Genomic DNA, 288,358 nt, shown 5'->3' on the forward strand with positions numbered 1-288,358 from the left:
ATTATGATGTCATGTAGTTCAATCTATTTTTACTAGAGAAGGCAGATGCAAACATTAGTTAATATTGGGTTGAAAAAAAAATGTTATTTTTTCACTTCTGACATTGGGCCAGGATGAAACCCAGACAAATGGGATAAAAGCTTTTTCTCCCCATTGGTCCTTTCTAGTATGTTTGGCCATTTTCAATCCAATGCTTACAATTTGTCACTAAATATTAATACTCATCATATTTTAAATATCAAATTTTACACAGGGGAAAAATACAAGGATGGCTGGTTCAGTGAATAAAAACTGCACATTTGAGTTAGAAGAAAGGAACATCAAATGTTAAGGGCTGCTTAAGTTTTCATTTGAACCAGGCATTTTCCGACCAGTGCACTTCTGCGACTCACAAAGTGCATACCCTGACCTCTGTACAACTTTGCAAGAATTATTGCCTCCTTGCTAAAGTGTTGGATTAACATTTTGCAAGCTGTGGTTTGAGGAATGTGGGTATGCACATGAAAAAGTTAGAAGTACCACCTCATTCTTCAAACACAATAGTCTAATTCACAACACATTTTGAGTGCCCCTTAGACCACACTAATCATTACACTCATGTACTGTCCATATCATCATATAATCCTGTATGTTGCCTCATGCCACCCCAAATCTCCTCATAGTCCTCCATAATACACATCAAAGATTCCTTCCTACCTTTGCCACCTCACATTTCCCACGCCACCACATGACCATGTCATCTCTATGCCTGGACCCCTTGTAATGTCCAAATCAACTAACCCAATATGTATCATGTATGGTTATCAGAAATCATGAAACAGGAATTAGTTCAAGATCATTCAAAAAACCATTAAACATCAAACAGTCCAAGAATATCCTTAATCTAAACTCTGTATCATTAACGTGGGACCAACAAAGCTAATGGAAAGAACTGTAGTCCTTTAAGACCAAAAGTGAGGATGCTATTGATTGCACAATATCCAGCACCAATCATGCCTTCTAAACGAATATGTGTCAAAATACAGCAAGAACCATACAACATACAAGCGCAGAATGACAGATTTCCAAAACTTCATTCACGGGATGCAGGCATCACTGGCTGGGTCAGCATTTATTGCCCATCCCTAAGTGCCCAGAGGACAGTTAAAAGTTAACCACACTCTGGAATCATGCGTAGGCCAGACCAAATAATCGCTAAAGCACATAAGCGAACCAGTTGGGTTTTCCAGCAATTGACAATGGTCATCCATTAAACTCTTGATTCCAGATTTTACTGAATTTAATGCCTACCATCTGCCATAACAGGATTTGAACACAAGTATCTAGAACATTCCCAGAATGTTGTGGATTAATGGTCTAGTGACGATACCAATAGGCCATTGTCTCCCAACAAGTCATAAATAATATTTGCACCACATAGTACCAGGCAAAGACCACCTCCAACAACACAGAATCTAACTATTGCCCCTTGTCATTCAATGACATTACCATCACAGAATCCCCCACTCTCAACATCTTAGGAGTTACCATTGATTAGAAACTGAACTTGACTAGCTATATATGTAATCTGGCTCTAAGGGTATATCAGAGGCTAGGAATCCAGAACCGACATACTGACTCCTCAAAGTCTGTCCACCAACAAATATTGCAACAATTCTCAGGTTTTGGAAAAGCCCCAAAGGTTTGGAAGAACATCAACATATTGACCCTATTCAAAAAGGAGGGGGGGGACTAAACAAAATTCACTATTGGCCAATGGTTTATTATCTGCTTTGAGGAAAGTATTACAGTCAATTACTAACAACATATTAGCCGAGCATTTAGAGATACATAATAAAATCAATCAGTGTCAGCCTGGCTTCATAAAGGGGAAATCATGCCGTACAAATTTATTAGATTTCTTTGAGGAGATAAAAAGCAAGCTAGATGAGTGGAATGGGTAGATGATAATGTAATTGGATTTACAAAAGACTGTGTAATGCTACTTAATAAGACCCATGGTGTTTGAACATCATATTAGCATGCGTAGAGATTGGTTAAGTAATAGAAGACAGACAATTGGCAATAAGGGGGTTATATTCAGACTGAAAACCTGTAACTTGTGGAGTTCCATAGATATGTGTGTTGGGTCCACAATTATTTATATATCCATCAATGATATCATGTTGTCCATCTGTTGCAAAGTTTGTGGATGATGATACAGATGGGAAGGCAAGTGGTGAGGATGTCACAAAGAGTCTGCAGAGGGAGACAAACAGGTTAAGTGAATGGATAAAATGCTTGGCAGATAGAACATGATATGGAAAAATGTGATGTTATGAATTTTGGCAGAAAGAATGGAAGAGAGGAATATTATTTAAATGGTGAAAGGCTGTAGTAGGCTACAGCACAAAGGGTTTAGAGCCCCCATACATGAGTCAATGAAAAGCTAGCATCCAAGTTCTGTGGGTAATAGAGAAGGCAGATGGAGCATTTTCCTCTATTTCAAAGGGAATGGAATATAAAAATAGAGAGCCCTTGCTCTAAACAGCCCACAGCTGGGGTACCATGACAGTATCGGACCCTTTATCTAAAAAAAATGATATACTGGTATTGGAGGAAATCCAGAAAAGGTTCACAAGGATGATTCCAGGTAGAGAAGGATTTTCTTATGGAGTTTGAAGGGAGTGGGAAATGCATAAAAGAAGAGTTAGCAACATTCTTAGAAGCTTGAGATCCTGCTGGAGCTGACAGTGATTGGGAGTAAGAAAGCCACAATAATTTCTACATTCAACTGATGATTGATTGTACTGTTGTGAAGGAGTTTTCAGCTGTGAGAATAAATCAGCTAATAACAATAAGACTTGGCAAACTTGGCGCTGATCTGAGCTGAAGTTCCATATGAAGGTGTACAAGATGAGTTCAGACCAGTACTTGAATTTCCTGCCTTCTCCTTGTCTTTGAGTCAGAAAATTGTGGCTTCAAGTCCAAAGATTGGACTGCAAACAATTTAGGATAATACTCTGGGTGTAATTTTCTTGGCTGTGTGGAGGTAGCTTTGGGAGTGGCACAGGGAAAGCAAGTAAAAATTGGATTGAGGCAGGCTGGTTCCACTCCCTGACATTCCATTTCCCAGAGAGCAAGGTCCCTATGACTGGAGCTGCAGACTATCCACAGCAGCTAGCCAATTTTGATAAGCAACAGGTCAATTAGACCTTAGCTATGCTCAGTAATGGAACTGCATGGCTTGGGACGAACAAATGGTGCAACACCTCAAAATTTTGCAAGTGTACAATACAGGAGCAGTGCTTCATTGTCAGTGACACTGTCACTCAGAGGAGATGTTCAACTGTGTCTCAGTTTGATCTCTCAGTTAGATATAAACAATCCTGTGCTACTAATTTGAAGAAGAGCTGGGAGTTTATGCCAATATTTTGAAGAAGAGCTTGGAGTTTATGTCAATATTTGTCCCTCATTGTTTGTAGGAGTTTGCTTTGTATAAAATTACTGCTACATTGCCTATATCACAATAGCGACTATACGTAAGAAGAATAATTAATTGAATATAAAGTACTTGGGAACATCATGATACGCACTATCCAAGTGAAAAGATTCTCTGACAGCGCCTTTCAAATCCAGAACCACTTCCATCTAGAAAGACAAGGGCAGCACATACATGGGAACACCACCACCTTCAGTTCCCCTCCAAGCTATGCACCATCCTGACTTAGAAATATATTGCTGTTCCTTCACTGTTGCTGGGTCAAAATTCTGGAATTCCTTCCCTAAGGAAGAGAGCTTAAGTAGGTTGAACTTATAGTCTGAATTTAGAAAAATGGAAGTTAAATTTATTGAAATATATAAAATTCTTGCTGGCCTTGACAGGGTAGATACTGAGATGGTTTTCTCATGTGGGAGTATCTAGGACCAGAGGGCATAATCCATAGTAACCGCTCATAAAACAAAGATGAGGATGCTTACTTACTATGAAGGTAGTGAAACTTTGGAATTCTTTACCACAGAGGGTTCTTGAGGCTGTTTAATCAAGCATATTCAAAGCTGAAATAGACCTGTTTTGATTTAGTAAGGGAATCCAGGGGATACAGCAGGATTGTACAGTTGAGCATCCTGATCAGCTGTGACCTCATTGAATGATGGACCAGATTCAATTGGTTGAGTGGTCTACCTGTGTTCTTGAATCTTATCATCTTACTGCTAAATTTGGTGAAAGCTAGAAAAGTGTTATGTATATTGTAACCTGTCTCTATAATGTTTGAATGTTTTGACTAGCCTTATTATTTTTAGATCTCTCTCTCTCTCTCTCTCTTTAGGGCTAAGAAGTACATAGGACTGAGTATGAGTGCAACTCAGAATGGTAAAATGACAGCTGATTTTTTGACATCTAAAATACTCATAATTGAAATAGCTTTGGAGAGTTCCAACTCAATTTCAAGAAAAATTTCAAAAGAAGAACTCTATTATGCTGCTACCAGCAAAACTCAGTCAGTGGGTCATGCCAATAATAGAAATTTGTAATTGTTTTATCTGTCTTGCAACAAGAATGGATAGTGCAGTCGCAAGCAAATGTCCCATTTGAGCACTCTGGTTATTTTTCTGACTTCTGGTTTAAGAGCGTTTCATTGACAAACTGGGGCTGCTTGAGATAGTGCAGAAGGAACTCTACTTTGCAGCTAATCATAAACTAGTCGTGTTCCACAGATATAAGTGCTGGGACCTCTGCTGTTCATGATCTACATAAATGGTTTCAAGAAAGAGTAGCTGGTCTAATCAGTAAATTTGGGGACAATACAAAGACTGGTGGAGTTGTGGATAGTGAGGAGGAATATCAGAGGATACAGCAGGATATAGATCAGTTGGAGGCATGGGCAGAAAAATGGCAACAGGAGTTTAATCTGGACAAATGTGGGGTGATGCATTTTGGAAGGTCATGTATAGGAGGAAATTATATAGTGAATGGCAGAACGCTTAAGAATATGGATATGCAGAGGGATTTGGGTGTGCAGGTCCACAGATCACTGAAGCTGGCAGCGCAGGTAGATAAGGTAGTAAAAAAGGCCTATGGTATGCTTGCCTTCATTGAAAAAGGCAGTAAGTATAAGAATAAACAAGTTATGCTGCAGTTTAAAGAACTTTAGTTAGGCCACACTTGGAATATTGCACACTGTTCTGGTCACCAAACTACCAGAAGGATGTGGATGCTTTTTAGAGGGTACTCCAAATGTTTAGCAGACTTTTGCCTGGTATGGGGGATTTTAGCTTTGAAGAAAGGTTGGATAGACTGGGATAACAAAGTGTTGAGCTGGATGAGCAACGCAGGCCAAGCAGCATCATAGAAGCAGGAAAGCTGATGTTTTGGGCCTAGGCCCTTCTTCAGAAATGGGGGAGGAGAAGGGGGTTCTGAAATAAATAGGAAGAGAGGGGGAGGAGGATAGAAGATGGATAGAGGAGAAGATAGGTGGAGAGAAGTCAGACCGGTCAAAGAGGCGGGGATGGAGCCAGTAAAGGTGAGTGTAGGTGGGAAGGCAGGGAGGGGATAGGTCAGCCCAGGGAGGACGGACAGATCAAGGAGGCAGAATAAGGTTAGTAGGTAGGAGATAGGGGTGGGGCTTGAGGTGGGGGTTGGGGATAGGTAGGAGGAAGGACAGGTTAGGGAGGCGGGGATGAGCTGCGCTGGTTTTGGGATGCGGTAGGGGAAGGGGGTTTTGAAGCTTGTGAAGTCCACATTGATACCATTGGGCTGCAGGGTTCCCAAGTGGAACATGACTTGCTGTTCCTGCAACCTTCAGGTAACATCGTTGTGGCACTGCAGGAGGCCCAGGATGGACATGTTGTCTGAGGAATGGGAGGGGGAGTTGAAGTGGTTTGTGACTGGGAGGTGCAGTTGCTTGTTGCGAACCGAGCATAGGTGTTCTGCAAAGCGGTCCCCATGCTTCTGCTTGGTTTCCCTGATGTAGAGGAAGCCACAACAGGTACAGTGGATGCAGTGTACAACATTAGCAGATGTACAGGTGAACATCTGCTTGATGTGGAAAGTCTTCTTAGGGCCTGGAATGTGGGTGAGGGTGTAGGTGTAGGGCAGGTGTAGCACTTCCTGTCGTTGCAGGGAAAAGTGCTGGGTGTGGTGGGGCTGGAGGGGAGTGTGGAGCGGACAAGGGAGTGACGGAGAGAATGGTCCCTCCGGAAGGCAGATAAGGGTGGGGAGGGAAAAGTGTCTTTGGTGGTGGTGTTGGATTGCAGATGGCGGAAGTGTTGGAGGATGATGCGCTGGATCCGGAGGTTCGTGGGGCGGTACGTGAGGATGAGAGGGATTCTGATTTGGTTTTTATTGCGGGGAGGGGGTGTGAGGGATGAATTGCGGGAGACGCGGTCAAGGGCGTTCTTGACCACTGAGGGGGTAAAGTTGCGGTCCTTGAAAAACGAGGACGTCTGAAATGGGTTTGTTTCCATTAGAATACAGGAGGTTGAGAGGCAAACTGATAGAAGTTTATAACACTGTGAATGGCATGGATAGAGTTGGAAGTATGAAGCCTTTTCCCAGGTTGGAGAGGCCATTTACTAAGGGACACAGGTTCAAGTTGGGAGGGACGAAGTTTAAAACAGATGTGCGAGGCTCGTTTTACACACAAAGGGTGCTGAGTGCCTGGAATGCACTGCCAGAGGAAGTGGTGGAAGTAGGTGCAATAGCAGCATTCAAGAAACAGCTGGACACATACATGAATAGGAAGGGAATAAAGGGAATGTAGAATGGAAAGCCAATGTGTCTGTGCAGGCTTAGAGGGCCTAAGGGGGTGTGCCTCTGCTGTATTGTTCTTTGTTCTGATATGCTTTACTTGTATTGTACTGAGCTTAAAAGAAACTTTTGTTCTCCAGGAATGAGTTGCCTCACCTTGAACCCTGAATTCAAAGATCACTCTTTTGTTTTACTTATATGTATTCCAATCTAAATTTTACTTTTGCTTTTTCTCCCAAATTCTGTTCATTGCTCCCTTACAATAGCAGCAGATATGCTTTGCTTAATGGTGTTCTACAGCTATTCGCCGTAGACGGTGGGGGGGGGGGGGGGGGGGGGGGGGGGGGGGTGGGGTGGGGGGGGGGTGGGGGGGGGGGTGGGCGTTGATGCAGAAAATTAAACAAATACGGTAATCTGCGTTTGAGGTGTCTTCTTATTCTAATAGCTTTTGTCATTGAGGGAGGGAACACTTAGTGAAAAGCATATGAATATTTGTTCACCTTCACCTGATGAAACTTTCTCTTTAACTAGTTTTGGTAGTCACTCATTGTAGTTGTAAATAAAGCTGAAAGTTTTTTTTTAAATGTCCTTGCTTTCAAATCTCTTCATAGTCTAACCTACCTTCTACAGCTGTACAGGTTTTCTGGCTTCTTATAATACTGGCCTTTGACACTTCCGTGATCTTAATTTCTCATCCATTGGTAGCTATCTCTTCAACTACTGAGGCCCAGAACTCTGAAATTCTATCTCTTGAACCTCTCTGGCTCTTATGGTCTCTTTAAAACATTCCTTAAGATCCAACTCTTTGGCTAAACTTTTACTCATCCGTTCTAAAACGTTCTCTTTTGACTTGGAGTTAAGATTTGTTTGATATAGGGTATTGTGGGCTATGGCCCAAGTGCAGGTAAGTGGGATTCCTGGTTTGATGTTTGATGGTCAGCATAGACATGGTTATATGAAGGGCCTGTTTCTATGCTGTATGACTCTATGGACTCCATGGTAATACAGAAAATACCAATTTCTACAAACTATTTTAATGTCTGAATGATTACACAATTACAAACCTAAACACAAGTTTACTTCAGCACGAAGGTTACTCCGGAGACTAGACAATAAGTTTTGGCACAATTAGCGATGCCCACAGCCCACAGTGAATTTTTTTAAAAATCAGTCAATTATTATCCTGCAAACACACCAAAACAAAGACAAGATGTGCTTATGATTTCTTAATAAAGGCTAACAAGCTAGGAGTATACTATCTCTGCCTTATTCCACCTTGGAAGACTGGATCTGAAACTAAACAAGAGATCTTTCATCCTTGTTGCTCAAAGTCTAAACATTAAGTTATTGTCTTCTCACTGTTTGAAATCCCATGGCGCATGTTACATTAGGCTAAATAGTCACACGATTTTACAGTCTCAGACCTGCAGTGGCTACACTTAAGCAGAATACTATAATATTCAATTTATGAATTACCAAATTTTGATAATATGACTATAACTAAATTAAGTTAATAGTACAAATATTAGGTTACCTACTAATCTGACACTTGTCCGTATAGATGGCGATGGTCATGAGTTCTGAAGGTGCTGCCTAAAGAGCTTAGATGAATTTTGCATGGCGTCTTGTAAATGGTACTCACTGGTGCTACTGTGTCAGTGATGGAGGGAATCATCATTCATGGATGTGGTGCTATTCAAGCAGGTTGTTTTTGTTATACATGATGCCAAGCATTTTAAGCATTGTTGGGGCTGTATTCCTCCAAACAAGTTGGGAGTATACCAGCATACTCAGACATCATGACAGAGCGATGACTGAGACTGCAGGAACACTTACTTTACCTTCTAAACCCCGTTGGAGTGGCAATAGAATGGACACCACCAGATGAAAAAGAAGATGGAGCCAGCCAAAGAACCCCTGATAAAATTTATGAGGAAAATCTTCAAGAGTGGTACACCATCTGGCCTGGAGTACAAGAAATCGTGAAGGATCAAAGTTGCTGATGGAATCTCGGTGCTGGTTTTCCTGTGCAGGATCAGAGGAGTTATGTGTAAGTATGTCACTTTAATACACCTGTAGAGAGAATAATACTGAAAGTAATGAGTATTTTCTGAATTAAGATAACAATAATGCAAATTCCTGTTCATTAATTTTTTATTAATCTTGAAAATTTACATTATTACTTGCCTTTACTAGCCTTTAACTGTGGACGGGTAAGGCATATTGTGATATCTTAGCTTTCAGAGTCAGAAATGAACAGTTTAACTGTTACAAATAAAGTTGAAGGCAAACTGAATCACATCGATGATCAACCAAGTACAGGAAAATCTTTGGCCTATCGGGTAGTGAAATTGAAAATGACAGCATTTTCCAAGCCCTGGTTATTTGAACTGTAGTGACGGAAATGATCTTGCCAGATGGAAAAAAAAGGTCCATTGTAGCGTTTTATCCTCAACGTGCTAGTTTTTTTTGATATTTTGACTCTTGTCTCATTCTCTGTATGTCTGTATGAATCTCATTTATATTTGTGCTTTATTTTAGGCTTGCCTATTTGGTTTACAGTTCAACTTGAATTTCATTTTTATTTGTTTGTATTCAGCTCACATTTCATTTTGTGTTTTCCTCAGCTTGCTTGCTTTTGTCCCATATGCCCACTTGACTTCTTGATATTATTCTCCTAGCCTTCAGCTCACATTTGTACTTCATTTTGTTCTCTAATTATGCCTATGTTCAGTTCTTAGACTTTGTTGTATTTCGTTATTCCAATTGATGTACCTCATCTCCCGATTCAATTCATATTTTGTTTCTCATAAAATGCATCTGACATATGTTATGGCATATCTACACAACAATTTTTAGTAATACATGTTAGAAATGTATTACAATACAAGTATAGGAGCTCACTGCACCGTCGCTTTTATGCCATTTACTTAGCTTCAGATAGAAGAAGTCTTTACTGCTGTATGTTTGCAGCTGTCAAATTGAAGATGTGATTCTATGTGAGAAAATGGATTGACTTTGACTTTTAACAGTTCATGTACATGTGTATCAACAAAGAAAAAAGTAATATTCCCATCCTGGGGTATTAAAGAGTAAAAGTAGATACTGCCCTTCCTGAACTGGAAACATTAAAAAATACAGAAATAATCAATGACTGCCAGTTTTGACAGCTGTGAGATGAGTGATGAGACAGTAACATGATTTTGGCAGTGAGATATCATTTGGGAAGCAACAGCCCGCACCCTGCCGGTGGTACAGTAAGCGGAACAGACACTGACAGATGACATGAGCTCTCGACAGTGATGACTGTTGAGGCTGACAGCTTCACTTGCAGTCAATCAAGAGTGCATTCTGCACTGAGGCTGAACCAAGTGATTTCTTTTTAACATAACAGATTCTCATCTCTGAAGTAGGTTAACCAAACAACAAGAGTTACATCAGCTGTGTTTGATACCAAAGCATTATTGCTTCCATGGTATGAGTCGTCAGGAACACATATTGGCAAACAAAACAATTAAATCTTTTGATTTGCAAAGGTATAAAATAGCCAGGTTTTGTGAAGGGTGATTAACACAAGGATATTCAGAAGTAACAAGGTGCCAAAGTGACTCCAGGGCGCTTCCAGCAGTCATATCGAGCTGGTTGAGAGTTTGAGTTATCTGTTGCATCAGAAATAGGGCCACACAGGTTACTAATTCAGCCACGAAAACTATGTGCCACATGTTGTGAATTCATTAATTCTCCTTGCTGGATGTTCAAAAGATTGATATTAATACCAAGACTGCCAGTATCATATGACACTGCATACACCAATTTTTTTTTAAACAGACCTTTTAGGTTGCCTTTCATAGTGCTATAATATGTAAAAGCAATTTCAGTTCATACTAATGCTAAAATACCTATTAAAATTGATTATTTGAGGATTTATTTGTGTGTGACAATGCCTCTGGTGTCCAGTTTCATGGCTATGGCACATTAAGTATGGGGACTGCACTTTTCTTAGAAACGTTGATACAAGATTAAATCTATTGCCTTAAATGTTTTTCATTGTGTAGTGTACTGGATTTGGGTTCTCACATTTGTCTATTCCCACAATGAACAAGAGTCCATGTAATCAGAGTGTAAATGATCTCCTAGATAATAAAATGTGAGGCTGGATGAACACAGCAGGCCAAGCAGCATCTCAGGAGCACAAAAGCTGACGTTTCGGGCCTAGACCCTTCATCAGAGAGGGGGATGGGGAGAGGGAACTGGAATAAATAGGGAGAGAGTGGGAGGCGGACTGAAGATGGAGAGTAAAGAAGATAGGTGGAGAGAGTATAGGTGGGGAGGTAGGGAGGGGATAGGTCAGTCCAGGGAAGACGGACAGGTCAAGGAGGTGGGATGAGGTTAGTAGGTAGATGGGGGTGCGGTTTGGGGTGGGAGGAAGGGATGGGTGAGAGGAAGAACCGGTTAGGGAGGCAGAGACAGGTTGGACTGGTTTTGGGATGCAGTGGGTGGGGGGGAAGAGCTGGGCTGGTTGTGTGGTGCAGTGGGGGGAGGGGACGAACTGGGCTGGTTTAGGGATGCAGTAGGGGAGGGGGAGATTTTGAAACTGGTGAAGTCCACATTGATACCACATGGCTGCAGGGTTCCCAGGCGGAATATGAGTTGCTGTTCCTGCAGCGTTCGGGTGGCATCATTGTGGCAGTGCAGGAGGCCCATGATGGACATGTCATCTAGAGAATGGAGGGGGAGTGAAAATGGTTTGCGACTGGGAGGTGCAGTTGTTTGTTGCGAACTGAGCGGAGGTGTTCTGCAAAGCGGTCCCCAAGCCTCCGCTTGGTTTCCCCAATGTAGAGGAAGCCGCACCGGGTACAGTGGATGCAGTATACCACATTGGCAGATGTGCAGGTGAACCTCTGCTTAATGTGGAATGTCATCTTGGGGCCTGGGATAGGGGTGAGGGAGGAGGTGTGGGGGCAAGTGTAGCATTTCCTGCGGTTGCAGGGGAAGGTGCCGGGTGTGGTGGGGTTGGAGGGCTGTGTGGAGCGAACAAGGGAGTCACGGAGAGAATGGTCTCTCCGGAAAGCAAAAAAAAGTAAATGATCTCCTTATTGCTTATCGGGGATTCTGATTTATTAAAACATGATGACTCGAACTGATTCCTTGAAGACAGCTTCCTATCGCCCATGTTCTGTCATAGTTAAACAAAACAATGCCTTGTCAAATATTTATATGAACTGAGGAATAAGCTGTGCTGTAATGTGGAGTCACCACCTGGTACTGAACAGTCAACTGCAGTGTAACTATTTTTCATCAGCCTGTTCAGAGATGTTACAAAACGCTTCTGAATCATGTGGGACTTGAATGTGGAACATTCTGTCCTGGAGTAGGGACACTACCACTGCACTATAAGGCGCCATCTAAATGCAGCGTAGAGTTTGCTTTGCTGTGGCCAGACCCTAGAATAGCATCTTGATTAAGGAATACATTACGAATACAGAAGGAATCACCATTCTGCTTTATCTTAACCATCTAATTAGTTCTTAATTAGTGGTGCTGTGTATTGCGGTGTCATCCCACCAGGATCTGTGACACTCATTTCACACTGAACTTTATGACCAGCAGAGATGCAACTTTCAGCTCATCAATCCAGGCTTAATTTGAATCCAGAGGCTAGATTTTATACCTGTTCACCACTGGTGTTTCACTATACTTTGAATAAATAGGGTGTAGAAAATATGTCAGATATGCTCCATATGTCTCTGCCCTTTCTTGTGGATGCATGATTTTTTGCCAAAAGTGACCCATATGGCAGGCAGCATACTCCTGCTTTCCACTAGAAACACATAAATTGAGCAGTTGATGCATAAATTGATGCATAAATATTGCATTTTAATTAATCTACCTCTTACTTTCTATTGATGAATCTCCTATCCATTTTAAAAAGGTGTTTCCTAAATGCAGCAGTATTAATAAAGATGGCTGTGCGGTGTATCATGGATACAACAATTCATATTCAAACGATTACCGTTGCATTGAAAACCTCTTGGTAACTGCTTCTTCAACCATTTTTGTTTTTGCTCAGATTGCTTAGCCCATCCCAATTTGGAATTTCAAGCCCACAGGCCCTTGCTTGACAATAAACAACTTACGAGGAAGAGGAAGAACAGGAGTAAACAGAGAACAGTTTGTTCAGGTGATGCACAGATATTTTCACCGCATCCAAAATAAGACCTGACATTCTTAAGAGAGATGTTTACCTGCTGAAGGAGCTGTATCAGAAGCTCATTCAGTCCAGAAGATGGAAAGCAGCTATAAGATTTGATAAGCCTGTGACTAATCTCTTCAATGTCAATTGGCACTGGCACTAAACTTGTGTGCACCTGATCTGTCCACATATACATGTCATCATAGCATCCATTGCAAATTGTTTCCTTCATTATTGATGACTACATTCACAAGTGCAAAAGGTTCACTGAAACAGAGCAACTGTCAAGAGGACTTGTCAAAAGTATCAACAGGAACTACCAAGCTGTCAAGGCATTTAAAATGTCTTGTTTTTCAAAGCTTTGAAAAAAAACTACACAGTGGTTAAAAAAAACTTGCGATTTCATTCTGTGTGCTGACCTAAACCTGAGGGTTTCCATTTCTGAATTATAGCTACATGATGATTCCACAAAAATCCATTATCACATAAGCTGCATGCATTCTACAGTTGCATTGTCAGCTGCAGGACTGCAGCAAGCATGAGACAGAGATGTTAGTCAGGGAACAGGGTGATCAAGATCTGGCCAACATCTCTGTCTGGCTTGCTGCAGTGTTCCAGAGAAGCCCAGCGCAAGATGGAAGAACAACACCTCATTTTCCAGAGATAGTAGGAACTGCAGATGCTGGAGAATAGGTGTAGAGCTGGATGAACACAGCAGGCCAAGCAGCATCAGAGGGGTAGGAAAGCTGACTTTTTTTCCACTTGGGGACCCTGCAGTCCACTGGACCCAATATTGAGCTTAATCATTTTAGGGCCTGAAGTCTCCCATGCCCCACCTCCCACCCCATGCACCAAGCCTTGTTATCACATAACCTACCATTACATGTTACCTATTGATAGTCACTAACAGTCCCAATTATCAGCTATTCAGCCTCCTACCCAGATCATTATCAACTCCTTTGTCTATCCAACTCCTTGATTTCTATCCCCACCGATCATTAACTCCTTATACTTCTGCCCATTCTATCGTCTGCATATAAACCAACATTCTCCTACCTACCTACCTGAGGTAGGGTCACCAGACCTGAAATTTTACCTCTGATTTTTCCTCACAGATGCTGCCAGACGTGCTGAGATAATCTGGTACATAGGAGTCGTGGGCACAGTCCTCAATGAACACCTCACATTAGTCTTCACAATGGAAAATGATGAGAAATGTACAAATATCAGGGTAGAGGTCTATGAAATATTAGAAGCAATTAACATTGAAAGAGAGGAGGCACCAGTATATTTATCAGCCTTAAAGTTTGATAAATCCATTAGCCAGGTGAGATTTATCCCAGACTGTTGAGGAAAGCAACAGAAGAGATATCAGGGGCTCTGGCAGTAAAATTCAAATCCTCTCTCCTCACAGATGAGGTGCCAGAGGACTGAAAGACTTCTAATGTTGTCCTATTCATAAAAAAGGAAGGACAGGATAGACCAGGAAATTATAGGCCAGTAAATTGAATTTCAGTTGTGGAGAAATTATTAGAAAGAACCCTGAAGAAGAGAATATATCTCCACTTGGAGAGACATACATTATAGTTAGCATGCATTTGTTAATAAAAGGTTGAATCTGACAATTTCTTTGGAGAGTTAAGCAGGAGTGTTGATGATTGTAATGCAGTTGATGTGGTCTCCAAAGATTTTAACAAGTCTTTTAATAAGATTGTTACATGGCAGACTGGTCAAAAATTTAATGGGCCATGGGATGCAAGGCAAAGTGGCACATTAAAATTCAACATTGAAAAGTGTAAGTTTTTTTAATACAATTATGGAGTATTGTCAGCTGACTTGGCCAGCATTTATTTCACATCCCTTGTTGCTCTTGAAAAGGTGGTGCTGAGCTGCCTTCTTGAACTACTGCAATCCATGTGCTGAAGGTAGACTCACAATAACATTAGACTGGAAATTCCATGAGTCGATCCGACAACACTGAAGGATAAGTGATATATTTTCAAGTCAGGATGGTGAGTGGTTTGGAGGAAACATGAAGATGGTGGCGTTCTCATGTATCTGTCGTCCTTGCCCATCTCAATGGTAGTGGTCTTGGGTTTGGAAGGTGTTATCTTTGGGGAATTTCTGCAGTGCATAATTTAGATGGTATGCACAGTTACTACTAATCATTGGTAGTGGAGGGAGTGGGGTTTGTGGACTGCTTCATCCTGGATGATGTTAAATGTCTTGATTGTTGCTGGAGTAGCACTCATCCAGGTAAACGGGAAATATTTTAACATGTTCCTAGGAGTGGCACTTGGGGAAGGATAACAAGGCACAGGATTTAGCTATGAATGGTATGGCCCTGTAAAGTGCTGAAGATCAGAGAGACCTTGCTTTACACATCCACAGATCTCTGAAGGCTGGAGGGCAGGTTGTAAGGTGATTAGCAAAATGAATGGGGATCTTGCTGTTGTATTCTGCCAAGCCTAATAAAGGCAAGGAAGTTATATTGGAACTGAATAAAATGCTCATTATATCACAGTTGGAGTATTAAATGTAGTTCTGGTCACTGCATTATAAAAAGAATGTGATTGCACTAGTGAGGGTGCTGAGGATACTAACCAAAATGTTGTCTCGACTGGAGGGTCTGAGCTGTTGGGACTGATTGGATAGGCAGGATTATTTTCCTTGGAACAAAAGTTCGAGTGGGATCCTGCCAGAGTTGTAAAAGATTTTGAGGGATATAAATAGTGTGGATATAAAAGCACTTCTTCCATTAATAGAGGGGCCAATAACCAAGTACTATAGTTTGAGGTGTGGTAGAAGGTTAAGAGGCGATCTGAAGATAATGTTCTTTCACCCAGAGGGTGGTGGGGGTCTGGAATTCATTGCCTTAAAGCATGGCTGAATCAGAAACAATTAAGCAGTATTTAGATAATTACTCATGTTGCCATAACCTCCTAGGCTATGAGCCAAAAGCTGGAAATTCTATTAGCATAGTCAGATCTTAATTGGCTGACACAGCCTAATGAGCCTAATGGTCTCCATCTGTGCTGGAAATGTCTATAAGTCTTTGAGTTCACAATCCTATAATATATTCATATAAGGGCAATAGTACGACATGACATTATTCTATATTGACCGAGAAGTTGGGGTATCAGTGTAATGTCTCATCCAAAATGAGTCAATTCCAACAGTGCAGCACCATATTGTCAACCTAAATCATTTGCCTAAATCTCAGGAATAGGCCTTGAATCCATGACCTTCAGACTCAAAAAGAAGAATGCTACCACTGAGCCAAGGCAGATGCCCTAGAGGAAAACAAAAAGGGGCAGGGAACTAATATGCTCATTCTACATTCTTTTGTATGCCAAATGTATCTCAGGTTGTGAATTAGCAGAGATGTTGGGTGTAATTTTAACGGAACCCAATGCAGTCACATTCAATCGGTTTACTGTTTCATGTGCCAGCTCAAATTACACACCATTAATTTCCATGGAGCATGTACAACTGAGGATTAATCAAATTTAGGTCATAGGCAAACTGGAAGAAAACTTCTTTGCACAAACAATTTCACTTACAAAATTCAGAGGCAGGTCATGTCTGACCACCACTTCTAAAAAATTGCTGATATTACAATTGTGAGTATAATCATCTGGCTAAGTCATTTAAATAGTGTAGTATAAATGATAAGCATTTGTATACATTTATTCACAGGTAATTATTTTACTAATGCAATGTAGTATATAGTAAATTTATGAAAGAATTTTCTTGTTGGCATTAACAAACTACATTGAAATTGTATGTCTTGTTTTAGTTCCAACTTCATTGGGATGCTGTACATATGAGACATTACAAAATTGACAGGCAGCTTGAAATATTGACTTCCATTATCAAAACTAATACCAGTAAGTGACTTGAAATGCTCTATCTGAGCACAGCATTTTCTCTAGAGACTCTGGTTCTGGGTTCTCTGAATAAGTACTTATTTGAGGATTCAGTATGAAATCAAAAAATAGAAAGCATACTGGTTTCTAGTTTGTTTAGTCAACCAAACACAAATTGCAGGTGATTTGCAATGAATTCTACAGAAACCCAAAAACAAACCACAATAAATGCCAATATAAAATAACAAATGTGAAATACTCCAAAGCTTCTTCTACATATGCTCTGCCTTGCCTGAAGACTTGATTTGCTGAACTTCTACTAACAGTTAGTTCAATCCACTCCTTTCTTCATTTAAACACCTTTCTTCCGATCACAATTATTATTGAAGTCCTCAAACTGTATACCCAGTGATAAGCTTTCAAATCTGGAGTTAGAGCACCATATTCAATGGGTCACTGTTGTGTTCCTACTAAAAGAGCTGAGTATACTGATGAGCCAAGGAACAAGATGAAATTACATGACCAGCAACAATGAGGAGTCCCAGGAGCCAGGATGCTAGATGGAGGATGTGTACATAAGTTTTTTTTATTCATTCATGGAACGTGGGCATCACTGGAGGGCCAGCATTTATTGGCTATTCCTAGTTGCCCTTAAGAAGTCGTGGTGAGCTGCCTTCTTGAATCGCTGCAGTCCATTTACTGCAGGTTGACCCACAATGCAGAGGGAATTCTGTAGCTCTGTACCTGCAAGTTATCAGTTTGGCTATTAAGTAAACATTGTTGAGATTTTCAAGCGGATCCACTGCTCACCAATCCCATGTGAGAACTCTAAATTTGTGTTAAGGAAAACAGCATAATAATTAAGGAGATAACAGGGTGTGGAGCTGGATGAACACAGCAGGCCGGGCAGCATCTTTGGAGCACGAACATGGTGTTTCGGGCGTAGACCCTTCATCAGAAAAGGGGAGGGGGAGAGGGTTCTGAAATAAATAGGGAGAGAGGGGGAGGTGGATCAAAGATGGATAGAGGAGAAGATAGGTGGAGAGGAGAGTGTAGGTCGGGAGGTAGGGAGGGAATAGGTCAGTCCAGGGAGGGCGGACAGGTCAAGGGGGTGGCTTGAGGTTAGTAGGTAGGAAATGGAGGTGTGGCTTGAGATGGGAGGAGGGGATAGGTGAGAGGAAGAGCAGGTTAGGGAGGCGGGGAAGAGCTGGGCTGGATCTGGGATACAGTGGGGGGAGGGGAGATTTTGAAGTTGTGAAATCCACATTGAAACCATTGGGCTGCAGGATTCCCAAGCAGAATATGAGTTGCTGTCCCTGCAACCTTCGGGTGGCATCGTTGTGGCACCGCAGGAGGCCCAGGATGGACATGTCGTCTAAGGAATGGGAGGGTGAGTTAAAATGGTTTGCTACTGGGAGGTGCAGTTGTTTATTGCAAACCGAGCGTAGGTCTTCTGCAAAGCGGTCCCCAAGCCTCCGCTTGGTTTCCCCAATGTAGAGGAAGCCACAATGGGTACAGCGGATGCAGTATACCACATTGGCAGATGTGCAGGTGAACATCTGCTTGATATGGAAAGTCATCTTGGGGCCTGGGATGGGGGTGAGGGAGGATGTGTAGGGGCAAGTGTAGCACTTCCTGCAGTTGCAGGGGAAAGTGCCGGGTGTGGTGGGGTTAGAGGAGAGTGTGAAGCGGACAAGGGAGTCCCGGAGAGAGTGGTGTCTCCAGAAGGCAGACAAGGATGGGGATGGAAACATGTCTTTGGTGGTGGGATCGGATTGTAGATGGCGGAAGTGTCGGAGGATGATGTGTTGTATCCGGAGGTTGGTGGGGTGGTATGTGAGGAAGAGGGGGATTCTCTTTTGGCGGTTATTGCGGGGACAGGGTGTGTGGGATGAGTTGCAGGGAATGCGGAAGACACGGTCGAGGGTGTGCTCGGCCACTGGAGGGGGGGACGTTGCAGTCCTTGAAGAACGAGGACATCTGGGATGCACAGGTGTGGAATGCCTCATCCTGGGAGCAGATGCAGCGGAGGTGAAGGAATTGGGAATAGGGGATGGAAGTTTTGCAGGAAGGTGGGTGGGAGGAAGTGTATTCTAGGTAGCTATGGGAGTCAGTGGACTTGAAATGGACATTGGTTTCTAGATAGTTGCCTGAGATGGAGACAGAGAGGTCCAGGAAGGTGAGAGATGTGTTGGAGATGGTCCAGGTGAACTTGAGGTTGGGGTGGAAGGTGAAGTGGATGAACTGCTCGAGCTCCTCTTAGGAGCAGGAGGCAGCGTTGATCCAGTCAACAATGTAACAAAGAGGTGTTATTTCGAGCCAGTGTAGGTGCGGAAGAGGGACTGTTCCACGTAACTCTACAAAGAGGCAGGCATAACTTGGGCCCATGCAGGTACCCATGGCCACCCGCTTTGTCTGTAGGAAGTGGGAGGAATTGAAAGAGAAGTTGTCGAGGGTGAGGACGAGTTCGGCTAGGCAGATGAGGGTGACGGTGGAGGGGGACTGGTCGGGTCTGCGGGACAGGAAGAAGTGGAGGGCCTTTAGGCCATTTGCATGGGGAATGCAGGTGTATAGGGACTGGATGTCCATGGTGAAAATGAGGTGTTGGGGACCAGGGATTTGGAAGTTCTGGAGGAGCTGGATGGCGTGGGTGGTGTCATGGACGTAGGTAGGGAGTTCCTGGACCAAGGGGAAGCAAATGGAGTCCAGATAGTTGGAGATGAGTTCGGTGGGGCAGAAGCAGGTGGAGACAATAAGTCGACCAGGGCAGGCGGGTTTGTGGATTTTGGGAAGGAGATAGAAGCGGGCGGTGCGGGGTTGGGGAACAATGAGGTTGGAGGCTGTGGGTGGGAGGTCACCTGAGGCGATGAGGTTGTGGCTGGTTTGGTGCTCGGTTGTGGGGTCATGATCCAGGAGGCGGTAGGAGGAAGTGTCGGGGAGTTGGTGACTAGCCTCAGCAATGTAGAGGTCAGTGCGCCATACTACAACTGTGCCTCCCTTGTTGGCAGGTTTTATAGTGAAGTTGGGATTAGAGTGGAGGGAGCGGAGGGCTGCACTTTCTGTGGAGGAGTGATTGGAGTGGCTGAGAGGGATGGAGAGGTTGAGGTGATTGATGTCTTGATGGCAGATGGAGATGAAGAGGTCGAGGGAGGGTCGGAGGCCTGGCGGTGGTGTCCAGGAGGAGGACTTGTGTTGGAGGCAGGTGAAGGGCTCAGTGGGGGGAGGGTTAAGAGCCTGGTTAGAGAAGTAAGCGTGGAGGCGGAGGCAGCGGAAAAACTGCTCCATGTCCAGACGTGACTGGTATTCATTGATGTGTGGGTGGAGGGGGACATAGGTGAGCCCCTTGCTGAGGACTGACCATAATAATTAATGTGCGTTCTGAACACTCCAAAATGTCTCTGGAGTTTCCTTGAAGCTCACTTCCAGAGAAGTCAAACTGGCAAAAAATCCACAGAGACAGGAAAAAGAAGTCTATAAAAGGTTTTCCTTTGTTTTATTTATGATAAAGTATTTGCACTGGAGGATAAATGGCTGCTTGACTGGGGAAGATAGTCATGCAGATGAAACCACCCGGAATTCATCCAGAGATAGCAGGAACTGAAGATGCTGGAAAATCTGAGATGGCAGGGTGTAGAGCTGGATGAGCGCACGGGCCGGGCAGCGTCGGGGGAGCGGGGGGCTGGTGTTTCGGGCCTGGACCCTCCTTCTGAAGGGGGGTCCAGGCCCGGGGCGTCAGCCTTCCTGCTCCTCTGATGCTGCTTGGCCTGTTGTGTTCATCCAGCTCTACATCTTGTTATCTCAGGAATTCATCCAATCCTCTAACATCCTAAACTTTCAGTTTAGGAAACAGATTCCATCTCACTGGAGACATAGTTCAATACACAGAGAGCTTTTAGATTCCAGTTATAAAGGTTCCCACTGCTGAGTCAGCCCTTCAGCTATTTGACCACAGCACTATGTTGATCTAAGCTAGTTTCACTGCACACACCTTTCTGTTATTACACTGAAAAGACTTCAACCCATTCTAAAAATTGAAAAGCACAGAAGGGAAGGAGCTTGTAAACCAGGTAAACAATTACCCTCTCTGATGAAGGCTCCAGGCCCGAGGCGTCAGCTTTTGTGCTCCTGAGATGCTGCTTGGCCTGCTGTGTTCATCCAGCCTCATATTTTATTATCTTGGAATTCTCCAGCATCTGCAGTTCCCATTATCTCTAAACAATTACTACGTTGTCTGCCAACATTCCTCAATTATTTTCAGTCTTATCCTCCTCACACCAATTATTCAGTGTACTATTTCAGTCAGAGAAATGAAACAATTTGATTTTTAAAAAATTCATTCATGAGTTGAGTATCACTGGATAGGCCAGACTTTTTCCTAGGGTGCAGGTAGCTATTACGAGGTGGCATTGTTTTAAAGTGAGTGGAGATAGATATAGGGGAGACATCAGAGGTAGGTGGAGCACAGGACGTTGAGGGGTGACTTTATCAAGGTTTATAAAATCATGGGAGGTGTAATAAGGTGAATAGCAAAGGTCTTTTCCCTAGGGGTTGGTGGGTTCGAAACAAAGGGGCATATTTTTAAGGTGAAGGAAAAAAACTGTAAAAGGGACATGAGGGACAACTTTTTCCACGCAGAGGGTGCTTCGTGTACGTAATGAACTGCCAGATGAAGTGATAGATGCAGGTACAGTTTCAACATTGAAAAGTCAATTGGATAGTTACGTGAATAGGAAAGATTGAGAGGGATATGAGCCAAGTGCAGGCAAATGGGTCTAGTTTAAAATAGTTTAGTTTGGGAAATTTGGTCAGTATGGATGACTTGGAGTGAACAGTCTGTTTCAATCCTGCATTACTCTTTGACTCTAACCATTTAGTAGACTAATATCTTCTAGGGAAGGAAACTGCCACCCTTACTTGCCTAGCCTACATGTGACTCCAAACCCACAGCAATGTATTGACCCATAATTGCTCTATCGGCTATTAAGGACGAGCAATGATTGTTGTCTTAGCCAGTGAGACTCACACACTTTGAACAAACTTTTAAAAATCCCAACTCCCACTCCCAGTTCCGTCCTATAGTTTTGCATGGACTGGTTGACCAAAGGGTTTGTTTCCATGCTTTATGACTGTATGACTATGAAAAGTGTTAATATATTCCAAGCTGACTGATGTGGGCAATGGAAATAAACTCATAAACCTTTAATGATCTTCATCTGCTGAATACAACAAGAGAAACTTACGCCAACTCTTTGAAGCAATCAGTTTCTCCTTTGTAGAGCAAGCCACAGGGGATTTGTAGAGGAGGGCAGGTGAACCTGTCAGAAATCTTTGCATAAGTTACAAACATGTACTTGAGCAAATCAGCTCCATGTGTCTTACAGGCTCATCAAGCATACAGCATTTGTTAACAAGTATGTTTGCCAAAGTAGAAATAATCAGCTCAATCACAGCTAGCCAGGCTGAGGAAGTTCCCCACCCACCTTCCTTTTCCAGATACTTAGCAACTAAATTCCCATTTACCTTCAAAGGCTGACATGAGAGAGCATGTATGGTGAGTCTGATCCTCAGTCAGTTTCCTGCACTGGCTTGGCCAAACTCTGGATTTCCACCCCCAAATGCCTTATAAAATCTAGCAGACATCCACCACCAATCCAATCAGGATGGGCATTCGAAAGTCGAGAGGAGATGAGTTCATTGAGAACATAGAACATAGAACATAGAAAAGTACAGCACAGTACAGGCCCTTCGGCCCACGATATTGTGCTGTGGATTAATCCTAATCCAAAAATAAAATAACCTAACCTACATACCCCTCAATTCACTGCAGTCCATGTGCATGTCCAGCAGTCGCTTAAATGTCACTAATGACCCTGCTTCCACGACTACCACTGGCAATGTACTCCATGTGCTCACAACTCTCTGGGTGAAGAACCTCTCTCTGATGTCTCCTCTATACCTTCGTCCTAACACCTTAAAACAATGACCCCTCGTGGCAGTCAATCCTGCCCTGAGGAGAAGTCTCTGGCTATCGACTCTATCCATGCCTCTCATTACCTTGTACACCTCGATCAGGTCACCTCTCTTCCTCCTTCTCTCCAGAGAGAAAATTCCGAGCTCAGTCAACCTCTCCTCGTAAGACAAGCCCTCCAGTCCAGGCAGCATCCTGGTAAACTTCCTTTGCACCCTCTCCAAAGCCTCCACATCTTTCCTATAATAGGGCGACCAGAACTGGACACAATATTCCAAGTGTGGTCTCACCAGGGTTTTGTAGAGCTGCAGCAAAACCTCAGGGCTCTTAAACTCGATCCCCCATTAATGAAAGCCAAAACAACATATGCTTTCTAAGCAACCTTATCCACTTGGGTGGCAACTTTGAGGGAGCTATGCACTTGAACACCAAGATCCCGCTGTTCCTCCACACTGCCGAGAATCCTGCCTTTAATCCTATATTCAGCATGTAAGTTCGACCTTCCAAAATGCATCACTTCGCATTTATCCAGGTTGAATTCCATCTGCCATTTCTCAGCCCAGCTCTGCATTCTGTCAATGTCTCGCTGAAGCCTGCAATAGCCCTCGATACTATCAACGGCACCTCCAACCTTTGTGTCATCAGCAAACATACTAACCCACCTCTCAACCTCCTCATCCAAGTCATTTATAAAAACTACAAAGAGCAGAGACCTAAGAACAGAGACCTGAGGGACACCACTCAGCACTGACCTTCAGGCAGAATACTTACCATCTACAACCACTCTCTGCCTCCTGTCAGCCAACCAATTCTGAATCCAGACAGCCAAATCACCCTGTGTCCCATACCTCCTGACTTTATGAATGAGCCTGCTGTGGGGAACCTTATCAAATGCCTTGCTGAATGCCATGTACACCACATCCACTGCTCGACCCTCATCAACCTGTCTCGTGACCTCCTCAAAGAACTCAATTAGATTTGTGAGGCATGCCCTGCCCCTCACAAAGCCATGCTGACTCCCTTTAATCACGCTATGCTTTTCCAAATAGTCATAAATCCTATCCCTCAGAATTCTTTCCAAAACCTTGCTGACCACAGACGTAAGACTGACTGGTCTGTAATTTCCAGGGATTTCCCTATTCCCTTTCTTGAAAAGAGGAACAACATTTCCCTCCCTCCAATCTTCCGGTACGACTCCCGTGAAGAGTGAGGAAGCAAAGATCTTCGCTAGCAGCTTAGCAAACTCCTTTCTCGCTTCCCGGAGCAACCTAGGATAAATCTGGTCTGGCCCTGGCGACATATCAATCTTAATGTTTGTCAAAATTTCCAGCACATCAACTTCCTCAATCTCGATCTGTTCAAGCCTGTTTCCCTGCTCCTCAAAGTTCTCATTTACAACAAGGTCCCTTTCCTAAGGTATTTAAGGAATAAAAGAATGACGAAAGTACGATTAGGCCCAATCAAGGATAGTAGTGGTAAGTTGTGTGTGGAGTCAGATGAGATAGGGGAAACGCTAAATGAATATTTTTCAACAGTATTCACTCGAGAAAACGACAATGTTGTCGAGGAGAATACTGAGATACAGGCTACTAGACTAGGTGGGATTGAGGTTCACAAGGAAGAGGTATTAGAAATCCTACAGAGGGTGAAGATAGATAAGTCCCCTGGGCCGGATGGGATTTATCCTCGGATCCTCTGGGAAGCCAGGGAGGAGATTGCCGAGCCTTTGGCCTTGATCTTTAACTCGTCATTGTCTATAGGAGTAGTGCCAGGTGACTGGAGGATAGCAAATGTGGTTCCCCTGTTCAAGAAGGGGAGTAGAGACAACCCTGGTAATTATAGACCAGTGAGCCTTACCTCAGTTGTTGGTAAATTGTTGGAAAAGGTTATAAGGGATAGGATTTATAATCATCTAGAAAAGAATAAATTGATTAGGGATAGTCAGCACGGTTTTGTGAAGGGAAGGTCGTGCCTCACAAACCTTATTGAGTTCTTTGAGAAGGTGACCAAACAGGTAGATGAGAGTAAACCGGTTGATGTGGTGTATATAGATTTCAGCAAGGCGTTCGATAAGGTTCCCCACAGTAGGCTATTGTACAAAATGTGGAGGAATGGAATTGTGGGAGATATAGCAGTTTGGATCGGAAATTGGCTTGCTGAAAGAAGACAGAGTGTGATAGTTGATGGGAAATGTTCATCCTGGAGACCAGTTACTAGTGGTGTACCGCAAGGGTCAGTGTTGGGTCCACTGCTGTTTGTCATTTTTATAAATGACCTGGATGAGGGCGTAGAAGGATGGGTTAGTAAATTTGCAGACGACACTAAGACCGGTGGAGTTGTGGATAGTGATGAAGGATGCTGTAGGTTGCAGAGAGACATAGATAAGCTGCAGAGCTGGGCTGAGAGGTGGCAAATGGAGTTTAATGCAGACAAGTGTGAGGTGATACACTTTGGTAGGAGTAACCGGAAGGCAAAGTAATGGGGTAATGATAAGATTCTTAGCAGTGTAGATGAGCAGAGAGATCTCGGTGAAAGTTGCGCTTGAAAGTTGCCACCCAGGTTGACAGGGCTGTTAAGAAGGCATACAGTGTTTTAGCTTTTATTAAGAGAGGGATCGAGTTCCGGAACCAAGAGGTTATGGTGAAGCTGTACAAAACTCTGGTGTGGCTGCACTTGGAGTATTGTGTACAGTTCTGGTCACCGCATTGTAAGAAGGATGTGGAAGCTTTGGAAAGGGTGCAGAGGAGATTTACTCGGATGTTGCCTGGTATGGAGGGAAGGTCTTACGAGGAAAGGCTGAGGGGCTTGAGGCTGTTTTCATTAGAGAGAAGAATGTTGAGAGGTGACTTAATTGAAACATATAAAAAAATCAGAGGGTTAGATAGGGTAGATAGGGAGAGCCTTTTTCCTAGGATGGTGACGGCGAGCTCGAGGGGGCATAGCTTTAAATTGAGGGGTGAAAGATATAGGACAGATGTCAGAGTTAGTTTCTTTACTCAGAGAGTAGTAAGGGAATGGAACGCTTTGCCTGCAACGGGCGTAGATTCGCCAACTTTAGGTACATTTAAGTCGTCATTGGACAAGCATATGGACGTACATGGAATAGTGTAGGTTAGATGGGCTTGAGATCGGTGTGACAGTTTGGCACAACATCGAGGGCCGAAGGGCCTGTACTGTGCTGTAATGTTCTATCTAAGACTGGATGATTGAGATTCAGGAAATCTTCAGTATCACCATCCAGATTATGAAGTGTTCACATTTGGGCCATTAGAATGATCTGACTATCCAGCCATTACAGGCTCATTCTCTCTGCCAAAGCTTTGAACTGAGACATGGGAATGCAAACAGTCTGGAACGCATACACACTCAAGAGCCGTGTCTGGTTCTGCTGATTCCTCCTGCGCTTGTAAGAGCTCACATGGATACTATTCCTTACTGATTTGAGGAAAAAGCCTGCCAGTAAAACCAGGGAGGCATGGCTGGAGGTAATGGAGGAGATCAGCAACAAAAGTGTGGTGTCACGCTCCTAAATTCAGAGTTGAAATTTTTTTCATGACCTAAGCACGAGAGACAAGTACATTATCACACCAACTCTCTCACTCCAGATTTTCAACCCTATTATACATCCTGATGGCTGAGTCAGCCAAAGACCTCCATCCCTGTATATTTATTTTCTCACATCTTCACCTGTCCATGCAGCATTGGTACTCCTCTTTGTCTTTTTGCAATGTCATGGTTCTTCTTCTTACTCATCTCAACAAATGCTTGGAATTCATCATTCAACATGTGCCATTACTATCACTCAAATGTGTCTTCTTCTTCTCCTTGGGATGACTCTTCTGTCATGTTTCAACTGACAAGCTGCAGGGGAGGAGGTGATGGTTATTACTTGAGTCCTGACATGCTTCGCTGTATAGACGAGGCTATTTCAGCTGCCTGAAGTCAAAATTAAGGATCAGACTGTCAAATGGTCAAACTCACTCATATCAACCTGGCTTAAGCAGCACATAAAAATATCATCACCTGCATATTGATCACTTAAAACATTTGTACCTTAGCAATTCTAATTCACGTCTTTATCATTCCAGAAAAGGTGGTAGAGGAGAATGGTAGTGGCTTATCAAAGGAAGTGGTTCACACGGGGGATGCACTATCACTCATACATACTATGAACCAGCTCAAATGCTCATGTTTTGGTTGGACAGACAAGGAAGGTAGTTGGCTTTTTATCTGGTGACTCAGATATCCCAAGTGAGCAAGAACAGATGGTGAAGACAATGCAGAATCTACATCAGAGCAGCAGAACATTTCACGATTGCCCATTAGACTATAGATGCTGTCCCTTGAGGGTCATCAATGGAGGATGTTTTGGAATGGCAGCATAGAACATGTGGTGAATATCAGACTTTCCACATGCATTTTGCATGTTTGTAGAGTTTGGAGAAATCTATCTGAAGCACACTGCTAAAATTTGGTATGAGCTTCCAGTAAAACCCACACAATCCCCAGAATTATAGTACTGCTCTCTTTGTCAATGGTATGGGAAACTCCTCAATAACCTTTGTTTTTACACTCCATGGGGCCACCTGTATAAAGGTACCTGACAGTATCCTCTGAGTAAGTACAACTTAGAAATATAAGTTGTTTGTCCCACCTTCTCAATGCTGTCCTTCAAACATGGAATCGGATATGAATCTGACTTCATAACTGTATTCACTTTGCAATAATTGACACATAATCATGGGGTACCATCTGATTTTGCACCATTACTATGGGTAAGCTCCTATCGCTGTAACTCACTTCAATTAATTCTTGGAGCATGTGTTCAATCTCTTGTTGGACTTGTGCCAACTTTAAAGGATTGAGTCTGTGAGGATGTTGCTTAATTGGAACAGCATTCCATATATCAACATCATGCAAAATAACATTAGTATTTCCCAACTTATTCTTTTTCACTCCACTTGTAATAGTAATAACTCTTCCAGGTCATTTCAATTTTCCTCAGGAAGGTAACTCAATAATTTATCCCAATTTTTGAGATCTTCCTCATTGTCCAATTTAGTTTGAGGAATGTCCATGTTGGATCCTCTGAACCTGGTTTTTCACTCTGTGTTGTAACCAGTAACACATTCTCCTTTTGCTTTACTTCTGTATCAAAATATCTTTTGAGCAATTCACATGCTACACTCCATGAGATTTCTTTCTAACTAGAGTTCTTACGAAAAAATCCACCTCCCTCATCTCCTTTTGATTTGATAAGGTCCACTAAACTTTGCATTTAAAGGTTCATCTACTGCTGGAAGTAACACTAACACTGGGTAGTCTCTACTATAAACCGTTAGCATGGTCTTTAAAGTTTGATGCCACCTTTCTTACAGTGCGGAAACAGGCCCTTCGGCCCGACAAGTCCATACCGACCCACACAGATCCATCCCTGAACACTACAGGCAACTTAGCATGGCCAATCCACCTTGCCTGTACATCTTTGGACTGTGGGAGGCAACTGGAGTACCCGGAGGAAACGATATCATTACCAAGGACAAATTGTATACCTGGAGCCGAGAGTTAAGCTCTGTTTGTTTTCTTCACTGCATCCCTAAACCAGCCCAGTTCATCCCCTCCCCCCACTGCACCACACAACCAGCCCAGCTCTTCCCCCCCACCCACTGCATCCCAAAACCAGTCCAACCTGTCTCTGCCTCCCTAACCGGTTCTTCCTCTCACCCATCCCTTCCTCCCACACCAAGCCGCACCCCCAGCTACCTACTAACCTCATCCCACCTCCTTGGCCTGTCCGTCTTCCCTGGACTGACCTATCCCCTCCCTACCTCCCCACCTACACTCTCTCCACCTATCTTCTTTACTCTCCATCTTCGGTCCGCCTCCCCCTCTCTCCCTATTTATTCCAGTTCCCTCCCCCCATCCCCCTCTCTGATGAAGGGTCTAGGCTCGAAACGTCAGCTTTTGTGCTCCTGAGATGCTGCTTGGCCTGCTGTGTTCATCCAGCCTCACATTTTATTAGCTTATGTTGGACTCTTGGCTTAACCATTCATTGTCAGATCTTGTTGGATCATAAGAAAAAGAAACACAATCAGGTTCCACTCTTGTCTTGGAAAAATGTACCTGATTCTAGCATCATCCTTGAATGCAAGGAAAATGTATGGCTTCCTTTGTCTACTACAAATCATCTTTTTAAACTATTTTTCACTGTATTCTCCGCCTTCACCTCCAAAAATAGGTGGGATAAACACAATCTCCTTCCTTACTAAGATGGAGACCATTCATTTTGCTACCACTGCAGTTTTCCGTCCTCCTACTAACCCACTGGGCCAAATGTATGCTAAAGTCCTCAAGGGTGGACAGGCAAGGTGCCCTGTAAACACTCCTCAGAGACGCAGAGGTGAAATCCAGTCAGGCCCACCACCCCTGGAAGCAGATTGGATGCATCCATATTGGTGGGTGAGGCTGGTTGGAGGGCGCATCTCAGTGCTTTGGAATTCTGGTTCAGTTGAATGCTTAAATATTTTGATTATCTAGCTTTCATTCCTCACATCTTATCATAAACAAATGCATTCCAATATCATATCTGTGCCCTTTATATCATCAATGTCAACTGATGGCACTTCTGTGTCGTTCATTTAATGTATATGTTGTGTAGAACTACTGTTGCTAAAGTACTATATAAAAGTTTCAATTAACCAGACAATTAATGTATCAACCATAAAACTGCAAGAACATAATAGTTCTTTATCTTGTGTAAATAAACTTTGAGCTAGTGATGAAAGAGGTCTGTCAGAAAAATGGCTTATAAAATGCTAAAACTGTCAACCAACCAAAGGTAATAAAATGTGAGGCTGGATGAACACAGCAGGCCAAGCAGCATCCCAGGAGCACAAAAGCTGACGTTTCGGGCCTAGACCCTGATGAAGGGTCTAGGCCCGAAACGTCAGCTTTTGTGCTCCTGGGATGCTGCTTGGCCTGCTGTGTTCATCCAGCCTCACATTTTATTATCTTGGATTCTCCAGCATCTGCGGTTCCCATTATCACTGATACAACCAACCAAAGGGTTCAGTTTTCTGCACCAAAAGAATGTATTCAAGTCTTTCTTGTTATTTGAATCACCTGGGAGTTTTGGAGCATTTTCTCCACTTTTACTTTTACTTTGGTTTTGCCTTGACCCATCAGAGTTGACTTTCCAGCCAATGAGCACCTTTTACCCTTGTAGCATAAGTTGTCACGATTGTTTGAACTTTGGCATTCTTGTCTTTGTCCTGGTGACCGCAAGGAGAGGAGCTTCAATATTGTGTCTGTCTTTCAGGCAATAAACAAAAAAAGGGACAGCGATATTTTAAAAACAAATCAATTTGCCTTGTAAGAAAGAGTTCAAATGCACATCTAAGAAGATTCATGAGAAGAGGGGGTTACCATGTCTTTTCTTGACAATCTTCCACCTACTGACCTTGCGAAATTTACCGGACATTTACCATGACTCACTGGGACTAATTTAGAAGACAAGTAATTTTACTGATGTCTGTGAGGTTTCTGAAGTAATGAATGGACTGGGGATACAAATACCAAGATAATAGTCCAGTACGCCTGATTAAATAAATTGTTAATAGATTCATGCAACATTGTACTTGATTACATTCATCCTCCAAAGTACAACTTTTAAGTTAGAGCTTGAATTTGGAGAAATTGAAGTAAAACAAAAAAAAATCTTTCCCGTGTTCTTGAAGATGTGCTGCCATACTCTGACGAGAGATGCCTCAATATTACTGTATTAAAGGGCACTGCTTTTAAAGCAAACCCTACTGCAACTGAGCAGAACTAAACCAGGCTTTGAAGGGAAAAGCAAGATTCAAATTAACAGCGATTTGAACATTTTATATCAAACTGAATATCCAGTTTATTTAATAGCAGATGTTATGTACTTTTCTCTAAAATGTCATACCTTTCTCAGAATAAACTTTTCCCACAAAGATTATGAAAAGAGCTGTTGGCAGAAATAAGTATAAAGAATGCAAGAGCTAAGGCAGTGTAGGAGTTTATGGGCACAGAAGTAGAAAATCCTAAAACTTCATTGTGATTTCGGCTTGAGGAGACTGGTTTTATTCATTGGATTTTTACTCAGTGAAGTTTTCCCACAGACCCTTATGTATTTCAGAGACACTGCTTCTTTTGATAGTCGTGACAGGCTGCGTGGTAAAATGTTAAAGGAGTGTTCAATCTTCATTGTATTCTTGGGTGAGCTAAGAGGTCACTTATAGAGAAGGTCAATTGCTGTTTGTACTTAACTTGCAGTGAACAAAGATCACCTGTTTTTCTAAGATTTGATGCTCATCAGCAATGGCATATCTCAAACTGCTTTTATAATGATAGACAGGATATTCCTTTCTCAGATGTAATTCTGGGCAGGGATTTCCAGGAGGTAAGTTTTTTTTTCTGTAAGGATACCTGTTCCAAGTAGAAGAGTACCTGTAATTGGATGGATTGTAATCCACTAAAGATGTTGATGAAAATGCCTCAAATGCTTCTTCAGCTCTGGAGTTTTTTAAAATGGTATTTATTTACTGTATATGGGAGTGAGTAAACTAAACATTATTCTTCATTATTCTGCAACAGACGTTTTAGTCATGGGTAGGCGGTCTCTGCCACTTGGACATCTGCATCTTATTTTGATACTGATTAGGATTCTAGTTGATCCAGAGAAGTTAGAAAGGTAAAAATCTGTTTGCTGAAGTTAAGTGCTTGTGGCTGCAGTTTGCAGAAGATACTTTATATGCTAATTGGTGCAAAGAAAATTTGTTGCTAAATAGTTAAAGGAAGCTGAGTGCATCTACTGAGCTGCAAATTACAGATGAAAGAATGTAGAATTACTACAGATTTGCTTGTAATAAGTTTATAACACTTTGGTACTTTGTTATGATTATTACACATGTTGCACTGTTATTGGCTAGGATGTAGATCACCACACTGTTAAAAAAAAGCAGCAAACCTTGAGAAGACCTTTGCTGCTAACGAAAGAAATATAAGATTTTGGCACTAGCCTTCATCTTTTAAGTAATGAGTTTTTTTTTAACAAATAGATAGAGGAATGGCTGGACGCCCTGAAGTGTGTATCCTTTTCTATGAGGTAACTCTGGGACATTTCCCATGTCATGCAATTACATGTGCAGAAATTGTCATCAAGTGGGTTACAGAGCTTGAGAAACAGCTTGTCTCAATGCAATATATTGGTTGAGAGCTTTGTAGATTGCACATTCATAAATGTGGCCAGCCTGACTGAATAGGAGACTGCCAGACATAATAAGAAGAAAGAGCCAAGTTATACAGGGGCAAAATTGGTGTCAATTGAAATCAGGAGGAAAACTCTCCAATATTGGATCCATACCCTGGCACAAAGGAAGGTGGTCATGGCTGTTGCTGTCAGACATTGTAGTTCTAGTACATCTCTGCAGGAATTTCTCAAGATAGTATCCAGGCCCAACCATCTTCAGTTGCTTCATCAATTACCTTCCCTCTATCATATAGTCAAACATGGGACGTTTGCTGATGATTGCACAATGTTCGAGACCATTTGTGACTCCTCAGATACTGAAGCAGTCCACAAGTAAACACAGCAAGACCAACTAGACTAGCCAAATAAATAGAATGATTTAACAATTGGCCATGGTAATATAATTTTAGTGTCATATTTGGGTTAGACGAGGTGAGGATGTCAGATTTTCCATTTCTGGAGGACTTTAGTGAGTCAGAAGGGTTTTCATGACGATCAACAATGGTTGTTTTGTCACTCTTAGACCAGTTTTTAATTTCAGATTTATTAATGACATGATGGGGTTTGAAAACATGAACCAGGGCATTATTCTGGGGTGTCTAGACTACTGGTCCAGTAACAACACCACTGCACTTGCACCTCCCTTTCTACTTGGTTCAGTTCTAAAGACATAGAATTGACTCAAAATGGAGCTGTTTCTCTCTTTACAGTTGATAAGTTTTTCCAGTGCTTTCTGTTTTATTGCAAATTTTACACACTTGGTCAAAAAAAGGGTGTAAAGATAAATTCAGCAATCAAGCCCTGCAGTTTAACATTAGTGGTGAAGTAGTTTTGGAAAAGATAATTCAGGACAAAATTACTGGTCACTTGGGAAAAAAATTATGGTTCAGGGGTTGCATGGTGGCTTAGTGGTTCACACTGCTACTTCACAACACTAGGGACCTGGGTTCAGTTCCAGCCTTGGGCAACTGTCATTATGGAGTTTGTACATTCTGCCTGTGTCTCCATGGGTTTCCTACAGGTACTCCGGTTTCCTCTCACAGTCCGAAGATGTGCAGGTTAGGTACATTGGCCATGCTAAATTGCTCATAGTGTAGGTGGGTGGATTAGCAGGGCTAGGATAGGGGGACATACGTCTTATGTGGGATGCTCTTCAGAGAATCAGTGTGGAGTTGTTAGGCCAAAAGGCCTATTTCCACACTGTAGGATTTCTATGAAATGTAAAAACATAGATATGAAATTGGCTAGGTCCCAGGAAATAAGAAGTAGTGGTAAATAGTTGTTTATTAATGTAGTTCGCTCGGGATTGATGTTAGGATCCCCACTCTTATGGATGTAATTACTGACCTAAATCTTTGTATGGCGCAATTTCAAAACCTACAGATGATGCTACACTGGCAAATATTGTGTACCTTGCGCAGAGGAGTATAGAACTTTAGAACAATAGAGACAGCATGGGGGAATAGCTATCATGTGACAGATAAAATTTAATTAAAGTGTGAAATGGTTCATGTTGGTCAGAAAAATGTAGAGAAACATTATTGCAATTCAACATGTATGATATTTACTATGTTTTGGCAGTGGGATTTTAATAAGAGGAAGATATACGCGGGTCAGTACTGCAAAGTTTTTTTTTGTCAGAACAGTGACTTAAATGCATTAACTCCAAGAAAGCACGTGGCTGTGGAAAAGTGTCAGGATGAAATCCTGTTGTACTAAAGGATGAAATGTTTATACTGCAGTGTTTATAACAGACAAAAAAAATCATTTGTTCATGTGTTCAATTTAGAAAGGAGAATTTTTTTCCAGGCAGGGGAATCAAATTTGAGTTCAGGGGAAGCAGTCACTAGAGCCAAAGTATTTTAGTCTTGTGTAGTGTCCAAGCTGAGAAAGCTTGAAAGAAATCTTCAGGTTATTAAAATTGTAAAAGATTAGACAGTCAGAATTTAGAAATGTGCATGACAACAGATTCAGAAAGAAATCATAAAAGTCTCCACAGTCCAGGGAAAAGTACCGATGAGAAGCCATTTGAGTAACAACTAAAAGTTAAGATGGGAATAAAATTTTGCTGGAATTGGCTATCCTAAAAGGATAATAATGGGGGGAGCCTGTTGAAAATTTCTTTTGGGTATTAAGATCTTTCTAATAGGTGTATAAATGGATTTTTTCCATTTCACATAATAAACTTATGTTCTGTTGTTTAAGAGCATCTACAGGCTTGTAATGTAGTGACTACCACATTAAATCATGACAAAAATGAAGTATGTTATCTGTCAGGAGAAGTTGCATTTTTGGAATATGCCTTGTCCAATATTGGGATCTTAAAAATATGAAGTGAGCTTCTAAAGAGGGACCTAGATGTACATATGCATAAATCGTTAAATATTGCTGGACAGATTGAGAGAGTGGCTGACATAGCATAAACATCAATGATAGCAGAGAGTACAAAAGCAAGGATGGAGTATTGTATCAAGTTCTGGACATCACACTTTACAAAGGATATGAAGGTATTGAAGAAGGTGCAAAAACGACTCACAAGACTTGTTTCTGGAATTAGGAACCTCAATTATGCAGAAAGGTTGGAAAAGATGGTATGGTTCTTTTTTAGACAAAAGTGGAGATTTGAATCAAGTTTTCAAAATCATGCTTGGTGCGGTCAGAGTAGGATGGGAGCAACACTTTGCTTTGGTGACAGATTCAACAACAAGTGGGTAGCGATCTAAAATAATCAGCAAATGAAGAAATGGCAACGTGAGGAGAATCGTTCCATGCAATGAGTGTTCAGGATCGAAAATGTATTACCTGAGGTTATGGTGGATGTAGGGTCAGTTGAGGCTTTCAAAGGGAATTTAATCATCAGCTGAAATAGAAAACATTGTAGACTGCAGGGGGTAAGAGAAAACAAGGAACTGGCACTGAGGGAATAGTTCTTCGGTGAATCAGCACAAACATAATGGACTGAATGACCTCTTTTTGTCCTGTAGCTATTCTCTGATTCACAAATACTTTCTTGGAAGATGCTATCCAATGAAACTGTTGGGAGTTGAGATACTTGATGGCCTAAAAATTGATAATGATAAGGTATTATGTAGAACAGTTGTCCTTAGAATTGATCAGTCACCAGAACTGGATGAGATCCATCCAAGGATACTGAGGGAAGTAGAGGTAAAAATTACTGTGACACCAACCATAAATTTCCAAACGTCCTTAGTTATAAATTGCATGCCAGAGAATGGAGAGTTACAAAATGACCAACCTTGTTCAGCAAAAGAGTAAAAGGGTAAATTTAGAAACTACTGAACCAACACTTTAACCAGACTGGTGGGGAAAATTTTAGAAACAATCATTTGGGGGAAAATTAGCAGTCATTTCTGTGAATGCAGGTTAGTTAAGGAAAGTCAGCTTGGATTTGTTAAGGCCAAATTGTGCTTGATTTGTTTGATGAAGTAATAGCGGGGGTTGATAAGGGAAATGCAATGGTACTGATGGACTTCTGAAAATAATTTGATAAAGCGCTGCACAACAGACTTGTGAGCAAAAGTAGAGTGAAAAGGTCAGCAGCAACATGGATTTGAAATTTTCTGAGTGACAGAAAGCAGATTAGAGATGAGTAGAAATGATATTTAGACAGGAGGAAGTTTCATCATGTGGGTCTCCAGTGTTGGTATAAAGAAACATGCTCTTCCTTTCTATATTAGTGGCCTAACTTTGGTGCACAGGGCACAATTTCAAAATTTGTGGATGATGTGCAACTTGGAAGCATTGTAAACTGTAAGGAGGATAGCATACAACTTTTCAGAACATTCATTCGTGGGTTGGGTGTGTAACTGGTTATACAAGCATTTGTTACTTGTCCCGAATTGTCTTGAATGAAATAATGATAATTTCCTTGAACTGTTGCAGTCTGTGGAGTTACAGATACCATTGTTGGAATTGGGTAATGCCATTAGAAAAGGACTTGCAGGATTTTGACCCAACAAAAATGAAGCATCAATATTGTTCAAAACCAGAATGTTGGAGGCTTAGAGGGGAATTTGCAGATAATGATTTTCCTACACATCTGTTGCTCTTTCTCTTCAAGGTGGTAGAGGTTGTGGGTTTGGAAATTACTTGGAGGTTGAAGGAAACTGGTAAGTTATCACAGTACATCTGGTAGATAGTATAACTTCTAAAGGAGATAGGTAGGGGTGGATGGGTGGTCAAGTGGCAGATTAAAGATAATGCAGAGAAATGCGAGGAGCTTCATTTTTGCTGGAACATCAGCAGAGGCAACATAAAGTGAAGGTTGTAATTGGGCAAAATGTACTTCTTCTGAGCTGTAATCATTCTATGATTCTAAGAATAAAGGTACTCATCTTCTCACTGAATGTTCTTGGACACCCATGCCAAAGTTGTAACAGTTTATGCCAGAGCTGTTACCAGTTATGCTAAGGCATTTATATTTTTCCTGCCTTTTTCTTCTTAGAAACAACAATGTATATGATAAAATAAATTCAATATTTATGAACTAAGACATATGCAGTTGTGGGTTTAAGATTGATTTATAAACAAAACATTTTGGCCCCAATATTCTGAGACCTATAATCTATAGATGCTTGAAACCTAGTTATAAACTGTGAATGTTCATGTTGTGTAACAATTTGTTTTCTCTCCATTAAGCATGCTGCTACTTTCCCTTCACTATGCTTTTCCAATGAGCATCTTTTGAGACATTTCATTGAATAACTTCTAAACCTCTAATACATTCACTTCAAACTAGATTATCGAATATTTTCCAATTATACTTGTCTTTAACAAATCTTAATGCTATCCTTAATTAATCCACACATTTTGAAAATGATATATGTTGTAATTTGAACCCTCTTCACATCTCATCATGGTGTGAGATCCATCTGATAGATTTACTACCATCACGCCCCCTTTTTTTTGAAGGGATCAAAACGGCTTGCTTTGGTCCGAGATAATGGGAACTGCAGATGCTGGAGAATCCGAGATAACAAAGTGTGGAGCTGGATGAACACAACAGGCCAAGCAGCATCTTAGGAGCACAAAAGCTGACGTTTCTGATGAAGGGTCTAGGCCCGAAATGTCAGCTTTTGTGTCCTTAAGAAGCTGCTTGGCCCGCTGTGTTCATCCAGCTCCACACTTTGTTATCTCGGCCTGCTTTGGTCCAGTGTGGTCGCAGAAAACCATCTGGTAGTCTAACAAGGAGACACTGTGTCATATCTTAAACAAGCTGTTCCTCAGACATTAAGTGATACTTCATGACTTTTTTCAGCATTAATCCTTTTAGACACTGTGCAACACTGACTGATCTTATCTCAAATAATGGGTTTGAAGAGGTTCATTTTCTTTGGATACTTGTATTTTATTTTATTGTATTTTACCAGCCCTCGAGGCATGGATCTGTAAATTGACAAAAGGAGGAGAGCACATTGAGTGCCTGTCATTACCCCATGATATTTTATCAGTAAAGGAGAAAATGGAGGTACAGCCTTGACAATAGTTAGGTATTTGTTGGAATTCCAACACCAACTCAGATCTACAAACAAACCTAAAGAAATATCAAAATTTTGTGTCCTAGTTTCTTTCAGAAGTAGTGGTCACTAATTCATTTTCGCTGAAGTTCTTTTCTTATATATTGCAATTCTTTCACTAGAGTACCAGTTAATTTAACTCTTAGTCATCTTCTTTTCCTTCAAGTTCAAATACAATTGAACATGGGCTATTAGAATAGGAAATATACCAGTTACAACTTTTACAGGCTTATTTTTATCAGAACAATTATCAAGATTAATTCTTTGAGATATTTACCCTTGTTATAGTTGCCCCATTGGACTTAATACACAGTACAAGAATCAGCATCAAGAACCAACATCTGTTAACATTGGCATGAACCGTGTGTTTACCATTATACCAATGTCAAAATGTAACTCATAGTTAAATTAGCTTGCTAATGATTGACGGAACCTTACCAGATGTTATTTTTGATTCTGTCCCAAAACAAGTCATTGATACACAAAAGAAAGCCATTAATGCAGAATGAATTCTCTCATTACAACAATTAATGTGTCACTTACACCATGTGCCAACTGATGTGCTGTTTGCAACATTAATATCTTCAACTTATAACAGGATCATGCTTTCATTCTTCTGTATCATTCTCAGGTGCTTTGCTAGCATGGTTCAAGTTGCCACCAATAAGAAACTTTTTTGGTTCTCGCTATTTTTATTACACACAATCATTGTTTATTCCTATTTGACAAGTTTCATGTTTAATTATTTTCTAATTTAAAATAGCACTCAAGGAATGCTGGCAATTTTAAAAACAGGAAAGACTGGTTTCACAAAGAAGACAAGATAACAAAGTGTGAAGCTGAATGAACACAGCAGGCCAAGCAGCATCTCAGGAGCACAAAAGCTGACGTTTCGGGCCTAGACCCTTCATCAGAGAAGGGGATGGAGAGAGGATTCTGGAATAAATAGAGAGAGAGGGGGAGGCGGACCGAAGATGGAGAGAAAAGAAGATAGGTGGAGAGGAGAGTATAGGTAGGGAGGGGATAGATCAGTCCAGGGAAGACGGACAGGTCAAGGAGGCGGGATGAGGTTAGTAGGTAGGAAATGGAGGTGCGGCTTGAGGCGGGAGGAAGGGATAGGTGAGAGGAAGAACAGGTTAGCGAGGCGGAGTCGGACTGGGCTGGTTTTGGGATGCGGTGGGGGAAGGGGAGATTTTGAAGCTTGTGAAGTTCACATTGATACCATTGGGCTGCAGGGTTCCCAAGCGGAATATGAGTTGCTGTTCCTGCAACCTTCGGGTGGGATCATTGTGGCACTGCAGGAGGCCCATGATGGACATGTCGTCTGAGGAATGGGAGGGGGAGTTAAAATGGTTCGCGACTGGGAGGCGCAGTTGTTTATTGTGAACCAAGCGGAGGTGTTCTGCAAAGCGGTCCCCAAGCCTCTGCTTGGTTTCCCCAATGTAGAGGAAGTCTGTTTCTTTGTAACTGTCCTTAACTCCACTTTCCAGCAAGCTCAATCACCCAATTTCCAGAAACAGTTTTAGATTTCCTACACTGTAACAGTGACATTTTAAATGCACTTTATTATTTGTGAAACACTGTGACACATCATGGGCTTGAATTCCCATGGGAACAAAAAAGTTCTTTGACCTCATTAAAATATCATGGAGCCCCAACTCTAAAAGTTCTGCTCCTGAACCCAACACCCACCATTTTCAAAGAGCATTAGCAAGACTGTCCACCTGATTGGCTACTAGGCAGGAAATGGGAGAATAAAATGCTACTGAAACCTTGCTGTTGATAGGCTAGGCCTCCATAGTTCTGGGCTTTGTGAGTTTCAGACAGAAAACTTTATCAATAAGGCTGAAAAGCATGTCCCCTGCCCTCCTGTTTTCTCATTATCTCAAATGGTTAGCACTCACAGCAGGGGACAAAGAAAACACTCAGGACCTTGTTTGAAGCATGGCAGCATTTTCACTAAAGAGTGGGAGAAGTTGGCTACCAATCATTAAAAATGGCAATAATTTGTCCATCAATCTGCAATGACCCCAAATATGTTAATGTTGAGGCAGAGCAGTGGCAAAGTAGAAAATACAAGGAAGCAAATCATGCACTTCATAGCCCACTAACTCATGGGAAATCCTGCCATTTAAACACAAAGATCAACTAGTCAACAGATTGGCCTATTCAGTCACATCAAAACACAGGAGAAAATTAAGACCCTGGTGGTTGTTGTCTACAAACTGAAGGCCAATCATTGAGCCTGTAACCAATACCCAAGCCCTTTCTGCCTTAAATTAAAATCACAAAATCTGGAATGTGATATCCCCTCAGTCAATGCAAAGCCTGAGGAAAGTATACCAATATTCTAACATGACAGAAGAAGACACATGTAGTGGTGGAGAAGTATTGTAGTGTCACTGTGTATACAACTATTATAATTGACAGTCTGAGAAACAAACCAAATTGCTTTGCACACCCTCTGTGTTAATGACTTTTAAATTCAAGAGACCTTTATCAAAGTAGCTATGGGCTAAATTTTTAATTTAAAATGAGCAAATTTAATTTTTCATTAAAACATTATCTATTATTTAATCCAGACATATGCTTGCAAGTTCTTATTGCTGATTGTGATCTGTGAATATTCACTGTGGTAATAAAGAACCACTACAAAATATTTATGAGTGAGAATGCTTGTTTAGTAATAATGACAATTACTTTTCATTTTAGTCTGTTCTTTAATTAAATATGCAATGGATTTCTAAAAAAAATAGTGCTTGTCAATCAAATTTGTCTTAAGTATCTGACTAGATGAAACTTACTCTTTTATAAACAAATCCCCGTTGGAATGCCTTTTCCAATCCTTAGAATATCAGTGAGGGGCGCACAAATCATGCTTGCCAACATGTCAATAACAGCCAGTTATGATTTTTGTCTTGTTTACTATAATGACGTTAGTAATAAATGCATTTGACCATTCGCCAGTTGCATTTGCATAGATGAATGATTTGTCCAGCCATTTTTTTCCTCAGTGAGATGGGCCTGTATGTCAACCCAAAGAGAATTCATTCTCCCTGGAATCCACAACAGGCAAGAGCTCATTCAAAACCACCCTTTGCCAGGAATGCTTAAAATAATTACTTCGGAATTACGAATCTGTCTCTGAAAACATTTTATTTGATGGTCCAACACATCAAGATTCTGAATTGCTGACATTCAAAAATGAGAATGCATTATTGTTAGGGAACAACTGTCGTACTGTAAAAGGCTTGCATTGTTTCAGTTTAGATGGCCTTCATTCAGCTGTCATCCATAGCCATCATGCTGCCAGTGATATCTTAAGAAATTAGAGGGTAAATGCCAGGCTGGACTGTGCTAGTGTGCAATTCTTTGAATTCTTTGCAACTTCAAATAAATGAACAAGTTCTTCTTTTATACTTGCTAAAAATAACAAAGCAGCTCATTGATGAATGCACCACTTGGTTCTTACAAACTTTGAATTTAGCTGCTAAATTATTCACTTGTACTGCCATTTTGCTAATCCAGGGTATGTTAAAATATTATACATTTCTTACAGCTAAAAATTAGATCTAGTTTAATCAATTCAAAATGAAAATCTGCACAATGTTTTGTATAATAAGTAGTACCGTTTTACAAAATAAAGAAAATATCTACCGTACACTGTCTGTAGTTGTAGAGTCCCTCTGCTACATTAACGAATAATTGTTATATTATCAATCATTCAAGACAATAAAGGCTGATGACAAATGCTTTTCCCACTGGGCAAGTGTACAACATTCAATAAACAGACTTTTGGAGAAGTACATTGACATTGGTTAAAATAAAATACAATAACCAGCCTTCAATGTCCAATAAATCAAGAATTTAATGGTAGGAAACAATATAAATGATTTGATAAATCGAATGGCTAACCAGCAATTGCAACCATAACAAATTGTCACAACAGTCCTCATAACCTTTATTTTATTTTCTTCAAGTGCCCATGGTTTCCATATCCACTACCATGTTGCATTGTGAATTTTCAGACACATAGGAGTTATTGCAACAAAAACTTCTTGCTCAGGTTCTCTGGTTATCCATCCTTCCGCTATGGAGAACAATTTCTCTCTACCTTCTCTGTCTCTCAGATCAAATCTTATGGTTTTTTTTGGTCATGTGCAAGTTGCGTTGAGTTTTTGGAGCAATTCTTTCTGTGAAGCCCAATGGAATTTTTCACTGTACCTTATAAAACTTACCTCATTAATGACTGACTCACCTCACATCTGCTTCTATCCCCATCTTGCCATGTGGCATTCTTAGAACAACTCACTGGCTTTCTGACGAAAAACTGCCATCCTTCACACCTGCACCACCACTTGTAGCATAATAACACTGCAGTCACAAAGCCATGTTGCCTATGGCACATAGCCAGCACGCTTGATAATCCCTTGCACATACAACCCTATTCACCCACTCTCACACAGTTTACCTGTCCTTAGCCAAGTTCCACTAAACACCCTCTGAATTCACAATTACACTTTCTCTGAAGCCCACAGTAGACCTGTACCTTGTCATGTATAGACAAACATTTGAATCAGGCCAAAGATGTTATTGACAGCCACCAAAAAGGAATACATTGCGATCCAACGGTTGGCATTTTGGCCTTGACAGTCCATGATGGTCTTCAGCACCCAGCTTGCATCTAATGGAACCCAGTGTCAATCAGTTTCCTGTAGCACTAATGCAGCAGAGCTCTTTCACCACAAGGAAAGTTTCCTACAGTTCAATGCTCTTATCTTTCTTCTCGGACAATTGCACCCATTTGACCGGCTCCTCAGCATCTATCACATTACCTGCTCCAGCTGTGCAGAGCTCAGCAGGATTGTATGGCACATTCTGTGTTGGCTTTACTGGAGGGAGCCCCAGTTTGCTACAAACTGTGAAAATTTGCTGTCAGCAGTTCTTTGCACCATCTTCATGAAGGTGCTGTGATGGCTGAGTGACCAACATGTTAAAATAGAGAAGTGACTATGCTCTGACACCATTCTCATCTCATAGTCACATCAACCATTTCATGTTTCACTGCATTCATCAGAGCCCATCGTCATAGTTACATGACAGATGACACAGCGGTGTGCCTCTTGTCCCAGAGCACCCTTGGAAGTTTCAAAATGAAGGAGTGCTTTTGGTTACCCTTTTCTTTCTTTTAAGGCATTTTTCTGCATCACTGAATTCCACTGTAAGTTTAGCCAGCTCCAATGACATGTTGTAATATGCCTTTGACTAAAATTTGACACATTAACAGGTTTACTCTATATGCATTGCATATTTTCAGTTTCTTATTTGTTTTATTATATTATGGGATGTGAGTGTTGCTGGATGGGTCATCATTTTAGCTGATCCTAATTGCCCTTGAGAAGGTGGAAGAGCTATTTTCTTAAATTGCTATACGCAGACCTGGAATGCCACTACGGAGGGCGTTCCAGGACTTTGATCCAATGTAGTAACAGTGATATATTTCCAAGTCAGGATGGTGAGTAGCTTGGTGATTGGTAATGGAGGGGAACTTGCAAGTGGTGATGTTCCCACGTATCTGCTGCCCTTGTTTGTCTCGGAGTGATTGAGAGTTTGATAAGTGCTGCCTAAGGATTTTGGCAAATTTCTGCAGTGTGTACACACTGCTGCTATTGAGTGTCAGTGGTGGAATTATGGAATGTTTGTGGAAGTGAGGACTTTGCGGGTCCAACAGGACTGTTTTTGCTGTTGTCAATTGTGGTGCCTAGGTTGATGCCCGGTGGTTTGTCCATTTCATTTCTCTTTTGAGGCTTTGTCGTGATTGTTACAACTGAGCACTTGCTAGGTCACTTCAGAGGGCATTTGAGGATTAACCACATTGCACGAGTCTGGAGACACATGTCGACCAGACCAGGTACTGATTGAAGATTTCCTTCCCTGAAAGCACATCAGTGAATTGGATTGGCTTTTCTGACAAATCAGCAGTTGATTTCATGCTCATCATTCGACTCTTACTTCCAGATATTTATTGAATTCAAACTCCACCATCTGCTGTGGTGGGACTCAAACCTGGGTTCCCGGAACATAACCTTAGTTTCTGGATTAATAGTCTGGCAACAATACCACTCAGCCAATGCTTGCCCAGCAAAGAAATACTTGGTACTTTAATATAGCTGGAGCTTGCAATCAGTATTTGCTAGCTGTACCGACTTTTGGTGTTGTCTTTGTCATTTTCTAGTTGCATTTCACATCTAGAAAATGGCAAATGATGGCATGGAACTTAGCTAGTCATTGACACTGTTGACAACAGCGTCTGCCTGGTCACTAGCTACCTCTCTAGAGCCTCAATGTACCAGCTCAGTTTAAGGATTGATCATTAAGGTGGCTATCTGGAGCTCTTGTGCCACAGTAGTAGCATCCCCATCTCGAGATCAGGATGGGCAGGTTCAAATCCCACCTGCTCCAGAAGTGTGTGATGACATATCTGAATAGGTTGATTAGGAAAATGTCTAAAGGTGGCTAGCTAGGCCACTTGTGCTATCTTAAATCTTTTAAACAACTGCAGCAGCTTTAAATTTAGTCAGCAATATCTTATGCAAAACTTTATCTCCTGAGAGGCCACATAGAATGCATACAAAGTCATTCCTCCATCTACTACTTTAATTAATTTCTCAAAAGATTCAATTAGGTTTGCTCAGCACAACATACCCTTTACAAATATACCTTGACATAATCAACTCAAAGTTCTGTCAATTAAACATTCCAATATCTTTATCATAAGGACTGTCTTATTAACAGGGTAATAATTAACATTTCTTCCAAATCTGATTTCCCTGTTGCAAGTTGTATCCCACCTTTAGTTCCCTTCTTCCCTATCCTTGTTTATCTCTGTTGTTGGTCTTGCAAATTGCATCTGTCAAAACATTTCATACGCAAAGACTCTTAACTACAGGTAAGTCAATCTACTTCAGTTAAATGAAATGTCAAATATCCCATGATAGAATGCGTCTTATGATACATTTTATATTGTATAAAAGTATAGTAAAATGTGCTAAGCATTAAAGTTCACAATAGTACATTGAACCACTGGAGGCAGATGACTAACACCATGGTCCAAAAAATTTCTTTGAGGAAGAAAGTGAGTTGTGAGGCTGAGATGTTTAGGGAGGCCATTCCAGAGTGCTTTTAGCTCAGACATTTAAAGGTATAGTGATTAAAATTATAGATGTGCAAGAGGCAAATGCAGATATTCCAATGCATTTTGGGCTGAAGGAGCTTGCAGTGATGTTGAAAAGTGAGGCTTGGGGATTTGAAAATATGGAGTTGGCAACCCTTAGTGGAACCATAAACCTTTCTGTCAATGTATTTCGACTGTTAATCTATGTTTGTTCATTTAAGGCTTTAATAAGAACTTTGGGATTTTGACGTACTTTTTCACATTTTAAGATAACCCATTAGATAGTAGATTCCCTGGCCTGCAATCAGGTAGTTCGAAAAATTGTAACTGTTTGTGTACTTTTTTTTAGTAAAGTTATCATTTGGGAAAAAAAGAAACAAAATACGCTATTTTTACTATTAATTACAAACAGCAATCAACGTCCTTGTTACATTTCTATTGCCGTAGCAGCTTAACAATCCCTATCAAAAAGTGTGCTCAAAAACTGTTATTTGCTAAATGACTTTCAGATAATGTGCATATTTATGAAAAGGGCCTCTGGCAGACTGGAATGGTTTCACTTTGGTCACAAACAGGACTACAACTCCCGGCAATCTTCGCCGTTGGTTTGCTCGGGGTTCCCGGCTGTAGGTGACATGTTTACATTTACGGAGGGAGCAGAAAGACAGACTTAAAACAAAACAACCCGTCTTGTGATTGAATAAAACATGCTTAATAAACAAATCATCTGTTCTACACGCAGTTACACAGCGCCTGTAAATGCTGAGCGACAGGTACATTTAATGTACATTTATTCATTTTTTTTGTGCGTGGGGGGTGGAAGGGTGATAATAAGCGTTGTGTTTGTAGCGCACCCCAAAGGCCCCCAAAGCCTGGCCGCTTTATTGCGCAGGGTGTATGCGAGCGGAAGTTCCAGTGTTGGTGGAGCTGACAAGACAGAGTACTGTCTGTGAGTGGAGTTTGCAACTCCGCCTTCCAGTTCCAGAATGTTGGTCACAATGGCAGAGTATCAAAGAGCGAGGCCGACATTCCACAAACAGAACGTACCCATTGTCTCCACGTTCCAAAGCGACACTTCCGCATCCAATGTCCACTAAGTTGACCCACCATCCGCTGCAATCCATACACAAAATAAAGAAAAACACCTCCACCTTTTGTAAATGTATCTTTTTTTTGTTCCAAAGATTTCCCTGATGTGCGACAACTAAACAAATTAAAGAAATCGCCAGTTTTAATGTCTTGTACAAAAGGTTCCAGTTTACACTGTCGCGTTTGCATTGGTGTGATGGATTTTGGCTTTTTCATCAATTCAAACGTGGCAGAAAATGACCGACCATTATACGATAAAGGTCCAAGTTTCATTTCAACAAATGATCGTGACAAGCGTACAATATTTCCACTTACGATGCAATTCAGGTGGTTTATATGGCGTTTTATTCTTATTTTTTTTCCCGTTTCCCATTTATTAAGCGTTTATGCATTGTAGGTACGAAGTGGGAATGCTGTGAATCTATAAATTAAACTATATATCATAAAATAAGACATGGAGTGGGCCAGTCATGGCTTAATAGCGCTCCCAATTCTTGAATCACAAACCTGTAAGTTCAGGTTCCACATCATGCTTAAAACACGATAAAGTCTCCGCATTCCAATACAACTTGTTGCTGACTGATGTTGTTACACGATTGGAGGTAGCGTCTTTCAGTTCAGGCATAAGACAAATCTCATCTTCCAGCTCCGGTGGATGCACAGCATCCTAAGGTGCTATTTTGAATGGAAGGGGGCTTATCCAAGGTATCCTTATCCTGAAAGAAATCCTCGAAAATAGATTCAGAGATAATGGGAACTGCAGATGCTGGAGAATTCCAAGATAATAAAATGTGAGGCTGGATGAACACAGCAAGCCAAGCATTTTGTGCTCCTGAGATGCTGCTTGGCTTGCTGTGTTCATCCAGTCTCACATTTTATTATCTCGAAAATAGATTATTTAGTTATTACTACCTTACTCTTCTGGGAGTGTTGAGTGTGTATAATGATTGCTGTATTTCTTGCATTTAACAGTAAGTACACTTCAACAAACTACTTCATTGGCTGTGAAGTGCTGTGGGACCTCTTACGGTCATTAACAAGTGCTACATAAAGTTGGTTTCATTTAACTTTCACATTCAGGATGGTTTGAAGGAACAGTTTCAAGCTTTAGAGTACTTGCTGTTTGCAGGTTTGTTTGAAGACTCTGGCATATTTGTATTACCTGTTTTTCAGTTTTTATAATTTAACTTTGTTGATTTTTTGTTTCTTCCTTATTTGCATAGACCAGCCTTCCAATAACTTAATGATAGTCTCCCACAAGAAGAGGTGTTTGAGATGTTTCCTTCTCGAATAATTGGTATGATCCAATACTGTATCCATTTACTGAGCATTCACGTGTCCTGCTTTGTTTTAGTGAGTCTTTCCTTACAACAACATCTTGTATTAATTTACTGACCTTAAGGTAAAATATCCCAGTGTGCTTCACCGAAATATAATAAATGAAGTGTGATACTACACCAGAAAATTAGGGTAGATAACCAAAAGCTTGATCAGAAAATTAGGCTTTAAATAGCTTACTAAAGGAGATATTTGGGGAGGTAGAGAGATTTGGGGTGGGGGTGAATTCCAAAGTGCCAGATAGAACAAAGAACAAAGAAAATTACAGCACAGGAACAGGCCCTTCGGCCCTCCAAGCCTGCGCCGATCAAGATCCTCTGTCTAACCTGTCATCTATTTTCTAACGGTCTGTGTCCATTTGCTCCCTGCCCATCCATGTACCTGTGCAAATATATCTTAAAAGACGCTAACGTGTCTGCGTCTACCACCTCCGCTGGCAACACGTTCCAGGCGCCCACCACCCTCTGTGTAAAGAACTTTCCATGCATATCTCCCGTAAACTTTCCTCCTCTCACTTTGAACTCATGACCCCTAGTAATTGAGTCCCCCACTCTGGGAAAAAGCTTTTTGCTATCCACCCTGTCTATACCCCTCATGATTTTGTAGACCTCAATTAGGTCCCCCCTCAATTTCCGTCTTTCTAATGAAAATAATCCTAATCTATTCAACCTCTCTTCATAGCTACCACTTGCCATACCAGGCAACATCCTGGTGAACCTCCTCTGCACCCTCTCCAAAGCATCCACATCCTTTTTGTAATGTGGCAACCAGAACTGTACACAGTAGTTGAAGGAACTACCTTCACTGTAAACTATATAAATCTGGTGACACTTTAGAGGTAAAATTAGATGAGTGCAGATAGTTTTGAGGGTTGTAGGGCTACAGGAGATGACAGAAATAGGGAAGGGTAAGACCATAGAGACATTTCTGAAGAAGGGTCCTGACCTGAAACATCAGCTTTCCTGCCCCTCTGATGCTGCCTGGCCTGCTGTCCACACTGTGTTATCTCTGGCTCCAGCATTGGCAGTTCTTACTGGCTCTAAGAATTTTAAAATCGATGTTGCTTGACTGGGAATCTGGACTAGTCAATGGACAGAGAGGTTTTGGGTGAGCAGGACTGGCTGCAAATTGTGACACAAGCTGCAGAATTTTGAATGACCTCACGTCTGTGGAAGGTATACTATAGGAATCCAGCTAGAAGAGCATTGGAATTGTTGAGATGGAAGTAATGAGGCATGAATCAGGGTTTTAGCAGCAGCAGGTGAGCTAACATGGGGTGATGTGACAAAAATAGAGCTGGGCTATTTTAATAAAGGCACAGACATAAGGTCAAAAGACCATTTTGCTTAAATGTGACAGCAAGATTCTAGACAGGTTGGCTAAAGCTCAGACTCTCCCACTGGCAGAGGGATGCAGTTGTTGACTCGAGGGATGTCAGATAATTTAAAACCAGAAGTTGAGGATGTGATGCTGAGGTACGATGTGCATGTGAAAACTAACATTCTACCTTTGGATGATGTTGCCCAGGGTTAGCAAGTAGATTAGAAGTAGGAGCGGAGCGTGGATAAATCCTTGGGAGTATCAGAGGTAATGCTACAGGAATAGAAGAAACTGTTATTGTAAATTATTCCCTGGCTACATATGAGTCGATAAATTTGGAACTGGGGAGAGCAGTCCTGCCCAACTGGAAGACATTGGTGAGAACTTAAAAGAGTATTGTTTGATTCGTTGAATTATGCATTTAATCTCTTTATCCTATTCTTTCCCATACTCTGTATGTTCATTTACTTTAAATATTTGTCCAGTTTTTCTTTAAAAGATATGAAGGTCTCTGGCTCAAACACTCTCTGTGACAAAACATTTCATGCATGAGCAATTCAAGCCGTTTCTCCTATGCTGTTTCCATACTTTGTCATAATGTGACCTCTCATCACTGACATTAAACCCTGTCTTTTTTTACTCACTGTATCAAAATCAGCTGTATTAATTTCACCATAACCTTGTCTGCTTCTCAAGAAATAGTCCCAGTATCTTGAGGGTCACTTTGTAACTATAGTTTCCCATTGCTGGAATTATCTTGGTGAATTTATAATGAATATTCTGTGTGGCTTTAATGTGTTTTCTATTAAAGATCACCCAAACTGTTCACTATTCTTAAAGTGACCTCAGGAATGTTTTGTACATTTTTGTACTCTTATTCTATGACTAATTTATAAAGCTCAAAAACTGCTGGTGGTTTTAATGAGCTTTTCCACATCCCACTCATACTTTCAGGGAAGTATTTATTTGAAGCTGAATTCTCTCTAGTGTTATTTAAACTATAGTATAGGAAAGCAAAAGTTGTAGTCAGTCCGCGCAAGGTGATAGTTTAACCTGGTTATTCAGATGATGCCTGTAAAACATTATGCTTTGTTCTTATGATTTATATCAGAAACTACCGATGATTAAATTAAAGCTTTAACATACGCTTGAAATTGCCATTATTTTATGTTTGCAAGAAATATTCTGTCCTCTCAACTCCAGAGATGTACAGAAGTGCAAATTTTCAATAGTATGGTAATTTTGAAATCTAACTTGAACTGACATTGTGGATCAGTAGTATCATTACAACACAGAGGAAGGCTATGTGGCCTGTTGTGAGTCAAACAGCTCTCTGCAAAGCAGTTCTGCCACCCTTTCCCTCTAGCTCTGCCTCTTCAGGTGCTTAAACAATTCCATTTTGAAAACACTGATTGAGAAAGCTGCCACCATGTTGTCAGGTAATGCATTCCAAAACCTAACAACTCACCACATAAAATATCTTTCCTTGTGTCACTATTGGCAATTTTGTCATTCATCTGAAATTCGTGCCCTCTGTTTATTAAGCTGTCAACCAATGGGAAGTTTCTCTCTGTTGATCCTGTCTAGACCATGAGTGATTTTACCAAATTTCCTTTCAATTGTCCCCTCCTTTAGGAGAGCCGCTCTAACTTTCCAACTTATTTGTGTAACAAAAGTTCTTTGTTCTTGGAATCATTATTGGAAATCATTTCTGCACCTTGTCTAAACCCTTCACATCTTTCCCAAAACCAAGAATTAGACACAATGCTACAGTTGAGGTAAAATTCAAATGTTATAACGATTCATGGTAATGTCCTTGGACTTTGTACATGTTGCATTAATTTTTAAAAAAGATTATCTTGGGATCTGGGCAACACCAGCCAAGCATAGTTGTTTATCCCCAAATGAGTAGAGTATCAAGTGTCAATCACAAAGTGCTGGGAAAGTCATTTGTAAGACAGATTGGGTACAGGTATCAGTCTTCCTTCTGTGAAGGACATTACTGATCCAAAAATGATTACTTGTTATTTTCCTAGTGTTAGATTAAAAATTACCAGATTTACTGTAATTAAATTCACAGCTTGTTATTGTGTGTTTTGAACTCACGAACAGTTGCTGAGCTAGTATCATTACTGCAAGGCTATAGGATATCTATGATAAGTATTGGTAATTGTATTTGAAAATGCTACACTGAAAATACGCTGTTGCTATCTGATTTAAAAAAATACTTCGGCAAATGGGTAACATTAGTCGGAATACTATTGGGGTTCTATTGTTCAATCACTTAGGTAGGTGCTAAGGCAGTAAAGTCATTGCTGAAATATAGCTCTTCAGTAACTGTGAAGGGCGTCTTTGGGTATAGTATTGTTTTAAATTTATTTGTGTAAAATTAAAGTGTTTAGTTAAAGGTTGTCCTTTGCTTTGTTTTTTTTGGAACATTGTAGGATTATAAAGCCTAAGAAACATACTCTTCTTTTGATTTATTTTTAACATTTTGTTTAGGATTAAGAGGTGATGTTGAGGCCAGAGTGTGCTGTGTCTCCCCAATGTTATGTTTCACTTGGAAGGATAAAAAAAAATGCAGTTTCTGACATGTTGTACAAGGGGGAATTTTAAGGACATATATTAATTCAAGAGATAATTCCTGAAGAGTATAGGAATTCTGATTGTATCACTTTCTGCAGATCAGTGGGAATTTATACGGCTCAAAGCAATATTCCTCCATTTTAAAAGCTGCCATCTCTAGCAATGATGAAATGCGATCCATGGTAAATGCGACAGTTTGATTTGTTTTTATTTGTTGTGATATGGGTGTTGCTTGTTAAGCCATCATTTATTCACCATTGCTAATTGGGCTTGAGATGATGGTGGTGATCCGCTGTTGAATGGAGTGCAAGGTATAATCTGTTAGGAAGGGAGTTCCGGAAATCTGATTGCCATTCCTTCATCATTGCACAATATAGTTCCAGGTGGAGGATGATTTGTAGCTTGGAGTGGGGTTAGGTGGTATTCCTACAAATCCACTGCCCTTGATCTTCGAAAAGGTAAAGATTGCGGGTTTGGAAGATGCTTTTGAAGGAGCCCCAGTGAAGGCTGTCAAAAATTTTATACCCTATTATCAGCTTGGCTCTAATATTTTCTAATGTTGGAATTCACTTGTACCTACTTTGGAATTTTTTCCATGTATTTGTGAATAAAATAATTCAAGTGACTATGCCTCTCAGTAAAGCTCTACCTTCTAGTTTGGAAAATCATTGGCAGTACGTCTGTTTTTTATCAATGTAAATGAAATAGGAAACAATATCAGTTACATTGACACTTTCAATTTGGTAACAAATGGCTTGAGTTTACTTTTCTCTCTGTGTAATCAGAGAAACTTACATCCTGTAAAATTGTGCAAAAGGTAACAAATTGTTCAGTGTTTAATTGGCCAGCCCCACTTGAACACTTAATGAGATTTTTGTTCAAAACAGAAAAATGAGCTCTGAAGAAGAGTCACTGGACTCGAAGTGTTAATTCTGCTTTCTCTCCACAAGTGCTGCCAAACCTGCAGAATTTCTCCAGTAAATTCTGTGTTTGTGTCAGATGTTCAACATTTAGTTCTTTGTTTTATTAGGTAATTTCAATTGGTTGCTCTTGAATTTATTGCAGTTCACAAAAATCTTTTGTGAAATTCAGTGGCGTCTGGAGAGTGCTTTAAGTATAATGTGTATTTATATACCAACATGTGCCTGGAGCTTTTAAATTGCATTTAGTTACAGTTAGCATTGGTAATAATCTATGTGACCCTCATGTTGCATTGTGAGGATTAAGCAATTACTAAACTAGATGTTCAGAATCTTCTGGACTCCAGGAGAAATTAAAAAAAAGTATAGTCACTGTCCATAGAGATAACAGGTGTAGAGCTGGATGAACATGCCAGAACATGCAGGCTAGCAGCATCAGAGGAACAGGAAGGCTGACGTTTTGGGCCTAGACCCTTCATCAAAAATGGGGGAGGGGAAGGGGGTTCTGAAATAAATAGGGAGAGAGGGGAAGGCAGAAAGAAGATGGATAGACGAGAAGATAGGTGGAGAGGAGACAGACCAGTCAAAGAGGTGGGGATTGAGCCAGTAAAGGTGAGCGTAGGTGGGGAGGAGATAGGTTAGTCTAGGGAGGACGGACAGGTCAAGGGGCTGCAGAGTTCCCAACCGGAATATGAGTTGCTGTTCCTGCAACTTACGAGCAGTATCATTTTGGCAGTGCAGGAGACCCAGGATGGACATGTCATCTAAGGAATGGGAGGGGAGTTGAAATGGTTCACGACTGGGAAGTGCAGTTGTTAGTGCGAACCGAGCGTAGGTGTCCTGCAAAGTGGTCCCCAAGCCTCCACTCGGTTTCCCTGATGTAGAGGAGGCCACAACGGGGACAGTGGATGTAGTATACCATGTTAGCAGATGTGCAGGTGAACATCTGCTTGATGTGGAAAGTCTTCTTGGGGCCTGGGTTGGAGGGGAGGGGGGAGGTGTAGGGGCAAGTGTAGCACTTCCTGCGGTTGCAGGGAAAAGTGCCGGGTGTGGTGGAGCTGCGAGGGAGTGTGGAACACCTCGCTTTCCTTCCGGGACCTCTCTGTCCTCATCTCCGGCAACCACCCAAAAAACGATATCCATTTCAAGCCCACCGACTCCCACAGCTACCTAGAATACACCTCCTCCCACCCACCTTGCTGCAAAAATGACATCCCCGATCCCCAATTCCTTCACCTCCGCCGCATCTGCTCCCAGGATGAGGCATTCCACTCCCATACATCTCAGATGTCCTCACTTTTCAAGGACCGCAACTTCTGCCGCGAAGTGGTGGAGAATGCCCTCGACTGTATCTCCCACATTTCCCGCAACTCATCCCTCACACCCCCTCTCCACAATAGCAACCAAAACAGAATGCCACTCGTCCTCACATACCACCCCACCAACTTCCGGATCCAACGCATCATCCTCCAACACTTTCGCCATCTGCAATCCGACCCAGTACCAAAGACATTTTTCCATCCCCACCCTTATCTGCCTTGCAGAGGGACCACTCTCTTCGTGACTCCCTGTCCGCTCCACACTTCCCTCCAGCCCCACCTCATCCGGCACTTTTCTCTGCAACCACAGGAAGTGCTGCACCTGCCCTTACACCTACCCCCTCACCCCCATCCCAGGCCCCAAGAAGACTTTCCACATGAAGCAGATGTTCAACTGGACATCTGCTAATGTGTATACTGCATCCGCTGTTCCCACAATGGCCTACTCTACATTGGGGAAAACAAGAAGAGGCTTAGGGACCGCTTTGCAGAACATCTATGCTCGGTTCACACTAAACAAGTGCACCTCCCAGTCACGAACCATTTCAACTACCCCTCCCATTCTTTAGATGACATGTCCATCATGGGCCTCCTGCAGTGCCATAACAATGCCACCCGAAGGTTGCAGGAACGGCTACTCATATTCCGCTTGGGAACCCTGCAGCCCAATGGCATCAATGTGGACTTCACAAGCTTCAAAATCTCCCCTCCCACTACCGCCCAAAACATCAGCCTTCCTGCTCCTCTGATGCTGCTTGGCCTGCTGTGTTCATCCTTGTTATCTCAGATTCTGCTGCATCTGCAGTTCCTACTATCTCTGAAACACTGTCACTGTGCAGTGTTTTACAGCTACCGATTTTGTTGCTGATTATATTTGTAAAAATAATGCTATTGTTACTTTCTGCTACGTACTGCAGCTCACAGACTGGTACCAGCACTTAAGTGATGTAAAAAACGAATGAAAACATATTTTCATTTTCTGGCCACAGAATATGGGCACTGCTGGTGAGGGCATTATTTTTGCCCATCTCTAATTGTCTTGAAATTGTCTTGAAAATGTGACAGTCAGCTACCTTCTTGAACTGCTGGTGAATTACTCACTACAGAATTCCTAGCCTCTGCAAATCTACTAGTGTTTGTGATTTTTCCAGTTCATTTTCTGGTCAATAATAAGCTCAGGATGGTGATAGTGAGAGTTTCAGTGATAGTAATGACAATTGAATGTTGAAGGGCAATGGTTGGATTCTCTGTGATTGTAGATGGTGTGGTGCATGTGTTGCTTGCTACCTACCAGTTCAAACCTGAATGTTATCCATTGTTTGCTACATTTGGACACATTTTGGTTCAGTATATGCAAAGTGGTGATTGGTACTGAATAATATCAGCGCATATCCCCATTTCATGTCTGATGAAGAAGGTAAGGTAATTGATGAAGCAGTTGAAGATGGTCGGGCCTAGATCATTAACAATAACATCACTTGCCTCACCCTTAACCATTTTCCTTTGTGCCAAATATGACTTCAACCAGAGGAGAGTTTTTCCTGATTCCCATTTACGCCAGTTTTGCGAGGGCTCTTTGCTCTTTGGAGCTGCATTCAGTCAAAGACAGTCACTCCCGTGTCACCCCTGGTGACCAACATTTTTGTCCATGTTTGGACCAAGGCAGTAGTGAGGCCAGGAGCTGGATGGCCCTGGAGAACACATAGTAAGTGATTGCTGATTGATAGCATGATCGACAGCCCCTCCTAACTCTTGCTGATGATCAAGAGTCTCTGGGACAGTGTCTTTCAGGTACAAATCTGTGCATGATTGCAGTCATATCTGTCTGATTATAAAGTGCATTTGAATGGAAGTTTGAACTTCACTCACCTCACATAAACTCACTTTAGAAAAGTACAATACTTTTCTGTGTACTTTGCTGATTTCAAGCAAAGTGAAATGCTACTCCTAGACGTTAGCTTTTCCTGCTGTTTAGTAATGATTTTCTAAATTACTGGGATGTTAGTTTTCCATGATACTGTTTAGAGTTTAAGCAGGACAGGATACATGGCCAGTGGGTCAGGTTAAAAATGAGTTATTTTGTTGTGATGTTCTGAGTGTTCCATTCAATTAAACAATTGGGCTTGACATTTTTTCTGATTATTCTTAAAGAAATCACCATGATGTCCTTTTCTGTTTCATTCACACAGGTCTGCACTGTGTTAATGGGAATGAAGAAATAAATATCGTGCCAAGAGCAAACAAGGCCACTGCTGTGTAGGAAGCACACAGACGAACCTCAATGTATCCCATGTTAACATTCTTGAGCATGTTTTACTATATTTGCCTACGTCGTAGAGCGAGATCAGGTACAAGAGGAGAAATAATGAACAGTCGGCGAGCTATTGAGTCGAGCAACCGCATCCTACCTCTCAGTGTCGAAGTGGTGCAGTATGCCAAAGAAGTGGTGGATTTTAGTTCTCAGTATGGCAGTGAGAACAGCTTGTCCTACACTATGTGGAATTTGTCTGGATTGCCAAATGTTTACCCAAGTTCCGGAGATTTCACACAGACTGCTGTGTTCCGGACCTACGGGAGGTGGTGGGAAAGCTGCCCGAGTTCACCTCCACCATTCAGAAGGACTCCTCGAAGTTTTCATAGCCAGGAATATGTTGAACTAGTGTTTGAGGAGGCTGTATATCCAACAGCTATTGATGTACTGGAAACCTATCATCCTGGAGCCATTGTTAGGATCTTGGCTTGCTCAGCAAATCCTTATTCCCAGACTCCTCCATCAGAAATTAGGTAAAGGTAACTTCAAAAGTTGTGATAACTCGTTTAAATTAATCCTTGCTTTCACTGTGTTTAGTATTTTCCCACAACTGTTTCTTTCTTGAGAGACTAAGAACACATTTAGAATCAGCCAAGGGGACCCAGTGAAAGTAGAGTCTGCCAGTGAGCTTTTATTGAATGTTTCTGTTGATGGTCGGCATTTACTGTGTTACATGACAACTTGGATAACAAATCTCATGTGTGTAGGTGGCACATTCTGTGTTAGTATTTTCAGATTCAATCCTCATTGCCAGTTATTTTCTTGTAGCTTCGTTCAAAAATATGCACATTTTAAGCCCCTGAAATGCAATAATTCTGCATACTCATTCCATTACATTCCATTTCAGAAATAATTGTTTTCATTATAACAATAGTACATAATTACTGTAAAATCAGGGTGATCTTCAGACCTCCAGTTAAACGGTGCACTAAAACCTGTGGAAACTTGTAGTTTGTTTAGCTGGATTGTTTATTAATTGATAATGTTATCATTTTGACTTTCATATGTTATCAAGTACAAAATTTGAGAACAGTAATACGGTTACTGCAATCACAACAGTAAACTTGAAACATTTCAGATACAAATAATATTGATGAAAAACAGTCTGCGCATTATTTTTAAGAATGTTCACACAATATAATTTGTTACACTAAGTAAAGCATACTGTATTAAATTTAAATTAAATATATTAAGTAATCTTGTTTGTTGTAAACACAAATGTACAGTTGTGTGTTTTTGTCTTGCCTTTCATTTTAGTATAACGCTCTTTTTGGGATGTCTGCAGATAAAGTTTAGAGCTCTACTTTTGGTGAACAGTGGATAATGGGCGAGTCTGAATATGATATTTCCCTAATTCTATCAGAATTAAGGTGCCTCTTAGTTCTTGTTTTGGCCTAAGGCTTTTAGAGCATTGCAATCTGTGTTTTACTTCTTGCTGTGACCAAGTGGATATCAATTACCCAGGTTAAGTTTGAAAATAATGTTAAGAAGATTAGTGGCATGTAGCCTTGAATCAACAGTTTGAAATCCAGTAATGAGTGTACTGTAGGATTTCTCTGTGAATTGGGACTTACCGTAGTGACACTTTACTGGCTGTTGAAAAGCTACAGCTGTTTCTAGAACTTTCCCCTTGAGATAAAATTTTTGATATAGGAGGGTCTAGCCACAAGAGTACAGTGAAAGGAAGTTAAACTTTTTATGTTAACATGGATTCGGTGAGAGAGACTAAACAACACAGGGATTCACCTGGATACAATTACTTACTTTGTAAGAAATGTTTTGAAGATTTACCTACACAGCTTTTACCCCATCAACCCTGCTCTCCATCATATTTAATGGTGACAGCAAGAATTCCAGTCCGTCTGTGAGGCCCTAAAATTTACTTCTTGTACATAAGAAATCATTTCACATCATTAGTGGTACAGTGTTGACGGAAATATTAGAAATATTTATCCATAAACAGATTTAGGGTAAAGATATTGTCTTTCAAAAAAAAACTAATTCAGAATGTTGTGTTATAAAGGTAACTGTTTACTTATCTCCAAACATATTTTAATACTGCATTTGCGATAGGTTTAGGGTTAGGGTTAGGATCTGCATCTATTTATTCAAAATAAGATAAAATGAGATTGTGAAGGGAATCTGAAATTTGGGTGCGGAGAGAAAGTGTTAAAGTGCTGTTTTATGGGCTTTAGTGTGCTGGCAACCTTCTAAAGATGGCTGATACAGAAGGGCAACGTTTTAGATGCTGGGAATCCGAAATAGAAACAGAAAATGTTGGAAATGCACAGCAAGTCAGGTCACAGCAGTGGAGAGAGAAACAGATTTAATTTTTCACATCATTTCATCTCAGTGAAAGGCCACAGAATTGAAAAGTTTAGTTTGTTCCTTCACAGATACTGCTGACCTGCTGAGTATTTCCAGCATTTTTGCTTTTATTCCTACAAAGAGCTTTGTGGACTATAAACATGTAGAAGGAATGACAACAACCACTTAAGCCCATCAGCGTGCCGTAGTATATATGTAGATTGGTACTAGTGAATAATCTCAATGATCATGGAGCCATCACCCCATCTGTTAAAACAAAATTGTATTAAGGTATTCTTCTGTATTGCTTAGCTTTATCACTCAGTAGTAGCAATGTGTACTATCTGCAAGGTGCACTGTGGAGATCCACTAAATATCCTTAGGCAGCACCTTTCACACCCACAACCACTGCCTTCTAGAAGGACAAGAGCAGCAGTTACTATTATTAAAAATAGTGTAATAATTCCATCTGAAACTCTAGCCTTTGATAATTTGACAAGAGAGGAAATAGGTATGCTGGAATAGGAATGACTGATAATGCATTATTAAGAGATTGTTTCAATCATACTTGAAAGGAATCTAAACCATATCTTCAGAACAGCATCATCTGCTCTCATCCACGTGACTTAATAGAGAGCATGAGTGTTGCAGATCACAGAGAAGAAGATTCATTGCACTTATGCTGTTGGTCCTGACTGTGCAAATGTTTAATGTTTTTGTATGAAATTCATTTGTTTCTTATCAAATCCTTTTAGTGTAAATGCTTCATATAAAATAGTCAAGGAAGGAATTTCAAGCAATTTTAAGTTGTGGCACTACTATTATGCAACGTAATTTCAGGTAAAACTTGCATATAGCTACTAGGTACAGTTCATCAAAGTTAGAATCGTAGAGATGTACAGCACGGAAACAGTCCCTTCAGTTCAACTTGTCTGAACCGATCAGATATTCTAAATTAATTGAGTCCCATTTGCCAGCATTTGGCTCATATCCCCCAAACCCTTCCTATTCTTGTACCTGTCCAGATGCCTTTCACATGTTATAATTGCACAAACCTCCACCACTTCCTCTAGCAGCTGATTCCATACTGTAAAAAAATTGTCCCCTAGTTCCCTTTTAAATCTTTCTCCTCTCTGCTAAAACCCATGCCCTGTAGTTTTGGACTCCCCTACACTGTGGGGAAAAAAAACTTGGCTATTCACCCTATTCGTCCCCTTCATGATTTTACAAACCTCTCTAAGGTCACTCCTCAGCCTGCAACACTCCAGGGAATATAGCTCTGGCCTGTTCAGCCTCTCCCTGTAACTCAAACCCTCCAATCCTTGCAACATCCTTGTAAATTCTTCCTGACTGCTTTCAGGTTTCACAACATCTCTGCTACAGCAGGAAGGCCAAGTTAACTATTTAGAGAGTTTCCCTTTGGGCTAACCTTATGCACAGTGATCTTCAAGCACACCTGTCATTTGATGACTTGTTTCTCTCTCCGGAGGCCCATATGATACCCTTATTTGACAACAAGTTCACAAAAAGAGTGTTCAGCCTTCAGCATTTGGATCGAAGTGGAGATCTCCTTGATAAGCATGAGATCTTCTAGGCTAATAGACATAAACTTTATGGGAGTCAGGATTCATTCTTCTTGTAAGATACAATTTCTATATTTATAGAGTATAAGATATACTGAAACAAACATTAATGTTGACAGGCTAAGTGAATGGGCAAGATCAGAGAGAATATAATGTGAATGAGTGTAAAGTTATTCACTTTGACAGGAATACAAAACAGAAAGGCAGAATTATTCTTAAACAGTGAGAGGTTGGGAAACATTGATGTCCAAAGGATCCTGATGGCCTTATTCATGAGTTACTAAATGCTAACATGCCACTGCAGAAAGCAATTAGGAAGGTAAATGGTCTGTTGTCCTTCATTGCAAAGGAATTTGAGTACAGAAACAACCTTGACTTGCTGCAATTGTATAGAGCGTTTGTGAGACTACATCTCAAATATTGTGTACAGTCTCAGTCTCCTTATCTAAGGAAGAATGTAATTACAAAGAAGTCCAGCAGATATTCACCAGGGTAATCCCTGTGATGGTGTGTGAGGGGAGATTCAGGAAACTGGACATGTATTTTCAGAGTTTTGAAGGATTAGTAGTGATCTAATTGAACATTGTAAAACCCTTACAAGGCATAAATGTAAGGAAGATGTATACAGGACCTTTCCTCTGGCTGATGAGTCTATTATCAGGCAACAGAGTCTTCAAGTAAGGACAGGCCATTTAAGACTCAGATGAACAGAACTTCTTCACTAAGAGGGTGGTGAATCTCTGGAATACTGTGCCCCAGAGAGCTGTGGGAGCTCAATCATTGAACATGTTCAGGACAGAAATTGATAGATTAAGTGATGCTAATGATTGTTGGGGAAAAGGCATGGAGATGAATGGTCTCCCATGATCTGTTTGAATGGCAGGTTATGCTCAATGGGCCAAATGGCCTACTGCTGCTCTAATTTCCTTTATTTCTCCTTTGGCTGATAATGAAAGCACAATAATGTTAGGGCCAGGTTTTTTGTTCAGCATTTTGGATTCTTTTTGAGATCCTTCAGCTAAATAAATCTCTGCCTAGTTTCTGTTCCTCTCTTTTCAAAACAGATGATACAGAGCCAACTCAAGTAGAGTACTTCTCTCAACTTAGAGAAGTAACGTCCTTACACTTGAATACTTAAAGCAGTCATCTCTCTTTATTGCTTACCAATTGATTCTGAGAATGCCGATAACTTTGTCACTGATTCTTGGTACTTACCCACCAGTTTACTATTGTGATGTTACGGACTACAACAATAGCTATAAAAGAAATTCTTGAAATAAGCTCTGTGCAAAAGATACAGTTTTTTTCAGATGCTTCATCATGCTGCTTGTTACTGCAGTAGCAAATTGTGTTGATGAACATAAAGGATCACACAAAATATAATATTTAATTATAATTTTCCCACAACATAGCGATAATTTGCTAAATCAGCCCAGCATCAATAATTGAATCTTTTATTATGCATGCCATCCAAAGAAAAAAAACCCTTACATTTATACAGTACTTAGTATTGAAACAGATAAAAAGAGAAATAAGAGCAACGAGAAGCAAACAAGTAACAGTTAAAACAAAAAGGAAAATTAAAGAGAGGGCATGAGAATATATTATGCGGCAAGGTGAAGAAAAACCCAAAGATGTTTTACCAATATATAAAATGCAAAAATGTAGTTGCTGTAAAAGAGAGATCTATTGGAGATAAAGAAGAGAACTTGTGTGAAGATGCAGAGGATGTTGGAAGAATTTTAAATGAATTTTTTATCTCCATATTCACAATGAAAAGGGATCATTTGGATACAGTAAGAGGAGCAGTGTAAAATATTGGACAAAATAATTATATTGAAAGAGGAAGTATTGGAGGAGTTGGAATCCTTGAAAGTGGATAAGTCACCAGTGCCGTATGGATTGTTCCCAAAAATTATAAAGGAGATCAAGGAGGAAAAAGTAGATGCTCTTAGGATTATTTTTCAAGCTTCACTCGACATAGATGATGTGCTGAAGGACTTGAGGACTCCCACTGTGGTTCTTTATTTATTAAGGATACAAAGAAAATTATAAACTGGTATAGTCTGACTTTGGTGTTGGGCGAATTGTTAGAGTCAATCCTGAGAGATCAGGTAAACTGTCACCTAGAAAGGTATAGACTAGTCATGGATAGTCAGGATGGATTGGTTAAGAGTAGGTCATGTCTTATGAATTTGATTGAATTCCTTGAGGAAGTGACATGGAGGATCGATGAATGTAGTGAAGTAGATGTTGTTTACGTGGAATTTGGTAAGGCATTTGACAAGGCCTTACATGGTAGGCTGGTCAAAAAGTAAAACTCCATGGAATACCTAATAATGTGTTGAATTGAATCCAAAGTTAGCTTAATAACAGGAAACAAAGGGTAATGGTCAATGTCTGGATTTGCAAATGGAAAGCTGTTTCAAGTGATGTTCTACAGCGCTCGGTACTAGGAACCCTGTTGTTTGTTTTATACATTAACAATTTGGACTTGAATGTGATGGGCACAATTGGGATTTACAGATAACATAAAGATTGTCCATGAGTGGATAGTGTAGAGATTGGCTGCAGGATGCCAAATGATGTAGATAGTGGAGTGGACAGGAAAGTGGCAGATCGAGTTCATCTCTGGTAAGTGTGAGTGAGGTACTGCATTTAGAGAAATCAAACAGTAAATAAGCAAGAATATACTGAGACGGGTAGGTGAAGTGGTACATGGAATGCACTCCTTCACTGGTGGAAGAATGCAATAAAAATGTGGGGATATAATGATGAAACTATATAAGACACTGATGAGGTCACAACTAGAGTATTGTGTGTAATTCTGGTCACCATATTACAGGAAGGACTTATTTGCTTTGGAGAGAGTGCAGAGAAGACCTACCAGAATGTTGCCCAAGCTGAGAATTGTAGTTACGAGGAGATATTGGGATTGGTGTTGTTTTCCTTGGAACAGAGAAGGCTGAGGGGTGACATGAATGTGGTATACAAAATTGTGAGGGTTAGAGATAGAATAGACAGGAAGGAGAATTCAAAAATCAGAGGTCATAGATTCAAGCTAAGTAGCAGAAGCATGAAAGGGAATGTGAGGCAAAGTTTTTCGATGCAGAGGGTGGTGAATCTCTGGAATTCACTGTGTGAGCTGATGGTGGAGGCAGAGACATGAAACTCTTTTAGCAAGAACCTGTTTCTGCACCTTAAGTGCTGTAAACTGCAGGGCTATGGGCCGTGTGCAGGAAGATGGGATTAGAAAGGGCAACTGGGTGTCTTTGGGTCAGCTGCGACAAGATGAGCCAAATGGCCACTTTCTGTGCTGTCTCATTTCTGTGGTTCTATGGAATGTCTGAAACTGATTTACGACCGATGAAATATTTCTCTGCTGTATTGTTTGAAGAAAAAGTGACATAAACTTTGCACACTGAAACTCCAGAAGCAATGTGATGGTGACCAGATTTGTTTTTGTTCATTAATTGACGAATAAATATTGGCTACGCCAGCAGGGAGAATATCCTTGTTTAAAATACCCCATCTAGTGTATTTGAAATCACAAGCTTTTCTAACACTGCTCCTTCATCAGATAAAGTGAAGAAAAGCACACAGGCGCAGAAAATAAAGGCAACCTATGCCTGTGTGCTTTTATCCATTTCACCTGACAAAGGAGCAGTGCTCCAAATGCTTGTGATTTCAAATAACCCTATTGGACTGTAACCTGGTGTCATGTGACTTTCTGACCCTGCCCACCCACGCCCAACACTGGCACCTCTGCAACATATTTCAGATGTTTTTACATCTAAAAGACATCTCTTCCTAAGGCACTGCAGTAGGAGTGTCAGCCATGATCTTTGTGCTCAATCCCGGAATGAGACTTGAAACCCGGAGCCTACGACTTCAGGTGAGAATGCTGCCTCTTGAGCTATGGCTAAAAGGGTGAAACTAAATAAATGGTTTTGACTTCAGGAATCAACACAAAAGAGTTGTAACTCTTGTTGGTTTGTTGATCCTATTGACGAGAATGACTTGTTGATCAATGTTGATGAAATATACTATTATAATAGTCCTTCATCTTAGGGTATGTTTGTGTAGCATGTAGAAGCGAATGAATCCAAGAAATATAATTTACTCATTTCTGAGTGAGTTTTTTGTATGTTCTGAGTACCTTGTTTCACGTGATATAAAAAAAATGATAGTGTGTGCATGTAGGGTCAAATGGGGAAACATTTTTGAGAAGATTTGCAAGTGTATTTTAGCCAAGATGCAGTGCTAATGTGCTTTATTCAAAACTAATTGTTATTTCAGAAGACCAGATTTGTCACATCATATGACCTGTACCATCTCAACAACACCAGTCACATACAATGTTCAGTTAGAAAATTACAAATGTTAGCGAGTTTTGAGAAGATTTGTAGCTCAGGTTGAGGTTCTGGATGTGAGTTTGCTCGCTGAGCTGGAAGGTTAGTTTTCAGACCTTTTGTCACCATTCTAGTTAACATCATCAGTGAGCCTCCGACGAAGCGCTGGTGTTAAATAGAAAGCGGGACATAACACCAGCGCTTTGTCGGAGGCTCACTGATGATGTTACCTAGCATGGTGACGAAACGTCTGAAAACTAACCTTCCAGCTCAGCGAGCAAACTCACATCCAGAATTACAAATGTGTTTGTTGCACAGTTTTGTGAAATTCCATTTGAATGATCTTTTGGCACAATTTCAGTGAGTTGTATCATACAAATTGGAATTAGAAAATATTGTATGAATGAATGATTTTAGCTAATAGATTGAGGCTGATTTCATTCTGACAAGCTTAATGTTTTTTGTGCCTACAGATGGGAGACGTTATGGGCAGGTGAACCTGAGAAAGTGAATGTCTCACAGGCTCGCCAATTTACACCGTGCATTAAACAACTTGACTTCATGACAAACTTGATTCGCTTGGAACTGAACAGCTCTCACCTAGATTACTACACAGAGTTGGATGCTGTCCTGTTACATGGTGTTAAGGACAGGCTTCTTCCTGTGCACAAACCATCAATGCTAGATCTGGAAGATGATGACAAGGATGACCACAGTTTAGAGTTCTTCAATGGGCAAATCACTGGAATACCCCTGCCTGAATACATCAAGAATGGTTATTTTGAAAAACTGCCTTATGAGGTAAGAGGTTGGTTAGAATGCATACAGAATGTTTGGGGAACAGATTTAATACATTATCTTGCTATGGGAATGAAGAAGTGATCGGTTTCCAGGCCTTTAACAATTTTGCTGTATAATCCATGAGCTTTAACCTTCACTGGTATTTTGGATATGCGCCAGTGTTAAGCGCTTGGCCATCATTCTGCATCTAGGGTGGGCGAAAGCATGCCTTGGCTCATTTTATATGGGAATTAGCTTTCAACACCAACGTGGTTTCAGTTCACCAAACAAAATTATCACCCTACCCCATGATGTTTGACTATGGTTTTATTTTGTCAAGTAGGAATTTCATCCATAGTAGTTTCTTCATGATTTGGGAAAAATAGGAGAAGCCATTGAGATCTCTTTACCAGTTTAATAAAAAAAATTCAGTAACTATTCCACTCATACTACTGCCTTTGTATGAAATTCACAGTGCCATTTGCATTCTAAGTTATACAACATCTTTTAATATTTTCTGCTAAATAATAACCCATGCATTGGAACCCGGTGTAGAGTGAAAAAACTATTGTGCAAACACGCCTTGGGGATGAGTTGGTGTCTTTTCAAAAGAAAGTTCAGGACAAAAAAATAATCAGAAGACATTATACCAGAGTCCTAAAACTTTGGACTTAGTTAATTGAATAAGAGATTTTAATCTCCTCCGAATAGATTTTGATAGTGCTGCCTCAGCTTTGTTCACATCCAAAAGTAGTACTGTTTAAATAAATGTGCATTGAAACAGAAGGACCTGCGTTTACATGACACTGAAGTGCTATACTGCAGCTGTCACTACTGTAAAGGAGGAAATGTGGCAGTTAATATTCACACAGCAAGCTCCCACAAATAGCTGTGAAATATCCGACCAAAACAATTTTATCTGCGTATTGAACATGGGGAAAGTTTCCTGAATGATGCCATTGAATGTTTTAAGTTCACCCGAGAGTACCAGTGCAGCCACAATTTAATGTATCATCCAAAAATCAGTATCTCCAACAGGAAATTTGTATTGTGTAGAAAGGCAAACCTTGGTTAAGTGCTCACACCTCTAAGTAGAGCCTAAACCTGCAGCTTTCTGATTCAGATGTGAGACTCCTCCCACTGGCACTTTATTCCTCTGTCCAGGTAAGCAAAGCTCTGTAATAAATATTGAAGTGATCTGTATTGACATTGTGAAAGTTTAGCCTTGTGTCTCAAAGCTAAAAATTGCCTGCAAAATAGATTGCGTTCAAAAGGGAGAAAACAAGCACAATCTGAATCTAAGGGACAAACACTTGGTCTGGAATACTTCCAGTCTCAGACTTTGTGAATCTGTTTGCATGGACATTACAGTCATCTAAACCCAGGGAAGATGTGCCATATGTTTTTAAGTCTGGGTTGTACATATTACTTCATATTGCATGTTGATTAATGAAAATAAACTAGTAAAAACTTTCATGCATTAGAATTTTGGAAATAGGTTTTTGGAATTAGATTAAATTGGCCATTAATAATGAGGAAAAATGAATTCCTGTCACTTTAATATGCTTCGTTCAGTTTACTCTTTTCAGATGATTTCTTGACTAAAGTAAAGGACAAGTAATCAATTTTCCCCAGTGTTAACTGGTCATATGAAGTGATATGCCTCATCCACAAGTCTTGAAATAAAAGTAGAAAGTGCTGGAGAAACTCAGAAGGTTTGGCAGGATCCGTAGAGAGAGAAAAATGGAGTTAACGTTTTGAGCCCAATATGACTTTTCTTCGGAATGCAAATGGACTGAACTGTGATGCTGCCAGATATTTTAAGTTTCTCCAGCACTTTCTGTTTATATTTCACCTCTCCAGGATTTGCAGTACTTTGCCATTTCCACAAGTGTTTGATGCTGATGCATATGCGTTGAATTTCCAACAGAGTTCTTCCACTCATCTGCAAAAGCTTCAGCCAAACAAAACAGAAAAGTCTCGACAAAATAACATTAAAAAATTCCCTCTGAATTCCAGAAGTGTAACTGGGGCTGTTTAACTGCTCATCACCTAGTAAGAGGAGGGGTCATCCTTTGGAAGTCAGGTCTTGGCATCAAACATCCCCAGGCTTCAGTTCAATTTAGCTGCAGAATAAAATTCTGACAGTCTAACTTGATCTCATTTCACAAGTTAATCTATCAAAGATGTTGTAACCTGGAGTTGAATTTATGCTTCAGGCTAAAGACAGAGCATCACAGAATTGTTCCTTCAATATTTGTAGAACAGTGGAAGTCTGTTAGAGCATGGTTCACAATGCCAAAAAATCATTTATAATATGTGCGCTTCATGGTTTCCAAAAAAGATAAATCCTTATTTATATTCTCAGTTTGCAAGTTAAACTTGGGAGAAAATAGAGGTTTACTAACTAACAAAATTCAGCTACAATGCAGTCTCACTTTTTGGATCTCAGAATCCAGATTCTGGTTGGCTTCTACTGTACTTTGATGAACCAAAGCAAAATACTATCAGTGCTGAAGTTGTACAATGCCTTACAACTTTGTCAAAATCTGTGGAATGAGAAACTGAGTAAATGTTTCTGTCCTGTGATCTTTCAGCAGAACTTTGATGTACTCTGTTGTTTGTACATGGATGGTTGATGTTAAACAATGACTCACTTTCAATGACAAAATCATCAAAGCCATTCCACTTGCATAGCTGTTAAAAGTAAAGTTGTTCCCTTTGCTTTAAATCAGATGACCACACAATTTTATACCGCCCTGACAATGAGTTGAAACTGATTTCTTTTGGAAGTTCTTTGAGATGTAGTTTTATTTATGTTGAATGCAAGACTCATACTTCACTGAAACAAGTTTATTTGCTGATCATTGTCAATGGGTTCCTGTAAGGTTTGGCTGCAAACCAAAGAAGTAGTACCATTCAACAGGCTTATTTCTCAAGTTTATTGGCAACAGTGGATGCCACAAAATCACAAGCCTTAAGTGCTTTCTCGTAACTGTCAGTCATTTTGTGGAATGAAGTGTGCAAAATATTTGGTTGTCTCTGATGAAGAGAAGGAAACTCCGATTAAAAGTGGGAGTTTTGTTTACTGTGCTAGTTGAACCACATGACCAAACAATTGTTAGGAACTGCTGAGTGGCAATAATTTAATCAGATTTCATAGGGAGAGCCCTTTGAGATATTAGGAAGCTTTAGAGAAAGAGCATGCTGGAAACTGTATGTGAATTTGTAATTATGCTTGTTAATTGTAATTACCATCTCCTTCATATTGAAATGCCCCATGATATTTTACTTGAGCTTGCTAAAATTTGCATTTTGGAAAGCAAGTTTAAATTTTTAATTCAATGTGAACTGACTCACCATGGTATACGTTTGCCTTTACACACTGGGAATGTATGGCTCTTTCTTCAGAAAGCCGCAGATTCTCAGAAGTTCCCACTGTAACTTTGAGAATTTTGAAAAATGATTTATAAGCCGTAGCCACCATTGACTTTGTGCTAAGGTTCTGGGAGGAGATCAGAAGATTGTGTATTTCAGCTTTGTTGTGAGGCCATTCTTTAGTTTAATCTTTGACAACTGCCTTGACAGTTGTTTTCCTGTTTTACCTCGGGCTAATTAACATCTTTAGTTCATTTAGATTTCAAGTCCTTTTTGTGGTTGCTGACATTTGAGATAGGTTTTTTTTAAACATAGAAGTTAGATTTTTTAAAATGCTGCCACCCAGAAATCTTTGCACCAATTCTTAGCAGGAGGCCCAAAGCAGAGTGGGGACGGCTATTGGGCTGGGGACTGGTGCAGGGGTCAGTGGCTTACGAGCCCAGTCAGACCATATGCGGAAGTCCCCTCTGTTGATGTACTGCTGGTCCTTTATAGAAATACTGTAATGTTTATCTTTTTAACTTTATTTCTTATTTTTAAACTTATACTATGAATAATTGTAAAGTAATGTAACTCTTTTTCTTTATTTCTCCATTTTATATCTACAATTTGTACCTAGGTACGTTGTAACTAAGATGGCGCCACACGGGCGACATTGTAAACTTTTCACTGTACTTCTGTACTTGAGTACATGTAACAATACACCTAATTCTAATTCTAAATTGGGAGTAAACTGGGCATCATTGTTTTTCCTCTGACATCTGTTTGTGTCATATAGTTGGCTTTCAACCGTGTTGCTGTTCTGTTGCATCTGTTTTTCGATTATATTGATTTGGACATGATTAGATTCCCTTCAGTGTGGAAACAGGCCCTTCTGCCCAACAAGTCCACACCGCCCCTTGAAGCATTCCACCCAGACCCATCCCCTTATAACCCACACACCCCTGAACACTACGGGCAATTTAGCATGGCCGATCCACCTAGCCTGCACATCTTTGGACTGTAGGAGGAAACCGGAGCACCCGGAGGAAACCCACGCAGACACGGGGAGAATGTGCAAACTCCACACAGACAGTCACCCGAGGCGGGAATTGAACCTGGGTCGCCTGGTGCTGTGAGGCTGCAGTGCTAACCACTGAGCCACCGTGCCGCCTATTTACTTTGTTCTTGCAAGTTCAATCATTGTTGTAAACACTTGCATTATTATTATCCTGATTTTCTTAACGAAGAAACTAGATAAGAGCACAAATCAAAGGTGCATAAAACTGTCCAGGAATAATTTTTAACCTTGGGTCACCATGTTAAGTGAGTGGCACTGTATCAATCCTTTTTATACATCTCTATTAGAACATAGAACACAGGGCAGAGAACAGTACAGGACAGGGAGGGGCCTTTCAGCCCATGATGTTGTGCCAAACATGACACCAAGTTAGATGAATCCCTTCTGCCTGCCCTTGGTCCATATCCTTTCATTCCTTGCATATTTATGTGCTTATCTAAAAGTCCCTTAAACACCCCTATTGTATCTGCTTCCGCCACCACCCCTGGCAGTGCATTCCAGACCTCTACCACTCTCTGTGTAAAAAAAATTGCCCCTCACATCTCCTTTAAACCTTTTAACCTTAAATGCATGTCCCCTAGTGTTTAGATATTTCAACTCGGGGACAAAGATTTTGATCACTAACCCTATCTATGCACCTTCTACGATGCCCCCTCTCAGTGACTGCCGGTCCACAGAAAACACCCTGGTTTTTCTAGCTTCTCTTCATAGCTGATACCTTCTAATCCAAGCAGCATCCAAGGAAACCTTTTCTGCACCCTCTCCAAAGCCTCCACATCCTTCCCATAATGTGGCGACCAGAATTGAATGCATTACTCTAAGTGTGGCCTAACCAAAATATTATAAAGCTGCAACATGACATCCTGACTCATTTCCCTGACCAATAAAAGCAAGCATGCTATATGCCTTCCTTACCACCCTTTCGTTTGTGTGGCCACTTTCAGGGACTTGAACCCCAAGATCCTTGTGTACATCAGTGCTGTTTAGGGTCCTGCCATTGACTGTATACTTTTCCCTAATGTTTGATCTCCCAAAGTGCCGCTCCTCACATTAAACTCCATTTGCCTTTTCTGTGACCATATCAGCAACTGATTTATATCCCACTGTATCCTTTGACACTCTTCTACACTGTCCACAACTCCACTGATCTTTTGTATTGTCTGCAAACATACTAACTCTCTCGTCTACATTTTCAACCAAATCATTTATATATATCACAAACAGCAGAGGTCTCAAAATGCATCTCTACAGAACACCACTAGTCATGGACATGCAGTTAGAAAAACACCCTTCTGCCACTACCCTCTGACTTCTATGGGCAAACCAATTCTGAATCCAAGTGAGCAAGTTACTGTGGATCCCACGCATCTCAGTCTTCTGCATGAGCCTACCATCAGGGACCTTGTTGAAAGCCTTACTAAAATCCATGTGGACAACTTCCACTGCTCTACCCTCATTGGTAACCTTTGTTACCTCCTTGAAAAATGTAATCAAGTTGGTAAGACATGACCTGTCACTAATTAGGCCGTGCATTCCACAGCACTCAGTGCATTGTTACTTACTGTTTGTTGAGCATATATAGATAGTAACGGTTTGGATGTAAATGTGGGAGAAATGAAAAGTTTGCAGGTGATACAAAACTTGGCTGTGTAGTTGGTGGTGTAGAGGATGGCTGTTGCTTGAATGATAACAGCAGGGTTGAGTGGGTAGAAAAGTTGCAAATGGAATTCAATCTAGAGAAGTGTAAGGCAATGCATTTGAATGGGATAAATGGAATAAATGAATACACAATAACCTGGAGGATATTAAGAAAGCTGGAGGACTTGAGAGACTCTCTGAGAAGGAAAAACCAGTAAAACCGGCAGATGAAATGCATTGGTCCAACTCATCTGTAAACTTCAAAATGGAACTCCCAACACAATCAGTACATTCATTTACAGGTATTGTAAATTTTTAAAAATTGGTCTTTCCCTCTGAGTTGAACTGCATGTGCTGAGACCTCTGAAGCTTGCAGGGCAAGTAGATCAGATGGTAAAGAAATTATCGGAATGCATTTGCATAAAAATCTGTTAAGTCCTCATCTGGTATTTTATGTACTTTGCTGTACAAGTCACTTCATCCCACCTCCTTGACCTGTCCGTCTTCCCTGGATTGACTATCCCCTCCCTACCTCCCCACCTCTCCTCTCCTCTCCACCTATCTTCTTTTCTCTCCATCTTCGGTCCGCCTCCCCCTCTCTCCCTATTTATTCCAGAACCCTCACCCCATCCCCCTCTCTGATGAAGGGTCGAGGCCCGAAACGTCAGCTTTTGTGCTCCTGAGATGCTGCTGGGCCTGCTGTGTTTATCCAGTCTCACATTTTATTATCTTGGATTCTCCAGCATCTGCAGTTCCCATTATCACAGATCCCAGACTGAAACCTAGTTTAATGGATCATATTTTTGTTTGGGTTTTAACAAGATAGTTTCTTACTAAAACATTAACATGCAATATTCCAATTTGAGTTTTAACATTAAACAAATTTATGATGAAAGGAAATGAAGCTAAAATAGAATATGCCAAACTATTTGAAGACAACACATTTAAAAAGAGGTAGTTACGGTGACAGTGGATTCACTGGTAGCTATCTTCCAAGAATCGGTAGGTTCTGAAAAAGTCTCAGAGGATTTGAAAACTGCCAATATAACACCTTTATTTGAAAAAGAAGGAGATAAAATAAAAGCTAACTATAGGCTAGTTAGCTTAACACATGTTACTGGGAAAAATGTTAGCCTCTAATATAAAGGATTTAATAGCAACACATTTTGAAACACATCATCTGATCAAGCAGAACCAGCATGGCTGCAAAAAGGGGAAATCACGCCTGATAAGTTTATTAGAATGCTTTGAGAAGTCTACAAGCAGGATAGATAAAGGGGAAACAGTGGATGTAACTTATTTGAATTTTCAGAAGGTATACATACCCCAGATTAGGCCACTTAACAGTGTGCGTGTCCATGGTGTTGGAGATGGTATATTAGCATAGTTAGAAAATTAACTAACAAATAGAAGGCAAGGAGTTGGGATAAGTGGGGACATTTTCAAGACGGGAGCCTGTAACTAGTTAAGTATCACAGAGATCAATGCTGGAGCCGGATTTATTTATAAAATATATTAATGACTTGGATGAAGAAAGTGAATGCACTATTTCTGAGTTTTTGAATGACACAAAAATGGTTGAGAAGGCAAGTGGTGAGAATGACACAAACTCTGTAGAGTGATGTAGACAGTAGGCGAAAGTAAGCAAGTAAGCAAAAACTTGGCAGGTAGAATATAATGTGGGAAATGTGAGGTTTTACATTTTGCAGGATACAGGAACTGAATATTATGTAAATTGAGAAAGACTGCATAAAACAGCACAAAGATGTTTGGAAGACCTTGTACATAAGTTACAAAAAAGCTAGTGTTCAAGTTTAACAGGCAACAGGGAAGCCAAGTGAATGTTTGCCTTATTTCAAAGGGAATGAAGTGTAAAAGTGGGGAGGTTTTGCTGAAACTGTCCTGGGCAATAGTCAGACCAAAGCTGGAAGACTGAGAGCTGTTTTGGGCTCCTCATCTAAGGAAAGATGCCCTGGCATTAAAGGCAGTCTGGAGAACCTCTGTACTCATTGGGGTTTAAAGAATGAGAGATGATCTTACAGAAACATTCAAGATTCTTAGGGGACTTGACAGGGTAGATACAGAAAGATTGTTTCCCCTTATGGGAGAGTCTAGCAGCAGAAGGCTTAACCTCAGAATAATGGGCCTCGCATTTAAAATAGAGATTAGGGTTGCAAACCTGTGGAATTCTTTACAGCAGAGAGCTGGTGAGGCTGGGACATGAAGTATATCCAAGGCTGAGATAGATTTTTAATCACTAATGGAATCAAGATTATAGGGAAAAGGCAGGAAGGTTCTGGTGAGGATTGCCAAGTCAGCCAAGATCTCATTGAATGGTGGAGCAGACTCAATTCTAGCACACAGATGCCAGTCTTCAGGCGATTTGATTCACTCCATGTGATGTCAAGAAAACTGCTAAATGTCATTGGGTACTGCAAAGGCTATTGCACTGAAAACATTCTGGCATTAGTCCTGAAGACTTGTGCTGCAGAACCAGTGGAAACCCTAGCTAAGCTGTTCCTGTCTAGCTGGCGTCTATCAAACAATATGGAAAATTGCCCAAGAATGTTGAGTGCGCAAATCAGCAGGTCAAATCCAACCCGGTCAGTTACTGCCATATGAGTCTGCAAAGTGGTAGAGGGGGTTGTTGACAGTGCTATCAAGTGGCACTTGCAAATAGAAAACCTGTTCTGAATCTCTACTCAGCTCCTGATCTCATTACAGCATTGGTCCAAACATAGGCTGAAAAGTTCAACTCCAGTGGTGAGATAGGAGTGGCTGATCTTCACATCAAGGCCACATTTGACCTAGGGCAGCATTAAGGAGCCCGAGCAAAACTGGAGTCGGGGGAATTGTTGCGGAAGCTCTCCACGGTCTGGAACCATACCTGGCACAAAGGAAAATGTCTGTAGTTGTTGACAGTCAGTTGACTCAATTCCAGGACATCTCTGTAGGAGTTCATCAGGGTTGTACCCTCGGCCCACCGTCTTCAGCTATTTCATAATGAACCTCTCCTCCACCATAAGATCAGAAATGGAAATGTTCGCTGATGGTCACACAATATTCAGCACATTTGTGACACCTCACATACTGAAGAAGTCCATGGTCAAATGCAGCAAAACTGGAAAACATTCAGGCTTTTCTTTATATGGCAAGTAAAATTAGTATTAAATAAGTGTCAGACAGTAACCATACCCAAAATGAGTGAATCATTAAGCATTTTGGGCAGCACGGTGGCTCAGTGGTTAGCACTGCTACCTCACAGCACCAGGGACCTGGGTTCAATTCCAGCCTCGGGCTACTGTCTGTGTGGTGTTTGCACCTTCTCCCCGTGTCTTGCGTGGGTTTCCTCCGGGTGCTCCGGTTTCCTCCCATAGTCCAAAGATGTGCAGGCTAGTTGGATTGGCCATGCTAAATTGCCCACAGTGTTCGGGAAGTATAGATTAGGTGAGTTATAGGGGGATGTGTGTGGGCGGGATGCTCCAAGGTTCGGTGTGGACTTGTTGGGCCGAAGGGCCTGTTTCCACATTGTAGGGATTCTATTCTAACATGGATTCTTTTCTGATTGTCCCTTGACATCCAATGGCAGATATTTCTATTGCTGAATCTCTTAATGTTAAATTCCTCCGGGTTACCACTGTGCAGAAACTGAACTGGAATAGCTGTGAGGAGAGATTGGATAGGAAAGACTTGAATCCACTGGGGTTTATGAGATTAAGAGGTGACTTGATTGAAATCTTTAAGATGTCAAATATTCTTGATGGGATGGAAGTGAAAAAGACATAGAACTGGGAGGGTCTAGGCCCGAAACGTCAGCTTTTGTGCTCCTGAGATGCTGCTTGGCCTGCTGTGTTCATCCAGCCTCACATTTTATTATCTTGGATTCTCCAGCATCTGCAGTTCCCATTATCACTAGAACTGGGAGTGTTTGGTTGAAAATAAGGGGTTATCCATTTAATACAGATGAGACAATTTTGTTTTCTCTCTGAGGATTGTGAATCTTAGGAACTCTTTCTGAAAAAGGCAGTGTAAATAGAATCTTTAGATATTTTTATGTGTCTCTGACTGTGGCCTGCAGACAGAGAGGTCAGTCGCCATCTGCTTGAGGGATTTTTCTGTCCTCTTTGATCTATCAATGCACTTTGCAGGTTGGACTGAGGACCTGAGGCAGGATGGACTGTTGATGGAAGGAATTTTTGCAGTCACTGGGAAATTGAGCAGACATATGATGTCTTGATGGTCACATAGTTACAAATGACAATGCTATGCCCTTAGGCTACTCATGTAATGGCAGTAAAATGTTGGATTTTCTGCCATTGTTAGGTTGTGTCTGTCACTAAAGAAACCTACTGTCCAACTCTGACCAAACCTTCTCTCTACCACGTGGGTGAGGATCAGTTGGTTGGATGGCTGGTTTGTGAAGCAGGGCTCAGCAAGAATTCAGTTCCAGTATTGCCATGAAGCTTACTTCTCAACCCCTCCCCCCACCTGAGGTGTGGTGACCCTCTGATTAAACCACCACCAGTCATCTCTCTCTCATTAATGAGCGAATAGTCCTATGGTCTGGAAGGACTGTGGAAACTTTACATTTACCTTACACATAGGGCCAGGGGTTTGCCAACCAGTGTCACAGCCTTGGTGCTTTGTACCTGTGCAGCATGATGGAGGACTGCCATACTAAGTGCCCAGTCTCCCTCTGCCCCACTAACCCTCTCATAGGGGCATTGCAATATCCTGGAGCAGTCATGACTAGATCCCTGCCTTGTAAGCATCTGCTGCCATTCAAAAAATGAAAACGTCCAACATTTACACCTGTTAACAACCAGCTCAATTAGCTTGGATTGGTGAGAGCACAGGATTCCTGTCCCACTGCTCTGTTGCTTCTTGCAGGCAACGGGACTGATGGCTTGAAATAGAAAGGCTGCTTCACAATGTTTTCTTGAGAGGGTGGGAGAGCAAAGATTAAGCTGAACAAAAGGAACAAAATTGTGGACATTATTTTAAAAATCAGCTTTTCTTTTATTATTTACATGAGTGTTATGAAATGGATCTTTAGCATCCAGTGATTATCTTTACATTGATAATACCTGAAAAGTTGGTATCATTGAATTGGCATTCTGTACACAAAAGAATTGCTGCTCACATTCTGCACCCACATTTGAAGCAGTTTTGTACTTTTTCATCCTGTATAGTCGCTTTTTGCATTCTTTCTTACGAGATAACATAGAAAGATTTAGTTTTACAAAGTAGTTTGGAGAATAAAATGGGATTGTTAATTATTGCATCACTAAGGCTTTTTATATTTGTGCTGTCATTTAATTATTCTAGTGATTCTGCTACAACAGTGCATCTGTAAAGGAGATGACAATAAAAAGTTGTTTTTCTGTTTTATACTTGTCAACACAACTGTCAAAATAGCCCAACTTAGGAACATAGCAAAGATGATTGGCACGTGTTGCACCGTTGCAAACTTTGAGCTCAAAGATCAATAGCATTTCTGCCTGGAGGAGTAAATTGTGTTTTTATTAGCTCTTTGTGTATTGAACCATCATTTTGTACAGAATATTAATAAAATCTATCATGTTTTAGCATGCTATTTGTTGGTGTAAACGTAAGGAGATATGCAACTCCTCAGCTTTATGAATTTAAAGCTTGTCATGTTTTTCTTCACCGCAGGTATGGCTTATACTTTTGTTTTGTCATTAATTTTGGAGGAGGGAAAAACAGTGGAATCCCATTGTGTCTTGACCGGAATGAAGTTTGATTTTACTTCTGGTCATATGTATCTGGTAAGCTGGAAGGGTCGCTATCATTTCACTTACAGATCAGTTGCACCCAACATTCTTTTGCTGCCTAAGATGGAATGAAGCCGTGTTGCACAAATTTCAGAATGTTCCACTGTGGTGGAAGATAATTTCCAGTGACACTTTGATTAGAATGTGCACTTCCTTCATTGTAGCGTGCACAAAGTCTCCTAACCTCACGAACCTGGGTTTTCTTATCTCTCACCCCGTTTGCACATGTAACAGTGTTGATGCACATTGTCATATAAGTTCTGTTCACTGATATCTGCAAAAGCACATACATGAATTTGGATTTAATAATATATAAAGTGAGAATATGTTTATAATCCTGTTCCATGATGGGTATTTTAAGATATGCATTAAGAGGACCTGAACATATCTGTTTGTAGATACCTCAGTGTTGGAAATTCAGAATAAAAAAATTATCAAATTGCTCCCCTCTAAATGTTTCTGGACTGCTGTTTAAAGTAATACAACTCACAACTGATATTGATTACTTATGGCTTAAAGGATCCAGTTTTTGTTGAACATTTTTTGCTGTTGCACAACAAAATTTTATTAATGAGCTCGAGAACACAAGAGATTTTCTTTTGTGAATAGCTCAGCCTTTTCAACAACAATAGCATGATGATTTATGAAAGGCAGGCACAAATGTAGGAAATAACTTTCTCTATGTGATTCTGTGTAAAGCAGATATCGTTATGCCATCTAGATGATCTACATTTCTTTTGTCATAGGAAATTTTACGGGTATGCTGTATTCTGGCAACATAGTGACAGAATGGCAGCAGGAATTTGCTCCATTTGAGATCATGTAACCAATCCATTTGGTGTTAACTGTTTTATTGTCTTCTTATGATTGCTGTGTATGGCTTATAGGTGTGGTTTTGGTGGCAGCATTACAATGTACGTACAGTCTGGTTATATTCTCTGAAATTTGCAGAGTTGACAGTGTGTGCCAGGAGAGAAATTGGCCTTTGCTCCACCCAGTTTCTGAAAGCTGAATAAGGTGTTTGGGTAGGGGCATGAGGGGGCCAGGGTGGCTGGTTTGACTTTGGAAGATAGTAACCTGCATTTGACACTTTTACTCCAGTCAGTGCTTAAATGTGCAGTGGAGATGGGTGAACTCACTCCAGAAAAAAACCCACGTAAATTTAATAATGGGCCGACCAATAGGATAAAAAGTCACCCGCCATCCCCAAATAGAATGGAGAGGAGCTGTGAAGAACTGCCCTTCAATCACAGACAGGTTTGCTCTTGCTCAAAGGATGTAGGGCAGAAACAAACAATAAGGCTTGAGGTGGAGTGGCCTGAAGCCGTGGAGAGGTAGTGACTTCTTGGAGAGTGAGTTGTCAAATCTGGGGGAGGAATGTGGGGTGGCAATGGGTAGAGAAGAGCTCCAAAGCAGAGTGTAGGACTGAAAATTGAGTGTAGGGGCTATAAAGTGTAAGAGAGCAGTTTTAAACCTTTCAACAAAGGAATAGTGAATGCTATAATGAATACTATTCTCAATTGGTATAATTTAATACTGGTGGTTTTATTTCGTGAAGGCTTGCATTTAGGTGTTACCACATCTCAAAGTGGCTCACATTCTGTGAACTACTCTGGCATTTACTGATTTCATGAGAGACAACTGTGCAACTGCTTAGCAGTGATCTCAGCTGACGTAGAACACATGTTTATAATGATGGGTTTTTGTATGTGGAACTGAGTGAGGGATATTTCTGAAAATAACTATTTATTGCTAACTTTACACCTATTGTTTTGCACCAGTTTGAATACTGTAGTGTTTAGGAAGCTGATTCATCCCTTGCGTGTGTACTTCATGTTTAATGGAATAATGATGATTATTGGGGATAACAATTAATTAAGTACAAAGAACATAGAACAGTACAGCACAGAACAGGCTCTTCGGCCCAAGATGTTGTGCTGTGCTGCTATCTTACTCTAAGATCAAACTACCCTGCATACCGTACATTTTACTATCATTCATGTGCCTGTCCGAGAGTTGCTTGAATGTCCCTAATGTATCTGACTTTTCAACCACCACTGGCTGTGCATTCCACACACCCACCACTCTCTGTGTAAAGAACCTACCTCTGACATCTCCCCTATACCTTCGTCCAATCACCTTACAATTACACCCCCTTGTAATAGTTATTTCCACCCTGGGAAAAAGTCTCTGGCTGTTCACTGTATCTATGCCTCTCATTGTCTTGTGAACTTCTATCAAGTCGCCTCTCATCCTTCTTTGCTCCACTTAGAAAAGACCTATCTCCCTCAACCTTTCCTGATAAGACCTGCCCTCCATTCCAGGCAGCATCCTGCTAAATATCCGCTGCATCGTCTCTAAAGCTTCCACATCCTCCCTGTAATGAGGTGACCAGAACTGAACACAATATTCCAAGTGTGGTCCAACTAGGGTTTTATAGAGCTGCAGCATAACCTTGCTTCTCTTAAACTCAATTCCCCTGTTAATGAAAGCCAACACACCATCTGCCTTTTTAACAGCCCTATCAACTTGGGTAGCAACTTTGAGGGATCCATGGACGTGGACCCCAAGATCCCTCTGTTTCCTCACACTGCCAAGAATCCTGCCATTAACCCTGTATTCTTCATTCAAATTCGACCTTCCAAAATGAATCACTTCACACTTTTCAGGGTTGAATTCCATCTGCCACTTCTCTGCATCCTATCAATGTCCCGTTGCAACCTACAACAGCCCTCCAAAATATTCACAACTCTACCAACTCACTAACCCACCCTTCCACTTCCTCATCCAAGTCATTGGGAAAGATCACGAAGAACAGAGGTCCCAGAACAGATCCCTGTGGAACACCACTGGTCACTGAGCTCCAGGCTGAATAATTTCCATTTTTTCTTCTAATTCTATTTTCATGAGCCCATGTACCCCATTACAGTAAGCAAAATGCAGAAGGCATTGTTAGTACATGACTGTCTCACTTAATCAAGGAGTCATGAGAATGGAAATGGAGCCCCCAAAAACCAAGAAATAGCTCAAAACATCAAAATAGAGCCGTTGAGAAATCTCAAAAGGAACCCTCAGAGCAAATAAGAATTGATCGCAGCCTCCACTGGTATGCCTGGTGCAAGATTGGAAGCTTGTGTCTTGTGATTACCTGAGGAGCTTGTCTGAAACTTCATCAGGTTCTTGAATACACCAGTTGTAGCTACTCCACTTCCAAAATTTGGCAGAAACTGAGTGGAAGGTGTCACACTGTCGTTCTGAGTTTAACGTGATCCAAATGCTGGAGGCTGCCAACATTAAGCTTTTTTTTGTGTTAATGCTGGACAAAGCTCCATTATGTTGGAAACAAAAACAGAAATTGCTGAAAAAGCTCAGCAAGTCTGGCAGCATCTGTGGTGATTTCAGTGTTTGTTTCTGACTTACAGCACTCAGTTCTTTCCGTTTCCATTATGTTGGAAACAGGTATTGGTGTTTAATAATAATATATGTGTTAGGCCTTGTTCTGTCCCCACTATCAAACCCCCACCCCCATTCGAATTGAGTAATATTCTGTGTTGCACTGTATAGTACCTTATTTGGTAATCCCTTTGTTCAGAATTTAACTTGGATAGGAGCAACACTTGTGAAATAGATTTCAGGTTTTATTTTTTTCCCTAAAATCTTCATGGTTGTATCACAGAAAGAGTAGGAGCGATTGGCATGCATGAACAGTGAAAAGGTTCATCCTGGTTTCTAATTTCCATCATCTCCCCTTTAAAAAAAACACGCAATACGTGTGCACGCATGCACATACACACAGATACACACACACACACACAGACTCTGAAGTTACATTAGTAGTTGATATGACTTTTTAAGTCCTGTGTTAATGAACAAATGTGAAATGTTTTTAAACAGCAGCTAATATATTATTTACTGTTGATGGACAGGTATTTTATTCACTTTACATGGTAAAATATTCTTGTGGATGCATTGTATCCTGTTTAAAATCAAGATTGGTTAAATTCACTTAAACTACAATATAACTGTGTTTACTTTGTAGTTTGCAGTAAATCATTTCTGTGACTTATTGTGGTTAATGTATAAGTAAATTTTTAACCATCAGCCTGGGGTACAAAACGCCGCCATAAGTTGAGATGTTATAAAGAAAAGTAATTCAGACAAAGTGCATCTAAAATCTGAGACTTGAGATGGCAATTGTGCTGTGATTTTGTAGCGAAGGCGTACTGGTTTGTGAAAAGAAAATAGTGGTCTGCAAATGAGCTGGGGCAGTATTTACTTATATTGTGACACACAAACATTGCTTGATGGATTTAAGCCATTTTTACAAAGATCTAATATGGTATTTCTCAAACTGGAGAGGAAATGATCAGTGTCTTTTTTTTTAACATAACGACCATAAGGATGTCTGGTATTTGTTTGCCCAGTAAATGGCAGTATTTCAAGCTTAGAAATTTCCTTGCAAAGTGCAGTAAAATATGTCACGTAACAGATCAAAGGCAGAGGGCAGTGTGTTCCTTCTTAGATCCTGCCGTGACTTTGCAACATTTCATCATTACAGCAAAGCTAATTATTCATTTCTTCCTTCATCTATAGAAATTGAATGAGCCAATTTATGGTTAAAAGCTGCTGTCATCACATAATCTTTGCATTTTGTTCTATGTAGGCAAATTAAATTCCTTATTTAAGTAATCCAATTCATACTTGCACAGCTAAAATTCGAAGAAAGCTCATCAAGCCCATAGAAAATTGTTATTCCGGTTCAATAATTTGTGGGTACAAACCTTTTGAAGGAAACCTTTGGATGGAAATGATACTGGATAAATACAACTGAACTTTTATTTTCCTTTATTTCTGTGCCATGATCATTCAGGTGGTGTAATTGAATCAGTGAGGTCTACCCAATGTAAATTTCATTGCTGTTGCCGTCTTCTGACTGTTTAGCATTTAATATAGCTTTTTTCACTTTGTGTTTTTCTCTGATTATATTTCAATGTCTCGAAAGATTTAATGACACTATATGAATGGACGCAGTTAGTGTACCTCTTTTTGTTACTATTCCCTTTGCTCAAATATGTAATTGTAGCATTCTACTGGAAACCTACAGTGACACAGATGTTTTAAAAAACAATCTGAGTTTACATGAGATTACTTGAGAGGCTGATGTTGGTTAAAACTAATGGAGATTAAATGTGAATACAGCCCAAATCTTTTTGCACCTGTTTGTATTCTATACACCAGGTATTCCTGTGGCAGCTGTTTCATAGCACCAATTGTTGTTTTTGCTTTTTATTTTCTGTACTTAATTAAACCGTGCTTCGAAGTGAATTTTCCACCTGCATTTCATAACAGCTATTAACAGTGCAGAGATAAACAGTTCATTAGCCTGAGTGCCAAACTAAACTGAAAGTCGGGAGGACCAATATTGATTTATTTGAGTTAATTTGCCAAATCCCTGTTTCCGGGCTTTAGTTTTTGAATGAAGGACCAATGATATGAGATTAAATGACAGAGATTTTAGAGTAGAAAGAGAAGGTGGGCTTTAGACGTGGTAGGTGGGTGAAAGCAAAAGAATATAGGAGTGTTTGAACAGGATGGTAAATGTGGTCAGAAATATGTCGCATGAGACTGGATTTTCTATGTATTTTCTATGTCTATACATTAAATACTGCAGTCCCACTCTATTTCTAATATTGGTAATACCTGCCTCTTTTACGTAGAAATATAAAAAATGTAGGAGCTGGAGTCAGAAATTTGGCCGTTTGAGTCTGCTCCACCATCAACATGATCATCCAACTCAGCACTGTCATCCTAGTTTCTCCCTTTTTTGATCTCTTTAGCACTAAGAACTACATCTAATATTACAAAATCTCCTAGACAAGCATTCTGGATTGTAAATGGCCCGGCAATAGTAGATAACAGGGAGCTGCAAGAACAGTGGGATCCATAGACACATGGAGGGGAGGTGTTGGCTGCGTGGTATTATTGCTAAACTATTAATTTAGCAACCCAGGTAATGTTGTAGAGACCCAGGATTGCTTCCTGCCGTGGCAGATAGTGGAATTTGAATTCAACAAACAAAATACAATTAAGAGTCTAACGATGACCATTGTGAAAAAGCCCATAAGGTTTATGATTGTTCTTTAAAGAAAGGTAACTGCGGTTCCTACCTGGTCTGCTCTACATGTAACTCCTGACCCACAGCAATGTGGTGGACTCTTCACTCTGTTACTGTGTCACTCTGTCCCTCTGGGGCTGTTGTGAACACCAGTAGATGCTGGTCTATCCATGATGCCTGTATCTTGTGAATGAATTTTAATTATAAAGAGGCACTTGCAAATTTGATCACATTTTGGTGGTAAGCATAGTTTTTGAGTGTGAGAAACCTACAACACTGATAACCTGATTCTTGTTAATTACTGGAATATTTGAAATTATTTGAAATGCCAGTCTACCCAAACATTCACTTCTATTAGCATTTTTGGTGGCAGAGCATGTGTCGCAGAAATGGAAATCTTAATCTTATCTTTATGTGTGAAATATGAACAGTTTAGAAATGCAAGGGCAGACAGCGAAAGTCTCAGGTCATGGGAATGGGGTACTCACTTGTCCTAAGCTCTCAGCATGTCTCCTCGGGTTTGCCCATTGATACTGAATGATTGGCTCTTTAGGTTGTGTGGGGTGAGGGTGGTTAGACTCATGAGTTGACATGGAATTGGCATGGAATTAAGAGGGGCCATATGGCATGGGTGGTGGGGTGCAGGCTTGAGGACCTGACAGCATCAAAAACAATTGGGACAAAGTTTCAGAAACCAAAATGGACCATCAAACAAATCTGCCTCAGCATTCGCCCATTATTTAACCACCTAGGATGTATGTCTAGGGTCGGTCAGCCCAACTCAATCCTGTTCCCACCTCCCTGGGTCAAAAATTAGGGCTAGTGGGGATTTTAAATTTCTCAATCAAGTTACCTGCCTCACTAGTGGAAATCCAGTAAACAAAGTGAATATTAGAACTCTGAAACTAGACCTGCGAGCTGGGATAGTGTTCTGGTTAAGAGAGAATGAAGTATCAGGAGAAAGGTAGATTTCAGGGTGGTAGAGAGAAGTGGTGAGCAGCCTGGGCAGTGTGCATTGTGCTTGGTATGAGTCCAACCATTGGAGAGGTTTCCCCCTGTATCACACTGATGTATGTTTTGCTAGGGCTTTTTGCTGGCATATTTGGTCAAATGCTGCTTTGATGTCAAGGGCTGTCACTCTTTCCTGACTTCTGGAATTCAGTTCTTTTGTCTGTTTGGATCAATGTTGTCATGAGATCCAGAGCTGAATGGCTGTGGTGACATCCAAAATGAGCTTCAGTGAGCAGGTTCTGTTGAGTAAATACTGTTTGTTAGTTCTGTTAACAACACCTATTGTCACTTTACTGATAAACAAGACAAGGCTAAATGGGTGATAACTGGCAGGCTGGGACGTACCTGAGAAACTTTCTACTGCTAAATGCCACTGTTGTGGCTACACTATCACAGGAATGTTTTCAGGGTGTTTAGCCTTTAGTGCTTTCAGCTATTTCTTTGCCACACGGAATGAATCAAATTGGTTGAAGACAGGCAGGAGAGTAACCTCACTCATCTTTGGACCTGATAAGAGGAAGGGAAAAAGCTGGCAGATCCTTTGCTCCTGAACAGAAAAAGACCAAGAGAATTTGAAGTTTAAGCGGGAGGAAATCTGGCATGTCTGTGCTGTGGATTACAATATGTGAGTGGTCTCTGACACGGAGGGAGAAAAGGAAGAAAAATCCCATATTCTGAATTTGAAATAAATGAAACACTGCTGCAGTTAAGTTTAGGGGTTAAACCAAAGGAGATAGTATCTAATTTAAGAAGGTTTTGAATGTAAAGTGGACCTGGTTGCGCACTTCAAATTAAAAATGAAATGGTGAGGCCAATTTGTTGCCACTGGACTCTTTGAAGATGGGTGGAAGACTTACACTGAAAGATTCAGATATTATATGATGGCAAATAGAATTTTGGATGTACTGGTAGTACCATGTTTCTGATCTCTATATGCATTAAAGTATTTCATGTAGTTGGAAGCCTTGACCAGCCAGAAAAAAATGCACCAGGAGTTAAGTGGCATTTCGGAGGACCAATATGCCAGAAAATCCTTACTATTCACAGAGCCATTCACATTTCACAGGAGGAATCAACTGGAAGGGGATTCAGTGCCTCAATTCAGCATAACCCTGAAATGTCTCATAGAACAGTGAGAGTTTGGCAATGTTTTAGATGGTGCCTTAAAAGACAGACTGGTATGTGTGGCTTACAAAATGAGGACATCTAATAAAAGCTTCTGACTAAGAGAAATCTAAACTTTAAAACCGCTTTGGACATTGCGAGCTCTATGGTGTTAGCAGGCATAGAAGCTGCACAGTTAGGACCCACCACTCAACCACACAGAACAGTGGCCACACAAAAGAAACCCACATGGCAGTGGGAGTGCCACCAGTATTGCGGTTCTGGACAATCTGCTGGTGCCGGGAGGTTCAGCGCAAGTGCTTTCAGGTATTTCTTTGTCACGTGGAATGAATCGAATTGGTTGAAGACAGGCAGGAGAGTAACCTCACTCATCTTTGGACCTGATAAGAGGAAGGGAAAGAGGAGACCATGTTGGTCAGGAAAAATCCCTCCCGAAGAAAAATCAGTCAAATTCAAAGAAAAAGGTTCTTGCTGTAGGCCAGAAGGAAGATGTGGATGTCATCAGTGAATTAAACATATCTGACAAGGAATTTAAATTAAACATCCTAGCAATCCAAGGCGATATACATAGATTTTGGGCTGTTCTCAAATTGATTTGGCAACCTGTCAAAATGGAGATGGGAACCAGCACAACAGTTTCACATATTCCTGAAACAATTTAAAACCAATAACTAAGACACCTGCCACTCAAGCACTCCAACATCACCCTCAGGACACCCACAGGTCAGGCAGTGCCATTAAAAGGATATGAAATGGTGATGATGCAACTGTGGAACCAGGTTCCACGTTGTTAAAGAAAATTACCCATCCGTATTTGGGCTTTTGAGGCCACAGAAGCTGGGAGGCTGTGAAAAAATTGGTGAGACATAAGTATGAAGTACTACTTAAATAAGTAATACGGTGTCTTTGAAGCCACCCTTGGAGAAATGAAGGGAGTTCAAGTTAAGCTCAAATTGAACCCGGATAGTGAAAACAAAAGTTTGAGGCCATGCACTGTTTCATAAGCCAGTACACTGGCAGAATTAATGAGGCTGGTAGACACCAATATACTTGAACCAGTAACTATCAGTGATTGGGCAACCCCGATTGTACCCATTTAAAACATGATGGATTGATATAAATCTGTGGCGACTTCAAAGTTACTGTCAATCCAGCACTAGGTGCAGATAAATACCCATTGTCCTTGATCGAAAATCTGTTCATTGGTGTAGCAGCGTTCAAAAATTCACAAAGGTGGCCCTGCAGACGTCAGTGGCAGCTGAATCTCATTCTCATCGCCAGTCAGTCGGTATTGTATTAAGCTCCAGACAGAACTAAAGGACGTACAAACCCTGTTGTGTGCTGCAACCCAGCAGGTAGGCTTTATTCCAAAGTTGTGCACACTGTAAGGACCCAAAGCCCGTGAACCTGGCAGATGACACACCAGTGTGACTCACCAATGCTCATGTGACCTCTCAAAGGGGCACTTTCCCAAAATAACATACCCCAGCTACAATATATAACATTGTCCACCACAATGGCTAGATGTAGCAGGCTTCAGAGCTTAATCTGTTGGTTTTGGATTTGCTTCACCCTGTCTATTATATGGTGCTTCACTGTTTACTAAGACTGGTTCTGTGTTGTGGTTTCACTGGATTGACACCTCATTTTTAGTAATGCCTCATTTTGCTCCTGGCATTCCTGGCCCTCCTGCATTCTTCATTGAATCAAGATTGATGAGCCAGCTTGATAGCGATGGTGGACTGTGAGTGAACTGCCAGACGGTGAGGATGCAGATTGCACCTAAATATGATTCTGATGGCCCACAATGCTTCTTTGATGTCTAATTTTGAGTTGCAAGATCTGTTTGAAGACATTCTTATTCAGCACTGCGGTAGTCCCTTACAACATACGGAGGAAATCCTCAGTGTGAGGACAGGGTTTTATCACCGGATTGACTGTAGTGATCACTTCTCCTGATACTATCATGGACGAATGTCACCTTTCACAGGTAGATTTGTGAGGGCAAGCTCAAGTAGATCTTGTGGATTCACCGTCACTTGCCACAGACCCAATCCAGCAGCATGGGGCCAGCTTGGTTGATCGTGATGTACCTGAGCCACTTTTCATGACAGACCTTGAAGTGCTCTACATTGTGCACTTTTCACGCTCCATGCCTCTTACAATTAGTATTCAGCTTGGAGAAATACTGATTCATCCACTGAATGGAAGCGGTTGGCAGTAGTTGCCGGAGGATTCTTTGTTTCTGTTTAACCTGATGTCATGTAAATTCATGGAATCTGGAACCAATTTGGAGAACACTCAGGGTAACTCCCTTCTGACTATATAGCATTGTGCTGCCACCTCTGGTAGGTCTGTCCTCCCAGTAGGACAGATCATGACCAGGGATGGTGATGTTGGTGTCTGGGGCTGTGTCGATAACTATATTTTGATGATAATGACGATGGCACAACCCTCCGAGATATTAATCAGGAGGACTTGGTCCATCCAGTTTCATTCTTGTTGGACGATCTAACCAAGTTCAGTGGAAAGCTGCTACAGTCTTTTTACAGGCACTTGCAGACATTGTTGTTTAACCAAGCCAGGGCCATCTACACTAATAAACCAGATAACTATTTACATACAACATATACAGGGAAAAAAGTGAGTATTAACAGTTAAAACGATGATATCAAATCAATTACTGGTTCAAGAAAGATTCTACTTATAAAGCTTCTAATTACATTTATCAACATTGTAAAACACTTCACACACAATGAAATACTTGCAGTGCAAAGCTGTTATAAAAGCAAACACACAACTACCTGTGTACAAGATTTCACAAACTACAATGCCTTCAGGAAGCACTTAATCTGCTTTCGGTGATGGTAGTTCACAGAGAACTGTTGGCTTGGAGAACTCTGTAATTTTCATGTAGTCACATGGAATATTTATTGCCAATTTAAACTATTAAAGCAGACGCATGGGGCCTAACATTTTTGCATTTGATTTGAAGATGGCACCTTGAGCAGTGCAATACTCAGCAGTGCTCTGAAGAGTCAGACTAGATGATGTGCTTAAATCTTGGAGTGGAGCTTGAACCAATGACTTTCCAACTTCAAAAACAATAGTGCCGAGGCTATGGGAAATTGACAACACAAAACTGTAGATTCTCACTGACGTATTTGCTACTGTGGAAATAATCAGCAAATCTTTAAAAGAAGTTTTAAATTTTTTTCAGCGTGTTGCTGCAGTACAATTTCAACATGAAAGTAATTCCTTTGCAGACAGTTATGTTTTGGCAGGACATTTCCTTTTAATTTTAAACTTGTTTAGGTTTTTCTGATAATATCAAACTAAATATTTTAATTTCCTAAAAGATACAGCAGTGTCACTGTGATAACCTTAGTTTGCCGAGAGTATCCATGGTAATAAGTGGCTCCCTCATTTTAATTAAATTATTTGACCTGTGGCCTCAGCTGTTAATGAGCTCAGTAGCTGTGTACACCTGACAAATGGACTTTATGGTTTAATTGTAAATATAGGTGGAAATGTTTTATTTAAATATTCATCAGTCTAGCAATCATCATTGAATTCTGGTTTGCTTTTTAAAAATTTGTTTGGAATTTTGTTGTTCTTGTATTAGTCATTGGGATAGCATTTTTCACTTAAAAGTTGAAGAGCATCTAGCTCAGATCTTTATTTATTTTTGAAATGTCAGACTGTTGGGTGAGTTGGAATAGTTAATTTATAGAAGACAGTGTGATGCTTACTGAGGGAAATAGTAGTTGAGGACCAGGATCTCAAACCCAAGCCAAAGGTTTACTGTAGCAGTGATTGCTGTGTTCCCATATGCCTTGGAGGCTTAGACAACCTATATCAGGGACCTCAAAGCTGGAGGTGTGCCACCTGCTCCGACAGTTACTTTGCAAGGTCATACAAATCTGATTGCAAGAAAGGCAATCTAATGTCAGTGTCTTCTACCAAGCTTGTGACTACTTGTGACCAACATCAAAGTGCTGATCACTCAGACCTACATCCACCGAGTAGGACATGTGGTTTATGTAGCTAATGTCAGACTCCTGGAGCAAATGTTCAGAATGGACATGGAGATGTTCCATGTGTTCCATGTTCCATAAATCCAAATGGAGATGTTTGACATCCCTGCCAAATCATGGAAACTGCCTGGCTTGTGACTAATCAAAATAGAGAAGTTTAATTTAGAAAGGCATTGAACACATTGAGATACTTTGTTGGGAACAGGCAGAGGAAAAGTTGAGGTATCAGACATAACTCAGAAACCTCCAAATGACTTGCCACTGCAAGTTGTTTAACATTGTTTGCCCCACATGTGGTAGATTGAGGATTAAATTTACCAGGCATCCAAAAACACGTTGAATTGGAGCAGAAACAAATCATCTTCAATCCCCGTGGAAGAAGAGTGTGACACAATTTATTAATTACCATCGTGAACTATGTTGTTAGGAAATCCCATTTTATGTCACGTCCAATTATCAATACGAGAAACAAATTTTCTGTAATTAATGTATATGAGTTGTGAATATTTTGAATTGTACTCTTACTGGTATCATTTATTGGTTGGGCTTGGGATACTTATCCTGCATCGAGTCCTGCTTACTAATCACTTCTCTATTGCTGCAATGCATTGTCTCATGACTTCCCCAGACCCTCAGATTTTACATTGTCATCCTTAGGTACTTCATGGTATCATTTTTCTTATCTTAATAAACAAGCACGTAATCCCCAGTTCTCAGTGCACTACTTCTTTCTCTGATTTTGGCCCTTTATAGCCCCTTGCTAACCAACCATGGCAACCATGCCTTCTAATACAGATCCTGAACTCCGGAAATCATCTCTGAATCCTTGCCTCATCTCCAATCTCTCTCTTTTTTTCAGAGCCTCCTTTTAAACCCCATTTCAACAACCAACTTCTCAGTCAATAACGTTGACTCAACATTGATTTTTCTTCAGTTGGCTTTGCCTAAGCACCTTGAAATATTTTTATTATGCTAGGAATCATAGACTGGATTTTCACTCCCAATGTAGGTGTACTAGTTGGTAAAATTCACAGCTTGATGCACTGGCCTTGAGGAAAAGAAATCACCTTGAACCCCTGAATTGTTGCTGCAGAGTGGTGGGAGAGGTAGTCGGTATGTTGGACTTGGGCCTGTCACCCACAGGAACAGTGCACAGATAGCCACAGGAAGTACCAAGTGCTATGGCAGTCTGCTCAGAAGGCCTGCCTCTGCAACCTGAGACTGAGGGTTCAATGCTGGAACTCTTGTTGTTTGTTATTTGCGTTAATGACTTGGATGTGAATGTAGATGGTATGCTTCGTAAGTTTCCTGATGACGTTAAAATTGGGTGTGTTGTCGGTAGTGAAGAGGATGGTCTCAGGCTGCAGTCTGATATGGACCAGTTGCAAATTGGGCAGAGCAATGGCAGATGGAATTTAAACCTGATAAGTGCACACTGATGCATTTTAGGAGGCCTAGTAAGGGAAGGACATATACAATGAATAGTTGGCCTCTAGGGAGTACTGAGAACAAAGGAACCTTGGTCTACAAGTCCATTGATCCCTGAAAGCGACAGGAAGTCTGATTGAGGTACACAAAATTGTGAGAGGCACAGACAGAGTAGATGATAAAAATCTCTTCCCTACAGCAGATGTGCCTGAGACCAGAGGACATAAATTTAAGGTGTACAGCAATTTAAACAGATCTAGAAAGAATATTTTTCATGTAGAGGGTGGTGAAAAAATAATGTGCTGTCTGAGAGGGTGATGGAGGCAGAAGTTCTTGTAACATTTAAGAAGCATCTGGATGAATACTTAAAATGTCAGGGTATAATAGGCTATGGACCAAGTGCATGGGATTCATGTAGTTTAGTGTTTGTTAATGGGCACAGACATGGTGGGCCAAAAGGTCTGTTTCTATGCTGTATGATCCTATGATTCTACGCTGCTATCCACCATAGGCAGACATCAGCAGCCATGCTGAGATGAAACAAAAATACACTTCTATGTATCAATTACAAACATTATTACATGTTTTAAACTTCCATTGTTAAAAGCCTGCTCAGTAAATTTACACCCCTTCAGGTACTTAATCCCTGCTCCAGAACACACTCTAAGATATTAATCTTCATATTGACTTTATTTGGAGAAAATCCACCTTTATGTTCACAAGCTCTGTCTGATTGCCAGCCTCTGTTATACAACTATAGAGGGCAATTGGTTGGGCACCCGTGTCTTGCGATGAGACATATAATGTAAAATATAGTGTTGCTTTCGACCTTTTATGTATGATTTTGTGCCATTTTGCATGAATCAGAAAAACAACACAACTTGAATTTATTACAGAGATAGTAGGAACTGCCGATGCTGGAGAATCTGAGATAACACGGTGTGAAGCTGGATGAACACAGCAGGCCAAGCAGCATCAGAGAAGCAGGAAAGCTTGATGTTTCGGGTCAGGACCCTTCTTTCCTGCTCTTCTGATGCTGCTTGGCCTGATGTGTTCATCCAGCTTCACACCGTGTTATCACAACTTGAATTTATGTGGTTAACTAAGATTACTGTTAAAATTTGAAGATGCTATGCTGGAATGTCATTGTGACGATCAGCATCTTTCACAATGGTTGTAGGAATGTGGCTCATTTCAGTTACTTAGATAATATATAAACTGATGTGCCAGCAGACAAACTTGTTGCACAAAATGTGCAGTGATTCTGACATTATTTAGCTTGCTGATGGTTTTATGGTAAGCTTCTAGCCCATTGCTGGTTGTGGGGAGAGGGAATTCACGATCTTTAGAGCCTTTGTAAGTATTTTGTATACCTTGCTTTATCGTGACTTATATCTTGCTCAGGTGGAACAGGAATTCTTGCTTTTTATTAAAATAAATCATTAGAATTGTGGAAAAATTGTGCAGTCTTCTTGGTTAATATTATATTTTGTCATTTGTGAAATATTGATGGTGCTGAGTATTTTACATAGTGGCATGATTGTAATCCAGCATGTGCAGATTATCATGCTGGGAGGAAATTTGGACCTCAAATTAATCAGCCCTCTTCAATAAAAAATGCTGTAGTTAATTTAACATAATCCACTTTATAAATCACTAACCAGTTTATAAAATATGTGGAGGAAATGAATAACCAATGACCCGAGTGTATAAGTCTGCAGCACACAATATTGCATAAATACAAGGATATGTCACAGGCCAGCAGTGAAATCTGATAAATATCTCTACAAATAAGGCTGACCAGATAACTCATGAGTGACAAATTTGAAAGTGAGTTATGATCATCCTCCTGAGTGAAGATATTTATCAGATTGCACTGCTAATTGGGACTGTATTCAGTCGATACTGCATGTTTTAAAGTAGAATTTTTAAAACTATTTTATGGCAAGTGTGATGAGGTGAAAAATACCCCAATTTTTCTTTACATGTCTGTGTTAGGCATCTATATTACAATTTGACATCTGATTAATCTGTCGTGTAGATTAATCAGAATCAGGGATAGACTCAAAATACATTTACATTTTGGTGCGAGTATTTGAAAGTTCACTTTTGAAACTCTGGCCGAAGCAGATGAGGTTCCCTGGAGAAATGCGGCCGTGGTGAGTAGGATGAATCTGCCAGAAGGCTGAACATGCAGTATGCTGTTCTCTTTTTAACAATAATTGTACTCGTTTCATTGATTAAAAAAATCTAACTGAGGAATAAAGTTTTGAATCTATTGCATATGTCAGATATTTGTGCTCCATTGGATCTCTTTGCTATACATTTCCTTTTCACTGTGTCATGGACTTTTCTCTGCCTACCTCCATCTATTGTTGTTCTGAAGTTCATGTGCTTGAACTGAAACAAAGCCATCACCATATTTAATGTATGGTTTTTCAAAGTTATTTTACATAATTTGAAGCTGCAGGATTTCTTTCAGATAAAGCTTATGTTTCAGAAATTGATACCTGCAAAGTATCCATCACTTGTTTATAGTTGAGAATTATGAGTAAGAAATTAAATTCACACTATGAAAGCTAGTTTGATATTGTATTTTCTTAATTTATTACTTAAATAACAATTTGAGAGAGCTTAAGATTCCACTTTTAGTTTTTCAGCATACAATTTAAAGGAATCCACTGAAATATTGATGCAAGTTGAAATATCACAATGTAATTCAACTCCTGTCTTCTGTTTTCTTTAAGATGCATGGCTTGAAAATGTTACTGCTGTGATCACTAAGCTATTTACCAATTATTCAGTATTTGTAAGACTTTTGAAATCCACGCTAGTGTGATTATTCTGCTTTGCTTAATCTGTGGCTCTCCAGCATCCAGCACAATATTTTGTTTTCAGTGAGCTGAGGAAAAGAGCTTGACAAGTCGAGCTGTCAGATAGTCTTACAGGCTTGTGCATATTTTTAGTGCCCCCTTGAGGTTTGCCCTTTGCCTAGGTCTAATACAAGCTGTTACTGCTAACAGATCACCCCAGTGTGAAAAGGCTTAGCCTCTGGGAGCTCAGTTTGACACTTAAGTTAGTTGCAGAACGTCACTTCTCAGTGTCACTGATATGTGAAACTGCAGTGCTGCTAAAGTGATGAAATGTAGCTAAATTCAGAATGCATTACAGGAAAGCTAGTTACTGAAATGGAAAGAGAATCTGTAAGGCCAGAGTGACTTTATTTGTATGACAATAGACTTTTTCTCATGTTTTGGTGCACTGTTTTAAATGAACAAGGTCACTATTAATGCTATCTTCATATCTCATTACTTTGTTTTGAGAATGCTTCAGATAATGCGCTGAGGTGAATATACGCAGAGAATCCTTTACATCTGCCGGTTCCTATATATTGATTTTCTTAGATATTGATTTTCTCATATATTGATTTTATCACCTTAGGGTACTTTTGGACACAGAGCAAAATATACAGAAATGAAATTTCAAGCATATTTATGATGTATTACTTCAGCTTTTTTTCCTTCTGTCCTGTCATTCTTAATTACAGGTGTGAAACTGATTGGAAAAAATGCTTTCTATAGCTAGCAACGGGAATTTTCACATTGTAAATATATTTCATCCTCATTACTCCTCATTCCCACACCCATACTGTGAAAATGGTTGTGCCCAAAACCAGACTTCTAATTCTTATCAATGGCTGCCAATGGATTATGATTCAGACGCTATGCTTGTCATGTCATGGGAATATGTGAGTTTTGTTTTGTGTGCCTGGCCATGCTGCAAAGAAAAAAAATTAAAATTTTCAGCCTCAGTAAAGGATACCACTATGCAAGGTGTTGCGATGGTAGGGTTTCAAAGCACTGTAGAACTCTGAAGGTAAGGAAAACTAAATGACGGTAGGGGATTAGAAAATTCAGTATAAAAACAGAAACTGGTATCAAAGCTCAGAAGACCTGGTAGCATCTGTGGACAGAAATCAGAGTTAATGTTTTGGATTGAGTGACCCTTTCTCAGAACTTTGACCCCTCTGAGGAAGGGTCTGTCAACCTGAAACGTTAACTCTGATTTCTTTCGACAGATGCCGCCAGACATGCTGAGCTTTTCTAGAGATTTCTGTTTTTGTTTCTGATTTACAGCATTTTCAGTTATTTTTATTTTTATTTAGAAAATCCAGTGTTTGGATTTAGAATAAGAAACATTGTGGTGACTCTTGATGTCAAAAACTGAGCGTGGCAGGACACAGCCTTGACATTTATTTTTTAAAAGTAATACCAATGCAACAAGAATGGAGAGTCTTTACTAAGCATTTCAAAAAATGACAAAATCACACAGTAGACCGCCTGGGCACTTTTCAAACCTAATTCATTCCACACTGTGCCAAGTTCATGTAATATGAGCTAATCTTCACAAAGCACAGACACACCTGGAGGTATACACTGCCAGTTATACATCAGTATTGACAGAAGTGACTGTCACTGCACTTATAACCTTTCAGCTTGTTTTTGATTTTCTTTGGAAGTAGACTATCTGTCTGCTGAGATATTTCACAGCACTTCACAGAATTACGTGATAAAATCACAGGTAAAACGCAGTCGTCAACAGAAGAGCCTCTGTTAGTGTTCATTCTGAAATCTAATTTTAGAATTGGAATTTAAGTTTAGAAGTATGGTTGCTGTTATATTCATTTGGACTGCTTGACTAATTATTTCCGCACTTTCTTGCTTCTGATCATCTGGAAATATATGATGAATACTTAAGTTAAATTTTGCAGCCTTCAGCTATTTTTTAAAAAAACTCCGTTTGGGCACTTCCCCTTCTATTCTGCACCAATTTGCTTTATTGCCGTAAGTGTGAATGAAAAATTGTTACTATTGTGCTGTAACAAAGCTTCTCAGTTTTAGATCGTATTTGGCAGCAGCTGGGCTTTGATTCCAGAAGGTCTAATTCACAGCAATCCATATGTGTTCACCTCTCAGGTGTTGACAATATTGTTTGTTATTGGAATCTCTGACCCCTGTGGTGATATTCCTTCCAACTGCAAGATGGCATTCAAATATTCAGGTTCTCCATATTCCACGCACCTGAAAGTCTTAAAATGAAATAAAGGAGCGTTGTATTTCTAAGAGTTCCACTTGCCCTGAGGCTGCTATTAGACTGTGGATTCTGCTGGGTGAACCTCACTGTACATCACAATCTCATGAGCCCAGAGAGCTCACTGCGCATACAATTTGCATTTTATGTTCTGAGACAGTTTGACAGAGCACTTACTTCTCTTGTGACATTATAAAGATTTTTGACTAAGTATGAAATATTCCCCAAAGGTCCAGTTGATTTCCTGGCCTGTTTTTCAAGGTGGCTTTGCATCAGGCTAAAGTTGCAAAGCTCAGGCTATCTCTCATCTTCTGCTTTCATGCGCTCACAACTTGGATCACTGCCCAAGTCAGAAGTTGTACTGCCACTTTGTGTTGTTATTTATCCAATAACACGTAACATCAAAGTGAAAGTGGTCGTACAGTGGAAATCTGAGACAGCCTAACATGAAATATGCTGCTATGTTCCAAGGGATTGGCACACCATTTTCTTGATCTGGTCACAAATGATAAGCGCAGAGCTGAAGCAACTTTTATTATCATAATTTCAACTGGCTATTCTAAACTTCATTGGCTGCAAAGTGATTTGGGATACTCTGAAGTGGTGAAAAGGATAACACAAATGCAAGGTTTTCCAATCATTTGAAAATGTGTAATTAATTTTCTGAATTGGTGGTTTATATTGTTGTACATGTCTGTGGTATTGTTTTGCTGGTGAGTGTATCGTGATGGGCAATATGGACAATATGTTCACGAGATATTGAATAGAGTCACACCTCCAGAGACACTGGCACAAAGGTAGCACTGTTTTTGAGTCCCAAACCCCTGATCTCCTGGTTAGTGGGACTGCAATTTTTCTTTTACAGGAACAAAGCAATTAAGAGTCTGGCTCCAAACCAGGTTGACCAGCTGTCTCAGATTTTCTGGGACCCTCCTATATTGGAGCTGCTTTGCATCGATAAGACATAGAGGCAGAGGTAGGCCATTCAACCCATCAAGTCTGCTGTGCAATTCAGTTAGATCCTGGTTAATGTGGTAATCGTCAGCTGCACTGCCCTACCTTTTCCCCATAACCTTTAATTCCCTTAGTGAATCTATCTCAGCCTTAACTGCATTTAATGGTCTAACCCAAACAGTTTTTTTTGCGGTAAGGAATTCCACTCCCCATCTCTGTTTTAAATGGATGACTCCTTGTTCTGAGATTATAACCTCTCGTTTTAGACTCTCCCACGGAGGGATGAATCCTATCTGCTTCTACCCTATGTATCGCCCAAAGAATCTTGTGTGTTTTGATAAGGGTGCCTCTTATTCTTCTAAATTTCAATGTGTACAAGCCCAACCTCAGGTCATAAGACATTCCCTTCATACTATGATCCAACTGGTGAACCTTCCCTGGACTGCCTGCAATGCAAGTATAGCTTTCCTTAGATAATGGGACCAAAACTGTTCACAGTATTCCAGGGGTGGTATAACTCTAGCATTGTAAAGTTTTAGTGAGAGTTCCCTTTTTTTATACTCCATTTCCTTTGAAGCATTACACCTGCCTTCCCTTTTACCGGCTCAACCTCTATGTCGGCTTTTTGTGATTTACACATGAGAACTCCTAAGTTGCCCTGTGCTGTAGCTGATCAACCTTTGTACTATTGTGGTCTCAGTTTATATTTGGACAATCTTTTTCCAAGAGAACAATTCACAGAAGTCAGAGTTAACGTTTTTCTAGCCAGTTATGAACTAATAGACAATTTAGTCTCTGTAGGTATTTATTTAGTGTTGACCAATGCCACAGTGTTCATATGGATCCTAGGGCAGATTCAGTAGGAGAATTACAGGGTTCAGCTTGGCTTCTACAGACATTGGGACCTAAACAGATCTTGCAAGGTGATCTTTAAATGACTTCAAGGCCGTAATCTCATTATAGGCCTGTAAACTGCTTTATTACAAAAATTACAGTTGTGTTATCACTCTTCGCTCCATTGCAATTTATGTAATTTACTTGAGCAGGGAATAAATGTAATCTTGTTTATAATATCCTGTATTATCTTATACAAGTTGATTTTTGCTGACACTTGCTGTCTATGTTTGTACATTGTCACACATAAAGGAGGGGCAGGGAAATATGATGAATTTAAATCATGATTGGTTTTCCCCTCTTAAGCCAGAGACAGTATGATATTGTTTGATTTACTCCTTTCCCCCTTTACTGCTGTCTCTTACTGATGTAGACTGAAGGGTGTTCTCCAAATCCTGGTATTTAGATTCCAATTGTCAATATAAATCCGCAGGAAAATAGACTGACTTTCAAAATTCAGGAGAATAGCTTCACTACTCCACCAATGCATATAAATACACAGGAAATTAAGGAAGGCAGGACAGAAGAGGAGATAGGTTATTAATTGCAAGTTTTGCTAAATTCAGAGGCATTAAAAATCAATTCATGTGAATTATAATTTCCTGGAGATTAGTGTGCGACAATGGTTTCTTTGATGAACTAGACCAGGAGTTTTTCTTCTTGCCAGCAAATTGTAATCTTCTTTACAGCCAGCAACTTGGAGTCTGTTGGAAGGTCTGAATCAGGCTGTCAATTCAGCCCAGAGTGCTACTGTCCCTCTGGAGATCATATTGCAAATGACTTAGTCTTCCGGAATTGTGCACTTAGCAATTTGACACACTCTGATTTCAGTCATGCAACAAGGTCAGGCATTTCGGGTGCTGATGGCCCATCTTGGTGGGCTAATTGGAAGGCCATTAAGTGTAGCTTTATCTGCCTTTATTAGAGTTTCCTATGCAAGATGATGAGGTAACTGTAAAAACGTTAGTGACCATTTTAGCATTATGGGTCTGAATGCGTTGCTTTGTCCAGAGCTAGACAGAAACAGACTGACCTTCTCCATCTACATCTTTTATGTCTGCTTTAGCTGAAATGTCTATACAATGCAGGGAGTTCAGCAGCTTCTGAAAATATGATCATGAAATCAACCTCAATCAGTTTATGAGTCCAGAAAAAAATTCCATTTTTAAAAGAAACAGAACTTGAACATGAAAATATAGAGGAGAATACAGATTTCTTTGTTATTTGTCTTCATGCCCTCTGGCTGTGACAATATGCAGAATGGTAAAGTCACGAAACATTGGAGTGTTGCCAGAATTACAAAGCATGGTGGTGCATTATGGAATAAAGCATGAACTCTCTGTCAGCTTTGGTTTGGTAATACTCTTACCACTGTGTCAGAACATTGTGGGTTCATGTCGCACTGAGGGACTTCAGCATGAAAATGTAAGCTGACAGTCCTGAGTGGTACTCAGGGAATGTTACTTTATTGGAAATTTTTGGATGAGATGTTATTCTGCCTTTGTGATTGATGTAAAAGGCACAATAACAATCTTTTGAAGAAGAGTAGAGGACTCATCCCTGTTGTCTTGATCAATATTGATCCTTCAAACAACACTACAAAAACAATTAATCTAGTCATTATTATATTGTTGTTTATGGAAGCTTGCTGTACACAAATTAACTCCTGTATTTCCTGCACTGTAACAGTGATAAGTCTGTAAAAGTATATAATTTTCTTCAAAGTGTTTTGGAGATTATGAGGTCGTGAAAGCTGTTTTATAAAATCAGGTTTTTTTTATTTTATCTGAGGGATAATCTGGTAAAAATACTCCATTTAAGTTTTTTCTGTCAAATATAGAACTTAATAAAGTCACAGTTTAAGACCTGATTTTTAATCAGTCTGTTGACTATTAATATTCAGCAGTTGCATCCAGCTTAGAGCCTTGAAAACTCATAACCGTATGAAGTTTACAAATTTGGTTATTTTTTGCTGATGTCTGGACTTTTTTTATAAATAATAGGGGTGATTTCTTAACTGTGCTATCTACCAACAACATTCACAATATTTCACAATTGAATCACATGTTTATAATTTGAGATACTTGCTGTGAAATTTTGGTTTTAAGAATGATCTTATAGAGTGATGATCATTGTAAGAAACCATTAAAAATCAGACATCCCTTGTGAAGTATAACTAGAAACCAGCATCTCCAGCCAGCCAGATTCAGTCTGAATCTAATAATATTGAAATGCTTTAAAATATAATTGTTTATTTGGCCCTGTGGATGGTACACTTGTTTCAGGTACAGGTGTTATGAGTTCAAGCCCTATTCAAGAATTGCACTTTATAATCCACTAAGATTGCTGCCCTAGTTCAATACTTGAGAGAATGCTCCATTATTGAAGATACTTTAGTTGAAGCTCTAAATTAAGGCCCCGTGCACCTTTTCTAGTGATTTAGGGGATTTTAGTGATTCCATTTGCAGAAATAAGTGAAGTTCTCCCCCTATACTGGCTAACACCTCTCCCTCATCTGATAACTCTAAATCAGGTTACGAAATCATTAATCCCTTTGCTGTTTGTGTGACCTTGCTGCATACAAAACGATTGCCATATTGATCCACATGACAACTTGCAAGTAATTTATTGTACGTTGTATACTTAAGGACATTTCTGAAGAATGTGATATTTTGCTGCATAAAGCCTGGTCTGTTTGATAGTTTAACATCTTCTTTTTGAGTTTTCTGGCCAAATGCAGGTCTGACCACAGCAATATGACCTCCAGCACAGTTGGGGCAAGGAAGTAGCTCCTGAATACACTCCAGCTAGAAAGGGTGACCAAATCATGTTCTGTTGGCATCAGTCCAATCCACATGCGCCCCCACCCAACCAGCTAAGCCCACTGACCCCACCCCTGACTCAAGGAGTCTATGTTTCTGGGACATTATATGTTTTTATGTGTTTGTTGTAACCTGGAAGTCCTGCTTGATGATCCCATTTCTTTTCAACAAATAGCTGACCAAGAATCACTCCTGCTTTTACCACCTGCCATTGGTCAAGAGTTAGCTACATTGCAGTGGTCCTGGAGTCATTTGAAGGCCTTCCCCAAAGTGCTTTAGTGAACCAGATTTTTTCTTCAAAAATTGACAATGGTTTCATGGTCATCATTAAACTCATAACTTTAGGTTTTTTTATTTGCCTTCAAATTTTATCATCTGACATGGTGCAAATTGAAGTCCAGTCCTCAGAACATTATCTAGGTCTCTGGATTAATAATCTAGAGATAGTCTAAGCCATCACCTCCCTTAACTGTTAATTGAACAACCAGGAATGGACAATAAATGTGGCCTAGCCAGTAATGTCCACATCCTACAACTGAATAATGAAAACAACCTGTTTGGCTACATTATAAACTAACCATCAAATCCTGGGGTGGGACTTGAACTCAGAGCTTCCGGCCAAGGATACTATCCACTGTATCATAAGCTGTCCTCTTACTGCTTAAATGAAAGATTTATTTGGAGGCCAAGTATTTTTAATGTTTGTACAGCAATTGGAATAAGACAATTTTTTTAAAAGTAGCTTTGCTTCAACATTCCAGACAACAGCCCTGCTTCTTCGGTTAGCTTGTTAAAGCTCAGGGTACATTAATGGAAGAGCAGTGATCATGTATAAAACGCAGCTTCAACTGCTACCTACTATGCCAGCACATTTTGTTACAATAGTCGTAACTACAGACCTTCCATAGACCAAAATGATTTATGAAAAAGGATGAATACTGCCCTTAAATGGCTGCTCTGATCATCTTAACCACAGATTGAGGTAAGTTCAAGAGACTAATGTGGAATAAATAAAACTGTCTACACTGAAAAATGCATTTTCTTTGCAAAGACATGGGCTTTTTGATTGGGGATGAATCATATAAGCTCCCGGAGTGGCAGGGAGCCAGCTTCTGCCAAAGAAAGGCTGGACAGGCACTTTGGGGGAGGTAGCCCTGATGAAAATTAAGTTCCTGTCTTCTTGCCTTTGTCCATGTAGGTATTTACAAACAACATTCCCAACTCCTGTCTGATTGACCCCATCGCTGTATTCTGACGTGGCAGCATTTTGTGACCTTTTAGCAAGATCAATTGACACTTGATTATTTATTTACATATGTTGGATGTGCTGTCAGTCTTGGTGCCGACCTTCCTTATGAATTGTGGCGGGCAGCTCAAGGTCGGCTGGGCTAGCCACCAGATATATTTTATGTGCCCAATGCTGAGCTACAACCCAACAGGGCCATGTATTATCCAACCCCTGGAATGGAGATTGAACTCACAGCCTTCTTCCACAGAGCTGAATATCACCAGTAGAATCAGAGCTAACTGTTGTGCTCCTAAAGAATTAATTAAACAAAAGAGAAGATTAAAATAATCCACAAAAATAACATTTTTGATGAACTGGACAAAATCAAAAGAAGGTTAAAACCTAAGTACATGCGTTGTCAATTGCAAGATTTATTCAGAAGATTTTTGAGCATGCAAGGTAAAAAATCAAAGTAATTCTGCCATCAACAATCTGGAGAGTGGGATCCAATTTAAACATTAGTTCAGCTTTTGTTGCTGTATTTTTGGTAAAACATTAACTTAATTGGCAATCAAAAAGTTACTAATGCCACTATTATGTAAGTAAATCAATGGATTTAAAAGGTGTTTATGCCAAAACGACTGCAGTCAGTGTGGACAAGCCGTAACACATCTTCTCTTGTAATGATGATGATTTATAGTTGTACTGGGATTGTTCCATTATGAATCTCATTTTTAAACAAATGGCATTTTTGGCCATTCTTAAATCAGATCGGGCACGACCTTATGAGATCGCACATCAGGCTGAAAGTACTAAATGTCTGTCTTGTGCCCTTAACTCGTGTGTCCATTGTTAGGAGACTAATTCCAAAACTTATTGAGATGCCTCTGACATTCTGATACATTGTTCTTTTTTAATGATCATTTATTTCTGGTTTAGGGCTGTTTGTTTTGCAGTCAGAGTAAGATACCCGAGATTTGGATGAGGATCAGAAGTTCCAGATTATGTGAGGCAGCCTGTGAATGTAGTAATTCTGGATTTGCAGTCCACATTCAGACACTTGAAGCATGACTTGTTGTGAAAACTGAGATGTTGATGCTATGACATGACAGTTGCTCGAGGATAAGGACTGATGAAGCATTGGCCCTGTCAGAATAAGTATTTAACATAGACTGCATAAAATCTAAAGAATTGGCTGCAGAAAAAAATAGCCTTGCTCATCCAAACAAAATTGGAGTGAAATATTGTTTATTGGGTTTTAAATTAAGTTAGAAGAAATTCATTGGGTTACAGCTCATTTACTGATACAGATAAGCCTCAGGAAATACTTTTTGAATACAAGCACTCAGCAAGAATTAACTCATGGCAGTTCAGTAGGTCTGTGTGGAAGTGCACTGAGATACACCGGCAAGCACACTCTTATTTTCACACTCTTGGTCTGGTTTGTTCATTTAGATGATTTTTCACTTAGTGGGAGATGGGGGGTAAGGTAGGCTTCCTACATGTGGCTTTAGTCTTCCGTGGCTGGGTGGGGAAGAATGAAACACAGCTCCCATTCTAGATCATTATTCCGCAGCCTCTGTTAGAAAATGCTTTACTACAGCAATCATACTCAGAGCAGTCAAGCAGTATTAGTGCATGCTATCCTGGCTCACAAATAAAAAATAACCATTTATCATGAGCTACAGTCACTTTTGTATGGATTTTCTTTTACACAGTTGGAAATATTGTGCAATTTTGCAAAATAGACCTCGCAGATTCTATCCAACTATTTCACCCTTTTTCTGATAAGTCAGCATTTCCTAATCAACTGAAATCAGGAATAATGGAGTAGTTGTCAGAACTAATTATTACGTAATCTATATTATGTTTGATGAAACTTGCATTGATTCCGTCATTGTGTTCACCACTTTGTCCATGTCTAGAGCTAATGACTGAATTTAGAACACTTCAAAATATGAGGCACAGCAATTGCTGTCTTAATTGTGCATGAATTTTCTATTCAGTAGAGTAGAGGTTAACTGTTCCAGTCAGAAAAGGGATGGGGGAGGACAAATAACTAGCATAAGGACTATTTTGCATTTGTTATCTGGTGTTTTCCAGTGAATTTGACAAGTTTAAGTTGGTGCTATCTCTGCTAAAGGTCAGTGTAAAAACTTGTGTAAAGTAGACCAAATAACATTGTGGTTATACTTCTGAAAAAAAAACAAAACATTTCTATTGTAATATATTTTTAGATATTCAACATAACATCTTGTTTGGAGACAGTGGAACTTACAGAATGCAGTAGTCCAGTGGATCTTAATTCATCCGCTCCTTGCAGTTAAATTTGTTCCTTTATTACTTAAATGGTCAGAACCAAAAAAGTTCTAATTTATCTGTTTGTTCTTGCCCATGTTTCTTTCACTGCTGTCCAGCTAGGTGGAAATATTCGTGCCTAGTTCCACAATTTTACCTAACTTGTTTTAGCCAAAGAATCACTTGCACTGGGTGTTGTATAAGGTGATAGATGTGAAAGAGTTAATCGGAGCAAATCTGAAGCTCCACCCACTCCAATATATATGGTACAATGATTGGATAGAGCATCAGGCAGTTGAGATGGTTTGGTCAGCATTCAGGATTGGTCTGAATCATAGAATCATAGAAACATACAGCACGGAAAAAGACCCTTCAGTACAACTTGTCCATGCCGATCAGGTATCTTAGATAAATCTAGTCCTGTCTGCTAGCATTTGGCTTGTATCCCTCTAAACCCTTCCCATTCATATACCCATCCAGATATTAATGTTGTTATTATACCAGCCTCCACCACTTCCTCTGGCAGCTAATTCTATACACACACCACCCTGTGCATGAAAACATTGCTGCTTGGGCCCCTTTTAAATCTTTTCCCTCTCCCTGTAAACCTATGCCTCCTCGTTTTGGACTCACCTACCCTGGGAAAAAGACTTTGGTTAATCACCCTATCCATGTCCCTCATGACTTTACAAACCTCTGTAAGATCACCCTCAACCTCCAAAGCTTCCGAGAGACCAACTAATTCTTTCTCTTCTCCTCTACATCAGTCAATAGAAGAGTAAGAAGTAAAAGACACCACAGCTTCCACCCCCACCCAGTTGTACCACCACCATCTCTGAGGATGATGCCAAACAAGGCACCAACATTTGCACCTTTCACCACCAGAGACATTCACCTCAATGGTCACACCAATTTGTGCAACTGAGCCTATTGTACCCGGGGAGCTCAACACTGACAGTGGCACACAGCCAGTGTAGGAAGCAATGATGACAGGGCTGTTGGAGATCAGGCATCAGCTCGGTCCCATGCAGATGACATGCCTGTTTATTTGGTCATAAAAAAACATTATCAATCAACAGACAGAGGGAGGGAAACATCAGGAAGTGATGCCTAAGGCCGTTACTTCTTATTTAGTCATCAGGTAGGTGAAGTTGGAGGCAGTCATGTTTTCCTGGACTCATGTGACCAGGAGTGTCAACGTAACTTGTATATGATTACTGCCATGTCATAAGTCTTATCTGGGTACCTAAGCACGGATTTGTGAAGGGAAGGTCGTGCCTCACAAACCTTATTGAGTTCTTTGAGAGGGTGACCAAACACGTAGATGAGAGTAAATCGCTTGATGTGCTGTATATGGATTTCAGCAAGGCGTTCGATAAGGTTCCCCACAATAGGCTATTGTACAAAATGCGGAGGAATGGAATTGTGGGAGATCTAGCAGTTTGGATCGGAAATTGGCTTGCTGAAAGACCACAGAGGGTGGTAGTTGATGGGAAATGTTCATTCTGGAGACCAGTTACTAGTGGTGTACCGCAAGGGTCGGTGTTGGGTCCACTGCTGTTTGTCATTTTTATAAATGATCTGGATGAGGGTGTAGAAGGATGGGTTAGTAAATTTGCAGACGACACTAAGCTCGGTGGAGTTGTGGATAGTGACGAAGGATGCTGTAGGTTGGAGAGAGACATAGATAAGCTGCAGAGCTGGGCTGAGAGGTGGCAAATGGAGCTTAATGCAGACAAGTGTGAGGTGATGCACTTTGGTAGGAGTAACCGGAAGGCAAAGTACAGGGCTAACGGTAAGATTCTTAGCAGTGTAGATGAGCAGAGAGATCTCGGTGTCCATGTACACAGATCCTTGAAAGTTGCCACCCAGGTTGACAGGGCTGTTAAGAAGGCATACAGTGTTTTAGCTTTTATTAATAGAGGGATCGAGTTCCGGAACCAAGAGGTTATGGTGAAGCTGTACAAAACTCTGGTGCGGCCACACTTGGAGTATTGTGTACAGTTCTGGTCACCGCATTATAAGAAGGATGTGGAAGCTTTGGAAAGGGTGCAGAGGAGATTTACTAGGATGTTGCCTGGTATGGAGGGAAGGTCTTACGAGGAAAGGCTGAGGGACTTGAGGCTGTTTTCATTAGAGAGAAGAAGGTTGAGAGGTAACTTAATTGAAACATATAAAATAATCAGAGGGTTAGATAGGGTGGATAGGGAGAGCCTTTTTCCTAGGATGGTGACGGCGATAACGAGGGGGTGTAGCTTTAAATTGAGGGGTGAAAGATATAGGACAGATGTCAGAGGTAGTTTCTTTACTCAGAGAGTAGTAAGGGAATGGAATGCTTTGCCTGCAACGGTAGTAGATTTGCCAACTTTAGGCACATTTAAGTCATGATTGGACAAGCGTATGGACGTACATGGAATAGCGTAGGTTAGATGGGCTTGAGATCGGTATGACACTCAGCACAACATCGAGGGCCGAAGGGCCTGTACTGTGCTGTTATGCTCTATATTCTATGTTCTATGAATTTCGAGAAAGCCCTGAGACTAATAAAGAAAGAAGGGTTGATGCCAGCATTCTCCCTAAGGTACCCAGGCCTTACCATCACAATGTCAACAATGGTTCTCTGCTGTCCCTCAGTGACATTGTATGAATACACAGTGTTAGTTGGCACATGTATACTGGCAACATTTGGCTTGCAGTCCCTGCTCCAAACTCACTAGCTACATGCTCCCTTGCAGAAATTAAACCAATCTGTTCACCACCTTGGTGTGAAATTTGACCCAGTGTGAGCTTATTCCCACCATCACTAGAACCATCCGTAAACTTGAGGGCATCTAAAACTTTGCTGCCTTTCTCATAGCTTACCTTATCTTTCCTTCACTGCGGTGTTACCTCCATAATCTCCTCCAGCCGACAACTTCTCTGTGTTCTTTCAATACTTGCTCATGTCCTCCCAGTTTTAACTGGTTCATCATCAGTAGCTGTGCCTTCAATTGGCTACGGACCAAGCTCTGGAATAATCTCCCTACACCTCTCCATCTCTGTCCTTCACTCTCCTCTCTTGCACCAGTGGGAAGGATGTCCAAGATGTCCAAGAGACCTGGCCCCACTGTATATGCCTAGGAATACAAACAAGCACAACCCTACTATCCTCAACAGCATTGTCTTGGTGTTGACATGTTTATCTGTGTGCTGTACAGCCAAGCTGCATTTACCAGAATTATTCAGCAGCTCCAGCAGCGAGGTTCAGCTGTGTTGGCCCCAAGTAATCACCTCTGCCCTAGTCTGCACAGTGAATGGGCCCTCGTATGAGGCATTGCAAGGCTGCAGTACCGGTCAATAACATCACAACAGGGGTTAGGGCTACCAGGGTCCAGTCAGACCCAGGGCAGGCATCCTTACTGGGCTAGGCCTGAAGCCTGGGCCTTGCATTCCTTTGGTCACCTGTTGGAATCCACAGTGAAGAGGACAGTGTTAGTTCTAATGTGGATAGGAAGGAATTGTATACACCCAGGCTCCAAACTCCAAATAAGGAGCTAGAGTTCCTGCATATCCTCCAACTTTAGCACCAACATGGTATCTCCTTTTTGGAGATAACACATCCAGTCAGTACAATATAAAAGAATGGCAGAAAAAGCCTGAGGGGCTGAATGGCCTGATTCTGCTCCTGTGCCCAATATTACACAATACCTGCTTTAGTTTCTTGCCCTTTGACTATTGCACATTGAATAAGCCGTGAAGATTAACAAGGATTTGAGTTTCCTCTTAATGAAGGCAAAATCTTGACAATAAAATACGAGGTAATAGTAAAGTCTTCTAGCTTAAGATATTTTTTCTTCTTTCTTTCATGGGATTTGAACATCGCAGGAGAGGCCAGCCTTTGTTGGCCATCCCAAGTTGATCTTGAGCTATTTGACAGGACAGTGAAGAGTCCACCACAATGGTATGGGCATGGAGTCACATGTAGGCCAGACCAGGTAAGGGACGGCAGATTTCCTTCCCTAGAGGACATCAGTGAACCAGAAGAGCTTTAGTGACATTACTGATATACTTATATTCCCGATTTAGACTTTGCATTTAATTTCCACCAGCTATTTAGAGGGATTTGTACCCATGTTTCCAAAGCATTAATGTACACATCTGGAGTTTCAGTCCAATGATATTACTGTTATGCCACCATCTCTGCCTCCCACCCGCAGAACTGGTTCAGCAGACTGTTATTATGACAAATTATAATCATTTATTGATTGGCTGGTGACTGTGCACAACAAAGAATCCTGGCCGCAGGTTCTAGTCTCTGCCGTGAATTAGTTGACTGAATATTTATGGCTTTCCACAGACTGTGATCAGCATATCTACATGTAGAACATTTAAGACCATTTGATTCCATGATTCTAGTTGACTTTTTTTTCTGAAAAGAAATGCTTTCCCCATGTTTGGTGCGATGATATTGTTTTGACTATATTATTTGAATGAGCATTATTTTTTGAGTTGTCCCGTACAGGCTGCCAAATGGGTTGTTTTGCACAAATGAAGAGTGAGAGTACTCTTAACAATCACGTCTTTTAAAGAAAGACTACTTTGTAGCCATATGGATCACTGACAGCCTACAGGGAAGAAAGTGTGCAGTATTGTGTCTTGGTTTTGTTTACATGGATTCCAGGCCCACAGCAATAAAGGTGGCTATTACATGTCTTCTGAAATGGTCTGACAAACCACAGTTGTATCAGACTGATTATAAAAGGACTGAAACCAGATGGACCACCAGGTATCAATCAAGGCAGCAGAATGGACAACAGCATACATAGCCTTGTCAACCCTTCAAAATCGTTAAAAATTTTTTTCCTAATTGGATTTGGAATTGCTCACTGTGCTACACACTAGGGTTCCTAATTAAAGGATGCATTAATATCACACGGTTTAATATATATAGTCATATAAACATTGAGTTTCTGATAGCCAGAGTGGAATATTCTGCAAACTGAATAACAGGCTCGCTTCATTTCCTAAGAAAAGTCACCTGGACCCTGTACCAAACAGGTGGTCCTCTGGACACTGGGCAGGTCTTTCTAGATGGAATCAGGTCCACTAGGAGCTGTCAACCAATTGGAGGCAGGCGTGTCGGCGTGTGGGAACCTTTATAGAAGATGTTGTGGCAGCTACCAAAAGAACACAGTCCGGAGATCAACTATTACTCTGGTGCACACAGTAGTACTTTCTAAGGTGAAGTCAGTGAGTTTTGTTTTTGACGGTATTGTTTGATTTAAGTTGCATATCAAAATGCTTTTACCTCAGAAGCAATGTGTAGTGTTGCATGAAGCAACGTCTACTCCTTAATGGCCAACACCAGTCACAGAAGCTGATCTACAAAAAGTACTTTGTTGAATTGATAGCTAAGTTAAAACAAAAATCTGATTCATATCCAGAAAAAGAGAATTTCTGGCTCTCAAGTCCAGACTGGATTCCCAGTGCTGCCCCTATCAGTGCACAATAGTAAGGTTGTGTGTTAAGACCATCATTCCTATCACAGTAATCCTGAGAGTGGCGGGTGTTGAGAGGGGAGGAGTTTCTTTTAGCTTCTTTGCAGAGTGTTTCTTTTTCGCAGAATTCTGCGTAGCCAAATGATATTAGAAACAAACCAGCAGCTCGACCATTGAAGCGGCCGAGTAGGGGAACAATTTTCAAGTTTCTGAGTAAGCTGTCAGGTTGACATTCCAGGCTTGGGTTCTGCTGAAGAGTTCTCCTGAAGCATCCACTTGTCTATTCTCAGCACAGATGTATTGCCTGACTTGCTGGTGGATCCAGGTACTTTGTATTTTTGCTGTATGCCTGCATGTGTTTTCCAGTTAACTTAACTGTATATTTTCTCAGATCTATAAATTGAAATGCACAGTGACCTACAAACTAACAATGCCGTTGGGTTATAAAGTAGCTTAAGGCAGTTTTGGCCCTTGATGTTTGATTTCACATGTAGAGATAAAGGATCACTTATACTGCAGGAAACCTTTAATGTAGTCCAATTTTTGTGGGAGAATAAACAAGGTATGATGCATAGATGTCGGGGGTTTGTTTGGGGGTCAGCTGTGGAGCAAATGGGGCATGAATCACTGGAGGACACTGCCTAGGGATTGATCAAAGTGTAGTTAATGCAGGGAAAGGCAACAGCTGTGAACCAGAAGGGCAAAACCATAAGCCAATTTATACAAAAAATCTCACGGGTTGTTTTTTTTTCACATGAATAGTTTTACTGTAGAATTTAATGCATTTGGATAATCTTCAAGTGCTGATGAAGGTAATGCTAGTGGGTAAGAGTGAACACATTTAGAAGGCATCTGAAAAATAAGGTTGACTGCTACAGGTGAGAGCAAATGTATTCTTAAGGTAATAAGAGAAGGTCCTTAGATAAATCAAATTGCGGAACAGATGCTGGATCATTGCTACATTGCATGTGTGATAACAGGCTTGCACTGGCATGGTGTGCATGCTTTCAGGAACTAAGCAGCTGTTCCACAGTTTCAGCACCAGGGCAAGCACAGCCACACTTTGCATATGCTGTTGTCAGGGCACTTGTGCTCTATGAGGACAACATATTCATCCACATTTTCATTTTCTGCTCCTCAGAAGAACAATGTTCTCTGAAATTTGTATTTGGGCAAATGTATATTTGTACTGGAGAGGGAAAACTGAAGCCACGAAAAAGATTGGATGGACTGAGGTTGTTTACTTTGGAATGGAGGTGATTGAGGTATACTAGTTTATGAAAAGACCATGATACATAGGAACAGAAGTCAGCCATTCAATCCATCGTGCCTGCTCCAGCATTCAATGAAATCATCATTGACCTGATAATTCTCAACCACACTTTCCTCTTGACCGTTGATTCTCTTCCTGATTAAAAATCTATCTCAGCTTTGAACATACATGTAATGACCCAGGGAAAGAGCTTACTTCTCTAAGCAGGAAGATTGGTGACTGGAAAGTAAAAATTTAAAATAACCTATAAAAGAAATTAGAGGGGAGGTGAGGGGGGACGGCATCTGAAAATCACTGTGTCAAAAGACAGCAGAGGCAGAAGCTCAACTTATTTGAAAAGTGTTTGAACAAGTGCCTGAGGCCCCGTAACCACCAGGGGGATATGGCTCAAGTGCTAGACAGTACGGACATTACCATAATTGTTCTATATTTTCTAAACATTTGAAGAAGAGACCCGTGTGAAGATGTGAGGAGAGAGGCAGGAGGGTCACAGTGTGTGAATTGATCCTTAGCAAGGCCAGATTCGACTCAGTGTAATGATGTAACAATTCTGTGATCCCCCGTCTTTGTTGAGTTCAAAAATCTAAACCGAAAAGCTAGTGGAAGGAACAAGATTATTTACTTTTAAGACTGGGAAGAATGTGCAGCTTGTCAGATTCCCTGTGAGAGGATGAAGAGAACAGACCTGTATTAGAAGGGCAGCAGTGGCAGGAGAAAACAACCAGTGACAGAGAGACCTGTTTTTACCTATCAGAACCAAAACCGTGATGTCACAAGAAAGCAGGCCAATGGTTAGTGAGTTTTGATTCTGTGTCACTCTAGTTTGGCCAGTTGATTTAAATCAGGAGACAACATTGTAGCTGAAGAGTCAAGATAGGCAATTTACTTCTAAATTATTTAGCATGCAAGTGAATTAACTAAGTGGATTAGAGATGATTGGGCGCCCAGTGTGTTGTAGCTGCAGCGTGTGGGAGCTAGTGAACACCGATGCGTTGCTGCTTGAGACACCTTGGCTCAGCATTGATGAGCGGAAGTTTAAACTGAGGATATTGCAACACATCAAAGAGGGAAAGAGGTACCTAGATACTGTGTTACCTGGATGCAGTCACATCTCTTAGATTAACTATGTCAAATGCGGTCTAACCTTGTCTAATAGCTCTGAGTTTCTTGTTTTTGGTGTGGATAGACTGCAGGCAGGATGAGCAACTTAACCTTGGTACAGAACACCATTCAAATGGAGGGAAAGAGGGTAAGAAAAATGTAATAGCATAGTTAGGGAAATAAATATTATTCTTTGCATCAAAGACATAGAATCCTGACAGCTGCGTTGTCTACCTTGTATTAAGATTCACGACATCTCTTCTGGGCTGGAGAGGAATTTGGACTGAGATTGGAAAGGATCTAGTTGTCTGTAAAGATATTAAAAATATTGCTAGGACTAGGAAAGCAGTTCTGTTGAAGGATTAGAAAGCGACTCGGTGCCAAATTCTAAAACTGGACCACAAAATAATAATCTCAGCATTATTACCTGAGCCACATGCAAATTAGTGTAGGGTAAATGAGATGAAAGAGATAAATGCATGGCTGAAAGATTGGTAAGGGAGAAATGGGTTCCAATCATGGGGCAATGACCCCAGTACTGGAGAAAGAAAGCTGTTCCATTGGGATAGGGTTCATTTGAACCATGATGGGACCAGTGTCATGGTGAATCATATATCTAGGGTCGTGGATCGGGATTGAAGCTAATTAGTAGGGAGAGGGTTTAATTAAAGGGAAGTTCAAAAATCGAAAAGAAACACAAGGGTAGAGATGCAGTTTTGGAAAGAAGTAAACAATTACCAAACTGTGACAGGAAGGGGCAGACAATGTATGCAGAAATTAGAACCAAAGTAAGTAGAAATAGTAAAATGTCAAAGCTCTATTTGTAACAACATAAATGAGTTGATAGCATAAACAAAAATTAATGAATATGACTAAATAGTTATTACAGAGACGTGGTTGTAGGGTGACCAGGGCTAGGAGCTGAATATTCAAGGATTTTCAACAAACCTTAAAAACTGGCAGAAAGGAAAAGGACATGGAGTAACTTTGTTAATAAAGGAAGGCACCAGTGAAGTGTTAAGTTGCGATACAGGTGCTATAGATCGCAGTGTACAATCAGAAAGTGCTTGAGTGCCATTTCTATTTCAGATTTCCAGCATCCACACCATTTTGATTTTATTTTATCTGATATCCGTACAAACAATGAATAACAAGGGAAAGAAGTCACAGGTAGGATTCATCCACAGGTCCGCAAAGAGTTGACTGACTGTAGAACAAAATGTAAATCATAAATAATGGAGATATGCCAGCAGGGCCCTACATTTGCCATAGGTGACTTTAATCTGCATACTGACAGGACAGATCAGATGGCCAAGCATATTATGGCAGATGAATTTGTTGGATTCATCTGGGATTCCTTCTTGGAGCAGTACAAAACATAACCCATCTGGGAACAAGCTCTGTTTGACCTAGTGATGTGTGCTGAGATAGAATTAAGAGATCTCACAGTTAAAGACGCTGTGGGGGATCTTTTAATGATCATAAATTTCAAATACATTTTGAAGGAGAGCAAGCTGAGTCTCAAACTAATGTCCCCAACTTAAATAAAGGCAGTTACAAAGGTTTGAAGAAGGCATTATCTAAAGCAGACTGGGAAAATAGACTAAGGTAAAGGTCAGTCAAGAGCAGTAGCAGGCATTTAAATAGATATTTCATAATGCTCAACAAACATTTATTCCAGTCAAAAAAAATGACATAATGAGAAGGATGAACTACCCATGGCAGAGAAAAATGATCAAGAAGATTTTCCAATCAAAACCTAAGACATTCAAAGTGACAGCTCTAGAGGTAAGCCAGAGGACTGAAACTTCTTTAGTAACCAGCAGTAGATAGCTAATGAAAAGGGATGAAATTAGTTATATAAGTGATTTGACAATAAGCATAAAACCAAACAGCAAAAAGCTACTATGAGTATATAAAAAAAGTCGCTAAAATGAGTGTTGTACCTTTAGAGGATGAAGCTAGTGAATTGATAATGGATAACAGGTAAATGTCTGATAATGTAAATCAGTATTTTGTATTGAGCATCATGGTGCAGAACATTATAACTATCCTAATGTAATCAGATAAGCAAAATGCTAATGGGAGGAAACATTTTTTAACAGTCTCTGTCATGAGGGACAAAGTATTTGACATACTAATGGGGCTGTAGACAGACAAGTTGCCAGGACCAGGGCCAGGACCAGATGGCCTGCTTCCAAGTGTTTTAAACAAAGTGGCTGCAGAAATAGTTGGAGGTATTTATTAAAATATTCCAAAATTCATTGGATGCTGCGAGGATTCTAATAGAATGGAACACCATCATTGTGACACCCCTGTTCAAGAAGAGATGAAGACAGAAATAGGAAATTATAGGCCAGTTAGCCTAACATCTGTCATTGGGAAAAAGCTGGACTCTGTTAGTAAGGAAGAAAGTGCAGGGCATTTAGAAAAGCTTCATACGACCAAGCAAAGTCATCTTGGTTCTGTGAAAGAGATAATCTATTTGACAAGCTTCCTAGAATCCCTTAAGGATATAGCCAGCAGAGTTGGAAAAGGGAAACTGGTAGTTGTTGGGTATTCAGAAGCTATTCGATGGGGTGCTACATAAAGGTAGTTGCACAAGATAGGTGCTCACTGTATTGGGGCCATGTTTTAACATAGATTGAGGACTGGTTAACACATTTGGCACAAAGAGTCAGGATAAGTGAGCTTTTCCGTTTTGGAAATATGTAACAAATCGAATGCTGCAAGAATCAGTTCAAAGGCCTCAATTGTTTACTATTTATATGATTAACCTGGAGGAGGAGATAGAGTATAATGTATCCACATGGTCCAAAATTAAGTGGGAGGCCAAGACGTGATGAAGACATAAGGAATCTACAAAGGAAAAATATATGTTGAGTGAATGGGCAAGAACTTGCAGATGAAGTTTAATATTGGAAAGTAAAATGTCGTACACTTTAGCAGGAAGAATAAAAAAAATGTCCATTATTTAAATGGAGAGAAACTGCAAATAAGTGCAACACAGAGGGATCTCGGTTGTTCTTGTGCATGAAACAAAAAGTTAGCATGTAAATGCAGTGCGTAATTAAGAAGGCAAGTTAAATTTAGGTCTTTATTGCTAGACATTGGAGTTTAAAAATAGGGAAGGCTTGTTATAACTGTACATGATTTTGCTGAGTACTGCGTAGTTTTGGTTCCTGTATTTAAACTAGGATATAATAGCATTGGAGATGGTTCAAAAGAGAATCGATAGTCTAGAATTCTCGACCCCAGTTAGTTGTGGAGGCTAGATAACTGGAAGTATTTAAAGAGAAGGTTGATAGAGCTTTGAAAATCAAAGAATTGAGGGCTCAGTGAAAGAAGAGCTAAGGCCTGGGCCAGATCAGCTATGACCTTGCTGAATGTTAGGACAGGCTTGGGGGACTGAGTGGCCTATTCTTGCTCCTCTTTTCTTATGTTCTCTCTGCCATTATATTGAGAAATGAAAAATCAGCTGGGATTCTCACTCCTGATTGACATGCTGTGTGAATGTATGAGTCAATAATGTTCAATAATAGCTGGTGGACTTGTGGACCTGATCAACCTTTCACAACAATAATAACTACTTGGGTGATTTATTGAATAGTACCCGAAAAGGAATAAGAGCTTTCAGAAAGGAGTAAACTAGTGAGGAAAATAATAAGGAAGAATTGTCTGCATAGTGTTTCAAAGCTGCACAAGTTAAGTTGATCTCTCCAGGGCTCTGAATTTCCTCAAAACTATTCATGGTGAATATCGCAAGGACCTTGTGGGGAATGGCTGATGGCACAAGCAGTCCAGGACAATCTCTGTCGAGTATGAACAAATTCTCCTTTCCAATTATTCTGATTTCTCCCCCCAAAACTGAAATTCTAAAGTAATGCTTTATTTGATGGTAGCTCGTGTGAGACTATGTATGAGAGTAATGTGTAACAAAGCTGTACCTGGTTTTCATTCTGCTGTTTTTTTTCCCCCCACAGTTAATCCAGCTGATCCTCAGTCACCTGACAGTGCCAGACCTTTGCCAGTTGGCACAGACCTGCAAATTATTGTACCAACATTGCTATGATCCTCTTCAGTATGTCCAGCTCAGTTTACAGCCTTACTGGGCGGGACTGAATGATGCCTCTCTGGAGCACCTGCAGTCACGCTGTGCTCTTGTGCAGTCTTTAAATCTGTCTTGGACTGGGAATAGGGGATCCATCTCCATGGAAGGATTTTGCAGGTCAGTGTTAATGTAATTCTTGAATAAAAGTAATTTACTGCAGGCACCAAAGAATATTAAATATTCAAGTTTGTCATTAGTGAGCAGACGCTGTTGAGCTGATAATGTAGGCCTGGTGAATTGGCTTGTGATTGTGGAGTTGAACTCATCCAATGATGCAAGACAGCTCATTTAAATATGTTTTGGTGTTCCTAGTGCTTATCAATGGCACACTGCAAATGGCAAGTTGATGGTCTGCTGGGGGCTCTTGCAGCCTGGTTCTTTGAGAGAGTATCAGTTTATCTTTTGAGTAGTTTAAGACCAAATAATTGCAGTAGAGGGAGGTGATTTGACTATATTGGGGAGACAGAAGGCCACACAGGAGGAAAGTATGTTTTTTTTGACCGACATCTCCTAAAAGACCCATTCTAAGTGGGCACTGGAGCTCTGAAGCACTGCTATTGTGGTGAAGCTACATTTTGGGAGCAACTCTGATTAAATAAATTTGATAAGCCCAATGCACAGTTTTTATGTTGGCCCTCAATACACCACACTAGTTTAACAAACGGAAATGTGCGACACTAATCAGACGGTAGTAAGCCTCAGCTCTCTGTGTGCCTGATAATACAAGGTCCAGGTGTTTCAAGAACTGAGACTTCATGTCAGGCCGTCCATCAGTTTTACACTAAATAAAAACCAAAAGAACTGTGGATGCTGTAAATCAGGAACAAAAACAGAAGCTGCTGGAAAAGAGATAATGGGAACTGCAAATGCTGGAGAATCCGAGATAACAAAGTGTGGAGCTGGATGAACACAGCAGGCCAAGCAGCACCTTAGGAGCACAAAAGCTGACGTTTCGGGTCTAGACCCTTCATCAGAAAAACAGCTGCTGGAAAAGCTCTGCAGGTCTGGCAGTATCTGTGAAGAAAAAAATCAGAACAGTTCTGAGGAAGGTCACCGGACCCGAAATGTTAACTCTGATTTTTCCTTCATGGATGCTGCCGGACCTGCTCAGCTCTTCCTGCAACTTCTGTTTTTGCATCCATGAGTTTTCTTTTGTAGAGTGTAATGTTGCCTTTGTTTAAAAAATTGTCTGTTAGTGGTTGTTGTTTCAGGAGCCCTTTACATGTGAAACAATTTTTTTTGCAGCACATCTAATTCTGGCAATGCCTTCCTTACTTTCTGGAAGCAGTAGTGAATATTCTGTCTACTTAAGCACTAAACATATTTGAAATTTAATTTAATTCAGCAACTCTCGCTTTTTAAAATTTCCTTTAATTTTTAATTTAGAGAATGGAATTCCTTTCATTCCTCTTCCATTCCAAACATGCCATACCAGTCGGCCTGTCACTTGTGACAGTAGTCAGGCTGGGAGACCTTCCAGGAGACTGACTGAAGTTGGTATTGTACTATCTATTTGAAAAGTACAGTTTACCTGAATGTTGCCGTAAGGGATTCCTCCTTGCAATCTCTAATAACTTTATTCTACAAGGCACCCATTTGGAAAAAGTCATCCTCCCAGGCTAATCACAATTGTTTGTAAATATTTTTAATAATCAGCTTGTTGCTCCCTCTTAAATTCCAAGCACACAAACCAGAATTGCAAAGCATTGAGGCAATGTCCACAAAACTGAGTATTTTCTAATGTGGCAAAAAATGCCGGATTTGATCAGTTCAGGGGAACGGTATTGCAATTTTAGAAGAATTAGATGAAAAATATTTGACCAAAATGAGTTTTAAACTTCCAGCGACAAACATTTATCAACATTCTTATAATGTTTTGATTTTCTAAAATTTTCAAGAAACCGAATAGTGACTCCCTTTCCTTTCTTACATCTTCAATAAATCACACTCCTTTTCTAAGTATTTTGCTGGTAATCAAATATTTATTAGAAGCATCATATGTAGAGATCTTATCAAGATAGAAACTAATTTTTGTTTGTTCCTTTCGTTATCCTATACTTTGCAGTTCACCTCGATTGTTCTTGACTGTGGTTTTACTGAATGATGATGACTAAGAGATTGTAGTTGTTTGTTCCCTCTTCTTATTTAAGTACAGTGAATACAAAGTTTCACCTCCCTTGTTTCGTGAACTAAAACGAAGAAATGCCCAAAATGCACGATAGGTCAGTAAGCATCCGAAGGATGGGATAACTTTGCTGGACTGTTCTTCATATTGTGGCATTTATTTATGCACACTTGTTTTATTTTTTAAATGTAATGAGCTTTTGGATTGACAGGTTAGATTATTTTCTAAAATAAAAAGCAGCAGTACTTGACTGCTTTAATTAAGGTGTCAGTTTACCTACTGGATGAATAAATCTGTAAGCAGTAACTGATTTTTCAGATCTGTTCCATATATTAATTCAGAACTTTGCACCTTTTCACTTCCAGTGTAACATCTGCTGTTTTTCTATAGCTTACTCCTGACGTTGCCTCTTTGTGATGTCTGGCGCATACGCTCACAGCTTGACGCCTACTACTTTGACAGGATTTAACCCTATGATTGCTGTGCTTCCTGTGCAGATTCATGCAAGTGTGTGGATATGAGCTGGTGCGTCTGGAGTTGGCCTGCTGCCACTTCCTGAATGAAACTTGCCTCGAGGTTATTGCTCAGATGTGCCCAAACCTCCAGGAGCTGAACCTTTCATCCTGTGATAAACTAAACACTCAGGCTTTCTGCCATATTGCTAAGATCTCAGGTCTCCGACGTCTGGTCGTTTACCGCACAAAAATTGAGGTAGGAACTCCTGCAGTGATTGGCACTGACAGCGAATTGCTTAACGTGCTTGTTTATTTTTTTAAATGAAAGAAGTGCTTGTCTTAGAAATTGTATAACAAATTTAGCAGAATATGTATTAGAAAGGATTCCACAAACAGTTCAGATTTGAGTGATTCCATTGCTTTATAATTCTGTGTTTAAGATTGAATAGCCATACTTGTGTGACCTATGGATTTTGCCTAAATTGTTACAACTCACCAGGAATCAGGATGGATCCTGTCAATTTTATTTGACTTTTTGAGATCTAGAAGCATCCATTGGTAATAGTTAAGAATAAATAAAGACTTCACAAATGCTTATTACATCATCGATTTTTATCAAGAGACGCAGGAAAGTAGTTGGGATGTGCTTTATTCTGTTACGGTTCTGAGCTACAGAGAGTGATCTTCAATATGGGAGTTATATTACCTGGCTGCAAATCTGCATTCTCACTATACCGATGGAGCTAAATTCTGAAAGTTTTTGAACATGATAATGAGTCCAAATTATGAATATTTTACAAAAATGAAACAGCTAAAAAAGTATGCCCTAAGTTACAATGTCCAGGAGATTTTTAAACACAAATTGACACTGCTTTGCAATTTTCTTTAAGTTGGTATTGGCTCAAATATTTGTCTGATTCCATAACTTCACAAAAGTTCATGACCGCCCTCAGTTATGTAAGAGGAAAATCTGTTGGTGTAAAATCATAAAAGCTACATCAATATTTTTTACCTACCTGCATTTCTATGTAAGCAATTCAATACCCATTCAATTTGAACATTTAAAAAAAAATTCTCTTACCAATTGTACCATGTTATGCCTACTGACTTTTCATGCCTGATGCATTATCTAAGTGCTATTTTCTTGCGAGTTTTTAGTTCTCGAATTTATTTCCTGCACCTTCTCATTTAGTATTATCTGCAAATATAGATCCATTCCTTCTAAGGCTAGACTGAAATCGTTGAAGTTCTTAGGAATTGTAGGTGTTCCAGAACGGAAGCCTGTGGGATACCCTAATCCACTTTGAGTGCAACCTTTTCCTATAATTATCATTCCAGTTTACTGTTACTGCCTGAACTGCAGATCCTTGATTCCCTCTCGCAGTCTTCTGCATGATACCTTCTCAAAAGCTTTCTGACAGCCTATCCACACCATATGTAGAAATATAAAACAGACTGTAAGACATTTTACAAGTATTTTCAAAAGGAGAGTGGCTAAAGTAAATTTTGGCAGAAACAATTGTGGAAATTTTAAAAGTAGCAGACACTGTGTGTCTGTCTTCACAATGTACAAATTGCATATAGAAATAAGAGGTATCTGAGACACCAGTCAAATATGTACATTAAGTAATATAAATAGAGAATAAGTATAGGAGAAACTGAGTCAACAAAAATGAGACCATAAGGTGTAGCAGCCATCAGAACGCGGCCATCAGTCAGAGTCCGCTACAGCAATCAATAGGATTATGGCTGACCTGATAATTCTCAACTCCACTTTCCTGCCTTTTCTACATAATCCTTGATTCCCCTACTAATTAAAAATCTGATTCTCTCAACCTTGAATGTCCTTAATGACCCAGTCTTGAGGTTCTCTGTGATTAAAAAAAATTACAGATTCTCTAGCCTCAGACAGAAGAAATTCCTTCTCATCTTTGTCTTATATGGGTGACCCTTTACACTGAGATTGTGCCCTCTGGTCTTAGCATCTCCCACGAAGGGAACAACCTCTGAGCATCTACCCTGTCAAGCCCCCTACAAATCTGACAAATCCTCAAGACTTTTTTTATGTATTAAGGGATATGAGTGTTACTGTCAAAGAATTCTGGGTGATCTCTATAAAATTACAATTACGAAACAAGCTAGATACCATGAGATCGTTTCCCATGGTTGGGAAGTCTCAAACACAAATTCAGTGTTTCAGGATAAGTACTCAGTAAATATGACAGAGATGAACAAAAATGTCCCCATTCACAGGAATGTGAATCTTTGACATTCTCTATCCCAGTTGGCTGTGGTTGATTCATTGAGTTGTATTGTGTATATTTATGGCTGAGATACAGAGTGTTTAGATCTCTTTATGAATTTCGGGTTATGAAATATAGGCAAGGAAGTGGAGTTAAGGCCAAGATTTGGCCATGTAACAGAATAGAATTCCTAAATTGTGGGAGCAGGCCATTTGGCCCTTCAAGTTCATACCAACCCCTCCAAAGACCATCTCACCCAGGCTCACTCACCTACCCTATCCCAGTAACCTTGCATCTCCCATGGCTAATCCACCTAACCTGCATATCCCTGGACACAGTGGGAAATTTAGCATGGCCAATCCAGCTAACCTGCACATCTTTGGACTGTGGGCTCCTTGGAGGAAACCCACACAGACACGGGGAGAATGTACAAATTCCAGACAGTCACCCAAGGGTGGAATTGAACTCGGTTCCCTGGCATGTGAGGCAGCAGTGTTAACCACTGAGCCACCGTACTGCCCCAATGAATGGCAGAACAGGCTAAAGGTGCCTTTAGGATTACTTCTGCTAATGTTTCTCCTGTCCTTATATTCATTGCACTTTTCTATTCAACAAAGCTGTCATCTCATCAAGAATTTGTATCAAGTATATCAAACACAATCTTCCTTTCTGAAATCTGTGTGGGTTATTTCTAATTATTTTCTTATGCTTGAGATATTTTATCATTTTATCCTTAATTAAAGACTCAAATCAAATGTTAGGGTAACACTGTTACCTTGTTTGAATTGCATTGGTCACTGTCAAATCACTGGCACTCACCTACTCCGATAAGAATTTTGAAGTATAGAGCTAAATTATTGTGGAGTCATGAAAACTTTGCATAGCAACTCATGACTGGCAGGGCATGACTCCCTCACGAAAGGAGAACCAAACCCAGTAGGATCCCTTGAATCAGTTCTAACTAAAAACAAACCCAACCCTCCTGAGGGATGCATGTGGTTGTGGAACTGTCACATTATCTAAGTGGCCAGCCCTCTACAAAACAAAATTAAAAAATACCTGCCTGCATCTGTGAGAGCTGAAAATAAATATGCTCTTGTAGTTTCAATATCTATCTATTAACATAACTCTAAGTGCTATCATGACAGCATTATTAATACTTTCCAGAACCTATAATTATCAGGGTCAAGGAGGTTACTTAAGGATCAGATATCTTTTGATGTGACATTATAGATACACACATTTATTCTTGCATGGGAGTATGTGTTTGAGGGAATTTAAATGTATTTTCTTTAGTAAATGGAGCATTTTAGATAGTAAACTCTAAAATGAATGCTTACAAATTTATTTCATCTCAACATGGTTGCTCAGTTTTGCCTATGGTTGATATTGGATGAGGTGGTATGGATGGTAGCGGAAAGGCAAACTATGAGAAGGGAGCAGGTGCTCATAAATTAGCTTGGGACTACTACACAGGTAGTTCTGCTATAATGCATGTTTTGTTAACACAAATTGGCTATAAAGCAATTTCTTTTCAGTCACGGGATGAGGGCATCACTGGCTAGGCAGCATTTATTGCCCATCCCTGATTGCTCAGATGGCACTTTAGAGTCAACCACATTGCTGTGGGTCTGGAGTCACACGCAGGCCAGATCAAGTAAGGATGGCAGTTTCCTCCCCTAAAGGACACTAGTGAACCAGATAGGTTTTTCCCAACAGTTGGCAGTGGATTCATGGTCATCATTAGATTCTTAATTCCCAAGATATTTATTGAATTCAAATTCTAACAAATTCAAACTCGGGTCCCCGGTGCATTATTTGGGTACTGGATTAACAATGAATAGTGGACCCTGTTTGGATAACGGGAACTTTCTGCTATGTAGGAAAAGTGATTTTCTATAGCAATTTCTCTATAACGTGATTTTCTGTGAAGATTTTCTGTAGTGTGATTTTCTATAGTGCAAGGTCACACAAAATTGCAAATATAATGTTATAGGAGAACTACCTGTTAGGGATTATGTATGGGTAAGGATCATGAATTGGAACGTGTGGTCATGTGTGGCAAGTGGGTTCTGACAGGGTATAGGAGCGAGAGCTAAGGATTGAGTATGGAAACAACTGATGATTCCCATCCTAAATTTTAATCTCACTGATCCAGCAGTTTTTCTGCTCACCATGGGAGGAAAATCCTAGTCCATTTGTAGGTACCCCACTGTCCTGTTTCCAATTTGCCTAAATGTCTTTGAATCTGTGCTTATACTTTGTCCTTGTTGTGTTCCGCAATACTTCCATTTATCACTTTAGCTCATCTCAGTTTACCCAGTTGCCTAGATGAAAGTAGCTTGCCTTGGCACCTGACACCCTTTGTGACTGCTTGAACTCTTTCTGGGGTTAGTGGACCAGCTCATGTTTGCCCTTGCCCCCCCGAATGAAAATCCAAAGGTTCAGGTTATTTTCTTCCCAAATTGTTTTGGGACTTGGGAGAGAAAATTCAACCCAATGTTTAGGCAGAGAACCTTTCTTTAGAAGAAAAGTCTGGTAAAGGTCCCTTTACCTGATCTAATAACACTACTTAATTCTCCGCTGAATATTTCCAGCATTTTCTGTCTTGATTCCTTCCTGCAAATACCATTTTCCTGACCTAGCCTCATTTATTGCATTAATTTTCTCAGCATTCCATTGTGGTAACTTGCTGTCATGAGCTCTGAGTCCATTAACACAACCATTACGCTAACAGCCTCTGCAGAAGAAAGCTCTCTCTAGCGAGAGTTTTAAAACTTCGTCTGAATGCTTCCACCTTGTAACTGGATTAAAATATGGTCTTCTATCCTTTGTATTTCGGGGATAAATGAGAATATGTTACATCAATCAATTTGAGAATTGCTCATTAGACTTGGTAATGTTTTTGGTAACAAGATGTTGTTAGCTGATATTTAAACTCCATCTCAACTCTCTCTTCGATTTAGTTATACAACTTTGCTATCTTAAGAAGGAGCTTTTCCACTGACAATGGTGAAACAATCTTTATTCTGTGGATAGAGAATTCTTACCCCACAAACATCTGATCGGCTTTTCCGAAAGGCCTTGATGAAAGATAAACTGTCTAGTTTTAGGAAAATATCTGCAAGTTAGTTCTGCAACCTAGGTTCAAGCATTGATCCTGTTTTTGAAAAGGAAGAAATTAGATGACATTTCAGCAGTGATAGAGATGACCATTTCTTTTGTGTGCCAAGTATGTATTCTGTAAAATTGTAAGTGAAAAGCATAGAGAAGTGTGTGGAGATTGTTCCTATTCAAAGGATGAAACAGAAAAGGACTTGCATTAATTGAGCACATTTCACTTGCAAAACTTTACCAGGCATTTGGCAGAGATGCAAGGAAAAATGGATGCTTAGTCTAAAAAGAAACAGATAAGGAGAGGGATTAAATGTTTAAGTGCTAGGTTTTAAGGATAGATTCAAATCAGGAAAGAGAGCTGATTGTGTAGTTGCTTCGGCTATGCATTCAGGGGTTTTGGCCCCAGGTAGCTGAGAGGATGTTTACACATGATGGGACAGAAGACAAAGTCTTAAGGGTTACACAACGGGGTCTGATTCACAAAAACTAAGAATTTGAGGGAGTAGGTGATCAGGATGAGATAACATACTCTATCTGTTTAAGTAATGTGTATTTGCATAGTCTACTTCATAACGGCTGAGTGTTGCATGTTGGAGTTTTTTTTACGCAGTGGTTGATGTTAGAGTTATATGACTAATTCAGCTGAGCTCTACCAGTGAAAACAAAATGTACAAGAGCAAAGGTTAAGTGAAAAGTCAGTACCAGATAAATACTATTGTTATTTCATGACCTCCACCACATTTTTTTTATTTTTATGTATTTTAACAGTTTAAATATGCTATATTTTACGATTATATGTGAAAAGTGATGTGAATAAAAAGTTTTGACATTGTCATTGTTCATCAGCTGTTCAGAAGGTATTAATTGAGTTTGTGACATTTGAATCTGGTGTCTTCTAATGGTGTTCAAACCTATTGTGAGAATAGTGAGATTGACAATAGAAACTAACTACATGGTGGTCTGCAATGGGGTACTGAAGAATTTGACATTCAGTGCTTATTATATGGAAATTACTAGGTACCTAGGAATCCTTACAAGAAAGAGAAAGAATGGTGAGATTCAGATGACATGCTAAAATGTGAGAATGAGGCTCGACTGGATATAATAGCTCTCAGAATCCGCAAAACCTTCAAATGACCTCTTGGCATCCACTTTGTTTTAAATACACATGTCATGTATGTGTTTTTCTTAACAAGTGTATATTTTAAAGGATTGGTGTGCAATGACAGCTGTCAATTTGTTTTTTGGTAGTTGTCGCTCAGTAAAATTATCACAGGCAATTTATGAACAGAATGTCATTGGACTGCATTTTCCCAAGCTTTCCGTTTTTTTCATGAACTCTCAAATCTGCCGTGTTTTTAATGGGCTTCCAAGATCCTAGCATCTCCAGGCAAAACAGTATGCAGCAGAAATCTAGCTTTTGTTCTCTATTAAAAATAGGGAAGCCAACATCAGCAGGGATGGATGTGTGATTTTCACTAAAGACTTTCCCAAGCTGCCAGATGTTTGAAGGAAAGATGTAGAGAAAAATGGGAATGTCAAGAAAAATCGGGTTTATTCTAAAAAGAATGAATTGTGCCGATTGCACACAAAAATCCAGCCACAAGTTCAGCTTTGAGTTACATAAATGGATATTAGGAAGATAACCGGAAGCTTGGTGAAAAAAGTAGGCTTTAAAGGGCAGCTTGAAAGATGTAAAGCAGCGAGGTTTGGTAAGGGAAGTTTCGAAGTCTCAGGGTCAGCTCCTGAAGCCCTGAAGGCATGCTTCCAAAGGTGTGACAAAGGAAATTTGTAATACACAAGATGTCTAAATTAAAGAAACAGAGCTCCTGAAGGTTTAAAGAGCTATTCATGGGACATGGGCTGGCCAGCGTTTATTGCCTATCCCCAGTTATCCTTGGAAAGGTGGTGGTGCCATCTTGAACCACTGCAGTTCATGCGCTATAGATTGACCCACAATGCCTTAGAGAAGGAATTCCAGGATTTTGACCCAGCGACAGTGAAGGAATGGCGATGTATTTCCAAGACAGGATGGTGAGTGGCTTGGAGGAGAATTTGTAGGTGGTGGTGTCCCCATGTATCTGCAGCCCTTGTCCTTCTAGATGGAAGTGGGCTTGGGTTTGGAGTGTTTGTCTCAGGATCTTTTGTGATTTCCTGCAGGCCATCTTGTAGATAGTGCACACTACTGCTACTGAGCACTGGTGGTGGAGGAAGTGGCTACTTGTGGATGTGGTGCCAGTCAAGCAGGCTACCTTGTCTGAATGTTGTCAAGCTTCTTGAGTGTTGTTGGGGCCGCATTCATCCAGGCAAGTGGGGAGTATTCCATCATAGTCCTGACTTCTGCCTTGTAGATGGACAGGCTTTGGGGAGTCAGAAGGTGATTTACTTGCAGCTGTATTCCTAGCCTTTGATCTGCCCTTGTAGCCACTGTCATTAAAAAGCAAATCCAATTGAGTTTCTGGTCAATGGTAACTCCCAGGATGTTGACAGTGAAAACTTCAGTGAAGATAATACTATTGAATGTCTAGGGGCAGTGGTTAGATTATCTCTGATTGGCAATGGCATCTGTGTGTCAGAAATGTTGCTTGCCACTTGTCAGCCCACTTCTGACCTTATGATAGAGGGAGGATCATTGATGAAGCTGCTGAAGTTACCTGGTCTTAGGAGACTCCCCTGAAGAACATCTTCAGATGTCCTAAAGCTAGAATGCCTGACTTAACTCCAACCAGTAGAGAGTTTGCCCCCGATTCACATTGAGTCCAGTTTTGCAAGGCCTCCTTAATGCCACACTTTGTCAATTACAAAGTAATTTGACATTAAGGGCTGTCATTCTCCCTTCACTACTGTAATTCAGCTCTGATACCCATGAACCAAGATTACACTGAGGTCAGGACTGACTGGCCCTGACAGAACCCAAACTAGGCATCCTTGAGCATGTTATTACTGAGCAGGGACTGCTTCCACCCATTTACTCATATTCGAGAATAGACTGATGGGGTAATTGCCTGGGTTGGAGTTATCCTGCTTTTAGTGTACAGGACGTACCTGTACAATTTTTGGATGGATCCCAGTATTATAATTGCTACAGAGAAAGAAAAAGTAATGCCATTGAATGAAAAATGAGAAGGGTATAAAATTAAACAAGAGAAAGCTATTTATGCTTATATATAACTAATTAAAACTTGAAATGTTTTAAATTAATCTGCATGTTTAAATGTGTAAAATAATGCAAAGTGTACTTTTAACTCCTACACTGCCACAATGATGCCACCCAAAGGTTGCAGGAACAGCAACTCATATTCCGCCTGGGAACCCTGCAGCCTAATGGTATCAATGTAGACTTCACCAGTTTCAAAATCTCCCCTTCCCCTACTGCATCCCTAAACCAGCCCAGTTCGTCCCCTCCCCCCACCGCACCACACAACCAGCCCAGCTCTTCCCCCCCACCCACTGCATCCCAAAATCAGTCCAACCTGTCTCTGCCTCCCTAACCGGTTCTTCCTCTCACCCATCCCTTCCTCCCACCCCAAGCCGCACCCCCATCTACCTACTGACCTCATCCCACCTCCTTGACCTGTCCGTCTTCCCTGGACTGACCTATCCCCTCCCTACCTCCCCACCTATACTCTCTCCACCTATCTTCTTTACTCTCCATCTTCGGTCCGCCTCCCCCTCTCTCCCTATTTATTCCAGTTCCCTCTCTCCATCCCCCTCTCTGATGAAGGGTCTAGGCCCGAAACGTCAGCTTTTGTGCTCCTGAGATGCTGCTTGGCCTGCTGTGTTCATCCTGTTCTGTCACCAACCTGGTTGAAAACCCACTTCCAGTGGACTCATCCACCTGCAGTCTGAAAACTTAGGTCAAGCTCAACCTTGAAACGTGGAATGTATGAACCCTCATAAATGACAAGCAAAACAACCATCCCTTGTTGCACAAGAATTCAGGGACTTCAACAGTGATATCACTGCTCTGCAGCATAGACAAAGAGCAGGCAAAGGTCAATTGAGGTGAGAAGTTGGTGGTCCAGTGCTATAAAGTGCTAAAATAGATGTATTGCACAGACATGAACAAAGGAAAAAAGGTGATGTAAAGGCACATCTGATCAATAACAATTTCTTCAGTTTTTGCATTTTTAAAAGCGAATCATTGGATTAGGTTCATTTGTGGTTTGTGCTTTTGCTAAATATGATTTTAATAGGAGACATTTGGTATGTTTAATTTGCATTTTGTAGATTTTTGGAGCATTTTCAGTGTGTTTTTTTAAAATTTTGGTGTTTTCAAACTAATTGACTGGATGATAATATCTTTGTGAGACCGTGTTATTGTTAATAATTTTTGAAACTCTGTGTGGGTTAGATAAGTGTCAGTAATAAGTCATGAGTAGGTTTTTCCTGTGAAGAGTGAAGCTATTAATAGGAGATGAAAAGCAACTGTAACATTGAAATGGTGTAATAGCATATGTGGAATAAGGCAGCTATATTTTTTACTTTTGTCAGGATGATATACATTTTATTATTTCAAAAACAGTTTGATGAGATAAGGTGCCAAACTTGAGAGTACAGTTCCTTTGTGCTGCATTATCTCTTGGAATTGCCTACTCCAAAACAAAACATTGTTCCATTTTTTTTTCCACGGCAGTTGGCTTTGATTTATGTACTCATTTGTTTTATTTTGCCCAGTAATTTTACACTGTGGCATATCTTTCCAAATTCTGGTAGCCTGATTCTTCATGCGAGAATACCTTATAAAGTGGCAGGATATCTACATCAGATTAACTGAATAAAGCAGGAAGAGGAACCAGAATTGTATTCAGTATTAGGGGAGTTGTTTTTATCTATTCAGTGATGTGCTTATCCAAGTCAGTCTCTGTCACCACAAAAAAGAGATGAACAACCAAATTAAATCCTAATGATTTTGGTTTATTCCACTGCCAGAAAAAGAAAATTATCAATACAATCCTCTTTTCCCCTGTCCCTCCCTATTGTTAAATAGATACAAGAAGATAAATGAGTTCAGTGTTAACGCAAGAGAGTGTGAATGGTGTATGAAATTTTAAATGAATACAGAAAGTGCTGTGCACTATGTGGCCTGAACCTAGACGCGTCCATTTAAAATTGAATGGAGTGGAATTCTTAGAGTAGATGCTGCTTTGAATTTACACCAGTGTGAAAATAACTCTCTAATCAAGGAAACTATATGTAGAGTGCAGTAAAACTGTGAGGTGTAAAACCACCAACCCCCTGAGGAGACCACCTTACAAGAGTTTGTGTTTTCATCAAGTGCAGCAATTTCTCGTATTATTCCTCTTACTGGCTAGGTTAGTCATCATTGTAGTAATGGTTTGTTTCTGTATAAATGTCCTTGTCATTTCACAACTTACTATGGGAATTTGCTTTGTTACTACTGTTCCTTTGCAGAAATGTTACAATGTTGTTCTGTATTGATAGTGGGCTTGGTGTATCAGTGAATGACAAGTTGCAATTGCTGGGCTGGAATTCTCTACATCTGGCCAGTTTCTCAACTCAACGCAACCAACCCAGTGGGGAGAATTGGTGAACATAGCATGAGCACTTTCTCGTAAGGACAGAGGGAAAGTCAGAAGCTGAGCCAACCAGGACTGTGCATGTACATCTTGCAGTTGCTTGCAATGGAGTAGAAGCTGATCGTTTGGGCAAATGTGCTTAAGAAAGAGAAAAATGAAAGAGGGAAATACTTTTTTCAATTAATTGTGTCAATATTTCACAAACCATAAGTCAATAGATGTGGAGCTGGAAAAGTGCAGCTGGTCAGACAGCGTCCAAGGAGCAGGGGAGTCAATATTTCAGGCTGAAACCCTTCGTCAGGACTGGGGAGTAGGAGAGGAGCCCAGAATAAATTGAAGAAGAGAGGGGTGCAGGGGGGTGGAAATAGATAGAAGCAAGTCGAGGGTTATTGTTGTTGGTCCATGGGAAGGGTGGATAGAATAGGTGAATTGGAAGATGGATAGGTTGGTGATAGAGAGATTTTGAAGCAGGTGAAGTCAATATTCAGGCCATGGGGCTGTTGGCTCCCAAGGCGAAATATCAGGTGTTATCCCTCTGCAGTCCTTATGGTCTCCATTTCACAAACCATAATTTACTTTACCTTGAATGCTGGGGAGGGCTTCTTACTGTGTTTTTCCCTGAATTATACACTTCAAGTAAAACATTCCAATAACATAGAAATAAGGTCATTACTGTGGTATTTTTCTATATATTAAAGCAATATGTCTGATTTAATTTTATGACCAACATCTCTTCAGCCTGTGACTTATTGAGTGATGCAGAAGTTCTAAAACTTGGATTTAGAATTTAGAAGTAAATGAGATCCAGTGGTTCATTTATTCTGCAGTTTTCAATTTTCTTTTTCCATCTCCAATTCAGTATCCCCGAGTAACCGAGCCCCTGGTAACTGCGGTCTGTGCATATTCTGGAAATATCATAGAAACAAAAAAAAATTATTGAGGTGAATAGCACAGATTCATTTCAAGGGAAACAAACTAAGGGCATGAGGAGTAAAGAAATAAAGAAAGATATGTTGATGGGTTTAGCTGAAGAAAGGTGAAACAGGCTGAATGGTTTATTTCTGTGCTACAAATATTTAACATACAATAATAATCTTGTCATTGTTCTTATTTATTGTGAACATTAATATTCTAAATTTGTAAACAATTGCTTTGGACAGCTATCAGTCTGAATTCTTTACTTATCTGCTGAGCAACCAACAAGATTCTCGTGTTGCATTCACAGATGATTTATTTTATTCTGTTTTGTGTAAACTGAGTGCTGCACAGAGGATGAAATGGTGTGACTATCCCTGTGTTCTGTTGCTGTAATTGGCACTACTTAATTGACTTGTAGCTTGAGAATTGCTTTACATTACTGTGTATAGTATGCATGAAGAAATTCCGGTTAGCTATGACTGGAATCCTTTGGCTGGTGGTGGTCAGTACAGTTCGATCCTGCCACTCTAGGTGGTTTGCTATTGACAATTTCTTTAGGTTGTCTGATCTGTGAATGTCACGGTTGCCACTTTATTTCTGGGACAGCACTGATCTATTCTGGTGCCACAAGCAGCCTTGCATGTTCGTAAAAGGTCTCAGCATTTTCAAGATTCCTCCCTTAGGGAGAGGTGTTCAGAGGAACCGAGCCCCTGGTAACTGCGGTCTGTGCAGATTCACATCTAGAGGGAACTGCATTTTGAGCCTGTAATGATTTGTTTGGCCATGAGCTAATCGATGGTCTGAATACCTTGGGACTCATTAAACTGCATTTGTGGTAGATGTAACTGAAGTTTAGAGCAGTATTTTGAGGAAGGCAGTGACAGGCTTTAATGCCTAATTGACCTCTTTTCCCTTTGTTTCTCTATCCACGTTGCCTCTGATGTGTCCCATAACGGCAGCAAACAGCACTGCTCAGCATTCTGAACTTCTGCTTGGAACTTCAGCACCTCAGCCTTGGCAGCTGTGTCATGGTAAGAACTTGAAGTTGCATGAACTAATAATTTTCTTCTGAGGTCAAGCATTGTCTTATTTGAGTGTAATGACACCATAAAATCTCCAAAATACCATTCTATTTCATAAGACTTTTAAAAGAAAGTATATCAAAACACAAAAGTGAGCAAATGTCCATTGTGGAATAAAAGTACATTACGAGAATGCAGTTTTAAAGAAGTCATTAGGATGGACATGGTGTCATGAATTATACCTTTACCTTAAATAATTCATCATTTATCACTTTAGTCCATTTCTGAATGAGAAAACAATCAACAATTTAATTGAGTAGCCTTTTAGGCTTTAGTTACCTGTTCCCACAGTTAAGTTTCTAGTTTGTGTTTGAATAAAATGTTGATCTGCCATATTTTGTTAGAACCAAATAAATATCACATTTCCAGATGCAAAAAATCTTATTATCTGCAACAGATAAAGAAGATTTTTACCTTTAGAAGTCAGTCATAACTTTACATATGAGAGAAATAGACCTAAAAACTGACAAACTTGCTGCTGTTATGGATTAAATTTTTCTCAAACTGCTTACAAAGATTTGACATTTTTCATCGTGCATTATTAATAATTTGAGTTGCAAATGTAGGAGTAACTATCACTGGAAAAGGATACAGAAGAAAATCTTGTATCACAGAAACATAAATATTGTTTTTATTTTTCATTGTTAAAATGATATTAAAATGCAGATATCTTCATTATTATTCTCTTCCTGGTACCACCTTGTGACTCTTTCTGTAAACAAAACTTGTATATTTATACCTTAATAAATCAAGTCACTACTGTTGTGAGAACATATGAGATGTTTCTCGAAATATGTTGTACTGAACCCCATCAGCTTTTCAGTAGTGACGATTATTGTAAAATGCGCTTTCAGGCACCATGTCAAGGCTCGCAAACTTTAGTTGTATATGGGGAAAATGGGTATATAAGTGACCTAAAAGTTACAAGAAATGTGCTAACAATTATAGTCAAACCTCTGCATGATGGACTTCACAAAGAATATTTTGAACAAATGCACCTGTCTTCATAGTTGTGCTGTTTCAATTTCTTTAGTAGAACACATCTAGAGCAAGTGAAAGGTTTGTTTTGATGAGTATGCTTTCACAAGGTTTGACTCCATATTATAGATTAAATTTAATGTGTTCCTGCTGATCTTTTAGGAATAGGTAACACTCTTAACTCAGGCAATATGGTTGTTGGTGAATGAACACAGTTTTTCTCATGAGGTGAAAATAACAGAACATTCTGTACTTGCAACCATTTTCTGTGAATATTGTTGACTTTGAGATTAAAACCCTCTCAGGATGAAATTAGAAGTGTACACTATCTGGCTGATGAGTTCACGCTTAATTATTTTACTTTTCACTAGGGTAAGATATTATTTTCAGGCATTTGGAAATAACAGCAATTCCCTCAGCGAAAATATGTGATTTGCATTTTACCATCAATTTGCCTCACTGTAATTTTCAGCAAAATGCTATTTAATAAGTTTAGATTTTGAGCTGTAAACTAAAGAGTTTTTCTTTAAAATAAAAAATATTTTACCACATCCCTGTAATAGGAATTAAACTAAGCTCTACTATCAATGAATAACTCATGCAAGCACTTCAAATAAAATGAAAGGGCATTGGTGTTGAAATTGTTTTGTAGAGAAAACTTAATATGACTGAATTTCCTGTTTACTGCTGTTCAATGGAGATTTTGACCTGTTTTTAAAATAAATGTTCAATTTGTCTGTTAAATGGTAAATAAAGAAGAATTTCAAACAAATGCACAAAATGTTTTTATTATTCCCGTCTGATGCCAGATATATTGGATAGTAAACTATTACCCCCATCAATGTGAAAACTGTAGCCATTTGTGCAACAAATGCATACATACACTTTTTATGTACAGTTAATTATTCTGAGGCTTTTGTGACATAATTAGATTGTTAAGTCATTTACAGTTCATTGAGATACAGATACAGGATTTTTCGGAAAAGTAGAATACAACAAAGATTTTCAACTATCTGCAGAACTTGATTGTGGGAAGTTAAAAGTGTTTAAGAAAAGCATGTATAATTAATTTAAATGGTTCTGAAGACTTTTTAAAATTAGATTGCATTAAATTTCTATTTTGTGCGCCATGCTTTCAGATATAATTTGAAAAGTCCAATAACACATTAACTAAAATGATATTCTTTCATATCAAAATAACCAATAGCATGATGGAAACTTCTGTTTTTTTGAAGGAGAATGAAAAGGCCACGGAGAGAGATGAATATCTCCTCAAAATGCTTCATGTGTTTCCCACTTGGGGAGAAAGTTGATCGTCTATTATGAGTTTCAACAAAGAGTCATGTTGGACTTGAAACATTAACCTTGTTTCTTTGTCCACAGATGTTGCCAGACTGCTGAGTTTCTGCAGCACTTTCTGTTTTCATTTCAGATAACCAGCATAAATAATATTTTGCTTTCACACTAATGCCTGTTACTGCAACATTTCTGGTTTTGTGCTGGCTGACATTTTGAGCCGTCTACTTTGCTGAAGTGCTCTGTTAATGAGAGATAATGGGAACTGCAGATGCTGGAGAATTCCAAGATAATAAAATTTGAGGCCGGATGAACACAGCAGGCCAAGCAGCATCTCAGGAGCACAAAAGCTGACGTTTCGGGCCGAGACCCTTCATCAGAGAAGGGGATGGAGAGAGGGAACTGGAATAAATAGGGAGAGAGGGGGAGGCGGACTGAAGATGGAGAGTAAAGAAGATAGGTGGAGAGAGTGTAGGTGGGGAGGTAGGGAGGGGATAGATCAGTCCAGGGAAGACGGAAAGGTCAAGGAGGTGGGATGAGGTTAGTAGATAGCTGGGGGTGCGGCTTGGGGTGGGAGGAAGGGATGGGTGAGAGGAAGAACCGGTTAGGGAGGCAGAGACAGGTTGGACTGGTTTTGGGATGCAGTGGGTGGAGGGGAAGAGCTGGGCTGGTTGTGTGGTGCAGTGGGGGGAGGGGACGAACTGGGCTGGTTTAGGGATACAGTAGGGGAAGGGGAGACTTTGAAACTGGTGAAGTCCACATTGATACCATTAGGCTGCAGGGTTCCCAGGCGGAATATGAGTTGCTGTTCCTGCAACCTTCGGGTGGCGTCATTGTGGCAGTGCAGGAGGCCCATGATGGACATGTCATCTAGAGAATGGGAGGGGGAGTGGAAATGGTTTGCGACTGGGAGGTGCAGTTGTTTGTTGCGAACTGAGCGGAGGTGTTCTGCAAAGTGGTCCCCAAGCCTCCGCTTGGTTTCCCCAATGTAGAGGAAGCCGCACCGGGTACAGTGGATGCAGTATACCACATTGGCAGATGTGCAGGTGAACCTCTGGTTGATGTGGAATGTCATCTTGGGGCCTGGGATGGGGGTGAGGGAGGAGGTGTGGGGACAAGTGTAGCATTTCCTGCGGTTGCAGGGGAAGGTGCCGGGTGTGGTGGGGTTGGAGGGCAGTGTGGAGCGAACAAGGGAGTCACGGAGAGAGTGGTCTCTCCGGAAAGCAGACAGGGGAGGGGATGGAAAAATGTCTTGGGTGGTGGGGTCGGATTGTAAATGGCGGAAGTGTCGGAGGATAATGCGTTGTATCCGGAGGTTGGTAGGGTGGTGTGTGAGAACGAGGGGGATCCTCTTGGGGCGGTTGTGGCAGGGGCGGGGTGTGAGGGATGTGTTGTGGGAAATACGGGAGACGCGGTCAAGGGTGTTCTCGATCATTGTGGGGGGAAAGTTGCGGTCCTTAAAGAACTTGGACATCTGGGATGTGCGGGAGTGGAATGTCTTATCGTGGGAGCAGATGCGGCGGAGGCAGAGGAATTGGGAATAGGGGATGGAATTTTTGCAGGAGGGTGGGTGGGAGGAGGTGTATTCTAGGTAGCTGTGGGAGTCGGTGGGCTTGAAATGGACATCAGTTACAAGCTGGTTGCCTGAGATGGAGACTGAGAGGTCCAGGAAGGTGAGGGATGTGCTGGAGATGGCCCAGGTGAACTGAAGGTTGGGGTGGAAGGTGTTGGTGAAGTGGATGAACTGTTCGAGCTCCTCTGGGGAGCAAGAGGCAGCGCCGATACAGTCATCGATGTACCGGAGGAAGAGGTGGGGTTTGGGGCCTGTGTAGGTGCGGAAGAGGGACTGTTCCACGTAACCTACAAAGAGGCAGGCATAGCTGGGGCCCATGCGGGTGCCCATGGCCACCCCCTTAGTCTGCAGGAAGTGGGAGGAGTCAAAAGAGAAGTTGTTGAGTGTGAGGACGAGTTCAACTAGGCGGATGAGAGTGTCGGTGGAGGGGGACTGGTCGGGCCTGCGGGACAGGAAGAAGCGGAGGGCCTTGAGGCCATCTCCATGCGGAATGCAGGTGTACAGGGACTGGACGTCCATGGTGAATATGAGGTGTTGGGGGCCAGGGAATTGGAAGTCCTGGAGGAGGTGGAGGGCGTGGGTGGTGTCACGGACGTAGGTGGGGAGTTCCTGGACCAAAGGGGAGACGGCTTAACCGCCTCAACCTCTCCACCCCTCTCACCCACTCCAACCTCTCCCCTGCAGAACGGGCAGCCCTCCGCTCCCTCCGCTCCAACCCCAACCTCACCATCAAACCCACAGACAAGGGTGGCGCAGTGGTAGTATGGCGCACTGACCTCTACATCGCCGAGGCCAGACGCCAACTCTCCGACACCACCTCCTACCGCCTCCTCGATCATGACCCCGCACCCGAGCACCAAACCATCATCTCCAACACCATTCACGACCTCATCACCTCAGGGGACCTCCCACCCACAGCCTCCAACCTCATTGTTCCCCAACCCCGCACGGCCCGTTTCTATCTCCTTCCCAAAATCCACAAACCTGCCTGCCCTGGTCGACCCATCGTCTCAGCCTGCTCCTGCCCCACCGAACTCATCTCCACCTATCTGGACTCCATTTTCTCCCCTTTGGTCCAGGAACTCCCCACCTACGTCCGTGACACCACCCACGCCCTCCACCTCCTCCAGGACTTCCAATTCCCTGGCCCCCAACACCTCATATTCACCATGGACGTCCAGTCCCTGTACACCTGCATTCCGCATGGAGATGGCCTCAAGGCCCTCCGCTTCTTCCTGTCCCGCAGGCCCGACCAGTCCCCCTCCACCGACACTCTCATCCGCCTAGCTGAACTCGTCCTCACACTCAACAACTTCTCTTTTGACTCCTCCCACTTCCTACAGACTAAGGGGGTGGCCATGGGCACCCGCATGGGCCCCAGCTATGCCTGCCTCTTTGTAGGTTACGTGGAACAGTCCCTCTTCCGCACCTACACAGGCCCCAAAACCCACCTCTTCCTCCGGTACATCGATGACTGTATCGGCGCCGCCTCTTGCTCCCCAGAGGAGCTCGAACAGTTCATCCACTTCACCAACACCTTCCACCCCAACCTTCAGTTCACCTGGGCTATCTCCAGCACATCCCTCACCTTCCTGGACCTCTCAGTCTCCATCTCGGGCAACCAGCTTGTAACTGATGTCCATTTCAAGCCCACCGACTCCCACAGCTACCTAGAATACACCTCCTCCCACCCACCCTCCTGCAAAAATTCCATCCCCTATTCCCAATTCCTCTGCCTCCGCCGCATCTGCTCCCACGATAAGACATTCCACTCCCGCACATCCCAGATGTCCAAGTTCTTTAAGGACCGCAACTTTCCCCCCACAGTGATCGAGAACGCCCTTGACCGCGTCTCCCGTATTTCCCGCAACACATCCCTCACACCCCGCCCCCGCCACAATCGCCCCAAGAGGATCCCCCTCGTTCTCACACACCACCCTACCAACCTCCGGATACAACGCATTATCCTCCGACACTTCCGCCATTTACAATCCGACCCCACCACCCAAGACATTTTTCCATCCCCTCCCCTGTCTGCTTTCCGGAGAGACCACTCTCTCCGTGACTCCCTTGTTCGCTCCACACTGCCCTCCAACCCCACCACACCCGGCACCTTCCCCTGCAACCGCAGGAAATGCTACACTTGTCCCCACACCTCCTCCCTCACCCCCATCCCAGGCCCCAAGATGACATTCCACATTAAGCAGAGGTTCACCTGCACATCTGCCAATGTGGTATACTGCATCCACTGTACCCGGTGCGGCTTCCTCTACATTGGGGAAACCAAGCGGAGGCTTGGGGACCACTTTGCAGAACACCTCCGCTCAGTTCGCAACAAACAACTGCACCTCCCAGTCGCAAACCATTTCCACTCCCCCTCCCATTCTCTAGATGACATGTCCATCATGGGCCTCCTGCACTGCCACAATGATGCCACCCAAAGGTTGCAGGAACAGCAACTCATATTCCGCCTGGGAACCCTGCAGCCATATGGTATCAATGTGGACTTCACCAGTTTCAAAATCTCCCCTTCCCCTACTGTATCCCTAAACCAGCCCAGTTCGTCCCCTCCCCCCACTGCACCACACAACCAGCCCAGCTCTTCCCCCCTACCCACTGCATCCCAAAACCAGTCCAACCTGTCTCTGCCTCCCTAACCGGTTCTTCCTCTCACCCATCCCTTCCTCCCACCCCAAGCCGCACCCCCAGCTATCTACTAACCTCATCCCACCTCCTTGGCCTGTCCGTCTTCCCTGGACTGACCTATCCCCTCCCTACCTCCCCACCTACACTCTCTCCACCTATCTTCTTTACTCTCCATCTTGGGTCCGCCTCCCCCTCTCTCCCTATTTATTCCAGTTCCCTCTCCCCATCCCCCTCTCTGATGAAGGGTCTAGGCCCGAAACGTCAGCTTTTATGCTCTGTTAATGACACTGGCGAAAGAGTCAGGAACAGTTCTGTTCTTTTTAATGGCCAGCACCTTTGGATCTGCCTGGGCCTGATACAGTGCTGCTGCTGACCCCAAGGGAATGGTCAACTGGGGAAGCCTGCAGCAGATCTGAATTAGTGGGTCTCACTGAGCTAAGCCAAATAGAAGTACTTTAATTACAATAAATATGGAAATTTGTATTCCTTTCTTTCATTTCTTAGATCATGAAGTCACAGGGGAAAAGTTGTGGCTGGGGGGAGTTAAGAATTGCCAGTTATTTTCAAAAACATTAACACAAACATTTGAATGGTCAGTCGCTGAGGTACCTTCTTTTGTTGCATCTTTGTTACAATGTTGGAAGTTGGTTTGTGTTTATCATGTTGAATGATGCAGTTAGAATTGAAGTTCAGCTTTCATGAAATGTAATATTAATGAGGTAACTGGATATATTTCTTAAAGGTTTGCAATTTGTTTGTTTCCATTTGAAAGTCTGCTCAACAGTACACATTCCGTCTCCCCGGAAAGAGTATTTGTCTGGTAGTCTTCTAAATGTCCCTTTCATCATTTTCCTATCTTCCTGACTATGATGTATACCATTGGCATCTGAGCAACTAATTGGTGGAATAAACTGTCACGCATGGTACAAATTTAGTTGGTCTAAATAAACTGTCGCTGAGAAGGTATATTCTCAATAAGTTAAAAACTCATTTGACAAAACAATTTTTTTACGTAGTAAGAGTCGGATGTATTCAATTACTTAGCCAGTCTACTCCTGAGGGAAATTTCCTAACTGTTTTTTAATAAAAAATGTTTTTTTCCCCCCTGTCGGAACATAATTCCTAAAGACCATGAAGGTAGTTGCCTGCATGAGATTTGGATTACTTTTAATTGTTGACCTTTTGATGTCCAGGTTGATGACTATGACGTTGTGGCTAGCGTGATTGGTGCCAAGTGTAAAAAGCTACGATCCCTAGATCTGTGGAGATGTAAAAATATCACAGAAAATGGTATTGCTGCTATTGTATCAGGCTGCCAACTCCTGGAAGAACTGGACCTCGGATGGTGCCCAACGTTACAAAGTAGCACAGGATGCTTCATAAAGCTTGCTCGCAAACTACCCAACTTGCGCAAGATCTTTTTGACAGCCAATAGATCTGTTTGTGACACAGATATTGAGGAGCTGGCTGAAAATTGCCCTCGTCTGTTCCATGTGGATATATTAGGTAAGAAAATGGTTTAATAGAATGAGACTTATGAATATACTTTACAAGTTTCATTTGAGTGTAATGCAAAAAAAGTTGATTTCAAAGTATTTTCAAGATATGTCTTCTTTAGCAATCCTTTGCTTCACGTTCCTTGGTCACACCCATTGAATTTTTCAGTAAATATGCTTCATTTATGTACTAGGCTCAACGTCAATAGGTGTACTCCAGCACGGAAACTAGGCACCATGATAAACATTTATACTGTGAACAGGTTTCCAGGAAAAGCTGAGATTTCAACATTGGAAAGAAAGTTTGTTTTTCTAATATAACTTCCAGCCTATTTTTATGTTTTCTGAATTAGGAAACAAGGAATTCATTAAGTCTGATCTTATACCTAATCTCTGTACAATAAAATTAAGCTGGTTTGTATTCTTTGCAGTTTGTGACATTTTGAATCGTGCTTAGAGACTACAATGTTATTTTAAAGTATTGCAGTTCATGGTTATAATCCTCTTCTCCTCCATTCCTAATATACTGAAGGAAATACCCTTATTAATTAAATGAATGTTATCAGTAAAACTGATAATCCCCTGCCTCCAAGCACCCTAAGCAACAGCTGTGTGCCACTTGGGCGGGTTGGATACTGATGATAGTCTGACTAACCTTTGTTTCTTGTTAACTTAAAGCTTGTGAAGTGCACAGCGTCATAGTTCCACCAAATGAGAAAAATGAGGCATGTTCAAGGATGTTGCATTCTAGAAAACTGCTTCTGTCTAAAAAGGATTCAGGAAAACACAAAGATGTAAAAGATCAAACTGTTTTGTCTGCTAACTTCTTGACATGTGCCATTGTCTGTAAAAAGCTTTATTGCACTTCACTGAAGCCAGTTCAGTAGCAAGATATACTTGCTACTCCTTGCCTTGCCTTTAATAATTTGAAGGAACAATTCATGAAAAGGTACCCCGTTCCTCTGGGATTGAATTTAACTTAGTCATCAGTATAAAGAAAACAAGCAAAATCAATCCAGAGCCAAGAATAACGTAGACCCAGTCCAACACTTGCACCTCCATGTCATGGCTACCATCGATATCACAAACGGGGGCATGGCTCAAAGTGATTGTGATCTCCAAGAAGACTGTGCATATCAAGTCAGAGCCAAGAATAAAACTGAGTTATTTTTAGAATTTCATTCTGTAGCCCACAGAAACAAGTACTGAATTGACTGTAGATGAATAAATTTTAGACAATGTGGAGGTGTGTCGGAGAACTTAAGCACATATCTAAGTTAGATCAATGTTGTCCAGTATGTTAAATGAGGCTATTTGTGAATCCAGATGCCACTAAGTGTATTTCTGATCATTAAATGAAAAAGATAACAGACTTCTTCCTTGAGCTTGCAATCCTGATAACTGAATTCCCATAAAGTGAATGTATGTAGTGGAATGTTTTTGTGCATTTGTTAGTAACATGATATCTGAAAAGCAGAGCATGCAAATGTTTTATTCTTGATGCACCTTTGGTTACCTTCTAACATGGTGCACAGTATGGATTAAAAATATGAGAACTCAGCAGAATAGAAGTAGCAACAATATTATACAGACAAGAGTGCTATCATCGTCATCATCAATTGGAATAGCACTTAAGGCCGCTAGAAGAAAGCAAGCCCAGCCATAATGAGCAGCTCTAATGGAGCCCTTTAAGGTGAAGGGAAAGCAACATCCAAGCATATTCTGGATAATGTTCAAGGAATGGGGAATAGGGTTTCTTGTAGGTATCATGTCATGAGAATCAACACTCTTAGTAATCGCTTTGATTGAGACGTAAAATGCCAGTTGCAGAAATTAGACGAAGATCTATTAGCTGCACTAATATGTTGTGGTAAAGACCAACATTTCAGCCTGTTATTTTGACAATTTCTGTGCACTTTAATGATTTGTGGACACCTACGTTGAAATCCCTTTGCTTTTTTCACAAATCGGCATGCTCATTTAACAAGTCTGCCATTCTCTATTGTCCATTGTCATTTTGCCTGCATCCATTTTTTTTCAAAATTCATCTTTACCATTTCTCTTTCTTATAAAGCCTTTGAAGTGTCCTTTTATTTTCCATATTCCCACTACTGTTCCTTGTATTATTTTCTTTGTGTTTTTTTGCTTTTTACAGGTCTCCTAATTTGCTGGATTTTCCAGGTTGTATTTGTGTGAACCTTTTCTTGAAGCTTGACATTTTTTTGTTTTTCATTTTTCTTTCAATTGGCTCCTTAACTGTACAGATGGCCCACATTGTAATTTAGGGAATGTATCAGTTATATGTTGTACAAGATATTTCTGTGAAACTTTCCACTTCTTGTCTCTAAGTTTATCGATGAAAGCTTCAGCCCTGCTTGCTGCACTTAATTTATTTTCCATCTGTCCCAAGATTATTTTCTTAAATTTAAACCTTTGGTTTGTAGCTTTCCCTCCAAAGCCATTTATGCAATTTAATCATGTTTTGATCACTCTTTGCAAGCTTCTTCTTCATTGCTACCTTTTAAATATTCACGAAATCCTGTATTACTCATTACTGTGTTCGTTCTAAACATATTCCAGAAGTTTGAATCGAACAACTTCTAGAAGTTCATTGCACTTACTGCTTCAAATGTTCTGATTCTCCAAGTTTATGCAAATCAAAATCTCCAATGATTACCATGCAGTTTTTAATATGCAGTACCTAGATCCAGAAATATCTATATATTCTGGAGGGATTTAATAGAATGGATGTAGAAATGTTTCCACAAATAGGCAAATCAAATCCTTAGACCGTAAGATAGTTATCAATAAATCTCTTTGGCAATTCAGGAGACTTGCCCTAATAATATTAGAAATGAAGAACTTGCTGCTACAAAAAGCAGTTAATGCAAATACTATGTATACATTTGAGCATAAGTGCATGATGACCAGAGAGATTAAAGCATATGTTAGTCGAGTTAAAGGAGGAAATATGGGGACAGGTCATGTGGAGCATTGTGGATTGTGAATGTATACAGGAACAGGCATAGTTCGTTAAGCTCCTTGAGCCTGTTCTGCCACTCAGTAACATCATGGCTGAACTGTAATCTAAATCTGAGCTGGATTTGGAAGGAAAATTGATTGGAAGCTGACTCACATCTTGCAAGCATGCCCTGCAGCGATAGCATGCTGTTGGTGGCCAAGAGTGGTTGAGTGTGAGACTCCTGCCATTTGGCACAAGTAGGTCCTGTGATTGAGAGCTACAGGTCAGTCTAACTGGCCAAAAACTCCATAACTCTGAGAATTCAATGGTGGGCAGAAGTTGCAAGGAGACTGTAGAAAGCTGAGTGCTGGGATGTAGTGCAGAAGAGATCCTGGAGCCCAGAGCAAGGAGGAAGGCTGGATGGGAAGGTAGTGGGCTAGCCACCTGCTCTATTATACGTACCTCCTACTGAAAACATTCATCACCCCATCCATGCTTGTACTTAATATTGCTTTAATATCTTCAATGAACAAAAAAAAACTACCTGTTTTAAAATTAACAAATCACTGGGCATCAGCTGCTATTTATGAAAATTTCCCAACTTCACAGAATCACAAAAGAGTTACAACACAGGGACCAAGCAGCCCATTGAGTCAATAATGGCCCTCCAGTTGAGCTTCATAACTTTGTTCCATTCTCCTGCCTTTAGCCATATGGTTGCCTACTTCTTCCAATTTAAGCATCATCCAATACCCTCTTGAATGCCTCAATTGCCTGCGCTTCCACCACACTTCTGAGCAGTGCATTCTACCACTTGTTGTGTGGAACTGTTTTGTTTTCTCACATCACGTTTACTTCCTTTGCTTCTGTGCACACTGATTCCTGATTCTTTTTCTAGTGGGAACAGTTTTTTTCCAATCTACTCTATCCAGTCCCCTCACAATTTTGAAAACTTTTCTATGATTTCCTGCTGGCTTTTCATTTCCAAGCAGAACAGTCCCAACTTTTCCAATTTATTTTAATAGCAGTCCCAGCAGTGTGTACCATTAACAAAATGTAATGCAAACATTCTCCAAAGGAACTTCCCAACCCACGACCACTGTCATCTAGAATAAACAAAGGGAGCAAATACTTGGAGACATGGCACAGCAAATACATGACACAGCAAAGGGAACTAGGAATGGGCAACAAAAGCTATCTGAGTCAACAAAGCTGAATTCCCATGCAGGAAGAGATTCAAAGCTGCCTTGAATATCATGTACTTTAAAACTGCACTATTTTGTTCTTCCAATTGTTCAGCACTTATTTGACATAGTTCAGATTTTTTACAGTGATGACCTGATCTTGAGATTTTCTCAATCAGCAAAATTCCTTTAATAATTTCTGAACTATTTCTTGTTAATATATTTGACATGTATTTAATTTCTTCAGAGTTAGTCAACAAGACTTCCAAGAATCTAAATTAATAGATGGTTATAAAATGTAATGATTTGTGTTTGCAACAACACACTTTGTTTCATTTCAGTTTTGATCCATTTTACTTGAAAGGCCCCGTACATTACGTCTGTAAATTTGTTAGTAGCAAGGTTTGTTCAGTTTACTTGTCCCTGTTCATATTGATCACATATGAGATTAGTGTATGTGGAGGAGAAAGAAATTTGTTTTGGAAGACCCTATATTCCATCTGTTTTCTCATTGTGTTTTAGTGAGAGTTTAATGCAGCACTTATTTCGGTTGGTAAAATAAGGACAGATTACAATTCTGTCTTAAGAAAGCTTAAACTGTAAGCTAAGTTAGTTGGAAATAATTTGAATTGCTTGACCACACACCTTTCAAAATTGTAAAAAGTTTGTGCAAGTTTAATTATGTTTATCATTTTCAACCAAGAAAGGCTTTTACAAATATTTCACATGAACAACAAAAGTCTGTAGTTTTAGTATTTAATTCTTTCAATACCTCTGTGGCAAAAGAAGGAATCCTGGCAAAGATTTCAAGAAACCATCAGAGGCAATGGATAAATAAAAATACGAGCATTGCGACAATTTGTTCACATAGGCTGCTATGAAGTTGCTTTCTACAATGACATTTATGAGGAATGCTGCATAGGTCATGCAGGTAGTGGCCAGGGTGCTGTCTTCCTCTGGAAAATTGACGTGGTACAGATAGCGCTGCTTTCAGGTGTTAATATTTGAATAATTCTTTTAGCCTTCTAACTTCTTATATTGCTGTAAATCGAATGTTTTTTAACAAATTTTTCAAGTGTTTTGCTCATTTTACAAATTCAAAGATTGTTATTTAAATCAAGGTGTAAGAGCAATTATTTTTAAATTTCAAACTTTACATAATTTCATGAAACTGCTAAATTAAAACAATTACATAGTTTGAAAAGTTATAAAGTAAATCATTTGGAAACATTGCATTTTGTATGTGTTTACCAACATCTTCATCTTGTGCACTATCTTGTCAGTAATCTAAATGCAAGATTCTACTCAACACATATTGATGCTGTATCCAAAGACAAGTACATATTTCATAGTAGAGCAACTGTAAGGTTATTTGTGATGGGCTGATGTAGTTTTTCCATTCCTTATTTGTGATTCCACAGCCTTTGCTTAGATTACTGTATTTATCATGCTAAGACTCTGTTTTTCATTGGGGAGAAACATCTGTACTTTTTCATGTTATGGTATTGAATTTTTCATTTGTGCATTTTAGAAGACATTAATCAAAAGTCATTAAGTTTACGAAACATTTCTTCACAGAAACTTCTTCATTTGAAATTCTCCCCTGAAAGTAAAAGTCATTTTTCAATTAATTTCAAAGGCTATCCCCCATCCCTTTCTCTTCTGTCTTCTTTCTCTCCTCTCTGTGGCATCACTTTCTGAAAAGATTTGTAGCGTTGTCAGAGGCTTGTGATTGATACAACATCTAACCTTTCCCCTACAATTTTTTTGGACTCTTAAAGCTAATCATGTACACTATTTCCACAGTTACTTTGTCTAATTTTTCCCAACTTTACTTGAGATCTCTATTGTGGCTCTGGGTTCTTATTTTTCTTAGTAAACCTCACTCCTTTATATTCCTCTTAAACAATAACCGGAGCACTCAAGCATTACCGAAATTGTCAAACAGTGTCATGTATCAATAAAATGGAAACCAAGGAAAAAAAATCCAACTTGGCATCATTTTACTTCAGATATCCTTACCTAATTACTTTTTCTGATTATTAGTGTGGTATTTCTTCCATCTTTGCAGTTTAAAATTACTTATTTTACAAAGAAACTACTATAAAACTACATCTTGTAAATTTTGCATTGAAAATATTTCTTAGGTAACTAGACCAATGGTCAGAGAAGATGCCCCTACAGTTTCCCAACATGCCACTTTAATAAAGTCTCTTAGAGATTCTTTATTAAATTTGACATTGGAAAGAAATGTCGTTTTTCAGGGATATGCAGTCAGAACATTCTCAAAACTCATGTAGTGTTAAGCTCCTGTGTAATTCTAAGTAGATGCATATTTCATCCGAATCAATGCGCTTTGGTAGTGCTAGAATTACAATTCAAATTAGGTTTAATGTCACATTTACTCACATTATTACAGTGAAAAGTTTACAAGTTGCCACTTACAGCACCATCTTAGGTACATGGACAGGAGGTAAGAAGGATTTAAAAAAAACATGAAAACAGGAAAAGAAATGGACAGAGCAGATGAGCTCTGGCTGAGGACTCCCACTCTGCCACCATCATGTTAGCAAGGAATCTTACTGGTTTACTTGTCCAGACCTAGGAAAGTGAAGACTGGCATTGCCTTTGTACCTGAATGCCAAGCAGAAGTTGTTCTGCAAAAGGACGACTGGGCCTGTGTTTTTGTGTCTTCATAATCAACCAGTGGTAGCACCTAGTGTTATGGTTTATGTGAACTGAGCGTAACTATTGTGGAACATGTCAGTTGTAAATGTGTGGCCTAGTGAGAAAAGCAACTGCCTTTGCCATGCTGAGTTTTCAAATCTTAGAATTCTGGATCCATTCTTTGTCTGTTCTCAATCAGTTGATCTTCGGTGGTGTACATACGTCCTCAGTGGCTCTGGGCTAAAACAAGAGCAAGTTAACATTGTTCCTGGTCCTCGTCACTATCTAGTAACTCCTGGTAGAAAACATGTATGCTGATCGGGCTTGACCGGTGATTTAACCATGAAGTGAAGCCACTTGAGCAACATCCCCAAAAAGCTTCTGGCACCAGTGGAACCAGATAGCAACAAGAGAAAAGAGAAGAATAAGATAGATGAAGGGAAAATGTATTCACAAGGAAGCATCTATTCAGTTGGAAAGCTGAAAATAAGTGCTGCTGAATGATAGATTTGACAAGAATGTTTTTAAACTGAAATTTTTAAATTGAAAAAGATGTCATGTTGGCATTTTAGATATAGGTAGGTGCCATCCTGTCAGCAGCCATTATTAAGGTGTCACCGACTGCAATAACTAACAGTAGCACTGTGTTTTGAACTTACAATCAATAATAACTTTTAAAACAAAATGTTTGGGGCTGGGACACGTGCTCTGATTCTTTGGCTGGAAGCACTGAACGTTCTTAGTACGTGCAGTTCCCATGGATTCATTATTATCATTTCTCTCCTTCCTATCATCTGTTGCCGGCACTCAGTTTCACAGTGAAAGCCACGCTTCACTACCTCACCCGGTTCTTCGTGTGTGCATTCAGGTTGGGAATACTTGTGAACAACTTCATTGTGAGGAGAGTTATAACCAAGCCTGATTCTGTTCTTCCTTCATTGCCCACATTCTCCAGTGGAGATCTGGATAAGTATCTGGAGATCTGGATCAAGGCATGAAGCCAGATTGCAGTCCCCATCTGAAATCAATGTGTTTTATTCTTATTTTTCTATTTTAGTTGTAGTTTGCTCTTTTTTAACTTTCCATACTAATGAACATTACAGTCAGTTGTGTTCTATGTTTCTTTGCTTTTCTGCCTAGAATAAATCAACTGATATCTATGACATACTAAAAAGTTATATATGCATATGCTTGTTGTCAACTTTTATCACCTGACCCAGCGAAGTTGCTACTGTAAAATATCTACTGGGTTGGTGTCATAAGATTATAAACAGGTTGGTCAGGTTGTTCCCATGTAAATGTGCTGACTAGAATCTACAACTGAAATAGGAAAATAAGAAACGAATATATGGTTTTAAAATGGGGGCTGCAATCTGTCTTCATGCCTTGATGCAATTTGTCTGCTGCCCCAAGCCAACTTTACCTGAAGGTTATATCGTTTTCTTGCCTACTGTATTTTCATCTTGCACTCATCAGAACAATTTTCAAGGCTGCCAATTTAAGTGGGAAACCAACATTTATATTGTATGACAGGAGAATGCTGATTGGTTGACAAATGGGCCGTGATTGGTAGATGCATCGCGAAGGATAATGCACCAGCTGATAATTGAAATGGAAGTCAAATGAGCTCACTTTCCTCAGTGTCCACATTTTGAAATTGGCCAGCGGTTTCGCTACATCTTGGCATTCCTATAGTTTTTCCTATATGATTGGCAAGACTAAAAGCTTCAAAAAATGTGTATTATTTCTGTAATATTGAAGGAAGTACATTGTTGCAGATTTTATTTCCTGACTGACCTTTTTTTGCACGACAAGTAATTCAAGAATATTTAAAATGTACAGGACATTGGTTAGATCAGTTTTAGAATACTGCATTCAGTTCTGGTTTTCCCTGCTACAGGAAGAATGTTGTAAAACTTGAAAGCATTCAGAAAAAATTTGCAAAGTTGTTGCCATGGTTGGAGAGTTTGAGCTATAAGGAGAGGCTAAATAGGCTGGGGCCTATTTTCCTTGTCATGTCAGATGCTGAGGGGTGACCTTATGGAAGTGTATAAAATCATGAGGGGCATAGATAGAGTGAATAGCCAAGATCTTTTCCCCAGGGTAGCGAAGTTCAGAACTAGAGGTTTAAGGTAAGAGCAATAAGATTTAGAAGGGACTTATGGGGCAACTTTTTCACGCAGAGGATGGTACGTGTATGGAATGAACTGTTAGAGGAAGTGGTGGAGGCTGGTACAATTACAACATTTTAAAGGCATCTGAATAGGTATATGAATAGGAAGGGTTTAGAGGAATACGGGCCAAATGATCGCAAATGGGACTGAATTAATTTAGGTTATCTGGTCAGCATGGACAAGTTGGACCGAAGGTCTGGCAGCAACTGTGGAGGAGAAAACAGAGTTAATGTTTCGGGTCCAGTGATCCTTCCTCAGAACCTCTGGTCCCTTCCGCGGGTCACCGGACCCGAAACATTAACTGTGTTTTTTCCTCCACAAATGCAGCCAGACTTGCTGAGTTTTTCCAGCAACTTTGTTTTTGTTCCTGATTTACAGCATCCACAGTCTTCTGGTTTTTAAGTTGGACTGAAGGTCTGTTTCCATGATGCTCAACTCTATGACTCTATCTGACTTATTTTCTTTTCTTTATTTTCCTATAGGTACACGAATGGTGAGCCCTGGGGCCTTACGAAAGCTGCTTCAATTCTGTAAGGAGCTCTGTCTTCTAGATGTTTCTTTCTGTTCCCAGATTGATAGTCGGGTGGTTCAAGAGCTCTGTGCCAACTTCCCAAATGTGTCAATTAAGAAGAGTTACACCCAATGACCACCCTTACTGTTTCTCATTGCCCAAAATGATTAATCAGCTCTCTAGTCCTGTTTTGGTCTCTTGGGTTTAACCAAATGAATCCGAAGCTCAATTCTTACACCTTTTGGCACCATTCCCACATTACAGACCTTTGCCTGGGAAGGTGCCAAAAGGTGTAATTATTGTAATCATTCAGAGTTGATCTGGGCTCTTGCAAATAAATTAATGATAATGAGCTAAAGTAGAGGTTTACAAGGAGCCAAACATGTGTCTTTCTAATAAGTCAGTAAGTACATGACAGTAATGCAAAGTAAACAGATTATCCTTAACTGTGTTCCCATGATAAATTGCCTTTGTAAAGTGAGCAAAATCACAAAATAACTAAGGAGCCTTTTTTTTTCTCCCAAACATATATTTTTAAATGTGCAAGGTTATATAATTCTGTTTACAGAAGTTCATTTTAGTGGAATGGTGTAGAGCAGAATTGATATAAAGTTTGTTTAGACAGAAGAAGGTGCATTGCTTGGAAGCATGAATTGAGACTCTGTTTTGCATTTTGGTATTCACATTGTTGACAGAGCAGCGTATATCAAAGAGTCGTGTTCCTGCTACAAAACCTTCAGTGCATATTATTGTATTGATGGTGAGATATTTGATGTATCACCAGCTGTCCCTCAACTCGAGGATGATGTCTACTCAGGGTCATGAGTTTCTCCTATGGGTCTGCACGTGACCAAACTGGCTGGGTTTCAATGGATTTTTGGGCTTAGGAGACAGGACATCCAAGGAAGCAGTAAGATCCAGAGTGCAGGATTGACTTCAATTTGCTCCTTTCTCTGCAGGTTTCTGCCTTGTCAATAAAGCCTTGGAACTTGAAACCTGATGTGGCTTGATGGATAGGTTGCCTCCTTTCTTAGTGATTAGTAGCCTTCCCTGTCTTGTAGGTTCATGCTGCCACACTTCACTTAGAGTGTCTTCGAATATTTTTCTTTACCCTTCCTTGGAATGTGTATTTGAGCGTTGAATTGATGTGGTTAGACTTTTAACCTATTTTTGAAGGAAGAACTGGAATTTTGACATTTCTCTTGATGCTGGTGCAGTAATCCATGTGTCCCCGTACAAAAAAAAACATGTTATGAGATCGAATGTTGTTAGAAAATAAATTTATGCATGACATTTTTTCATTGCTAGTGCATCAAAATGATTAGGTTTAATGTACTTTATAATAATGCAGGAATGCACTATAAGGAGTTTGAGTTAAAGATATGATCTTAAAGCAAGCTGAAATGTACTTTTAGAAAACAATTAGCTTTTTAAAAAGTTTCTACTTTGATTTCCCACATTTCATTTTGGTTATTAGTAAAATATGATGTGCAGTAGATAAAAGTTCCTAGAACCTCATTGCTATATAAAACTGTAGCTTTTTTAGTACTTGTTAAAGTAAGGCTAAAATGAGCTTTACAAGAAAGGTTAAATCAGGAGCCATATACTATGGAATGTTGGGAATCTGAAATAAAAAAAGCAGAAAAGTGCTGAAATTACTTAGGAAAGTCGAGCATCATTTTGTGGAGAGAGAAACAGAGTTAGGTTTTAGATCAGTGATGAAAGGTCATTAAAAGAACTTTCTATTTCCACAGATACTGCTGGCTGCATTTTTGAAGCATGTGCTGTTTTTATTAAAGCTTAAATCAGGGATTTATTTATCATATTTGCATAAATGTATATTTGGTTTTAAGAAAAAACAGGATTTCATTAAATGTGTGCTTATTGCACAATAAATTAGGTAAACTTTAAATATTTTCTAATATATGTTTCGGTCAACTTTGTTCTCCTGTGTAAATTTTCATAGAATCCTCAAATTCAGGGATCTCTCTGATTGAAGAGAAAACAAAAATCCAATTTTAGATCAGTTCCTGATATCCTTTCTGTTTACAACTCCTGTTTTTTTTCAGGTAAGCTTCTTTTTGTCTGACGTCAGTTGTCACTGTGAATGGTAATATTGTTCCCTGAGTACTTAGTGTCTGAAAGTGCGCACACAAAGAAATTTAAGACTGTGATCAAGCAACAGCAGGTTTATGAAGAAATAAACTGAAATTGATTTCTGAGAAATTCAAAATAAAAGTTTATTGGTATTTAGATGACTCACCAAAGTCACGTTATAATGGCTTTAAAAGTAGTGATAAAAGTAAATGTTGGGATTTATATGGTATTTTTAAATTGCTTGACCTTAAACTCTCAGAGCAGGATTAAATACGTTAAAAAAGATATATATTGAACTGTGAAAAACTTTCCTTTCCTATTAATTAGTAAATATTTGTACATAATGCTAATGAGATATTGCCACCAAAATGAGTATAACTTACGTTAAAAATAATAGGAATGAAGAAAGGCAGAAGATCCATGCTTTGTTGCCAAAATGTTAAGTTTGTTGCGCATCTGTTTGTGCTAACCATTTAATAAGAATGAAGGATATGGATATTTAAACAAGAGTCTTTTGCATGCATTTTCTGTAATGTATGTTTCAAAATACTTTGTAAAATTATTTGAATGTTACACAACTTATTTTGGAAATCTGTTTTGTTTGGATAAAGTATTAGACTAAATCTGTTCTCCAAACCAAGGAGTACATATTTTTGACAGATAGGACTTTGCCAGACCTTCGTTTTGCATAACAAAAGTAAAAATATGTTTCTATGTTGAATTTGAAATAAATAATTAACATTAATTTAAATGCTTTATCAAAGTAATAAGTCCCTCCAACCCTTACTTGTAAAGTTTACAGTATGGAGCAGGCAGTGCAAAGAATCTATAATAACCAGGATACTGAGTTTAATCCTACAAATGTTCTAGCAGTTTACAACATTGAAATGAACAAGTTTTTTAATGTGTGGGTAGAAAGAGGTGTTATGTGCAACCTTGGAAATCGCTGCCACATTAAAGAAAGATATTGGAGTAAGCTCATTTTAAAGTTCACAGGTAAAAGTCTGTAAGAAAAGTCATTTTTAATTCTAGCATGAAATTATGTCTTGTAAAAAAAGTTACATTCATAGTTAGAAAATCATAATGCTGACCTTAAAGGTTGTCATTTATATTGTTTCCTTTGTCAAATGACACAGTAAACTACTCCAGAGTTGTCTCTTTGACTTGACATTTTTTTCATTTGTTCAGCTTTATATATGAACCAGGAAAGTAATTCACTACATGTGTAGTGTTTGTATTTTATGGTACCTGTTTATGTATAGCATTGGCCAATGAACTCTAGATCTGAAGACTGTAAATTGATAAATTTGCTTTTCCTAATTAACTGAAAGGAAGTAAATCTGTTGGGAATGTGGGTGATTGAAGGGATGTGGTCAGAGATGTCACCTAGACTGTTTGACATAGGCTTTTCATGTTCAGATTGCAAGGAAGAAGAAGCTGCAAAAGGATTAAAAATTAACAGGAGACTTAAAATGTATTGCAGAATTAGACACTTTAGGGTTTTATTTGTCAGAATTCCAAAACACTTCTCGTAGTTTGTGCACTTCCTTGTTAACACATCAGCGCAACGTTGTAACAAATAATGGAATTAAGACATTTTCTTCATGGTGTTGTAATCTAAGCCTTCACAAGGTGAGTGACACCCTGTAGGAAAATCAGTGTAACACATGTTAACAGGGCCGTAGGGTGCATTTCAACAGAAAACATGCCGTCTGTCCATCAAAACGTCCTGACCATCTGCTTTTGGTTGGACATGCCACAAAGTTACATGGTTGTTGGAAATCGTACAAAAGTTTTCTTATCCTCCCAGCTGGAGAAACAATTCGTAAAAGTGGAGAAAAAACAAAAAAGATAGGTTGTCACAAAAGCTGCATTTTCACCATTTCTAAAATTAAAGTGCAATGTTCTGTTGAATTTTAGTTTATGTTAGATTACACTAAATGAGTGAATACATTTTGCAGCAACGGATAATTGATTTTTTGACAGAATAACTCTTGCAGCATGTTAATAAATATGGTCACTTTTTGATGAATTTTATTTTTGACGGCCTGGTACAATGTAGAATCATCCCTATAATTTTTTGACATAAAAGATTGCTTGTGTTTGATGCTTTAAAAAGTAATTATTTTTATAAATATTTCTTGTGTTAATAAAATCTTTCAATACCATAATCTAATTGTGTGGGTGCTATTTATTATTCCAGGGGTGAAGCTTCACACTTCCCAACTCACTACTTTGCAGTAGTAATTACTAATTGTGACCTTGATTCTGAAGCTTCATGCTGCCCGATATTAAATGCAGTAAGTGTACCTCATCAAATGGAGGTATTTTGATCAAAAATGGCAAATAGATATTGGGAAAATAGTTACCAAGATTGTTTGTTTACTTCTGAATGAATGACGAAGGACCTATTCAGAAGTTGACAACAGCCATGATCGGAAGCTTTAAAGTAGGTTTAAAATTAAAGGCATACAATACTGCAGTTAATTCTCTGCTGTCAGTGCAAATAAATTTCAGACATACTGGCATACTTTGGTTCCCATGTCGGGACCAAAGCAGTTCCTGAGCCCACACAGATGGATGGAGACACCGTAGGGGCAATTTTACTGGCAGAGGCTGCCAGTACTTTAAGAGGCTGCCAGCAAGACATTAATTAAGTCCAATTAAGGACAGCAGCCCACCTCTCTGAGCTGCCAGTGCAATCAGATGGTCGGCAGCATTACACCCTTAGCAGTGCCACCATTTTAGTGAGCCTGCATGGAAGCTGCAAAGAGGAGACAGCAGCTTCATTTGAAGTGTTCCTGAAGGGTTGGTAAGTAAAAAATAGATGTTCAGGTGCCAGGTAAACCGGCCCTGGTGATCAGAGGGGAGAGCCCTCAGGTGGCATTAAACTGCTGTGTGCTCATAGTACCTTTTGGAAAGGAGTCCCCGTTGAAGCTGAGGATTGTAAAGTGGCTGCCAACAGCCCTATTAATTGGCCAGCCTCCTATCTGGGGATTATTCCCACCTCTTGCAATTTTTTTTTGATGGTGTGAACACATTGGGCTTCTTATGGTGCCTTCTGCAATAACTCTTTCCAACTCTCAGCCTTTCTCCAAAGATTGGTAATACACTGGCCTCAGCGCCAGTAAAAATGAATCATAACTCCGTCAAAGATATTATGGTAGGAAAGAGGGAAGCTGGACACCATCATTGGTCTGGCAGTCCACTGGATCCACAGATCTCTTTCTAAAATATATTTTTAATGTTATGAAAATGTAGATATTTCTGCTCACTTTCCAAAACATTAGGATAATTTTTTTTCTGCCTGAGCACTGGAAAGGACCAGTACATCCAAAGTGTACTTTTTCCACATTTATCTGTATTTCCTGTGCCATGTCAAACACCATCACTTTTCTGCATAGATTTCCCTCTGGCTGACCTTGATATCAGAAACCAGATCAGGAACAATCGTCCTTGAAGTTGTCAAACTGAACAATTCCAGCCAGAAGACCTGCAGATCCATTAGAAAAGTTTATGTTTATATATTAAACTTAACTTGGAGATGGAATGGGTGAGGCAGGCAAAGCCTTTAGCCTGTTACATTACCCTGCCAAGCCTTTCAACCAATTTCTAAGGTGCATCCCACCCATAGCTCCAGACAAAAGAAGTCAGAAACATCACTTCCCCATTTAGTCAAAAGCCATGTTCTGCTTCTCACTCCAAACGCCTTTTGGGGGAAAGTCTGCAATTTCATGACAGTGGCAAATACCCAAAGCAGTACATTTTCCACTCTGGTCTTGCTTAGGGGAAAAAGTAAGGAAAATTAACAATTTGAAACTTTCTAGGGCTTTGTATGAGTGGATGCATCTTCACTTAGGTACAGCACACTATTATAATAGTGAACTACTGTGGTTAATGGAAATCTAAAAGATAGATAAGGTTTGGAAACACTCAGCAGGTCAGACAGAATTTGTGAAGAGAGTTTATGCGTTCTGATGAAAGTGACCTGGACAAAGGTAATTGAGCTGAAAAGTTAAATGAGTTTCTCTTCGCAGTTGTGAAGAGCCAGATCAACTGTGTATTTCTGGCATTTTATACCTTTATTTCACGTAATTTCCTGTTGAGGAAAATGAAACAACCAAACTCACAACATGGATGTGTTGACTGTATCTTACACCCTAAAACTGTTTGTGTTTAGTTGGTGATGCCATTATATACATTTGTTCCAGAAAAGTTGAGATCTTAAAATCCTAAACTACACTGGAATGGTAGTATATAAAGGGCAGAGGGCAGGAGTTTTTCATAGAATCCCTACAGTGTGGAAACAGGCTGTCCAGCCCAACAAATCCACACTGCCCCTCCTAAGAACATCCCACCCAGACCCAGTCCCCTAATTTCCTATGCCTAACCCACCTAACCTAAATATCCCTGGGCACTATGGGCAATTTAGCATGGCCAATCCACCTAGCCTGCACATCTTTGGACTGTGGGAGGAAACCCACACAGACACGGGGAAAACGTGCCAACTCCACACAGACAGTCACCCGAGGCTGGAATCAAATCCAGGTCCCTGTTTCCAGTCTGGTGCTGTAAGGCAGCAGTGATGACCACTAAGCCACTGTGCCACCCTTTTTGAAGGATGCCTAGAAAAATATATATGATCAATATATTTCTGGTTCTGAGGAAAGGGCATTACAGAATCTGGTTGTAGGAATGATGTGGTCAAAATGGATCAGCAACATGTGCGAGTATTTGTGCAATAGTGGTCATAGTATCATAATGTTTAGGTTAGTGGCTGGAAATGGTAAGGATCAATCTAAATTGAAAATACTTGATTGGTGGAGCAATTTCAGTAGGGTGAGAAGGGGTCTGACCCAGGTCATTAGAATCAAAGATTGAATAATGGGTTGCTTTTAGGTAGAATTAAGATACAGTCACGGTATATTTCCTTGAGATCGAAAGGTATAGCAATCAATTCCAGAGGCCCCTGGATGATGAAGTAGTGATAGCATACATATGAGAGGTGTCAGTTTGAAATTGAGAATGAACCATGCTGAATATAGGAAGTTTAGTGTAGAAGTATAAAAAGGAAGTAGGAGAGACAAAAAGACTGAAAAATTATAAATAACTAATTAATCCAAACCTCTCTTCAGGCACTTAAATAGCAAAATGTTGTAAAAGGAGGTGTAGGCTGGTTAGGGATCAAAAAGGGAATGTGTATGAAGGAAGAGGACATAGTTGAAGTATAAAATGCACATTTTATGTCTTTTCTAAGAAATAAAATTCCACTAAACTCATAATGACATTGGAGGTAATTCAATTTTAGGGGCTAAAAAAAAGTTATTAGAAAAGCTGGTTGTAATTAAAGTTGATAAGTCACCAGGACCAGAGGGAATGTATTCAAGGTTTCTAAAGGACGTATAGGAGAAAATTGTGGAAGCAGAAACTTTGCTTTGTCGATGTTGGGATGGTCCCCAAGGATTGGAGAATTGCAATTTCACAATTTTTATCAAAGGAATGTAGGATGAATGTATTAACTATAGTCCAGGCCATTTACATTAATGATCGTGAAACTTTATGAAGCAATAACTCAGGACAAAATTGATGGACACTTTGTCACATATGGAAAACAAATTTGTGAAAGGCAAAGTATATTTAAAAATTTGATTGAGATTTTTGATGAGGTAAGGGAGCAGTCACCTCGTTAGGGGTTTACTACAGGCCCCCCAATAGCAGCAGGGAGATTGAAGAAAGCATAGGTCGACAGATTTTGGAAAAGTGTGGACGCAGTAGGGTTGTTGTAATGGGTGACTTTAACTTTCCTAATATTGATTGGAACCTGCTTTGAGCAGAAGATTTGAATGGAGCTGTTTTTGTAAGGTGTGTTCAGGAGGGTTTCCTAACTCAGTACGTTGACAGGCTGACGAGGGGAGAGGCCATTCTAGACTTGGTGCTCAGAAACGAGCCGGGGCAGGTATCAGATCTTGTGGTGAGAGAGCATTTTGGTGATAGTGACCATAACTGCCTCACATTCTACATAGCTATGGAGAAGGAGAGGATTAGGCAAAATGGGAGGATATTTAATTGGGGAAGTGGAAACTATGACGCGATTAGACACGAGTTAGGAAGCATGGACTGGGAGCAATTGTTCCATGGTAAGGGAACTATAGACATGTGGAGACTGTTTAAGGAACAGTTGTTGCGAGTGATGAGTAAATATGTCCCTCTGAGACAGGCAAGAAGGGGTAAGATAAAGGAACCTTGGATGACGAGAGCGGTGGAGCTTCTTGTGAAAAGGAAGGAGGCAGCTTACATAAGGTGGAGGAAGCTAGGGTCAAGTTCAGCGAGAGAGGATTACTCCAGGCAAGGAAGGAGCTCAAAAATGGTCTGAGGAGAGCCAGGAGGGGGCACGAGAAAGGCTTGGCAGAAGGAATCAGGGAAAACACAAAGGCATTTTACACTGATGTGAGGAATAAGAAAATGGTCAAAGAAAGAGTAGGGCTGATCAGGGATAGCATAGGGAACTTGTGTGTGGAGTCTGAGGAGGTAGGGGAAGCCCTTAATGAGATTTTTGCTTCTGTCTTTACGAAAGAAACAAACTTTGTAGTGAATGAAACCTTTGAAGAGCAGGTGTGCATGCTGGAATGGATAGAGATAGAGGAAGCTGATGTGCTGAAAATTTTGTCAAACATTAAGATTGACAAGTCGCAAGGCCCGGACCAGATTTGTCCTCGGCTGCTTTGGGAAGCGAGAAATGAAATTGCTTCGCCACTTGCGAAGATCTTTGCATCCTCGCTCTCCACTGGAGTCGTACCTGAGGACTGGAGAGAGGCAAATGTAATTCCTCTCTTCAAGAAAGGAAATAGGGAAATCCCCAGCAATTACAGACCAGTAAGTCTCACGGCTGTCGTCTGCAATGTGTTAGAAAGGATTCTGAGGGATAGGATTTATGACCATCTGGAAGAGCATGGCTTGATCAAATACAGTCAACACGGCTTTGTGAGGGGTAGGTCATGCCTCACAAACCTTATCGAGTTTTTTGAGGATGTGACTAGAAATGTTGATGAGGGTCGAGCTGTGGATGTGGTGTATATGGACTTCAGTAAGGCATTTGATAAGGTTCCCCATGGTAGGCTCATTCAGAAGGTCAGGAGGAATGGGATACAGGGGAACTTAGCTGCTTGGATACAGAATTGTCTGGCCAACAGAAGACAGCGAGTGGTATTAGAAGGAAAATATTCTGCCTGGAAGTCAGTGGTGAGTGGGGTTCAACAGGGCTCTGTCCTTGGGCCTCTACTGTTTGTAATTTTTATTAATGACTTGGATGAGGGGATTGAAGGATGGGTCAGCAAGTTTGCAGATGACACAAAGGTCGGAGGTGTCGTTGACAGTATAGAGGGCTGTTGTAGGCTGCAGCGGGACATTGACAGGATGCAGAGATGGGCTGAGAGGTGGCAGATGGACTTCAACCTGGATAAATGCGAGGTGATGCATTTTGGAAGGTCGAATTTGAAAGCTGAGTACAGGATTAAGGATAGGATTCTTGGCAGTGTGGAGGAACAGAGGGATCTTGGTGTGCAGATACATAGATCCCTTAAAATGGCCACCCAAGTGGACAGGGTTGTTAAGAAAGCATATGGTGTTTTGGCTTTCATTAACAGGGTGATTGAGTTTAAGAGTTGTGAGATCTTGTTGCAGCTCTATAAAACTTTGGTTAGACCGCACTTGGAATACTGCGTCCAGTTCTGGTCGCCGTATTATAGGAAAGATGTGGATGCTTTGGAGAGGGTTCAGAGGAGGTGTACCAGGATGCTGCCTGGACTGGAGGGCTTATCTTATGAAGAGAGGTTGACTGAGCTCGGTCTCTTTTCATTGGAGAAAAGGAGGAGGAGAGGGGACCTAATTGAGGTATACAAGATAATGAGAGGCATAGATAGAGTTGATAGCCAGAGACTATTTCCCAGGGCAGAAATGGCTAGCACGAGGGGTCATAGTTTTAAGCTAGTTGGTGGAAAGTATAGAGGGGATGTCAGAGGCGGGTTCTTTACACAGAGAGTTGTGAGACCATGGAATGCGTTGCCAGCAGCAGTTGTGGAAGCAAGGTCATTGGGGTCATTTAAGAGACTGCTGGACATGCATATGGTCACAGAAATTTGAGGGTGCATGCATGAGGATCAATGGTCGGCACAACATTGTGGGCTGAAGGGCCTGTTCTGTGCTGTACTGTTCTATGTTCTATGTTCTATGTAACGGTTGGCAAAGGTAATGTGGTAATTTCCAAATTGCATTTGAAAAAGTGCCATATCATAAGATTTGCCAGTTAAGTCAAAGCTTATGGAACAAAAGGGAATAATGACGACCTTTTAGACCAGAGGTAGGTACATAGTGAACTTGCCCATGAATTGATTTTAGGGACTACTGTTTTTCTTGATCTATATTCGTGACCTAAATGTGGGTGTTTAAGGAACAATTTCAAAATTCACAGATGACACAAACTTTGGGAGCATTGTGAACTACAAAAATCATTGTCATGCACATCAGGAAGATATAGGATGATTAAATGGGTTGATATGTGGTTGATGAAAATTTGTGCAGAGAATTATGATACTGTTTCACGTGAAAAGCAAAGAGACAATGTAACAGTAGAGGATGTAATTCTAAAGTGACTGCTTGAGCGTAAAAGATGGCAGGGCAGATTGTATGAGTAGGTAAGAAAGAATAGACTCCTGGGCTTTGTAAACAGGACCGTAGAGTACACAAGCTAGAAAAACCTAATGTGCTTTTGTAAATAGCTGGTTTGTCCTCAACTGTAATGTTGTGTAAATTCTGGACACCAGACCTCAGGAAAAATATGAAGCCATTAGCATTCAAAAAGGATTTACGAGATTGGTTCCTGGGATGAGGGACTTCAGTTATGTGAATAATTTAGGAAATCTAGAAAAGGTTGAGAGGAAATTTGGTAGAGATTTTCAAAAGCTTAAGCAACCATTAGAATGAATGGGAAAATGTAAATTCTCTTTGGTGAAACGGTCACAAGACAGTGGACACTGAAATAAGGTGAATGCAAAAGAATTAAAGGCAACTTCAGGTTAATCTTATACAGCAAATGGTTAGAGTATTGGAATATACTGTTTGAGTTTATGGAGAAAGCAAATTTAACTGAAGCTTTCAAAAGAGAATTGGATAAGATCTTCAAAGGAAACCAGGTGACGTGCTGTAGGAAGTGGGTAAGGATCGAGACTAGGAGATCTGCTGTTGAAAGAAGATGGCATAGGCAGGAGGAGCCAAGTTGAATTGTTTGCTGTTGTACCCATTCCATGTTTCAATGTGATTGACAGTGGGTATGTTTATCCTGCCTTCTCTGCTGTAATGTTTAACTGTTGACAGCAGTTCAGAACTAAGTAAGATCACCCAGAGCTGGTGGATGCTGCTGGTACTGCACCCATCTAAGGTTTCAGGTCACAATGAGATTTGGGCACAGTTGAGTGAAACTGGGAGTGGGGTAATGTAGAGAGGGCTGAGGGGAATCAGTAGGGTCCTTTCCTGTTCCCCCCAACTCCTATGCTCAGGATTTGCTTGTCATGGTCCCCAAATGGTGAGCCCCTGTCTGCCACTGGCAACAGCATGCGGTGTTTCAGCGCACATTAATTGTCCACTTCAGGGTCTTGGGTCTTACATGAGCCTGCCTGCCGCGAATGAATTGGGGTGGAGAGAGAAAGGTGGCCAGACTTCTGTTCAATTAAATGGCCATCCCCACCAAGCTTGGCCATGGTGGTGGGCTTTAAATTCTACATATTAGTTCCATTTTTCTCTCTCTCCCCAGGTGTTGCCAGATCTGCTGCATGTTCCACACATTCTGTCTTTTATGTTAGCTCTTTCACTTCAGTCTCTTAAAACCTGAATTTAAGCAATGAGTCAGAGTGTTTTGACCTTTTGTATATCCTGTGCTCCTCCATATGCTTCCCCAACCACTTATTCGACCATAAGGCATAGGAGCAGAAGTAACCTATTCGGCACATTAAGTCTGCTGAACATTCAATCAAATCACGCTTGATCTAATAATCCTCAACTTTCCACTTGGAGTTTGCACATTATTGTCTTGTCTCCATGGCTTTCCTCCGGGTGCTGTGGTTTCTTCCCACAGTCCAGAGATGTGCAGGTTAGGTGCATTGGCCATGCTAAATTGCCCATAGTGTCTAGGGATGTGTTGGTTAGGTGGATTAGCTGTGGGAAGTGCAGGGATAGGGTAGGGTGCTGTGTCTGAGTGGAATGCTCCCTGGAGAGTCAATGTGGACTTGTTGGGCTGAATGGCCTGTTTCCCCACTGTACAGATTGTATGATTATGCCTTCTGCTCCTATACATTCCCACAAAAGGAAACAATCTGCATCAACTCTGTCAAGTCCCCTAAGAATTTTCTGTGTTTCAACAAAGTTGTCTCTCATTCTTTCGTATTTCAATGAGTATAGGCTCAACTTCTCCTGCTAAACGATTTTGCCAATTCTGGTATAAGCCCAGTCTACCTTCTCTGGACTGCTTCTATTTCTGGTATATATTTTCTTAGACATGGGGCTCAAAACTACTCACAGTATTCTAGCTGTGATAAGATTAGTGCCTTGTATAATTTTAACGAAGCCTCCCTACTTTTTATACTCCAATTTCTTTGAAATAAAGGCTACCATTCCACTTGTTTTCCCTATTATCCATTCAATGAACTTAGATGCTATCTTTTTGTGAATCATGCATCAGTCGTCTCAAATCCATATGTTCTACAGCTTTCTGCAGTATTTCTCCATTTCAATAATATTAAAGTCCTCTTTTCCTGTCAAAATGCATAACTTCACATTTTTTTCATTTATATTCTACCTGTTAAATTTGTGGTTATTCATTTAACCGATCTGTATCCCTCTGTAAACTGTGTTAGCCTCAACATTTGCCTTCCTACTTATTTTTGTGTCATCAACAAACTTCGCTATGTTATGTTAACAGGTCATTAACATATGCTATAAATAATTGTGATCCAATGCTAATCCTGTGGCACTCCACTAATTACAGGTTGCCTTCTTGAAAATGTCCTCTGATCCCAACTGTTCATCTTCTATTCGTCATCAAATCCTCTATCTGTGCTCACATACTAACTCCAACACCATGGGCTCTTATTAAGAGTCCTGATGTGTGGTATTTTGTCAAGGGCCTTCTGAAAATCAAAATATATTATTTTCCACATAATTTCTGAGTCCTACCTGGACAGTTAATTCTCCTGTGTTTGAGTCCACTTATTGTAACCTCAAATGAAATTGCACTTTGACCGGAAGATGACCAGGGCTCCTAACATTAAAAGAAAGCCTCCTGTAGCTTCAATACATGTACAAAATAACCAGCTGATGCCTTGCAGGGGATATCTCCAGCTGTTTCAGTACATATGTTAACCAAACCAGCTAGCTGACAGCCAGTGGGATGACATGCCACTTTTAAGAAAGCTGTTGAGAAGTTTCCCAATGCCATCATGCATTGGCAGAACTGTCTGCTGAATTCCGGGTGTTTAATATTATGAGCCACATGATTAGAAAGTAAAATTAACCAAGCAGATAAACCAAAAATATATCAGAATAGCCAATACATAGTTCAGTGTGGAGAGGTAGACTTCAAAACAGCAGCAGAGAGAAAAGTATGGAGCATTACCTTACTCTCACAAGAGTTTGAAAGCTATGTTTTTGAATAAAGTGGGCCAACATGGAATCCTCTTTGCATCATGATATGTACTGTACTGCCCACTGCCAAGAAAGGGGATAGCTAAGAGTTAAACCCAAATCTGTAGATGGAAAATTCTGATGGAGGCTGTTAATGTTCCTGCAGATGCAAATTAATCTAAATTGTCACATGGGAAGTGGCATTTTGCTGTTTCCGACAGTATGTATATTTCCCAAAGGTTTTGTTTTTTTAAGCTTTTAAATGGAACGGTGTTTTGCCCCGAAATAAATAGATATAATTATCTCCATTTGTATTTCTGGAACACCCAGTCAAATTTAACAACTGTTGGTTTATTCAGAGTTGTATATGTGTGTTGTCAGGAGAAAGAAGGCTTTGTGCATCACTGAGAGTAAATTATGGTGAGCAACTTGTATCTCACTTCCAAAGAAACACAGTTGTAATAAATATCTACATATCAGGGCAAATGAATAAAACATTGTAATTAATATAAACAAAATAAAATCACATGCTGCCTCTGGCCAATATGGATTTGATCATTTTTGTTATATTTTGAAAGTAAATTAAAACTTGTTGATGTGAATTTAATATTTGATGAAACAGTGATAATCAGATTTATTTTGGTGGTCATATAGATTTGGTTTTTTGGAACACAATTTCGGAAAAAAGGAAAAAACCTGAACACATTTTCCAAAACATGTCAAAGCATTACACATGCAACAAATCAACTTAAAGTTAGTTTCTGTCTGAACTGTTGCAGCAGACAGACAGACATGGGTTGGTTTATGGTTTTATCCAGATTACAGTAATTTCGGCAATGTGTTTCTCTATTTACATATTCAAATTCATTGGATTGTCATTATATGGTGTAACTTATCCTGCAGGTTCAACAGTAATACAAAACAATTTCTGCATAATGCTAGTATTGAAGTTACAGAGTCAAGGCACAACTCACCTTAAGTTCAAAGAGGAAAGATTTCCAGAGGAAGGTGATTGACTTTTCACAAAACATGAATCTAGTACAATACCTAAATGTTTTTTAAAGCAACTTTGAAATCTATTAGATTCCCATTGCATTTCAATCCCATCTGACATTAAAGGTTAAGGAATCAGGTTAGGCTTTGACACTGGATTTATAATCTGCTTCCACTATATCTTCAGTATCCCTGCAGAGCAAAATCACTTGGCTCTGATTTTATAATTTTATAATTATACTATTGGATCGGTGGCCTTACTCATCACGCAATCATGGCAAATAGCATCAGTTCTAATAAGACAAACAGCAAGAAACTTCAAACAAAAGCAAACTGTTGGAGAAATTCTATATAACACAATGTGGAACTGAAAGAACATAGCAGGCCAGGCAGCATCAAAGGAGGAGGAAAGCTGACTTTTCGGGTCAGGATCCTTCTTCAGAAATGGGAAGTGGGAAGTGAGTTCAGAAATAAATAGAGAGAGGAGGGGTTGGCCTGGGGAAGTTAGGTGGGATGGTGATAGGTGAGTGCAGGTAGGATGTGCTGAAAATGGATTGGAGAGAAAATGGGCAGGCTGTGACAAGTCAAGGAGACAGGAATGAGATGAAGGGTCAGACATGGAATGAGAAATTTAGCGGGTTTAGTAGCACCTGGAGAAAGTAAACAGTTCAGGTCCAATGACCCTTCCTTATTACATCTTTAACTGAAATAAATGTTGCTAGGGGTCTAACAGGAGTGTTATAAAGCAATATCTAATACTGTACCACATTAGGAGATATTAGAAAAGATCATCTCAAGAGATTGGTCAAAAGGGTAAGTTTTAAGCAGTGTCATAAAAAGAGAGACAGGTTTAGAAAGGAAATTCCAGAAGTTGGGGCCCAAGCTATTGAAAGCACAACCAGCAATGGTGGGGGTCACAATTCAACTTTGAATTCGCAAGAAGCCAGATTTGTAGCAGTACAGGTATTTCAGAGAGTTCAAAGGCTAGAAGAGAATACAGAAATAGGGGGGTGATACCAAGAAGCAATTTGAAAACAAGATTTGAGAATTTTAAAGTCATGGTTTTGCTAATTAAGAAACCAAGATAGATCAGTGAGCAGAGAGGTGATATGCAAAGATGGGAAGTGAGCAAGTTAAGACACAGGCATCAGAGTTTCAGGTGAATTGGTTAACAAGTTCTAGAAAGTTGGGGCTGCCCACAACATCATAGGATAATTAAACCTAAAAGCGACAAAAGGCAGATGGAGGATTTTGTCGCAGATGAGTAAGGTGGGTCGTCATATGGATAAAAGTATTGAATATAGTTATTTCCAGCTACAAGAAAAGTCTGAGGTTTAATAAGCAGGCTATAATGGACCAGTTTTTGAGTGATGCCAACAATCAAGCACAATATCATTCTCTATCAGCTTGCCCTCCATTAGTTCCACCGGTTATTATCATTGACCGCAATAGTGATAAGCATTCTGCAGTCTCACTCAAGCAATCTTCTGTTCCTTTAAATAATTCCAATACTTTAAATGTCAATAAAACAATTTTCATTGCATGTTAATAATAATAAATTTAAAAATTATCTGTTAGGGATGTAACCCACTCATGTTGCATATTATATCACAAGGAGGTTATTTTAATTTGGCATGATGTTGTTAACATGCCATTCTTGGCAGCACCATACATGTACTAAACAGGGATGGCTGTACCTGTGTGTTTGTAATGCTCTTAGTTCATTTTTCCTGAATTTATTTTTTGGAATTTGATCTGGAAAAGCATACTTCAAATGTAATTATTGGTGTGTGATCAAACTGATATTTCACAACTTTTGTTGAGATGGGTTTGTTTTCCCAGTCACCTGCACTGATATTTGCTTATTCAACTTGCAAAGAGCATGCATAATCTAGATGCAGATTCAGCATGAACTCTCAACGCTAACTCAAAGTGTAAATGTACTCTTTCTAAGGTTGTTGAGTCCACAATGGGTTGGAGACTTATCCCATCTTGAGTATAATCAAAAAAGCCAAATGAAGCACAATGATTTTCCTAATGGAGCAATATTAATATTCATCCTTCAGTGTTGTGATAAGTCATTTGATTTGGTGCTTTCATGAATGACTCATTTTCTGAAAGTTGGCTCAATCTGAATTGAACTGAATTGAATTAGCTTTATTATCACGTACTCAAATGTACTCCGATTACTCAAACCTCCATTTTCCTATGAATCCAGTATTTTCTTAATAGTTGAGACATTATTTTACAAAATTGCCAGAATTAATATTGCTTTCTACACCGTAAGCCATCCATGTACGTACCTGTGAAGCGTTTGAGTTGTTCTGCATAGATTGCTTGAGGACGGTGAGTTTATTTTGCAGCAGTATTCTTATTTTACTTTGTTTCGGTTTACATTTGATAAAGGAGAAAATATTTAGGTTGCCGTTCTAAGAATGTTGACCAATAAGTGCCTGGGAAAGAGACACCTGAAAATTCTCCACTATATCTACATACCAATTTGGTTGCATTGTTCACTTGGGATTGTAAGTTTAATGTTTGAAAAGGCACAGCAAAATTGACATCCACATAAATTGTTCCTTCTTTCTCTGCAGTCCCTCAGGGTCAAGTATGATTTGCTTCCATTCTGGAGGGTGGTGGAGGAGCAGGGACGGGAAGGGAATGGGTTCAGGAGCAGCCGAATATTCCAATCCTGGAGCCACATCCCACACCAGCTAAATGTGAGACAGTTGGTAATTGAGGAGGCAGATATGTGGGACACCCTGGATTCTGCATGCTTTTTCTGCTGCCTGTGCATGGCCTCCATTCAGTAATGCTCAACTTGCACTTCTTAGATAACAAAGTGTAGAGCTGAATGAACACAGCAGGCCAAGCAGCATTGGAGGAGCGGGAAAGCTGTTCCTGCTCTCTGATGCTGCTTGGCCTGTTGTGTTCATCCAGCTCTATACCTTGTTATCTCAGATTCTCCAGCATCTGCAGTTCCTACTATCTCTTGCACTGCTTCTTCTCCAGTTTGTGCATTCTATAGCAAGTGATTCTCACATGTCAGTGGCTATGCAGTGTTGGCTTAGGGAGTCTTTCATGGTGTTCTTGTGGTGTTTCCTCTGCCCTCTTCATTATCACTTACCATTGCATAGCTCAGAGTAGAGGGCTTGTTTAGGGAAACTGTTGTCAAGCATGCAGACAATGTGGCCCACCCACTGCAGCTTGTGCATGACCAGTGCCTTAATACTGAAGATATTGGCTTGGGAGAGGATGCTCATGCTGGAAAGCTTATCTTGCCAGTGCATTTGTAGGATTTTGTGAAGACAGCGCTGGTGATGACTCTCTAATGATCTGAAGTATCTGTTGTACCTGGAACATGTTCCTGATGCACACAGGAAGGTGTGGACCATGGCTGCTCTGTAGACCATGAGTTTGGTGCTGGGGTTGAGGTCTCACACTTCCAACACTTTGTTCCTCAGGCATCCAAAGATGACACTGATGCATGAGATTCAATGTTGGATTTTGTCATCAATGTCTGCTTGCACCAAGCAGAAGCTCTTGAGGTATGGAAAATGATCCATGTGGTCCAGGGGCTCACCATGGATTTTGATAACCAGGTACAGTGTTTTATCACGAGAGTAGGCTGGTAGAGAAGCTTTGTTTTCCACATGCTTAGTCTGAGGCACATATCCTCACTCCTTGATGAATGCATTGATGATGATTTGTTGCTCTATCGCTGAATGTGTGTAATGTCAGTGTTTACTTCCCTGCAGCTCAAGAACAGAAGCTGGGTGATCTTGGTTCTGGCTTGGAGGTATCAAAAGTTGCATAGCTTCCTGCTCAGTCTGTTGGTTAGCTCACTCCAATGGTGAGCTTCATGGAGATGAGGTGGAGTGTCATGGCAAGGAAGATGGAGATGAGCATAGGAGTGATGATGTAGTTCTGCTTGATCCCAGTATGCACTCATATTATTGTGTGATGGATCCATTGGTTTGCAAGTAGTCAAGAAGCAGCTGGAGAATGGTGAATAATTTCTATGGGCAGTCAATTCTGACGGTATCCCACAATCACTCACAGGTTGACAGAATTGAAAACTTTTGTGAGATCAAAAAATGCCGTGTCCAGAGATTTGTGTTGTTTCCTACATTTTTATTGGATTTGTCGCACACTGATAATCTGGAATATATTCTGGATTTGTCAAGTCTTTTTGGGTTTAACACTACAGGAGATTGAGCCCACTACATTTATCTAGATTGTATTCAACCAATTGTATTATGTTTTTGATTTTCCTGTACAAGTCTCATGAGGATCCAAAATTGAATATTACTTAACCTGTTCATTGTTGCTTTGCAGTTCTTTACGGTTTGCAGATTATCACAATTTGATCAAATTATGTGTGCAAGTAGGAATTATAGAAGGTGGATCAGTCAAGGAGAAGAATGTATTTTTTCCATATAAGTCAGAAAATATTAAGTTGTTAAATGTATTCTATTGATTATGTATTCAAAACAGAAACAAAATAGACTGGGCTAATCCTGTTGCTCATGATTGATCTTTGGGTTTGTTCAAAGGGCTGGTCTAGGTAATGCCACAGCTTTGAAAATTCTCTACTTTTCCCACTCTTTACATAGTCCCTTCTCCTCACCTCCCTTCACCTGCCCTTCTCTGCCTTCCACCTTGTAATAATTAGCATATTTTCCTCAAATGTTCATTCTGGCACTGATGTGGTATCTAAATATTACCAATGCTCTTTTAAACTAGTTTTTAGACTTCTGAAGCTCTACTATAGGACACTTCTGAGCATAAAATCCCCTGACATTTTACAGGAGTTCTAAGCAAACTATGGATATCAAGCCTGTATTGACCTGTTTCACCAGAACTGTCTTGTCCATACTTCATCATATGATATTTTTATTCTTACATGGAATATGGATATTGCTGACTAGGCCAGCATTTTTTTTGCTCATCCCTAAATGCCATATGAACTGATTGCCTTGTTAGGGCTGTTTCAAAGAGAGGTTTTTGATGTGGGCCTGCAATTACATATCGGCCAGACCAGGTAAAGACCACAGATTTCTTTCCCTGAAGCATATTAGTGAATCAGAGATAGGTATTTACAACAATTAGCAATGGTTATATGGTTAGCACATAACAGATGAACTTTTAACAGCAAATTTTCAATTATTCAAATTTCACCATCTGCTATGATGGAATTCAAACCCACCATGTCCACAGATCATTATCGTGAGGTTTCTGAATTACTAGTCCAGCGACAATTGCACATTACCACTGCCTGCTGCAGTGTTTAATAGCTCCTGTCAAAGGTTTGGATGTCCTTTAATTTTAATGTATTTCATTTTAACTCAGACTTTTGCTAATTCCCAACTCACATTTAGACCATTAAAAATATGAATATAATTGGCATGTTTAATGCTCATGTTTAATTACTCTAAGATAATGATGGTGGAAATCTTCTTCTTTGATCATTGTCGCTCGTATATTTTAAGCACTCAAAGTTGTTCCAGGATCCAAAAACCACTAAAAGAATATTATTCCAAAGTATTAGGATGTTTGGCTTGAAGGGGATCTTGGGTATGATGGTGATTGCAATGCCTCTGCTACCATTGCACATCGATAGTAGATGCTGCATGCTTGGGTGATGACACCAAGAAATCTTGGTGAATTGCTGTAGTGAAACCTTTGCATAATTAATAGTACAAATAGGATATGCTATAAGTTAATATTTAAGTTAGTGAATGAAGTGTCGATCAATGGGTCTGCTTTATCCGAGACAATGTAAAGCTTCTTGAGTGTTGTTGCAATTGTACTTACCAGGCAATTGGAGAGTGTTCGATCACTCTTCTTACATCCTCTTGTAAATGGAGGACAGGCTTTTGGGGATTTTGGAAGTGAATAATAACAATAGCTTCATTCAATTATAGACCTTATGATACTCACCTCTTTAGAAATATTTCATATTGCTTTAGCTATGCTTTGATATTCTCCCACCCAACTCTTGACTGGCATAAGGAGACTAGTAGGCTGTGTTCTGTTTTTTTTTAATGGCCTATCTCTAACTGCCCTTGGGAAAGTGAAATTAATCTTCCAGTGGAAGATTACCTTCTCCAAAAAATAGTAACTCCTCTCTTGTTCAGATAAAGGTGATCTGACTGAAGAATGAAGAGGCAAATTTTAATGATTTGGATCTGTAGAGAGATGATGCTAACATCCTCTATTATCTATATGTGGGGTCAAGGCATGTGCCTAGTTTAATGGGATACAGGCCTTTCTTCTTGTAAAACATTAGGCTGTCACTGGAAGAGCGGAAGGTATTACAGTTTGATTAATTTGAATTTGACATATTTCACTTCCACAAATGAGAACCTAGATCTAAGAGTGAAACTGAATCATCACTTTATCCGAAATTAACTCGTGACCTACTTTTGTCTCTATTTCAATCAACTGTTGAGTCCAAACTCCTGTCAAATTTTGTTGATTTTATAATATTGACAGTGAGACAGCAATCTAGTTAAAACTGAATTGCTGGAATATGCAGTAATACATTCCTTACCTTTACTTAAGCAACATATCGGCGCTGCGCAACACTTCTGTTCGGTTCAATCTGTATGTTTTAAAACGAACATCTGTTAAAACTGAATATTAAATCTCTGAATATCGTTACATAGGATATGTTAGCTTCGTGTATTTCAATAGATTTTTAAAAAATAATACAAATTAACCTGGCGTGTTTGCCTAAAACTACAACAATCGGTCGTTTTCGGATGTGTGTGTTTAAAGTTTTAAATGAACAGTGGAGATCTTACCAATGAACACTACCGTCTATTGCAAAGTATTGCTTCCTAGTTATTAAGCTGAAGACTAACTGGTTTCAGTGTACATTTAAAACTCAGTTGCAGTCTACTCTGTTTTGTTTTGGGCACACGTCCCATTCTGTGTCAATTTATCCACAACCCCACTTGTTGCGGTTGTTTCCCAAAGGGAGGAATTGTCACAGCGTGAAAGTTATCACGGTCTCCTACGCCACCACTCCCCGCCACCCCACTACCACCCCCGCAGAAACATCTTAAACAGGAACAAGTATCAATTTCGCGCGTGTATGTCGGATCCAACGCGAAGCTTGCATTATTCGTGAATTAAGTTGCGGATGGTAAAGTATTAGCAATTTGACTTGTATTTGTAACTTATATTATTTCTTCGGCGGAAATGTTATCATCCATCATACCTGAAAAGTTTAGGGCAGAACTTGAACGGATTGAAGTGTTCGAGGTGTCGTTTTGTGGGTGGGGAGAGGGGCCGCTGTAAGTGTTGTGAATTATTGTATTCTTGCTTATTTCTGAATGAACGTTTAGCCTTACAACTTTCTAGCAGTGTAATTTTTAATCTATTTTACAAATGATGCAAACAGAAGATTTGATACATCGATTTAAATTAATTTTGTAAATCAAAACCTTTACTAATTTAGGAAAAAGTCTGCTCGGATTTGAGGTCAGTCGTTACGAAGTTAATGGCCGGAATCAAATTGCAGCGATTCCATATTTGGGGAAACGTCAACGCAAGGCTGAAGAGGGAAAAATTGCATTTATCGGTGCGTCTGTGCCACCTTACAGCGGTCCGTTCATAGTGCACTCAAAAGGCAACTAAACATGCATATCCGGCATTTAGTATTTTCCAGCAGATACACGATACTGAAAATCACATTTACTTAATGTTATCCTAACATTCGAGTATTTTGCCATCTCTTGCTGGTAAAAAGTTTGCTTGCACTATATTGTATCACCGAGCTTAAATAAAACAAATCACTGCACCCACAGCGTGTCTACGGGAATCTCACTATCAAAGTAACATTTTTTTCCTGTCACCTCCTTGATTCTGAAAGCCTGAACTTTGCGATCACACTGATAAAAGTTACTCCATCATCAATTCATTCCTTCTCAGAATATCCCGATGTGAAACAATAGCTAATTGCAAGTGGTCAGACTTGTATAATTCAGGATTCAGTGAATGTAAAGTGTTCTCACATTGTTGTGTACGCAGCGGTGTTCTTGGATTTTTTAATTTACTTTAAATGTACTTGTCACGATTTGTTCTTTTTTTAAAAAATAAAAATCTATTTTATTCTTATAACATTGATCTTATGTTGGTTCTTCCATGAAGCAACTTGATTAGAGAGTGGGGAACACATGACAGAGACAGTTTTACTGCAGATGGCCCCTCCGCCTGAATTTTCTTTCAGAAAGAATTTCAGACCTGGACTTTCTCTGATATTCCATGCAGGGATCGAAATAGACAAATTCAGCAGAAAACTGCAGCGGCTTTCCGGAACATTGGCGTGGATAGGTTAATGAGGCCACTCTCTTATTAATTCGAAGAAAATCTGAGCCTCGATTTTCTTTTGCACACGAGTATGTCCCAAAGCGTTTTGCAACCGATGAAGTACTTTTCGAAATAAATCGAGATTACTCGAGATCTTTTTAAGAAAAAAAAGGATCGTGATTTGTACATTTTGGGCAAGGGTGAATGTTCTTTACCCCCGATTTTCAGTGATAACAAGATATTTTGTGTTGACAGTTTGTCAGATAACTCTGCCAGTTTTTTAAATGAGAAGTGGATTAAAAAAAACTATACGTTGAGATTCATTTTCTAAACTTCCCTCACTCACAATGTTTACCTCCACAGGCATTAGCCGCTTTGTAATATTTAGATTGACTGCTGCTTTCGCTGTAAATTTTACCTTCTTGGTAAATGGGGTCCGTTTTGCTTTACTGTCCTCCTATTCTGTGAAAGGTTATAAGACAGTTTGTAAATGTGGCTCCAGATAGCTGTTTCTAAATTAAATGAACAAAGTCATTTCGGATTTCTCCTTATTGTTTAATTGAGTACAATTTAAATCATTCGCTACATTAGCTCTCATATATATAAGATTCCATTCCCTAGTCAGAAGTTCCACCCATTTACACTTTACAACAATTTGCCGCACTGGTGTTTGGTAACTACGATTTGTAATTACCCCGGAAGGGAGCTGCTGGAAATGTTAAAACCTAGTACAGAGAAATGTTTTCATTATCGAAATTCGCCATAGCTATTAATATTCTAGCGAGAGGCAATCAAAGTTGTACAACACAAATGACAGTATCGCAACTTGGAAACATTTTCAAAGTTCAAATTCTATTTGGGAGTTTGAAATCGGGGGCTAATTCCCAGGGTTAACCCACTTCTCTGCTCTTGATTGACTCCAACTTGGTTTTGTCCAGCAGCTCGAAGCAGAACAATGTTCATGTTGAAACCGTGGCTTGTAGCAGCTCTGTGAAAGTCACGGTTTTCTATTTACCAACCTAGACGGAGGCAGCTGTTCCTGGTAGAGCATAAGTTGATTTTACTCATTTGAAAAAGTTGGAGATCATGTAAACTAATGTTCATAGATCGAATTGGGCTCTTACTCACTTGGCGTAAACTGTAACGTTTGATAGCAGCATGAAGAGCAAAACAAACAGTTGGAATAATGAGGTAACTCGTCGTATTTTTCAAAAAATGAAACATATGTTTGGTTTACCTCATTCAAATACCGCGTCCAAACAATGTACACGTTAGAAGTTTACACACAATAGCGTTCACCAGCAGCTGCAACTTATAAGCTGGTTCACCAGCGAGTCTGTTGTCAGTGCCATCCAGTCCACTTCAAGCCAGGGTGAGAATGTGTCCTGATTTGGGAGATTTGGAAACGAAATTCCTCTCCTGCGATGGAGTCAATTCAAAACTGATGTCGTTCTTCTTTATATAAACGCATCCACGTATGCATAGCAACAAACGTCTAAAGGACCAACATTTGAGGCTTTTTTTTCGAAAAAGTATTCGTCCTGGGATGTTTAACTCAAGTGTTAATTATATTGCAGCGTTAGACAATATTATGTTTCTTTTTATACGATGAGAAAGATTAAGGTTTGTGTACTGATTCAATCCCACGTCAATGGAACGATTGCAATGTTCATTAACGCGCGTTTCCACTCCACCTAAACTAACTCGTATTGACCACAATACAACAATTGTTTGATTAATAGTGAACACTACAGGATGGTGTACGGACAACTGACTCTTACCTGAAATTGGCTAGTATGCAAACTTGCTGTGGTGTACATCACACAAGAAACAACTGTCCTCTATTCGATGGGCTAATCGATGATTGATCAGAGAACATTCAGTCTGATTGTAATAATCAGTGAAGGATATAGAAACACTCGATATTTTGTCTGTACAAGTAAAGCTCGGGTTACCACAACTTTTTAAACAATCGAGTTTAATCAGTACTGTTTTCACTGCAAAAGCTTTAATGATGTCGTGGCGTAAAATGTCATAAAAGCAGTAATCCCTGGCAGAATTGTGCAGGCATAAGCAGCTGTACGGGTTTCGTAAACCTTTGGAAGCGGTAGTTGCCCATTCTGACCGATAGGCCGCGCCAATGCATCATGTTCACTCAGCCTGGCGAGCAGACAGCTTACAGTAGCACACAGACGCGAACTTTCAAAACACTTCATATTATGTGTGTGTGTTAAGTGGTTTGGATATGTTGTTGAATTTGTCCACGCTGGAAAATATTCAAATCAGATTTCCTTTAAAGTAAATGTCTACACTGAAGCCACAGAAAAAAATGTTTATAACTGACAAAATATTCTATCTGCGCCAGATAGTGTGCGCTTGCCTCTGTTTCCAGAAAGTTGCCAGTATTGTTAGTAAACATTCAACAATGTGGCTGACAGCAATGCTAGTAGGCGTTTTTTTTTGATGGCCTACAAACAGTGCTGGAACATGAAAACTGCATTTATTACCTCAAATGAACTGAATTAGATTTTCTGACCTGACATAAATATGCAAAATCAGTTTGATTCTGTTGGTTTACAAAGTGATGGCCAGAGACTAAACGAAAAAAAACTACAAATATATGTTGCATGCAACAAAAAGACCTTTCGTCAGTGATGGTATAGTGCAGTTATCTATTCAGTTGAATTAAGCTGGAATGTTGAATTTTTGTGATAATAAGTATTTTACATTCCGTTGTACTTTCAGGTCGAGTTTACCAAAGCTGGAAATTACCATTGATGGAAATACGGAATTGTTTGTGGTTCAAAATACAGAGTTTTGGCAACATTGAAAATATGCACACTTCTCCATGATTTAGATTTGCCTTGAATTGTTTTCCCCTCGAAATAGCGTCGTAGTGGCAAATAATTAACATAACGTAAAAGCAAATACGTTGCTGATAATATTTTACAGCATTTTAGCTGTCGCAAGATGCACTGATACCAAGCCAACGTAAGGAAAGTCACGAGTGCATTACCTGGCTGTGTGTTAATTCCACGCTTACGAACGAGCAACAAACTCTTATCCCAACTCCACGACAGTCAAAGATTTTGTTTATGGATTAATAATTAATTGTGTTTCCCATCAGTTCCTGCCTCCATTGCTTTGGGGGCAGGAGCACAAAAGATGCCCAAATCATAATTCACAGTGCAGCAAGAAACTTTCTCACCTTACATGTAGCCAGTCTTCTTTCATGTCACTGTCCTCCATTTTTTATGTGACTGGCTTTTTAAAGAGCAACATCAAGCCAGTGACCACATTTCTAAAGCACAGAACTGGAATGAAGGGAAATGTAGCAGAGGCATTTCCTCCAGTTATTTCAATAAAATTACAAATTCTAGATTTACCAATGCTTAACTATATTTATTATGAAATACATTTTTGAAATATATTTCTTTTAAAAAGACATCAACCGTGTAATTTGTTTTTTTTGTGTTCATCTTTGAATTACTTTTAAACTCTCCCAGTTTTTCTCACACATGCACGTAAAGGTATCCACAATTACTACGCCTAGGATGAATTTCGTTCATTAGTAAACTTAATTTCAAATTGCAGCCGCAACGTCAATGAAGTGCATCTTCTCTGTCCAACCTACGAGTGCCAATGACTAACCAAACAGCCCACAAAAACTCACAACAGCATTTAATTGCTGCTCCCGATATTTTAAATTGTACATCTGCATCATCAATAAAAGAAAACACTATTGACAAGAAATGTTTGAGCTGTCAAGTTGCTGTGGTACAACAAAATACAACGAACAAAAAAGCCTGTGTCGATGAGCGTTCCTAAACTGGGGTAGATGTTACGAACTTTCATGGCATAATATTATTTACATTTGTAATGACAAAGATCGGCGTCGCTGTTGGAAATGGACGCTTGAACCTCATTCACTAGGCAAAGGCCGTTTCCTATTGTTTTATTGCGCGATGGTAATAACCGCATTGATGGTCTGGGGCTGAACAGATGAAATGCTTTATTCGTTAATAGAGAGAGATCTATTATCTTCTTTGAGAGTGCAAAGTACGATCAGCGACAAATATAACTTTGCCTCTAAAACATGATTTCCAGGTATCCATTAGCGGCTCATAAGCTAGCATCAGACATTATCCATTTGCAGCACGATAATTTATGGTCCTTAGAATAACTGTCAATATGCAGAATCAAAGATACATTGACCTATATTATTTCTTACTGCACTAAGAAGCTGCGTTCCTTTCTACGTGTTGTTATGTTTTAATGGAGACGAGTGCTTTCCAATGGAGCACTGGTTACTTTCAGACACATGTAGAAGCAGGAAATCTATGCTAGGAGCAACAAGGTCTCTAACTCCAAACAAAAAATATTTGGTTAACCCTTTGAACGCTTACTTCTCACATTTTTACGCCAAAATCACACGCACTCTATCAGACAACAGCCGCCGATAATATTGTGTTTAGTACAGCAACAAGTCACTCGGGTATATGTATTTTGTGTAAAATGCAAACATAGAAACATTGACAAACATCAATATGAGCTATCACTGGACAGTGTAGCGGTCACATTGCACGGATGGCTGCAATACAGTAACGGAAGATATGACCATCTGATCTGCAATATCATCTAAATATAGTTATTGTGTTTTTTCCGATTTAAGACAGCTTCTACCTGGACTACTAACTGCACTGTTCGAGCTGTGTTATGTGAATATCTGAAAATAAATCACAATGCAAAATAATACGGTATTCCTGCAAAACCTAGTTTCCACTCGACTCACATTACCTTCTTGCCCTTGTGATCAGTGACTGAGAAAACATCTCTATTATAACTGCGAAACCCCTTCACCTTTTTACTGTTTACAGGCGTGTTTTTTTAATGCATGTGTCAGTGCAAATGCAGAGGTGTTGAAAAATGCATTCGTGTTTATGGAAACTAGAATGTCTCTGTGTTCTATAACTTGTATGACTTTTCAATTTGCGCTAGCTGCTGTATTTTTGTTGGTCTATCTGGACATCCCGTAAACTGTGGGCAGAAATAATCTTCTTGTGCGCTATATGATGGATGTATTATTTGCGTGTATTTACTCAATACGTCATCGTATATGCATGCACAAAACATGGGCTTCACCCTTTAGTAATTTCAATGTGTTACACAACTGAGTCTTGCTGTCGGTTCTGTGCGCTTGTGCTATAATTGGTTGAACAGAGTATGGTTGCAAATCTCTCCCCTTATCCCAGTGCCCACGTAGCTTGTGTGTATCAACATTCGGCTACTGGGAGAATTGAATTAACTTACAATTTGATTTTCGATATTAATGAGTTTTCAGTTTGTAACGGTCCCAAAGAGTCACTGTCGTGCTCCCTTAATTCAATGCGCAGAAAGCGTCTGTTAAAATTTTTTTTTCTCAAGTCCACGTGTGTGGCTGGGGTGTAGCCTATCCCTCGACTAACAATTTAGTTCGGAGTTTGTATCGTGCCGGTCTATCTGCTTACTTTAGACGTTAGACGTGGTCTTTGTTCGCGTATTTGCACAAAGCGGCCTGTAGCTAAGTTTACATGGTTTTCAAGCATAACTAATGGACGCGCGCCTGATTTTGCTCTTTACCTGATCGGGAGTTAATAAATTCCCATGCCTCTCCACCCCCTCCATTCCCATTACTTAGTCAAACGTATTGCCCCCGTTTAGAGTTTACTAAACAACAATGACTAACAAGTTATAATTTAACTCATTCTATTTACCGTTCAAAACGCTATTTTGTTTTCGTTCTGAGGCCCATGGGTTACAATCTATTCTATGCCTGGCGTTAATAACTCGCGGCTGCTGAATGTTTTATGGACGGGATAGTCTGTTTGAACACACCGAGATGTTTGCTTACAGTTTCAAATAAGCAATCACATTTGGAAATGTGTCCTCCATCAGAGTTGAGGACCAAACCACAGTATTGACGGCCCCACACACAAGTTTCGTATTTTGAATGTGTCTTTGTTAAAATTTCTTAATTTCAAACTTTTTATGGTTATTATCTTTTCTATTTATGTCCAAACATTGTATAATTTAATGCTAAGATTCATGATTATAACTACATATATAAATGAATTGAAATCGTTATTGATTACAATTTATTTGAATCACGGTTAGTAATTTAGTGTTAAAGGCATCGGTAGTTTTGCAATAGCACGTCTGTAATTTCTAATCTTCATATTTTTCAGGAATATTTTTAAAAACGATGGTCATAGTAATATTTGGTTATGAAATGAATTTATTTCTCCGGTACAGTTATCACAACTCGTGTGTTTTATTTCAATGTAACGTAATTCCATTTCTGTAGAGATCAATTTTCAGGGGTAGAAGAGGTTTCTGTTTTTAGGGGAATCGTTTACTGTTGTTCTGTAAAGGTTTTTTTTGCACCAGAAAATAATATCTTTCCTGATCATCATCCGCATTAATTTAAAAGGAAGTAAAACAAGACAGCGCAAATGCTTTGTTTCATCAGTTATATATCACATAAAAAATCTATCTTGATCTTGCTGAAAAACACTACTCTATTCTGCAATCCGTGCTTAAGATCGAAAATGTGTCTCTTCCCGAAAAAATCAATAAGAGCATGACAGACACAAAACAAAAACAGACGGAATTAAACTTAACCAATTTTATAAGTAGCCTCCAATCTATATTGCCCCGGGCTGTCAGTGTTGATGGGCGAGACAAAACACGGTGTTTTAAAAAGGTTTATGAAAACAAATTAATGGCTACATTACGCGAGCCTAATTTAATAATTCCCATTGATAGCAAAATATCTCGTCTGTCTCAGATCTGAATCTGGAATTCCATTTAACACAGAGTTTCTTTATACACGTCTTCATTTCACTTGTTGGTATGAAACTAATTTAAAAGAGGAGTCCTATATCAACCATTTAACACCGAAAGGAAATTCGCCGAACGAGACGGGGCCTCCAAAACACTGAACAACTTTTGATTATCGATTATATTTACATTTAAAATCTGAGGATAATCTAGAAAGTCGCTGTATAATTTTAAAATTGAAAACTGCACTAATTAAATGGTAAATAATGCATTTATTAGAAGTTTTATTATTATGCAATAATGGCTCGAGTTTTGTTGCCTACACGCTCTGTTTAGATTGTATTAACTCACAATTATTCGTTAACTCATATTACGAAATGCTCTCGCTGAAGTGACACATTTCTATATTAGCCACAATGCCGGCAGTCTGGCTTAGATATGTTTTGCACTTTAAAGTTTAGCACTGCAACTGTACGAACGCATGAGAAAACATTGAAGGAAAATATTTGCCTGGGTCGTTTGTACTTTCCTAACATCTGGCCCACTGTGCCCGAATAACCAATATGCCCGGTAGTTTACAACTTGTTATCACGGTACCTGGTCACAAATGTAATTAAATGCTTACTCTTCCAGACTACACACACAAAAAGAAATTGAAAATCGTAGCAGGTAGAATTGAACTGCTTTGGTGGAAAGTCGTGGGCCAGTGAGGGGTCCTAGCCTGTAGAGGGCAGCCGCATTCCTTACAGATAATGCAGTGGCAGCTATTGAACAATGCTCTCGATCCATATCCAACTACAACATTTCACCCGATCAGCACGTTTGTGGTCAGAAAACACTTCTTCTTTCTGTCAATTTTTTTTGTCTGTATTGATAAGATAATTTAACTGAATATGTTTTGTACGTGTGTAATATTGACTGAGCGCAGAAGCGAACCAGGGGCCGACCAGTCAGCCAGGCGGTTGTAACTTTTAATTTCTCGAATGAAATCCGATCTACCAATTATTGCAGCTAACTCAAAATGAAATGAGCTTAAGTATACATCAATAGAGTATTTTATAAATCGGAGAAACCCGTCTGTTGAACACTGCCAGGCACCTAACACGTGCGACGTTAACAATTGGAATTACAGTTTGCCCATATTGTTTTGTTAGTTAAATGATGCAACAATCTAAAATAACAAGTGAATGTGGCACATGTATAAAATGTGTGCAGGTGTGACTTAACTTAGTTGAAGCATTAAATTGTAAAATGCTGAATCAGTAGGTAAGCAGATACCTGTCTGCGCGATTATAACATTCACACGTACAGGTCTAACGTGTTTAAAAATGAGTGGAAAACATATTCTGTTTGTATGCGCACCCAAAAGTAAAATAAAAACATATCATTTACGAAATCGAAGTATTTGATAAGGTAGATTGACACATCTGTGTCTCTGTGCGCGCGTGTTTCTCAGTATCTTTCGTGATTGTTTTCATGAGGTTAATGCCGTGTCTATGGAAATGAATATTATGTTCATACCCTTATTAGAATAATAAAAGTGAGGCCATGATACGGATTTGAAAAAAACAAACTATATCTCTGGCCACCCGCTCAGGAAATGTCAGAGCACAAAACCAAGACATAAAGACTTCGAGATTGCGATTGCTTCTTTTATGTAAGTAATAAAATATTACTTTAACATAAATATATAAGGGACTCTGCGTTGTTTCTTTATCTTCACAAGACACATTGAAATGTACCAAAAACAATCTTTTCAAGAGAAGGGGAAAAATAGCATAACGGAAAAAATGTACATCCCACATAGAACATCTAATCAATTAAAGCTACAGAACAGTTTCCAGAACTTCTTTTAAAGAAATAAATACATTGAGGCAGGCCACTTGAAAATGATATTAAAATTCCCTGGGCAGCAGTATGGAAAAATGTATACAAGGAAAAAAATCATTCAGATAATGCTTGTTCTTCTTCAGTTCAAAAGACAAATATATGCAACATATATACATAGTGGTATAAGATGTGCATGGTAACCGCTCTTCGAAAACCTATAAGAAAAGGTTCTAACAAAGTACTCCACTTTTAACTTCATGTTCCTAAACGAACAGACACAAATTTAGTTTGTGTCTCAGGGTTATTTCTTTTTCTGTACCAACCTATCTGACCCGGTGCTTTTTTTTTGAATTTTTAAATGTTTTTTTTCTAACACTTCACTAAATTTTATTGTCTTTAGGAATCGCTATAACTGCGGTTAAGTTACAATCATATCACCACATCAAAATATCTCAAATATGTACACATCTTTTCTAGAATTTTGAATGCTTGGATATGCTCTTTGTAAGAAAGCGCAATATATTGACATGTTTTACAGGGCGTTTTGTCTCATTACATCCGACTGCCGATTTTTTAAAATGTTAGATTGTGGGCGCACATTTAATAAGTACAATGTTTCATACTGCAATATATATTTTTTCCCGAAAACAATTGGCAGGAACTACAGCATTTTGAATGAGATTTTTTTTGTTTAATTCATTATTGTACAGTACTAATTCGGAGGCGTTCAAGTCCCAGCTATCAGATTTGTAAGAGTCCTGTCGTACAAAAATGTATTGCATTTTGGCCACCGGAATTAGTTTTTGTTAAACATGGGGATTAAACTTTTATTTGGTGATCCGTCGTAGTTTAGAGCCTCTGATGTTTATCGATTTATCATTCATTTAGTTACTTTTTGTTTGTTTGTGTGAATTGATCGCGGTTTGCTATTTTGCAGCTCCCAACTTGAGATCTTGGACAGTTTGATGTCGTTCGAGGTGAGCCCCTGTCTACCTGATTGACACAGTCTAATTTCTGTTCACACACACAGCCTTTCGTCTCATACAATTCAGTGGGAATTATCTCCCACTCGGTTGAGATTTCAAAAATAAAACAGACTGCTACGATGGCTAGTCCGGACAGCATTGTATTGGAATTTCCTTTCTTTTCCCCACTCTCCTTTCGCCCCTTTTCCTCCATCAAACAAAACTACAGCTCCTGGCCAAATCCTCCTCTGCTTTCCTACAAAAAAAATCCCCTTGCCCCGCCTGTCACAGTGGATCTATACATAATCAATGATAGCAGCCTTTCAGGACACATTCTATCCAGGCAGTTTTGCGTCTGTTTGCCACAGTTTTGTAAAGGTATGTATATCAGTGCCTCTGTTCTCATTTATATACTCACTGCATTTGCCTGCGAGCTCCTTCTGTATAGGTCAAAACACATCATTAGCGTGAGCTATCGTAACGATAGTCCAGTGTTTTAAGCTGTTCGTTAAGAAAAGAACAAATAAAAGGAACAAAAAGTGAGAGAAGTGGACATTCACTGTACAGAAGTCTGAACCCCATGATGTGACGGCGGAGTGTCTCTGGCCCCATATACATCCTCGGCTCCGGGGTGAGCTCCTCCGGGAGGAGTCATTCGTTTCTCTTTCTGTCTTCTGTTACAAAACCAAACCCTGACCACCTCCTTTTCCAGCTGCAGGCTGTCCGCCAGAGAGTTGATCTCCTGGGCCGAGGGCTTGGGGCACTTCAAAAAATGGCTCTCCAAAGCCCCTTTGACGCTCACCTCGATAGAGGTCCGCTTTTTCCTCTTCCTGCCCTGGGCAGCGATTTTGTCTATACTGGTGGGGCTTCCGGACGAGGAGTCAGCCTCCTCCAGCCACTTGTTCAACAAGGGCTTGAGTTTGCACATGTTCTTGAAGCTGAGCTGCAGCGCCTCGAACCTGCAGATGGTGGTCTGCGAGAAGACATTGCCGTACAGCGTCCCGAGAGCGAGTCCCACATCGGCCTGGGTAAATCCGAGCTTGATCCTCCTTTGCTTGAACTGCTTGGCGAACTGCTCCAAGTCGTCCGAGGTGGGGGTGTCCTCGTCCGAGTGCTCGTGGCCTTGGTGCTGGTGCTGGTGGTGGTGATGGTGCGGTGGGTGCTGCTGGTGGTGCGGGACGTGCTCCCGGTGGTGCTCCTCATGAGCCTCCCGCAGCCCGTGGTGCATGGCCTGGCTGCTGGCAGGGTTGATCATGCCGTTGACGGTGAAGCCAGGCTGCGAGTAGATGAGGCTCTGGCCGTTGGAAGCCAGGCTAGGCAGGTGGGCGGAGGTGCTGTTGCCCCACGCCCCGTGGTGATTGCCGTGCTGGTGGACCATGTGAGGGGGCCGGTGATGCAGGGTGCCCCCGCTATGCAGCTCGTCCCTCCCGGATTGCACCGAGGGCTTGATGTCCTGCTGACCGAGGGGGCTGGCCGGAACGCCGGCCGACCAGGGGGAGCCCTCGGCGTGGGAGAGAGCCGTTAACCATTGGTGAGCGTGGCTGAGAGGGTGTCCATTGCTTTGCATGTAATCATTCTGGACCAGTTTCTGTGCATCCCTGTAGGCTGTCCCTTGTTGCATGCTCCCTGGCTCTGCGTGCACGATGGAGTTGGAGGTGAGGATGTTGCTGCTCGTAATGTAGTGATTAGATGCTGTGGTCGCCATGACTTGCTAAGCCGGAGTGATCTGACTTGTTAAACGAGCCGAGCCTTTGACAACTTGCACCGAGGCTCGGATCATTGGCAGCGCCGAGCAGGGTGGGGGGGGGGGGGGGGAAGCCGACGCCGTGTGCGTGCCGGTCCCGGCCTCCCATTGGTCGTTCGCCTCTTGATTGATGGCGGCAGCCATGGCAACCCCGGTCAGGGAACAGCAGCGCAGCCGTGTGATAGGCTGCCCGTCCCTACTGGGGGATTTCTTTCATTGCTCTCTGGAGCCACGCAGACAGGACAAGCACGAGGAAGGAGGGGAGAGAGAGTGTGAGAGAGAGAAAGATGGGGAGACCGAACGAGTGAAAGACAAAAAAAAGGAAGAGGGAGAGACTGATAAAGACGAGGGGATACACACAGAGAGATAAACAGAAGGCTGGATACTGACAGGGGGAGCAAGCCAGAGTGAGAGAGAGAAAGACAGACATATCGGGTTGGGGGTGGGGATGGGGGGGCAAAGAGAGAAAGCAAGGCAGAACGGGAGAGACATAGACAGAGATAGACATACAGAGAGAAAGACAGCGACAGAGGGAGGGGAAGAGGGGAGACAAAGACAGAGAGAAAGACAAAGGGCAGAAAGAGAGAGGGACAGAAGCAGAGGAACACAGGCGGAGGAACAGAAAGTCAAGACGCGATAAAAAAGGAGGGAGAGATACAGGCCAGACACTTTAGAGAAATAGAGGGAGAAAGAGAGAGGCAGAGAAAGAGACACGGAGAGGGAGAGAGACGGACAGGAACAGGAGGAGAGACAGTTCTTGTGTTTGTCCGAAAAGAATGCAAAACAAAAACTGCAAAGTGAACAGCTTGAAGACTCCAGGGGCTGCCCCCTCCCTCTCCCGTACGCACCCCACCGTAACAGCACTGGGAGGATGCCATGCAGTTTCCAAACCCAACCAAACAGGGAGAAAGTGTGTCCAATCTCGGGCAACATTCACAAACACTCGGGGAAAAGCTGCCAAACATCTCACAATCGCCCCCACCCCCCACTCTCCCGCCCCGCCCCCGCGTTTCAGGTTCGCTCCGGAGGCTTATAAGAGCAACAAAAATAAGTTTACAAGTGATCAACGGCCCAAATGTCTTCCTCCAGCTCACTGTATATTCGGTAAAAAGAAACAAATTCAGTTTGTTCCTTCTGCACAATTATTTTGGGAGTGCTTTCTAATTCCTCTATTTTACAATGTTGATTTCACTGGCCGTTACATTTTTTAACCAAAATAAGTGTTTTCACGTTGTTGTGATAGAAGCGTCTGGATGCACTGAGGTACCAGCTTGCCGGATTAGACCGGGAGCTAGAGGTTTCTCAATTCAGCAAACTGCATGTCGCTTTAAGGACTCTACCGTGCTTATTTTTTTTTAAAAAAGAGAAAAACGGTCTTTAAACGTTACAAATCAGTGACCATCCCGTCCACACTAATTTAGAGACAGAAAGGAGGGATCGAAGAGGGATCCGCTCTGTTTCAGTTCCTCTTTCAGAGCTCCGGCGCAGCCAAGTGGCAGACAGCTACTTATACCACCAACGCCAGCAGTGTCCGTTTCTCCGAGAGGCTGGAGGTTTCCCCATCCACCTCAGACCCCATCCCTCTCAAGTGACCGACCCCTAAGAGGTTCTCGGCACAGGGAGCAGGGCTCACGGCACCCGGACTTGAATGGTAAACTCTGTCATTAGGAAACCGGTTCTAATACAATCTGTCCAATGCAAAGGACCCTGACTGCACAGCAAACAGATTCCGGCAGTCCTTTCATTACTTGTGGACCGCAGAAATGTGCTGCACCTTAAACGGGGATGCAACCCATCTGCCCAACTCAAATTTCAACCTTCAGTAAAACAGGGCCCTTGCTCTGCTCCGAGTTTGATCTCAGCACCAGGTTCAATCCATTCCGTCAGCAGTTAGGCTGCAGATGGGAAATGCAGCACTTTGCTAATAACTGAGTGGAAAGGGACATCCGAGTGATCCCGAGGACGAGTCAGATGCCAAACCAGAGATTAACGTTTGTACTTTCCATTGCAACCTTCGGCACTTCCCATTTCCGGTGCAATCTGATTTGCAAATGACACTCGAGCTGTCAGAATTTTTCTGAAATGTAATGATAGGCAGTGAAACCGAACCTGACTCTCAGGCTGAATGGATTAGCCGATGGCTCCTTTGTGCTACGGAATTCAGCTCCTTTTTCTGTTTAACATGACACTAAACCTCTGTTGTCAATCTGGAGCAAAGGCCAAACTCTCTCTAAGGAGAAGCCATCAGATTCTCGGGTGTGGGAATGTGGAGGGTGGGGGGTGGGCGGCGTGTGGCGGGGTGATGGTGGGGGTGCTATGGGGTGGTGGTGGACATGGCGTGTCACACGTCTGGTTTTGACACAACACCTAAAAGCTCAGGGTCTCCCCGTGAGACACACTTGGGCTGTCTCGAAAGATAATTTCAAAGTTTGGAAAGTGGAGATTCATCTCCGAGTACGTTCTGAGCATTAACACGTTCGCCAAAGTGAGTGGTGTCCTGCGTCTGCATGCAGAGAGCTCCCTCCACGATCAGCACAAACTGGATATAGAGCCGGTCCGGCCCTGGCTGTGTCACAGGAGCGCTGCATGGCTGAGAGGCGGAACTGCACGCCAGACTGAAGGTACAAACGCAAAATACTGGAGATCTGAGATAAACATAAACGAATATTGGAAACACTCCGCAGCTCTGGCTGCACGCGTGGAGACAGAAACAGAGCGAATGTTTCCGAATAATGACCTCCTGACAGTCTGGACTGAAAGTGCATTGATATTGCTACCGAACGTCGCGGGCAAGCTGTGCAGTGAAGCTAAAATTGTAATACAGCAGTCGATCGGGTAGCTCTGTCAAAAACCCAAAGCCCAAAAGTGTGGGAACCTTGGAGAGGTGGTCACACACTGCTGGAGATTGACAATGGAACTAACCAGGAGCTCAGGGTGTCCCGGATGGAACCCTCGTGGAATTTCTTTGACCTCTCCTGAGTTCACTTCGATGTGGAGCGAGTGCAGGGACCGAGTTCTCTGGAAACAGTATGAATGTAACTACCGGAGGAGGAATGTTGTCCATGTGTCTACGCACATGTAGCGCTCCCTCCTGGGCAGCTGTGCAATATAACCGGCTATGCTTAACGCAGGGCTAGTCCCTGACTAAAGCTATGATTGGGTAAATGAAACAAACCCGCGATTTCAACAAAAAAAGAGGATGCGGCAAATATACACAGGGTAGAAGAGAAACATTTGTTAGTACTCTTGATAACTGATCTAGACCTGAAATATTAAGTCACAATTAAAAAAAAACTTTTAGGTCCAATAATTGTTTCTTGGGGTTGCATTAAATGCTCTATTTGTCTTGAATTCGAGTCAGAGATTGGCTTTACAAGCTCGAGAGAGGGAGTCTAATTTGGGAGTAGAGTTGATCCCTGAATACTCGCAATCTGGAAGTAGGGCAAGAGCACCTGCAACAGTCGAACCTCATTTTGAGTTTTCTCGCAGTCTGCTTTGTCCAAATTTCCAAGCAGTCTGTTTGATTACCTGGGAACTTACTCAACATTGTGTGGAATCTTTTTAATGTTCCGTTGTCCAATGGTGTTTCTATTTGCTTTCTTTTAACAAAAAGAATAAGCTGCCCGTAGAGCAGAGCTCTGTGCGTGTGTCCGAGCATATATATGCAGCACGTCTTTGTTGCTGAACTCAGTGTGTGGTGCAGCCGCCACTATAACCCGGGACTGCAGCTGCGTATCACACCATCCAGATAATGATCAGAGTATAAAGGCGGTAACATAATAGCATCCTATCCCTGATGAGGAATCTGAGACTGAGTCTGAGACCAAGACTTGGTGTGAAATTCAGGACAAGACTGATATATCTAAAAGTGAGTCCTCGCCTAAAGCTGAGGCTGCCCGTGTGTCTAATAGTGAGTCCGGGCCTAACACATTTTCTCTGCTCGAACCGGGGCCTTAATCTAACCCTAGGTGATTTGATTATCAGTCGGAGAATTATTTACTGCATGTCATTTCGCTCACTAGGACACCCTTTATTCCACTTTTAGTACACTGACTGTCGGAACAGCACCCTTTGGTTACCTAAACACCTGATGATGACAGACGCTCCGAGGTCATTGTATCCACTAGAAGGGTGAAGAACTCGCTTGGTGATGCAGGCCAAACTAACTGCATTTGCAGAGTTCATATTTAAACTCCAAGTGTGAAGAGCTATGGCCTCTAATTTTCTCATGAGGGTAAAAAGAAGACAAACAGTTACCAAAGGAGCCCCATATTCACGAGCTAAACGGGAAAACAAAAACTGCAGATTATCAATGGTAGGGATCCAGTAGCTTCTCAACCAGAAAATTGTTGCATTCCCTGGTGGAAGATATGAGGGAGACCTGAAAATAACGAATATATTCTCTCAACGGACGATTGCTAGGTAACTTCAGGCCTTTAGCGCGAATCAAGAACTGTACAATATCTGCAGATGTTCCAACAACAATTTTCTATCTATAGCGGTTGGGGAGGGAGGATGGGGGTGCGAGGTGGATTCCTCGATGCTTCGGAGATTCTCGTAAAATGGGACGCTTTCAACTTTTATGTGATGACAGGGCTATTTTGCACGATGGAGTCTCTTGCGTATAAGAGAGAGCAAAATTAAATTGATTGCTGTGCTGTTGCCATGCTGAGAACGTTTGATAGAAATAACATTATAGACAGTGTATGCGGTCAATGATTCTTGAATATTAAATTTGTTTTCACTTGGAACATACACATTTTGATTGAGCAGATCATTTCCTTTTGGCCAACAGAATCAGTGAAGTGGACGCCACATTGGCGCATCTATCTGCACGTGTCACTGCTGAATGTGACTTATCACAGCCCATAGAATGCAAAAGCCTCAGTCAGCAATTGACTTTCATCTGGAATATGCAGATCTAAATTGCACACTGGTTTTTGAACAGATGAGTACTTGTTTCACATGCACAAATCCAGAGAATTTAGGTGTCGTTTGACAAAGTCATCACCAGGATGACCAGAGTAGATCGCTGAGAATCTCTTTAGTTAGCTGTGACTACCTGTTTAATTAAAGTTTTGGGTCACTCAGTGGTTTGATGTTGAGTAGGAAGAATATCAAATGCTTCTTCACCCCCATTCCTAGCAGATTTCCTTTCTGATGTTTTATTAATTATCAAGTAATTATTAGAAACTCAACTAGACTCACCAGACAAACACAGTGGCTACAAGACCAGGTCAGGACCGAGGAATACTGCAGTGAGTAACTCGCCTCCTGACTCCCCAAAGCCTGTTCATCATCTACAAGGCACAAGCCAGGAGTATGATGGAATACTCCCCATTGCCTGGATGAGTGCAGGCTCACCAACACTCAAGAAGCTTGACACCATCCAGGGCAAAGCAGCCCGCTTGATTGCACTGCATCCACAAGCATCCACTCCATCCACCACCGACGCTCAGTAACAGCAGTGTGTACTATCTACAAGGTGCACTGCAGAAATTCACCAAAGATCCTCAGACATCACCTTCCAAACCCATGACCACTTCCATCTAGAAGGAGAAGGGCGGCAGAGATATTGGAATACCACCACTTTTAAGTTGTGCTCCAAGTCACTCACCATCCTGACTTGGAAATATATCACTATTCTTAGCTGTCACTGGGTCAAAATCCTGGAATTTCCCCCCTAATGTCATTGTGGGTCAACCCACAGCAGGTGGACTGCAGTGGTTCAAGAAAGCAGCTCACGACCACCTTGTCAATGGCAACTCAGGATGTGCAATAAATGGTGGCCAGCCAGTGATACCCACTTCCCAAAAATGAATTTTTAAAAAATTTGGTTTACAACTTCATGCTTCTAGCCATATGTCACTAAGTGTATTGTGGAGTGCTTACATAGATGTGGGCTTTCAGAATTCTTCCTGTCATTTCAATACCTTACAAACCCTACTAACTCCCCTACTCTCCAAAGTGCCTTCGTACAAATTGGCCATTAGGCGATGGGAAACCATGGATTCAAGTTTTCATTGACAGTATAAGAGGTTTTGGGAGCTTCTGTTGAACACCAGACAGGGTGGCAGAATTGGCATAAATTGAGAATATCTCTAACTGTACTTCTGATAGCGTCATGGATGTACACCATTGATTGGCCAACCCATTAGTTGAAATAGTGGATGTTCAAAGGAGCCAAATATCTATCTGCATTTCAGTCATTCCTGAGACACATGTTCTCATTTCTTACTTGAAAAGGGAACAAGCTCCATTATGCATTTATACCACATCAAATGAGACTGAAGGTATCACTAGTTATTGACACAATATACAATATTTCCACCAATACAAATGCAAAGGAAAAGATGTATTGATGACATAAAATTAAAGTAGCAAATCTCATATATTACCATGGAAACTCCAACAATGACATGTATACTATAAGGAGTTGTGAACAGATTACCAAATCATTCATAGTGTGAATCCATCTAAAACTTGTATCGCCACAGGTACAGTGGTAAGAATGAAGATGATGACTGCTGATTAAATTTGAGCCATCAACTGTTTCTTTTTCTGACAGCAAGGATAGTTTCGGAGTGCAGTAATGGGAAGCAACTGTCACAATAGAATACACAAACAGAAATCAATATCACAAAGAATAAAGAGAGTGTAGAGGGGATTTACCAATATGCTTCCAGGGAAGTGGGGGGATGGGGGTGTTGGCAGTGATGATGGGCTACTTACAAGGTCAGATTGGAAATGCTGCTGTTGATCTTCTTGGAGTGAAGATGATTGAGAAGAGATTTGAGGGAGTTGTACAAGATTATGATAATTTTTTGTAATGTATCCAAGGAAGAACACTTTCCTTCAGTTGATCATACTGGCATGCCAGGACATAAGTTTATAGTTCCAGGAATGACCTGAAAGGGGATTGTAAAGAAAAACAAATTTTATACAGCAGGTTGCAATGACCTAGAAATTTATGTCCTTAAGGATAGTGGTTGTGGAAACAATGAGGAATAAAACAAACATTGTAAAGTAAACTTGCAGAACAATGAGAACCAAACCAGGGAATAGAATTGAGTGATCAGAGATAATGGGAACTGCAGATGCTGGAGAATCCAAGATAACAAAGTGTGGGGCTGGATGAACACAGCAGGCCAAGCAGCATCTTAGGAGCACAAAAGCTGACATTGCGGGCCTAGACCCTTCATCAGAAAAGGCTTTTCTGATGAAGGGTCTAGGCCCAAAACATCAGCTTTTGTGCTCCTAAGATGCTGTTTGGCCTGCTGTGTTCATCCAGCCCCACACTTTGTTATCTTATAATAGATCGAGTGAATTAGTTTGAAAGGAATCAACAGACATTAGATGGGTGTAATTGTTTACATCTGTGTCTGTCATTATGTCGCTGTGAGCTAGGAGAAATAGGATCCAATCTTGAACTGTACTGAAACAAGCACAGATTATGCTGGAGGAACTCAGCAGACCTGGCAGCATGTATATAGAGAGAAACAGTGTTAACAATTCGGGTCTAATATGACTCTTCTTTTGAACTCAGGACTTCAGTTCTGAAGAAGTCATACCAGACTTGAATTGTTAACTCTGTTTTCTTCTCCGGAAATAAGAGATAAGTTTCTCCAGCATACTATTTAGTTTGTTTCAGATTTGCTGGATCCACAGTATTTTGCCTTTTCTGTAGCAATTCTGCCTCAATCCAATAGTAAATTGAAATGCGAATCTCAAACAAAATGTGAAATGTCTGAGACCCAATTTGAGTTTGATAGTTGAGTCTGAGACTGAATCTGGCACTAGAGTGACACTGAACACAGCCTGAGCCTAGTGAGGAAGTAAGCCAACAAAGTAGACTGTAGATGCTGCACTTGATTTGCTTGTGAACCGTCGGAACTCACCCAGGCCATAACTGCAACCATATTGGAATCTGAAATCTAACATCTGAACCCAATGTTAGATAGAAAGCAGAGGCTCGTGACTTTGTTCCAATAGGATATTCCTGCTAACCGATACGTGCCGATTCCAAAAACTCTCAACTATGTCACTTCCGATTGAACCTAGCCTAAGTGACAGTTTACCATGAGCATGGCAGTGTTACAGTTCTCTGGACGAATAGGAGAGATGTAACGCCCCTATTCCGCTGGACAGTAGGTCTGTACCGACTCCAGAGAATGGATCATGTGCTGCACTGTAAAGTTTAGGATGTACTGGTTAAGTGATAGTGTTGAAACTGGAGACACCGCCCTTTCGTGGTCACGTGCTCACCAAGGGCCCATGTTGTTGATGGTGTTTCGGGAATCTGGGGAAAGGAGGGAATGACAGCCGAAGCGACTCGACTGAAGCCGGGACCTCTGTAGTGCGCTGAAATGCTTTTTTTTTGCTTCAGAAATTTGCTTTGTAATTTAGAACAAAGACATAGCTAATACCTGTCAACTATTAGTAAACCTGAGACCAAACAGTTCTCTGAAATCACACTGAGTCAGTTGTAATCCAGACCTATGCGAGAAAGATGATATTCTGAATTTTGATATAGATGTATCTTAAATGTATGTAATATGTATCTATTACATATGAGTGCTGTGCATGTACGTACTAAACCATCCGTTTGTGCTGTCAATGTGCTTTTTCCATGTTTGTACATTATACTAACATGCGCGAATCCATGTGCACCGGTCACGCTATTCACTGCTTATATTTGTGTTTGTTTTAGGTATTTGAGATCAAGTGCCAATGTATGCAGATGAATATGACAGGCACACGTGCAGCCCTCTCTGATACGCCGTTCCTCGGGCTCTCTGGACATATCAAAGCTGTTGAGTGAGGGCTCGGGCTCTGGAAGAGCAGGTTGCAAGGCGTTACAGCAGCCAGTGCAGTTTCCGAGCCAGACTTTGCTGTGTTTGCTTCAGTTCAGCCCCCGAGCAGCTGTTCAAATACAAGAGCTGCTAACTGTGACGTGACGGGGGTTTTAAAAGGGCCCCAAACCTTTGAACTGCACAAAGATCTGTGATGTAGCCCTCTTTCCGATGCAGGAAGTTTCTCAGCTGGTTTATTTAAGAGCCTTCTGTCCTCGTTTAAATAAATCCGCAGGCAATTGAAAGTGAGCAGAAAAATCATAAAAAAATCTCCTCGGGCAACCGTTTAGCAGGTTTTGATCATCTTTAAAATTAATGTATTTACTTTATTTGTGAGGATTCCTCGACTGAAGTAATGCAGATTGTACTTGCTCTTGGTATTTCCTAGCATCTTATCTGGGATGTAAGGTTGGGGTTGTACAGGCCTCTTCTGGTGTACTTCTGGTCGCCCTGTTGTAGGAAAGATATTATTAGCCAGGGGAGCGTTCAGAAAAGATATACCATGAGGTTGCCAGGAATGGAGAGTTTGAGTTATAAGAATAGGCTGCACAGGCTGGGAGTTTTTTCACTAGAATGTAGGAGGTTGAGGTGTGACCTTATAGAGGTTTATAAAACCACGAAGGGCATAGATAAGGTGAATAGCAAAGTTTGTTTCGCTCAGATTCGTGAGTTCAAAGCTGGGGGCGGGGTGGGAGCATATTTTGAAGGTGTGAACAGAAAGATTTTTAAAAAGACATGAGGGGCAACTTCTTTGTACACAGGGAGTGATTGGTGTTTGGAATGAACTACCAGATGAAGTGGTGGATGCAGGTAAAATTACAAAGTTTAAAAGACATTTGGATGAGTATGCGAATAGGCAAAGTTTGCATGAATATTGGCCAAACTTAAGCAGGTGGGACTAGTTTCATTTGGAAACATCGTCAACATGAACTATTTGGAGCCAAGGGTCTGTTTCCACGTTGTATTGGAACACAAGAAGAAACATGTGTCCATATTTATTTTCCCTTTTAAGATTAGCTTTCCGAGGTTCTATTTTTCTCGCTGGATATCGATACAATCTAAGCATGCATTGTTAATCTATTCATTACAGTTGTAAATAAAAGTCTCATATCGGCTAGTTGAAATACCACATTAGACACTTCGTATGGTATGTACAAATCTTTCCCAAAGCGACTGACAACACTAAGACATTTCTGTTGAACATTTATTTATTTTGGCGCATGTTAATAAAGTTGACGTTCGTCCCTCTGTTATCTGCCTGAACATCCATTTCCATTCGTCCATTTCTTTGTATCTGCGTATATATGAGGCTGCCTCCTAGACCCAGGGGTTTGCCGGATTGTTGACAGACGCTGCTTTGGAAACAGTATTTGCAGTCTAGTCACTTTCACTTACATCACAGCCAGAGAGAAGCTCTCAACACTGAACCGGAAGTGTTCAACAAGGCTCATATCTGATAGACTTGCACCAATTGCAGTCCCAGGAATACTGGACCAGAACGTTTTCATGTCACTCCCATTTTCATCCGACAGTTTGGCTGCACCTCCTGTACTTTCTTATCCACTGTACCCGCCACTTACATCCATCCTATTAATTAATTGATGCAAACACACGTTACCAACACTCCCCTCACTTACCGCCTACCTCGTCGAAAGACACTCTGGTGAATTGTCACACTGAAGGAGAACAAATTAAGAAGCGTGTTTAAATCCGAACATCGAGCTGCCGATATTGCATTTCGAACTGACATAATTATTGTTTTAAACGGCTTTGTGCAAGTGTCTGCTTGAGCCCAGTTAACTCCATATAGGGATTAACGCATTGTTAATGAGATCAGCCTTTTTTGTAAGTGAAGGTTTCTTTGACATCTAGTGTTCTAATGGACCCACGGACAGTGGTGCTCGCCAATTAAAAGAACCCCCCTCCCATCCCGCCTTTAAGCTGTAGAACACAACTCAATCGCTTTTACGTACCACCTATTTGTTATGAATGGAGAGCAAGATCTGGTCAAAGCCCCACTTGTAAGGCGGGTTTTGCCTTTTCACTGATGATGTCATCCTTCCCCCAAGTTTGTATTGGCAGAAAATGGAGCTGCATTTCTGTTTAGACTTTAAAACTGGCTCACATCCTCCTTCTCAAGGCAACCTGCGTCCCTTACAGGCGGTAAAACTGCTTTCCCTTTGCGTGCTGACCCAATGTCCTGTGCAGAACGGACACCGTCGCTTTGACACTTTATATTTATCCCTATCAAAACCAACTCACACTGCGCAGGGACGGTCATTCACGAAGTGAACTTTTAATGATCTTCAAAGCTCGCAAGGTAACTCCTCCCCCAATCTCTGATACACTGCAGTCTGTTTTAAGGAGGCTTTAGATTGCGCTCCTGAGCGTAATATGACACAAATTCATTTCATCGTTACACCGACTGTTTTGATTTGGTCTGTTTATTTGGTTAATCTATATAGAGCATAATTTTTCGCTCTTACGTGACGGAGAAATGCAAGGAGGTTCATCCATCTCCCCTTGCTAGGTGATGCAGCAATTTGAGAAATAAATGTAACAGATGAATCTCTTTCTGGGCTCCGGCAGGATGTTCTATTGTCCCGAGAAGGTGCATTTTTGCCGAGACGCTCGGCGTTGCTATAGTGAGGCGCAGAAATGAAATAACAAAGCTCACACTAAAGCTGTGTTTGGGTGTCCTTGCACAACTGAAGGCTTCTTTTAAACTCGCTGAGAAAGTGCGGGAACCTCAGCCAAAATAAAAGTCCAGTCCCGCCGGACTGAATGAGTGGAGGAGGCCGGTGATGTGGCTTTCCTTTAGGCCAATGGGCAAGAATAAGCACTGCAACCGATTTGAATAAACAAATACGGCATGACTTTAGCAACGACACGGGATAACTGCGCGTCGAGCCGCATGCAACGAGCAAAATGATTTCTTTCAGATGTGTTGCCAAGTCTGAGTTAAATTCAGGTCGGTGAAGGTGTCACGGTTGACAGTGTCAGTCAAGAACGGAAGGGCCGAACTTATGATTTATTTAAAACAATCATTTAAAGCAGCAAGTCTGATGACAGACCACTTCTGATTTCTTTTCAGAAGGCTATAATCAGTGTTTTCATTCTTGGTAAATTCTATTTAAAGTTCACTCAACAAACCCCTATCAGTATCCTTGTCAATGCACTGGACAGCAGATCTCTTTTTGTGTGTCAGGCACTGATGAAAGAAATCTGTTCTATTCCGTTTAACTTTAGCCCATAGTAATGGGTGCACATTACGAATCAATCTTCCTTTCATGATAGTTAAGGTCAATATTCTACCCACGCATAGAACGCCTGACAAAACAGAACTTTTGCGGTAGATCGCGGGACTCTTATTTTGCAAAGGAGATGCAATTAGCTTTGTATTGCAACTCTCTGAAAGCTTGTAGAAAATAAGTAACCGCTATGGGAGAAGATCTCGTGACACATAAAACCGAAATAAAACTATATAGCGGGAAGCAGAAAAGAGGCTGTAAAGGTCATTCGTCTAGAGATGTTACAAAGTGCAGAGCCGATGGTGTGACCTGCTTTCCTATCAGTTCTACAAGACTTCCAAAAGACTTAACGGTTAGTTCTGGCTATGCTATACAAAACAAATTAAATTGGAGTAAAAGAAATGACGTGATCGAGGAGGACCAAGATAATAGACAGGATAAAATGATTATCTATCTATATATCTGTCTGTCTGTCTGTCTATCTGTCTATCTCTGGTTGTCCCGTATACTTATCTGTCCATCGAAGAGTGTGCATTATTATTTAAACCCGTACTTTATACAAGCAGGTATGCGATACATTGGCTTACGTACATGAACATTCTGTTTCTTGTAAGTTGTATAAGTTTCATGAATTGTGACTGAGTGAATGAGAATTAAGTACTATAGGGTAACTGAGATCGACAAATTAATTAATAATGGATAATGTGTATTTAATGGTGTGCCCAGTAATTGCTTACTGTAACTTATCCTTAGCAATACCAAATTAAGTTATTGAAGCGCTATATCGACTAAAATTTACAATGAACATATGGCATGCTGGGGATGCATTGTTTTTTATTTATCTTTTAAAGCATTCCTGCGAATTTTGTTTTGATATGAAAATAGATGATACTTAGTTTGATATCCCGAACCGAAAAATGAAGGATATTGAAGAGATAAAGCTGTTTTCACAAAGGGGATTCAAGGTAGAAAATTGATTAATTACTGTGTTTTCTCTAAAATCTAGCATTGGCAGCAGCAGGAAATATACGCAAAGGAAAAATAGTGTACGTCGCAGGCTACTCAGGGGTTGAACATGCAAAAATGCAGGCAAAAAAAATCTCCGAATTAAGAGAACATTACTCTAATTGGATCATAATTATCAGAGTCACAAAATAGACGCGCAGGCTTAAACATTACGTGTTGGAAGAAAAGAAAAACACATTATTTTAATAGTTTGATATGCAAACTATGGAACATTCAATTACATGGCTTAATAATGCATACATGATGTGATCTTGTTATTTGTATGGGAAGGGTTGCAATAATTCATTCCAAGGCCCGCCGTGTTCACACATAAAGTAAAATCCATTGGTATGGATCATGGTTTCCTGCCAAACTATATTTAAGAGAATACAACTCAATGAAAGATAATTTGGGCGTTAAATTAATAGTAATTATTTGACCTGTTCCTGTAAAGATTAAATTTCTTACGCCCTAATTAGATAACATTTCCAGATGTGTCGAGCAGTTTATCTTTTCAATTTGCATATTCGACTCCGGCCTGCAGAAATACTTAAAATGTCAGTTTTGAACAGACTGTACACGGATGCTTGGCAAGTTAAAACTGGTTGGCAGGACACAGAGGCACGTACAACACACCAACACGTGCAAGCAAAAACAGATTTCGGCAGTACACAGAGACATCTCGGCAGAGGGACACAGTCCCAAAACTTCACGCTCAGATACGGGTCATTCATGGGTTTAAGGGAGCTTGTTGATAGCTCCCCATTCAAGAGAGAATCTGCGGTTTTAAACTTCAGACAGATGTTATCGAGTTTTCCAGAACCTGTTATATCTTCTCTTGGTTGCTTCTACCAAGACGGATCACTTTGATTCGAAATAGCTGGCCTCCAACTTTTCAAAAAAACACAAAGTGTTCTAAGATCGATAAAGTATAAGCCTTTATTCTTCCAAGCAAGTGCACCCATTTAAAAAAAAGATCTATTGTCCTGAACGGACCGGCCACCTGCTGCCCTTTGGGTATTGCTTGGAGCAAGAGACAATACTTTCAGTTAGTTACATTAGGATATAGTAAACCGATAAAGTTAGGAAGTTGACAGAGGAACCCACAAGGGACAGTACTGTGCCCGTTGGATTTTGAAATCTTTTCATTGGGGCCTATTTACTTTATTTCACTGCATGAGTTATAATAATTCTTAAAAAGTGCCGTTGTTAGCGGGATACAGGGTGGTGTGACAGAGTCAGTGCCTTGCACACATGTGCCAGAAATCACACGACACCAGGAATGCAGTCGATAGTGTCAAAGCAACCACGTATTCTGTCCTACAAATTCATTAAGCACTTACCATCACTTTTGCCATAAGTAACTCGACCTCCTCTTCCAGAATTCTCTCACCCAATGCGCATTTAAAGGCAGACTAATAATTAGTACACGTTGAAAAAAAATCGAATCAGAACAACGACATAAAACATTAGCCGGGGACTTATTTCGAAGTTATAATAGATAAAAATGCGATGTTTAAATAACATAAGAACATTATAGTGGTAGAGATTTGAAGATCTGACACGTAAGTGGCCCCTGTCATTGTCTAAGGCAAGAGAAACGAACGGTAAATGTTCCTGCAGATTTGACTAGCTTTTACAAAAGTGGCCGAATTAAGATTAAAAATGTAAAAGTAGCAACAATGCATTTCTACCTGAACGCCTGCGTTGTGCAATATTTACAAATGTGCTCGGCCGAATGGACATCATTGCTTTATTGCTGACATTGTAATCAATCAAAAACAGCAGACAGCGCGAAACTCGTGAGCAGAACTGTGCTCAGCATCTGATAGATACACCAGCGGAGTACTGTTAGCTCACTGTTCAATCTAGCCGTCTCCTAACATATTTAAAAGTGAAATGTTTCCACGGGTTTTAAAAGTGGAGCTTGCCGAGCCACACTTTCTGGCAAAGCCTGACGTCACGTAGCCAGTATGAGCGCTTTTTTGTGTCCGAGACAATTCCATCCCTCTCTCTCTTCCATTCCATTGAACTATTCCAGTTCAATAGAAGTGAGAGTCTTTCTCTCACTTCTCTAGTTCCATGCTGTTTCTCAATCTTCTTATCTCTATCTACCTGTCTGTTACCCTAATATTGAGATTAGTTTGCTCTTGAATTTTCAATTTTCTTTACTTATGCATAGAATCATAGCTATTTCCTCACCTTTTTAATTCCTTGATGTTCTTTGTTTTTCTCCGTTCCCGACCGCCAGTCATTCTCTCGCTCTGCTAAATAGTCTACATTTCTCAGCTTTCCCATTTATCACAGTTTCTTCCGCAGATTCTTCATTTACAATATTTTCTCCTTGCTGCTGGTCTCCCTACATCTTTCACTCCCACTATTTACTTCTCCATTGTTATTTACCATTCCTTTCATCTCTCTTCCCCATTTATCTTTCTATTTTCTTTCCTTCCAGCTTTACACTATTACTTTTCTGCACCTTTGCCCCCCCTCGAATTTATAACAATCTAAGAGAAAACACCCACTCGCTTATAAACCTTTAGCTACAATGATCAAATGATAGTAAGCTTTAATTAGTTCCTCATCAGAGCACAGATTTTCACGGTATATTTGCAGAATTTGATAAGAAGGTAGGCAACTAGAGCTAATAGAGTACTGCCTCTGCAATCAGTCACATAACTGGACAGTTCAAACGTCATTACAGTGCGATAAGAGTTTAGCCGTAATGTAATCACCAGTTTCGAGATGAAGACCTTCAAGTGAATGCGGAAAATTATTATATTAGTCAAATACTTGAAACCTTCTGGAAGTAAAATTATTCTGGGAGCTGTAATTGTAATTTGAAACATGTTTTTTACTTGAAGAAAATGTATCGCCGTGAAATCCTTCTGCTGGTTCTGCAGTCTAACCTTTAACAAGTTAAACAATTATCCAAGGGGCCAGTTAGTGTTGCCTTCATACTTTCAAAAATAGCAAGCACATCATCCCTAAAGGCACGGAACAACAGCGATTAATTATTACAATCTGAGGCGCCTGGGTAGTGGAGCTTTCCTCAGCATCCAAACAATAAATAATAGGTTTAATATGACATTTATAGGGATGTATTGTTATGTTCATAACAGTTCTCCACACTTCTGAAGATCGCATTCTTATTCCCCGTACGTCTCTGTGTGTGTGTCTGTGTGTGTGTGTGTGTGTGTGTGTGCGCGTGTGTGTGTGTGTGTGTGTGCGTGCGTGTGTGCGGGTGTGTTGTAGGAAGCACGTTGAACCATGTTTAAGTCAACGTTTACTTTTATATTTCCAACGATGCTTTTTAGTGAACATTTGGGACGACGGGGTTCACATCTAAACAAATCCAAATGTATATATAGTATTCATATACGTATGTGTGTGTGTAAATATTTCTATATTATATATATAATCTGTACGTTTCCACTTGAACGTAACATTTTCTCCTCGTTTGCTAACGGTGTCTGCTGAATAGAGCCTGCACTCCTGCGTAGAACATTTTTCTTCAGTTTTAATCAATGCAGCCGGTGCATGAACTACCGCGTGGCCTGATGTACAGAGTGGTATGAACAGAGGGTTCGTTATATTGGCAAATTGTTCTCATATTTAAAGAACCGCTTTAGCATTTTGATGGCTTTACTGCAACTTTGTCAAGTTTTCGACAACCTTGGTATAATTTGGATTGAGACGGGCTTATCTCATATCACGATCCTGGGATATGCCACGATATTGTGATAATATGACCTCTACCTTCAGCCTCAGCAAATTAGGACACCCGTGGCAGGTTTTAAATTCTCCTGGGGAAGGATAGACTATAAAGTCCGAGCTATACGATGCACGCGTATAGCTAGCCAACCTAAATTGATCAAAGCTGCACTCAGGGCAATAGCTGCGGGGTGGGTCTGGCTCGTAACAATACATTCAAACCGTATAAACAAAGCTTTGTTCAAATCATTTCCCCTTAGTCACTTGACCCTGCAAAAAGTGAGACGCTCCTATTTACGCTGCAATAATGAATATCAATAGGTTTCCTTTCATTGAGTCAATCTATCTATCTATCTATCTATCTGTCTATCTATCTATCTATCGATCTATCTATCTAACTAAAAAATGTGCGTTTGCATCTAGACTAGACAACAAAGCAATATTAATCCATCCCACACCATCCCCCGCCACAGAACGCGCATACAGGTTTGAATTCGGAATTTGTTAAATAATTATCCTTCAAATGTCACTTTTTGATTGTATTACAGACAAGATGAGAAGACCTTATGTGAGTATCGTTAAAGTTAACTTGATTGTTTCAAATTTTCTAACTCAAATAAAAGAAAATGTCTTTTATTGCCTGAAGTAGCTCCCTTAAAGTTATTCTGGCTCCCAAAATAAATGCCAATTGTACAGAAATGAGGCATAAGTAATAGAGATAACAGTATATATATTGACTTTATGTAACACTGCGAGCTGAAGTGTCTCCTTGGAGAACTGTGATTGGGTTTTTATGTGGTATATACATATTACATTTTACATATTTAATACAAATGAAAATCATGTCTTTTCGAATTTAAAACTGCCCTCAACATAACAGTTACCGAGAAAGTGCCCAGAAAACACATAGCAAAAGACAAGAGCTGTGAGTCTAATAAACAAATCTGGGAGCGACGAGGGGTCCGTTCAGGGTTAATTTCTAGTTCATTTCCCCGTCGTTCGCAGCACTGAGAAGTTGGCAAGAAAACGTATTAAGTTTGTCAGTGAGCAAGGAACTACTTATAACCAGTACTGGGCCCCTTTCTAAGTGAGCAATACGAATCGTCTCCTCACATTGATCATCTGCTGGGGACTTTCATTTTCAAATCCACCTCTTTTCCTAACCATGGAATAAGCTATAAAAAGATCCCCAATGCATTTCCACGGGCTAATGATATAAAGAGAAGCCGGAAAAAAAATGCTTGGACCACCCAAGTCAGGATATTCTGAAAACAAATAAGAGATATATTTTTGTTTTAGTTCAACCCTTCAAAGCTTTGAGGCGAGGTGATATGAACATGACCCCACAAGATCGCGAGACAGAATATTGGTGATCACAGAACAACATACGCAGTTGAATTCTCAAAGGGGTCTGGGCTGAACTGATCAGAAGTATTCGTAGGATTGTGACCTTCTCGGATGGCGAATAAACACGCCAGCCTGTAAATGGTGAAACCAGAATACGCTGCGGTATGCGTTTTTATTGATGCCCTGTTCATTAACTCTTTAGTGACTAGCAGATTGAGGCAATAAATTTTGCAATTCTTATTCTATCATTTCGAAAGCAAAGATATAGTAGATTAGCAACCCAATTCCATTGGTTTCTAGCATTTGATTCATGTGACATTTAAGAAGTGAAATGATGGGGGTGGGGTGGGGTGGGGGCAGAACCAAGTGACAGATTTGTTTTACCTTCACTTGATCTCATTTTAGGTGATTTATCTGCAATCAATCCAGAAGAGCAGATTACCTCCAAAACATATTGAGAGAAAACAAAATGTCGACAGGCACGGGCACTACATCGACAACCAGAATTGGTCTCCTTCCAGAAAGCATCAACCTGGACTAAATTGCATATCAAAATCTACCTGAGTTTTCGTGAATATGGATTTGAATCTCTACCTCGCTAATAAATACAAAATTGCAAACAGCACCTGCAGTTTTAAAACTTGAACATTAGTGTGAATTGAGATTAATGTATTAACAGTTTTGTTAAAATTAGATTTCTTTCATTACAAAATCAATGATTATTTGGATGTGTGCACTTAGCAACTAATATCATTGGACTTAAGGCGAACTTTTATGACTTTCACTAAACACCAAAGGAGCAGTAGTTAATGCAATATGTGAAATGTTACATTATTATTTACGCAGAGAGCCGACATAGACACGACAGGCCGAATGGCTCCCTTCTGTACTTTAAATAATCTGTGATCCTGTATAAACTTACTTGTTTACAAACTACCCGAAAACTACCGAAACATACCTCGTCAAATTATCACAACTAGTGCTCCTTTAACTTCACCTTCAGGAACTACTGTGTGTGCACGTTTCTAAGCACCTTTCTCCATTCTGGTGACAGGTTACCACATTTGTGGCACAATTTAATGGAAAAAAAATGAATCTGCAGCTTTTGAGTGCAAAATTATACCATTTCTCTCCAATGTAAAATTCAGTTCTAATATTGCTGCCCAGTTTTGTTTGAGATTGCATCCTGTTTTAAATTGTGTTTGCGTGAACACCTCCTTCCCGCCGTTGCTGTTTGTGGCCTGTGCGTGACATAAATAAAGGTAGTCTTCTTTCTTCTCTATGTGATAATTATTACCCAAATCCCGGTGAGTTGTGGACTGTGTTGCTCGCTCTGACAGGCAGATCCCCTCCCCGGGGACTCTCACGTGGCGAGCACTGAGCTCCATAGAATTCCATTAATCACAGTCTCAGTTCCCCAACGCTCCCAGTGCACAAATAATTATAAATCCCGAGGAAAATATATTGACAAATCGTAAAAAAACCCAGAATGATCTGTTGTCCTGGACAGAATAATAAACAGAATTTCATCTGGATTGTATTATTAACTAAAAAAAACATTTTTTTGTTCAACTTTCAGTTCCACGGATATGTATATATGGGGGTGGGGTTGGTGACGGTGCTGCTGGATTATGCTTCAGTGAATATAAATCATTGTTTTTGTAATGTGGTGACGCATTTGTTTCACGAAAGGTGTCTTTTAAAAGTGTCCTCCTCCCACGATCTTCAGCGTATTATGAGTTGCACTGCTGGGTAGCCTGGAGAGGGAGGGGAATGTGGGAGAGGGGTAGGCCCAGTGGGACAAAAGCATCTCGTCTTCCCAACAATATTCCACATCTCTGAATATTAATAATTATCATAATTATACATTGAACGCAAAAAATGTATTGTGAGATTCGATGGACTTAAAGTTATGAATAACTAACTGTTAGAAAAATCTGAATGACACTGTAAAATATTAGAAGGTGTTGGCAGTCCATACTTTGAATAGTTGTGATTTATTCCTGTCATGCAATGAAGAGATAATCCTGACAAAGAAAGTTTCAAGATTAGATAAGTCTCGAATCATGTTGGAGGTTATGGAATAAAACAACAGAACTGACTTCCAGGAGTCTTATCCGGGACGATTTTTACCATTGAACCAATATTCATCAGCCAAATTTGCCAAGTTTGGTTTCAGTTATTAAATATTTAACAACATTAGAATAACTTCCCATTATTAGCGTTCTGTTCAGTGCAAGCCCAGTGACATCCAATGAATTATTTGAGCACAGGTCACTTTCGTTTGTTTTTGTATTATCGGTTGTTGGGATGTGGGCGTTGCTGTTTATATTAGCATTTCTTGTCAGCCACTAAAGCCCAGAGGGTAGCTAAAAATCAGTCACATTTCTGTGGGCATAGAGTCACATACAAGCCAGACCAGGTAAGGACGGTAGATTTCCTTCATTACAGGGCACCAGATTTTTCTTTTCGATCATAATACAATTGGGTTGGCCTTTCACTTTAGATTTTAGCGTATTCAAATATTCTCAACGGCCATTGCGGGATTCAAACACACGCTTCCAGACCATTAGTCTGAGATTCTGGATTACTAATCCAGAGACATTACCATCACGTTACTGCCTCGCCTAACGTCTCCACTGGAAGGATTTCAATGACTCTAATTGAACATTTGCTGCGTTTCTTTTATCAGAAATCGCCTATTCACATCCATCTCAATTAATTTAAACAAATGACTATTAGCCAATCGCAGAACAGCCGCCCTTTTGCACGGTTACAATTCTGTGATACGTAAGTAATGTTCACAGGAAAACTTTACAAACCCGATACAAAATGAAATCCTGATTCAAGTACAAAAAAATGTCTGTAATATAATCTTAAACGTAGGGTTCACGCGTAATTTATGCAAATATGAAAAGTGATGAGTTGCAGTTAAGATAGCGTTGATTGTACAACAGCCCTTGACCTTTCGTTTGGTGAAGCGATACCGTAAGAGGATACAAGATCATGTGTGGCCTGTACAGTTCAGAGTTGCAACACATGGAAATGAGGCGAGTATGCTACATGTCCAGGTATCGCACAATACTGCAGCAGCTACTAGATAGTGCAAACTTCTTCAAACAACACCAGTCAGTTCTGTAAGTACACGCCTAGTCGCAGGAAGCCCCACGGGGACATGAGGTACAAAGTTCAACGCAATACTTTGTTGTACTAATATGTTCCTGTAGTTAAGAGTTTCAGTGTGTAGTTGAATGTTGAAGACATTTTAATTCTCAGTGAAGGGTCTGAGGAAGGGTCTAGGCCCGAAACGTCAGCCTTCCTGCTCCTTTGATGCTGCTTGGCCTGCTGTGTTCATCCAGCTCTGCACCTTGTTATCCTTTACTTCTCAGTGTAACATTGTATACATCCAAAACATTTTTATCGTCGGTGGCGTGTTTCAGTGTTTAGGGTTCAGTAAGCTGAATACAGCGTGACCGTTATCTGCGCGGCTAATAGAACGGAGCGGATCTGCTGTTACCATCAGATAATTCCCATCTGTCGAAAGACCCGGCCGCTAGCGTCAGTCAACGTCAAAACAGGTGCCTGGAGCTCCGGCAATGCGGCTACCCTGCCTCTCAACCCATTCAACCAGGATCTAACAACCTTAGGAGAGCAACATGAAACCCAGAGTGTGGACACTCATTGAGATATTATAATGCAATTAGCCTGCATAAAAAGGCTTGTTAAATTAACCTTGTCCCTTTGATTTGTGAGCGAGCTGAACAATGACAGTGGTGGTCTTAGCAGGATATTGACGATTGCGTTTTTCACTTTCCATTGGGGATTATTTTAAGACGCGTTTTCAAAACGGCATGAAACGACTACAGACAGTGAAAAGCATTCGGTTTTGGTGAGGGGAGGGAAGGAGGTGGATTAACCCTTTCACCAAGTCGGGGTAGCATACTGGGATGGGGAATGCACTGAAACTAAAATTTAGCAAATGCACCCAATGTTAAATGACTGCACATCGATGGAGCGAAAAACACCATCAATTAGGGCCTTAAACCCGGTGAAGATGGAAAGTTGCAAGCTGGTTATAGATCAGTGCCTGTGGTATAACTGTGACCTTACATTTCCTCCTTCCAGATAAACTGTTACAGACGCTCAGATGCTGAGGGCGAGGTAAAGTTGAACAGTTCTTTCTAGACTATTGCTGCTGGGAGCGTAGGGGTGTTCGCCTCACAACACACACAGACACACAGTGCGCTTTCCCATACACACTTCAAAAATCCTCGAAGTCCCATTCACCAACTCGACCGCCGGTGAAAAGATAGAGTGACTTTTTTTATGAACGGAATTTGAAGAAAAACGATCAGGATGTGAAATACATAATGGCGATCTCGAGATATCATTTCTCTGAAAAGGGTCGGAAAAACAAGACTCAACAGCAAGACAAGAGATAACCGGCCAGAAAGGATTGCTTTCTGAAACGTTTGGCTGATAAAACGAAGGAGCTGCTCCCACTGTCGTTAAAAAGAAAGAGCAGGAGACGCACTATTGAATCCTCTGGCGAAATTAAATCAAAATCGTCTCTATGAGTTTCCTGAACAATGTCAGTCTGGGAAGGGGGGTGGGGGTAGCTGTTGAGGGCACATTATGCATGACATCGCCGCTCTAAGAGGAAAGGCTGACGGTTGTTTCCGTGTGTTAAACGGTCCTGGCATAGCTTCGGGTGTTAAGAGCCACCCAACATGTTTGTACTTGACTATCAGCCGTTGCCGTACAAAGCCTCTTTTCTTCTGATCTTGGCTGGGATCCAGGGCAGTGTCGATCCCTTGACCCCGGAGCCATCATTAAGGAGAATGTTCATCTCACATCCTCACTTCCAAACGAACTTCAACTAGTGCCAAGCTCACTGACCCGAAATATCCAACCGACTGGAGGAGGAAGGAAAATTAAAAGAAGACATTCTTCGCTATCTTTCTCACATAACTTTTCGTTTAATTATCGGAATCTCAGATGGAATCGATGCGCAATAATATCAATTCACATCAGCATGGTGTATAGACGCTTCAAACCAGCAAATATCTCAGCGTCCTTCTTAAGGCTCCAAGTGAATTTGATCCAATTTCTAACACTGCTGCTATCAAGTTCCAACCTCTCCAACTATGAAAAAAAGCCAATTCCAAATAGCCATTTAAATAAAGTGCTTTTAATTTCATTTGAGGCAGTTGGCTTGGGTTTTCTCAGTTAACATATATTTTGAGAGCCTTTTAAAGAAAAATGTCAGTTCTTAGCACGGGACCGAACGTGTGGCCTTGAAGGCAACTGCGGGGAAATTGTGACGCAAGGCCCCTTTGATGGGAACAGCACGCTCACAGTGAATTTCAAGGCTAGTGGTCTTTGCGGCCTCGGCTGCCAGGCAAACGGCAGTAATTTCTACAATCTAACAGTAAATTGGTGGAAATTAACCGAATTTATCGTCAGAAATTAGTCCTTTGACCTCTGTTGCTAACTCTGGCCCTGTCTGTACTAGTGGCAAATCCTCGCAAAATCGCTGGTAAACCTGTACTCACCAAGGAAACACACCCCAGGGGAACGCGTTTAAACATTTCGACAAAGAAAAACAAAAGCTTATCACGAGACTGAAGGGCACTGTAGGCTTCAAACAGTTTGTATCCTATGCCATGACACTGCAGTATCCAGCTAAAGTCAGAAGAACGTATTTCGAAAGGATTAGTGGGTTAAAAGCAAAGTAAAATGCTACAGATGCTGGAAAAATTGAAATAATGGGAACGGAAAAGGCTGGGAATACTAAGTAGGCCTGGCAACATCTGTGGAAAGAGAAACAGAGTTAATGTGCCGTGCTGCGTGATGCTGGGACCACTTCTAGGTCGCGTGGCCGCCGCGGGAACCTTTTTGATCTGTAACTATTTAAAAGCAGAGGTCGTGGCGTGTATTTGTGTGTGTCGGAGTGCAGAGGGGAATGCGATCAATAGTAGTGAAGGAGGAGGAGAACACCACTCCCTTCATACCTGCTGTCCAAGGGGAGAGGCTGCAGAAGGGGCACAGTACCAAGTGAGGGGTGTGTTAATGCCTTCAGATTCAATAACTCCTCCCTGGATGTGCTTCTGAAGGTAGTGAGTGAAAAGAACTAGATAATATTTCCAAAGGAACGAAGGAGGATGCCAGCTGGCCCCACCAAGAACCTCTGTTTGGAGAGAGATGGTCGGAACTGCTTTCTTAACGTTAGGGTGGAAGGTGTTGTTGAAGTGGATGAACTGTTCGAGCTCCTTGTGGGAGCACAAGGAGGCGCCGATACGGTCATCAACGTAACGGGGAATGAGGTGGGGTTTAGGGCCAGTGTAGGTATGGAAGAGGGATTGTTCCACATAACCTGCAAAGAGGCAGGCATAGCTTGGGCCCATCCGGGTGCCCATGGCCACCACCTTTGTCCACAGGCAGTGGGAGGAATTGAAAGATAAGTTTTTGAGGGTGAGGACGAGTTCAGCTAAGCAGATGAGGGTGGCAGTGGAGGGGTACTGGTCAGGCCTGCAGGACAGGGAGAAGAAGAGGACCTTTAGGCCATCTGCATGGGGAATGGGGACTGAAACCAATATCCTTTTCAAGCCTACTGACTACCACAGCTACCTCGAATACACCTCCTCACTCCCACCTTCCTGCAAAAATGCTATTCCCTATTCCCAATTCCTTTGCTTCTGCCACATCTGCTCCCAGGATGAGGCATTCCACTTCTGAATAACTCAGATGTCCTCATTTTTCAAGGACCGCAATATCCTTCTCTCAGTGGTTGAGAATGCCCTCCACCATGTCTCCCACAACTCATCCCCTCCCCGCAATAACAAGCAAAACAGAATCCCCCTCATCCTCACGTACCACCCCACCAACTTTCGGATCCAACGCATCACTCTCTGGCACTTCCACCCTCCGGCCCCACCACCAAAGACATTTTCCCTCCCCACCCTGATGTGCTTTCTGGAGGGAGCACTCTCTCCGTGACTCCCTTGTCTGCTCCACACTCCCCTCCAGCCCCATCACACATGGCACTTTTCACTGCAACTGCAGGAAGTGCTACATCTGCCCCTACACCTCCCCCCTCACCCTCATCCAAGACCCCAAGAAGACCTTCCACATCAAGCAGATGCTCACCTGCATATCTGCTAATGTGGTATACTGTACCCGCTGTTCCTGATGTGGCTTCCTCTACATCGGGGAAATGAAGCGGAGGCTTGGGATGGCTTTGCAGAACACCTACACTCAGTTTGCCACAGACAACTGCACCTCCCAGTCGTGAATCATTTCAGCTCCCCTCCCACCACACTCCTTAGACAACATGCCCATCCTGGGCCTCCTGCAATGCCACAATGATGCCACCTGAAGGTTGCACGAACAGCACCTCATATCCCGCTTGGGAACCCTGCAGCCCAATGGTATCAATGTGGACTTCACAAACTTCAAAAACCTCCCTCCCCCAACCACATCCCAAAACCAGCCCAGCTCGTCCCTGTCTCCCTAACCTGTCCTTCTTCCCACCTATCCCCTCCTCCTACCTCAAGCCCCACCCCCATCTCCTACCTACTAGCCTCATGCCACCCCCTTGACCTGTCCGTCATCCCTGAACTGACCTATCCTCTCCCTAACTCCCCACCTACACTCACCTTTACTGGCTCCATCCCCACCTCTTTGGCCAGCCTGTCTCCTCTCCACCTATCTTCTCCTTTATCCATCTTCTATTCCCCTCCCCCTCTCTCCCTATTTATTTTAGGATCCTCTTCCCCTCCCCCATTTCTGAAGAAGAGTCTAGACCAAAAACATCAGCTTCCCTGCTCCTCTGGTGCTTTTTGGCTTGCTCTACATCCAGCTCTACACCTTGTTAGCTCTAGTTGGAGGTGTTTGAGGAATGGAGCAAACATGGGTTGTGGTGTTAGGAGCCTTTCACAGATGTTTTGAGGCTGCATTGTGACAGGACTGTAGGCGTACTGTGGTAACCATAGCAATATGGACCACATAATGCACAAGGACTAAACAAGTGCCATCACATGCATCAAGCCAGATAACACTCTCACATGAGGGTACCAAAAGCAATCTGGGCAAACACGGCTGAAGACATGCAATATGCTGCAGAGATACCATTGGAAGTGGCAGAGTCGTCTGAGCTGTGTCAAGGCAGCAGAGTTCTGTAACAACAGGAGGAATGAGTGCAAGATGGGAAGAGAATTTCTAATATAACAGAATGGAGATTCAGAGGTGGTCAGGCTTTCTCTCTCAGTTTGTCCATGCAGATGGAGGAGGAAGTAATTGAGAATGTGGCAGTTGGGACCAAGCTGTCACAGAGGGTGAAGGGGAGGCAATGGCCTAGTGGTATTATTGCAAGACTATTACTCCAGAAACTCAACTGATGTTCTAGGGGCATTGGCTCAAAACCTGCTAATGCACATGGTGGAATTTGAATTCTGTAAAAAAAGATTCTGCAACCAAGAATCTACTGATGACTATGAAACTCTTGTTGAATGCCAGAAATCCCCATCTGGCTGACTAATGTCCTTCAGGATCTGGTCTGACCTATGTGTGACTCCAGACCGACACCAAGTTGACTCTCAACTGCCGTCTGCATGATTAGGGATGGAAAACGAATGCTGGCCTTGCCAGCAACACCCACATCCTGTGCGTAAATAAAAAAACAACAAACTGGATAATAAAGCAGAGTGAGAGTTGTGATGACAGAAGGAATAAATCTCTCTCATTTGTCATTGTCCCCTCTGCAATTGAAGGTGACAATTTGGAGCTCAGGAACATGTATAGCCTGGGATGAAAGGCAGCATTGGAATGTTGATAAACTGTAATTTTGGGGTTCCCATCTGATTAGTGATGGTGACAATGTGATGGAGGGAGTTCACTGGGTCTCGCAGATACCTCTGAGTAGAAAATATCTTCTGAAGAAACATCTGGTCATCATCATCACAACCAGGGATCGGCAATGTATATAAGACTTGGCAAAGTGGTCCACATATTTCAAGAACAAATAAACTGTATGAATGGAGTCAAAAATTAGTGACCCTATTGAGATAGATAGATAGATAGATAGATAGATAGATAAATTACAATATTCAAATTCCAGAGTTTAGAGGGATTGGGTGTTGCCTTTAGATTGACTTCAATACTAAATACATACCCTAAAATGTAACAATTACATGTGTATCACATATAACAAAGACATGTGCTTTCAGCTCATTTAGTGCATTTAATGACTAATTTCCGATATGTAACATGTTGACAGTGACTGTTCTGTTTATCTCTGTTCCATAAATATGTAATGGCATTATTATTGGACCATGCTTTCATTTTACATGATGTTCTGTGCAAAGGCATAATTTCCTAAACTTTGCATTCATTTGCTTAGAGATGAATCCTTTGCATGATAATGAACAGTAGTCACTTGCTGAAATTGTAGCTGTGTGTTTGAGGAGGGGGAGCAACAAGAATCACACATATCAGACAAGTAGAATCAAAACATCCAAATATTTTGGAAAATAAGTTCATAGAGCACAAGAGAACCTAAATGAGGCACAGGTAATGAGATATTTCCAGGCATACAAGTACCACAGGCTATTCCAGAAAGCAAAATCCAGGGCCAAGTTACAGGACAGGCAGATATTAACTTAAGGCAGGCATGGGCTTAGCTGGTGCTGTCTGATCTGTATGGCATGATTATATGATAACATTGTTTTCCAGCACCACAGTATTCAACAGATGTCAGCACAGTTAGTAAAATGAATAATTACTCCATATTAGATTTATTGAAGTTGTCCAATTCCAATCAGTCTCTTTTCTCTGCATAGTTCAGCAATGTCATCAATCTCCGTTCTGTTGAGTTAAGAGCGAAATACAGCAGATACTAAAAATTTTGAATAAAAAAATATAAATGTAAAATTCTAAAATAATTAATTAGGTTAGGAAGTGTCCAATATTGCAATGTTTCAAGAACCTGTTTAAATTAATCCTCTGAACAGAAAAATATTACAACATTTGCAAAAGAACATGGAAAAGGAAGAAGGAATTGGAATCACATAACAATGGTACATAACATACGGAAAATTTAGAAAAAATAGTAAACAATAAGCTGGATCAGGATATGGTTAAAGTACAGGATCAACAATCTCAGGAGACAAAAGCTGAGATGAAAAGTTAGAACAAAAAGATATAATAGAGGCACTGAAGGTGTGGGCAGGTGGGTGCAGGATGTAAAACTAGCCACAATATTATGGAACAACACCTGTTGCACATCCAGAGCTGGGGACAAATCAGGGAGCCTACCCCATCAGTCACTCAAGGTTGTCTTGCAATGATGAGAGTTGGAGTTTAATCGAATAAGCAATTCTCTCACTGAAATTTATCAGTTTGCGAGGGGGCTTGGTATGCTTCAGTATAATTTCCTGTGATTGAACAGTCTAGAATGAGGAGCTATAGTCACTGCATAGGACACCATCAAATTATGACATAATACAGAGTATTATGAGTCTTTGAAATATTATACCCTAGAGGGTTCTGGATTCTCAGCTAATGGGTATATTCAAAACTTATCTTATTGGGTTGTTGTATTCTAGGAGAACCACGAGATATGGCGATTGGTCAGGTATGTCAAATTGAGGTCAGAAGTCAGCAACAATGTTCCTGAATGCCCAGACAGATTTGAAGGCCACAAGTTTTATTCCTGTTTCTATATTTAATGCTGTTTTGTTCCTTTGCATTGCATGGATAATCATAAATATCACTAATGACTTCCTTAAATTTCCCACTTATTTCTCCTGAATGATAGGGAAAGGACATTCATACATCCAATTGTTCCCACTATGAAGTTGGTCATGGCTGATCTGTTAATTTCATTTACTCATCTTGTTCCCATTACCTTGAACTTTATCTTAACAGAAGAGAAAATTTCATATTGTCTCAAAGCTTATTCCTGCTTATCCCGGATTGTCTCACAAGGGGAAATAATTTATCACTACCAAGTTCATTTCATTGTTTGCAAACACCTAATCAGATCGCTCCTTTACCTTTGTATACTTAACAAATAGAAGTCTAATCTATACAACCTGTGTCTATTCACCCGGGTGACTCTGTGCTCCAGATCTTTCAAAACCACAATATTCCTTCTGTAGTCCAGGAGTGAAGGGCTTGTCATATGAGGAGCAGTTAGGACTCTGGCCCTGTACTTGATGGAATTTAGAAGGATGATGGGGGATCTTATTGAAATTTACAAAACACTGAGAGACCTGGATAGAGTGGACATGGAGAAGATGTTTCTCCAGTAGGAGAGACTAAGACCTGAAGGCACTGCACCAGAGTGAAGGGAAGATCCTTTAGAACTGAGGTGAGGAGGAAGTTCTTCAGCCAAAGGGTAGCTAATTTGTGGGACTCATTGCTGCAGAAGACTGTGAACACCAAGTCATGGAGTGTATTTAAGGTAGACATAAATAAGCCCTTGATTAGAAATAGATTTGGAATTAGGTTTTATTGTCACGTGTACTTAAATACAAAAGTACAGGAGTACAGTGAAAAGTGGACAATGTGGCCATACAGGTGCTATCTTAGGTACAAAGTACCTAGTTATAAATCTTATGAACTAAAATAGTTTAGACACAAAAATAAAGAAATAAAGAAAAAAGCTAAAGCTCTACATTACAGTTCTCCATAGGATTAATTAGGAAAATAAAGAAATAAAGTTATAAGATAGGCACTACAGTCCTTCTATAGCCTGCAGTAGCTCCACTTTGGTGGCTTTCCACACACGGTCTCACTCTCCCCTACACTGGGCTGAACTCAACTGGGCTCACAAGCTGGTGACCATCTGTGACAGGCTGTACACTGGGCGTTCACTTTGCTGCGGGCTCGCTGACTATCCTGCTCCAGGCCCTCCACTGCTGCAACTCTCTGATGCTTTCACTGCTGCAACTCTCTGCAAGGTAAGTTAAAACCAACCTAAAATAACCAAAAATAAAGAGAAGAATGAGACACGGAGAGAAAAGCAGACAGAAAGGGCGACCCCTGGGCTGAGCTTGGACACTGCCTCTTCCACTGCCGCCATCTTGGAATTGTGAGAGGATCAAGGGTTACAGGGAGAAGGCACAAGAATGAGATTGAGAAACATATCAGCAATGATCAAATGATAAAGCAAACTAAATAGGCCATATGGCCTAATTCTGCTCCTTTTTCTTCTGGTCTCATGGTCATACAGTACACTAGACTCTGTAAAACTGTAGGATAATTCCCCCTCCTTAATATTAATAAAGGCAATTATTTCATTTGCCAGTTTAATTTTTTTGTACTTTGCATTAACTCTGAGTAATTTCTGTATTTGGACTCGTGAATTTCGTCAGCAATCCTGAACTTCTTGAAATTTAGGATATGCTGCCATTTATCGTTCATAGATGCAGATTGGGCAACCTGATACCTTCTCATCTTGAACTCTGTCTTGCCCATTCACTTAATAATCTCAGTAGAAACCAGATGTAAGGAGCTCACATATTTCTTCACCTTCTCATTTATTCAGCTGCTGTAGATTCGTTTTGTTTTATTGCATTTCCAAAGCATTTCCAGAACTCTAACTGGAGAATACTCCAGAATACTTCTTCTAACTTCACAAAAGCACTTAATAAAATCATCTGCTCTGAAAGTCTTACTTTCTTCCTTACTTACTTTCAACCCAATTCTTTGCACTCTGCTGGATGGCTTTGGTTCACTCATCATTCATAATGTAGATACACTTGTCTTTCTAAGAATTTGTTCTTTTCAAAAAATAGGGTCATCATTTCTGCCCCTAAATCAAGCTCAATTTCTAACTCATCTTTCTGGTTTAATGTTCTCACTATCACTCAACCTCTCCCATTATTTTTGATTGAATTCTTTTCATTCAATTTTAAATTCTGTTCACAGCGCCAGGTCACCGTGATCAAAGTCACCAATGACATCCTTTATAGCATTTGGGGTCACTGGGTTGAAATGCTAACTCTTTTCTCCAGAAATGCTGTCAAGAGCTGTTAAGTTTCTTCAGCAATTTCTGTTTTTTGTTTGTTTCAGATCTCCAGCATCTGCAATTGGTTGGTTGATTGTTCTGTACAGCCTTGTCCATTGAGCATTCTTGCTATTTAGCAAGGCATTGAGGACACTCCAGAGTTTTTGCAAGAGTGGACAAAGCAAGAATGTTTCTTCTTCTAAGAAAGAGCATTATTAAATATCATTAATACAAGATAGTCATCATGAAATCCAGCAGAGAATTCAGAAGAAACCTTTTTACCCAAAGAATGGTAGAAATGTTGGACTCATTACCACCGAAGCAAATCATATAGATACATTTTAAAGGAATCTAGACAAGCAGTGTGATGATACTATGGCTTTAAGAAGTGTATCTGGCCTTTTTTTTAATGAAGAGATGGTGAGTCTGCTTCAAAGACCACAAAGTAAACAGCCTGTGTGGCCTCGGGATTTTTTAAACTAAATTTGGAACAACAGAAACAGCCTGAATGGATGGGGTCAAGTTCCCCCAAAACACGGATTTTTAGTTTTAGTTTTTCGATAACAGTTGCTGGGTTTGGAAGCTGCAGGACATTTTTCCCTGCTATTCTCTGTCTCAGAGTTTTCTCTTGATGTCTCTCCTCCTGAACTGGAGAATTGCATGTGAGGCGTTTTATTTTACTAAACCTGCCTTTGCCATGGTCATGTTTATGGGATGTTATTATATTGGAACGGTTACTGTTTAGTTGTTAAGTAATCTATTATTCTTTTAAGGTTTCCAATAGAGTCGTTATTCCAATTCTTTCTTTTATTGCATTTTAACTGTAGTGTATGAATAAAGTCTGTTTTGCTTCAGGACTGTTAGTTTGACCAATCAAATTGCATCTGGAAATTTAATGCCTGGCACTTGCCTTTCACTTAAGAAAAAGTTAGGGTCTAAGCTATCTTCTTAAAATATTTTGAAGGCATTTACTCTGTTCGGTAACAGAAGGAAAAGGGAATAAGTGGTTAAGATTGTGGTTAAGATGCTTGGTTTAGAGGAGAAAAGATAGGACAAGGCTTAACTGGACCAGAAACACCGGCACATACTGGTTGGTCAAACATCATTTACCTGATGTATGTAATTCAATGTAATGATGCTAAGGGTTACTTTCGGCTTTTTGTACCATTTCTATAAACACCTTGCTTTTTTTTTCTGTTCAAATAGCAGTGGGAGCTTGGGGCAACCCTTCAGACCTTCAAAGTGTTGTTTCTTGATCAGTTTATAGAAATCTGTTAAGGTTATTCAATATTTAACAGAAAATATTAAGTTACACTATTTACCACAAACTAGGTCTTGTCGTGCATCGAAACTTTGGGCTCCAGTCCCATTCTAGGGCTTGATGACTAAAGAAGATGTATTCTTAATCATGGTTAAACAAGTTGAATATTACATTGTAAATATCAACTGTATGCATCAACTAGTCCAACGCATGCTAATGGCAAGTGACAAAAGTGAGAAAGCTTCCAAGTCATTCATGCAACAGAAAGAAAATTGGAGGTTCTACTAACACTATCCATAGCTTCAGTCTACAACATACACATAAAAGTGCATGCTGTCACAGCAATTCAGACTCCATTAGGGAATAGTTAACTCAAATTATTGGATGATTGAAGTGGATCATATTGATTCAAACAGATTAGAAATTGAATCCCTGTACCAGCTCAGCCTGCCTCCCTGCCTTGTCAGTGGTAGATGTTGTGGCACTGTGGGTCAAAACTACCTCAGAGCAGAAAACTGAAGAAAGAAAAGTGCATGCTGTACATGTGAGGTAACATTAATTCTCACAGGAAGTCTTTTCTTAATTTCACTCGGGGATGTAGGTGTTGCTGGTTGGGCTGGCAGGCATTTATTCCCCGTGCCTAGTTTCCCTTGAGGAAATGGTGGTGAGCTGCCTTCTCGAATCATTGCAGTCCATTTTTGTGTAGGTACATCCACAGATAAGCAAACAGTTCCAGGATTTTGACCCAGCAACATTGAAAGAATGGCGATATGTTTCCAAGTTTGCGTGGTGAGTGGCTTGGGGGGAAACTTGCAGCTGGTGATGTTTCCATGCATTTGCTACCCTTGTCCTTTGAGACAATATTGGTTGTGGGTTTCCAGGCCTTTTGTGAACTTCTACACTGCATTTTGTAGACAACATACTGCTGCAGCTGAGTGTCAGTAGTGGACAGTATGGATGCTTGTGGTTGTGTTGCCAGTCAAACTGGTTGCTCAAGTGGCCCTGCCTTTGATGTCAATGTGAATTTTAAAAAGTTTTAATATTTGAATGGAGATGTAAATGAGGCAATTTAACCATTGACTGCTTAATGGTAGGGAAGTCTTTGATTTCAAATTTATTCTCCCAAAATAAAATATCCATGCAATTTTGTGACACATACTTCTTATACTTCTTGCTCAAAATTTGAACAGGCATAAACATTATGCAACAATCATCAATAATTTCCCAATAACCATTATTTGGCCCTCTATATGGTACTACAATAAGCAATTTCGGGCTAATTAATATTTCAAATGTATTTCTTTCCCGTCCAGATATGTGAATTATGAAACATCCATGCAGTTTTCCTGAACTCCCTGTGTTACTTCTAGATCACAGGAGCCCCTTCTAAGTGATGTAAATGGTTTAAAGTTGTTATTTTCTCTTGGATTCCTTTAATCCCCTGATTGAAGTTATGATAGAAGGTTGGGACAATGTCTGGGACAATGTGATTTTTAAGTAATTCCAAAGGGTACAAGTTGTAAATGATCCTATTGATGTGAAAGGTTCTTTGTTAAGGTTTAATCATATTCATCAATATCTTTCTATATATGTGATACCTCATAGTATGGTGCACAAAGAGTCAAGATCAAGTGTACAGTGCAGGGGGAGTGGGGTAGTATGGCTAAAAGTTAGTTAGATTAGGGTAAGAATAATTCTACCCCCTTTTAAAATAATTTTCCCTTGTAAACCCCAATGTCCACCATGCCTCCAAGAACTTGTTGTCACACCCTTCTGTCAGCAGTAATGGAGTAGGGTATAATAATGTTTTTTATTGGCAGTTTCCATTACAGATGTGGACTTATGAATTTATTTGGAAAAGTGACAGGAAGAACAGACAGATATTGTCATTGTGATATGTTCTATGACAGTACAGTTCCCTGTTTCGAACTTCAGTCACCATCTGGTTCAATGCGAGTTCAATGAAAGTTGATTCATTCCCGCATAAGAGGAAGAAGGAAGGTGGTCAACATGCTGAATTTTCAAACACAAATCGCTGAATACAACAAAAAAAACAATTACAATAACAATATCCCAGGCGTCCATTTGATGAGAAAAGAGAGGAAATCTCAGTCGTGCTATCTTTGTCAAAGACACCAGGCGAACATATGACAGGTAACTTGCAAGGGATCTAATGATTTCTGTTTATTGACTGCAATCAACTGCATATCTAACAAGTTCACTGGTATTGATGCAATAGCTCTGACACATGTTTAAATGACTATTGACAGAATGTCCCTGCAGAATTATTGCAATATATGACACCATGTTATGTGTAATCCTAACTCAAAATTATATAAATTTGTACCAAGACATTTTCATCAAGCAACGCATACGTACACACACATACATTGTGTAAAATCTATTTTCACTCTGTTATCTAGTGTTACTTCTGGTCATTTTTTTACTTTTAGCTTACCCTTTCTTGATGGTCTAAAAGATGCTAGACTACAGTTAAAGGTTTTACCCAATTTTATATCCTTCTAAACTGTTGGAAGTCAATTGAATGAATGCTATTAAAGATGTGTGATCAACTCTGCCAGATTTTCTTGTTTATGCTCCAAAAAGCACTGGCTCCTAGAAAAATTCACTCTTCTGACAATCTGCCTTTCACAGATATCTATTAATGTCAGTATTGGTAGGGGTCACCAGTCACAGTCTTGAAGAGATGAAATCCTGTCTTCATATTGAAGATCCCCCATCACATTTCATGGTGCCAACACCATGCTAAGTGGCATAGATTTTGAAATGATCCAACAGTTCAAGGCAGGCCATTCATGAGGTATTATGTATTATATATCAACTACAATATGTCGCCTCATGCCCTGACATATTTCTCACTCGACTATTGCCATTAAGTCAGGTGCTCAACCTTGGTTCAATGAACAGTACAAGAAGATTTAGATGCATGGTGTCCATGGTGACTTGGTCGCATGGATTCAAAATTGGTTTGCCCATAGAAGGCAGAGGATAGTGGTGGAAGGGTATTTTTCTGGCTGGAGTTCTGAGACTAGTGGTGCTCTACAGGGATCCGTACTGGGACCTCCGCTGTTTGTGATACATATAAATGACTTGGATGAGAATGTAGTTGGCACATGGCACAAAGATCGATGGATAGTGTAGGAAGTTGCCATAGGATACAGCAGGATATAGGTTAACTGTAGATATGGGCAGAGAAATGGCTGATATCGTTTAATGCTGGTAAGTGTGAGGTGCTCACTTTGGGAGATCAAACGTTAAGGAAAAATATACGGTGAATGGCAGGACCCTGAACTGCATTGATGTATCAAAGGATCATGGGATTCAAATCCATACCTCGCTGAAAGTGGTCACTTAAGTAGATAGGGTGGTAAAGAAGGCATATGGCACACATGCCTTTATTGGTTGGGAAAAGGAGTACAAGAGTCAGGACATCATGTTGCAGCTTTATAAGACTTTGGTTAGGCCACACTTAAAGTATTGCATGCGACTCTGGTTGCTACGCTACAGAAAGGATGTGGAGGCTTTTGAGAGGGTGCAGAAGAGACTTAACAGGATCCTGCCTGGTTTAGAAAGTATGACTTATAAGGAGAGGCTAGAGAAACTCAGGTTGTTTTCTTTGAAGCAGTGGAGGCTGAGGGGAGTCCTGGTAGAAGTTTATAAAATTATGAGATGCATAGATAGGGTTGATGGTCAGAATATTTTTCTCAGAGTTGAAATGTTTGATACTGGGGGAGTGCATTTAAAGTGAGAGGGGGAAAGTTAAAAGGGAATATGAGGGGCAAATTTTATATACAGACAGTGGTCGGAGTCTGGAACGCACTGCTGGGAATGGTGGTGGAGGCAGATATGATAGGAGCGTTTAAGGGACTTATACATAAGCACATGAATATGCAAACAATGTAAAGATATGGATCAAGGGCAGCCGGAAGGGTTTATTCTAATTTGGCATCATGTTTGGTACAACATCATGGGTCAAAGAGCCTATTCATGTGCTGTACTGTTCTGTGTTCTAACACATGCCAGAAGCAGTACCAGGTATACCTACAAATGACGTGTCAACCTGTTGAAGCTACAACACAGGAAAAATTGCATTCCAAACAGCATAAGCAGCAAATCACAGACCAGACCTAGCCATGCTACTGCCAACAAATCAAATCTAAACTGTGCAGTCTTACAAAATCCATACAAATAAATACCTTACTGGTTCCACAAATATCCTGTCCTCAGCAATGGAGATATCAGCACATCAGTGCAGTAAACACATTTGCAACAATCTTCAGCCAGAAGTGCTGAGTGGATGATCCGTTTTGGCCTCCTCTGGAAGGAGGTGGTGAGGGAGGGGGGTGGGGTGGGGTGGTAGTCCACAGCATCACAGATGCTAATGTTTAGACAAATTAATTTACTCTAAATGGTATCAAACAATGGCTGAAGGTACTGGATACTGTAAGTGCTATGGGTCCTGAAAATATTCCAGCAAGTCATACGCTCATTATAAATGTGTATCAGCTAAAACTAAAACTTTCTTGAGTCAGTCACAGTAATTATTAGATTAGATTCTCTACAGTGTGGAAACAGGCTCTTTGGCCCAACAAGTCCACACTCCTCCTTTGGAGCACCCCACCCAGACCCATCCCCCTATAACCCACACACCCCTGAACACTATGGGCAATTTAGCATGGCCAATTCACCCAGCCTGCACATCTTTGGACTGAGTAGGATGGAGCAGAGTACCTTAATATTATCAAAGTTGATTAACATAGCCTTGTATCCGCTTGCATGATCTGGTAGCTCATTGGTAGCTCACAATTTGAGCAAGGTATTCATGTTTTTGCACAAGCTTTTCTTCAATTTCGCAAAAGATGGACTGAATTTTCATTTGATCAGTCAGTGTCTGATACAAATCAACAAGCTGCTTTATTTCACAGTAAGGTGAATATGCAGAATGGTAATTATCATTAGACTCATTCAGTCTGGATAAGTTGTTTTCATCTAAGCATACACCATAAATAATGTAATCTTTCCCTCCATCACTGAACCTCTTTACTATCCCTAAACAACGTGGTGTTTAACTATCATCCTATATTTCTAACATGGTAGCACCTGAATAGCTTTGCAGCTTTCCTTTTCAAAACAATTGACTTACTTCACTGCTTTGGTGGGACCTGAATGCGTACTCTTATCTTTGTCTCTACTTTCATTTGTTTATATTCTCAGTTGAAAATCTTGGCTTGCAGAGATTCTTTCAAGTGCCCAGGATCAGGGATTTCCCAATACAATGGGTTGTTCTTGTTTCATATCTTCTCACTTCTTCTTCTGAAAATAGTGCTGAACAGAAGGAATGACAGACGGTTCAACAGTCTGAAAGAGTGCTATGTGAACTTTTCTTCCTTTGTCATTTTCCCATCAGCTGACAGGATAGTTAATCTTCTATGCTTGGAGAATTTTATGGGTTTTTGTAATAATGACATGGAAGGCCATCTCTATACATTAGATGCCAAGCCAGAGTTTAAAAAAACAGCTGTTGTTCATAACTTTACATTGGTAAACTAAAAGAGTCAATTAAACATCTGAGGTAACACAGTGTGGAGCTGAAGGAGCACAGCAGGCCAGGCAGCATCAGCGGAGCAGGAAAGTTAATGTTGTGGTTCAGGACCCTTTTTTTGAAGAAGGGTCCCAACCCAAAACACTAACTTTCCTGCTCCTCTGATGCTGCCTGGCCTGCTGTGCTCCTTCAGCTTCACACTGTGTGATCTGTGACTCCAACATAGGCAGTTCTTACTATTTCTAAACATCTGATATGTCTTTGGCTGATGATCAGTGACCAGGACATCATCAGCCTGGAATTTCTGGAGTGGGACATTTCATTGCTGTTTTTTACATTTCACTGTTTTTTACATTTCTTCCTTCACCTTTTGCTTCAAAAAAGATATTAGCCAAAAAATTGCTGGAAATACAAAATGTTAATTGAGTGACAAAGGCAACAGGATATTCATGAAAAATGAGACAACTCAAGATTAGTCAATGGAATTTAAGATTGACAATTAATAAGAGGAAGACAGAAAAGGATGACAGATTGGACTGTGGATATTCAATTTCCAATTTGCCCAACTTTCCAACTGGTTTGAAGGTTGATAAATCCCCTAGACTAGAGGAGCTTCACCTCAGAGGAGGTGACTAAAAAGAGTGAATGCATTGGTGGTTACCTTTCAAATTTCTCCAGATTTTAGAAAGGTTCTGCTGATTGGAAAGTAGCAAATCTACCATCATTACTTAAAAATGGAAGCAGAAGAAGAATGGATAACTACAACTCTGATTGTTTGATGTCAGTAGAAGGGGATATGTTAATGCCTACTAGAAAATATATAATAACTGGATATTCAGAAAATAATTATAAAATTGAGCAGAATCCACATAAATTAATGAAAGCAAAATTAGGCTTATCAAACCTGTTGGAGTTTTTGGGAACAGTAAGTGTATCATTGACAAGGGAGAACCAGTCAATTTGGTGCATTTGTTATTTAGACTGTTTTTGATATGGCCCGACGCAGGAAGTTAGGAAATAAAACTTGACCAGATGGGAGTGGACCACATTGTGATGTGAGACTTGGTTAACAGAAAAGTAGAGACTGTTATTAAAAAAGTCATTCTCAGAATGACAGGCTTTTACTAGTGTGTTACTGCAGAAAACAGTGAATTATACCAAACTGGGTGGGAAAATAACTTGTGAAGAGTTTGCAAGGAGGCGTCAAGAGAACTGGGACAGGCTAAATGAACAGCCTGGAATAAGGCAGACTGAATATAATGTAAGTGTAGATAAAATATATAGAGGTGGTATATTTCCTAAATGGTGCATGGTGTGGAAGTGATGTCATCCAAAAGGACTTGGGTATCCTTGTTCATGAATCACAAAAAAATGCATGGGTGTGTTGCAAGTGATTAAGCGAACAAAAAATATATTAGTCTTCACTGAACGGGGATTTGAGTACATGACTGAAGATGTTTTGTTGCTGTTGTAGAGAGGTCTGCTGACACTGGAGTATTATTTATGGCGTCGGCTCCCTTATTTTGGGAGGTACATTCTTGCCAAAAAAGGATGTTTCACTGTTATAACTTCACTACTTTAATCCCTGGAATGATGTTTCACTAATTGAAAGGGATATCACTAGTTTAATCTCTGGAATGGTGGGATTGTTTAATGAGGAGAGATTGGGAAGACTGATTCTATATTCCCCGGACTTCTGAAGAACGAGGTGTAACCGCATTGAAATTTAAAAATTCTTACAGGGTGTGGCAAAGGAGATGTAGATAGATGTTTCTCCTGACTGATAAGCCTAGAACTAGGGGCATAATCATGAACTCAGCATAGGGTTTAAGAAAATTAAGAAAGAGCTGAAGAGGAGTCTCTTCACTCAGAGAGTAGTTGAGTCTTTGGAACTGTCAAAGGATATGGACTTAGTGCAGGAAAATTACTTTGAAGTAGATAATTAGCCACAATCTACTTGAATGATGTACCAGACTTAATGGGCTGAATTGTTGACACCTGTCCCTATGTTATGATCTCGGAGTGTTAAGGAGACTGGTTTGATCAGGCCATTCAGGAGAGAATTACTTGAAAAAGAGTAATGTAAAAACTAATTGGAGGAGGTGAGGGAGCGGCCCTTGGTGAATAGCTCACTCAGAGAGCTGACACATACACAGAGGGATGAATGGCTTCTTTCTGTGGTGTGATACTTGTGTGTTTTTGAGAATTTAACATTTCCTAAATATCTCAGTTCATGGACCTAAAAATGTAATAGGTTAATGGAAGACATGACATGTCCTGGGATAACAGAAGTAATTCAAAGAATATACCTGCTCCATTAGTCTTATTGTTCCCAATACAATCAGTAGGATGCAACAAACTCTACTAATTGCATTCAAAAACAGTGCTGCAATAATAAACAAGAAGTGCAACATAAGCCTAATTGAAACAAACTCTCACAAGCTAAACGCATGAAATTGAGCACAATAGCATTGTTTACTTTTGTATAAGAGCGCGTGTATTTGTATTTTAACAGATAGTTGCATTTTGATTGAGTTGTTTGCAGTTCTCATGGTTCCATCAGATCTAAGGCAGAAAATTGGAAGAATCTCACAATGAATTAAACGGTTGGGCTATTTCGGCATGAACAGTGATAATTCTGATTTCCTATACTCTAATTAAGAGATAGTTATTGAGAAGTCATATACTCATTAGAAAGTTCAAATTATAAAATAGGAAACAAAGGCAAATATCAGAATAATCAGTGTCAAAATTCTCAATAGTGATAATTATTGCCATTATGTTCATAAATAAATTGAATGTTTTTTCTCTAAATTAAGAAATATTAGGTTCTGACAAAAGGTCATTGACCTGAAACCTGATCACTACCTTCGTATCACCATAGATCTTGCTTGATACACTGGGCATTTCTAGCATCTTCTGTTTTTATTTCGTATATCAAGTATCTCTATTATTATTATTTTTATTTTTTAAAAATACTAATACTATATGATGAAATTTGTACGAAGGTCATTGGTAAGTTTCACTAACAGCCACATGGGAGCCTTATTAAAATTTTATCCAAAGATACACAGGAGAATCCAGTTAAAGTCCGAAAGTCAAGACTTCAAGTTAATATATCAGGGTTTTTATAATTCTGCAACATTGATACTGATTCAATAGTGGTTTAACAAATTATATCTTCCATTTATCAGTAGCGAAGGAGGCAATAAGCAACTCTCACAGTGATTAAGTGCCAGAAATAAAGTCTACAGGATAGAATCAAAGTATAGGAGTTACATTTATCCCCGGGCCAGACCAGATAAACCGAATTTATCACTATTAGAGCACACGGAGAGCTCAGCTCTCTCCAGTGATATCAGCCATTCAGTTCAGGGTGAATAGATGAAGATTCAATTGTAATATAAGATTTGCTAAGAAATATCAGTATCTGTCTTCATGGACCTTGGTAGGTAATGGAATCATACAGGATGTACTGTGGTACAACCCTTAATGCTAGTCATGCTGCATAACATTTGGTCACGTGATTGTTTCTGCTAACTCTATCATGCCAGGATTTATTTTGTACTTAACACCAGAATTGTTCCAAATTTGTTGCTTGTTAAAAAAAATTCCTTATCACAAAGCAAATGATATTAACTAATGGAATGTAATTCTACCTGCTGCTATTGATTGTGATCCATTTGATTTAGTTTTCTAGCTATGTTTAAATCTATTAACTATTCATAAAACTTCCTGATGATAAAAATAATAAAAAAAAATGGAATAGCATGTTAATTTACTTCAGATGTTGAATATTTTACAAAGGATCTCTCAATGGTTTGCTACAATTTCCATACCAAGAACCATGGAAACCCAGGGGAAACAGTACAAATATTGTTCATACTGGCAAGAATTTGATGAAAAAGTAATGACATCTGAATGTCACACCCAGCTATTAATGTTCAAAATGAGTTGGCAAGTTGTGATTAGGAAGACCTTATACGTGAATTGCGAATCATGAGTTTCTGACTGATTTGCCCAACTTTGCCATTATCCTGCAACAATGGTATTTTATGCTTGACCATCCCAAGGTTTTTATGATATTATTTGCATGTGAACATTAATTGCCATTAAATTTTTGACAAGGCCCTAACCTGGCAATCAGCAGTATATGTACACAGTTCATAACGTGGTAATTTAAATGATGTCTAATCAACGTTTTGTGCTTAATACTGAGCAGTAAAAAGTATGCAGTCTTATTGCTTTAAACAGAAAATTGTCATTGGAGATGTTCTCTTTTCTCATTCCTGTATTCCATAGTATTTCACTCTCTGTCTTATATTGTGTAATTTTGAACCTTATTTCACCCACATTCAAACTAACCCATGTCTTTTATACACCTTCCACTAGCAGAGATTCATGCACCTTGGTAGGCCCAGCATCCCAGGCAGAGAAGGGGTCAGATAGTGAGGCACAGGGGCAAGAAGTTAAAAACATGAGAGAAATTGAACCATTGACCATTGCAGGCAACGTGTGGTCATCTACTTCTCTTGGGCAAGGTCTGCTTCGAGCAGGTTATTGATGCCTGTCACTACCAATACAAGAGCCTGATCTTTCTGAATCACTTTTGTGTGGATATGTTGAGAATGTTGACACTTGACTTACGGGGCAACAGGTATCCAGGGAGATTCCATGCCACTTTCATCATTTGGTGGTCTCAGGTACTGCATCCTGTACTTAGCAACTGGCTGTTTGAAGATAAAAGGTGACTTGATTGAAACATATGGAATCTGAAAGGGTCACCTTATATGTGGAAATTTCCTCTTTACCATGGCTGTTCAATCTCTCAACATCTCCATACCCACCAGAATGTTCTGAGGCTTCTGATTTTTCCTTGCACAGAGGAGCAACAAATTTCAATCAAATGTGCCCTCCTCTGCCTGGCTGCACTTGTTTTCTTATTGAACAACTTTTCCTTTAATTCATCTCACTTCCTCAAATAAAAAGTATTGCTATATTTACTTGCCTGGGTACCAAATATGCCCAACATTTTGTAGGATTTGTAAAACCTTTCCTTGTTTCAAACCTAATCAGGTCCCCTCCCTCAACTATTTTTTCAGTACTTCGACAATTGTATTGTTTTTGTATCCTGCTTTCATTTGAATTGAAATTGAATTCATCAACTTTGTTTCAGATTTGTACACTTCTCTCCATTTCATACAGTCCATGTCTGATTGTTGCCTTCCCTCCCTTAAAGTCTCTGACGTCAATTTAAACATGCAAGCAAGAAGCAGCAAAGGTTTTTCAGCCCTTTCAGCTTGCCCCACCATGTAATAATTTAACGACTGATATGGCTGTAATCTCAAATCCATGTTCCTGTCTGCACTAATAATGTTTCATCTCCTTGTTTAACAAAATTAATCCACCCTGCCTTCAAAATATTCAAGGTTTTACCACCTCATCAGGAAGACAGCTCCAAAGACTCTCAACTCTCTGAGAGAAAGACATTTATATCATCTCTGTTTTAATTGGGAAACCACCCATTTTTAGACAATAACATCTAGTCCTTGATGCTCCCATATGAGGAAACATTCCCTCCAAATAAAATTTGTCAAGTCCCTTTACGATGCTATATGTTTCAGTAAAATCACCTCTTGTGTTTCTAAACTCCAGGGTACAGGGCTAGTTTGACCAACTTTTGCACATAAACGATCAGTCCATTCCAGGTATTAGTCTAGTAAAGCTTCTCTGAACTGATTTCAACATATTTCCTTGAATGAGGTGACAAATACTGCACACAGTACTCCAGATTTGGCCTCACCAGTGTCCTTTATTTCTTAAGCATGACTTTCTGACGTCTGTATTCAAATGACCTTGCAATAAATTATAACATTATATTTTTTCATGTTATTCGCCGTTTTCCAGGTCTTTACTCACTCACTTAAACCATCTATATCTTCTTGTAGTCTTCTTATCATATTATACTTTCCTATCTTTCTTTGTGTCATCAGTCAATTTAACGAAATACCTTCAGATTCAAATCATTGCTATAAACCGACATTTGAGATCGTAGTATTGATCCCTGTGGTGCATTATTTGTTGTATCCTGTCAATCTGAAAATGACTTATTTATACCTACTGTCTGTTTCCTGGTGGCCAGCCAACCCCAACTTTATCCCTCTCATTTCCAAATAAGCATCACCTGCAAGTGCTACTGCCCAGTGGGTGAATGCTATTTCATCCCTGCTATGTACTCCTGGATGCAACATAATACAAATTAGTAAAATTTTAGCAAAAATGTTAGCTGGTTCCTACATTAGCTGATGCTTTCAGTGATTCCCTCTCCTTAGGTACTGTTCCCCTGGACATTCAGATCTGCTATCCTTGTCCCTTTCCTGAAACAAAACCGTTTCCTACTACCTAATTTCACTACGCACTATTACTGGGATAACCTATTTCCAGTTTCTGACATCACACAACTCTGCCCTCACCTCAGCTTATCTTTTGATGAAACCCTCATCTATGCCTCTGTTAACTCTTGACTTGACTAATTCAATGCACTAATGTCACTCCTTACAAACACGGTCAGCCTTACCTCAGAGAAAAGGAAAATGGGCTTTATTTTGGTCCTTCAGATTCTCAAGCGAGACCTGAACCTAGAATGTTCAGGTACAGAAGTGATAGGGCTTGATGCCCCCTGTTAAATAAAAGCAGAGCATGCTGGGGAAACTCCACAGGTCTGGCAGCATTTGTAGAGAGAGTAAAAGAGAGTTAACACCAGAAGTACGGTGACCCTTCTTGAGGTGGAACTCGAAACTTTAACTCTGTGTTTCTCCCTACAGATTCTGCCAGACCTGCTGACTTTCTCCAGCATTTTCTGTTTCAGTTTCAGATTTCCAGCATCAACAATTCTTTACGGCCTGCTAAATGGCTGTGTGTCAAACTGGTCTGACGATGCCCTGTAGGATGTTTTATTATGTTAATGTGCTTAAATTCAATTTATATTTGAGCTCTTATACTTATTTTAAGGAGCAATTCAAAGTATAAATCGATGTTAGCAAGGAAAAATTGGGAAAAAATAGGTAAGCTTACAGATGATTGGGAATATGACATTTAGTGATTGTGTCTTTTTTAAAGATCACGATATATTTCAAAAACACTCAATAACTCCTTTTTATTAGCTCTCAGCCCCTATATTTCCATATGAAATGCATTCTTTCTTGCATTCTTTTATGAGGATAATTATTAATTACAATGTCATGCTAAGTCCTTTGATGAGACAAATGTTGCCATGTGACATAATACACACACACACACACACACACACACACACACACACACACACACCTTCAATGGTGAGTTATAATGTCTGTCGCTTGTGAAAATTTCATTCTTCCTGGTTGTACATTGAATACTCATTCTTGGTCAATAAACTGCAAGAAACCCCCAAGGCATCGGCAGATGAAATTCGGAGTTCCTTTATTAGATACTGCCTGTGAATTAGGAAAACAACACTAATGCATTTCAATCAAAGCGCTCTCAGCATTAGTGTACAATCTTCGCATGTTCTCAAGTTGTTAACCATCTGCCCTATGAAAGCAAAGAAAGAATAATTAGCCATTTACAAGAAATAAAAGTATACTTTCAAGTTTAATTTGTTCAAAAGCTCAGACAGTATGCTTTAAAAAGTTAGGTAACTTGCACCATTAAAATCCTGTGTCTGTTAGCGAGGATGTGTGAATGTTTTTCAAAGAGGTTAGTTAATGGGCTGAATCTTATGTTTTTATCATTAAGTGCAAGTTGTGTTGTATTTGTAGGAGGGATTCTCTTCATGAGGCTGAGTGAGTTTTTTTGCCAAATCTTTTTCAAAATCACTGCATTAATTGCACACTGTGCCCCTATGGTGGGCATCACATCCAATTTTTGCCCCATCTTACGACCTGCCATTCCCTGACAACTTGCCGGTCATTGGACACCCTGGAAACCATATCTTACCCACTCATCCTCACCCACCCCAACCTGCAAAATCACTAACTCTGTATGTCTTCTGTATTACCTAATCACTTGTCCAGGGCACCTCCCCACCAGCACTGAAACTTATAGTCATGTCACCTACTTTCATCTTCAACAAAACCTGCATCTCTCATTCCCACAATGAGGCAGAAAGAATCAATACAGGCTGTGCGCTACCTGTCATTCAGTTCATCAGCCGTTATGTGGACGAGATCCTGACTGGTTGTCGTGAACAGGCCCTGGGCTGGTTTTGAAGGCTGCCTTTGACTTACTGTGCTGGGATCCCCTGAGTGAAGGCTATCCTCCTTGACTTGACTGAGGCTTATTGACAATTATGACAGCATTCTTGACTGGTGCCCTTGCCTGAGAGGCAACACACAAAAAGGCAAGGCAACGCAAGGCCGAGATGCTGTGAGAATGTAGGGAGGCTCAGATAGAGTGAATGCTATGACAGTGAGCAAACAGGCTCCAGAGATGTATCCTGGTCCAGTCCATGAGCTGAAGATATGTCTGGGGCATACATTATCCCTTCTACAGCATAAGAATATTAAATACTGTACAGCTGAGGAACAGTATTGAAAGGTAGAAGCCTTTAAGTAGACCAGAGATGTGCCATGAACCAGCATGTGTCGATTATGGGCATGTGACCGATGCCTTGGAGTGTACCATGTGATGCTGGTGCTCAGTGTTCAATATTGGCAAGATTGGAGCAAGTGAAAAGCTTCACTGGTCAAGCACCTACTCTGTTTTTGGTGTTGGGTTTACCTGATATCTAGTTTGTTGAACGATTTGGCAAGATCACAATGAGGGTGTTGATGAATAGGCTGGAACTTTTTTCCCTGGAACGTTGGAGGCTGAGGGGAGACATTATGGAGGTTGATAAAATCAAGAGGGGTACGGATAGAGTTAATATCCAAGGCAAGGGGAGTCTAAAACTAGAGAAAATTGGTTTAAGGTGAGACAGGAAAGATTTAAAAGAGAGCTGAGGGATAGCTTTCTCATGCAGTGAGTGGTGAGTGTTTGGAACAAGCTGCCAGAGGAAGTAGTGGAGGTGGGTACAATAACAACATTTAAAAGGCATCTAGCTGAGTCCATGAATAAGAGGGGTTTAGAGGGATATGGGCCAAATGCTGGCAAATGGAACTAGGTTTGTTTGGGATGTCTTGTCGGCACAGATGAGTTGGACTAAAGGGTCTGTTTCTGTGCTGTATGATCCTATGACTAGGTGAATTGAACTGTCAACAAGAATGTTGACAAGGATCAATCACTGTCAGTTGGAAAATGACCAGTGCTCAGTGAGAATCTCAGCACACTGCTTGTGAATGTGTAAAAGATGTGAGATGTTCTCACTGTCGTGATGTTTCTTATTGGGCTTCTTGCCTGATTCTTCCACATATCTTATCACAGGCCAGGTTGCTCAGATACATTTAAGATTGTGTCCAGTCATTCAGTGTTTTTGAATAGTCTGAAAACGACCAGCAGTTCATCTGCCAATATTTGAAAATCAAAGACCCATAAAGAAGATGAATTTTTTTATACCAGTTTGTTCTCACGTGAAGTGCTTTGGTCAAAAACAGATTGCCAGTTGAACTGGGGTAGTTACCCAGCTAGGCAGAGACAGGAGAATAAGGGAAAAGCAAGAACATTGAGGAAGTATTTTGAGATTTCACGGAAGAAGCAATGAATTACATACCAGAAAAAGAAGTTTATAAAGGGGCTAACAAGAGTGTGGAACATAAAGTAATTAATATCAGAAGACAAAAAAAATCAGTAATATAAGCATAGTGACATGAGGTTTGGAAATACTAGCTGAGAGCTCACACAAAGGCAGATATAAACAGATTAATTGAATGGACAACAAGTTGGTGCATGGAGGTTAATGTGGATAAGTTTGAGATTATTCACGTTGGTAACAAAACTAAACAGGTGAAAACTTTCTAAATGGTGTGAAACTCCTAAACATTGAAGTTCACGCGAATTTGGTTGTATGAGTACAAGGAACACAGAAATTCAGCATGAAGGTACAGTAAGCAATTAGAAGGGGAAATTACATGTTGGTCTGCAAGTGAAATATAGAGTACTAGAACAAAGAAGACTTCCTCCAATTGTGCAGGGTTTTGGGGGAACCACATCTGGAGTACTGTTCACAGTATTACCTTCCATATTAAGGAATAGATTTATTTGCACTGAAGGTGGTGACCGTGAAGGCTCAATTAGCCTGGTTCGGGGGCCGAGGGTGTGGTACTACTATGAAAGACTGTGTAAATTTGTGCTGACCTCTCTACGATTTCAAAGAACGAGAGATGAGCTAACTGAAAAATACAAGATCTTGAAAAGGTATGATAGTGTGGATACAAACTGGTTGCATCATCTGGCTGGGTAATTTAGAACACAAGAGCACATTCAGAAGATAAGGGATTGATCGTTCTGGACCATAAGCAAGAGAATCCTTTTTGACTTGCAAGATTATAAATCTTTAGAATTCTCTAAACCACGAGCATTCTAAATACTCTATTTCTGAATGCATTGAAATAATAGGTCTTCGGGAAAGCATGGAAAATGGGAGGTGGCTGTGAAAGGAGAGTTGAGACATTTATTCTTTTTTTGATATATTAATTCAAACGGTACCATTCTAATGACAATTAATTTAATAAAGTATGAGGGCGTTCATCAAAACGTTATTGAACTCAAGATCAAAAAATAATTTTTAAGTGACTGCATTAATAAATGTAGCGTCTTGCTGAATAGAGCCTGATTACTCGATTTGTTAACCGCTTCGGAATGCTTGCTTGAAGCAGTGTGTCTCCGAAAATTTATTGTCATATACTGTGTTTGACATGACGTTTTGTTTCTAACTCCAACATATACAAAATGTTATTTTGCAATTGCTAAGAACAACATGCAAGCTTATTTTCTTGTTCGGGTACGTGATTTTACTTGTATATAAGGGGTAATTTTCAAACCTCGCACTCCCAGCAAGAAACCTTGCCTGCTGACAACGAATATCGAAATTCAGGAGCACGCTGTGGCTGATTTTCTTAATACATGGTCACAAAATCATATGCAGCACTGTTTGAATGTCCAATATTCCTTCCCAGCAGCTCACACTTATAACATTATAACTTCAGTGTCTGCACAGTTATCTGAAGGTATACTAAAACATCGCATGCTGTTTAACATTGAATTCCGGTCCAAACCGGAGCACTTGGATATGTAAAAAAAAATTCTTTTCAAACTTATGAAAACTACCTGTAACAATCAAACTACTCACAGGCTCATACTCCGTGACTTGGGTGATTTTATTTTCCAGTAATACACTACAATGGGCGGCATAGTGACTCACTGTGCCACGGACCTGGGTTGGATTCTTAACCCTCCGTGACTGTCTGTGTGGAGAGTGCAATTTCTCCTCGCGCCTGGGCAGGTTTCCGTCTGAGGATGTGCAAGTTGGGTGGATTGACCACACGAAATTGTCTGTTGTGTTCAGGGGTGTGTAGCACACAGAAAAATATGTGTGATGGCTATTAAAAAAAACACTTTATGACCTCCTACAAAAATGGGTGAGATAGAAGAATTTGAGACATGCAATAGTCTTCAAGCTGCTAGACTGAATTGCTGGGTAGATTATGTGGTGTTTGTTTTAATTTACCTTGATGAATTATCGGCATGGTGGCTCAATAGTTAACACTGCTGCCTGACTGTCTCCGGGACCTGGGTTTGATTCAGGCTTGGTGACTGTGGGGAGTTTGTACGTTTGCCTTTTGTCTGCATGGGTTTCCTCTGGGTGCTCTAGTTTCCTGCCGCAATTCCAAATGTGCAGATTAGGTGGATTGACGAAATTGCCCATAGTGTGAAAGTTAGATGGATTAGTCATGGGGAATGAAGGGTTATGGGGTGGGTCTGGGTGGGATCTTCTTTGGAGGGGGTTTGACGTAGACTTGATGGGCCTAATGGCCTGCTTCCACGCTGTAGGGATTTTTTGATGTGTGTCTTGTTTATAATAAAGAAGACATTACCATTGAAAATTTACAATCGTATCTGTTTCAATAATTTTAAATAAACTGATTCCAAGAATGGGCCAAAGCATTAACTCTGATTTCTCTTCTCAGATGCTGCCAGACCTGCAGACAGTTTCTGGCAATTTCTGTTTTTGTTTCAGATTGCAGTATCCACAGTTTTTTTTCCAGTTTTTATTGAATAATTAAAAAAAAATCCACTTTTTGTCTGTTGCAAAGTAATAAAAGTTTCACTGGAAATGAAATTTCATTAACTAATTTTAGGTATAGTTAATTTGTGAGAAATTAAAATGCTGCAAGATTGACCAGCTCTGTGACAATGATGATGAGCATCTTTTCTCTTACTCCTTGCATTTTCAGTGTTTCTCGTAAGCAAAGTTAACCACCTACGACAACTAGTAGAATATTGGCATGCCAGCTTGTGCAATACAATCTGAATTTTTGCATTTCTCTTGTCTTCCTGCCAAGCTACATTATACAATCTGCTGGTTGATGATTGGCTTATCCCTGCATACAATTGTCTTGAAATTAGTGTGAGTTGAACACGAGAGATACAGTTGGCAGATACCACAGCAACACTTAATAGCAACCAATAACATGTTGCAGGAAGATTTCAAGTCTCCAGCCTCCTTTAAGCACTTCCCCTTTGTTAGGATGCAGATGGTTTTGACAAGCACAATGTCTTCGCACACAATGTATGACATAATATATCTATTCCCTGGGAGATAATTTTGCATTGAACTAACAAAGCACTATGCAGTAACTCTGTTTCCTTTTCAACAATTGTAATTTTTCCTGATTTTACAATATACAATGCTTTCTAGAACATTTATTAATTATTTACATAAATGATGTCTAGTTAGTTTTCCATCAGGAAGATTTTGAATTATTTTGAGGAAGGAATGCATTCACTGTAGGGTACAGAGAAAAAAAAGACTGACAAACAACATCTGATGTGTAATCTGTCCAAACCTGAGTGAGGAGCTTCATTCACCAGGAATACACATCAGAAATCAGGGAATGTGCCACCTCCGAACGTCAAAACCATTGCTTTCAATTTTCGGAAAGTTATTCGCAACATGCCCCTGCATTTCTGGTGGTCAAAGCTCAGTGCCAGATGAATCAAGTTGGAAATGAATTAGCTAACATAAAGGAACATTCTTGTGCTGTAAGTTAATTGAATCCCTTCAATGGAGAAGCAGGCCATTTGACCTGTTGAGCCCACATTGATCTCCTGAAGATCATCCAACCCAGACCCACACCAGCCCTGTATCCTTGCATTTCCCATGGCCGATCCACTTAGCCTGCACATCTTCGGACTGTAGGAGGAAATTGGAGCACCCAGAGGGGGCCCATGTAGACATGGGGAAAACATGCAAACTCTACATAGAGAGTTGCCTGAGGGTGGAATTGAATCTGGGTCCCTGGTGCTGTGAGGTAGCAGTGCTAACCACTGACACACTGTGCTGCCCCATTATCCGACAATATATTGATCTACCAGGATGAGTAACAGAACAGCAATGTAACCTACATCATAACGAAGCATCTAGTTTTCATTTCATTCCTAGTTTGAATAAGGATAAGGCATTTCTAAGGTTCACAGTGGAACAGTGACAGAGTCTGTTGCTGAGCAAATATTTTGCTGTGTTTCACAAGGCAATACAGCAGCAGTGGTCTCCAAAGGATCTACTCCTGGATTTTGGGTTGGTTAGTACTAAAAGAAAATACTTAAAATCTAGGGTAAGCCTTCGCCAGAAATAGTAAAGTCAGATTGAAATGCCCTCTTCAGTCATCTCACGTGTATGGATCCAAGATTTACTTGTGTGATGACAATAACCAGACAGAGGAACATATGAACAATGCAGGCTATTCAGCCCCTCCAGCCTGTTCTGCCATTCAATGAGATCATGGTTGAATTATGGCTTAATGCCATATACTCACCTTTGGCTCATACCCCCGTTTGCGTGTGTGTATGTGTATATGCTGGAGGAGGAGGCTACATGGGAGGTGGTGAGCTGAATTGAGCAGGAAGCTAAAACTAAGCTTCTGAGTAGTGGAATAAACTAAGCTATAAATTTCAAGGAAGTTTGATGATGGGTTAAACTTCTCAGGCATCGAAGTTCAGGTCATGTGTGCTAATCAAAAGGCAATCTTGCCAGCATTAACTTCTTCCCACTGAAGGTATTTCTGAGTGAACAATACGTGCCTTCAGATTCCCATTGTACATCAGTGATGTGAAGAAGGTGAAGTATTTAGCTTGCAGGAGTTTGACTGAGTACAAAGATCTGAGTAACAACATAATGAGAGTGCTCAGCTGGAGGAGGTCCAAGGGTGACAGGGCAGGGAAGTTGGCTGAGGGACAGATGGAGTCCAGGCCAAAAAGGCCGATTCAGGATGGATTGGATCTGGGTCAGGGAGGGAAGGTGACTGTGCAGGAACACAGACTTGGGAGGAAAAGTCTTAAGCCATGGGCATTCAGATCCCTGAATGGCTAGGTGAGATGTTTTCTAGACATGTTAGGTGGGACAGAAATGATCAGGAAGGGCAGGGTCAGTGCTTTCTGTGGTGGTGTCCTAGGGGTGCTCGGATGTAAGGGTAAGGGAGCAGTCAATATGGTAGGGTGACAGGATGTGTAGTCAATCATCACATGGCTACAGTGGTGAGGGAGACAGAGAAAGCAGATGGCATAGGTAATGGAAGGATCAAGGTTACAGTGGGCATTGTAAGGGTATAGGTTCAGAGGACATGAAAGGCGTATGGAGGATGATGTTGATAAGGTCAAGGATTGCAGGGGGAGGTTCAAGGGTAACTGAGGAGAAAGGAACATATTTTTTGGATATGGGCCAAGGGTGATGAGGATAAATTGCTGGGTGACTGCAGAAAGGTAGATGGTGATACAGTCTGTTTCAAAAATGATGTGCACCATTTTGTGAGCATGAAGTTCCCCAGTTGTAGGTCTTGTCTGATAGGAGGATGAATAGATGCTATCTGGGGTCAACATCAGGTGCCAGACTTTGGATGACGAATGAAGCTCAGCCATGAAGTGGAAGCTGCATGGTCAGAGCTTCCAATTCCAATGTCACCATTCCAAGTCTTCATGCACATGGCTGGATAAAACAGGAGGGATCTCAGCAATGATTGTCGAGGATAGGATTGATTAAGTTGGGGTGGGTAGAGGTCAAGGTTTGTCTGACGATAACCACACAGATTTCCATTGGGCAGAAATGCTCAGGCCCTGGGGAGGACATCAAGGAGTATGCTCACTAGATAGATGCTGAAACTTTGTTTACAAATCACCTCAGGCACTTAACCCAGCACATCTGACAGCAGTGTTACAGAACTGTTGGAGAAGGCCCTAAAACTAAGCAGGACAGCTGCTAGAACCTTAACAGGGAGAAACAATGGAGTCTCAAACAATGCAGGATGTTGGCAGCCAGGTGCCCATGCAACAGTGAGCATTGATTGACATGCAACTACCAGTATTTATCCTGGAGGTAATGCCAGAGCAGCTTGGAATGTCGCAGAATGTTCACGTATATCAGCTGTTCAATGCAGATCTGGACGTGTCCAGTAGTGTTGGGAGGCAATCTGATGCTGGCAATGTTAAAAGTTCAAGTGACATTGAATTGCTCCTCCACTGGGACATGTCAGAAATATGTCTGCCATGCACAAATGTATTTGGAAGGTGATAGATGTTCTCTTCAGATGAGCAAATGATTTTGTAAAATTCAGGGCTCAGCCCGTGTATCAAGCAGCCAGAGTAGTGGGATTTGCTGCAATTGCAGGATTCCCACAAGTGTAAGGGGCAATTGACTGCACACAAATGGCACTGCAAGCTCCCTGGGATCAGCTGACTATATTCTTTAATAGAAAGGCTTTCCAGTCTCTGAATATACAGCTGGTCTGTGATGGTAGAAAATAAATCTGTCAGTTGAATGAACACTAGCCAGGGAGCTCTCACAATGTTTATGTCGTGAACACCTTGCATATGCCATCAACAGTTTGCTCTAATTCTTCAAATGGAGGACTGACAGTGATGAACTTAGAGGCACTGGTTGATGACACCAGTGTGAATCCTGCAAAGTGACACCACGGAGATGTTCAATGCACTCACACGTTAGTGAGGTGTCAGACCAGACACCTAAAAATGAGGAACAAAAACAAAGTTGCTGGAAAAGTTCAGCGGGTCGGGCAGCATCTGTGAAGGGAAAAACAGAGTCAACATTTTGGGTCCGGTAACCTTTCCTCAGAACTGTTCTGAGGAGTCCTGAGGAAGGGTCATTAGACCTGAAATTTTAATTCTGTTTTTCCCTTCACAGATGCTGCCAGGCCTGCTGAGCTTCTCCAGCAACTTTGTTTTTATTCCGGATTTACAGCATCTGCAGTTCTTTTGGTTTTTACTTGAAAAAAAGGTTCTTCAGCTAGGACTGCTCAAGTAGAATATTTCAATATTTAGTAGGGAGAGCCTCCAGGATGACTGCAGCTTGCTAGGTTGGACATAGTTTTGTGCAGAAAAGGGGAAGTCATTTTCAGAAGGTGAGACTGGAGAGCCAGATGTCTCCTTGGCTGAGCAGGAACAGAAGGGTGATGCTGACGAAAGATTAGATATCATGGATGCAGCAGCAGAGGCAGGCTAATTTTGTGGTGCAGCAGACAAGCCTATGATAATTTAATTACCACCTGATTTCCAGCATGGACAAAGCAACGGTACTTTTATATTACACAGTGAACTATAATCTTCTGTTTGTTCTTATGTTCTGGTGCACAAAACTGCACAAAATGTGCTGCACCTACAACGCTGCAAAGTCAGTGTCAACAAGAGTGCAGCATTACCTGCACATCCCTCTGACCCCTACCACCTGGATAGAGAAACATTGCAGGCCTGTGGCACAAGCAAGCCCATATTCTTGCAGCATTGGAAACCATATGCATTCCCAATTCGGCAGGGATGCAATTATGTCTTGCTAATACATGCTCCCAATAGAGGCAGTATTGTAGAAAGAATTCTGTCATGCAGACACCAGCAGAACAAACAATGGCTCACAGCAGCTTCGCTCAAACAGCAGAGGGAAAAGAATTAGGTGAACACCACCCAGTGGATTTCCAGATAAATGTTATGAGGATGCAACTCTACAACTGATGCCGAAAATTCAATGTGACACACATCAGTATGCTCAGAGATAGCACTACTAATAATGTGACATGATAAATGATGTATGCATAGGCCTTCATCATCAGAGACTGATTGGGAATGAGCTGCAATGCCTCTGACTCGACGTGACCATTACAGTAACCAGCAGTGCAATAAAAATGCAACACACGTTAAGTAAGGTGAATTAAAACACATATCTACACGGGTTTTATACATGCAACAGTTAAACATCAATACTAACCTTTTGCCCTTATATTTTCGTGAACTTTCATCTTTTATTAAGATGTCTAAATACAGCCCTAACATCCACAGCTTTGAGGTAACAAAGTGTGAAGCTGGAAGAACACAGCAGGCCAAGCAGCATCTTAGGAGTACTAAAGCTGACATTTCGGGCCTAGACCCTTCATCAGAAGCATATTATGAAAGCAAAGGTCTAGTTTCTGATGAAGGGTATAGGCCCAAATCACCAGCTTTTATGCTCCTAAGATACTGCTTGGCCTGCTGTGTTCATCCAGCTCCACACTTTGTTATCTCAGATTCTCCAGCATCTGCAGTTCCCATTATCCCTGATACACAGCTTTGATACAGGTAGACTACTGACTGCTATGCCCTGTTGCCTGAAATGACCTTAGTGTCTAGCCCCTGGTGGTCCAGGGATTGTTGAAGAACTCTTGCACAATAACAGGGGCACGACTTGTGGCCTGTCCTACTGTATATGAGAGGGTGCCTGGCAAAGGGAGGAGGAGAGGCAGGGTCCCCTTGGTGTATATTGGGATGATGCACCCAGGCAACCATTCAAGTTTCCCTTCCATTGCATGGAAATACCTGCCTGCGTTCTTGAGGAGAAGGGGCAGATTGAAGTTGGCAGGTATAATGTTACAGGTATCACGGCTGCAAGGTGATCAGGGCTGGCAACTAAATATCGAAGGATATGCATCCAATTGAAAGGATAGGCTGATGGGCAGAGGGGACAGGGTTTATTTGTGAGGCAGAAATGGAATTAAATTGACACCAAGAAGCCATGCAGGGTCTGATGCCACACAATCTGCACGGGTAGAGTTGAGAAACTGCAAAGGAAAAAATTGCCTTTATGAGAGTTGAGTACAGGCCTCCAACAGTAGTCAGGATGTGGGGAAGAAAATAAATCTGCAGATAGAAAAGGCAAGTAAGAAGGGCACTATTACAATAATTATGAGTACTTCAGTACGCACGTGGATTGGAAAAATCGGGTTGGTAGCTGATCCCAAGAAAAGGAATTTTTGGAATGTCTACGAGACAGTTTTTTTGGAGTAGTTTGTGCTATAGCCCACTAATGTACAGGCAGTTCTGGGTTTGGTGATGTGAAATGAGGCAGACTTGATTAGGAAGCTTAAGGTGATAGAACGTCTCGGGGACAGCGGCCATAATATGATAGAATTCACCCTGCTCCTTGAGAGGGAGATGCAGGAACAGATGTGATGGTATTACAATTGAGTAAAGGTAACTACAAAGACAGTAGGGAGGAACTGCACAAGGTGATTGCAAGGGGAGCCTATCATTGGAGACACAAGGGTGGCAATGGCTGGAGTTTCTGGGTATAATTCAGGAGGTACAGCAGAAATTCATCCCAAGGAAGAAGAATCGTACTAAGGGGAGGACACAGCAGCCAAGGCTAACAAGGAAATCAGGGACAACATAAAAGCAAAAGAACAGTTCAACAATGTGGTGAAGGTTTGAAGGAAGCCAAAGGAATTGGATGCCTTTAAAAACCAATAAGTGGAGGAGAAAATGAAATATGACAGCTAGCTAGCTAGCCATATCAAAGAAGATTGCTAGAGTTTTTTTTGGATACAAAGGGTTAAGAGGGTGAGGAGAATGGACATTGGACCAGTGGAAAATGAGGCTGGAGACGTAGTAATTGGGAACAAAAAATGATGAGAAACTGAATTGGCAGTTTTTCACAGTGGAAGACATCAGCAGCTCACCAGAACTTCAAGAGAGTCGGGGGCAGAGGTGAATGTAGGGGGAAGCTGAAAGGTCTGAAGGCAGATAAATTATCCAGATTGGATGGGCTACACCCCAGGGCTCTGAAGGAGATAACTGAAGAAATTGCAGATGCTTTGGTGGTGATATTTCAGCTGCCTCACAGTGCCAGGGACCTGGGTTCAATTCCACCCTCAGGCGACTGTCTGTGTTTGCACATTCTCCCTGTGTCTGCGTGGGTTTCCTCGGGGTGCTCCATTTCCTCCCACAGTCCAAAGATGTGCAGGCTAGGCGGATTGGCCATGCTAAATTGCCCGTAGTGTTCAGGGATGTGTAGATTAGGTGGGTTATCAGGGGGTGGGTCTGGGTGGGATGCTCCGAAGGTTGGTATGAACTTGTTGGGCCGAAGGCCTTGTTTCTACACCTGAGAGATTCTATGATTCTATGAGCACTGGAGTCATGGAAGGTCACAGACACCTGTTTAAGAAAGGAGGGAGGCGGAAGACAATAAACTTTAGGTTAATAAAGTGTGAAGCTGGATGAACACAGCAGGCCAGGCAGCATCTCAGGAGCACAAAAGCTGATGTTTCGGGCCTAGACCCTTCATCAGAAAGCTTAGTTAGTTTGACCTTGATATGGAGGTGTCGGTGTTGGATTGGGGTGCACAAGGTCAGAAGCCACACAACACCAGGTTACAGTACAACAAGCTTATTTGAAATCACAAGCTTTCGGAACGCTACACCTTCATCTGGTGGAGTAGCCTGACCTTGGTTGTTGGTAAGATTTTACAATCTGTTATTAAGGATGAGATTGTGGAGTGCTTGGAAGAGTGTTCGAAGAGAGGGTGGAATCTTGGCTTCATCAAGGGGAGATCATACTCGACAAATCTGTTAGAATTCTTTGAGGAGGTAATGAGCAAGTCAGACAAAGAAGAGGCAATCTATTTGGATTTCCACAAGGCCTTTGTTAAGGTGCCGTATCAGAGGCTGCTAAATAAGGTAAGAGTCCATGGTGTTAGGGGCAAGGTACTAGCATGGATAGACAATTGGTTGACTGATTGAAGGCAGAGAGTGGAAATACAGGAGACATTTCCAGGATTGTAGCTGGTGACTAGTGGAGTTCCAGATGTCAGTGTTGGGAGCACAACGATTCACAGTATACATTAACGATCTAGATGAAGGAACTGAAGGCATTGTGACTAGATTTGCAGATGACACAAAGGTAGCTGGAGGAACAGGTAATGTTGAAGAGGTGCGGATGCTGCAGAAGTTCTTGAACAGGCGAGGAGAATGAGCAAAGAAGTGGCAGGTGGAATACAATGTGGAAAAGTGTGAGGTTATGCACTTTGGTCGGATGAATAGAGGGATAGACTACTTCCTAAATGGGGAAAGTCTTTAAAAATCTGAAGCATAAAGGGGCTGTATAAGGCTCTGATCAGACCACATTTGGAATACTGTGAGCAGCTTTGAAACCCGTATCCAAGGAAAGATATGCTGGCCTTGAAAGGGGTCCAGAAGAGGTTTGCAAGAATGATCTTGGGGATGAAGGGCTTGTTATATCAGGAGTGGTTGAAGAGTTTGTACTCAATGGAGTTTAGAAGGGTCAGGGGAGGCTTTCATTGAAACTTAAAGAATATTGGGAGGCCTGGATAGAATGGACATGGAGAAAATGTTCCCACTTATAGGAGAGACTAGGACTAGGGCATAGCTTCAGAGTGAAGGGATGACCCTTTAAAACTGAGATGACAAGGTATTTTTTCAACCAGAGCATGGATAATCTGTGGAACTCATTGCCCTGGAGGGCTGCAGAGGCCAAGTCATTGAGTGTATTTAAGACAGAGTTAGATAAGTCCTTGATTGTTATAGGGATCAAGGGCTATGGGGAGAAGGCAGGAGATTAGGGTTGAGAAATGTATCAGCCATGGTTGGTGGGGCAGACTCGATTAGGCTTTGCTGAACTGCATGTGGGCCATATGGAGGAGAGAAGGTCCAAACACATTTCTGGCAGCTGCTGTTTATTCGGCTAGACAGGCCTTTCCATGATGGTTGCCACTGTCTCTATGGAGGAATTCCTATGTCAGAGCAATGTCAATATTTTTAATATTGCCAAACATCTCCAGTCTTCAGTCTAGTCTTATGAGGGCTCTGGCATCTCTGCCTATTAGTCCTTGACCTAGCTCTATCAAGTCTCCATCAAATCTCTAATGACAAAACCCAGAGGCTTTTGGATCAGCAGAGTTCAATAATCAACGAAGGGACCTTGACTGTTACATTTTCTGTCAGCTATGGGCACTTGTCTGTGATGTACCTACAGGGTTATGATCTTGAACCTAATCTGGAGTAGGAACCCCCTGGGGTGAACTCTCTGTGCTGGCGGATGGTCCACGGGGTTGCCATTAATAGCGCATCCTCTGAGGATTTGGAATCATCAGCCTCAGAGGTAGTTGTTGAAGTATGGCTGGGAGTAAGCTGCCTTTGCCTCTTTCTCAGTTTGGAACCTGCAGTGGGTAACAATGGAATTAGCTTATGGTTAATTACAAGCCCCTTGCCCATCTAAGTAAGACTGGTGTCATTCTCACTGGACTCTGGAAGAACCAACCTCTTCTTCAGGGCATTCTTGGCCACTGTCCTCCCTTGCCAGGTCTGTGGTCTTCTCCGCAGCTGGAGTGAGGACTCTGATGTCAGGAACCTTCCTCTAGTCTCCTACTATACATGTCTATTTTGAGCTCTTTCCTCCTGCAGACAAACAGAAAAAGTGGATGTCATCCCACAAAGTCCATTAGTGGTAACTGAGCATGTACACCTATGAAATGTGCCCTCCTGTGCTCACCCACAAAGGTGTTTTATGCATGCATAGTGGCCTGCAACTTACACACTTTATGAATTAGGAAAGGGATTACCTGCAGTCCAGATTTCCCATTTGATGGTGAGGACTGCAACCTGAACTCCTATCCAAAACTGGTCTGCATTTGCACATCAACGTTGCTGACTGTCCACATGAGTTCCAGCTTTCAGTGGAAACTAAGTGCCACCTGACTTTGCAGTGCATAACAACTCATTCACACCATCCTTCACCACCCCCCCTTACTGAGCAGCATACCATTTTTCCTGTGGACCCCACAGCTGCTGACATGCTCTACCACTTCCATTTAGCTTACACCAGTCAAATGCTACTTCCAATCCTGGGAAACAGGGCCTCCTGGCCTTCCTGGATGGCATTGCAGTATTGCTAAGTGGTGGGGTTACTAATTTCTCTAGCCCAACACTCTGCATGGCTTAGTGGGGTTGAGGCAGGGAGCTGAAATGGGGCAATAATTATTTGGGCATGATGGAAGGGATATCGATGGCCCGCCGACAGATTCAGAACAAGCCTAGAGTAATTGTGGACTAAACCCAGGCAAATCGATGCAGAGTAGAACTTTTATTCCCCAGCTGGATGAAGTGGTGCTTTCTGGAGCTACCAGTCAAGCTGATTGGCTGAGAAGTCTCGTACCATTGGCAGCACCAGAACTTGGTAGTGGAAGCTAATTCTTGAATGAGATATGGGCATCACTGGTAAGGTTGCAACTGTGGCCCATCCTTAATTGTCCTTGAACTGTGAGGCTTGATGGGACATTTCAGAGGACAGTTAAGAGTGATCAACATTACTGTGGGTCTGGAATGCAGACCAGACTGGATAACGCTGGTAAATTTCCTTCAGAAAAGGATATAGGTGAATCAGGCCAGTAGCTTGCTCCTGTGGAATCCAGTGACATTTCCACTGTGCAGTGAGCTTCCTTCGCATGAAGGCTTATGAATCCCTGGATCCAGCTGAGAAGGGGAGCTGTGTTACTGCTTTAACAGGTGAAAATGCTGAAGACCAGAATGACACCATAGCCATGTAATCTCCAAGCAGCAGCTTGCTGGAATAAGGCCATATACTTAAAATGCTTTGTAACTGCAATTTTATGAAGTTGGCAAACCACAAGTAAAATCTCCAGACCCAATCACCTTACAAATGATGTCAGCCTGACAGTGAATGCATGGTTTGTCAGTTGGCTGGATTAGAAATCTTGAATGTGCAAATTCAGTTCTGAGTTGGGCTAGAGAAACTACAGGGCCATCAAGACAATTTGTGTGCCAGTCCTATGCATAAAAAGAAAGTGCAGAAACAAAGCTTCATCTGCAGGTTAAATCAATATAAAGAAAGATAAAATAAGAATGCACAAGAAACATAGCTTCCCAAACGAGCACATACATTGCAGAATCTCCGCAGAATAACCTTAGAGTCCTTCTCAGATTCACAATATTATTTTTGAGGTTCCCTCTTAAGGTTTACTTTTTGATTTTATGATGCTATGTTTTTGTTTTTATAGGATCCTTGCTCAGTTTCACGAACTCCTTCATTGGGTGATGCAGTCACTTAGAAACATTACTGTCTGTCTTTGTTGCTGAAGTATGGATGACTTGGACTCACACAGAAGCAAATCAGGAGATTTCATCAATATCTTCAATAATTATCACTGCTCCATTTGACTTAAAGCCAAACACACAAAACAGTATTAATTTTCTAGCCATTGTAGTACTTAAATTGGCACACAACAACCATCATAAGTTAACAACCATTTTTCAATAAGTATGACATGAAAAAGACAGAACATGAAACACACTTTTCCTTGGACTTGAGGTCATAGCTAAATGATTGCATATTTGTTGCAAACAGTCTCTGCATCTCAAATAATTCAGAATACATAAGATGCTTTGAGATGTGATAATACAAATACAAATCTTTATGAAATAACGAAATTCAATTAAAGAATTGGCATTGTTCATTACTGTACTGTCCACAACATTTTCTCATCAATATAGTAGTTCCTGAACTGCTGCTTTAATCTGAAGAATGCACATTCCTTTGCAAGAAATTCATTACATCAGTTTTCCTCATCATAGTTAGCTGAGTATGCATTTGTTGAAAAAGCTCTAAACTGTTCTCTGCCAGTTTCAGACCATTTCCACCATCTGAAGACCCCCTTCCACTCCTCAAATTCCCTATCCTCTCTCTCATTTCCAGCTCCTCGCTTCCCATGGCAGTTTTATTCCATTCACTTTGGAGCATCTCAATTTCCAGTTTTGTTGGCCTCACTCTTTAGTCTCATTGGCCTTCCTCTCTGGGCTCGATCTCCAGTCTCACTGGCCTTGTTCGCAGGCCTCAGTTTCCAATCTCACAGGCCTTGCTCACTGACTTCACTCTCTGGTCTTGCTGGCCTTATTCACCAGTTGCACTCTTCCTGTTCCTGCCTCCACTTACACTTGCTTTCCTGATTGCTGTTGCTCCTCTCACAGGCTAATTCTATCCTGTATTTGCTGCTCATAGCAACATAGTCAACATTGTGACCACCCATTATGTCACCAAGGAACATTGATGTATTTGCAAGTCAGGATAGTGAGTGGCTTGGAGACGATCTTGCTGGCGGTGCTGTTCTCATATATTGGTGCCCTTGTCTTACTTTCCAGTCGTGGTCATTGGTATGGAAGGTGCTGTCTGAGAATGCTTGGCAAATTTCTGTCGTGCATCTTGCAGACAGTACATATTGATGTCATTGAATGTCAGTGGTAAAATCAGTGTGTACTTGTACTCCTAGGTCCCTCTGCTCCACAACACTCCTCAGGACCTTGCCATTTACTGTATAAGTCCTGCTTGGTTTGGTTTTTCAAAATACAACACGTCACACTTGTCTGTATTGAATTGCCAATCCTCAGCCCACTTTCCCATCTGATCAAGATCCCTCTGCAATTTTTGATAACCTTCTTCGCTATCAATGATACCTCCTAATTTTGTATCATCTGCAAACTTACTAATCATGCCTTGTACATTCACATCCAGATCATTTGTGTAAATAACAAATAACAAAGGTCTCAGCACCAACACCTGTGGCACAGGCCTCCACTCAACCATTATGCTCTGCTTCCCACCATCAAGCCAATTTTGAATCCAATTAGCTATCTCCCCCTGGATCCCATGTGACCTAACTTTCATGACTAGCCTGCTATGCAGGATCTTTCAAAGGCCTTACTAAAGTCCATATAGACCACATCAACTGCCCTACCCTCATCCCTCCTCTTGGTTACCTCTTCAAAAATCTCTATAAGATTTGTCAGACATGACTTCCTGTACATAAATCCATGCTGACTATCCCTAATCAGACTTTGACTCTCCAAACGTTGGTTGAACCTGTCTGTCAGTATCCTGTCCATTAGCTTGTCTACCACTGATGCCAGGCTGACTAGCCTGCAGTTCCCTGGCTTGTCTTTGCTACCTTTCTTAAACAATGGAACATTAGCCACCTTCCAGTCTTCTGGAACTTCAGTAGCCGCTAAAGATGAAGTAAAAATCTCTGCAAGGGCCTCTGCAATTTCTTCTATAGCCTCCCACAACACCTGAGGATGGACTTGATCAGGACCAGGGGATTTTTCCACCTTAATACACTTTAAGGCTGAAAACACCTCCTCACTGGTAATGCATACATGGTCCAAAACATTCTCGCTGTTTCTCTTGTTTCCTAAGCATCCATGATTCTCTCCTCATTAAACACTGAGGAGAAATATTCAATAAAAATCTCCTCTATTTCCTGTGGTTTCACACATAGTCGGCCCATGCTGATCATTAAGAGGACGTATTCTCTCCCTAGGCACCCTTCTACCCTTAATATAGCTATAGAACCTCTTGGGATTATCTTCAACTTTATTTGCCAGAGCAATCTCATACCCCCTATTTCCTCATCTAATTTCCCTCTTAAGCACGCTCCTACACTTTTTACAGTCATCTAGGGATCCACTTGAGCCTGATAGCTTAACCCAATGTATGCCTTCTTCTCTTTCCTGACCAGAGCCTCAATGTCCCTCGTTAGCCAGGGAACCCTAAATCTGTCAGCTTTTCCTGTCACAATAATGCGGACACACTGTTCCTGGACTCTTGATATTACACTTTTAAATGCAACCAATTTTTCAGCCATTCCTTTTCCTTCAAACAGACTTACCCAATCAACCTCTGCTAGATCCTGCCTAATGGCATCAAAATTGGCCCTGCACTAGTTCAGCACCTTAACCTGTGGACCTGTCCTATCTTTTTCCGTAGCTATGTTAAAACTAAGAGAGTTATGGTCACTGGACCCAAAGTGCTCTCCGATTGACGCTTTAGTCACTTGCCCAACCTTATTCCTGAAGAGGAGGTCCAGTGTTGCACTTCCCGAGTAAGGCCCTCTGCGTATTGATTTAGGAAACTTTCTTGGACACGTTTGACAAATTCCACCCCATCCAGGCCTTTTACGCTCTGTGTGGCCCAGTCAATACAGGGGATATTAAAATCTCCAACCAATACCACTCTATTATTCCTAGCTAGCTTATCCTCGACAATTAGCAATTTGCGGCAATTCAGCATGGTCAATCCACCTGTTGGATTATGAGAGGAAACTGGAGTACCTGAAGGAAACCCACGGAGACTCAATGAGAATGTGAACACTCCATACAGACAGTCAACCATGGTTAGAATCAAACACGGGTGCCTGGTGCTGTGAAGCAGCAGTGCCAAACACTGTGCCACCGCGCCACTCCACAGTTCTTCTCATAGTTTACAATTCTTCCAAGTTTTGTGTCATCTGCAAAACTTGAAAATGTCTCCTGCACACCACATTCAGATTGACAACACAGATCGGGAAAAGCAAGGGTCTGAGTACCAACCCCTAAGGGCCTCTACTACAAATCTTCTTCCAATGAAAAAATATCCATTGAGCAATATTCTGTTTTTACTAGGACAACAAGTAGATAATCACAATATTTGAAATTGGAAGATACCGGACCTAACTGCTGTGTTCCTCCAGCTCCACACTGTATTAATATTTGAAGTAAGAGATGAGATTTTCATAATTTTGTCGTATGTTTTGCAGACCCAATCATTACTAGCTAATATTTGGGACAGAATGATGCCACTTATCCCCCATTCTAGATGTATTTAAGCAACCTGTTTAGACATCTAATGACACACCTCAGCGTGACAAGGGGCTCTCGCATCCTCCTTCCTATGCTTGGTACATCTGATTGTTTGGAGCAGAAATTCAACTACTTTTAGAAAAGAAAACATAATTAATGATTCATGACTAAAGGAAGCTGTAAGGTTATCTTAGAATGATGCCCTGATATGATACAAAAGGTGTCAGTCACTTTCAGATGCGTTAACCATACAGAAATCAATTAGGCATGATTGAGGACGAGGCATAAGTTTTAAGGAGTTATACTTGCTGGCACCCAAAGCTCTTCATCAGGACACATTGCCACATCTGATACATATGGGCATGCAGCAAACAAGATGCCCAGCATTGGCACTGTGTATGGACCAGGGATCAAACTAAAATACAGAAACATTGAACCCCTACAGTGTGGATGCAGGACATTTGGCCCATTGAGCCCACACTGATCCTTTGAAGGACATCCCTCCCAGACCCACACCCCAACCATAACTTTCCCATGGCTAATTCGCCTAATGGATAAATCCAATTGGTTTATTCTTTTCACACGGCAATGATTTTCTTTTAGCCAGCAACAGTTTTCCAAATTTCCAATTGTTAGACTGTTAAATCCCATTTAAAGTACATCTGTGGCAGATACAAGGAGTTCAGTATTCAGTCTATTGTATCTACCCGAACAGATGATATCTGCCAACAAGCCAGATTATACGGGGCACATTTTAAAGACATGCGTGTCAATGGGGCATAAATTACATGACAGCCACATTATTCCATATCTACCAGTCTTGCCAGTTCACGCCAATAAATCACTTACCATAAATGCTGGATGACAAATCAGGATCTCTTGTACTGCTGTGCCACACTGCTAGATACAGGTTTATTGTCACCAGCCAAGATCATATTTGGAAGGCGAATTAGGAAAACCTGTACAAGCTCGCAGAAATACTTCTCAAAAACTAAAATCCATATGTAGGTCGAGATTATCGAATCTATGTGTAGGGCATTAGAACGTAGGAACAGGAATAGGCTTTTCAGTTCTTTGAGCTTGCCATACCATTCAATATGATCATGGGTTAGTAAATTTGCAGACGACACTATGGTCGATGGAGTTGTGGATAGTGACGAAGGATGCTGTAGGTTGCAGAGAGACATAGATAAGCTGCAGAGCTGGGCTGAGAGGTGGCAAATGGAGTTTAATGCAGACAAGTGTGAGGTGATGCACTTTGGTAGGAGTAACCAGAAGGCAAAGTACTGGGCTAATGGTAAGATCCTTAGCAGTGTAGATGAGCAGAGAGATCTCGGTGTCCATGTGCACAGATCCTTGAAAGTTGCCACCCAGGTTGACAGGGCTGTTAAGAAGGCATACAGTGTTTTAGCCTTTATGAATAGAGAGATTGAGTTCCGGAACCAAGAGGTTATGCTGCAGCTGTACAAAATTCTGGTGCAGCTGCACTTGGAGTATTGCGTACATTTCTGGTCACCGCATTATAAGAAGGATGTGGAAGTTTTGGAAAGGGTGCAGAGGAGATTTACTAGGATGTTGCCTGGTATGGAGGGAAGGTCTTACGAGGAAAGGCTGAGGGACTTGAGGCTGTTTTTGTTAGAGAGAAGAAGGTTGAGAGGTGACTTATTTGAGACATATAAAATAATCAGAGGGTTAGATAGGGTGGATAGGGAAAGCCTTTTTCCTAGGATGGTGACGGCGATAACGAGGGGGTGTAGCTTTAAATTGAGGGGTGAAAGATATAGGACATATGTCAGAGGTGGTTTCTTTACTCAGGGAGTAGTAAGGGAATGGTACGCTTTGCCTGCAACGGTAGTAGATTTGCCAACTTTAGGTACATTTAAGTCATCTTTGGATAAGCATATGGACATACATGGAATAGTGCAGGTTAGATGGGCTTCAGGTCGGTATGACAGGTCGGCACAACATCGAGGGCTGAAGGCCCTGTACTGTGCTGTAATGTTCTATGTTCTATGTTCTAAATATATCAATATCTTTTACCCCTTCCATTCCCATTAACCATGTGTGGAATGAGTAATCAGAAATCTATCAATCTTGACTTAAAACATGCTCAAAAACTACATGTCCACAGCTCTCCAAGAGAAACTTAAAGTTTCATAACCTCCAGCGTTAAAATACTTTTCCTCATCTCATATCTAAGTGACAAATGGGACTAGGCCAGATTGGAACAAAACAGGAAGTTGCTCGAAAGGGTCAACAGGTCTGGCAGCCTCTGTGAAGAAAAAATCAGAGGTAACGTTTCGGGTCCGTTAACCCTTCCTCAGAACAGTCACATTTGGATGTCTGGTGGGCGCAGATGAGTTGGACTGAAGGGTCTATTTCAGTGCTGTATGACTATGACTTAATCTGTAATAAGGGAGAATAAGACCTTGTGATAATGAATGAACCTGCTCATTGTTTGAGGAGCTGACTGCTATTTTGCTACCTTGTAATGATGTTACTGAAACAATAGAAGTCCTGGCAAAATCTCAGCCGTGGATGCCTGATTACCACTACAAAGTTAGCTGAAAATACACTGAGCAGACTTGCCTGCAATTCTGTGAGATTCGTTTATTTGAATAATTGGCACACTCTCCCAACACAGTTTTTGAACGTGCACCAGCAGGCAGCTCCTTGAGGAATGCAGAAATTCAGGTTAATCGCTCAAATTTGAAATGATTTGCCATTTAAAGGGAAGAAAATGGAAGGAGATAATCTTTCCGCATTTATAAAAGTAGAAAAAGAATTTTAAATACTTTGTGATTGTTACTTAGCTGAGTGTGGAGGGATGATGGTTGGGATTTTTGGTATGAAAGGAAACCCAGTGTAGGCACGTGAAATTAGGTCTGTGGGCAACTAACAGAGTTGATGACTACTAAAGTGAACACCGTGTGTTGGGAAATGGAGAGAACCAAAAGGCTGCCATTTTAGGGCAACATACCCAGAGAGCAATGAAAAGTGGAAGCCATCAGTAATTCTATACTCACTTTGGAAGGTCACTGGAGATGCTCAGTTGATCTGCTGTCTCCTTCCATATGGAAAATAAAACTCGTGAACGCTCTTGCAGATAGGATCACCAAAGTTTGATACATCTCTGCGTAATTTTCTGGTGTTTCTGAAGTAGGAGGTACACATATTGTCAGCCTTGGCTTTAAGTGTCATAAAAGTTTAACACTATCCCATATTCAGTGAAAGCCAGTGCTTACATTCAACTTCACTTCTTGTTCTCCAGAAGATGGTCTGATTACATGGCTGCCTCCTTTGCAAATCAGTTTTGCAAAGGGCAGTTCTTATGTGGCAAGCGCAAGAAACACTTTCTGCACTCAGTGTAGGTCCCAGGGTAAGCACAAACGTGTACATAATATTGAGGTGCGGTAGTGACAGTTATCATTGTACCCATGTTTCTTGTCTCCTCAATATTGGAGTGACTTTGGAGATCTGCCCCACTGCCAAAGGATTGTAATTGATCTTTGATTGTTTGAGTGAAATACCTGCTGGAAGTATGACATTATACTTAAAATTTCACAATGCAGAAAATTGTGGTGGTGCTGTTGTAAAATTAGTACACTAATGTAAATGCAGGTAAAGCAATAAATCAGGCAAAAAAATGAAGCTTTCAACCATTAATCAAACAGGAAAACTCTTAAGAACACAAATAAAATAGGCCAAGCCTTCCACAACCTACTCTGCCAATTTTATATGGGCCAGTCATGAAATTAGCTAAAGAGGCTGTTAAATTTAGGATGGAACTCATTGAATAAAATTTGTCAACTTGCCACTGCAAAGATTTGTCATAGGACCCCCATAATATGTTTTTATTCCACCTAGACAGACTTAAAGTTAATTTACTTATAGTTTAATCGAAAAGATCATAGAATAAAAATATCAGAAATGCGCTGATTGCAGATACTGCATTACAATTGTGACTTGACAAAACTATAGACTATTAGTAATCAGCTATTAAGTATAATTCTTTATACTTAATATTATTCAAAAAATTCTCTGATTATGGTACTTAGTGTTAATGAGACCAAAACTGAGGACTGAATACTAAATGAATTATTTCAAGCAGTTTATTTCAAGAAAAATGTACTTTTTGAGCTTTATATTTATGTTAACCCTTCCCAACAAAATTAGACTCATGTTTAAATGTTAAAACTTTATTTCTTATATTTATTACGTCCCTCTCTATTTAGGAAATGCAAGGATTTGTATAAGGTATACACCAGGTTAAATTTTTTACTTTCTACATTTTCCAGATAAAGTGACATGTGCACAAATCGGGCTGATATGTAGATAGGTGAGATTGTTGTCTCAATCTTGACTTTTGTACTCAGTATTTGCTTCTAAGTGGATTCATATTTGATGCTAGGATCACAAGAGATGTAATTTTACAATTGGACAGTATTTGCTATATAATCCTGTGCATGTGAGGGATGAAATTTGACCATCAACTATCAGTTGGGCTTGCAGTTACATGTACTGGAAGCTACATATAGTAACACAGAGGATCTTGCTCTTTGTAACAGAAAAAACATATACAGGTGCTGGATCTTTCAAACACAGCAAGATAGGTGACAACTATTCATTATTTTGTTTCTCAGTGCAATGTTCTAACCAGAGTCAAACTACCTGATTTAAATCTTAAACAAAGCCTTACTATCAAGCAGCATTAATAGATACATTTTCTGTGACAATGCCTCTACCAATCAAAGTCTCCTTGTCAACCAATCAGTGCTATCCTTTCATACATAAATGTAAGTGTTGGTTTTCCCCTAGAATTTGTATTCTTGTGAAATGTCCTGGTGGGTACAAGACAAAAGGCTTTGAAAAAATGTGCTTGTTGACAGTAATAAAGCTTCCATCTTACAGCTTCAAGATAGCTCGAGTGAATTGAAATCCAGCAAGGTGTTTAATAAGGCTTGAAACAAGAAGTCAAAATTCTTGAGGGATATTCCCGACAGCACTGAAGAATTTGTTTTTATTTGAAATTTATTCATTTTATACCAAAGACATTTAGGTAGAAATTAAATTCCCTTGCACCATTTTTACGTTGTAAAGAGGGCACGATTAACGTTAATCAAAAGGATCAATGTTCATGCTAATGGCCTTCTGAAACATGTCTGAACTAATTTTGAATGTGCCTACTTTTTAGGCTTCCCTTGCAGTTACCAAAAGCAGGTGGTAAGCCCTTTCATTGATAATGAAAGAACATTACTGCTTGTGAAAGTATGATGAAGAAATCTAGAGCTAACAGAATTGTGGGAGACTTTCACCAGATGAACTGCAATCATTCAAGATTAAGGCTCACCATTATCTTCTTGAGGGCTACTACAGAGTAAAGAAATAAATGTTGACCTTGCAAGTGACACTCATGTCCTATATATTCAAAATAAATATCCTTTGTGCATGAAAGAAAATAATTTGACAATCGGAATATTGGTACCTGAAGTAGTTTCACATTAACATGTGAACCATTATAGATTCCTATTGTGGTGCACTGTATTTTCTGCCTAATAAATCTCACTATGTAAGGCACTGTTTAGCCCACAGGGCTCCTCTGTTCAGTGTTCCATTTTGACTTGAGCTTACCTGTGTAAAATGATGCATCGTCCATACTAATCTGGAGTTAACAACAATGAAAGAATGCACAAGGGGACCAATGGAAACACCGACAGAATATAAGCACATCTACATTTTGAACAGTCAATGATCATCAGTCAGGGAACTAACAGAAAATATGTCCTCAAAATTGTGTTTTCATAGAAATTTTACTGCAGTGATTTGTTATAGGTAAGTAATGCATCTGTGACATTTAAAGCAATATGATTTGAATGTAACATTTCAATAATGAAGTCTGCTGCTGAGGAAGCAATCAGGCAGTTCGTCTATCACTGAACCTTTCACCATGAGCCTCTTTTTATAGTCAGAAACAATTTCTTCCCTTGTCATCTACAGTATTTTTAGCATGTACTATACATTCTTCATATTTTCTATATTTTCCACAGGGGTAAGGAAATAGGAATTTTGGACTTTGACAACATCGAACACTATCTGTCTTCTACCTCTTTCTTCCTTTGCATCATATCTCATGAGAATGAAAGGAAGACATTTGGGGTATGGCAAATAATATGCAAGTGCTGCATTTGTGAGCTCAGCACTGAAAGAAAAGTATCTAGTGCATTCATCACTGCAGGCTTGTAGAAATATAATGCACATTATCTACTCTAAATATTAATGCTTGCATTATCACATCGCAACCTATTAGTACGACAGAATAGTATTCAGTTTTTCCTATTTTTCTGTAAAATCATATTACTATTGTTGTAAAGCACTTAATGGAATCAAATACTTTTGAAATGCAGCCATCTGTTACGTGGACAAACATAACTTATACAGATAGACATATTTCAATCAATTATTGCTATTTTTGATACAAACGTCATTTGTGCTATATAATTACAGGATATAGTATAATAGATATGATGGAAAATATAAGATATTATGTGAGTTGTTAGATGCAACTAATAAATTCCTATTTAATTGCAGTCTTTTTTTACTGCTAGTAAGAGCGTTTTTGTCTGCTGGACTGATTGGCTTCACAAAGATGTGAATCCGAGTTCATAGTGATAATACTGGGATTTTGCCCTCTGGAAATATACATTGAAGATTTTCTGTGATGGTGGAAAGTATGGGGATGTTGGAATGTGAGTCTTAAATGAATAGTTTCTGTAGGGTGCACATATTACTTAGGATACATGTAGGGTTAATGTTGTATTGGAAAAGCTAGAATAGCTATTAAAAAATGTTAATCTAGGAATTTCCAAGTTTGCCTGTCACCATAAATAATTTAATAGGATCCAAGTGACAAACTTGACAATTTATTTGGATTTCATTGAAAAATACCGTTTATCACTGACTGATGGGCTCATTGTGTGTGAATTTTTAACCTTCCAATGCTAAAGATTCTCATTTGTACACAGCTGGACAAAAATTGTCAGTACTTCTAGGACTGTAGGCATTGTAGCTCTGAAATGAAAAATCTGAAGAAAAATTGTGGTGGTTTTAAAACTATAAAAGAATCTTTGATGATTCTTCTTTCGTTTTCTCTCTGAACTTGTGATGGTATGAAAGCTTTGAAATCCTTAGATCACTTTTCTGAGTAAATTTTTTTTGTAGTACACATGTACACCTTTATGTTGACATCAAGTTATGTTTGTGTTACTAGGTTCAGATTGGTGTAACAATTATGAGGACCTGACACATGAACCTGACATCATCAAAATGTATGTCTAAAATGCTGCAATCAACCTTTCACTGTAAAGAACAAGAAACCAACATCAAACCTCATTTTACTGGAACCAAAATTGAATACCATCACTAAATTATTTCAGAAATCCTATCTTGACAGTTGACAAGATTAATGCTTGAATGTATTAAAATGCATAAACCAGGCTCAAACCTGTCCCTTCTGTCACCTGATATTCTAATGGTGACTTAAGGATATTCTTTTCCATTTACCGAACTTAAAGATGGGAAATGACATGGTGATAAAACACAGCAGGAGACTGAACAATTTACAGCACCAACGATCACAACTGACTGATTACTGACTAGAAAAGTTAGGAAGAAAGACAGTGCGATATTATGGTTAGCTAGTGTGAAGTTGAAGCAATGCACGTGAGGATATTTGAATTCAGTATGTGCTGCAATATACAATGAACTGTAGCAAGCAACAGCTGGTAATGACTATGCACCAGTAGTACTTGTTAAAACAAAATGAAGGTGTAACATATGGTTCAAATTCTCAGCCAGATTGATAAAAATAAAATGGCTTCACCTAAAGAGACTTGGATAGAAATAACATGAGAGAGATTAACACAATGAGTGACATGGGACTAGGCTCTCCAGTGAATGGCAGAATGTCAGTGGCAATTTCTTATCAGTCCTTAAGCTGTAGGAATTGACTATATCACTGACAATGTCTTGCAAATAAATTCTGCTTCAAAAGAAAGATTTATGCTATTGAATCATGTCTTTAGGCCATATAAGTTTTTCCGCTGATCCAGACTAATCACAGGATGAATTATGACTATTTGTTCCAAATTAATTTTTGATCTAGATTTTTATTCATTGATAATGGTTTATACTTAATGTTGATCAGGCTATTTTCCTTATGAACAGTCATATCAATATGTGGGAGACACCATCATTAAGAGCTGTGTTAGTCATGTGATGCTGTTAGTGCCTTGCCTTGTCGAGTTCCTGATGCCAATATGCTGTAGAATTTAGAGTCAGTCATTCCTCATGCTATCCTTATTTAGTTCCCAACAGCAGGTTTAGACTGACATTGAATAAGGCCTTCAGTGTACTTCTTAGTTGGTTTTGGATTTGGTGAGACTGGCTGAAGGTGAGACAATAAATTGGAAAAGCGATGGAAAGTTCAGTGGTTAAAGTAAGTGCAGACTATGGTATCATGCCAATTAAACGCAAAGTAAAAAGAATCTTGGTTGACCTCCAAAAGTCGCAAAGGTCCACATTCGATGTTCATGGTGGGTATGATTCAAGTGTATTGACTGAATTGCAGGCCTGTGGATTTTAGAGACTGAGATAACATCCTATTTGCATAACAAAGACATCACTGTGTATGAGAAAATAGTGTCATGTTATTTATGATGTGCAGGAAAATTTCACTTTTGAATTAATATTGTATTTCACAGTAAGAATTTAAATATGTATTTCAGTTTGTAGAGTAAGCCAAGGGAGAAAATAACAGGAACACTCACAAAAGTTTTCAATTTCTGTCTTTAAGAGGCAGCAAGGTATATACCAGGAAACTACACAATCAGTGAGCCTAACTTCAGCGATGGGGAAATGATTGGAAACAATTATGAGGGACAAATTAATCTGCATTTTGAGAGGTAAGGATTAATTAAGAACAGTCAGATTGATTTTGTTAAAGCGCGGTCATGTCTGACGAACTTGGCTGAATTTTTTGAAGAGACGAACAGATGAGGGAAATACTTTTGATGTAGTCTACTCAGACTTCAGCAAGGCTTTTGATACGATCTCATATGTGAGACTGTAGCAAATGTAAGAGACATGGAGATCTAATGTAATTTGGCAAATTGGATCCACAATTGACTGAGTGGCAGGAAGCAGAGGATTTTCCAGCTGGAAGTCAGTCTCCAGTAGGGTCCCGCTGGGATCAGTGTGGGGACCTTACTGTTTGTGGTTTATTTAAATGGTTTAGACTTGAGCGTGGGAGGTTTGATCAGCATGTTCTCAAATAATACAAAAATTGTTAGGGTGGTAAATAGTGAGGAGGCTAGACTTAGATTACAAAAAGATATGGACAGCTTGGTCAGACAGGGTGATCAGTAGCAAACAAAATTCAATTTGGTTAAGTGTGAGAGACTTGGTTGAAAACAAGGCAAGGGAATACATGATGAATGGAAGGATTCTGAAGAGCACTGAGGATCAGAGAGACCTTGGTATGCATACATCACAGGTATCAGGGCAGTTGAACAAAGTGTTGAAGAAGACAAATGGGATACTTGCCTTTATTAGCTGGGGTGTAGAGTTTAAGAGTGGGGAGGTCATGCTGGAACTGTATAAATTGTTGGTTAGGCCATAGCATGGAAATCTGGAGCACACTGCCTGTAAGAGTGGTGGAGACAGAAACTCTCACAATATTTAAGAAGTACTTAGATGTGCATTAGCGATGACAAGGCATACAAAGCAAAGGGCCAAGTTCCAGAAAGTGGGTTTGGAATAGTTAGGTGCTTCTTTTTGACCAGCACAGATTCATAGTTTGGGCTTCAGGGAACGTCCAGCAGGAACTGGACTGAAACTGATTGGCTAAGATTATCACTCCCAGATTCGGAGAGCTCCTTTGCAAAGTGAACTGTCTTTTTCTGTGCTTTGGACATCTATGACCATATGACTGTAATGGCCATCTGCACACATGGGCCTCATGTTCTTTCAGTAGATCAGTAACACAGCTATCTTTTTTACAACGCAAGTCATGAATTGTTTCTTTCCAAGTGAAAGTAAAGTTACAAGTCAATCTTTCAAAGTGAATGTCAGTAATGTCTCTTACTCTTGCTTTAGTCTGTAAATCTGATAGAGAAAAAAATGTGAATTGTCTTGATAGGTGCAAGATGAAAAGCATACCAAAATGTGTATTTTTTCAATAATACTCAAACATGTAAATTGAAAAAGACTTTATTATATTCCATTTGCCAGCTGCAATAATAATCCGAGGTTACAAGCTTATTCCTGTTCTATGAAATTTGCCTACTTTCTCACATAAATTTTTGACGTCAGTGAGAGGATAATTAATTGTAAATTTTGATAGCAGCCTAAATACTGCAAAACACTACTTACAGTCATTCGTAAAAGAAGAAAGGTTTCAATGACTGGTATATGAAGTCAGAGATATAAATTGAGAAAAGGGTGGTGTTTTGTCAAACATAAATACTTGTAATAATTGTAATTAATTCATGAAAAAAGTTAAAAATTCACTTTTCATCTTGGCTTTTCAGGTGATGAGCAAAATGTGACGCCATTGAAGGACCATCAACCACCTTCAATCCCTATGTTTTACACTCAGCAGTTCTCTTTGTCACCAAATGTTTGTAGCCAATTGGTTAGATGTTTGGAGGCAAAATGACTGTGGTTTAGCTTGGGAGTGCATTGGAATAATAAGCAAAGTTACCTCTGTGTCTCTGTTCGGTACAGTTGCTATACATAATATACACAAGATTTTATGCATTCTGATGATCTGCTCCTTTGTCTCTCCACCATGTCCCTGTGCACTTCTCCATCCCTGACCTGTAACTTCCCACCATCCTTCTCACCCCTGCTCTCTGTCTCTCTCATTTGTTCCTCTCTCCTGTCTCCTCCTGTCTGCTGTTCAGTTTCCCATCTCTCTCCCTCGTTTGAGGCATGTGGCCTTGGAAATTTAGGGTTGGGAATGACCATGGAAAGCTTTGGTGTTTGGGCTTCAGGGAACGTCCAGCAGGAACTGGACTGAAACTGATTGGCTAAGATTATCACTCCCAGATTCGGAGAGCTCCTTTGCAAAGTGAACTGTACACACTCTCACTACAGGTAGAGGGCCTCTGTTATCAGAAAATGCTGTATGTGGAACTCATGAATACAACCACTTTGTTGACAAAATTCTTGGATGTAAGCACTCATGACTGCATTATTCCAAGTTATGATTCAATCCTACTAATGACTGGAGGGCACAAGCAATGTCTTGCAAGGCTGGAAAAAAATTCATCATAGTTGCCAAAGAAGCAATCAACTTCTAAGATTGGCACAGGAGCTGCTTACTCCACATCTTGGGCCATAATATGTCAACACCATTATCTGTTTTGCAGTGCTGCCAATTTTGGGTGCTCTGGGGCTTAGGGATGGGGTGAGAGGTCTTCATTGTTGCTGCCACACAGATAAACTGTTACTGCATGTATGCCAAAAGGTTGGAGTAACTGGCATTTGAATCAGGGCAATGATGTATAACATGCATGTGTAAGCATACCACTGGCCTCCTTTAGGCAGGTCTCCAGCTTCCAGTGTTTGGAGGATGCTGGTCAATTGTTGATTTGTATGTGTTAAATGATCGTTTTACTGAGAAACTACTTTGTATCCTGCATGGTCCACATAGACTCATTGGAACCAACCCAATGGGTCCAAGCACAGACGCTGTGTTTGTCCCTGTGCCTCATGAAGCATTTGCAAGCTGAGAAGCAGCATCATTCTCCGGCAGTGGTAAAGCCTAGCCCTACTGTGGAGTTTCAAGCCATAGGTGCACTCATGATGAGACGGAGATATAGGGGAGCCACAGTCAGTTATTTTCCATGAAGTGTCATGCTGATGAGAGAGGAGCAGTGTCTGGAGTTGGAGATCAGAACACTATGTCATATTGTCCAGTGTGTCTTCAATGTACACTTCTTCCTGTAGCACCTAGGATGGCCCTTCCATGGTAGGTTTCCATGCAAGTTCATGGGGTTTGCTTCAGTACAGTGCAGACTGATGACACCTCTAGATCTTTTGAATCTTTGCTTTGGACAACTGGAGGATGGACTGAGGCCAAGGGATGGATGATGGGGATCGGTGAGAACGTCATCACTGTGCCAAGTAAGAAATTTGGACATTCATTAGATGGATCAGCTCCCTCAGCATCCCAAGGTATAGTACTGATGGCAAATACCAGGACTTCTTTGTGAATCTCTTTTAATGGAACTGAATTGTACGAACATCGTCTGCTAAATATAAATGTTTTGATGCAGCTAAGGCCAGCATCCCTTATATAATTCCAACTGTAAGGACAACTTAATCCTTCAATTTTTCAGTGCAGTTCATACTTTTAATTGTTAAGGTTACAAATGATTGGAAGCTTTCTCAACACCGAATGCTCTCTCATTCAGTCCAGACAAAGTTTTCTGCTAGTATAGGCATGACGGAAAGGAGAAGTATCTTTGACAGGCTTACAATATTGTATGGTAGTAAGGTTGGCTATCCTCTGCATCTTTATTCTTGTTGTTGTAGCTGAACTGACATTTGCTCACACAGCTGATAATGAACGATCAATACATATTGACAAATGTGATAAAACAAAGAGCCGAAGCTGCTGGAGATCTGAAACAAAAACAGAAAATCCTGGCAAAACTTAACAGGTCTGCCAGCATCTGTGGGAAGAAATCAGAGTTAACATTTCAAGTCCAGAGAGTCTTCATCAGAACAGGAGGAGATGACATCCTCAGTGGCTGGTCTCTTCTAGGCAGAAACTGCAGATGCAAATGGTGTCTGCAGGAATTCAAAAGACAGAATCAGCTGTGAAATAAGGGTGATATTTGGGCATGTCACTGCGGTGGTGGTATGGGAGAATAATGCAGTGGTTGTCAGGATAGTGAGGTCTCAGCAACACCACATGCACAGTCTGCATTGCCTTTCACTAATATAAAGGTCGTATTTGCATTGATGGTGAGTCGATGGATTTTGAGGCACCAACCACCTGTTTTGGGTTTCTCCACGCTATAGTTGACTCCTTTCTCCCAGAATGAGACAAAAAGGGGAGATTAATGAGATGAAAGCAGTTGGTACAGCTGTCAGTAAAGGTGAAGGAGAATAGTAAGGTGTCCCAAATGAGTGAGTAAGCAGGGCAGAAGGCATGCCTGGTTATTTGTGATGGGTGGATATTGGGGGAAGGGGTGAATGGGAGTCAGAGAAGATGATGCATGCTGTTGTGAGAGGAGCAGAGTATGAGCCTTGTTGCGAGGTGGGTGCAGTAACGGAGTTAGACTGTGTGTGATTCAGCAGATAGAAGATGGTGGTATTTATCCTTGGGGAGGGAAAAAAAGTTCATTAACCTTCTCATGGCATTATTGGAAATTCGTCCAGACTACTTGCATTATACTCACCCAGTTGGCAATATCAGACCAGACTGGTAGGATCTGGTACTTTGGTCTCTCCGGTAGTTCTGACGAAAGAGGATGGCTCTCTCCTGTACCACTCCATCTGCATGAAATTCCAGGTCCCTGTGGGCAAAGTGAGCACTTAACCTTTATTTCTCAATCATCTCTGAGATTTTTCACATATAGGAAATGTGAAGAGCAGCTCCTGACTGCCAGTGTATGAGCTGGTACTTTAAGCTGTAGCGTTGGTGTTCGGAATCTTGGAAGGTCACATGGCGAGCATTTTCACCATTAATAAGGACACGATAGTGCAAACTCAGCATGAAATGGCATTGTGCATAGGTAATGAGGTGAGCTGCTGAGAATTGCAAAAGAGAACCTGCTAGAGTTCATAGAGAGAAATTCTCCATGAAACTGCCCATAATTGACTTTAAGCTGATTTTTTGGTAAAGATCAGCCCCATGCATGCTCTGACTGATGACTGAGTACCTTGTTAAGGAGTCACTTTGATTCTGACATTTCCACATAGAAACATTGGAACCATAGTCAACGGACTCAGGTACAGCACCTCTTCTCACCACTGTAGCCATGGCACAATGAATGGCCATAGAAAATGATAAGTAACAGATGTATTTGGAGGTCCAGGAAGCCAATTAATGCTCTGCGGCTGTCCAGCAGATTTCCAAATGCAGAGTTTCCAGCAGAAAGTCTACTCACTATGCGGTGAAAGTTGATGGCATGCTCTTCAGATGAGTGATGAGCTATGCCTTCTCCAAATGAGGATGTCCCAGGACACCAGGAGAAAACTGTCATCTGCTGGACCTGTCCAGGTGCATGGTGCTATAGACTGTACACAGGCAGCAGGAAGAGCACTAGATCATACCACTAATTTCATTGATAGGAAGGGGTTATATTCTGTCAATATCCAACTCATCTGTAATCAATGTATCCATATCTAGTAGGTCTGTACCAGGTATCCTAGATGCTTGCATAATGCCTGTATCATTGATAACTCTTAGATTCCTCCTTCAATCCAAGGGCTGTATGCTTTACAAGGATGGCTGGTAGCATCAGAAACTCCCTCTTCAGGCATTGCTGATGGCCCTGTTACACAACCTGCTGTGTGAGGCCAAACCCGTACTTAATTCACCATCTTATTCCACATACAATGTCTCCTTGAGATTATGTTTTCAGGTTTACCTGGTTTGGCCAGTTCTGTTCTTTTTTGCAGCATGCTTCAGGAAGAATGCACTGAATAATCCTTACAGTCTTTACTCTTTACTCTTTAAACATCACCTTCAGCATGATAGAGTGCAGCAGCATTGGATGCAACAAGACAGACCAGTTTTATTTGGCAATGACTTCCAAAGAAACTTCCAACAAACATCACTTAGGTTGATACGGGAAAAGAGTGCAGCCCCTGTTTATTTTCAACTGCTTGTGAAGCTTATTGCTTTATTCTTTCCTCATATTACCTGTTGTTTAGTAAATGTAACATTATAAACTATTGGAAAGCTTCACAATTTCTACTGGTCCCACATTTAAACATGACAATGCATTTTATGCTAGTCCAGGTACTAAGGTAAGGATAACACATCTTCATGAAGTTGTCTATCATTGTGAAGTGCTGAGGAAGGACACCCTCTCTAGCATTGTTCTAAAAATGTAGCTAAAATGACACTCAGCCAGACTGGTGATAGTACAAAGTGAAAATTTATTTACTGACATGAAATTCTACTTACAATGAAGTGTCCCCTATGCCACCTATGTTATCTCATGAAGTATTCATTTTCCTTTCCCTCCCACCATGTTTAGTTGCAGTCCTGCAGTCCGTAGCTCAGTTGGAAGGAACCTGTCCTAAAGTGGAGTCTGTTGGCCTTGGAATGTTGGGTGGACAATGCTGAAGTTGGCTAGAGGGCCCAGGCATGCTGAGTGTCCTGGCCAAATGCAAGCCTATCTTCCTCCATTTGAACTTTTCACAGGGTTGAGGGTCACAACCAGAGCTGAGGTGAAGGGGCTGCACACCTCTAGAAAATCCTAAGATATACATTTTGAGAAGGGAGGGTGGGGGTTGTGTGTAGCTGGGTGGGGAGCTTGTTCATGGTCCCTCCTCCATCTGGATGCCTGCTGGTGCCACTTTGTACCCTTGTGAGGAGTAATGTCCAGGTCTCTCACCTCCACTTGCCTTCCCATTGTTGTTGACCATAAATGATTAAAGCAATGGTGTGCAGCTCTGAATGCATTCTGCTGGAGCTGGCTTTCCATAGCAGCCAGCACTGTATCACTGAGGTAACACAGTACAGATATCATTGTGGGATTCCTGTAACCTATGACATTCTACTTGCCGTTTCTGTGTCCATCTGTGTGTAGAACATAGAGCGCTACAGAGCAGTACCAGCCCTTCGGCCCTCGATTGTTGCACTGACCTGTGAAACCATCTGAAGCCCATCTAACCTACACTATTCCATTATCATTCATGTGACCATGGAATTGCCAATGACAGAAATCATGGTGCCCTTTCCAGCCTGGACCTGAGCAGATGCTTAGTATCTGGCAGTTCTCTGAACATCAATGTCCTGGAACAGTTCTTCATCATCAACTGTGGAATGTACCAATGATTCATTTACCAGAATATGCTCCAAACTCTGAGGTGTCAATATCTGAGTGGGAGTCAGCATTGCTGGTGCGTCCTTTGAGGGATCTGTGACTTCTTCCTCAGAGCAGGAGGAGGAGCTGATATCCAGCAGTGCTGGTCTCTTTCAGGGTGGAGGTTCTCTGGGGGATCTCAGACCTCCAGAGGGTGAGAGAGGGAAGGAGTTGCTCAACAGGGGAGAAGTTTGAGCATGTTAAAAATACATTCACAGTGGTGGTGACTTGGGGGCAGCGCAGCACTTGAGGATGAATCCTCCTTGGTCCCGGGTTGGGAATCACCAGGAGTAGTCATCATCCTCTTCCACCAATGCAAGGATCCTTGCCTTGTGGAGTTGAGCAAATGGGACACTATTCACCTTTGCGCTCTCAGCCATGTTAATGGCTGCTTTCTCCTGGAATAAGGCAAGACCAGGGATAGAGCGAGACGTAAGTGACTGGCACAGCTATTAGAACTGATGCATGTGGGGGAAAGGTAGTGAAGTGACCCAAATGAGTGGATAGGCATCGCAGAGTAAATGCAACATTAGTAGTGGGGAGGCATGGGGTGCATGAGATTGAGTGAGGAAGAATGTTGCATGTAGTAAGTAGACCATGAGCCTTTGTAGGAAGTGGATACAGTGGCAGGGTGTGAAGTGATAAGTCGAAGATAGTGGCCCCGCTTCAAAAAGCACTGCACCATTTGTAGTTATCTATGAAACTGAGAAATGGCAGGCACCTTACTGTGAAAATTGATGGTTATGAACTCAGTCATGCATCAGTAAACTGGAAATATAATGTTAAGGATTATGACAAAACAGTGTTCAACAGCAAGCAATTGTTTTTTTATAATTTGCCAGGCATTTTTTCAATGATTTAAATTGTAGAAAGCTTGACAAGTGCTTTTGACAGGCAAATGTGACAGTTTTAACAGCAAATACATGTGAACACCATCACCTTTAAATTTAACTACTCAACATCCTAATTTAGAAATATGTTGGCGCCCATTCAGTATCATTGCATCAAGACTACAGAAAACCCATAGTGTGAAAAGAGGCTATGCAGTCCATCAGGTCTGCATTGACCCTCCAAAGAGCATCCCACCTGTCCAACCTATCCCTGTAACCCTGAATTTACCACGGCTAACCAAACTAAACTGCACATCCCTGGACACCATAGGGAAACTTAGCATGGCCAATCCATGTTATCTACACATCTTCGGACTGTGGTAGGAAACCAAAGCATCTGGCAGAAATCCATGCAGACATGAGGAGAATGTGGAAACTCCACACAGACAGTGACCCAAAGCTAGAATAGAACCCAGGTCCCTGATGCTGTGATGCAGCAGTGCTAGCCACTCCCTCCATAAAGGCATCATGAGTCTACTTACTACACAGAAATTGCAGAAATTCAAGAAAGCAACTTACCATCAATTTCTCAAGGGTAGCTCTGGATGGGCAAGAAGTGCTGGTGCAGCCAGCAATGCCCACATCCAACAAGTGAATTGAAATAAAATCTTGACACTTCCCTTTGATTAGTGCTTTGGACAATTTTGACAATAATTTTAACAGGCCTGCTGATATTTCCAAATGAAATGAGTTTTTGCAATATTTACACACCTTCACCTATCAAAAGATTTGTCAAACTGTCAAGATTATTTAAAACTTCTGTCATTTAAATCTTTGAAAAATGTCTGGCATGTTATAAAAATTAATTTTATCAATTCCAAAGGACACCTTAACTCCCGTAAAGGGCACTATTTTCCACTAAAGTTGCCCTGAGACTGATCCAAAGTTGTACCCTAGCTACTTTAAAAGATCCACAAAATTCAAACCTGCTCCCACAAAGCTTGTTTTGCCCATTTTGTGTTTCACACTCTCAGTCTATCAGATTCTAACTTAATTGGAGGCAGCTGATGACATTAATGACTAGCTGCCTCCTTGCACAAATGCTGACCCAACTCCATTCTCATTTTTGCATAAAATGGAAAGTCTTATATTCTGAGGCAGGACTTAAAACTTTTTGTATTTTGCCACAAAGGAAAACATGTAAATTACGGTGAAAATCCAGGTGTTTACCTGATTCATGAATTGGCGCTCTATCCTTCACTTTCAGGAATTTTGACTCATGCCAACAAATAAAGCTTTCCCTACACTAAGTCAGTCAGTAAGGTGTTTCGACTGTTCCCATTGTCAATCTGCCTGGCCAATTGTTTCAGATGATCTGGCAGTCCAGTCTCGAAAGCAATTAATCAGTGGTGGTAATGGGTGCAATCAGGGAGGAGGAGAAAAAAACTAGTCTGGATTGCATACATTATAGTCCATGCCAAAACATCTGTCAACTCTTTCACGTCAGGATGAAATTGAAATTAAATTGTGCAATGTCGCTGAGCCAATTTTGTCAAACTCAAATAATAGAGATCGACTTGAGTCCAAATCACTGATTTGAATCAACAACTTTAACTTTCAGCAAGTACTTAAAGTGGGAACACTGAGTTGCACAATTGATTAGACAGCACTGAGCTGCAATAAAAATTTGAAGAAATGGATTCACAACTGAGAGCTCACATAAATGCTCTGATTGAGGGAGGGAGCTCAACAAATGCTCAGCCAGTTTTATAACTCAGGGACAACTGATTCTTGCCCACTTCACCAGAGTTGGTCTCAGAGTGGGACTGGCAAAGGCCTAGCAGCATGAAATCTATACAGCAGATGTGACATTGGTCCACCAGTTGCATAACAGTTATGTGAAATAAGTTCACAGCAAATTGGCAGCCTATTTCACACTACATCTACTGGCCAATGTTGAAAATTGTTCTATATTAATGGTGGTATGTGGCTCATGAAGAAAATTATGTGTTGTGTAAAATAGATTTTCATTTCGTACTCCTGAAGGAGAGCAATTTCAATCTTAGTTAATAGCGAAGTGAGTTATGCTTAATATGGCCAGTCAAAAGAAGGTGCATGAAGTAGCACCTCTATACAACTTGTGCTGGATGTTGCTACAATCACTTGTGTTCTCACTAGCTTTTAGACGTCAGTTGACATAACATTACTCTACCATGCAAACACTTGCCAGAATGTGTCCATGTGAACTGAGGTGAAATTCAGATGCTCTGTTACATAATTTCCACATTGACCTTTACTCCATAACAAGTGTAAATTTGGTGTTAAGATCTTAGCATAACAGGCTAAAAGAGGAGAGAAAACGGAATAATGAGTTTACCCATTCAACAAACACCAGGTTACATTTAAGCTTTGAATATGCAAAGTATAAAAATTAGAATGCCAGAAGTCTAAATTTAAATTCATCAGATGCTCATGTCTAGCTTATGTATGTGTGCACATATGTCTCTGTCTGTTCAAATACACTTATGTGGTATCAAATATTAGGCCCAAAATCCTTGACACATCAGCTCTTGTGAGGTGCAAGTCATATGTAGAAGATATTTGATCAAGGTGAGATTTCTGGCAGAACCTAGGAATGTCAACTGAACGTGAATGAATCACCATTCAGAACAGTGCCGGCTATTAAATTGCATCGGGATTTGGCTGAATGAAATTTCTGTCCATCCCAAACATTAGTTTCCAACTTCAGAAGGGGCAGAGCTGATGTGAGGCAAATTTATCAACTATGAAGTTCTTTGGCTCCAGCCTCTGGGTTGCCCTTTGACCTGATCATTAGGATGAACATTAAATCATTACAGCACTGGCAGTGGAACAGTTTTCTCTCCACAGATGTTACCAGGTTTGCTGAGTTTCACCAGTACTTTCTGTTTTTGGTTTAAATTACATTAAATGTGCTCTGACCCTAGATAAGCCTGGAATATGGGTCACAGGCTGTTTCTCTGTCATAAATACATTGGCAACATGAGGCTAAGGATTTTTAGGCTTGTTGTTACATGTGTCAATGTAAAAGATAGACATATAAATGAAGGCTAGAAGTAGATTAGCAGATTGAAAATATGAGACAGAATGAGAAAGGGAGAGCAGTGCACAAGGGAGTTTCTTTGTACACAGATTATTCTGCCATGGTTTCAGAGTTATTCCCATCTTCAGTGTTTGTTAAAGGCTGATTTCTTCAGAGGATTTCAGCCTGTACTTGCAATATTGACACAGATGATAAGTACTGAAGAAGCTGACCTTTACCAAACACAGAAGGCAGCTGTAACTTAAATCAGTCATGTATGGGATTGTGAGCTTGCGTACATCAATGTGAAAATTTCTGTGAATTTATTTCTGTGCGTGCATGCATGTTAGTTTCTATGTATGATTCTGTCTGTAAGTATGGAAGAGGGCAGAGAATGTGAGTTAATTATTTTCTGTAGTTACGTGTGTTTGCGTTTTTGTATGCGTATGCATGTATGTATGTGAACAGCAATATTTCTGCATCTGTGGCTGGGATTTTGTGGGGCACTGACGGTCCGGTTAACCAGCCAAAATATTGAGGCCAACATCACCTGATTGGTCAGTGAAATTCTGAATATATTGTATGTTCATTCAAGAAACTGATGTCCTATAGTCGGAGGTTTCATTACATTAAGGGAAGAGATCCTGCCATCAAGAGGGATCAGAGAATAAGTGAGCCACTGGCCCTCCAATCCCAGCAGCACCACCCAGAATGGCAGCCATGACAAGTGATGCAGCTGTCCCAGGCCAGTCACATGGAGAACTCCCTGAATGATAGTCAGACGTGCCTTTATAAGGCAAAGATGCCAGGTTCCTCTGAGGTCGGGGATAAAGTTGGTCATAAGGCAGTAGGGTCTTTAAATGGGGGAAGTCTTGCTAGTGGCTGTGTCTTCCATGGTCACATACCCCTGATCAGGAAAGCCCACCCTCAAGGATTCGAGGAGATAGCTGTCAGTCTCGATGCATGGCAGTGCCCACCTACCATGGCAGGAAGTGATTCTTAAGTGACCCTTAAATTTCCCACTTCAAGGCCTTAATGCATCAAGAAAGGAGAGCTGTTTGCCACTACCCTGCCACAAATATAATGTTAGAGGTGATGAGAATGCAATGATCATCCCACCTAAATTTATGTTGCCATTCCAGCCTCCCAGCAGATTCATTTGGAGCTGCAAAATACCAGCTTACGTATGTTTCTCTGTGCAAAAGTGAGGGTCATTGTGAGTTTGTGTATGTTCTCTCTATGGTCAAAGTTGATAGTGCTGTTCAGATGTATTCATTGTTGGTAATGGTTTAGGGAGACATGCTGGATGTGGCAAGGTTTTACTTACTAATTCATGAGCTATTTAATTGGTGAAATCTAAGCAACAAATTCTTGGTCTCCTTGGCAGGCTGCATCTTACCATCAGTATCAAGTAAGAAAAAGATGCCAGTTGAGGGTAAAGAGTTTGACTGCTGCATGAGGATAGATGGTGAGAAAGCCCTACTCATCTTTAATGAATATTATTGCTTGGGAGGTAAAAACAGAGAGAAAAACTGAAGGCTAATATTAAGAATGAGTCCAGGGTCTAGAAATATAACTTTACACAATGTCCTTTTCTGATTTCTTCAGCTGTACAGTGTCCTGGCAGTATACTTCCCACAGAAGATCCCGGTCCCTGTACATTTATGAGTCTCCCACCTGATTCATGTAGGTGCCTCAGTCATGAAAATGAAGCGCTGTGAAATTGACAGTGCAACAAAACATAGAAGTTGGTTGACCATGTCCATTTTAATCCAACTATTGAGTCATTACAATGGGACAGATCATGTTAAAATTACTTCTAGTATTTTTCAGTGAGCAAAATTGACTAATTGGATTCCAAATTAGCTGAGTAGCAAGAAGCAGAGGGTGATGGTTGAGGGGTGCTTGTATGACTGGAAACCTGTGTCCAGTTCTGCAGAGATCAGTACGGGAGCCTTTGCAATTTGTGGCATGTATAAATGATCTGGACTTGAAGGTAGAAAGTTTGATCAGTATATTTGCAGCTCTGAGATCCAAGATGGCAATGGAGTTGGACACGTCAGCTGGGGCTCATTCACTCCATCCATTTTCTTCTTTCTGTTCTCCTTTTTAACCTTCTGGATTTTTTTATCGTCTCTTCCAGCCTCTGATGATTCCCACCCTCTAGTTGACTCATGTGTCAGCGCAGACATGATGAGGGGTCATCCTGGTGCCCAGTGTAGCATTCTCTCAGCCCGGTGAGGCGGTCTCTCAGCCCCGTGTGGTGGTCTTTCCTCCCAGTGTGACAGTCCCTCGGCCTGGCATGGCCTCAGTGTGGTCTCTGGTCTTGAGGTGATACCAGAATGATCTTCTCACCACATGATCCTTGAGGTGAAGCCTGGTGCAGTCTGGAACCAGGGCCCGCTGCAGACTGGAGGCTAGGTGCCAGCATGATCTGGGCTGTGGAAGATTGCTGTTCTGGACTTTTACTTCTGCAATGCTGGACATTTTATTTCTCAATTTTCTAAGATCTTGTAATTAAAGAAACTGTATCTAGGTACCTTCAAACTAAAGATGGTGCTGTAAGTGGTGACATATAAACTATTCACTGTAATCATTTGGGTATATGTGACAATAAAGCTAATTCAATTCAATTCAAATGATGCAAAACCAAAACAAACCATCTTATCTAAATAGTAAGAGACAACAGAGCTCTGAGATACACAAAGATCTAGATATTCCTTGTGCATGAAACACAAAAGGTTAGTATGCAGCTGCAACAAGTAATTAGGAAAAATGATAGGATGTTTTATCATGAGGGAATTTGAACTCAAAAGCAGAACATTTGTGAGGCCACATTTGGAAATACTGTGTACAGTATTGGTCTCCTTATTTAAGGAAGGCAAATGTGTTGGAAGCAGTTCAAAGATGGTTCATCAGATTAGCAAAACTGGAGTCATTGGAAATCAGGAGGAAAAGTCTCCACTGTATGGAGTTATACTGAGCATAAAAAATAGATGACTGAGTTTTTTGCAGTTCAATTATCCCATTCGCAGGACATCACTGCAGGAGTCCCTCAGCATAGTGCCCTAGGCTTAATCATTTTCAACTGTTGTAACAATATTCTTTCCTTCTGCAAAAGGTCAGAAATATGGATGTTTGCAGATGAATGGCAATGTTCAGCACTATTTGCAACTCCTAAGATACTGAAACAGTCCTGGTCTATATGGAGCAAGACTGGACAACATCAACGCTTCAGCTTATTAGTAGCAAGTAAAATCTTTGACACACAGTGACCATCTCAAACAAGAAATGTTGTAACCATCATCATTGATGTTTAATGGCATTAATATTGCTTAGTTGCCCACTATAAAGACTGACCAGAAACTGAACTGGACAAACCATGCAAAATGCTATGGCTACAAGATCAGATCAATAGCTAGGGATTTTGAGGCAGGTGACTCACCTCCTGTCTCCCCAGTTCCTGTCCACCATCTACAAGGCATAAGTCAACAGTATGATGAAATATTCTCCACTTGCCTGGATACATACAACTCCAGCAACAGTCAAGAATCTAAATGCCATCTCAGACAAAATGTTCCACTTGGTTGGATCTCCCTCCCTACCTTCCACATTCATTACTTTCACCACTGACACACATGGCAGCATTCCAATGCATACACTGTCCTGATTTGGTACTATGTTGCTGTTCCTTCACTGTTGCCAATTCAATATTCTGGAACTCCCTTCCTAACAACATTGAGGGCACTCCTGTGGATCAAGAAGCTACCTGACTATCGGCTCCTCCAGGGCAAATGGGGATGGGTAATGAATGCTGGCCTAGATAGCTACAGCCACACCTTATGAATGAACAAAAGAAAACTAATATTTGGTGTCTTGTCTTATGAGGAAAATTTGGCAAGACCGGCTTGTATCTGCTGGAATTGATCAGATTAAGAGGTGACTTGGTTGAAGCATATAAGATTCACAGGTACCTTTATAGGATGATGTGAAAATGATATTTCCTCTTGTGGGAGAAACAAGAACTCGGGATCACTTTTTCACATAAGGCACCATCCATTTAAGTCAGAAATTGGGAGAATTGTTTTCATAGAATGTTGAGTCTTTGGCACTTTGTTCCTCAGATGCTTGTAATTCAAGAAATATTTTAGCAAAGACCTCTTCACAATTTGTGCAGTTATTTCTGCAGCACCGTTTGATGCAGGACAATATGATGATATTAGTATGTGTTTGACACACTTAATAATTTCTACTTAAAAATGTTTCAAACTTTCCTGACTTAAACTGTGGACCATTATCTAACACTAACATCTCCAAGCAACTTATAGACGGCAAACCAACTTTCAAAATTTGACTGGTTTTGGCACTTGTGGAATTGGGTATAGACTCTGTTAATCTACTTACTATAGTTATGAATCAAAACAGGGTATTCTTCCTCTTCCACTTCATTGAGATTATCATGCAATTGTTCCTACAATTCAGTTGGGTTGATCCACAAAATGAAACAAACCTTGATTAAATCATTTCTTGTTCTGGCTTCTTCACAACTTTTAACAAATCCTTGCTATCTAAATCCTAACCTTTAGATACCAAAAATAGCCTCTGCTGCTGCTTTCATGCAGACTAATACTATGTGACCTGAACGAAGTTACTCCAACAACCTCTCTCTAAGTCTTGACAGAATAATGCCTCTTAAGGTCATAGGAGAGAGCTTTACTTAGTCTCAGTTCATTTCCTCATACGAAATACTCCTGCAATTTCTCATCATCGCTCTCTTTAGACCAGTTATTTAGGAGAAAATTCACTGAGAACTACATCCTTACGAGTTTCTTCACTAATTTATCTGGTAGACACTGGTATATCATTTGTTTACATAACTTATTGATCACTCAGAGACTAAAAATGAGTTAGACTTCATGGCAAATCTTGCAAGTGTATCTATATTTGCATAATCCACCGATTTATGCTAGTTAATCTCAGGGCGATGAGTTTTCATAATCATCACCTGTCTCGAGCTGTGCTCATGTAAAAGATGGTACTCCCTTCTTTTAATGAAATATGATTTTAAAACCTCAGTTGCAGTTAATAAAATTAACTTTGTATTGAGACAGTATTTGCGTAACTGAATTACAACCATATATGATCTCTAATATATTTTTCTCAATTTACGAGTAATTTTGCTTTGACTTTGCTCGATTATGTGAAGGTATATGATTGACTCAGAATTTCTACTGTGAAAATGTTTAAAGGGATATTGATAATTATTTGATAACAAAAAGTGTTAATTTTCAGCAAAAAAGGGCAGGAAGACAGTTATGGATTAAGTTAAGGGTCAACAAAGCTAACCAAATAATGGTGCATAATGAATGAGCCAATTAGATATTCTTGTTTTTGCATGCTCCATACAGAAAGATAAATGGCCTTCCAGCGTGGTGTATTCCATATTTTCACATTTCTTTAGCCAATGTTTAAACAAAATATGTGTTTGGTTTTAACAGGCTGTGTTTTACTTTTATGATTACATTGACTCATTTTGACTTCTGCTACTGGAAAGAAAAATCTTTCCAAATCTATATAATCAATTCCACTCATTACTTGAAATCCTAAGTTTTTTTCTCCCTTCAGCTGCAATGTCTGAAGTGAATAGAACAATATTACTTTACAGCACATCCCCCCCATTCCCAATTTGACTCCACTAAACCTCGCTCCCTCTCAAAGTGCTCTTTAGCTGTATGTCAAAACAATACTTTCTAAAAGAAAGATACCTACTTTACATGTCCGTAAATAAATCTGCTACACCATCTCATTGAGGATTTTTTAAATAGATGCTTCCGGACAAGGTGAAACATTTGTACATCATATAAGTCCATTTTGAATCAAAAGCAGCAGCAAACATATAATATCTTAGCCTTTTCGTTTTCATTGACAACACACTCAATTTTTAAAATTTTTGCTAATAAATCAGTTCCTTCATTGCTTAATCATTCTGTTGAAAAAGAATCTCAGAATTTTTTGTTATGAAGAGAAGAGATATTTTACTCACAGCTGCTGAAACAGGTTATTTTCGTATTTATAAACTAAATGTCAGGATCGCACCACTCACAAGATATTTCACCTGTGTTATCGCTGGAGACAGATTTGTTAAACTAATGTGAGAATATGTACTGACTGTTGTCTCTCAGTAGTTCCTGGAGTGCACCTGGGACGGGGTAGGGAATTGCAGTAAGCTGTTTGTCTTTGGGCAGCAGCTGAATAGTGGAGATGAGTAACTTTTCTGCAGCTTTCCTTGATTGCCTTTGGGCTTCAGGGAATATTTATGTGAAACTTTTGCTCGGAAGATTAAATACATTCTGTGGAGTTCATCATAAATGAAACTATAAAAATATCCATGCCAGAAGTGGACCTGATGGGCAAATATCTTTCCCATGTTCCATACTGTCATATGTTGGTAATCAAATGTGGTTTATCATCTGATAAATCTGGAGTAATGTCAAAATGATTAATATTTTAGTGATCACGCTATCATTCATTTATTTTATATTTTGTATTATATTGCATGCTGGCACCAGAAAATAAGTAGTGCCAAGATTTGCTTACTATTTCCCAACTCCCAGAAGAAAAGCCCAGTAAAGCTGGTGAATGAGACAGACTGGTTCAACTTGTCTTGTATATTTCAAAATGGATGTCCATTATAACGAGTACGTTAAGTTCTAAGAATGAATTTTTTACTATTTATTTTTTCATCTGAACAGTTATATGTCAGTGAATTTACATGATGTGTTTTGAAGTTAGCTGGACCAAGAAGCTTTCTAAATCAATTCCAATGTTTTGGTGAGGTTGCTAATTTCAGAATGATTTTTTTTTATTCATTCGTGGGATGTGGGTGAAGTTGTCAGGCCAGCAATTATTACCTGCCCCTTGTTGCCCTTGAGAAAGTGGTGGTGGGCTGGCTTCTTGAACCACTACAGTCCAGCTGCTGTGGCTTCACACACAACACCATCTGGAAGGGATTTCCAGGATTTTGACACAGCGACAGTGAAGTTATGGTGATATATTTCCAAATCAGGATGGTGAGTGGCTTGGAGAGGAACTTGTAGGTGTTGGGTGTTCCTATGTGCTGCCCTTGTCCTTCTAGACGGAAGTGGTCATCAGTTTGGAAGATGCTGTCTCAGGATTTTTGATGAATTTCTGCAGTGCATCTTCTAGATAGTAGATACTGCTACTGAGCATCGGTGGTGGAGGGAGTGAATGCTTGTAAATGCTCGTGGATGCTTTATCCTGGATGGTATCAAGCTTCTTGAGTGTTGTTGAAGTTGCACCCATCCAGGCCAGTGGGGAATATTCCATCACACTCCTGATTTGTGCTTTGTAGATGATGGACAGGATTTAGCGGGGTCAAGAAGTGATTTATTCATCATAGTATTCCCAGCCTCTGACCTGCTTTTGTAACCACTGTGTTTATGTGATGAGTCCAGCTGAGTTTCTAGTCAATAGTAACCACAAGAATGTTGATAGTGGGGTATTCAGTGATGGTAACACAATTACTGAGGGGTGGCGATTAGATTGTCTCTTATCGATGAAAGCCTTAGCCTGGCATTGCCTGGCACAAATGCTACATGTCAGTTGTCAGCACAGGCCTGGATATTGTTGCATTTGAACATGGACTGCTTCAGTATCTGAGGAATTGCGAATGGTGCTGAGCATTGTGAAATCATTGGCGAACATCCACCCTTCTGACTTTATGATAGAGGGAAGGTCATTGATGAAGCAGCTAAAGATGTTTGGGCCAAGGACACAACCCTGAGGAACTCCTGCAGAGATGTCCGGGAGCTGAGATGACTGACCTCCAACAACCACAACCATCTTCCTTTGTATCAGGTATGACTCCAACCAGCATTAATTATGCCCCCGACACCATTTATTTTAATTTTGCTAGGTGTCCTTGATGTCACACTCAGTCAAATGCAGTCTTGAGCTGTCACTCTGACTTCACCTGTGGAATTCTTCATCTCTTTATTAATGTTCGAGAGTAATTGTGCGGGTTGGATTAATCATGCTTTATATGTACAGCACAGAGCTAGGCAACTTTCCACACTATCGGGCAGATGCCAGTAATGGAGCTGTACTGGAATGTCTTGGCTAGAGGAGTGGCAAGTCCTGGAACACAAGACTTCAGTACTGTTGCTGAAGTGTTGTCAGGGCTTGTAGCCTTTGCAGTATCTAGTGTCTCCAACCTATAGCAGGCATATTGGGACAATTTTCCTTAATAATCTGAGAAAATTTGACATGGTTTATTTTCTTGATCACTGCCAATGACTCCTGCTGGAAAGATATACTTAGAAAATGGCAATGGCTGAATGAAGCTTGGCTATGATACCAATTTGTGGGAAATACTCAATGTTGGAGGTTAACATCAATAGTGGAAATGTAGTCCAGGAAAAAGACTTTGTTTGCATGGCAAACAGAGGAAAGCAATGATTCCATCAATTCTACATTGTATGCATGAGCACAAAATGTATTGAGGGGAATAGTGCTGCAGTTATATCCTCATCTCTGGATTTAGATAATGGCTGCCAAGTCATTATCCTTCGCAGAATATTTAGCTTCACAATGTTATCTTTGTAAAACCATTCCAAGCATGCAGATTCTGTCCTTATCATATGACAATATTTGTGACAAATTTACACCCAAAGCAGAAAAACGCAGCATGATAATCACAGCACATAGCTGCCAAAGCTCACTCTGTTGTGCTCCACTGTCTCCGCCAAAAACAACTCGAGGTGCTGGTCTGGCAATGAAGAAACATTGCTAGAACTAACATTTTGCTCCAATATCCACTACCATCACAAAATACATTGCCATGTGCCTGTCCCCTGGGTCTGTGACTCTCCATCTTCTGGTCAGTAAATGATCTGCCAGCAGGCACATGTGATGTGTCAGATCAAGCGGTATACAGTACCGTCCTGCAAATTGCAGGAAGAAAGACAACAGAACTCATGTCTGTGCAATTTGAAATTGATTTTTAAGAGATAAGAAGATTGCCATTTGTGTGCTGCCAAAGTTACCAACTAGTATCAATAAGACAATATTATTTATTACCCCTTACTTATGAAAGCCAGTTTGGAAAAATAAACAGGAGTGCCAAATACCACATTATAGTATCTTGAGTAAATAAAACTTGTTCAATGAGCTTTAGGAAATATTCTTCATACACTCAGAGTCAGCAATAAATACATTCCTGTCTTTACCCTCATTTTATTGAATTATTCATAACTGTGAAAGGTTTATGAAATGTGAAGAAAAGTCTGTTTTCGTATTAAAGAAATCTAAATATGTAAATTCATTCTAATTAGCACAATTATTAGCATGTTATCCCTAATAACATAAAACTCACAGCCTCTAAGTTTTACAAATATAGGCATTATAGTTGTTGAGTTTGGGATGAAACTGTATTTCCAAAGTAGCCCAATTAGGCAATGCAAATTAGTCACTATTAACATAATTGATTAATAGTCTAAAAGCGCGGAAATAATAAATTTGCAAATTTATGAAAATGCAAATTAGGGCTTTCACATGTTAAGGAAAAGTCTATTTTCTAATTAATCTGATTTTCATAGGCAAAGTAAAAACTGTACATATTGCAAAATATATCAGAATGACAGGATGAAGTAACACTGTAATCATAATCACAGGGACCATCAAGTGCACTTTAAGCACCAAAATTTGAGTTAGGTTTTCAGTTATATTAGTAACTTACTTGGCACTATTCAGTGTGTATATCTGTGCAGATAAATGGAACATTAACATAATATACTAATTGATCAGGCTGCTGGATTGATAGCCAAATAAGCCTATCTTCAGCTGCTTTCCTTTTTATGCAATTAGTGCAAAAATATTTTAGAAAATGCAATTCAAAATAATTTTCTTGAGACTAATTATTTTTTATTATTTATTCCCAACATGTTGCGGGTTGCTGACCAGCTCAGCATTTATTGTCTTTTTCTAATTTTCTTCAAGGATTTTGCAATAAGCTATCTTCTTGAATCTCTGCAGTCCATCTGCTGAAAGTATTTCGATAGGTAGTGAATTCCAGAACTTTGACACATCAGTGACCAAGCAATGGCGATATTTTTCCAAGTCAAGTTGGTGACTGATTTAGAGGGAAGCTTGGAGCGGGTGGTTTTCAAATGCACCTGTTTTACTTTTCCTTCGGAGAGTTTGAAGCTTTGGGAGCTGCTGTTGAGCAAGTGCTGACAAGTTGGTACAATGTAGCTTGTTGATGGTAAAAAGTATATCAGTGGTGCAAGGAGTTTACTTACGTACAAGTGACCTCTTTTGTTCTGGCTGGTGTAGACCTTCTGGAGCACTATTGCACTCATCCAGGCAAGTTGTGAGTATTCTCTGACATTCCTGATTTGTGTTTTGTAGATGGTGAACAAGTATTCTGAATTTAGAAGAAAGCCACACTCACAAAATACCCAGGTTTCAACCTGCTGTTGTAGCCAAAGTATTTATATGGTTGATCCAGGAAATCTTTTGATCAAGGTGGCCACTAGGATATTGATGATGGGAATTCTGTAATGGCAAAGCCATTGAATGTCAAGGAAATGTAATTAGGCTTCCTATTTGTCCTGATTGTAATGAGGTCAGTCAGATGACCCTCATAGATGTGTTCCCTGACAAGGGCTGTTAATCTCATCCTGTCAGGGAGACCTGGCTGACAGATAAGAATGGGAGAGTCAAACATCCTGTTTACTCTGAGAGCTGGCTCTGAAGGAGCTGGATCAGTCCCAAGAACTCTCCACATGTAAATGAAAGGTACCAGCCTCTGTGGAGATAATTCACTCTTGTTGAGGATGGTCATGAAGCTGTAAGTTTCTGGCACAAATGATATTTTTTCATATCAGATCAAGCCTGGATGTTGTCTGATTTTTCCTGCATATATGTATGGAATAATTTTGTGTTTTGAGAAGTCGTAAATAGAGCTGAACAATGTACAATCATCAGTGAACATCCTACTTCTGATCTTCTGAACAAAATAAGCTCATTGATAAAACAGCTGAAGATGTGGCACTAGACTGAGGATCTCTTTACATCCATATCTTGAGGTTGAAATAACTGGTTTCCAACCATCACAACAATCTTTCTTTGTGCTATATGTTGTTCCAAGCAGTGAAACTTTTTCCCCTGAATTTTCATTGGCTCCATTTTTTCTTGCATTCCATGATGTGACAGCTGGTCGAATGCTCTTCGTTGTCAACTGCACTTACTCTCACATCACCTCTTCAATTTGTCTCTTTTGTACGCACTTGCCCCAGAATTGTGGATGAGATTTGAAGTGAAGTGGACCTGGTGGAGCCCTAACTAAATACTGGAGAATAGATTATTGGAGCATAAATGCTGCTTGAAAGCACTATCACGACATTTTACAATTTTGCTGATGATTGAGCGCAAGTTAGTGGGATGAACATTTTTTTGGAACTGCCATTTGTGATGCTGGTCTTTTCAAGAAGAGGCATGGATGTTTCACCCTATTTGCTTCAACCTATTTGAATATGGCTTGTCTTCTGCAACATGTGCATTATTTAGAATAGGAAGGTTCATGAAGTCGTTAATTATATAAGTCCTCACCACCATTCATGATCACAGGCGAGGAGGACTGCAGCATTATAATTGGATTTGTTGGTTGTGGGTTGGTACACTGTCTAAAGAATGTTGCCTCCATTTTTGACATGCCTGCAGTCCTTTTTGAGACAGTGATGTTAGTGCACCTGAAAATGTTTAGAGGACTATTAGTCCAATTGTCTATAAATATTTATATTTTTGTTATACAGTAAAATATGTCAAGTCTTAGCCCAAATGATCTTATGATGGCCAACAAATGTTAGCTATTAGGATTGGTCATTTTTTTTATATTTAGTCCATGGAAGTGTGTTTTCTAAACCTGTTCCTGAGCGGAGCTTGTATCCATAGAGGCTCTCTGCGGAGACTTTAGGCTCAGAAAGTAATATCTGTCCACAGTACCCGTTAAAGACTTTTAAAATCTGCTTCAACATTTCGGATAAATTCAAACACTTACCTGGAAAGGCTTCCCAACATAATATATACAGAACATTTATAAGCATGCTCCTTTCCTAAGTATTGATCGTTTTTGGTTTGTTTTTGGGTAACTAACAGTATCCAGAAAGAAGTGCATGGACTTCTGGCTGTACAAGAAGCAGAGCGAAAAAAGTCAGATTTTGCCGATCCGAGAGGTCAGCAAATTATCTGGAACAATTGCAAAACAATTTCAGTCTGCGTAACTCCCAGTGCAGAATGTTCTCTGCGGTTTTAAATTTTGTCTAATTTAATACAACAGCTGCAAAAAACAATTTCGTAAAGATTTCTAAAGCTGAAATCCACAACAGAATTCAAAATGAACTGTAAAGAACTGAACATCGCATTAATATTCACAAGCGCAAATTGCGGGAGGGTGTAATTACAGCATGACAAATTTACGTAGGTAGTTTCCATCATAAATGTGGACACACGAATTTATAATTGAACAAGTTGACAAAAAAATGAATGCAGAAATTTTCATAAAATATGATAGAAAATAATATCAAATATGGAATAAAAATAACCACAGAATAAATGACTTTAAAGTGGGGACAGAATTATGCCTGCGTGATTATCATCTCATAATCTCAACTCCTGGTACATCCAAAAATGAGAAAATAAAGAAAGGTGATTGAGCATCAAACTGTCACCTCTAAGCTTATCAGTTTGCAATTTGAAGTGTATTAGATTGTGGGACTCATGACAGCAGCCTGCCTAGAAAAAGTGGCCTCAGGGCCACTTAGATCGAACACTTTAGTGGAGGGTGAAACTTCAGCCAGGTCTTCTGTGAACAAAATGAGGGCCAGCAGAGGCTCAGATCTCCCTTGTGAGGCCTGAGGAAGAACTCCTATGTGGTTTATGCTTTTTGAATGCCAGCTTCACTTAACAAGGCAGCCGCAACAGCTGAAATGCCTTTCCGAATCCTGATGACATCTTAGAAGCCTGATTCGCTTGATTCAGTAAGTTTCTGACTGAGCCAAGCAAGCACCTCACCACCCGATAAAGGGATTCAATAAAGGCCGGGGCTGTACATTTTCAGAAGCAATGCAAACCGCACGGTTTCCCCACCACAGTCAGTTTGGGTGGGTTAAAAAATCAACTCCTTGTGTTTGGAGGTGATTGAATAGCTTTATTTCATTCAGCGAGAAAAGTGTAAACCAGTCTTGGAATTTGGTCAATTTCCTTAAGAAGTGCTGACAGTATTGTCAGTTTTTATTATGATGTTTGATGTTGTTTTGGCCTTGAATTAAGCACTCGACATCACGCGAGCAGGAATGTCTAAGAATGCCACTATTAAAATAGCCGGCCTTTATTGAAGGTGCATTGCTTGTTGCTAGTAGATAAGCAACTCATGTACCTGGCACTTACAGGACGATTGCTTCCTGGAGTCTATATGTGAGATGTTGGACTTAGTGACTGCCATCATGGGTTGCAGAAATGTAAACGACCTTTCTCTAGTGACTGCAAAACCAAAAAAAGAACAGATTTAATCTCATATTGTATGAGATATGAATTGTTCTTTGTGATTCAAAACCTCTAGGCATGCAGCAGAATGGTTTGATTCGATCTATGTGAAACGTCTGTAACTAAGCTGTGATGTGGGCGTATGACAAAAAAGGAGAAAAAAATGGGTACTGTGAGTAAGGACTGCACTGACATGTCATTGAGGGACAGTTTGTCTCACAGCAAGCATGTCTCTTTGTCAAACATTAGTATCTGAGCAACTGGATTTAGCAACTGATGATGAATAGGTGCATGATATGGAATTTGTCTGGAATGTCAATCAGGCTTGTGCTGTATGTTTGGGGGTGCCAACCACTTTCAACTCTGTGGCTGGGCTGTTTCCTGCCACCAAGAGACTCTCAATGAGAAGATTTTATTGTTTTAAACACAATATTGTTTGCTGTTTGTTAGCAATCAGGTACAATGTATATAAGTAAAATAACTATTGTTGCTGAGACCATTAGGAGATCCTAAGATACCCTTCTTGATCCCCACACAAGTCAGTATATATCATCAGATTGGGTGGAGCTAAACATAACCGCCAATACCTTATCCAAGCATTTTCCCTTGCCATTGACATTATACTTTCAGAGAAACAATTACATTTATGATTATCCCATCTGCCCATATGTCTCTGATTTCCCAAATTCAGATAATCTGGAGGTTTCACAAGGCTCTTCAGAATTGGAAGTTTGATAACTTGTTGGCTTGAAGATTGTGACATCTACCGCCTCAACCTCTCCACCCCTCTCACCCACTCCAACCTCTCCCCCGCAGAACGGGCAGCCCTCCGCTCCCTCCGCTCCAACCCCAACCTCACCATCAAACCCGCAGACAAGGGTGGCGCAGTGGTAGTATGGCGCACTGACCTCTACATCGTCGAGGCCAGACGCCAACTCTCCGACACCACCTCCTACCGCCTCCTCGATCATGACCCCACACCCGAGCACCAAACCATCATCTCCAACACCATTCACGACCTCATCACCTCAGGGGACCTCCCACCCACAGCCTCCAACCTCATTGTTCCCCAACCCCGCACGGCCCGTTTCTATCTCCTTCCCAAAATCCACAAACCTGCCTGCCCTGGTCGACCCATCGTCTCAGCCTGCTCCTGCCCCACCGAACTCATCTCCACCTATCTGGACTCCATTTTCTCCCCTTTGGTCCAGGAACTCCCCACCTACGTCCGTGACACCACCCACGCCCTCCACCTCCTCCAGGACTTCCAATTCCCTGGCCCCCAACACCTCATATTCACCATGACCGTCCAGTCCCTGTACACCTGCATTCCGCATGGAGATGGCCTCAAGGCCCTCCGCTTCTTCCTGTCCCGCAGGCCCGACCAGTCCCCCTCCACCGACACTCTCATCCGCCTAGCTGAACTCGCCCTCACACTCAACAACTTCTCTTTTGACTCCTCCCACTTCCTACAGACTAAGGGGGTGGCCATGGGCACCCGCATGGGCCCCAGCTATGCCTGCCTCTTTGTAGGTTACGTGGAACAGTCCCTCTTCCGCACCTACACAGGCCCCAAACCCCACCTCTTCCTCCGGTACATTGTTGACTGTATCGGCGCCGCCTCTTGCTCCCCAGAGGAGCTCGAACAGTTCATCCACTTCACCAACACCTTCCACCCCAACCTTCAGTTCACCTGGGCCATCTCCAGCACATCCCTCACCTTCCTGGACCTCTCAGTCTCCATCTCAGGCAACCAGCTTGTAACTGATGTCCATTTCAAGCCCACCGACTCCCACAGCTACCTAGAATACACCTCCTCCCACCCACCCTCCTGCAAAAATTCCATCCCCTATTCCCAATTCCTCCGCCTCCGCCGCATCTGCTCCCACGACAAGACATTCCACTCCCGCACATCCCAGATGTCCAAGTTCTTTAAGGACCGCAACTTTCCCCCCACGGTGATCGAGAACGCCCTTGACCGCGTCTCCCGCATTTCCCGCGACACATCCCTCACACCCCGCCCCCGCCACAACCGCCCCAAGAGGATCCCCCTCGTTCTCACACACCACCCTACCAACCTCCGGATACAACGCATTATCCTCCGACACTTCCGCCATTTACAATCCGACCCCACCACCCAAGACATTTTTCCATCCCCTCCCCTGTCTGCTTTCCGGAGAGACCACTCTCTCCGTGACTCCCTTGTTCGCTCCACACTGCCCTCCAACCCCACCACACCCGGCACCTTCCCCTGCAACCGCAGGAAATGCTACACTTGTCCCCACACCTCCTCCCTCACCCCCATCCCAGGCCCCAAGATGACATTCCACATCAAGCAGAGGTTCACCTGCACATCTGCCAATGTGGTATACTGCATCCACTGTACCCGGTGCGGCTTTCTCTACATTGGGGAAACCAAGCGGAGGCTTGGGGACCGCTTTGCAGAACACCTCCGCTCAGTTCGCAAAAAACAACTGCACCTCCCAGTCGCAAACCATTTCCACTCCCCCTCCCATTCTCTTGATGACATGTCCATCATGGGCCTCCTGCACTGCCACAATGATGCCACCCGAAGGTTGCAGGAACAGCAACTCATATTCCGCCTGGGAACCCTGCAGCCATATGGTATCAATGTGGACTTCACCAGCTTCAAAATCTCCCCTTCCCCGACTGCATCCCTCAACCAGCCCAGTTCGTCCCCTCCCCCCACTGCACCACACAACCAGCCCAGCTCTTCCCCCCCACCCATTGCATCCCAAAACCAGTCCAACCTGTCTCTGCCTCCCTAACCGGTTCTTCCTCTCACCCATCCCTTCCTCCCACCCCAAGCCGCACCCCCCGCTACCTACTAACCTCATCCCACCTCCTTGACCTGTCCGTCTTCCCTGGACTGACCTATCCCCTCCCTACCTCCCCACCTACACTCTCTCCACCTATCTTCTTTACTCTCCATCTTCGGTCCGCCTCCCCCTCTCTCCCTATTTATTCCAGTTCCCTCCCCCCATCCCCCTCTCTGATGAAGGGTCTAGGCCCGAAACGTCAGCTTTTGTGCTCCTGAGATGCTGCTTGGCCTGCTGTGTTCGTCCAGCCTCACATTTTATTATCTTGGAATCTCCAGCATCTGCAGTTCCCATCATCTCTCTTCTTGAATGTTTGTAGGTTTTAATGCCTCTGCCTGCTGGAGGATCATTTATTGATGGACAGCTTGTACTGACGATGTTTTTCAAGGTAAACTAGGTAGTCGGTCCACTAACTTATTTGGAGGACCCTTAATCTCCAAAATTTATTTCACAGTGGAACTCTTCCCTGCTGAATCAGATAATTGTGTCACAGCATCATCTGGGGAACATTTATTCTTGTGAATTTCCTGCCTTCTCTGGGCAAAATGGCATTTTGCCAATGTTTTTGCATGCCTCTATGGGCTTGATAGGCAATACCTTACATTTTCCATGGGTTTCTCAAATAAAGTTTAATGCCTCCATCCTAGTAAATTTTTCCAGCCTGATTCTTTGTTTGAATAATAGATTTCTTGTTCTTAGTGTGGTTTCTATTTTCAACTTTTGCGGTTAGATTCTATCTGATTAAGTTTTAAGTTGCATTTTTGTGGCCTTAAATTCTGTCTTAGCAAAATTATTGATGTTCCACACAGTTTAAATTTCTTCCATGGTCTTGAATTTTCCTAATATAGCACTTCATCATGGTTTCCAATTGCTATGGCAGCAACATTCACTGTGAACTGCCTGTTCACATTGTTACTTTAAAGTTTTCTTCTTGTGAACTGGGATTTCTAATTTTACTCATGGAATTATGATGCCTGTTTTCTTCCTAACTCAACTTCTAATCAGGACTGCTCTGGCAGATTCCTTTTTCCTAATAAATCTGTGCTAGATTGTATTTGCCTTTCTTGTCAGGCCCCAAGTGAAAGGCTTTACTATTAATTGCTGATTCTTCCTTGTTGATCTTCTTACAACTTTTTCTGCAGCCTGTTTCACTGTTCAGCTGCTGCAGTTACTGGTTAGCTATATGAGTAGTTCTTGAAGCTGTAAAGTATTTAAATAACTAAAAGTCAAATACTTTCCTTAAGTCTACTGGAATTCTCTGCTCCTGGGTAAATCAGTATTCTCACCATTGTGTGGTACAGGTAAATTTAATTCCAATTCCAACCGCTAACTACCATACAAAATCTGTTGGGATGCCAATCACTGGAAGCTGGTATTTGGAATGGTTAGCTGCAATCAAGTGAGCCTAAACCAGAAGTGGCTGCTGACCTAAACACCATTAAGTTTATTGATTGTTAGCAATCAGCTACAAGTTACATCTTCTTTATGCAGACGGTGGTCGGTGCCTGAAATGCATTGCCAACAGAGGTAGTAGAGACAGGCACGATAATGTCATTTAAGATGTATCAAGACAGATATGTGAATGGCCAGGGAGCAGAGGGATACAGATCCTTGGAAAATAGGCAAGAGGTTTAGATAGAGGATTTGAATTGGTGCAGGCTTGGAGGGCTGAAGGGCCTGTTTCTGTGCTGTTACTTTCTTTGTTCTTTGTTCTCTTTGTACATTAGTAAGATAAACATGGCTATTAAGACATTAGGAGGCCTGTGGATATAGATCTTCATGCCAAAAGATCCTGAGTTGTTCTGCCTTATTCCCACCTAAGGTGATAAGACATCATCAGACTAGGTAGAGCTTAATGCAGTCTTCAAAATTAACACTTTTTGAACTTGTACAACAGCTCACTGTTTTGCAGTTTATGTTTCTTTAATGGAATGAGGACATCACTGGCTGGGCAGCATTTATTGTTCATTTCTAATTGCTCAGAGGGAGTTCAGAGTCAATGACATTGCTGTGGGTCTGCAGTCTCATTTAAACGACCAGGGAAGGATGGCAATTTCTTTCCCTAAAGGACATTAGTGAACCAGGCAGGATTTTCTGAAAATGGATTATCAATAGATTATCATTAGATCCTTAATTCCAGATACTTTATTGAATTCAAACTCCACCATCTGCAGTGGTGGTGTTCAAACTCAAGTCCCCACAGTGTAATCTGCGTCTCTGGATTAATAGCCTAGCAATAATACCCGAGGCCATCGCCTCCTCCAATATTGGGTGTCCATATGGATAAAGAGGAACTTGAGTAGCTTTGGGTATCAATTCCTGGATGCCACTACCTGGAGGCCAGCAATGAAAACATTTGTTCACACATCTTGGATTCAGTTCACACCAGGATTGGGTTGCATAGAGATGAGCAGCTGCAACTGCAAAGCAACACTTCTTACTGATAACACTATCACAAGGGGAATTGCCAAGGCAAGAGGAAGTGAAAGATTGTCTGAGTAGATTCTCAGAATGGACATAAGCAACAGATGGACAGTTTGCATGGCCTTTTAATATAGTTGCTATCATATATGTTTTTGATAACATCCTTCATTCAAACTTTGTTAATCTGAATAAAGCATTACAATGCAAAAAAAAACCCTCAAGAGTCCTTGATAAAGGCAAGGTGATACAATTCAAAGGTTCCTGATACAGTATTGTACCTGATTCATTACTGTTTATTATCTTGACTAACAGCTGACTAGATGGCTTGAGACTACATAGCAAACAGGTGAAGGACAAGAAGGTGTACTAAATATTAAATATTCCTTTCTGAGACTCTCAACTATTGCTGGCAAGCTTTCACTGTTTATATGTTTTAATATTCAAAGTAAGCAAATTATCATGAATAAAATGTATACTTTCATGAATAAGATGTATCTTTATTCTTTAATTGGAACAGCTGAACATATGGAACTGAATGCTGATAAACTGCTGATGCCGTGTTTAGTCTGTTTTCCTGTGGTTAATGTTGATGCTATCTCCAGTGCTGAGGGCAAAGCTGCATTTTGCAAGACTAAAAATCAATTTTATTTGGCATTCAAAATTGGATATTAGATTGGCATATATAAGTTTAGGAATTGTATTTAAATAGGTTCATTGAATCTTATTGCATGGAAAAACTGTTCAGCTGATTAGAACCATCCCGACTCTTTGAAAGATCAACCTAATCAGTCCCACTTCTCCCATTCAATCTCTAAAGCCCTAAAATCTTTCCAAAACAAGTAAATTTTGATAGCTTCCCTAATAGTGCATCAGTTAGTTACTATGCCGAAGACGATCTTTGGTTGTGTTGTACGGCAGTCCTAACAGGACATATAAGTAGGTTTTAATTTCTTTCAATTAGACAGGGGTAATCCAAAACTCCAAGCCTGATTATAACGTCAACACATTTGGAAGTGGTCACTGATGATGAACATGCTGTTGCTATGGTGATTTGCTATGAAATACGCAGATGTTGCATACTTAACAATCACTTTGCTGTTATGAGTTAGTATTGAATTCAGTGAGGTTGGGAAGCGAACAAGCAATGGATTCTTCTTTGCTGCTTCAGACTCCTGTTGCAACTGTGGTCAAAAATGCAAATGATGGGAATTCCCCATCTGAGGAATTAAATATTGTTCTTATGGCTAAAGGGATCAAAACATATGGGAAGAAAATATTGATTACTGATTAAGTACTGATTAAGATAATCAGTCACAGTCATATTGAATAGTAAAGTAGGCTTAAAAAGCCAAATGGTTTACTCTTGTGTTCTGTGTTTCTTTGGTTCTTCCAGAGGATGGATGAGGCATTTCAAGATAGGGAGGTGAGAAACTTCCTGTGAAGTCTTTGGTGTTTGATGGAATTTTTACTATTTGACTGGATAGGTGCTGCTGTTACACCACTCATGAAGCTCAAAGGCATCCAAAAAGAATAGTTTATTTGAT

At 40.6% G+C, this 288,358-nt stretch overlaps 2 protein-coding genes and 1 long non-coding RNA gene across 8 annotated transcripts; 2 read left to right on the top strand and 1 right to left on the bottom strand.

The window, feature by feature from the left end:
- Positions 1–45,373: 45,373 nt before the first annotated feature.
- On the top strand, positions 45,374–179,786 carry fbxl4 (F-box and leucine-rich repeat protein 4). 6 transcript variants are annotated; one of them, XM_059645349.1, is made up of 9 exons: positions 45,374–45,521; positions 47,061–47,134; positions 55,510–56,104; positions 64,347–64,674; positions 115,362–115,606; positions 118,112–118,325; positions 130,847–130,918; positions 138,656–138,968; positions 148,428–152,679. In XM_059645349.1, exons 3-9 carry the CDS (start codon positions 55,602–55,604, stop codon positions 148,589–148,591), a joined length of 1,839 nt encoding a protein of 612 aa, XP_059501332.1. In that variant the 5' UTR covers positions 45,374–45,521; positions 47,061–47,134; positions 55,510–55,601; the 3' UTR covers positions 148,592–152,679. The 6 variants fall into 6 exon arrangements, with proteins under 6 accessions (XP_059501332.1, XP_048386776.1, XP_048386774.1 ...); XM_048530819.2 differs by lacking the exon at positions 47,061–47,134 and having other exon boundaries at positions 148,428–148,475; positions 150,423–152,678; XM_048530817.2 differs by lacking the exon at positions 47,061–47,134 and having other exon boundaries at positions 148,428–148,475; positions 150,526–152,678.
- A 233-nt stretch (positions 179,787–180,019) lies between these two features.
- Positions 180,020–182,914, bottom strand: pou3f2b (POU class 3 homeobox 2b). Its single transcript, XM_048530820.1, has one exon. The coding sequence runs from the start codon at positions 182,852–182,854 to the stop codon at positions 181,706–181,708; it is 1,149 nt and encodes a 382-aa protein (XP_048386777.1). The 5' UTR covers positions 182,855–182,914; the 3' UTR covers positions 180,020–181,705.
- Positions 182,915–194,249: 11,335 nt separating this feature from the next.
- LOC125452247 (uncharacterized) lies at positions 194,250–202,339 on the top strand. The gene is made up of 2 exons (XR_007247505.1): positions 194,250–195,348; positions 201,468–202,339. It is a non-coding gene; the product is annotated as an uncharacterized LOC125452247 (long non-coding RNA).
- The last annotated feature ends 86,019 nt before the right edge of the window (positions 202,340–288,358 follow it).

Source organism: Stegostoma tigrinum, chromosome 4, assembly GCF_030684315.1.
Source record: "Stegostoma tigrinum isolate sSteTig4 chromosome 4, sSteTig4.hap1, whole genome shotgun sequence".
Lineage (NCBI taxonomy): Eukaryota > Metazoa > Chordata > Chondrichthyes > Orectolobiformes > Stegostomatidae > Stegostoma > Stegostoma tigrinum.

What these genes read in the sequence shown, in the direction of transcription:
- fbxl4 (XM_059645349.1), top strand. Translation starts at nt 55,602, where the DNA reads ATGTATCCCATGTTAACATTCTTGAGCATGTTTTACTATATTTGCCTA. An exon ending in ACTCCTCCATCAGAAATTAG is followed by an intron (nt 56,105 to 64,346) that starts GTAAAGGTAACT and finishes TTGTGCCTACAG; the next exon opens with ATGGGAGACGTTATGGGCAG. An exon ending in GCCTTGGCAGCTGTGTCATG is followed by an intron (nt 130,919 to 138,655) that starts GTAAGAACTTGA and finishes TTTGATGTCCAG; the next exon opens with GTTGATGACTATGACGTTGT.
- pou3f2b (XM_048530820.1), bottom strand. Translation starts at nt 182,854, where the DNA reads ATGGCGACCACAGCATCTAATCACTACATTACGAGCAGCAACATCCTC.